Source organism: Microcebus murinus, chromosome 10 (genome assembly GCF_040939455.1).
Source record: "Microcebus murinus isolate Inina chromosome 10, M.murinus_Inina_mat1.0, whole genome shotgun sequence".
Lineage (NCBI taxonomy): Eukaryota > Metazoa > Chordata > Mammalia > Primates > Cheirogaleidae > Microcebus > Microcebus murinus.
In genome coordinates this window covers 9,355,879-9,580,323 of record NC_134113.1, presented here as the reverse complement: position 1 = coordinate 9,580,323, position 224,445 = coordinate 9,355,879, and the positions used below count along the sequence as shown (strand labels likewise).

The 224,445-nt window shown below is 54.5% G+C and overlaps 5 protein-coding genes, 2 long non-coding RNA genes and 1 pseudogene across 9 annotated transcripts; 3 read left to right on the top strand and 5 right to left on the bottom strand.

Annotated features, from left to right (window-relative positions):
• Positions 1-12,151: 12,151 nt before the first annotated feature.
• Positions 12,152-219,304, bottom strand: LOC105858493 (DNA dC->dU-editing enzyme APOBEC-3G-like). Its single transcript, XM_020287783.2, has 6 exons — positions 219,301-219,304; positions 15,784-15,844; positions 14,643-14,796; positions 13,264-13,552; positions 12,747-12,862; positions 12,152-12,478 (listed from the first exon to the last, which is right to left on the bottom strand). Exons 3-6 carry the CDS (start codon positions 14,787-14,789, stop codon positions 12,464-12,466), a joined length of 567 nt encoding a protein of 188 aa, XP_020143372.1. The 5' UTR covers positions 14,790-14,796; positions 15,784-15,844; positions 219,301-219,304; the 3' UTR covers positions 12,152-12,463.
• Positions 54,542-81,071, top strand: LOC105858492 (uncharacterized). Its single transcript, XM_076007831.1, has 15 exons — positions 54,542-54,711; positions 56,841-56,985; positions 58,024-58,300; positions 58,523-58,640; positions 60,620-60,779; positions 61,820-62,096; positions 62,320-62,434; positions 74,319-74,438; positions 74,971-75,121; positions 76,174-76,450; positions 76,590-76,707; positions 78,731-78,890; positions 79,931-80,207; positions 80,427-80,541; positions 80,973-81,071. The coding sequence occupies exons 1-15, from the start codon at positions 54,632-54,634 to the stop codon at positions 80,998-81,000; spliced, it is 2,418 nt and encodes an 805-aa protein (XP_075863946.1). The 5' UTR covers positions 54,542-54,631; the 3' UTR covers positions 81,001-81,071.
• On the bottom strand, positions 95,116-95,892 carry LOC105858491 (large ribosomal subunit protein uL16-like). The gene has a single exon (XM_076006981.1). It carries the CDS (start codon positions 95,829-95,831, stop codon positions 95,187-95,189), a length of 645 nt encoding a protein of 214 aa, XP_075863096.1. The 5' UTR covers positions 95,832-95,892; the 3' UTR covers positions 95,116-95,186.
• LOC105858632 (glutaredoxin-3 pseudogene) lies at positions 95,830-98,853 on the top strand (annotated as a pseudogene).
• CBX7 (chromobox 7) lies at positions 104,688-123,620 on the bottom strand. 3 transcript variants are annotated; one of them, XM_012741919.3, is made up of 6 exons: positions 123,336-123,620; positions 121,123-121,166; positions 113,888-113,953; positions 111,373-111,439; positions 108,314-108,665; positions 104,688-108,001 (listed from the first exon to the last, which is right to left on the bottom strand). In XM_012741919.3, the coding sequence occupies exons 1-6, from the start codon at positions 123,402-123,404 to the stop codon at positions 107,844-107,846; spliced, it is 756 nt and encodes a 251-aa protein (XP_012597373.2). In that variant the 5' UTR covers positions 123,405-123,620; the 3' UTR covers positions 104,688-107,843. The 3 variants fall into 3 exon arrangements, with proteins under 3 accessions (XP_012597373.2, XP_020143373.2, XP_012597377.2); XM_020287784.2 differs by having other exon boundaries at positions 108,314-108,386; XM_012741923.3 differs by lacking the exons at positions 121,123-121,166; positions 123,336-123,620 and having other exon boundaries at positions 111,373-111,486; positions 113,888-113,959.
• On the bottom strand, positions 135,963-140,993 carry LOC105858633 (uncharacterized). The gene is made up of 3 exons (XR_001148187.3): positions 140,518-140,993; positions 139,101-139,309; positions 135,963-136,221 (listed from the first exon to the last, which is right to left on the bottom strand). It is a non-coding gene; the product is annotated as an uncharacterized LOC105858633 (long non-coding RNA).
• Positions 171,303-190,985, bottom strand: PDGFB (platelet derived growth factor subunit B). The gene is made up of 7 exons (XM_012741926.3): positions 189,935-190,985; positions 182,092-182,188; positions 179,896-179,985; positions 178,424-178,629; positions 177,037-177,181; positions 173,316-173,466; positions 171,303-172,942 (listed from the first exon to the last, which is right to left on the bottom strand). The coding sequence occupies exons 1-6, from the start codon at positions 189,995-189,997 to the stop codon at positions 173,342-173,344; spliced, it is 726 nt and encodes a 241-aa protein (XP_012597380.1). The 5' UTR covers positions 189,998-190,985; the 3' UTR covers positions 171,303-172,942; positions 173,316-173,341.
• On the top strand, positions 188,239-193,778 carry LOC105858626 (uncharacterized). The gene is made up of 2 exons (XR_001148184.3): positions 188,239-188,413; positions 193,532-193,778. It is a non-coding gene; the product is annotated as an uncharacterized LOC105858626 (long non-coding RNA).
• Positions 219,305-224,445: the final 5,141 nt, after the last annotated feature.

Below are 224,445 nucleotides of genomic sequence, written 5' to 3'. Positions count from 1 at the left end.
TTAGGCTATGTAGGTGGCATCTAGCTCTGGCACTTTTGATTATGAAGTGTGCCCCCGGGCATGGACCTACAATATTCCCGTCATGGAGTTACCTCACTGCTGGCGGGGTGTGCACCTGGTACACGGCATCGCGATAATCCCGTCATGGGCGTCTCTACAGCCTTTGGAACCAACTGCGTTCCATGTCTGAGGCAAGGTCTGAGAAATTTAGACCCTCTGTGGCTGAATGGGGAGACTCTGTATGGAGGTCTTTTCTGGAGCCTCTTTGTTCTAGCCGTTGGTAAAACACGGAGACCGATTTTTGTGTGGCTGCGTCTACCTGCGACTTGACAAAGTTGGTTAGTTTTTTGAATGCCCAAGGCCCAAAGGTGAGGAGCAACAGAAAGCCTACAAGCGGCCCTAAGACACTGGGAAGCAATGTGGATAGCCAGGGGGATGTGGAAAACCAATTTTGATACCATGCCTCACTTTGTTCCCTCTGTTTCTTTCTATTTTCAAGGCTTTGTCTAACTTTTTCAATGCTATCTTCTACCAGGCCTGTTTTGTCTGCGTAGAAGCAGCATTCTTCTTTGAGTGCTGCGCACAAACCTCTCTCTTGGAGGAACACTAAATCTAAGCCTCTTCTATTTTGTAACACTACCTCAGAGAGTGAAGCGAGGGACTCTTTGAGATATTTTAGACCTTGCTGTAGCTCTCGGAGGTCATTATTGATGGCTACAGAGAGCTGTAGGTATTGTTGGTTGGAGGTGACTAGAGAGGCTATGCCTGTTCTAGCCCCTGTGGCACCAAGGCCTAGAACAACTGCGAGTGTTATGGCCGTGATGGGTTCTCTTTTAACCCGGGGCATTGTGGTGCCGCACTCTCAAAACTGAAGTAACTCATTAGCAGGATGTACAGTGAGCCTGGGGAAGAGCATGACTAACACACAGTATTCTCTATGCTCTAGAAACGTTGCAGAGACTACATACGGGGTAAGGCCGGAAGAACAAGCAAAATAAGAGGTGTTAGATGCCTGAATATACTGAAAAGTGGAGTTGACAGTAATTGACTGATTACATATTTTCTCTAAGGGTGTGGGGGGAAGCATTCTTGGGCTAAGAAGGCAAAGGCCTAGGCCTGTGACTTGGCTGAGTGTTAGGCCATCATGGGTCTCTAGGCCCCATCTGAGTCTGCTGGTGTCATTAGTAAATAATGGCTCACCAAAAGTAGCGACGCCTTCATAGAAGGGAGGCCGGGGGGAGTAGCATACCCAACACTCCTGATATTCTGAGTTGTTGGCCTCTCGGATGGTCCTGACAGAGGCGTTGACTAAGGAGAGAATTAGTTCTGCAGAGGAGGGGGGCCCCTCGGGCAGGGTAGGTTGGTATAGGGAGGTGCTGAGCAGAGGAGGGGACACAGTTGGGGAGGAGGGTAGGTCCCTGGAGGGACCGTGAGGTCGAGGTGGGTGTAGGTCGTGGTTAGGACCTATTGCGACCGTAGGACCTCTGGGGAGGCTTTTAATTAATTTGATTTTAAATGTGAGACCAATGTTTTTTCTAGATGTGTAAAGTCTAAGTCCCCACTCAAATCCCCTGGACTGAGCCCAGGAAACTTTTTTTCTAGCTTTGGTGAATGAAATTAACAGGGGGTTGCACCACTGGTTTTTACACTGAGGGTCAGTGGGGGGTTGTGGGGCGTAAGGGGATGAAGGAGCTCGACGGGGAAACTGCTTTTTGACGGTGATATAATCTCAGGAAGAGGAGGGATTCTAGTAGGCATCACCGGTGATCTCACAGCCCCAGGAGGCACAGAAGAAGTCAGGGGCTAACCACATTGATAGTTGTTGGTGCGAGGCCGATGAGCCCCTGGGCAAACATAAAAGTCTATATACCTTGTTGCGGAGCGTCCGGCTCCCGAGGAACAAAGGCCTGGGGAGGAGTCAGCTGTCGGAGGAGCTGGCTGAGGGGCGAAAAGTGCGGGAAGGCCCCACGCAGGGTCTTTAGCCCCAAGAGCTAATACGCATAGGTCAATTTCTAATGGATCCCATGGTATAACTGCAGAGAGACGTGAGGAGGAATTAACAACGTCTCCTGCCTCATTAATTACCTGCCATGTATAGTTGTAGATCTGATGGATGTTGGTTGTGATGGTGCTCTTGATCACGACTAGAATCAGGCATAGGAGAGGCAGCGCCTTTTCTCGGGGAGTCATTGTATTTCTGGAAGAGAACAGAATTAAGAATTCTTCTCAGGGGATTCCCTGGGTGGGTTATATAACTTAATCGCTCTCTCTGGTAGCCATCTGGCGTTTCCTGCCTGGGTATCATAGATGCAGGCATGTCCTTTTCCCCATATGAAGACAGGGTCAGGCCCCAGCCATTTGCCTGTAAGCGGCTCCTTCCATAAGGCCTGTGCATAAGTATCCATGGTGGATGGGTGCCAAAGGCGGTCGGCGGCCGTTTTGCCGGCAGTGTCAAAGGTGAGAAAGTTTAAAATGAACAGGGCATGATTAAGCAGGGTTTTGGAATTACCTGTTAAAGGGTACAAAATTCCTCCTCCCGATTGTAGTTTGGAGAGCATATTTTTTAACGTCTGATGAGCTCTCTCTACAATACCTTGGCCCTGAGGGTTATATGGAATGCCTGTAATATGCTTAATGCCTAGCTGAGCACAAAAGCTTTTGAAATTGGAACTGATATATCCCGGGCCATTGTCAGTCTTAATAACTTTAGGCTGAGGGAGGGAGGTGAGACAGGCTACAATATGACTAATAACGTGGCGGGTGGCCTCGCCTGTTTGTAGGGAAGCAAAGATAAATCTACTGCAAGTATCCATAGAGACATGTACATATTTAAGCTTTTTGAAAGAGGGGTAATGAGTGACATCCATCTGCCAGAGCTCCCCAGGGATCAGGCCGCGAGGGTTGACTCTTAGGTGTGGCTCAGGGAGAAGGGTAAAACAAGCCCTGCATTGGCGGACGATTTCTCTGGCCTGTTCTTTAGTAATGGAGAATTTAAGCCTGAGGGTATGGGCATTGAGATGGTGTAAATCATGAGCCTGGCGTGCAGCGCAGACAGGATCAACAGTGATATTGTGAACAGCGCCTGCAACGTGAGTCGCCTGATCAACAAGATTATTTCCAGCTACTAGAGGCCCAGGAAGGCCACTGTGGGCGCAAATATGGCCTATAAAAAAGGGCGCGGAACGGGAGTGAATGAGCCCTTGTAGTTGCTGGAACATTTGAGTAGTATTGTTGGAGGGCCGAATATGAGGCACAGTTTCCAAAGTGGCGACAGCATGAGCAACATAAGAACTATCAGTATACAAGTTAAATGGTGACTGATCTACGTATTTGAAAACTGCGACTAAGGCTGCTAACTCAACGAGTTGAGCAGAGGAGAATCTAGTGGGAAAACTGCGGACCTGGCCATTAATGCTATAGGCCGAGGTGCCTGAGGAGGATCCGTCAGTAAAGACTAAGATGGCTCCTGGAATGGGGGAGACTCTTGTTTTTTTGGGAAATATTACAGGTGTCCGATAGAGGAACTGAATTAGTTTATCAGGGGGGTAATGATTATCTAGTTTGCCCTGGAAAGACGTACAGTTAACTGCCCAGTCATTTTGTATTAGCCACTGAATTTGAGAAGCATTATAAGGGAGTATTATGATATCTGGATCCTTTTCAAAGAGCTTAAGGGAGTTTTCTCGCCCCAATCGAATAATTTTAGCTACTAAGTAAGGGTAGGTGGGAAGGACTTTAGGGGAGGAAGCCGATAGGTGAACCCAAAAAAGAGGCTTGCCCTGCCAAAAGAGTTCTGTGGGCGAAAATGGGGTGGGGAGGACAATGAAGTACAGGTGGGAATCTGGGGAGAAGTAGCCAATGGCCTGGGCATTTATGGCCTGCTTGACTAAATCGAGTGCTTGCTGCCCTTCTTTAGTTAGGGAGCGGGGAGAGGTTGGGTCAGTATCTCCCTGCAGGATGTCAAATAGGGGTTTTAACTGTCCTGTGGTGAGTTTTAAATATGGGCGAAGCCAATTAATGTCGCCTAGAAGACGCTGAAAATCATTAAGGCATTGAAGAGAGTCTTTTTTGATCTGTACTTTTTGGAAGAGGACCTTATTGGGGAATAATTCAAAACCTAGGAACAGGTGAGGGGGACAGACCTGAATCTTTTCGGGCGACAAGCGGAGGCCTCGAGCTTGTAAGGCCGAGACAACCTGCATAGTAACTTGATGTAAGGTTGCCTCGTCGGCTCCGGCAAAAAGAATGTCATCCATATAATGAATTATATATATTTGAGGATGTTGAATTCTAAAAGAATCAATTGTCTGAGCTACATATTTTTGGCAAAGGGTAGGGCTGTTGGCCATGCCTTGAGGCAATACTCGCCACTGGAAACGCGGGGAGGGTCCTATACAGTTTACTACGGGAAGACTGAAGGGGAAGCGCTTACAGTCATCTGGGTGCAATGGTATGGAGAAAAAGCAGTCTTTTAGGTCAATGACTATCTTATAGTAGCCTCTGGGGATAGCTATGGGTGAAGGCAAACCAGGCTGGAGTGCCCCCATGGGAACCATTGTTTGATTAACAGCCCGCAAGTCTTTTTTTTTTTTTTTTTTTTTTTTTGAGACAGAGTCTCGCTTTGTTGCCCAGGCTAGAGTGAGTGCCGTGGCGTCAGCCTAGCTCACAGCAACCTCAAACTCCTGGGCTCGAGTGATCCTTCTGCCTCAGCCTCCCAAGTAGCTGGGACTACAGGCATGCGCCACCATGCCCGGCTAATTTTTTATATATATATCAATTGGCCAATTAATTTCTTTCTATTTATAGTAGAGACGGGGTCTCGCTCTTGCTCAGGCTGGTTTTGAACTCCTGACCTTGAGCAATCCGCCCGCCTCGGCCTCCCAAGAGCTAGGATTACAGGCGTGAGCCACAGCGCCCGGCCTAGCCCGCAAGTCTTGTAGCAGCCGCCACTTGCCAGTCCTTTTTTGAATGACAAAAATGGGGGTGTTCTATGGTGAAGTAGAGGGCTCTATGTGTCCGGCAGCTAATTGTTCCTGCACCAACGCTGTAGCTGCGGCTAGCTTGTTAGATGGGAGGGGCCACTGATTGATCCAGACAGGTGAGTCACTTTTCCAAGTGATTTTATCTGCCTGAAGTGCAGGGGGATCAATGACCCTTACAAAAAATGTTCTTTGAACCCTAGTCTTGATCTGTCTGACTTAGGGGGGGTGGTCAGGGGTGTTCTTAGTCCCTGACCCTCCTTGCCTAAGCCCTGTCCTGGGAGGAATCCCTGTTTAAGCATTTGGCTGGCTACAACTTCATTGGGGCTGCACATAATGACATTCATTTGTGCAAGGATATCACGCCCCCACAAGTTAACAGGCAGGTTTGGGACTATAAAGGGTTGGGTGGTGCCTTTATTTCCCTCAGGGTCTTCTCATGTTAAAATTTTTGAGCTCTGGAGAGTATTATTAGACTGTCCTATACCTTGTAAGTGCGTAAGGGAAGGCTGCAATGGCCATGATCGAGGCCAGGCGTCCTGGGCAATAACTGTGGAATCGGCGCCAGAATCAAGAAGGCCTTTAAAAAGTTTACCATCTAACTTTAACCGCAGGGTGGGTCGTTTTTTGGTGATAGCTTGGACCCAATAAAGATCAGAAGAGCCAGGGCAGGAAGCACCTCGGTTAGAGGTGATGGCTGGGAAGGACGTATTAAGGGGCAAGGGCAACGCCTGAGCTAAACGCTGTCTCTTAGAGACACACACAGGGCCTGTAAGCGCGCTGGCTAAGATGTTAATCTCCCCAGTAAAGTCACTATCTACTATGGAAGGGTGGACTATGAGCCCTGCAAGAGTAGAGGAGGCTCGGCCCAGAATAAAAAAGAACATATTAGCCGGTGGGGGTCCAAATGAGCCAGTAGGCAAAATTTGAACACCATCTTCAGGTTTTAATATTGTGTCGGAGGAGGCACACAAGTCCACTCCTGCGCTCCCTGTGGTTGCTAGGGGCTGGGGATTCTCTTGTCGGCTGTTCTCTGAGGCCGACTGAAATTGAATAGGGCAAGGGGAAGGGCATGTTGGTCACTCAGGATCATTAGGAGAAGCCGACTCTCTGGTCGCCTCTAAAGAAGTTCTCAAAGCAGACCGCGACACAGGTAGGAGGCAGAATTCTGCTACTGAGAGCAGCTGCTTTTTATTGGGGTCTGAATCTGCCCCTTCAACAATATCTCTGATTAGTCCCTAGTACGAAAAAACAGATACAGGGACGGCATCTGGGCCCTGATTTAGAAGTAAATCATATAAATCTCTACCTACTTTTTGCCATTTATGTGGGTGAATCTCAGGTCCACCAATAATAAACCAAGGACAAGCACAATCAATGAACACAAAAAACTTTACTAAGTCTTTTTTCTTAAATCTCTACCTACTTTTTGCCATTTGTGTGGGTGAATCTCACGTCCACCAATAATAAACCAAGGACAAGCACGATCAATGAACACAAAAAACTTTACTAGATCCTTTTTCTTAACTCTAATTCCTCTCTCTCTGAGTGAGGCCTTGAGATCCTTAATAAAAACGGCCTCCTTAGACAATGAATGGCCCATCTCGATGGGGTGACAATGTAAAATTTTACTCACCAGACCGTCGACTCTGTGAGCGGCAGAACGAGGGTCTCTGTAGGGTTTCCTTCGGCCGAAGAGCACTCCGTGGCGTCACCCGACAAAAGTCCGTACCTCGAGCCCCACGTTGGGCGCCACTTGTCCCGGCCCGCGGGACCTTCTGTTACTCACGGGGGCGAGGGGGACCGTGCCTGAAAGAGATGAGCGAGAGAAAGAAACGAGACCAAGCGAATGATTGTCAAGGTCTGCTTTACTTAGATTCTTAGTAGGTTTTTTATTTTTTTTGTGTGTGTGTTTTTTTTTTGTTTTTTTTTTTTTTTTGAGACAGAGTCTCACTTTGTTGTCCAGGCTAGAGTGAGTGCCGTGGCGTCAGCCTAGCTCACAGCAACCTCAAACTCCTGGGCTTGAGTGATCCTCTTGCCTCAGCCTCCCGAGTAGCTGGGACTACAGGCATGCGCCACCATGCCCGGCTAATTTTTTTTTTATATATATATCCGTTGGCCAATTAATTTCTTTCTATTTATAGTAGAGACGGGGTCTCGCTCTTGCTCAGGCTGGTTTTGAACTCCTGACCTTGAGCAATCCGCCCGCCTCGGCCTCCTAAGAGCTAGGATTACAGGCGTGAGCCACAGCGCCCGGCCGTCTTAGTAGGTTTTATAAGCATACAAAAACAAGGAAGTAGAGGCAAAAAAATAGAGTGTTTACGATGAGGCTTGGGTCTGGGTTAATCAGCCCCAATCAGCGTCTTATCGGTATCCTGTTTTTGACTGGTTACTCATCTCTAACCTGGCAGGTGGTCGGGAACAATTGCAGTCAGCACTCCCTGGAGCATCCCGTGGTCAGCACGTCATGGACTGCATTCTTCTCAGAGCTATAGCTGGAATTTTCCAGGGCGAAGTCCGTGTGTAAGACGAGTCATAGGGGAGTTGAGGGTCTTTGAGGGTCCTTGCCTCTAACAGCTGGGCCCTCCAGGACTGTTCGCTGGTTCCTGCTCCCAGGCCCTGGAGCTCACTAGTTCCTGTCCTTCCTGAGCCCAGATTCTATCATTTCTCCTCCAACCCTGCGAGTTCCCCCATGTTTCTAGTTAGCCAAGGTGAGTTTCTTTTGCTTGCAACCAAAGAGCCCGGGTAGGTAGAGAAGTGATCAGAGAGCCCAGGAAACAGGAAACGGAGGCGCCTGTGGTGAGGAAAGAAAGCAGGGGCAGCTCGAGGTGAGGCCAGGCCACCAGAGCCCCTTCCCGGCACCTGGCTCCAGGGCAGCTGCCTTCTGTGTTTTGTCCTCCCTGAAAGCCATCTCACTTCTCAGCTCCTCCTCTGGGCTCCTTCCCTCTGGGTCCCTGTCCTGTCTGCAGCCTCCACTCTCCCCTCTCTGCTGCTGCCTCCCAAGTGTGACCAACTCAGGCTCCTCTAACCTCCGTCTCCAGGCCCAGAACATTCGGTGCCACCTCTACCCTCTGCTGACTCCCTCCCGTTTGCTCTGTCTGTCAGGATAGCCTGTCCTCAGCAGGCTTTGGAGACCTGGACCAGAGCCTGGCCTCTACCTCTTCCTGGCTGTGTCTTTGCGCAAGAGCCTCCACCTATAGCGAGGGGACCACGATGTTGACCTTCATTGCAAGAAGATTGTAAAGGGTAAGAGCCTGCTTGAGAGGCGCTGATGCTCAGTAAACAATCTATGGACAAAAAGAAAGAAGAAACCTCCCGAGAGGGGGTGCTGGGCTGCGCCGTCCGTCCTGTCCCCCATTCAGGTATCGATAGCACTTCTTGATCCAGACTTGCTGTTTTGTTATGAAAATTAGAATTGTTTCATAAAGTATATGATTTTAAAATAAAAAAATAAGTTTTGAGAGGTCACTAGGATTTTGATGAAGAGTTAAAAGGTAGATAGGGAAAATCAAGCGTGCTTCAAAGTCAAGGTGGTCATAGGTGTGATTCGATAGAGACAGAAGATACTGAGCATGTCCCCCGCTGCCGTTCTGGGAGCTTGGAGCACGTGTGAGATGAAGCCTCTCCCGCTCCCCAGATGCGATGGATTTGGGGTGAAGGTTTGAGCAGGAACTTGGGAGAGGCGAGTTGTTCTGTACAGTAGAGCAGAGGGCAATACAATGCCAGGGCAAGGGTGGAGGGCTGAGGGAGGCAGGGAGGGGCCTGCGTGGTGGGGCACAGTTGCAAGGCCCAGGGCCACAGCAGCCCAAGAAGGGCTTGGGGTGAACAGGAAGGAATAGGGAGATTTTAACTCGGGGAGTGCTGTGCTGCACCCTCCTTCCTGTCCCCACCACAGAATCTTGTTTATTTTTTTAAGAGGCAAGCTCTTGCTCTGTCACCCAGGCTGGAGTGCAGTGGCATCATCATAGCTCACTGCAGCCTTGAACTCTTGGGCTCAAGTGATCCTTCTTGCCTCAATCTCCTGAGCAGCTGGGCCTACAGGCAGGTGCCACCATGCCCGGCTGATTTTTCTTATTTTATGTAGAGTTGGAGTCTTACTGGGTTGCCCAGACTGGTCTCGCCTCAAGCGATCCTCCCACCTTGGCCTTCCAAAGTGCTGGGATTGCAGGTGTGAGCCACCATGTCCAGCCACTTCAAAACTGTGAGTGAGCCATAGAGCTTGCTTTCTTGATACGAGATTTGGGGCATCTTGAAGCGGGCTGAGTTTTCTGTCTGGGTTTGAGGCAAAGACCAAAGCAGGTTATGCAGAGACACTGCAGTTGAGGACAGAGATCCTGAGGGTGGCAAACAGCAGGACGAACAATTCCCGGGAGAACTTCAGGTGGTGGAGTCAGTGAGTTCAGGTCGACTGCCAGGAAGTAAAGGGCCATGCAGCCTATATCTGGCTCGTAGGCGGAGTAAATGGAGTTGGAAAAAAGAAAGTCCCAGAGCAGGGTGGAAAGATCTAGAAGGCCAGGAGGAATGGAAGCATCTCTGAGGCTGGAAGGTGTGGGATCTCATCTCATCAAGTTTGAGGGGCTGCCTTTGACCCTCCTCCTCCCCCTCCTGTGACTGGAGGGCTCGTGGAAGAAGCAGATTCTGCATCAGAGCAGGAGACCTGCGTGGGACGATTCATGAAGCATGTCGGGACATGGCCCTTTGGCCCCTGGTTCCTCTGTGACTCTGCCAGAGCATGTGGGTGCAGAGCACCTCTCTGCGGGGAGAGCGATCTCCGGAGGTCACAGGGGTTGTGCATACGTGCCCCAGCCTGTGCCTGTCTGTCCGCATAGCTGTGGGCCTCTTCGCTGAACAAAATTCACAGTGACACGGTCACTGTTGTGTACTCAGGTGCCTCTGCACATGCAACCCCTTGTGTTATGACTGTCACTGCCACCCACAGCCCTCCAGCCCGGCGGGTGCCTACCTGCCCTTAGGATCCATTTCAGGGACCGCCTCCTCAGGGAACCCTTCCCGGACTGCCCTGTCCCAGCCAGGCCGTGAGAAATGCCCCACCTGCAAGACCCCCACGCCCTCCACATTCTCCTCACTGTGTGGTGGTTTCCTTGGAACCCACAGATGAAGCTGGACTTTCAGTCTATTGCGGACGGGGTTGGTGCCTATTCGTTGTTTCACTGCCTTTTCCCTAAGTGTCCAGTGAGCACTGACGATGTGACAGGGGCCACACTAGGGGCTAGGAATTCAAAACCAAAAAGGAGGAGCGATTTTAGTCAAATGGGAGATAGCTTCAAAATGTGCAGCTCATCAGGGGCAAAAGGAACACCCTGGGCACTGTTGGGATGGAACTGCCTGGTCTGGGAGAATTCAAGGAGGGCTTCCTGGAGGAGGAATGCTCCCAATTGCTGTTGAATAAGGCCTGCGTCGGCTGGGTTCACCTGCAGGGCAGGGTGGCTGGCCAGCTGTTCGCCTTCCACTGCCAGGGTGGTTCTGGAGAGATTCACCACGCTTGGACTCTGTTTCCCAACATTCCCAAGCCTTTGCACCTGCTCTTGCCAGAGGAAGTGATGGTGAGAAGCCGGTGGGGTCCCCCTCTCCTTCCCCTTCCACCCCTGCATGCACAGGCCTCCCAGGGGCTGGGACCCTGATTGGCCTGCTGAAGGGAAGTCCCCACGTGCTGCCACGGAACTCCCACGTGACACTACGTGCGAGGGAGAAGTGGGCATCTTTCACCCGAGCTCTGGATGTCCCCAGAGCCCAGCAGTGGGACCAGGAACTCCTGCCGCTCTGAGACTCTCCCTCACTGCGCCACTCGCTCGCTCATTCGCTCAATGCACACGAACTTGGTGCCTGGTGCTGATGACTCAGGGACGATGCCATCCTGCCCAGAATGTTCTTGCTGAGGGGAAGGCATCACCCAGGAACTCAGTGACAGGGTGGACAGAGCCCAGGAGGGAGACTCTGGGCCTGCCAGAGGGACATCTGTCCACCAAGCTGCACAAAGGGGGCAGAGGGCCCAGCGACCACACTGGACGTCCCCAGAGGTGGGAGAGGGGGACTGCCGGGCCCACTGCCGTTTCCTGCGGTGTGTCCTCGGCCAGAGGCGTCCCCTTTCTGGGCCTCAGTGTCCTCTTCTGAAGCTGTGGGTAACAATGGCTGTCTGCCCAGTGGTGTGGTGAGAGTAGAACAAGATTCTGCCCGGGCGGAGGATGTGCGCTGTGAGGTCTGGAGCCTGCCCCGATGCGCCTCCTCCCTGGCGTGAGGCCAACCCTGGAGCTGGGCAGCTGTCCCTCAGGGGCCACCAGGTGACCAGCAGGAGAGCTGAGGGTGGGGGGCAGGGCCGGGGTCCTGACAGTGTCCCTGGGTGGCCAGGTCCTGTTCTGAGAGATGACCCGGCCCGCTCCCAAGCCCTCAGGCAGCCTTGCTGGTCCTGGCCGCCCCTCTGTTCCCACGCTCCTGCTGTGCCCTCCTCTCTCTCCTCTTCTCCTCTCCTTCCCTCTCCCGTGTTTTCAGTCTATTAGCATTTCCCTTCCACCTTGCAGAGCCTTCCGGCCTCCCTCCTGCCCTCTGGTGCCCTGAAGTGGGGCCCACTGTGTGACTCCTCCCTACCCCTTACAGTCGCCGTCGCGGTTGTGGCCCAGTGTTGGCCCCCGAGGTGTGAGGACAAGTTGGCTGAGGCCACGCTGTGAAGGCCGTCCCCTCCGGACACTCCGTCGTCCAGGAGGACCCGCGGCCGGGAGGCTGCACTGAGCTGCGGCAGAGACAGGCGGGACAGGACCCTGCGCCCCACAGCCCAGCCTCCCTCGGGACGGCCCCTGCCCGCTCCGCTCCCTCTCTAGGGCTAGGGTGGGCTCGGGAAGGCGTGGGGACGCGACACTGCACATTTGAGGACTTTGCTCGGATGGAGACTCCCTGCCACCTCTCTCCAGGGCCCGGCCTGTCCCCTCCGAGCAGGGCTGACTAGCAGGATGAGACTGTGTCAGTGCGAGTAGGGTTTAAACTCAGATTCTTCTCCTGTAACATATAGCTGAGTCTTACTCATCCTAAATAAATGAGTGTGACCCTTGTCCCACATGAAGGATCACTAGAAAAAGAAAGGCATTTGGAGGGTTGCAAGTGTTTTTGATCCATTTGAAATTCATGACATACCTATAGAGCAAAAAAAAAATTGTGGAAGATTCTTAATATTTCTTTTTATTCATCTGTATTTATACCCATTAAAATGATCATTTTGTTATTAAATTGAAACCATTCTGATATATTGAACATAATCTTTCTACTGTATGCTTGAAAGATAAGATACATTTTCAATTGAAAGCAATTCAGTTCTAATTTGTCTTTTAAAAATGCATTTCTTGTGAGCTCATCGCCTTTGCTGGTGTCTGTAGGTCACCTGCAGATTGCGGTGACTGTCCCTTTGCTGTCCTGAAAGAGGGAGCCTCATCCTGCCGCTCCGCACAGGGTCTGAGGCTGTGGAGACGCTGCCGCCCTCAGTGCTCCTGAGGCTGGAAGCGCAGGAGAGATGGAACGGAGCAGGAGTGAGTCAGGAGATGACACAGACAGGAGTCTGGGGACAGTGACAAGGACAGGCAGAGGAAGGGGGCACCCAGGAGGGGAGAGAGCAGAGGGAGGTTGTGAGAAGGGGAGGGAGGGGAGGAGCTGGACGCCCCTGGGGGGAGCGGGTACCCAGGAGGCTCTGAGCAGAGGGCAGGGAAGGGCCAGGGAGAGAGGGGGCAGGAGGCAGCCGTGGCACCGGCCAGACGGTGGCCCCACCTGGAGAATGTCCCGCAGCTTTCTCCTCAGGATTCGGCTGTGCTTACCCAGCCCCTGCCAGGGCTGGAAGGGCCTTCCCTGGTGGTCCACAAAGGTGTCCCAGCAGTGCTCAAAGTCTGAGAGGGACAGGGGAGACATGTCAAGCCCCTGCTGTGGTGAGGGGTGGCAACCAGGGTGGATGACTCTAGGGACAGACTTTGCACGTGGTCCTTCTGTCCCTTCCTCTGTCATCCCTTCCCTGGGGACTTCGCTTCTTCCTCACAGTTTCTCCCCCTTGACTCTGACCCAGCCAGGGCCTCACTCTTTCTGGAAGCCCCAAATCCTGCTTCCATCCTACCCTCCCTCCTTCCATCCTCTCCCGGGACCACCTCTCCTGGGCTGGACCCTCTTCCAATAGGCCCCACGGTGGGTCCCAGCGTGCAGCCAGCACCTCTGCAGGCAGCAGACCAGGGCCTCCTGCTTTCTGGCACCTTCTCAGGGCCCCCTCCCTGCTGCCCCTCCCAAGGCTCCTGCTGACCTGCAGAGATCATGATGGCGAGTTGGGCCCCAGCCTCGTGCAGTGTGCGCAGCGGCCTTTCGTGTTTACCACCGAAATCATAGAAGCGGGCAATACAGATCCACAGGCTCACGTGGCTGTTGTTCTGCAGGAACCTGGCCACCTCCTGGGCACAGCTGGGACAGGGGCTCCAGGAGATGAAGCAGGTGACCCTGTAGCACTTGGCTGGGTCCAGCTGCCAGGAACCAACCTGGTCCAGGAAGCACATCTCTGCGTGGCGGCCTGGACAGCCATTGCGTCTATCCTGAGGCTGGAAAGGAAAGTAGAGTGTGGTCACTGTGGACAGGGACGGGGCCTGGACCAGGGTGAGGCTAGGGGAAAGAGGGGCCAGCTGAGCCCCAAGGTCATTGTCCTGATGCCCCTGAGCTGGCTGTGCTTCCTTCCTGGGGGGATTGATCCCTTATCTATCTATTCCCGGCTCCATCTCCACATGTGCAGCAATCATTCTAGAAGCTTCTACTCTGTGATTCACCTGTGCTGAGCCCAAGGGGGACACAGACTCAGACCAAAAAGGCTCCCTGTGCAGAATGAGTGGGGACAACAGGTTTCAGCAGATGGCCCAGGGGTGAGTCCTTGGTCATGGGATGATTGTCACTGCTGGGGCCAGTGCAATCACAGAGACCCGCCCACACTACAGTGAAGGAAGCTCCACCAGGGACCAGGACCCAGTCATGCCAAGGACACCAGAGCAGACAGGACAGCAGGTGTGACAGGGCCTGGCCAGTCCCTGCTCCTCCCCAGATGCTTGGCCACCCCTGGCATCCTGACCTGGCCTGTTCTCCTGGCTTTCATGTGGGCCCTGCCCTGGTCAGGACAGAGTCTCAGGATGGCCTCTCCCACCCTGTCCCCCCTGGGTCTCTCTCCCCAGGGTCAGGGCAGACACTGGGGATCTTGGCCTGGTGAAGTCTGGATGGCCCTAAGTTCTCGGCTGGAGCCTTCGGCAGGTGTTCCTGTGAAAGCTGCTCCATGAGGGGTCCTGGGCAGGGTCCTCGGCAGCCACATGGACGTTGGGCCGAGTGACACCACCTGGCCTGGGGCAGACCCTTTCCCTCTGCCCTGACCCCCTCTGAGCACAGCATTGTGGGGTGGCTGAGCCCTGACCATGGGGGTGACCCTGGGCTAGGGGTGCCAGGCCCTGGAACATGTGGCCAGTTACTGATGTGGGGCTTGAAGCCACCAACCATGGGGCATCACCTGAAGCTGAAGTCACCTACCTCATCCCAGGGCAGAGTAACAGCAGCTGCAGGAAGCACAGGTGACAGAAACGCTGGGACACCACAAGCACACCCTAGAACCCTCTCCCCATGCAGGCCCTGGATGCAGGTGGTTGGGGTGGTCACCTGGTTACGCAGGAAGCCTTTGTAGTGGTCCAGTGGGACCCAGGAGTCACCTTCCAGAACTTCTACCTCGTGACATAGGTAGGTCTGACGCTGCCCAGAGACTGAAGGGTCATTTGTAAAGGTGTGAGAGAATATGTGTGGATCCATCAGGTGTCTGTGGACAACAGTGGGTAAAAAGCATAGACAGAGACTCCTTCTGGGACTACCCCTCATCCCTCCCCTGTACCTCACATCCTTGTTCCCCACATCCCTTCCCCTGTATCCTGCATCCCTGCACCCCACATCCCTTCCTCCATAGTGCACATTTCTCCCTCGTGTCCCCCTTTATCCTCGCCCCTCGCCCACAGCCTATTTGTCCCTCCCTCCACACTCCCTCCCTCTCCAGCCCACGTCCCTCCCCTGCACCCCACATGCTGGGGCAGCTGTCAGAGGAGGGGCTGCACTCACTCGCTGCCCCATGTGGGGACTGCCTTGGCCTTGGCAGGGTCTCCCCTGGGACAGGGCAGGGCGCTCGGATGCTCTGGGTAGGGCCTCCTCCCTCTCCCCAGGTTAGGGCTGGGTCTGGTCCCCTGTTCATCCTGTCCTGGCTCTGCCAGCCCCGCAGCCCCTGCTCCAGGGGGAGTCGCTGGGGCTTTTTGTCCTATCTCAGGGTTGACTCGGGCCACACCAGCATCGGGCCAAGAGGCTCCTGAGTGGGTCCATCAGGGAGAAGAGAATGCCAGGGACCTTCTTATCAGATAAGTCCTGAGCATTTTCTCATCCGGTCCAAGTAATACTTGTCCTTACAAAAACAAAAGTCACAAAGCTGAAGGCGAACCCTGACCTCCCACTCAGAGGTGTTTGTGCATCAGAAATCTCAGGTCCTCAAGACAGATTGGACAGAAGGGAGGGAAGTGACCATCGAGCACGACCAACTCGGCGGAGTCCTGCCCCGGATGCCAGGGGCAGTTGAGCTGGACCTGTCATGACTGGACACGAACGAACAAGGCCCCAGGAGGGAGGCTGAGGAGAAGGGTTGCCCTTTGCAGTCCCAGGAGGAGCCGCAAGGGGAGGAGGGGCCGGTCAGGGAGGCTGATGGGCTCTGGAGCGGAGGAGCTGCGAGGGGCAGGGTGCCCAGGCCTGCGGGTGGCTTCCCTCTTACCCTTCCCTGCAGCTCGGCCTCCACCTGCTCCTTCCCGCGCGCTCAGGTGCTATCTCGCCGTGGGGGCCTCCAGACACTTGCAGCCTTATGTAGTGTCAGGAACCCCGGCAGGCAATGCCACTTCCGGCCCTCTTGCAGTGTCAGGGCCCTGGTGGAGGGGATGTGACACGGAAACCACCTGGGGGTGTCAGAAAGGGGCCAGGTTGTGGCCTACCCAGCCCACACCCCCACCCGGGCAGCTCTGCCTGCTGTCAAGTGGGTTTGGGGGTGACGTTTTCAGACTCTGACAATGCAGCCTTCTCCACCCCTGGCCCAGATGGCTGGCTGGAAGCAGAGCCTCCTGGGGTGGAGAGGGCCAGAGAGGGCAGCGGAGGGGCACAGACACCACCCTGGAGGGAGGCCACGGGGCTGGCTCTCAGGTGCAGCAGGCTCGTCCTTCCCCAGCAGCTCGTCCTCTGCCTGCGGGAACCCAAAGCGCAGCACCGCCTGCCCCTCTGGGACCCCCAGGGCTTCCTGGGCTGAGGGGCTGGAGCAGCCCTTGGGTGCAGGGAGAGAGGTGGGTGTCAGGCAGCTTGACAGCTTGGTGCTACCAGCAACTTGACGGCCTGGCTGGCCGTCATTCAGCCGTGTTGCTGGGTCCTGATTGCTTGTTTTAGTTTATTTTTGGGGGTGGGGGGAGTGGGTGGCGAGATTCCCTGCTAAAAATTCCCCCTTTTCCCAGAGCACTGTGCCACAAAGCTAAACACTATTGCCCATGAAAGCATAAACAGAGCCTGGGGTCCAAGATCTGGATTGAAAAGTAGCATTGGAAACCAATTCATAGAGAAGATTGTTTAAAAACGGTGTATCCTGGAGACACTTTTAAGTAAGGGTGACGGGAATCCCATCCGTTCCTGGGGAATGACAGCCCTCCTCCCATTCCCGCCTCTGGATCATTGAGTGAAAAATCCCTGCGTCCGCTGGAGTTCCCACCGAAGCTTGGGAAATGGGAGGACCCACGGCTTCCGTGTGGGAGTCCAGGGTGGTTTAGGGAGAATCTCGTCTTCAGCAGGTGCGGGCTGTGCCCGAGATTTGCCCTGGTCCCCTGTAAGGAAAACTGGGGGTGGGACAGGTGCCCAGCAGGGATCCAGACGGGGTCAGAAGGACAGACTGGGGCAGAGGGACCCTGGGGAGGACGCTGGTCCGCTCATCCTGGGTCACCCTGGGGTAAGAATGGATGTTCTGCACAGGTCTGGAGTCCATGCTGCCCTATACAAGGTCCCAGCTCTGCCACTACTGTGGGTGTCATCTGCTAATGGAGCTTCCTTGTCAAACTCCCACCCACTGACGGAAAACAGGCTGCACTGCAGCATGAAGAAAGTGCGCTCACATTTGCCCCCTGTAGCCCTACCCACCCCAGAGCCCGGGTGACCACAGCTGCCAGTGCCCCGCCGGGGTTTCAGCAGTGTCCCAGGGGCCTTCCAGTCCTGGGGAGTGGAGGCGTGTGAGGGCAAGAGTGTTCTGTTGGTGCCTGCCCTGCAGGGCCCAGGGCGTGGAAGGGTGGCAGGGACCTGCCCCAGGACAGCGCAGAGCACTGTTCTCCCAGCTGACGTCCTCTGTCCTCTCCCAGATTGGCCTCTTCGCCCAGAGTGACCACATTTTTTGGTGACTCATTTCGAGGTGGGACTGTTGCTAGAATGCAGAAATCAAAACCAAAGGGTCAGGATGGACAATGAGTCCCCCCACAGGACAGTGGCCGAAATGCTCTGATTTGGACAGGGCTGAAGTTGATATCTGGGTGTGCCTGGGGTGTCCCGCGGAGGGTTCCTCTTCTCGTGCCACTGTGAGAGTGTGCCTGTGTGTGCCTGTGTGTCCGCGTATTGGCCCCGGGAAGTGGTTCAGCCTGTTAGCCCAGGAACAGCTGCAGCAAGGCCTGTTCTCCGTCTCATATGTGGCTCCTGAGGTCTCACAGGACATCCTGTGGGAGCCGCCTGCTGTCATCAACCACCCAGGGGCCCAGCTGGGGCCTAGAGACGGGTGTGGCATGTCCTGCCTCATCTAAGCCCAGGAATCAGAGAAACGAGGGTACCCCGCTGTGCTGAGGCCACACAGTGGGGTCCCTCTTCCCCCTCCTGTACACCCCTCCCCCATTTTCCAGGTCAGAGTCCTGCTGCTTCAGGCCTGGCTCCCAGAGCCTGCCATCACGTGCTCTATGGGGCGGGACCCCAACTTCGCCACGTATTAACAGGTGACCTCAGTATAAACACTCGACAATTAGTGCGCTGACATTATGCACTTTACCAGTCCCGTCTGCTCCCGGCCTGCTGTGGGCCAGCAGAGGGGCAGGGAGACACGGATCCTCGGAGAGGAAAAGCCTTCTCCTAGCCCCATCTCCACACGTCTGGCGTCCTTGCCTCCCCAGACCGGTCTGCCCCCCACCCCGTCCCCAAGTCCCCTGAGGAAAGCCTCCAGGGGCCATTTCTGTCCCTGACATCCTGACTCTGTCCCTGGAGATCAGGGCTGGCCCCTGTCCCTGACAGCTCTGGGCCCTGCTCTCGGGACACCGCTCCTCCTGGGACCAGCCTCAGCTCGGTGAGCTGCCTCTGCTGTGCACACGTGGGTGCTCAGTGTGCGTGTCGTGGGTCACGCAGGGATGTCAGCATCTGGGTGGGGCATCAGGAGCCTGTTTCCACCCCTGGACTGCACAGAGGGGACTCCCAGCCAGGCCCCATGCTCATTTCCACCAGCCGGTCCCTCTGCTGGGCCAAGGGTCCCTCTAGGCCCCGGTGCTCCCTGTGTGGTGTCGTCTGCTGCACAGAAATTGTTTTTAAACCACCAGTGCTGTCAGAACCCGGCTCTGACTCCTGCCCTGCTGCCCTCCTCCCTGCCCCGCCCAAAATAACACATCCGTCTACCGGCTAATGCTAGCCCACGTCACCTGCAGCAGGGACCTGGGGCTTAGGAGGGACAGGAAGCATTGGGGGCCCAGACAGCCCATGGAAGAGACCCAGGACAGGGCCAGTCAGGGGGAAGGTGCCCAGGGACAGTCCAGGTCTAGGACAGGGGCAGGGGGACACAGCAGCCCTGGGAGGCCCAGCTCAGCCCCAGGGAGCTCAGCCCGGGGCAGGAGGTCAGGGCCAGAGACAGATCCAGGGGCCAGGGCAGCAGGTGTCAGTGCTGTGGCTCGGCTGTGTCTGTCCCGCCCTGGGCACTGGTTCCTGCCTCTGTGACATGTGGCTTATTTGCTTGATGACAGCAGGCGCCTGCCACCTCAGGATGTCCTGTGGCACCTCAGGAGCCACATATGTGACTAAGAATGGGCCTCATGGGTAGGTGTTCCTGGGTAGAAAGGGCGCACTGGTCCCCTGGCACAGACACACACACTAACACACATACACATACATGCACAATGCACACACATACATACATATGCACATACTAACACACACATGCACATCACACAGTTGCATGAGAAAAAAGAACCTTCCAGGGGCTAATCCAGACACCCCGACACCTACCTCAGCATTTGACATGGGGTGGGGAGGGGAGAACCTGGACATCAAGCCTGGTCCCTTGGTCTGGATTCCTGGGCTCTGACGGCAGCCCCACCCCCACCCTAAAAGCAGGTGACCAAAAGGCCACAAGATGTAGTCACTCTGGGCAAAGGGGCCAAGCTGGAGGAAGACTGAGGACCCTGTCCTGGAGAAAGACACCACTCTGTGCTGTCCTGGGCAGGTCCCAGGTAGACCCTGTCGTCCTCGAGGACCCCATCTCCCAACCCTCGTCCCCTTCCCCGTCTCCCCAGGGCCTCTTTGCAGAGCCTCGCCCCCAACCAGGGGCCCTGTGGGTCCCGGTTCCCTGTGCAGGACCCAGGGTGTGGGCAGGGTGTGCCCTGGTCCCCTGTGAGGAGCAGTGGGGACAGGATGAGTGCCCAGCAGGAGTCCAGACTGGTCAGAGGGACAGACCAGGGCACAGGGACCCTGGGAGGCTGCTGGTCCGCTCAGCCTGTGTCACCCTGGGGCCGATGCTCTGCACGGGTCTGCAGTCCAGCTGCTCTGCACTCGGTCCCAGCTCTGCCACCATGATGGGCGCCCTGCCCAGCCTAGAGCTGGGAAGGACGACAGGCTGCCAGTGCCAGCCAGGGTCTCAGCAGGGTACCAGGGGCCGTGTCCAGTCCCTCCCCCAGACCCGTAGGGCCCCCAGTCGGAGACAATACTCTGAGGTGAGGCTCAGGGAGCTGAGGGATCTGGGGGGAGGGGGAGGGAGACAGGGCCCTGGGAGGACAAGAACAGAGCCACCAGGACCCTGACCTGGGGCAGCACAGAGTGGTCTCTCCCACCAGGGTGCCGTGTTCTGGCCTCTCCCAGCTTGGCCCATTGCCCAGAGTGACGTCTTGTGGGTTTTGGTCAATCACATCTGGGACGGGGCCGGGCTGCTGTCAGAGCCTGAAATCAAAACCGAATCGTGCGGGGTAATGACGAAGTCCTCCCTGCAATCCCCCACGTGCAGTGATGAGACCCCCTCTTTCCGGCATAGGCACGGTGGCCCTGGGGGTGTGTATGTTTCTGGGGTATCCCATATAAATTTCCTTTCTCTTTTGTCAGTTTGTATGTGTGTGTCTGTGTGTATATGTGTGTTAGTGTGTGTGTATGTGTCTGTGTATATCTGTTTGTGTGTCTGTATCTCTGGGCCAGGGGACCAGTGCACCCTTTCTAACCAGGAACACCTGCCTGTGAGCCCTGTTCTTAGTCACATATGTGGCTCCTGAGGTGCCACAGGACATCCTGAGGTGGCAGGCGCCTGGTGTCATCAAGCAAATAAGCCACACGTCACAGAGGCAGGAACCAGTACCCAGGGCGGGACAGACACAGCCTAGCCACAGCCCTGACCCCTGTTGCCCTGGCCCCGGGGTCTGTCTCTGGCCCTGACCTCCTGCCCCGGGCTGAGCTCCCCTTCCCACTGGGGCTGAGCTGGGTCTCCCAGGGCTGCAGTGTCCCCCACCCCTGTCCTAGACCTGGACTGTCCCTGGGCTCCTTCCTCCTGACTGGCCCCGTCCTGGGTCTCAGCCATGGGCTCCTCCCACTTCCTCTCTAGGGGGTGGAATCAGGGGGATGTGGGGACGGGAGACCCCTGGAACACCCCCCACTCCAGACTGCACATGTGTGGCTCCCGCCCAGTGAGGAGACTGTGCTTCCTCTGTAACCACTGCAGGCCTTGTCCCTGTGAAAGAGGGCTGGCCGGCAGCATGACTTTGTCAAGGCAGGTAGGGTTTGAACGCAGATTCCTGTCCTGGAAGCTTTAGAGGTTTCTCTTCCCAGAGGGAAATACTATGATCTTTGCCCCACATGAGGCTCCACTGCTGTAAGGAAAGACATTTACAGACTTGTAGCGTTTATTTAAAATCTTGGAATTCATGATACAGGTACAGAGGAAACAAACTATGGAAGATAACTAACACATTGTCTATTGGTCTAGATATGAAAGTAGCAAAAGTAATCATTTCATCAGCACGTTGCCAAGCCATGTGAGAGTGCTGAGGCTATGGGACACTGCATACTTGAAGCATGAGGTCAATTTTCAAGTAAGAATTAATGAATTCTGATTTTTTAAAAAATGCATTTCTTGTGAGCTCGTCGCTTTTGCTGGTCTCTATGGGTCATCTGCAGATCTCCGTGGCTGTCCCTTTATGTGTCCTGAAAGAAGGTGCCTCATCCTCCTGCTCAGCACATGGTCCTGCCAGCTGCCTAAGGCTGGAATTGCAGGGGAGATTGAACAGAGCAGGAGTGAGAGTCAGAGAGACGACACAGACAGGAATCTGGGGACAGTGACAAGGACAGAAGAGGAAGGGGGCACCCAGGAGGGGAGAGAGCAGAGGGAGGTTGTGAGAAGGGGACGGAGGGGTGGAGCTGGACACCCCTGGGAGGTGGGAACCCCAGGAGGCTCTGAGCAGAGGGCAGGGAAGGGCCAGGGATAGAGGGGGCAGGAGGCAGCCGTGGCACCGGCCAGAGGGTGGCCCCACCTGGAGAATGTCCCGCAGCCTATTCTTCAGGGAGTGGCTGTGCTCATCCAGCCCCTGCCAGGGCTGGAAGGGCCTTCCCTGGTGGTCCACAAAGGTGTCCCAGCAGTGCTCAAAGTCTGAGAGGGACAGGGGAGACATGTCAAGCCCCTGTTGTGGGTGGGGAGGGGCAACCAGGGTGGATGACTCTAGGGACAGACTTTGCACATGGTCTTTCTGTCCCCTCCTCTGTCATCGTCCCCTGGGAACTTAGCTTCTTTGTCACACTGTTTCTTCCTCTTGACTCTGACCCAGCCCAGTCCAGATTCTTTCTGGAAGCCCCAAGGCCTGCTTCCACTCCTAGCCTCCCTCTCTCCATCCCCTCCTGGACCACCTCTCCTGGGCTGGACCCTCTTCCAATAGGCCCCACGGTGGGTCCCAGCGTGCAGCCAGCACCTCTGCAGGCAGCAGACCAGGGCCTTCCACAGGGACACTGACCCTTCCCCACTTTCAGGCACCTTCCCAGGGCCCCCTCCATGTCAACCCCCCACACATAAGATTCCTGCTGACCTGCAGAGGTCATGATGGCGATTTGGGCGCCAGCCCCCCATAGGGTGCTCAGCCCCTCCTCATATCCAGAGAAGAGATCATAGATGCGGGCAGCCAGGACCCGCAGGCTCACGTGGCTGCTCCTGCTTAGGAACTTGGCCACCTGGTGGGCACAGGTGAAACAGGGGCTCCAGGATACGAAGCAGGTGACCCTGTAGTGCTTGGCTGGGTCCAGCCGCCAGGAACCAACCTGGTCCAGGAAGCACATCTCTGCGTGGCGGCCCCCATAGCCACTGGGCATATCCCGGGGCTGGAAAGGAAAGCAGAGTGTGCTCACCTGTGGGCAGGGACAGAGCCGGAACCAGGGTGAGGCTGGGGAACAGGGGCCTTCCACATAAAATGATGGGGGCACCCAAACCTCAGTTATCAAGATGAATGAATTTTTCTGCAATGTTTCAATATCCAATTAATGCAAAAATTCAAAGATGAACAAATGTCAACAAATGTCCACAGACAGACCAGGAGTGATGACTTTCTCTTTGTTCTCAACTCAGATACATTCTGCAATTCCACATAGCCCTGTCACTACCTGTCTTTATTTAAAATGTTAACATTTTGTTCATCTTATAGCTTTGGGATTAAATTTGATTTTAAATTGCATTAAATATTTCAGTCTTTGATTAAGATGTGATTTCTCTGATAACTGAGGCTTTTGAGCACCCTCAAATTTGGCACCCGAGGTCAGAGCCTTGGGGACCCCAGGCTTGGCTGTGCAGGGAGGGGCTGCAGAGCTGGGGGAGGAAAGAGGGGCCAGCTGAACCCCAAGGTCATTGGTCTGATGCCCCTGAGCTGGCTGTGCTTCCTTCCTGGGGGGATTGATCCCTTATCTATCTATTCCCGGCTCCATCTCCACATGTGCAGCAATCATTCTAGAAGCTTCTACACTGTGATTCACCTGTGTTGAGCCCAAGGGGGACACAGACTCAGACCAAAAGGGTTCCCTGTGCAGAATGAGAGGGGACAATAGCCCCAGCAGGAGACGGCCCAGGGGTGAGTCCTTGGTCATGGGATGATTTTCACTGATGTGGCCAATGCAATCACAGAGACCCGCCCACACTGCAGTGAAGGAAGCTCCACCAGGGACCGGGACCCAGTCATGCCGAGGATACCAGAGCAGATGGGACAACAGGTGTGACAGGGCCTGGCCAGTCCCTGCTCCTCCCCAGATGCTTGGCCACCCGTGGCATCCTGACCTGGCCTCTTCGGACTTCCTGTGGGCCCTGCGTTGGTCAGGACAGAGTCTCAGGATGGCCTCTCCCACCCTGTCCCCCCTGGGCCTCCATTCCACAGGGTCAGGTGAAGGGGCAGCCTCCGGGAATCTTTGCCTTGTGAAGTCCTGGCAGCCCTGTGTCCTCGGCTAGAGCCTTCGGCAGGTGTTCCTGTGAAAGTTGCTCCATGAGGGGTCCTGGGCAGGGTCCTCAGCAGCCACACGGGCGTTGGGCCGACTGACACCACCTGGCCAGGGGCAGACCCTTTCCCTCTGCCCTGACCCCCTCTGAGCACAGCATTGCGGGGTGGCTGAGCCTTGGACATGGGGGTGACCCTGGGCTAGGGGTGCCAGGCCCTGGAACATGTGGCCAGTTGCTGATGTGGGGCTTGAAGCCACCAACCATGGGGCATCACCTGAAGCCAAAGTCACCTACCTCATCCCAGGGCAGAGCAACAGCAGCTACAGGAAGCACAAGTGATAGAAACGCTGGGACACCACAAGCACACCCTAGAACCCTCTACCCATGCAGGCCCTAGATGCAGGTGGTTGGGGTGGTCACCTGGTTATGCAGGAAGCCTTTGTAGTGGTCCAGTGGGACCCAGGAGTCACCTTCCAGAACTTCTACCTCGTGACACAGGTAGGTTTTATGTTGCCCAAAGATAGAAGGGTCATTTGTAAAGTAGGAACTGAAAGTGTGTGGATCCATCAGGTGTCTGTGGCAATAGTGGGTAAAACGCATAAACAGAAGACTCCTCCTGGGACTACCCCTGCCTCTCTTGTACCTGTCATCCCTCCCCTCCACCCCTCATCCCTCCACTGTACCCCTCATCCCTCCCCTTGTACCTCATATGACTTCCTCTGTACCCCCATCCCTGTACCCCTCATCCCTCCCTCTGTACCCCTCATCCCTCCCCCTGTAACCCACAGCTCTTCCCCTGTAGCCCACATTTCTCCCTCCTGCCCCCCTTTATCTTCTCCCCTCCCCCACAGCCTATTTGTCCCTCCCTCCAAACTCCCTCCCTCTCCAGCCCACCTCCCTCCCTGCACCCCACGTGCTGGGGCAGCTGTCAGAGGAGGGGCTGCACTCTCTCGCTGCAGTCACCAGGCCTCCCTCTCTGCCCTATGTGGGGGCTGCCTTGGCCTTGGCAGGGTCTCCCCTGGGATAGGGCAGTGCACGCGCATGCTCTGGGGAGGCCCCTGCCCCTCTCCCCAGGTTATAGCTGGGTCTGGTCCCCCGACCTCCCTGTCCACCCTGTCCTGGCTCTGCCAGCCCAGCAGCCCCCGCTCCAGGGGGAGCCACTGGGGCTTTTCCTCGGGTCTCAGGGTTGACTTTGGGTAACGCCAGTGTCGGGCCATAGGCTCCTGAGTGAGTCCATCAGGGAGAAGAGAGGAAAGAGAATGCCAGGAACTCTCTGCTCTGAACCTTTAGCTTTTCACTGTCACACTGATAAAAAAATGACAAGTGCTCTGTAGCCCAAAACAGGCATTACTTTCTACAGTTGAAACTTGAGTTGTGCACATCTTTCTTTCTGTGCAGGCAAGCACAGATCGGGGCAGCACTGAGGACAGCGCCCGGCACAGAGCGAGGGGCCAGCACAGCACCCTCACGGGCTATCGCCCCGCTGGTCTTGAGGGTCCGGGGGAACCCGGGCATGTGGGCCCCAGGCCCTTGCTTTCCACCCCCGGTGGCTTTTCTAGTCGACAAACACACCCTGTGCCCTCCTGCGAGCACAGCCCTGTGCTTCCCGAGAGCCGAGAGGGATCCAGAGCCCACCCAGCCCCACGTGAGCCCTGCAGGAGCCAGACCCGAGCCTCAGAGCCACCCCGGTGTGGGGACCTCCGGCTCTGCGTGCGGACATGAGGGTCCGTGGAGCTGGGCCCTCCGTGCCCCATGTCCGAGTCCTACCCAAAGGGAACGATCCTGCCAGGAAAGGCCAGGACACTTGTCTCCAGGTGCCAGGTGGAATGAACTGGAACCAGGAGCAGGGACACACAGAGAGGGCAGGTCTTCTTCAGACACAGTGGTGGCAGGAGGGTGTGATACCGATGTGCTCCTGCAGAGGAGCTGGGGCCGGCCGTGCTAGAGGGACCCAGCCCTGCACCCTCCTGCTCTGGCCTGGTCTGTCCTGGGCGCCCTCTAGGCCAAGGGAAGCAGGGGACAGATAGGGACACAACGGTCATCCCAACAGCCCCTAAGCAGCACGGCAGGGCCTGCCCAGGAAGGGAAGGGGTCCACGGCCAGGAGCCCGGGGGCTGGGAGTGTGGCCAGGGCCCGACAGAGCCAGGGCAGGATGTCACAGCCCCAGGCACTGGGCTGTCTCCTTCCTTCCTCCTGAGTGTGGCAGACGCTGACGGTGCCCTCAGCCCCAGTCCTTGTCCTCAGCGGTCCACATGCTCCCTCCTCACCTCAGCTCCAGGCCCTGCAGGGCCTTGCAGGTTACGCTCCCAGCTGCCAGTCAGCCTGGACCAGTGGGGACAATGCTGACATGACAGTGACACTGTGGACCTCAGAGTCTCCCTGTCAGGATGAAGTGTCCCCAGCCCACCCTCACGGGCTGCCTTTCCTCCCGTCCTGCTGCCCCGCCCTCCGCACGTGCTGCTCCTGCAGCCGAATGGGGCGGCCGGGTGTAGCCAAGGAAAACAGTCCGCGCTGCGCTGAGCGATGTTTCAGTGAGTGACGTTCCAGGTTACTGCTGTTACTCTTTGTTGAAGTTGCAGGTTGCCTGGGCTTACCGTGTTTCCTCGCTGCAACTTCCATACCAAGCGCTCATGTCTGAGTGTCTGACACCAGGGACCACGGACCTGCCTCAGGGACGGCCAGGTTGGTGACCATCGAGGCCTCCCCCTTGCTCAAGCTCCTTCTCCAGCTCCCCAGGGGACTCATGGCTCTGTCTGTGACTCTGGGCATTTTCCAGCCCGAGGTTCATTTAAGCACAGGTGAGGAGAATCCCCCGTGAAACCGTCTTCACTTACTCGGGCAGGCCCCGTCGTCCAGAGGCGCTGGCTCCCCGCACACCTGCCCCAGGAGGGGGACACACAGGACAGGGACCAGCCACCCATACACCAGGGCTGGGACCCAGAGCTAGAGGCCAGGCCCCGAGAGAGGGCAGAGGAGGGAGGGTCACTGTGGGTCACGGCGGAGAGGGGGCCCTCCCAAGAGCTGGCGAGGGGCTCAGAGGCAGAGATGCTCTGAGGGGCCGGCGGTACCTGGGCTCCGTGCTGGGCTGAACTCCTCGTGCTGCCCCGTGACACTTCCCGTCTCAGGCCTCCTGCTTCTGGGACCGGCACAGGGGTGACGGTGTGATCCTCGCCCAGATCCTCTTAGGACTCGGGAGCCTTATATATGATGTCACGAAGTGACTGAGAGCTGCTGACTCGGGTGCTGTGCCCCACCCCTGCCCAAACTGAGGCCAGGATGCCACCCACATCAGGGTCACAGAACAGGAACTTCTCTGCCAGTTTTGTGGCAGCTTTGCTTTTGATTCCCCACCCTGACACCAGCCCTACCTGGACTCTGTGGCTGACACAGAGGAAAAGAAACTCTGGCACCACTCGGTCACTTTCGGTAGAAGTAGCTGGAAGGCAGGAGGACGGGGCACAGGTGGGAGGACAGGTGTCACACGCTGCAGAATGGCCCCACAGGGCCCATGCTCCCGGAAGTCAGGCTCCCGGACGGCCGAGCCTGCACCCCACAGCGGGCAGCGCAGGGCCGCCTGGCCCTGGCTCCCGGGCGCTGCGTATCCAGGGGGCTGCCTCAGTCCTGCACTGCGGGGGGCGGGGGAGGGGCTGCTCTGAGAGCAGGACGGGGCTTCGTGCCAGGTCCCAGGAAGGGAAGGGGACACATAGGTGCTGAGGCCACCTGTCTCATCCGTCTGCTGACTGAAAACTAGAGCATGGACAGTTCCATCCCCAGGACCCAGAGGAGACAATAGAGGCTCAGAGAGGTGCAGAGACCTGCCAGGCCCCCCCTCCAGGGAGCAGAGGGATGCAGTAACATGTATCCGGCTCAGGAGGGCCACCCTGGGCCCTTTCCTCCCACCTCCAGGCCCTGGAGAAATGTGGGGAGGTTGGGTTCCTGCCCCAGGCCAGCCCCTGAGTCCTAGTGGCAGGTCACCCCACCTTCTCTCATGTCCTCCTGCTTCACCCAGCACAGCTACCAGTAGAGGGGCTGGCCGTGTGGGCCTGTGGGGCTGTCCCTGTCCACTGACACCCCTGTCCTAGCATCTGTCAGACCACCCTTTCCTGGCCAGCTGTCCCATGCAGGTAAAGTCCACTTCCTGGGGGCAGTCCACCCTGGCTGCCACACTGAGCACAGGTTTCCTTGCCCCTCAGGCCCACTGATCACCGTGTGCAGGTGGAAACCTCAGAGGTGTCCCCTGTGTTCTCAGATGGACCCCACTCCTCATGGACAGATGGGAGGGGCTCTGCCCCTCTGCTATGAGGACCCTTCTGTCCTATCTGTGGGGAGACTCAGGAGGGCTCCACCCAGGGTCATGCTCCCTGACAGCACCTCCATATGCCTGGCCCCTCAGCACCGGTTCTGTGGTCTCCCCCAGTCACCTGTCCTGGCCGGGTTCTCCCTCCCCACTGCCCTTGCCCAGAGCCGTGACCCCGACCAGCCTCCCCCCCTCTCTCCAGACAGGCCCTGCTGTGCACAGTGTCCCCCACGGACAAGGCCGCTTCCCACGGACTTTCCTCTGGACACGCGGGCTCAGGGAGCCCTTCTCCTCTGTGGGGTGGGCTGTCAGCGTGGCAGTGCGTCTCCCCTTCTCTGGGGGGCTCTGTGTGGGGCCTCTCGGGCCTCAGGAGATGGACCTAGCAGGATGTGGAGACGCCAGCTCAGGGTCCAGCAGAGGGGGCTGCACAGGGCCGAGGGCTCACAGGACAGGCAGGCCCGGGCACCTGGAGTGGGAGGGTGGGTGGGGCAGGGGCTACTGGGGGCTTCCCCTGGGGGTGGGCTCCCCCATCTGCTGTCCTCCCTTGCCCCTGCCTGGACCCCACAGGCCGTGGGTGCCCGGACCTTGGCCCAGCTCTGCAGCCCTGTCACAGCTGACAATGGCCTGCCCCTGGATCTGGGACCCTGGGCCTGGGACCTGCTGGCTGTCCACTCAACCCCTGCCTCAGCCGCCTCCTGTCTGCGCCCCAGTCCCTAAGCCAGGCACCTGCTCCCCAGTGGGGTCCTTCTGGAAACCTGTTCTTGGGTTACATTTGCAGACCCAGGCAACAAAACCATAGCAACGGATTTAATGAGCAGAACTTTCTGCACCCCACAGCATTCTCTTTCCTCTCTTCTCCCTGATGGACTCACTCAGGTGCCTATGGCCGGACACTGGTGTTACCCAAAGTCAAACTAGGCTTGCTGGCTGGATGACTTTGTCAATGTGGGAAGGATTTGAATTCAGGTTCTTTTGTGAGCTTTAGCCATATTTTCTTATCCCAGAGGGAATCAGTGTGACTTTTGCTACCACTGAGGGTTCACTACAAAAGAAAGACATTCATACACTTGCCAATGTTTATTTAAATACTTGGAATTCATGATATGTTTATAGAGAAAAAATTAGGGAATATTCTTGTTTCAGTTGACCTTTGAACAACAGCAGTTTGAAGTACATTTGTCTACTTATATAGGGATTTTTTTTTTTTTTTTGAGACAGAGTCTTGCCAGGCTAGAGTGCCGTGTCGTCAGCCTAGCTCACAGCAACCTCAAACTCCTGTGCGCAAGAGATCCTCCTGCCTCAGCCTCCCAAATAGCTGGGATTATAGGCATGTGCTACCATGCCCAGCTAATTTTTTCTATGTTTTAGTAGAGACAGGGTCTCTCTCTTGCTTAGTCTGGTCTTGAACTCCTGACCTCAAGCCATTCCCCCTCCTCAGCCTCCCAGAGTGCTAAGATTACAGGTGTGAGCCACCACACTCGGCCAGGATTTTTTTCAATAAATATATGGAAAAAAGTTTTGGAGATCTGTGACAAGTGGAAAAAAATGAGACAAACTGCATAGCATAGCTGTCAAAAAAAATTGAGAAAAAGTTAGATATGTCATGAATGCATATAACATATATATAGATACCAGTCTATCAGTCAATTTTATCATTTACTACCACTTAATATACACTAATCTATTATAAAAGTTAAAACTTATCAAAACTTAAATGCGCAAACACAGAATGTGCTCAGTACCTTTCCCAGTCCAGAGGAATATGAACAAATGGAAAGATGTGGAATTAAGTGGTCATCGTGTTATTGTGGAACATTACCTATAGTACACAGGGTACTACTGTATCATTTGGTAGCCGCCTCTTGTTGGTATTGTGTGAGCTCAAGTGTTGTGAGTATCTGAGTATCCACTTAAACCTTTCTGTGATGCTAATAATCCCTCTCCGGAAGTTTGTATCACTGTAGTAGCAATCTCTCAGCCAGGCAGGGTGGCTTATGGGAAGTTTGTATCACTGTAAAAAGCGATCTCTCAGCCAGGCAGGGTGGCTTATGCTTGTAATCCCAGCACTTTGGGGGGTCAGGGCAGGAGGATCTGTTGAGGCCAGGAGTTTGAGGCTGCAGTAAGCTATAATCACACCACTGCACCCCAGCCTGGGTGACAGTGCGAGCTCTTGTCAAAAAAAAAACCAGAAGATCTCTTATGATTCTCGTGTATTTGTCATGACGTCCAGTGCAATACAGAGAACATTTATCAATACCATGAGACCCATACAAAGTGCCACTGGTGATGCTGCAAGTGCTTCCAAGAAGCAGGAAAAGTCATGTCATTACGAGAAGAGTCCGAATTGCTGTTCTGTGCCTTTCAAGACAAAGGAGTCCAGCACAGAGACCATTGTAAAAAGAAGAAAAGGAAATTCACAAAGCAGTCGCTGAGGCTGTGGCAGCAGGAGCAGAAACTGTTGCCTTTTTTGTGAGATATCCTTTTATCTCCTGTTGAAAATGCAGTTTTTATGTGGACGCAGGATTGCTATGAGAAAGCATAACTACACACCCTAATATAAATTAAGAAAAAGCAAAGTCATTATATAATGTCTTAAAGCAAAAGGAAGATGAAGGGTATACGGCTGCAGAATTTAATTATGCTTTGGTAATTCTGCAAAGAGGTTTGGCTTAAAACATGTCAAGATAACAGGAGAAGCAGCCTATGCCGACCAAGAGGCAGCAGACAGGTTCCCGGACACCATTAAGAAAATCATTGAGGAGAAAGGACATCTGCCTGAACCGTTTTCAATGCAGACAAAAGCACTGTATTCTGAGGCCAGGCGCCGGGCTCACGCCTATAATCCTAGCACTCTGGGAGGCCGAGGTGGGAGGATAGCTGGAGGTCAGCAGTTCGAAACTAGCCTGAGCAAGAGCAAGACCCTGTCTCTACTAAAATAGAAAGAAATTAATTGACCAACTAAAAATATATACACAAAAAATTAGCTGGGCGTGGTGGTGCATGCCTGTAGTGCTACTCGGGAGGCTGAGGCAGCAGGATTGCTTGAGCCCAGGAGTTTGAGGTTGCTGTGAGCTAGGCTGATGCCATGGCACTCACTCTAGCCTGGGCAACAGAGTGAGATTCTGTCTCAGAATAAAAAAAAAAAGGCACTGTATTCTGGAAAAGAATGCCACGAAGGACATGTATGAGTGAGGAAGAGAAGTGAGCGCCAGGATTTAAGGCAGGAAGGGACAGGCTACCTGTACCGTTTCGTGCTGATGCAGTCGGGCTTATGATCAGAACAGCCTTGTCTATAAATTGCTAACCCTGAGCCCTGAAGGGAAGAGATAAACACCAGCTTTCGGGGTTTGGGTTGTCCAGCAAGAAGGCCTGGACAACGGGAACCATTTTTCTGGATTGGTTCCATGGTCGCTTTATCCCCGAGGTTGGGAAATACCCTTGCCGTCAGGGACTGCCTTAAAGTTCTCTTGGTGTTGACCTATGCCCCAGGCCTCCAGAGCAGCCATGAGCTCAGCAGCAAAGGCATCGAAGCGATCTACTTGCCCCCAAACACGACGTCCCGAACTCAGGCTCTAGATCAGATCAGGGGTCACAAGGACCTTTCCGGCTCATCACACGCGGTAACGTAAGGGAGGCATTGTCACTGCTCTGAGAGAGACCCGACGGGGAGAGAGAACATCGTGGCGGTGCGGAAGGATCTCACCACTCAAGATGCCATCGTGGTTATGTTATTAGCAAAAGGCACGAAAGCCATCGGATCCGAAAGAATAAATTCCCGCCGGAGAAAACTGTCCAGATGTTGTGCGTGACTTCACAGGAGCCGAGCGAGGAAATCATGAGAGAGACTGTGGCCGTGCAAAAAGAGGCGCAGGCTAAAGGGTTTCAAGATACGGATCTTAAGGCAATGCAAGAGCTAATAGACACCACACCGCAGGCACGGACAGAAGAGGACGAGGTGAGCGGGAGGAAGACGACACAGAAGAGGCAGGGCCAGAGGACAAACCGGCATCGCACAGAGGGGCCAGTCAGTCAAGACTGCTTTCGGCCTCTTTAACGACACGGAGTCGTCTATGATACAGGCACGGAGACTAATGCAAACGGTGGGACGAGGACCTGAACCGGATGGAAACGTGTTTAGAGAAATGAAAAAGGAAAAAAGTCAGAGAGAAGCTACAGTGTATTTCTGTGCAGTGACACCAGGTGTGCCCGCCTCCCCCGCCACCCCCGCCACCCCGGCCACCCCGGCCACCCCTGCCTCCCCCGCCACCCCGCCACGTCTCCTGCCTCTGCCGCCCCGGAGGCAGCAGGACCAGCGCTTGGAAGACGATGAGGGCGAGACATTTACGAAGACGCATTGCCACTTGACGCATAGGAAATACATGTTCTCTGTTTATGACTTTCTTTTCTTTTTTTAAAACAGAAGTACAGGCCGGGTGCGGTGGCTCACGCCTGTAATCCTAGCACTTTGGGAGGCCGAGGCGGGCGGATTGCTCAAGGTCAGGAGTTCGAAACCAGCCTGAGCGAGACCCCGTCTCTACCAAAAATAGAAATAAATTAATTGACCAACTAAAAATATATATACAAAAAAAATTAGCCGGGCATAGTGGCGCATGCCTGTAGTCCCAGCTACTCGGGAGGCTGAGGCAGTAGGATTGCTGAGCCCCAGAGATTGAGGTTGCTGTGAGCCAGGCTGACGCCACGGCACTCACTCTAGCCTGGGCAACAAAGTGAGACTCTGTCTCAAAAAAAAACACAGAAGTACAGTTTACAACTTATGATTTTCTTGACAACTTTTTCTAGTCTCTAGCGTACTTTATTGTACGAATAATATACATAATACATATATTAGTAAGATACAGAATATATGTTATTTGTTTATGTCATTAGCGACGCTTCTGGCCAGCAGCAGGTTAACAGTACTAAAGTTTTCGGGGAGTCAAAATTGTATGTGAATTTTCTACTGCATGAGGAGAGCATGCTCCTGACCCCAACCTCATTGAAGGGTCAACCGTATTTCATTTTATTGGTCTGGATTTTGAAACCAATCAAAACAATATTTCCATGAATAAATTGAAAACCATTCCAATAGTATTGGACATGACTGCGTACAATGTAGGCTACACTTGCGATTAACAGTAATTTAACTCTGATTTTCAAAAATGTATTTCTCCTGAGCTGATTGCCTTTGCTGTTCTCTATTGATCATCTGAGATTGTGGTGGCTGGCACTTTACATTTCCTGAAAGAAGGCGCTTTATTCTGCTGATCAGAGTTTGGGCACTGCTGGAGCACCTTTGCGGACCACCAGGGAAGGCCCTTCCAGGCCTGGCAGGGGCCGGGCGAGCACGGCAGAGCCCTGGGAGGAGCCACAGCCCAGCCTTGGAAGTCACTCGCCATCACTTCTACTGCATTCTATTGGCCAGTGCAAGTCACAGGCCAGCGCAGATTCAAAGGGACAAAAAATAGACTCCACCCCTTGATGGGAAAAGTGTCAAAATTCCAGGGCAAAGGGACATAAAAGTAAATATGGGAAGGGCAGTGAAGCGTAAACTTCGTGCCCAGCCCCACCCCGAGCGCTGACCGTGAAGCGAGGAAAAGCCTCCTGTGTCGGAGTCGAGTCTCGGGGCAGGGAGGACCAGGAGCGTCAGTCCCAGGTGGGCATTTCCAGGTGTGCATGTCCAGCCTGCAGCCCCTGCAGGGCCTGTTCTCTCTGGGTGCAGGTTGGGGGTGGGCCGGGGGGTGCTGGGAGAGGGAGGACTCAGGACGGGGGGGACAATGGGGCCAACCGCAAGATAGGGCGCACCCTTCAATACTGAAGTCGGGAATCATGCAGTGTAGACGGGACACAGTCGCAGGCTCGCTGGGACCCTGGGCAACACCAGAAGGCAGCCTGGAGCCAGGCTGCGGGCAGACAGACCCTCTCACCAACGCCTCCGCCACTGTCTGTGTGGCTTTGCCTCGGGCCCCTAACTACATGGTGAGAAAAATGCTAACAAAGTGTGTGCTCTTCCGGTCCCACGCCCTGGGGGAGTGTGTAGCGGAGATGCCATAACCTTTGCCCCTTTCCTCCGTGGGGGGGGTGACAGCCAGGGCAGGACTCCCGGGCCAGACTCCAGAAGACCCTCACGCTGCGCTTGGATACGCAAAAGCCCTGCCCTGTGCAGAGCTTGGACCAGGAGCTGGGAAACAGGCATGGGGCTGGCCTGCACCTGTCCTCTTTGGAGTTTATTCTTTGCCACCCAGGGTGGCGTCACCTGGATGACCTGCCCTGAGGCAGCAGAGATGAAGGTGAGTCTATGTTACAGTCCAGAAAACTAAAGCTAGGATCTGAACAACTCCCGTGGCTTCTGGGCAGAGCCCAGACCCGCTCCTCACGTGCCCCGAGTCAGGGCAGGCTGGTGCCAGCTCCCGCCACCACTCAGCTGTCTGGACAGGAGACAAACAGGTGCCTGCGAGGGCCCCAGGGGAGCTCTCTGCATCTTCCTTTTTTCTCCCTTCTGTGACCTCCAGATGCCGACGTCTGCAGAGAACCTCAGCTTCAACTAGAAAACCTACAGCTGGCCAAAGGGCGGCTCAAGACCTGCCTAAGCTACTGTCTGGAGCAGGCATTGGAGTTGACACCAATGTCCTTCACCACCAGGTGTTCGCCAGGGCCGGACATGGACACGGTGGACTGACAGGGGAAAGTGAAGCTCCCAGAGCAGTGTTCTTCCTCCCATCAAGTTTAGACCAAAAGCGTTGCAGCGTGGAGTTGGGGCCACGGTCAGAGCACCACAGGATCGCCGTCATAGGTCTCCCTGATGACAGTGGTGGGTGTGGCCAACACTGGGCCACTAGGTAGCCAGAGCCATCCCCTCCAGCCCCTGGAGCAGAGCAGCCACCGCGGCCACCTGCCGCACACCCTCCCACCTGCACCCACCTGCCTCTGACCGGCCTTGTCCCTGGGCCCCTTGGCCTGACTGCAGGTCTCAGGGTGAAATACCTGCACACACCTGTTGGAGCAAAAGTCCAGACTGCCGAGCTCACAGGCAGTAGAGGAGGGGTCTGTGGGGGGCCACTGTGGGTCCCATACACGGTGATCTCCGGAGGCAGGACAGTGGCAGGTCCATCCTTGTCCCAGGTTCCTGCCCAAGCTGTGGCCCTGAGTATGTGCACAAGGGTTGTTGCTGAATGAATGAAGGGATCGATGAATGACTGAACCCCCCTTCCTTGCTTCCTTCTGGGCAGAGAACAGGGTTCCAGAGGGGGAGCTTGGGGACCTCCCATCTAGCTTGCACATCACCCAACCTCCCCTGCCTTCAGGAGTCTGACCGTGTGGAAACTTGTCACATATTCCCCACGAATATTCTGAAGCATTCTGAAGTACACCGGGTCCTCTGGCACATCTCCTGGAGCCCTTGTGCCACATGAGCCCAGAGGGTGACCAGATTCCTGATGAGCACAGCAGTGTCAGCCCGAGGCTGTTTGCAGCCCCCACAGCTGCCAGCAAACGGCAGCAGCCCCTGTGCCAGGCTGGGGCCCCTGGTGGGGGGTGTCCCTGGCAAACCCAAAGGGGAGACTTTGGGCTGGAAGGGTGGCTGGGGACGGTGGAAGGAGGGTCCTGAGTTAGGACTGTAGGGAACACTCAGGACAAGACTCAGAGTCCACGTGGAAGGGACGCTGGGGCAAGGGCAGGGTGCTGGGGAGGGTTCCTGCCTGCGGGTCTGTGCCTGGCCTCTGCCTCTTTCTGGCCTCTGCCTCTTTCACCGCAGTTTGAGCAATGCTGCAAGGACTTTGGGGACCGCTTGCCAAAGCCCTTCCAGCCTGGCCCTGTCCTGAGAGCTTGAAGGCCGTCTGGGGCGCCCTTCCCACCCTCTCCCCAGCTTCGCCTCCGTCCTCAATCCCTTGAGCCTCGCTCAGCTTTGTCCCCATTTCCCTGCTCCTCCCTGCTTCCAGCCCTCCCCCCTTCCCCTCTCCTCCTAAGTCTCCTTTTCACCTACCCAGAGAGCCCCACCCCTCCTCTCCCCTGCATCCTCCCCTCCTCTCAGCTGCCTCCTTCCCTCCCTCCCAAGCTCCCCAGCTGCAGACCTGACTTCTCTCTGCCTCTCTCTGACCCAGCAGGACTCCAGGCCTGCAGCTTCTCCTTCCACCCACTGGGGCTCATCCCCCAGGTGACCTGGTGTGGGTCATCTCATGCGACCATGGCCTGAAAAAGCCTTTCTTTGAGATGTCACCTGGATGCCTAGCTGTGTGCCCGGACCGACACAGACTGGGCAGACGCCCCTCTGGGTCCCTGCTGTCCTCCCTGGCCCCTCACGGGAATTTAGAGCCTGTCTTTTTATCTTTGCTCATTGAAAACAGGAAACTTCCGCTGCACCCCGCGTCCGTGCTCGGTTGGTACTGGAGGCGCTGACTGGTCCCTCCACGCTCTGACAGCCAACCCCATCCGTCCTGGGAAAGAGAGGGCGTCTCGGTCAACGGACTGAGCCCCTCGCCCCCTGCATCTCACCAGGGCTCTTGGCATCTCTATTGGCTCTTGGCTCCGCATGTCCCCTCAGAGGCTGGGTCCCTGGACATCATAGAAGGGGGGAGTCCTGGCAATGGTGGAGCACACTTGTTACCACAATAACAAAAGTCGTTAGAAATCCATCTTGTATATTGTAAAAAAGCATTTTATACACATGAACCAAACTAAGCTCCCAGTAAAATACTCAAGCAATTTATGACAATAGAGTGAGAAAGGAAATCTCCTTCTCCTGCCCCCCGACCCCAATCCTACCCGCTGCACCCCAGCCCTCCGCGCAGGTGTCCTCTGGTGTAGCCGAGTGTGCCCGGCCAGGCCTCGCTCTCTGAACTCAATGCAGATGGGCACGCAAACAAATCTGTGGTGCTGTGTGCACGGAACCGGCGTCTCACCATACGTTATCGTCTTAAATGTGTTATATTAAGGATATTTTTAACTGAGGCATCATGTGCATACAGATAAATGCACAAACAGTAAGTGCACAATTTATAAGTTTTCCCACAATGCGTGCATGTGTGATTAGCACCTGGATGGAAACCCAGAAAATCCCAGCACCTCTGGAGCCCTTTTCTGCCCCCTCCCCTCCCTGCTCCCATCTTCCCTGGGATATCCACTGTCTGGAATTCTAACGCAGTAAGTTGGTTTAGCTTTTCCTGCACATTCTATAAATGCAAGCACACAGTGCTTGTGTCTGCCTTCGGTCACTCAGCCTGTGACAGAAGGCTCTGCAGGTTCATCCGTGCTGTTTCCCACAGTTGCAGCTCAGCTCTCACCGGTAGCGAGCCGCCCATGAATGCGCTGCACAGGCACTCGGCTCTGGGCATGGTGGCCGGGGCAGGGCAAAGGAGGGCGTGAGGACGGTGGCCAGCAGAGCCTGGCTTCACCAGAACTGTCGTCCTGCAGAACATCACTCATTTACCTGTTCATTCAGTCTCTTTAATTTTTTCCAGTCTGGCGTGGGAACAGGCTATTGGATTGGTCCTAATTTGTATTTTCCTTACTGCTGGGGGAAGATTAAAGCTGTATTTTTAAAAAACTGTTTTTAAGGAAAATTCTATCTACCCTCACTCCCTTCCTGTAAAATTTAGCTCTACCAGCCTGCTTTTGGCAGCTGACTAATTAAGTTCCATAGCCTCATTCTAAAAAATGTGCAAATCTTCATAGACACAAATTACTGTTAGGTAGAGAAGAAAATGTCCCCTCTCCCCTGCGGCAACTGAGCGAGGGAGCTCTTGCTGTGTCAAAGAACTAGTTCAACTGATTTGAACAAGGGAAGTTCGACATTACAAAATATCAGTCTTTTTTTTTTTTTTGAAACAGAGTCTCACTCTGTTGCCCAGGCTAGAGTGCCGTGGCGTCAGCCTAGCTCACAGCAACCTCAAACTCCTGGGCTCAAGCAATCCTGCTGCCTCAGCCTCCCGAGTACCTGGGACTACAGGCATGCGCCACCATGCCCAGCTGATTTTTTCTCCATATAATTTTAGTTGTCCAGCTAATTTCTTTCTATTTTTAGTAGAGACAGCGTCTCGCTCTTGCTCAGCGTGGTCTCCAGCTCCTGAGCTCAAACGATCCTCCCGCCTCAGCCTCCCAGAGTGCCAGGATTACAGGCGTGAGCCACCATGCCTGGCCAGAAAATATCAGTCTTGTTGTTCTCTGCTGTTGGACATTTTTGTGAACACTTGTAGCTGTTACCAACTAATATAGGGCAGTGATGGGAGTAGGAACCCTGGAGCCAGCTGCCTGGGTTCCAATCCTGCCCCTGCTACTCACCGGATTGTGTGTTCGGCAAGTTATTTAGCACCTCTGTGCTCCGGCCCTGTCATAGCTAGTAAAATGGAGATAATAATAGAACCTTCTTATTGGTGGTTGGGATTCAATGGGTTTGTTTGTATTTGTGGCTACACATATTATTAAGAGAACCTGATCCATAGTTTGCATTTTAGAAGTGTTTGCTTTTATCTATAATAGTACCAGAAATCTGTCCCTGAAAACAGAGCATTGAAAATCATCTTGCAAAAGTTGTATAAGCCCCATACATTGCAAACTATAAAACCCTCCTAAGAGAAAGTTTAAAAGACCTGAATAACTGGGGAGATATACCGTGTTTGTGGATCGGAAGACATTTCAATATTACGATGTTGAATCTATGGATTCAGTGCCATCCCAATCCAATTCTCGGGGTTTGGGGGTCAACTCTTCTGCCCCCTGGTGGCAGCTGTGTAACATGTCCACTAAGCCGAGATGAACTACATTTCCCAGGACTCCCTTTCCAGCAGTTTCTTTTCAGGGTGGGCCACAGGAGAGATTATCCCGGCAGGTCTGAAGGGAGGAAGTGGAGTGGCAGCCATTTGCTAGCGTGCTCTCATGTTGTCGATCTGCCAACTCACCTCCGTGGGGTGAAGCAGCCACGGTCCTGCACCTGCTAGAACTTCCCTAGGTGGTCCTGGAGCGTCTCTGATCCAGGCCAGATGTGTGTCTTCAGTTCCCGAGGAAGGGCCCCAGCAGGACACCATTAGAGTCAGAGGCAAGAACAATGACCTGGGTTTCAGTCCGTCTAATGTGCGCCACAGCTCGGACGCGGGGTTCCAGCTAGCTCTTGCTCTCCTACACCCAACGTCCCTTGTCTCTTCCCAACTGCCCCCCGCTGCAGACTTCATGCTCCAGCATCACACATGAAGACAACAGCGTATAGGGATTGCTTACGCAGCCCCTGCAATTGCACAGGAAATATGCACGTCTTAGCGGTCTGCCTCTTGGTTGAACCCCCACAAATATGCCCCTAAAAAGTGTTAGCTTCCTACATCTCTGCAAAAACCTTCAGTAGAATGTGAGTGCTCATTATGCTTCGTGTGGTGTTTTTGCGTCTTGGGGGATGTGATAAAGGCTGAGCCCTGGTTAACCCTGGCACCCAGGGACAAATGGATATTGACTGCCTACCAATTCCAGGTAGGCTCTGCGGCTAGGTAGACATGGCAGTGTCAGGGTTTGAGCTAAACCCCTGCTCTCACCTAGACCAGCACTTTGTCTCTCTTAAATCATTCGTATGTTAAGGACAAAATCATAATGGAAACTGAGCATATTTAGAACTCAGCGATTTTTTTTTAAACAATATGTTTTGTTTTTTAAAACACATTAAACATGTGAAATATTGTTGCGGTGGTCGAGAACAGCTGAGACCACCACTGGACATAGCTAGCCTAAGAGAGCATAGATAAGAACTTGAGCACAAGCCCAGCTGCCTTTCTAAAGGTCAGGATGTGTCGCGAGGCAGGAGATGTTGAAAGCAACAGCTCACCCGAGGGCGGAAAGCCCCCTGGGACAGTGGCTTAATGAAACGTCCAGCTGGATGAAAGGCAGGCTCGGCTTGTGGCTCACAGTTAATGAGTTTGTTCAACTAAAGGCTAGAAATAGCTTAGCCTAGATCGATAGCTTTGTTAAGAAGAATGTGTAACTGGAAAATATAAATCTTTACTGTATTCTCTTAAGATCACATGCATGACACGTGTCCTTTATGGTTTAATGATTTCTTGCTTTTGATTGCTATCAGAACGGAAACTTATAGCACCTGCTTTTGTATAAGAAACATTTCTTGAAGTTAAATTTTAAGCATGATTGATGAGATTGTTTTGTTAAGAGAAACACATATGAGTGAGGAGCTGAACTGGGGGCTCTTGGTCTGAGGAAGACTTGAGTCCCCTGTAAGAGCCCGCTCTTACAATTGCTCATGGTCTTTCCTTATTCCTCTGCAACGCCCTGTCTCCAACCCTGGTTGTCGGGGCCGACGCCCGACAGAATATAACTAAAAGAGTACTTAAAAGAATATTTGCCATTAAATGCATGGATTAGAAAAGAAAAAATTGATATTTAATGTTTCAGTCATCAGTTCAAGGAGTTAGAAAAGGAACAACAAAAGGATTAAGAAAATTCAAACCTAGTATTTTGGGCCAGGCACTGCGGCTCACGCCTATAATCCCAGCACTTTGGGAGGCCAAGGCAGGTGGATGGCTTGAGCTCAGGAGTTTGAGACCAGCCTGATCAACATAGTGAGACCCCTATCTCTACAAAAATTAGAAAAATTAGCTGGGCATGGTGGCACACACCGGTAGTCCCAGCTACTAGGGGAGGCTGAGGCAGGAGGATCACTTGAGCCCAGGAGTTTGAGGTTGCTGTGAGCTAGGTTGATGCCACAGCACTCTAGCCAGGACAACAGAGTGAGACCCTGAGAAAGAAAGAAAAGAAAGAAAGAAAGAAAGAAAGAAAGAAAGAGAGAGAGAGAGAGAGAGAGAGAGAAAGAAAGAAAGAAAGAAAGAAAGAAAGAAAGAAAGAAAGAAAGAAAGAAAGAAAGAAAGAAAGAAAGAAAGAAAACAAAAGCAAAAGAGAGAGAATCTTGGGCTTATAATTTCCTGTTCCCCGTCTTAGAAGAATTTCCTTTAAAATGAAAGGACACAAAGATACCCCTTATAACTGCCACCATCCAACATTGTACTATCGTCCAAGCCAGTGTCCAAAGAAGAGGTGAGAGAATTGGAAAAGAACAGAAAGTACTAGAAATAGTATAGTAAACAAGTTCTTGGCAAGAGTGGTAGATCCAAGTTCAATATAGAAAAATCGGTAGCATCCCCACACCCTAGCAACAAACAAAGATGTAAAGGTAGATGAAACCTACACTATTTCCTCCAATTTTTGTTAGAAAATAAAACTAACAAGATGTATGAGACCTTTATGAAAAATTACAAGACTCATCAAAAACATAAAAGCAGCCCTCTATACATTGAGACACACAGTCCGGCCTCTGTGTCTGCAGGACCCCATCAGATACCCAAATCAGCAGACACTCAAATCCTTAATGGAAGATGGCATAGTGCAGGAGGCCTCCGAATCTGCAGGCCCCCCGGAGGCAGCCACCGCGACTGAGGGTGTGGACCCACAGATACGGAAGGCCGGGTGTGACCACAGTCATGCGCTGGGAGGCTCAGAGTTTCAAAGGCCTCCGTGCTTCCCCCAGTTGGCCTATGCATTGACAACAGGATCTTCACGGAACATACAAAAGCTTGTTCATAAATTCATCTTGATCTATAAAGGGCCAATAGAATTTCAAAGGATAAAAAGATAAGTTGAGGCCGGGCATGGTGGCTCATGCCTGTAATCCTAGCACTCTGGGAGGCCGAGACACGCGGATTGCTCGAGGTCAGGAGTTCGAAACCAGCCTGAGCAAGAGCGAGACCCTGTCTCTACTAAAATTAGAAAGAAATTAATTGGCCAACTAAGATATATAGAAAAAATTAGCCGGGCATGGTGGTGCATGCCTGTAGTCCCAGCTACTCAGGAGGCTGAGGCAGGAGGATTGCTTAAGCCCAGGAGTTTGAGGTTGCTGTGAGCTAGGCTGATGCCACGGCACTCACTCTAGCCTGGGAAACAAAGCGAGACTCTGTCTCAAAAAAAAAAAGAAGATAAGTTGAACCTCCACACCAGATATTAAAACTTACTCTTAAGATATTAGGAGAGAAGTGGGGTAGGAGCCCAGGAATAGACAAAACAATGGAAAAGAAGAGAGAGTTCAGGTATGTACACACACACACACAGACATGCATTGCTTAAGGGCGGGAATGCATTCTGAAAGATGCGTTGTTAGGCAATTTCGCCACTGTGTGAACACCACACAAACCTAGATGGTACAGCCTACTGCATACTAGGCTATATGGGTAGGTATACTAGCATGTTGTTGTACCGAATACTGTAGGAAATTGAAACACAATGGTAAGCATTTGTGTATCTAAACATAGAAAAGGTATAATAAAAATAAGGCATTTAGGCCGGGCGCTGTGGCTCACGCCTGTAATCCTAGCTCTTAGGAGGCCGAGGCGGGCGGATTGCTCAAGGTCAGGAGTTCAAAACCAGCCTGAGCAAGAGCGAGACCCCGTCTCTACTATAAATAGAAAGAAATTAATTGGCCAACTGATATATATATAAAAAATTAGCCGAGCATGGTGGCGCATGCCTGTAGTCCCAGCTACTCGGGAGGCTGAGGCAGAAGGATCACTGGAGCCCAGGAGTTTGAGGTTGCTGTGAGCTAGGCTGACGCCACGGCACTCACTCTAGCCTGGACAACAAAGCGAGACTCTGTCTCAAAAAAAAAAAAAAAAAAAAAAAATAAGGCATTATAATTTTATGGGGCCACCATTGCACATGCAATCTGTATTGACTAAAATATCATTACGCAGCACGTGACTGTATATACCAGGGCTGTCCAGAAAGTACCCAGCCATTGCTAGGTACAAAATTAAATAAGTTAATAGTATTACCAATCAGTAGGACAGGAGGACATGGCTAAAAATTTATTAAATTATTCTTAGATGGCCTATCCATATACTGAAAATTAGATATCTATATCATACCATATACATAAATGGAAAAATTGATACATTTAAAAACACTAAAAATTAAAATGTCTTTGTATGGAAAGACATCCCCAACTAAAAGCCTAGCCACCGTTTGGAAGAAAGTATTTGCAATGTATATAACTGACAAAGGATTAATATCGAGACTATCCAAAAATCTCAATCAAGCAATAAGGAAAGACACATTACCTAATAGAAAACTATACAAAGGATGCAGCCAGCGTTGCATGAAAGAGGGGAATGGAAGGGAAAGGAAAACATGAAAAGACAATGGGTCTCATTAGAAAGCAATCCGGCTATGGCAGATGTAGGTGACAGTGTCCATACCCCGTGTGCTAGCGATTTCATTCTAGAGCCTTCCCTAGGGAGACTGGCTCACACATACACAAGTGATCCTTGCGGGGCTGTTAGTAAGGATGGAAGAGTGGGGGCAGACGAATGGATCCCCCTGGGGGGGCAATCCTCCTCGAGCGCTACAACGGAAGACTACAGCCAAATTAAAGTCAGAGTCGCCTCTCCAGACAGAGACAGGGACTAATCTCGATGACATAATGTTGATGATAAAGCAAACAGCCGGAAAGACAAGTGAATGACACCACTTATGCAAGCAACTAAAACTTCAAAGTCTGCCGCGTTCTGTTTGTAGAGATGCACACAAGTCGCAGCGCCGGGAAAACATGTAAGAAAAGGAAACACATTATTTTTAGGATATACTTATCTGTGGAAAGGGCAGGAAGAGGTGGAAATGGAGATGCTGTAACTGTATCTGTGTGTGACAATAATTAACATATTTTTAGAAAAAAATACATAGAGAGATCTGTAGCAAACATGGGGTAACATAGTATCTTTTAAATGTGTGTTACACCCTGCACTCTTCTGTTTGCTATATTCCATAATGAAAGCAAATCTAAGGAGAAAGGTGTCGTTCCAGACCCGTGACTTGGGGACAAGGCTTGCAGACCTGCAGGGTGGAGCCGCAGACTCCATGAGAACCTTCTGCCCCTTGAGGGTCTGCAGTTCGGCCAGACTTGCGCACCCCACCCCAGCGCAGTCCTGAGATGTCAGGAGTGACCAGGGGCCCTTGGCTCCCTCTAGGGTGGTGATTTGATTGAAACGTGGGTTAGGCTTTAGTAGGACTCCAGAGGGGATCACAGAATGTCATCTGTGTGTGACTGGGGTCCCACGCAGCAGCTCCACCCTCCATCGTGCTATCGAAACAGCAGCCTTGCACCCTAAAGCAGTGAAGGCTAACAACAGTGGTCTGCTCCCTGCCCCTCAAATCTCACCACCCCGCACTTTCACACTTCCCACCCCCAGCCCCCATAAGGCATCCACAAAAACAGGCTCTGATTTCCATGCTGTCTGGCTTCTCCCCAGACAGACTAATATCAGATAAAACAGACTTTAAATCAAAAAGTGAGACAAAGAAGGATATTACATATTAATCAATTAACATTAATATGTTAATTAATATTTAATTAACTGCCTGCACCTCAACTTCCCCTTTTTTCCAACGCATAGCAGCTGGGGGCTGCCAGGGTCCTCTGCACCCACCACCCACGCCGTGCCTGAGGCTCAGGGCACAAGACGCTGCGGTGACTCACCCCGAGACGCCACTGAGGAAAGCCCCTGCCTCGAGAAGCTTCTGGGAAGTGATCAAAAATAATTCTTCCCTCTGTAGCGCACGCACGCAGACAGAGACACACATAGAGGCACATGGACAGAAACACACACGCGCGACGGTTCATATTTATAAATATATGTATAGACATATTGTTGACCCAAAGTGACGGAGGCAAAAATCTCAGTCCAGGGTGGTTGGTTAAGCCAGAGTTGAGAATGCACCCAGGGAAAACACAAACCACAAACGCAAAGCTGTGGCTGTTTTTCTGGAGGGGAATCTGGAAGCTTCAGCATTTAAAGGCATACAGAAAGAAAACAAAGTGTGTGCGGGCTGGGGCGGGTAGTGAGACAAAATGGTTGCACGCGTGTGAGACAGGAAAACCTACCTTTGACTTAAGATCAGGCAAATTGAGAGGAGAAGGGAGGGAAGGAAGCAGCGGCTCTGTGGATGTCGCTGGGTGGGTGGGAGGACGTCTGATCCCGTCCTGTCTCTGTCCTGTGCCTGTGCAGATAAGCTCGGGCCCCTCGCATAGTGTGGGGCTGGGACCGCGTTAGTTTTAGGAGCCAGACGCAGCCTGCAGACCTAGAGGCCTTTCCTTCCCTTTTTGTATACGGAGTTGCAGGTGGGAGTGGGGGCCCTGAGATTTTTGCTTTCTTTTGCAATATGTATTTTTTAAAAAGATTTGACATTATAAACCAGTGGGAAGTAAATAAAATTCATTACATTGTGTTTGTACAATCTGCATACATATAATATATATTTGTGTGTGTGATTATGTACAATTTAATCAATGATTCATTGGCTTCAATGGTTTGGGGTTTATTCGTGTGCTCTGTTTCTTTTTTAATTTTATTGAGGTGAGATTCATGCAACAAAAAAAAGGTTTGGGCAGCTTTGAGGGGGCACAACTGTCACCCCAGGACATGGGTTTCTCCCCGTTTTCTTGTCCACTGACTTGCTCTTCAGCAGGGCCCTTCCTGGGGCTGCCCTGCACCCCTTAGGCTCAGGACCCACGTGAGATCCTCCCCGACTCCGACCTGGAGCCTTGGTGGGCACAGAGGGTGCGGTGGGCTGCGGGGTTCGGGATGTACCCCGACACCTGCCAGTCTGCCAGGTGCTCCCCCAGAAGCCAGGACACCCCAGATGTGGGTCCTCCAAAAGTCCTCCCTTGTAACTGCAGTCACTCTTTGCTCCTGAAATTGGCCTGGGTGGCTCTGGGCACCAGGATGTTCCAGTAAGGGCAGGAAAGGGAACCCAGGGTGCACATGTGCCGTGAGTGCCGGAAAGCAGAGGGACCTGGAGCTCAGCCCTGCACCCCTAGAGCTGGTGCCGAATCCTCTCCCACAGGCTTGGGCAGGGAGGAGGGAGACGGAGAGACACAGGTGTCTGTCACTTATTTAGTGCTGCTGTTGTTTTCTCCAGGCGGTCCCTAATCCTCCTCCAAGAAAGACTTCCTGTGAGTGCTGTGGTCTCCCTCCCTGTGGCAGGTGCAGGCTGGGTATCTCATGAGACACAAAGGTGACACTGGAGAGAGGGCCCTGGGGTGGGGAGGTTTGCCCCAATCTTTTCTGATTCAAGAAAGCTGCTCCAGCCCGGCATCTCGGTGACATGATAGACATGTTTGTTTTCTTCCGTGGTCCCTGGCTCTTAACTCCCATAGCCCTGGCGACAGTAACAGAATCTCAGTCTCTCTCTCTCTCTCTCTCTCTCTCTGAACTTCTCCTACCTTCCTTTCACCTGCACAAGGCAAGTCTCTAATCTGATGGTGGGTCGGGAGACCCCCATTCCAGAAAGGTCTGGCCCCTGCCTAGGAGGAAGGATGCTGCACAGAGAGGCCAGAAGGATCTGGACAGACAGGCACTGCTGGGCTTAGATCCTATCCTTTTTGTCCTGTCACATTTTGACATGGTTGCTCGTGCCTCAGTCATGCCTGTCCAATCTCCATAAAATGCCCTAGAGGACAGGGTTCAGGAAGCTTCTGGAGAGCTGAACAGACAGTGGTTCCTGGAGGGAGGCACACCGAAGAGGGGATGGAGCTCCGTGCTTCTTGCCCCTTCCTGGCCCTCTGCATGTCTGCGTCAGCATCCTTCGTGATACCCTCTGTGATGAACTGGTGGGTGTAAGTGTCCGCTGGGACCTGTGAGCCACCCTAGCAAATTAACTGAACCCAAAGAGGGGGTCATGTAAACCCCAACTTGAAGCTGGTCGGTCGGACGTTCTGGAGGCCCGGACCTGTAGCCGGTGCTGGTTGTTGTGTCTGTATTGGAGCAGAGGAGAGACATGGCTTGAGTTTGTGTGTTTTTCCACCCACTCGATCTCTCCAAAACGCCCTTCATGCCCATTCCCGGGGCACAGAGCAGGCCTGCTTGTTGCTGGGGAGTGAGGGCCTCTTAATTAGCCTTTCTGTGGCATGTCTGCCCAACCCTCGCCCATCTGGAGCTTTGCGTAGGATGTTAGGGACGTAATATCTCTTCGACCGTGGTTTGGACTCCCAGCCACCAATTCCAGAGCAGCTGGAAAAGTCTCACTGGATGCTCCGTTACACTCAGATAAATATTCTAGGAAAGTAAGAATCATCAAAACTGACTCAAAATGGAGCAAATCACCCAACTAGACTGATCATCAATGAGGATACTGAAAAGGTAACCAACCCTCCTTGACCTCAGGCCTAGATGGCTTTACTGGCAAGTTCTGTCAAAGCGCCAATGAACGGACCATTGCTGTGTTACAGAGACTACGCCAGAGAAAATAAAACCACGGCAAGCTTCCAAAATCATTACCCAAGATTAGCAGAGCCCTGACACTAAAACTGGGCAAAAAGAGAACATATTTTTCCAAGAACTACAATTGATGAGTAACTGCAATTGATGAAACAAGGCAGCCCCAGAGCCAAAGGTTCCCTCACTAGAAGGGAATAAAATCTGAAGGCCCCTGAGCTGGCTGGTCCCCACCCCTCAGCCTCAGGCCCGAGGAGCCCTGTGTGTGAGCGGCAAGAGGCCTCAGAAGCTGCACACAGGAGTTCTGAGACCTGCACTCCGCACTGCCGTACAGGTTGGACCATCTGCCCTGTATCTTTTCTTAAGGCCAAGTAAAAAATGCACTGGATGAAGCCCATTATGCCTGGTGGTTCGATCTCGTCAATCCAAACCCCAAACCACCACCATGTGTCAAACAGAATGATGCTGCAACAATATTAACAGATGAAAGGAGAAAAGCTACATGATCAACTCAATGATAAAAAATATAAAGCAGTTGCTGTTAAAGTAGAATCAGAGAAGATGCAAAGATAGCCTACAAGCCAACTTAAGGGCTTAGAAGGATGCTAAGAATGCTAAAAGAAAAAGCATTCCAGCTGGGTGCAGTGGCTCACGCCTGTAATCCTAGCACTCTGGGAGGCCGAGGCGGGAGGATCGCTTGAGGTCAGGAGTTCAAGACCAGCCTGAGCAAGAGGGAGACTCCATCTCTAAAAAAATAGAAAAATTAGCCAGGCGTGGTGGCATGTGCCTGTAGCCCCAGCTACTCAGGAGACTGAGGCAGGAGGATCACTTGAGCCCAGGAGTTTGAGGTTGCTGTGAGCTGTTATGAGGTCACTGCACTCCAGCCTGGCTGCCAGAGTGAGACCCTGTCTCAGAAAAAAAAAAAAAAGCCCAATTAAACAAAACTCCTAGTGAGCTCTCTTAACCTGATAAAAGGTTTCTAGGTAAAAGGCTTATCTTCCACAAACATCTACTAGATGTTAGCATCAAAGTCAAGGAGAAAAAAATGCTGGTTACTGTGACTCCAGTACTGGGATGGGTAGAGGTTTGTGCCAACAGAAAAGTGGGCAAAGGATATGCCCAGGCAATTAACAGAAGACATGGAATAAGCAATAAGATATGAAAAACTAAACAGCCTATTAATAGACAGGTAAATACTAATGGGAGTGTCAACTTGGAATATCACTCTGGAAAGAGAGGCAAATACTGCAGGTTGGCTTACCCAAAGGAATAAAAATAAAACATAATGCAAGTAGGAACCAAAAGGGAGCAGGGCTTGGCTATACTAATATCAGGTAAAACAGACTTTAAATCAAAAAGTGAGACAAAGAAGGATATTACATATTAATGAAAGTTGCAATACCTCAAGAAGATATAACAATTATAAACATTTACACACATAAAAACAGACCATCAAAATATAAGAAGCAAAAGTTGACAGGACCGCCTAGCACTCTGGGAGGCCGAGGCGGAAGGATTGCTCAAGGTCAGGAGTTTGAAACCAGCCTGAGCAAGAGCGAGACCCCGTCTCTACTATAAATAGAAAAGAAATTAATTGGCCAACTAATATATATAGAAAAAATTAGCCGGGCATGGTGGCGCATGCCTGTAGTCCCAGCTACTCGGGAGGCTGAGGCAGGAGGATCGCTTGAGCCCAGGAGTTTGAGGTTGCTGTGAGCTAGGCTGATGCCACGGCACTCACTCTAGCCTGGGCAACAAAGTGAGACTCTGTCTCAAAAAAAAAAAGTTGACAGGACCGAAGGGAGAAATAGAGTTCCACATTATCAGTTGGGACTTCAATAACCCCACTCTCAATAATGGATCGAATAGCAGATGGAAGATAAGTACGGAAACAGAGCACTTAACACAATAAACCAACCAGATCTAACAGATGTGTACAGAACACCGTTTCCAACAACGGCAGACAAGCTGCTAAGGAAGACAGTATGGTGGTTCCTCAAAAAAATTAAAAAGAGAATTACTACATGATAAGCAATTCCACTGCTGTGTCTATACCCAAAAGAATTGAACGCAGGGTCTCAAAGAGATATTTGTGCACCCATGTTGATAGCAGCATTGTTTACAATAGCTAAAATGTGGAACCGGCACAAGTGCCCATCAACAGATGAACACCAATGTGACATACACACACAATGGAATATTATTCAGCCTTAATATTGTAGGAAGTTCTGACACATGCGGCAACATAGATGAACCTTGAGGACACTATGCTACGTAAATAAGCCGGTCGCAAAAAGACAAATACGGCCGGGCGCGGTGGCTCACGCCTGTAATCCTAGCACTCTGGGAGGCCGAGGCGGGCGGATTGCTCGAGGTCGGGAGTTCGAAACCAGCCTGAGCGAGACCCCGTCTCTACTAAAAAAATAGAAAGAAATTAATTGACCAACTAAAAATATATACACAAAAAAGTAGCCGGGCATGGTGGTGCATGCCTGTAGTCCCAGCTACTTGGGAGGCTGAGGCAGGAGGATCGCTTGAGCCCAGGAGGAGTTTGAGGTTGCTGTGAGCTAGGCTGACGCCACGGCACTCACTCTACCCAGGGCAACAAAAGTGAGACTCTGTCTCAAAAAAAAAAAAAAAAGACAAATACTATGTAATTCCACTTACATGAGGTCCCTAGAGCAGTCAAATCATAGAGACAAAAAGTAAAATGGGGGCTGCCAGGGCATGGGGGAGGAAGGAATAGGGAGTTAGTGTTTAACGGGTACAGAGTTTCGGTTTTAAGATGAAAAGAGTTATGGAGATGGATGGTAGTGATGGATGCACAATATTATGAATATATTTAATATCACTAAACTGTACACTTAAAGATAGTCAAGATGGGCGAGGGGCAGTGGCTCACACCTCTAATCCTAGCATTTTGGGAGGCCAAGGTGGGAGGATCACTTGACCCCAGGAGTTCAAGACCAGCCTGAGCAGGAGCAAGACCCTCGCCTCTATAAAAAACTAGAAAAAATTAGCTGGGGATGGTGGTGTGCATCTGTAGTCCCAGCTACTCGGGAGGCTGAGGCTGGAGGATCACTTGAGCCCAGGAGTTGGAGGTTGCTATGAGCTACGATGATGCCATGGCACTCTAGCCTGGGTGATAGAGTTGACTCTATCTCAAAAAAAAAAAAAAAAATGGTTAAGATGGTAAATTTTATGTTACATGTAATTTACCACAATATTTTAAAAATTGGGGGAAAAAATCAGCAAACGTTCTGCCAAACTGGATATACGGATGGCAAAGGAGAATGTGAAATAAATACGTAACATCATTAGTATTAGAGAAATGAACATTAAAGCCACAGTATCAATACAGACCTATCAGAATATCACTACAGACCTATTAGAGGGTTAAAATAAAATAACGATAGTGTCAAATGCTGGAGAAACTGGATCATTTGTACATTGCTAGTCAGAATATAAAATCAGCGGGGCGTGGTGGCTCATGCCTGTAATCCTAGCACTTTGGGAGGCCGAGGCGGGCGCATTGCTCAAGGTCAGGAGTTCGAAACCAGCCTGAGCGAGACCCCGTCTCTACAAAAAATAGAAATAAATTAATTGACCAACTAAAAATATATATACAGGCTGGGCGCGGTGGCTCACGCCTGTAATCCTAGCACTCTGGGAGGCCGAGGCGGGCGGATTGCTCGAGGTCAGGAGTTCGAAACCAGCCTGAGCAAGAGCAAGACCCCATCTCTACTATAAATAGAAAGAAATTAATTGGCCAACTAATATATATATATATAAAAAATTAGCCGGGCGTGGTGGCGCATGCCTGTAGTCCCAGCTACTCGGGAGGCTGAGGCAGCAGGATTGCTTGAGCCCAGGAGTTTGAGGTTGCTGTGAGCTAGGCTGACGCCACGGCACTCACTCTAGCCTGTGCAATGAAGCGAGACTCTGTCTCAAAAAAAAAAAAAAAAAAAAAAAAATATATATATATATATAAAAAATTAGCCGGGCATGGTGGCGCATGCCTGTAGTCCCAGCTACTCGGGAGGCTGAGACAGAAGGATCGCTGAGCCCCGGAGATTGAGGTTGCTGTGAGCTAGGCTAATGCCACGGCACTCACTCTAGCCTGGGCAACAAAGTGAGACTCTGTCTCAAAAAAAAAAAAAAAAAAAAGAATATAAAATCATACAGTTAGTACAGAAAATAGTTTAGTATTAGGTTGGTGCAAAAGTAATTGAGGTTTTAGCATTGTTGACATTTGCCATTTGATATCAGAATACATTCTTAAGTAAATGTGGTTATGTTATACATCATTTTAATGTGCACTTCTTGCTTTATGTTTTTTTTTGCTAATGACTTGCTGTTTGTTTTACATTTATTTAAGACTATGGAAATAATGTTAGACAAAAAGCAAATTCCAGTGACTTTCTTACTCAATTTCAAAATGGGTCGTGAAGCAGCAGAGACAACTCATAACATCAACAACGCATCTGGCCGAGGAGCTGCTAATGAACGTACAGTGCAGTGGTGGTTCAAGAAGTTTTGCAAAGGAGACGAGACCTTGAAGATGAGGAGTGCCATCTGAGTTCGGCCATCAGAAGTTGACAACAATCAATTGAGAGCCATCATCGAAGCTGATCCTCTTACAAGGATCAACTTACACAAGGAGTTGCCAAAGAACTCAACATCAATCAGCATTTGAAGCAAATTGGGAAGGTGAAAAAGCTCAATAAGTGGGTGCCTCATGAGCTGACTAAAAATCAAAAATATCGTTTTCAAGTCTCATCTTCTTGGACGCAACAAGGAACCATTTCTCTATCAGATTGTGACATGCGATGAAAAGTGGATTGCATGGGACGGCCGCATTGACCAGCTCAGTGGTTGGACCGAGAAGAAGCTCCCAAGCACTTCCCAAAGCCAAACTTGCACCAAAAAAAAAGGGTCCTGGTCAGCGTTTGGTGGTCTGCTGCCGGTCGGATCCACTCGGGCTTTCTGAATGCCGGCGAACCCATTCCAGCTGAGAAGTCTGCTCAGCGAATCGATGAGATGCACCGAAAACTGCAAGGCCTGCAGCCGGCTCTAGTCAACAGAAAGGGCCCGATTCTTCTCCGAGACAACACCCAACCACACGTCGCACAACCAGCCCTTCAGAAGTTGAGGGAATTGGGCTCCGGAGTTTTGCCCCATCCGCCGTATTCACCTGACCTCTCGCCAACCGGCCCCCACTTCCTCAAGCATCTCGACCACGTTCTGCAGGGAAAACGCCTCCACGACCCGCAGCATGCAGAAAATGCTTTCCAAGAGTTCAACGAATCCCAAAGCATGGATTGTTTACACTACAGGAATAAACAAACTTATATCTCATTGGCAAAAATGTGTTGATTGTAATGGTTCCTATTTTGATTAACGAAGATGTGTTTGAGCCTAGTTATAATGACTTAAAATTCATGGTCCAAAACTGCAATTACTTTTCCACCAAACTAATAGTTTCTTATAAAACTAACGATGTACTTAACATACAACAGCAATTGCACTCCTGGGCATTTATTCCAGAGAATTGAAAGCTTGTGTTCTCAGAAAAAACTGTGTTCGTAACAGCTTTAGTCACAGTAGCCAAAGACTGCAACCAATCCAGATGTCCATCGATGGGTGAATGATCCAACACATATCCATGCCACGCACAGTTCTCTGCGATACAAAGGAGCCACTTTTGAGACATGTGACAATTTGGGTGGCCCACCAGGCCATTATGCTGAGGGAAAAAAGCCAATCACAAAAGATTATATACAGATGCTTCCATATATATAACCTTCTTGAAATAAAATTACACAGATGGAAAAAGTTTTTTTAAAATAAACAAATAAAATGTAGTGTGACTAATGATAGGAACTATCATTTCTTCTGTTCTAACAGTCCAAGTACTGGGCTAAGTTCCTTACATAAATTATCACGTCATCTTCCCAATAACCCTATGAGGTGGGTATTAGGATGTCCATTTAAAGGTGAGGAACATCAGCACCCCGGGGAGACCAAGTAAGTCGCCCAAGGTCCCACAGTGAGAAAGGGGCAGGGCTCAGACTTGCCTGGCAGCAAGGCGTCCCCTCAGCACTGTGCTTGACTGCTGGGCCCAAGGAAGCCTCCTTCACCTGGGTTCCTCATTACAGCTTCTAAAGTTTCTGTTTCCAGTAAGTGGAACAATTTATTTCCACCAATGTTGTTATCCCTTGTCTGTCTCTTTCAGACTGCAACAGAAAACGTCACCCTCCAAATACTCATGCATGGTTAGTCCAATTTGTGCAGACGTAGGCAAACCTTCGTCCAGGCGGGGCGCAGTGACACACCCTGACACCTGTCCCTCATCCTTGCTACGGGGCTCTGCCTTCAGGACGTGGAGGAGGACCTCAGAGCCTCCAGACAGGGCACAACTTCTCCTAGTGAAACAAAACCCTGTTGAAGGACATGAGATTTAGGAAGATTATTTGAATGATACAATGTATATTCATTTCTCCAAAATATCCTTGGGGATTATCCTTAGATGGACTTAAATAAACAGAAAGCAGTGCGTGTGCATGTGAGTGTGTGTGTGTGTGTGTGTGTGTGTGTGTGCAAGCGTGTCACGTTTTCCTGGTCCACACCACAACCCTAGAGAGGGCTGTGTGGGCAGCAGGCCCTTTTGTCTTTGGACATCCCTGTCTGCTCCTTGACTGGGTGCTGGTCTCGCGGAGCAGGCTCTCATTTCAGCCCTGCCATTTGCAGATGTCTCTATCAAAGCAATCGTCATCCTCCACTGAGACTGTGGCCATCAGTCCCCTGAGGTGGCTGTCCTCCGACCCACCCTCTGGAAGCCAGGAGGTTGGATGAAGGGACGTATGCAAACGGACAAGCACACAATGTAAACCCAAGGCACATCTGTCTGGAGAGTAAAGGAGGCGCAATCCAGAGTCCACACTTCCGTTGCCCCAGAATCTGAAACCCTCCCTTCACTCAACAGGCTGGCGAGGCACAATGCTCAGGGCACAGATTTGCACTGGGGATGGGTGGTGGGGAGGGGCTGCCCCTGCCAGGCCAGTGGGTGTCTGCTCTCCTCTCTCAGCCCTGGCTGGGCCTGGCTCATCTCCCTGGATCTGACTGCAGTCGCTGTCCTGTCCCTTTGCAGTCCCTTGGGGCCCGCAGCACAGCTGGGCCTGCTCCCCCACAAGTCCCTCAGGCCAGGCGGAGGGCCCCAGAGAAGGAGAGAAACAAACAAGAAACAGGGTCCACTAAACTACCCAAGGGCCCTCCCCCTCCAGAGTCTCAGCGGAAGAGGGTGGAGCCACCACTCCCAGGCCCCTGGGAGGTCACTTTAAGGAGGGCTGTCTCATCGCCAGAGTCCCATAAGCAGGAAATGGAACGCTACGGAGCCAGACGAACAGCCAGGATGCTACAAACCTGTCCGGAAGACTGCAGCCCCAACCCATGGATCAGGTACTGCTCACACGCTGCCCTGGGGCCCCTGCTGCCCATCCTGGCCTGATGGCCCCTGCTGTGCCCAGCACTGGCCTCCGCCACTCAGTCCCAGGCCTGAGCTCACCATCGGTCCTCACAGGCTCCCCTGCAACACCCACCCCGTGGAGGGGCTTGGCCTGCTCTGCGGACGCCCCCACTGCTGCTTCAGCCGGCCGCCCCTCCCCCGCCCTGCACCCGCTGAGCCTCACTGGAAGCCTAGGGCAGGTGGCCCTGCCCCATGGGGGCGGCTCCCCAGGCGCTTCCCGCCTTTCCCAGCTCCCTCAGCAGGGAGAGCTGCGCCAGAGGATCACTGGGGCGCTTGGGATGATTCCGTGCACGCCCCTTGCTGGACTTGTGCGCCATTCACACGTGTCAACACCAAGTCTTAGCACAGGGTGGGAGGAGGGGCAGCTCTCTGAGGGGACAGGCTAACCCTCCTTTCCAAGGACAGCTGCGCTGAGAGCGGAGGAGTGTTGCAGACGGCCGAACCCGCGCAGCCCTCGGAGACTACACTTCGCCTTTGGGAACGGCGCCTCTGAAATGGAATGTGACAGAAAGTGTGAGATCAGGAGAAATGCTCCTACTTTAAACTTTGGTCTAAGGAGCGCAGGTGCAGGAGCGCACACTCCCGCAGGCAGGCCGCGCGATGCAGCAGCTGGACTCCCTCTGGCCAGGCCAGGGGACCCAGCCTGTCACTCACCAGCTCTGTGACCTGGGCAGGTGACCACACCCCTCTGGCATCTCATCTGTAAAATGGGGACGGCCCCCAGGCTTGGGGCAGGAGTACAGGAGCTCAGATCCATGCAGCAGGTGGAACAGAAGCCCGGGCCTGTGCGCGTGGGAGCCACGCACAGTTACACACACAATAGTAGATAGAAAACATTAGCCGGGCATGGTGGTGCATGCCTGTAGTCCCAGCTACTCAGGAGGCTGAGGCAGGAGGATCACTTGAGCCCAGGAGTTTGAGGTTGCTGTGAGCTAGGCTGACACCACTGGCACTGTAGCCTGGGCAACACAGTGAGACTCTGTCTCCAAAAAGAGAGAGAGACAGAGAAAGAGAAACCAAGTAAGTAGAATATTTGACCCTGGGCGATAGAGGTAATTTGGAAAATAAGCAGTAATTTGGGAGAGACGGGAGGGAAAACTAATTAGTATCTTCATAAAGATCTTTTTAAAGTAAAGATTCAAATTTTAAAAACTTTTAAAAAACCACAATGGTAACATGCACAGGTGAAAAGTCAGGAATGAACTGAGCTGCAATGATCAGGGCTGCTATTTGGGTGGAGAGCTTTATCCTCCTTTGCTTACGTAGGCGTGAGCGGAAACTTGCTCTTTCCACCAAAACTGCACTGAAAGATCAACTCGCTTAATTGGCAGGTCAATAAGAGAAGGGTTTTTTCCCACCACTTGCATGGGGAGAATCCCAGAGTGCTCACTCAACACCCCATGGACTTTTACACAGGCCTTTTAGAGGGAGGCGATGAGCAGCACAGGCCACTCTGTGTTGGGACAATACTGGGTTCCTGGGAGGATAAATAAATGGGGCAAGAATGATTCGTACATTAACCTGAGAGACAGGTTAGTATGTTTCAGGTGATTTGGGCTAGTCTGGCTGCATTCTCAGCTATCCGACAATGTATTGACATAGGGGAGAGGAAGGGAGGCCCATTGTTTGTTAGATTGTTTGTTTTGGTTTATGTGGATAGAAGGCAAGCCTCTTCTACGACCCTGTTAATCTCTAAGAACCTTTAATTCAAAATATTCTTTATACGGAGGAGTCATATTTTGGGGTAAAATTTCCTAAGCTCCTTCACTTATTTCTAATGATTTGTGGGAGGGGTGGGCAGAAATGTGGGGAGCATAGGGGTGTCCCACTTGAAGGACCAGAGCTGGAGCCAGAGCTGGGAGAGGTCACCCCCACCTGCTGCCTTTGCCAGCACCCTCTTCCTCTCCCCCTAGGCTTCCTGCCTGGGAAGGCTGCAGGGGCTCAGGGCTGTGCAGGACTGGGGCTGGACCAGTGTCCAGGGGTGCAGGGAGCTCAGATCAATGTCTGAGACTGCAGAGACTCCAGGGTCACTGTATTTTATGTTTCTGTCTTGTGCGTCCAGGGACCCAATGATACGAATGTATCCAAAAACATTCCACTACCACTTTGAAAATAGACCCATCCTCTATGGTCGGTACGACACCTGGCTGTGCTTTGAGGTGAAAAGGAACGACTCACCTGTCTCCTGTGGGGTCTTCCGAAACCAGGTATGGTCCACACTCCAACCACACCCGGGCAGGAGCTAAGCCACTTGGGAATGCACAACACACAGTAGCAAGGCAAATGCCAGACAGCGGCTCTCATTGCATGTTTTCGTCCCACATTTAAGTCCTTGGCCGGGACGTTCCTGCTGGGCGGCCCTGGCCTGATGGTCGTGGGCGTGACTGCTAGTGCGGCCCTGTAGAGCCACCCAGATGCCACCAGCGCGGGATTCTCAGAGTCTTGTAACTGAGCTTTGCATCCAGCAGGCTGCAGGGACAGGGCACCGTGCAGAGTTGGGTTTGGCCTGGTCACTGCTGGGCTGGCTGGGCCCCCCCAAGGCCCTGATGGTGTCATCCCACCATGGTGACCCCGCACGCCTCACCCTGCAATGCCCCAGCCACCCCTGCCCTCCTCACCCAGGCAGGAGCCCCCCAGGGTGTGGTGGGGACGGTTGTGGGGGACAGGCTGGCCCTACAGCAGTGTCATCCCATGGGCACTCGGGGCAGAACTGCAGTCACAGTCGCCCAGTTCCCATAATGAGAGGGCGGTAGGAACCGGGACCGAGACTGGAACGTGCTGCGTAGTGCAACGTCTCGACGCTGTTTCACCCTGCGGTCCTGCGCCCCTCAGGAGACACCAGTGCCCTCTCCTTCTCCCGTGCACTTCACTGGTGCCACGTCTGCATTCAGAGCCACATGTCATGTGCTCAGCGGCCACCCGTGGCCACGGCCCCCAGGGGTGGTGCAGCCCCACAGCCGTCCCCAGCAGGCAGCAGGCAGGAACCAGCCCCAGCCCAGACGGCCAGGCCGGGGCTCAGGGTGGCTGCTGGATGGACGGAGGGACAGGCTGGCCCAGCCAGGGCAGGAGCCATGGGTGGGGCCAGGGAAGACTGAGTGTGAAAGAGAAGAAGGGGAGGGATGGAGGAGGAAGCTCCAGGAACCAAATGCCCTGGGGCTCCTGGCCAGGGCCCTCCCGCCACTGCCCCTCCCCTGCATGGCCTGCCTCTCCACCCAGAGCACCCCTTCCCTCTTCCTCCTCTCCAGGTCCTTCTCAATTCCGTTTGCCACACAGAAGAGTGCTTCCTGTCTTGGGTCCACGGCATACTGTCCTCCTACGAGGACTACCAGATCACCTGGTTCACATCCTGGAGTCCCTGTGCCCACTGTGCGGATCTGGTAGCTGAGTTTCTGGCCACGCACAGGAACGTGAGCCTGACCATATTTGCTGCCCGCCTCTACTACAGCTGGGACCCAGATCACCGGCAGGGGCTCCGAAGGATGAAGAAGGAAGGGGCTCAGATGCTCATCATGAATGATGAAGGTGAGAAGTGGGGGTCAGAGGTGCAGCTGCCGGTGGGACTCCGCAGCAAACTTGTGGGTCTAGACACCAGCAGGGGTGAGGGGCACAGAGGAGCCCCGCCAGGTTTCAGCCAGCCGGACCCCACTGGCACCCAGGAGACCCTGTCCTGGGAGGGGACGGTCTGATCCGGCAGGAGGGAGAGGCCTGCCACGCTCTGACTGCTTTCCGCCTATTTCATCTCAGAATTTGAACACTGCTGGGACAACTTCGTGTATAATGGCGGAGCGCCTTGGGTCCAGCGTTGGGATAGACTGGATGAAAACTTGCAGATCCTGGTCACCACACTAGAGGGGATCCTCAGGTGAGAAGCTCCCCAGACAAGCCGCCAGGCTCCCTGGCCTCCCTGCTTCCCCTCCGATCTCCCCCCCTGCCCAGACCCACTGCAGCCGGCCACCTGCCTCCTCCTGCCCCGGGCCAGGCGCTCCTGGTGTCTCCCCGCCCTAAAGCCTGCTTCCTGCTCCTGGGCCCTTCCTCCCACCGGCTGTTCTTCCCTCTGGACCAACCTCCACCCCCAGCTGGAGGCCCTGGCCTGGCTCCTTCCCACAGGCCACGGTCCCCGATCCGTCGCTGACTGCACGTGGATGGCGGGAGCGTGTGCGGGGGTGACACCGAGAAGCTCAGAGAAGCTTCCTCCAGGGAAGACGGGGTCTACAGGCATGAGCGCCCCCCATGAACGTGACTTTGCAGGCTGGGTGTCCCAGGGGACGCCGCAGACCAGGTGCTGACACGCCGGCTCCCGTGTGCTCGCGGTTCTGGAGGCCGAGGGTCCGCGATCACGGGGTTGGCAGGGTTTGTCCTCGGAGGCCTCCGTCTCCCCGGCTCAGGGACGGTCATGGGGACTGTGTTCTCACTGGTCTTTCCTCTGTGCCCTGCACACCTGAGTCTCCCGGAGCCTCAGAATGCCATGGTCTTCCGCATCCCCAGGCATGTGGGCCTAGGGCCTGCTGCGGCCTGGCCATCATTGATTCAGCTCCTTAGGGGGCCTGTCTCCAAATACCCGCACTCTCCAGTGTGGGCTCAGGGCTCCCACAGCCCAACGTCGGGTGGGGACAGCTCAGCCCATGACAGTGACTGTGGGACTCTGGGGTGGAGCCTGGCTGGGCAGTGCGGGGGCCACTGCTCCCTGTGTCCACCACCCAGGTGGCTCCTGACCTGGCCCGCACAGCCCCCATCGGTCCTTGGCCCCCTTCGCACCCCCATGGCTCCCCCATCGCTCTGGCCCTCCCTCCCTATCCCCCTGTCCAAGTCCCGAGGTGGACCTGGGCGAGGACGAGCCTCGGGCTGGGCTAGAATGCCCAGAGAGAGACACTCAGTGGGTCAGCTCACGTTTCAATAAAAAGGATAAAGAGCAGCTTTGGGGGACACGGGGGCATGGAGATCCTCAGAGCCTTTCCAGAAAGCAGGAGAGAAAGGAGGAGGCAGCCGGGCATCAGGGAGGCCAGGCAACGGCAGCTCAGGCCTCAGGGGAGGCAGGAAGTGAGCTCCTGGGCCGAGGACCACAGGAGCAAACTCCAGCTGAGCAGCTGTGAGCCGCTGTGGGCAGGGTCCCAACACAGTGGCCTGGGACACCCAGTGCTGTGGACGTGGCATGGGGACTAGAGGAAGCAGGGGCTCAGCCGGACAGGTGCAGCTCCAGGCAAGCAGATGCAGAAGACAGAAACGCCACTGGACTTGAGGGTGGGAGCAGGCATGGCACCCTTGAGGACACCTGGGGCCCAACCCCCGCTGCTCCTGCCTCCCTTCCCAGCCCTCTGAGTCTGAAGGCCTGGGAGGCGACACACCTAGCTCCTCACTCTCCCTCTGTCCCCAGGGCTGCTGGGCGGGTGCTGTCCCTGGGCACAGGTCCCAGGGCTGGATCCAGGGGCTGCCCTGGCTGCTTCAGCCTGTCCAGGGTGATGCTATCTCTGTTCCAATGTCCCCCAAGGGGCAGGCCCAGAGAGGCCCAGGTCTGTATACACACTCCTTGGCTGTTTGGGCCTAAGTGGACCAGGTGGGGTCTCTGCTCCCAGGATCTTCCTGTTCCAAAGCAGCAAGAATGCTCCACGTGACACCAGTCACCAAAGGCTCTTTCTTCCTCTCCATCCTTCCTGCTTCTCAGGCCTGGGCATCTCTGCCTCTCCCCCAGGCTTCCTGCCTGGGAAGGCTGCAGGGGCTCAGGGCTGCGCAGGGCTCAGGGAGATCCGGTGCCCAGGGCCTGCTGGGAGCTCAGTTCAGTGGCCCTGAGACTGTTGGACTCCAGGGACACTATCTGGGTTTTATGATTCTTTCTTGTGTCTTCAGACACCCCATGGATAGAATATCTGCAGAAACATTCTACCACCAGTTTAACAACACAACCAGCCGCCGAGGTAGGAACAGCACCTGGCTGTGCTTTGAAGTGGAAACAAACAAGGACAGCGGCTTACCTGTGTCCTTCCACAGAGGGGTCTTCCGAAACCAGGTATGGTCCACACTCCAACCACACCCGGGCAGGAGCTAAGCCACTTGGGAATGCACAACACACAGTAGCAAGGCAAATGCCAGACAGCGGCTCTCATTGCATGTTTTCGTCCCACATTTAAGTCCTTGGCCGGGACGTTCCTGCTGGGCGGCCCTGGCCTGATGATCGTGGGCGTGACTGCTACTGCGGCCGTGTAGAGCCACCCAGATGCCACCAGCGCGGGTTTCCCAGAGTCGTGTAACTGAGCTTTACTTCCAGCAGGCTGCAGGGACAGGACACCGTGGAGAATTGGGTTTGGCCAGGTCACTGCTGGGCCAGCTGTTCGCCCCCCCACGGCTCTAATGGTGTCATCGCACCATGGTGACTCCACACGCCTCACCCTGCAATGCCCCAGCCACCCCTGCCCTCCTCACCCAGGCAGGAGACCCCCAGGGTGTGGTGGGGGCGGTTGTGGGGGGCAAGCCGGCTCTACAGCAGTGTCATCCCATGGGCACTCGGGGCAGAACTGCAGTCACAGTCCCCCAGTCCCCACACTGAGAGGGCGGTAGGAACCGGGACCGGGACTGGAACGTGCTGCGTAGTGCAACGTCTGGACGCTGTTTCACCCTGCGGTCCTGGTCCCCTCAGGAGACACCAGCGCCCTCTCCTTCTCCCGTTTACTTCACTGGTGCCACGTCTGCATTCAGAGCCACATGTCATGTGCTCAGAGGCCACCCGTGGCCATGGCCCCCAGGGGTGGTGCAGCCCCACAGCCGTCCCCAGCGGGCAGCAGGCAGGAACCAGCCCCAGCCCAGAGGGCCAGGCCGGGGCTCAGGGTGGCTGCTAGATGGACGGCGGGACAGGCTGGCATAGCCAGGGCGGTTGCCAGGGGTGGGGCCAGGGAAGACTGAGTGTGAAAGAGAAGAAGGGGAGGGATGGAGGAGGAAGCTCCAGGAACCAAATGCCCTGGGGCTCCTGGCCAGGGCCCTCCTGCCACGGCCCCTCCCCTGCATGGCCTGCCCCTCCACCCAGAGCACCCCTTCCCTCCTCCTCCTCTCCAGGAACCTCCCAAGACCCCTTGCCACGCAGAGGACTGCTTCCTGACTTGGTTCCACGACATGCTGTCCTCTGACCAGGACTACCAGGTCACCTGGTATACATCCTGGAGTCCCTGCCCCGTCTGTGCAGATGATGTGGCTGGCCTTCTGGCTGGGCACGGGAACGTGACCCTGACCATATGCTGTGCCCGCCTCTACTACTACCAGGACCCCGATTACCAGAAGGGGCTTCGCAGGATGAATCGGAATGGGGCTCGACTGCACATCATGTCCCAAGAAGGTGAGAAGTGGAGCTCAGGGTTGGGGCTGCGGGAGGGACACCGTGGGGAATTGGTGGGTCGGGACCCCAGCACAGGGTCCGGGTTCCAGGGGAGCCGGCCCAGGCCTGAGCCCGCCGGACCCCACTGGCACCCAGGAGACCTGGCCCTGGGAGGGGACGGTCTGATCTGGCAGGAGGGAGAGGCCTGCCGCGCCCTCACTACTTTCTGCCTCTTTGATCTCAGAATTTAAACACTGCTGGGAAACGTTTGTGGACAACCAGGGAGAGCCATTCCAGCCTTGGTACGGATTGAAAGAATATCATCAATTATGGAACGCCCAGCTGGAAGAGATCCTCGGGTGAGCAGCCTCCTCGAGCCAAACCGCCTGTCTCCCTGACCTCTGAGCTTCCCCTCCGGCCTTCTCCGACCCTGCGCAGACCCACTGCAGCCCAGCTCTCCTGGCCCTTCGTGTCACCGGCTGTGTCTGCCTCCATCCCCCCCAGCCTGGAAGCCCCCGGCCTGGCTCCTTCCCCCTGGCCGCACTCACAGAGCTCGTCACTAAGTGCGGGTGAATGGGGGGGTATAGATAAGGACAAAACTCACAAGTTCTCAGAAACATCCTTTGCACAAGCTGATCCTGAGAACTGGGTCATCCTTGTCATACCCAACTACAACAGTGCAGAAGCCAGCAGGAAAAAGCCCTGGGTACACAACTTAGCTCCAGAAATGTGACTCTGTATGCCTGACTGCTCAGGCTGCTTGTCGCACCCTGAAGCCAGTTTCTCTCCAGCTTCCGAGAGGAACTGCCGCGGCCCTAGGACTGAGTCACCCAGCACCCTGCTCAGCCGCGGCCCTTGCCAGCTCCTCGCACCCTGACTGTGCCAGCGAACCTTCTGCACGAGCACGAGCTGACACCTCCCTTTGTATAGAACACCCAACCTTCTCCTTTTCCTGCGTACACCCCTCAACTGTAATCCTTCTCTTCCCAAATAAACATGGAGTGCAGAGATTCTTCTGTGCATCTCCATTTTGAGCTCCCCACGGTGTCACATGCTGAGTCCAAGGCTGATTCCCCTGGGCGGATCTGAAGCCCCAGGGACCGTGGCACGAGGTTCCCACGCTGCTCGCCCCCTCCCACTCCTGAGTGTCCTTGGACAGAATTCCCAACGTGTACTGTGGTCTGTTTTATTTGGGACGGGATTGGAGAGGGGTCTCTCCCTCCTGTTCGGGAGCTGCCCTGTTGGAGAGACTGTTCCCCTGCTGACCGCGGCTGGGAGGATTGGGCCATGAGGTTGGATGAGGGGAGGATGTTTCTCCTCTTTGGAGAAGGCCATTGTATTCCTGGGGAGGGTGGGCTTCCTTTTTCAGTGCGAGTGTTGGTTTGGCCTTTGCGTATTCAGCACTTGCTTCTAATTGGCCTTGGTGTTTTGCACAGTAAACTAAATCACCTAGACAAACTTAGTTACAGATGAGCTTGCAAAGTTCAAAGGCATGCCAAGATATTTTCTGGACCTCCAGCCTATACCATGTTAAAATATTATAGGTATCCATCATTCAATCTGTTGGGCTTGAAGCTAAACTAAAAGACCGTGGCTGTAATGTCATAGACTCCAAATAATCTGCACATATGTCAGTGATATCAAAATGAAATGAAAGCTTTCACTCATACCCACAGTTTGGAAGGTCAACAGCAGAGGATTCCTGGAAGTCAGGAGTTGGATTCCAGCTGGGGCAACATAGCGAGACCCCATCAATACAAAAGATGCTTAAATTAGCCAGGCATGGTTGTGATCCCAGCTACTCTACTCCAGAGGCTGAGGCAGGAGGATCATCTGAGCCCAGGAGTTTGAAGCTGCAGTGAGTTTTGGTTATGTCATGGCACTCTAGCCTGGGTGAAAGAGCGAGACCTTGTCTCTGTTTAAGAAAAACAAACAAAACAAGATAAAACATTCAGGATTCAAAGATTGCCTTGGTACAAAATACTGTGTACAAAGCTAGCTGCTGAAAGGTTTACTTCTCTGGAGCTTTGTGCTCCCGGTGTTAAAATTCCTCTTGTTTCTTTAGCTTGTCTAACCAGCTATTCTGGCATACTAATCAAGTAAAAACCTTAAAAACCAGCAGATACAAAAAAATCATGTTGAACTTCATGGTGTTTCTTAAAAGCAAAAGATGAAATTCCCATGGAAAGGGTACCCTCTCTGCACTGAGGAATGGCAACATTCTTAGCTTCAAGGACAAAGCATTGAGTCTAAGAAAATGCTGCACAGAACTTGCTAGATTCTTATCTTTTGGTCCTCTTCACGTACTTTAATCAAATTTTCACAGTTAACTATTCTTTTTCCAAACCAGTATATTGTTAACTGTTTCAAAATGCTTTACCCAGGCTGGTCCAATGGTAATGGGTTATCAGAACTTATTAACATTAGTGTGACTAAAGTTAGTATTCAACCCCCCACTGCTAAATTTGACTGGCTTAAAAAAAAAATGCTTTACCCAAAATTTGGTTCACAACTTTTATAAAATTGCCTACTTAAAAAAAAAAAAAATTGGCCGGGTGCGGTAGCTCATGCCTATAATCCTAGCACTCTGGGAGGCCGAGGCGGGTGGATTGCTTGAGCTCAGGAGTTCGAAACCAGCCTGAGCAAGAGCGAGACCCCGTCTCTACTATAAATAGAGAGAAATTAATTGGCCAACTGATATATATATAAAAAATTAGCCGGGCATGGTGGCGCATGCCTGTAGTCCCAGCTACCCGGGAGGCTGAGGCAGAAGGATCACTCGAGCCCAGGAGTTTGAGGTTGCTGTGAGCTAGGCTGACGCCACGGCACTCACTCTAGCCTGGGCAACAAAGCAAGACTGTCTCAAAAAAAAAAAAAAAAATTCTTAATGTTTAGCCTTATCCCATTTTGTCAGAAAGATATTTTGGATACAACTTTTTAAAAATAAACTGGTACTTTATAAGTTTTACTCTCTCATGACTAAAATTCTAAAATAAAAGCTGTAAGATCTATATGTGTATGTATATGTGTCTTGATGTGTTTATATGTATGTACATGTATTATGTATTCTGTTGTCCCTACATATAATAATAAAATCCAGTGTAGTCAGCCAGAAATCCCTTAAAAAATGTTATTCCAGGCCAGGCACTATTGCCCATGCCTGTAATCTGGGCACTCTGGGAGCCTGAAGCAGGAGAATCCCTTCAAGTCAGGAGTTTGAGACCAGCCTGAACAAGAGCAAGACCACGTCTCTACTAAAAGAAAAAAATAGCCAAGTGTGGTGACATGCATCTGTAGTCCCAGCTACTGGGAGGCTGAGGCAGGAGGATCGCTTGAGCCCAGGAGTTTGAGTTTGCTGTGAGCTAGGCTGACGCCACGGCACTGTAGCCCGGGCAGCAGAGAGAGACTCTTGTCTAAAAAAAAAAATTGTCAACATACATTTTTGCCTCAATTTACTGAGATAGTTTATATTTAATTCTACTAGATGGTTTAAGGTCAAACACTATAAATTTAGCTTAAAACAAAATGATCTTTTGTTGGAGGCAAGGACCCTCAAAGACCCTCAACTCCCCTATGACTCGTCCTACGCACGGGCTTCACCCTGGAAAATTCCAGCTATAGCTCCGAGAAGAATGCATTCCATGACGTGCTGACCACGGGATGCTCCCGGGAGTGATGACTGCAATTGTTCCCGACCACCTGCCAGGTTGGGGTTGAGTAATCAATCACAAACAGCTTCGATACAGATAAGATGCTGATTGGGGCTGATTGCCCCAGACCCAAGCCTCATTGTCACCCCACTCTATTTTTCTGTTTCTACTTCCTTGTTTCTGTATGCTTATAAAACCTACAAAGAATCCAAGTAAAGTAGACCTTGACAACCCTTTGCTTGGTCTCGTTCCTTTCTCTCGCCCATCTCTTTCAGGCACGGTCCCCCTTGACCTCACGAGTAACAGAAGTTCCCGCGGGCCGGGACAATCTTTGCTTAGCAATTCTTTCATAAATAAGATTAATATTATTGATTTAATGCAAGCAGCTGTGTTTTCTGAGTTGTTGGTAAGGTACCCATGTTTTTAAGGTTGCTATCTAGGGAAACATTTGATATTAACAGACTATGAAATTGGTTAACTAAAAAAACTTGAATTAATGACTAGCTCTAATATCTTAGTTTTCATAAGTAACTTAGGTGTAATTGTTAAAATTAAAAAAACCGAATGAGGTAATTATAAATAAAATAAGCGTTTACTAAAAGATGGCCTTACTAAAAACCTAGCAGAGGAAAATTATCAAACAGAAAGTAAGAGGAATAAACCGCCAACACATAATTGCCCCTTTGAAGGAAAACTCACACAGCACAACTGCCCTTTGTTTTGTTTCATCGAACACCTGGGTTGTCTTTCAGCCTAAGGTGCTGTCTGTAAGAGTTCCTTTCTCAGCCTGGGATGGCAGGGGTGTGAGCTCTCTGCCTCAGTCCCTGCCAGGGCTACTTTCAAGCATCCTGACAAGCCGGCCTTACAGAGAAGGGGAAAAAAAGAAAGAAAGCAGAAATAGCCTCTTCGGCTATCTCCACTTATTAGTTTACAGCCTTAACTATTTCTTTGCCCTTTTTCCCTATAAAAACTCCCAGCCACTTGGCCTCAGAGCAAACAGCTCCTCTTCTCTTCCTTTCCAATGCAGCCTCCCTTCTCTCTCTCACTGTCTAAAATATACTTTTTTATTTCTTAATATCCAAATCTTTGTGTGAGAAACCTTTCTCATCCCACATACGATTTCACACCCTAACATATACAAATGAACATTTCATGTCATCTTAAAATTATGTTAAATCAAATAATAGATACTCATGGAATGTCTAGGTCATAGTCAAACAAGATTTTTTAAAAACCTGAAACAAATTGCTAAATACATATCAGTTCATTCTTGGCTTCTTAAATGTTGTAAAAAGACCACATATATACTTAGGTCTATTAATCAAAATATAAATTTTAAAACATTTTATATAAAAAGAATCTCACGTGATAAATTTGTATCCTAAGACAAAATAATTCTTTGTTCTGAAACGCCCAAACTAGCCTAAAGGCCCAAACTAGCCTAAAGGCCCAAACTAGCCTAACCAGCTTTTCGCTTCTGTAACTATGCTTGCTCTTAGGTAATTAAGACCCCTACCCCTCCCTTTTTCTTTCTTTTTTTCTTTTTTCCCGTAAGTGTCGGTTGCAAGTTCTCGGAATTGGGTAGTGGTCGTGCAACTGGTTGTGCAAGATGGAGCTACTGGAATTTCCCCACCCTAAACTACCCGGCCACCTGCGTGTGGTCTCGCCCCATAAAAGCCCTAAGCTTGAGAGCTTCGGCGCGGCAGCTTCCCCATCTCGGTGGTGCTGCTCGCCCCTGCGCTGCGCTGGAAATAAATCCTCTTGCTCTCTTGCATCAAGCCTCTGGACTCTGAGTCTTTTTGGGCGGTCGTCTCTCTCTCCCAAACGGGCCGCACATTTCTACGGCCCAACAGTTCCAAAATTTAGAAAAAAATTTTATAGGACTAAGACTTGGGGCTTGGGAAAATGATTATAAGTCTAAACAAGTCAAAAAAGACTGATAGGCTGGGCACAGTGGCTCACGCCTATAATCGTAGCACTCTGGGAGGCCCAAGCAGGAGGATCAATAGCTTGAGGCCTGGAGTTCAACATCAGCCTGAGCAAGAACAAGACCCCACCTCTACAAAAAATAGAAAAATGAGCCAGGCATGGTGGTGCCTACCTGTAGTCCCAGCTACTCAGGAGGCTGAGGCAGGAGGATTGTTCCAGCCCAGGAGTTTGAGTTTGCAGTGAGCTATGGTGACACCACTGCACTCTGGCTAGGGAGACAGTACAAGACTCTGTCTCAAGAGAAAAAAAAAATCATAAAAAATGGGCTTAATGAAGAAAGTTTTTTTTGTGATCTTGTTGGATAAGATTTTTTTAAAACTGTGTTTTTCTAAAAATTAAATATTGTGTCAAGGTTACACTGACCCAGGATTAGAGTCTGGTCCCTTATATTTAAAACAACATGGTTGTCTTGAATTATTAATCTCTTCTTAACAAAATTGCAAGTCGTTTTGATTTTTAATTTTTAATTTAATTTGATTTTTAATTTTAATTCCAATTTGGAATTAAAAATCAAATCTCTTTAACTGTCATCTTATCCCTGAGATTTACATAATTTCACTAGGTTCAGGTTAAAAATGTCCTCTTCATCTAAAATGACAATTTCATTTCTCGAGGTAGAGTTTTGCTTTTGAAATTCCTTAAATTCATATCTCAGAAGTTCAGCTTTTGCTGTGTCTCCCTATCAGGATTGCTGCCAGGTTTTCTCCCCATGAGGCCTGGGACGATAACACTCTCCCTCAACTTGTGCACCAGCTCCTAGAACTTTTTTTTCTCTCATTCTAACTCTGCCTGACATTAAAATGTTTATCTTAAGGGCCTAAAAAAAATAGCAATGTTTTTCTTTAGTATAACTTGATTCTGTACTCTTGCCTTTTTTTAAGCATGTCTGAACTGTTCCATGTAACCAGGGAATGTCCAATGACTTTACTAAAAGCCATGTATTCCCCTGCTTCAGGTGCTAGTCTTCTGGTTTACATTCCTACATAATATAATGTCCACTTATCACCCTGGACACATTCTTCCTGCATCTAATTACAGTGCCGTATTCATCAGGTCTGACTCCCAGATGACCTACATGAGCCTCCCAGAAGGAGAAAGGATCACACCGCAGAGGTTTTTCTTTAGTTTTTTTGTAGCTGGACTAAAGCAAAGGTCGTCTTACTAATAATCTATTGAACAGAGAAAAATAAACTCTCAAACAGAAAGTGAGGGAAATAAACTCACAGCACATCATTGTGCCATTGAAGAAGAAACTCACAACACAACTACCTCCTTTTGTTTTGTTTCTATTAAAACATCTGTGGGCCTGGGGCGGTGGCTCACGCCTGCAATCCTAGCACTCTGGGAGGCCGAGGTGGGCGAATTGCTAGAGGTCAGGAGTTCGAAACCAGCCTGAGCAAGAGCGAGACCCCGTCTCTACTATAAAATAGAAAGAAATTAATTGGCCAACTAATATATATAGAAAAAATTAGCCGGCATGGTGGCGCATGCCGGGAGCCCCAGCTACTCGGGAGGCTGAGGCAGGAGGATCGCTCGAGCCCAGGAGTTTGAGGTTGCTGTGAGCTAGGCTGACGCCAAGGCACTCACTCTAGCCTGGGCAACAAAGGGAGACTCTGTCTCAAAAAAAAAAACACACAAAAAAAAACACCTGTGGCCTCATTCCTCATTTGTTATCTCTAAGAGTTTCCTTTTCATAGCCTTAAAGAGCCCTAAGCAGACGGTAGGGTATGATCTCTCTACTCTAGCTCAACTCTCTCCAGGCAGATTTTAAGGACTCAGATAAGCCGGAAAGGAGCCTGCAACAGCTTCACCACTGTTTCTCTTACCAACCTGCTAAAGCAGAGAAAAAAATGAATCCATTTTTACATTTAAAAACACCAGCCACTTTTCCTCAGCTGCCCGGCATTTTCACTCCTTCCTCTGTGTGCCTCGGCCACTCCTCCCTTCTCTTTCTCTATTTCTTTCTTTCTGCAGAAATAAACTTTTACTTCTGTATACCCTAATCACTGTGTGAGAACTTTCTCCAACCCATGCCATGCGCTCCTCGTGCGCCCGCACCTTAACACTAAGATACAGATTTTGTGTTTTATCGAGAAAATTTTGCTTTGTTTTTATTAGGTTTCCGACTACTTTGAAAAACTGAGATTTAAAAGGCTTAAGATTTCTATATCCATCCTGTATTGTTTTTGAAGTTTTTTGATTATCACTCTGCTTAAATAAATGACTATTATTTTACAGTGACCCATGATTCTGTTTTGACCAAGTGTTTTGAGCCTATTAGCACATGAAAAACATGCCCCAAATCAAATTCTAATTTAAATCTCTTTAACTTGAAACTAACTTTGGGATTCTCCAGCTGGGCCTAAAGGCATCTAAAGATTTATCTGCCATCTTACAGAGCTATTAATATTAAATTATTAGGCTTATTTGCTAAATTGCATAAAAACATTGCCAAATGATAAATAATACCAGATCTTTCAGTTGTAAAAGGAAACAAAAATTATAAGGACCAGCCAAACTCGTTATGCCAAAAAGGGAGTTATGTCTGGAGCCTGAGTCACCCAACACCCATTTTCCAAATACATGGTTGTTGCTTCCCAATCTTATGTTAAAATGTGTTTTTTTTGAGACAGAGTCTTGCTTTGTTGCCCAGGCTAGAGTGAGTGCTGTGGCGTCAGCCTGGCTCACAGCAACCTCAAACTCCTGGGCTCAAGCGATCCTCCTGCCTCAGCCTCCCGAGTAGCTGGGGACTACAGGCATGAGCCACCATGCCCGGCTAATATTTTATATATATATCAGTTGGCCAATTAATTTCTTTCTATTTATAGTAGAGACGGGGTCTTGCTCTTGCTCAGGCTGGTTTCGAACTCCTGACCTTGAGCAATCCGCCCGCCTCGGCCTCCCAGAGTGCTAGGATTACAGGCGTGAGCCACCCCGCCCAGCCTTGTGTTAAAATGTTACACGTTAACTAGAGCCCTACGAAAAACAAAACCCCTCATGCTTCTGCAGATGGCTGCCCTTACAAATTGTTCATAAGTATTAATAAATTCTTTGCTTAGCTCCTAAAACTTCCACGATATACCTCCTCCCATAAATAATGCTGTGTCAGTTGTCACTTTAGGTCTGCAACCTAAGCCTGACCGTTTGTCCACAGAACTAAAGTCTGTTAAATTTCACACTGACAACAGAGATTGTAAGGGGCAGAACCAAGACAGGATGAGACGAACCATTCCTCCACCAGGCTCTGAGATGTGTCCAGAATTAACTTTTCCTTTACTTCTTCAAATGCTTACCTTATCTCATGAATAGCATAGCTTCACTGGGTGCTGTTAAAATCATGAGAATATAACCATTTGCCTCACTGCCTACCCGCTTTTCCTCGTGTGCATTCTCCAAGGTATAAATGCTGAGCCTCCCTAAACCTTTGTTTTGGAGCACGGAACTCAGATGACTCTGTGACTTGCACTTTCCGGACTTGTGTTTTCCTGGTAGGCCCGCAAGCTGCAGCTTCATGAACCTCAGTTGGCTCAGACCCTTGCCTCAGTCTCTCATTTGGGTTGACAAGTTGCATTTATGGCTATATCGTTGATATAAATGTTTCAAAATGTATATCAATTTATTAAAATCTAATATGTTGTCAGTCATAACCTTGGTTGTTATCTTAAAATACTGTATGTAATAAAAATAACTAAATCTTGGAGACTCTAAGCTTTTAACAGATTTTTACCATGGCTGTTCTAAGATTTTGTCTTCCACTGTCATTGTTTGAAATTCTTTCCTAAAACATTTACAACTTCAGGCTCATGGAAAAGACTCCAGTAAGTACTCTTAAACACAGGTTTCTAATGACATTAACCTCAATGGACTAAATAAAAGTTTCCAGAACTGAAAACTGGACTGGATGGACTATAGTCCCAGCTACTCGGGAGGCTGAGGCAGGAGGATCATTGGAGCCCAAAGTCTGAGGTTGAAGTGAGCTAGATGATGCCACCACACTCTTGTCTGGGCAACAGAGTTCAAAAAAGAAAAAAAAAAAAAAACCCAAACCCTGCAAAATTGATGGACTCATGAAATTACTAATGGAGATCAAACAAAAGGAAAGTCAATTACATGAGACTAAATAACTGACAAAGATAATGTTTATTATGACTTTTATTTGAAATATTGTTGATTTATTACTCAAATGTTTTATCTTTTAGATTTAAGGAAAGTTTCTCTCTTAAGCTACTGTCAACGGAAAAAAAGCCAAACTCTGTAAAATAATTTTAAAGAGATTTATTCTGAGCCAAATTTGAGGACCATGACCCGGAGCCACTGCCAAGGGGCCTTGGGCAAGTGGACTCGCTGTGGCTCGGTTACAGTTCGGTTTTATACACTTTCTGAGAGACAGTGGCTACAGGAAAAGTCACAAATCAATACATGAGAGGCATACATTGGTTTGGCCCAAAAAGGTGGGACATATCCACGTGGGGGGGGGCACTTACAGGTTATAGGTGGGTTTAAAGATTTCTTGGCTGGCAATTGGCTGAGAGTTAGACTTTATCTAGAAGACCAGAAAGGATATGCTTATTTTAAGATAAGGGTGTGAGCACTCTGGGAGGTCCAGACAGGAGGACATTTTAAGTTTACAATAGGCGCCTGCTAGGATGCTTTAAGATGCTTTAAATTTATGAATAGGCATCTGCTAGGATGCTTGAGTTATGATAGGGGCTTCTTATCTTTTAGGTGATGTTAATGTCATACCAAAATCAGGTTGCAAAGTAAACCACCGCTTTATTTGGTTAACAAAAGCCGCTTAGTGGGAATTTAGCATTTGTCAGCCTGACCCAGCTGGCCTCCCTTAGGAAGGAGTTTTTAGCAAAAGAAAAAGATCAGAGTGTAGTCCTCACTATTTATAATTTACAGGAATGTGCTAAAATATACCCCTGTCACCCTAGATAACATCATTTTTTTCTTCTTAATTCCTCCAAGAATTCGGAAATTGTGATTATTCTTATGGTGATACGATTACTTGCAAAAGTCCAAGACAAACTTGCTCCTTTTTTATAACAAGATGCAATTGAAAACATTGGTTATATACCAAGGCTTGGACTAAACCATCATATTTGAAAGTTACATAAAATACGTGATTTCAGGTTTTCCCAGCCTTACAGTAACTAAACACTGTCACTTGGTGGCAGGACAGGAACCTGGGGACTGTCGTAAACTCTAAAGTCTGCCTTGGTTTGGCTTCCAAGCCTCAAGAAGTTTTTTAATATGAGATTCCTTTATGATCAATATGAATAAAAAAAACCCTTATGATTGTTTTAAAAAGCTACGGTATGTCTGTTATTAGATTGTAACTCTAAATTATTTTTCAGTCCTTCTTCTCTTAACACCTATGGGCCAGACTAGGTCCTAAATTCTTCTAGCTTACTCCAATCCAGCTTTCCCATTATTAAAATGGGAACTGGTCCGTAACGAAAGCCCTATAAGCTAAAACTAGATACATAACAAGGAACAAGTCTGGGCAAGGTTCATGTGGGACTTATCTGTGTGACACCTAGACTCTACAGGCACTCTGGTGACTGGAGACTGCTCCAAGTCCTCCCCACTTAGGACTGAATTTTCACAGAGGCTCGAGTTTATTATTATCCAGGGATGCTTGATATGTGTCAAGACCACAGGATGTCTTTCTGGGTGCAAACTGAAGGCCATCTCATTCTCTTGAGCTTGAATGACGTTTTCTTTCCCTTTGCAATCCCTTTCTGTCCTGCTACACCTGGGGAGGCGGGGGTGGGTCTCCATCAGAGGGCCCTCTGCTAGGCCAGTGGAACCCAGAGAAAATCAGAATGAGCCTGAGCAGCCTACCCACACCAGAGACCTCCCACTCCAGGGCCTCTCCAGGAAGAGGGTGGAGCCACCACCCACAAACCTCTCGGAGATCACTTGAGGGAGGGACCCATACACAGGAAATGGAAACCTACTGCCCCAGACAATTAGCTGGGCAGGGACCAGCCAGCCCAGGAGCCCGTAGGATGACTCTACGGATCAGGTACCCCTGTCTCCTGCCCCTGGGGCCCCTGCTGTCCCATCTTGACCTTCCTCAACCCATTTGTGACACCAGGCTCACTCCCACTGGCTCCCCTGCAGCACCACCCCTGGAGCGTCCTGGCTTGGTCTGTGGACTGCCCGAGCCTGCCCCTCCCCCGCCCTGCACCCTCTGAGCCTCACTGGAAGCCTAGGCCAGGTGGCCCTGCCCCATGGGGGCGGCTCCCCAGGCGCTTCCCGCCTTTCCCAGCTCCCTCAGCAGGGAGAGCTGCGCCAGAGGATCACTGGGGCGCTTGGGATGGTTCCGTGCACGCCCCTTGCTGGACTTGTGCGCCATTCACACGTGTCAACACCAAGTCTTAGCACAGGGTGGGAGGAGGGGCATCTCTCTGAGGGGACAGGCTAACCCTCCTTTCCAAGGACAGCTGCGCTGAGAGCGGAGGAGGGGTGCAGACGGCCGAACCCGCGCAGCCCTCCGTGACTGCACTTCGCCTTTGGGAACGGCGCCTCTGAAATGGAATGTGACAGAAAGTGTGAGATCAGGAGAAATGCTCCTACTTTAAACTTTGGTCTAAGGAGCGCAGGTGCAGGAGCGCACACTCCCGCAGGCAGGCCGCGCGATGCAGCAGCTGGACTCCCTCTGGCCAGGCCAGGGGACCCAGCCTGTCACTCACCAGCTCTGTGACCTGGGCAGGTGACCGCACCCCTCTGGCATCTCATCTGTAAAATGGGGACGCCCCCAGGCTTGGGGCAGGAGTACAGGAGCTCAGATCCATGCAGCAGGTGGAACAGAAGCCCGGGCCTGTGCGCGTGGGAGCCACGCACAGTTACACACACAATAGTAACACACACAGGTGCAAAGGCAGGAACGAACTGAGCCAAAATGGTAAAAGCTACTATTTTTGCATCAGAGGTTTTATCCTCCCTTGCTTATTTCTAATGATTTGGGAGAGGGGTGGGCAGAAATGCGGGGAGTGTGGGGGTGTCCCACTGAAAACACCAGAGCTGGGGCCGGAGCTGGGAGAGGTCACCCCCACCTGCTGCCCTTGCCAGCACCCTCTTCCTCTCCCCCCAGGCTTCCTGCCTAGGAAGGCTGCAGGGGCTCAGGGCTGTGCAGGGATGGGGCTGGCCTAGTGTCCAGGGGTGCAGGGAGCTCAGATCAATGGCCTTCAGACTGCAGGGTTACCAGGGACATTCTACTTTATGTTTCTGTCTTGTGCCTCCAGAAATCCTATGGTACGAATATATCCAAAAACATTCTACTACCACTTTAACAATAGACCCATCCTCTCTGGCCGGAACGACACCTGGCTGTGCTTCGAGGTGAAAACAAAGAACTCACCTGTATCCTTCTACAGCGGGGTCTTCCGAAACCAGGTATGGTCCACACTCCAACCACACCTGGGCAGGAACAAAGCCACTTGGGAATGCACAACACACAGTAGCAACATACAGTAGCAAATGCCAGAGAGCGGCTCTCATTGCATGTTTTCGTCCCACATTTAAGTCCTCAGCTGGGACGTTCCTGCTGAGTGGCCCTGGCCTGATGGTCGTGGGTGTGGCTGCTCACTGCCACCGTGTAGACCCACCCAGACGCCACCAGTGCAAGTTTCCCAGAGTCCTGTAACTGAGCTTTGCGTCCAGCAAATGCAGGGACAGGGCACCGTGGAGAGTTGGGTTTGGCCTGGACACTGCTGGGCTGGCTGGGCCCCCCCACAGCCCTGATGGTGTCATCGCACCATGGTGACCCCGCATGCCTCACCCTGCAATGCCCCAGCCACCCCTGCCCTCCTCACCCAGGCAGGAGACCCCCAGGGTGTGGTGGGAGCGGTTGTGGGGGGGCAAGCCGGCTCTACAGCAGTGTCATCCCATGGGCACTCGGGGCAGAACTGCAGTCACAGTCGCCCAGTCCCCACACTGAGAGGGCGGTAGGAACCGGGACCGGGACTGGAACGTGCTGCGTAGAGCAACGTCTCCACGCTGTTTCACCCTGCGGTCCTGCGCCCCTCTGGAGACACCAGCGCCCTCTCCTTCTCCCGTGCACTTCACTGGTGCCACGTCTGCATTCAGAGCCACATGTCATGTGCTCAGCGGCCACCCATGGCCATGGCCCCCAGGGGTGGTGCAGCCCCACAGCCGTCCCCAGCAGGCAGCAGGCAGGAACCAGCCCCAGCCCAGAGGGCCAGGCCGGGGCTCAGGGTGGCTGCTGGACGGACGGCGGGACAGGCTGGCCCAGCCAGGGCGGGAGCCAGGGGTGGGGCCAGAGAAACTCACACTGAGTGTGAAAGAGAAGAAGAGGAGGGATGGAGGAGGAAGCTCCAGGAACCAAATGCCCTGGGGCTCCTGGCCAGGGCCCTCCCGCCACTGCCCCTCCCCTGCATGGCCAGTCCTCCACCCAGAGCACCCCTTCCCTCCTCCTCCTCTCCCAGGGTCCCCGAAATGCTCGTTGCCACACAGAACTGTGCTTCCTCGCTTGGTTCGAGCACTGGATGTCACCTAACCAGGACTACCAGGTCACCTGGTATACATCCTGGAGTTCCTGTGCCAACTGTGCGCGGTGCGTGGCTAAGTTTTTGTCTGAACAGCCAAATGTGAGCCTGACCATCGTCACAGCTCGCCTCTACTACTTCTGGAAACCGGATCACCGACAGGGGCTCCTCAGGCTGGTTAAGGAAGGGGCCCAGGTGCGAATCATGTGTTATGAAGGTGAGAAGTCACTATCAAGAGTGGGGCTGTGGGAAGGACACTGTGAGGAATGCGTGAGTCTGGCCTGGACGTCAGCAGAGGGTCAGGGTTCCAGGGGAGCCTACCCAGTCCTGACTGCTTTCTGCCTCCTTCATCTCAGACTTCAAACACTGCTGGGAAGAATTTGTGTACAACCGTGGGAAGCCTTGGGTCACAAATAACAATGAACTGAAGAAAAATTATCAGGACCTGATCACCCACCTGGAGGGTATCCTCAGGTGAGAGGCTCCCCAGACAAGCCGCCAGGCTCCCTGGCCTCCCTGCTTCCCCTCCGACCTTCCCCCCTGCCCAGACCCACTGCAGCCGGCCACCTGCCTCCTCCTGCCCCTGGCCGGGCGCTCCTGGTGCTGCCCCGCCCCAAGGCCTGATCCCTGCTCCTGGGCCCTTCCTGCCACCGGCTGTTCTTCCCTCTGGACCGACCTCCCCCCCCAGCTGGAGGCCCTGGCCTGGCTCCTTCCCACAGGCCACGGTCCCCGATCCGTCGCTGACTGCACGTGGATGGCGGGAGCGTGTGCGGGGGTGACACCGAGAAGCTCAGAGAAGCTTCCTCCAGGGAAGACGGGGTCTAGCAGGCATGAGCGCCCCCCATGAACGTGACTTTGCAGGCTGGGTCTCCCAGGGGACGCCGCAGAGGAGGTGCTGACACGCCGGCTCCAGTGTGCTCGCGGTTCTGGAGGCCGAGGGTCGGCGATCACGGGGTTGGCAGGGTCTTGTCCTCCGAGGCCTCTGTCTCCCCGGCTCAGGGACGGTCATGGGGACTGTGTTCTCACTGGTCTTTCCTCTGTGCCCTGCACCCCTGAGTCTCCCGGAGCCTCAGAATGCCATGGTCTTCCACATCCCCGGGCACGTGGGCCTAGGGCCCGCTGCGGCCTGGCCATCATTGATTCAGCTCCTTAGGGGGCCTGTCTCCAAATACCCGCACTCTCCAGTGTGGGCTCAGGGCTCCCTAAGCCCAATGTCTGGTGGGGACAGCTCAGCCCATGACAGTGACTGTGGGCCTCTGGGGTCGACCCCAGCTGGGCAGTGCGGGGGCCACTGCTCCCTGTGTCCACCACCCAGGTGGCTCCTACCTGGCCCGCACAGCCCCCATCCAGTCCTTGGCCCCCTTCGCACCCCCATGGCTCCCCCATCGCTCTGGCCCTCCCTCCCTGTCCCCCTGTCCAAGTCCCGAGGTGGACCTGGGCGAGGACGAGCCTCGGGCTGGGCTAGAATGCCCAGAGAGAGACACTCAGTGGGTCAGCTCACGTTTCAATAAAAAGGAAAAAAAGCAGCTTTGGGGGACACAGGGGCATGGAGATCCTCAGAGCCTTTCCAGAAAGCAGGAGAGAAAGGAGGAGGCAGCCGGGCATCAGGGAGGCCAGGCAACGGCAGCTCAGGCCTCAGGGGAGGCGGGAAGTGAGCACCTGGGCCGAGGACCACAGGAGCAAACTCCAGTTGAGCAGCTGTGAGCCGCTGTGGGCAGGGTCCCAACACAGTGGCCTGGGACACCCAGTGCTGTGGACGTGGCATGGGGACTAGAGGAAGCAGGGGCTCAGCCGGACAGGTGCAGCTCCAGGCAAGCAGATGCAGAAGACAGAAACGCCACTGGACTTGAGGGTGGGAGCAGGCATGGCACCCTTGAGGACACCTGGGGCCCAACCCCCGCTGCTCCTGCCTCCCTTCCCAGCCCTCTGAGTCTGAAGGCCTGGGAGGTGATACACCTAGCTCCTGACTCTCCCTCTGTCCCCAGGGCTGCTGGGTGGGTGCTGTCCCTGGGCACAGGTCCCAGGGCTGGATCCAGGGGCTGCCCTGGCTGCTTCAGCCTGTCCAGGGTGATGCTATCTCTGTTCCAATGTCCCCCAAGGGGCAGGCCCAGAGAGGCCCAGGTCTGTATACACACTCCTTGGCTGTTTGGGCCTAAGTGGACCAGGCCAGGCCGTGTCCTCCTCCTGCAGACCAGAGGCAGAGGCCCAGGTGGGTCTCTGCTCCCAGGATCTTCCTGGTCCAAAGCAGCAAGAATGCTCCACGTGACAACAGCCACAAAGGCTCCTCCTTCTTCTCCATCATTCCTGCTTCTCAGGCCTGGGCGTCTCTGCCTCTCCCCCAGGCCTCCTGCCTGGGAAGGCTGCAGGGGCTCAGGGCTGCACAGGGCTGGGGGAGACCCGGTGCCCAATGGGTGCAGGGAGCTCAGTTCAGTGGCCCTGAGACTGTTGGACTCCAGGGACACTATCTGGGTTTTATGATTCTTTCTTGTGTCTTCAGACACCCCATGGATAGAATATCTGCAGAAACATTCTACCACCAGTTTAACAACACAACCAACCTCAAAGATAGGAAAAGCACCTGGCTGTGCTTTGAGGTGGAAACAAACAAGGACAGCGGCTCACCTGTGTCCTTCCACAGAGGGGTCTTCCGAAACCAGGTATGGTCCACACTCCAACCACACCTGGGCAGGAGCTAAGCCACTTGGGAATGCACAACACACAGTAGCAAGGCAAATGCCTGATAGCGGCTCTCATTGCATGTTTTTGTCCCACATTTAAGTCCTTGGCCGGGACGTTCCTGCTGGGCGGCCCTGGCCTGATGGTCGTGGGCGTGACTGCTACTGCGCCTGTGTAGAGCCACCCAGATGCCACCAGCCCGGGTTTCCCAGAATCGTGTAACTGAGCTTTACTTCCAGCAGCTGCAGGGACAGGACACCATGCAGAGTTGGGTTTGGCCAGGTCACTGCTGGGCCGGCTGGACCCCCCCACCTCGGCCCTAATGGTGTCATCGCACCATAGTGACCCCGCACGCCTCACCCTGCAATGCCCCAGCCACCCCTGCCCTCCTCACCCAGGCAGGAGACCCCCAGGGTATGCTGGGGGTGGTTGTGGGGGGCAAGCCGGCTCTACAGCAGTGTCATCCCATGGGCACTCGGGGCAGAACTGCAGTCACAGTCGCCCAGTCCCCACACTGAGAGGGCGGTAGGAACCGGGACCGGGACTGGAACGTGCTGCGTAGTGCAACGTCTCCACGCCGTTTCACCCTGCGGTCCTGGTCCCCTCAGGAGACACCAGCGCCCTCTCCTTCTCCCGTTTACTTCACTGGTGCCACGTCTGCATTCAGAGCCACATGTCATGTGCTCAGCGGCCACCCGTGGCCATGGCCCCCAGGGGTGGTGCAGCCCCACAGCCGTCCCCAGCGGGCAGCAGACAGGAACCAGCCCCAGCCCAGAGGGCCAGGCCGGGGCTCAGGGTGGCTGCTGGACGGACGGCGGGACAGGCTGGCCCAGCCAGGGCGGGAGCCAGGGGTGGGGCCAGGGAAGACTGAGTGTGAAAGAGAAGAAGGGGAGGGATGGAGGAGGAAGCTCCAGGAACCAAATGCCCTGGGGCTCCTGGCCAGGGCCCTCCTGCCACTGCCCCTCCCCTGCATGGCCTGCCCCTGCACCCAGAGCACCCCTTCCCTCCTCCTCCTCTCCAGGAACCTCCCAAGACCCCTTGCCACGCAGAGGACTGCTTCCTGACTTGGTTCCACGACATGCTGTCCTCTGACCAGGACTACCAGGTCACCTGGTATACATCCTGGAGTCCCTGCCCCGTCTGTGCAGATGATGTGGCTGGCCTTCTGGCTGGGCACGGGAACGTGACCCTGACCATATGCTGTGCCCGCCTCTACTACCACTGCGACCCCAAAAACCAGAAGGGGCTTCGCAGGATGAATCGGAATGGGGCTCGACTGCACATCATGTCCCAAGAAGGTGAGAAGTGGAACTCAGGGTTGGGGCTGCGGGAGGGACACCGTGGGGAACTGGTGGGTCAGGACGCCAGCACAGGGTCCGGGTTCCAGGGGAGCCGGCCCAGGCCTGAGCCGGACCCCACTGGCACCCAGGAGACCTGGCCCTGGGAGGGGACGGTCTGATCTGGCAGGAGGGAGAGGCCTGCCGCGCCCTCACTGCTTTCTGCCTCTTTGATCTCAGAATTTAAACACTGCTGGGAAACGTTTGTGGACAACCAGGGAGAGCCATTCCAGCCTTGGGACGGATTGAAGGAATATCATCAATTATGGAACGCCCAGCTGGAAGAGATCCTCGGGTGAGCAGCCTCCTCGAGCCAAACCGCCTGTCTCCCTGGCCTCTGAGCTTCCCCTCCGGCCTTCTCCGACCCTGCGCAGACCCACTGCAGCCCAGCTCTCCTGGCCCTTCGTGTCACCGGCTGTGTCTGTCTCCATCCCCCCCAGCCTGGAAGCCCCCGGCCTGGCTCCTTCCCCCTGGCCCCACTCACGGAGCTCGTCACTAAGTGCGGGTGAATGGGGGGGTATAGATAAGGGCAAAACTCACAAGTTCTCAGAAACATCCTTTGCACAAGCTGATCCTGAGAACTGGGTCATCCTTGTCATACCCAACTACAACAGTGCAGAAGCCAGCAGGAAAAAGCCCTGGGTACACAACTTAGCTCCAGAAATGTGACTCTGTATGCCTGACTGCTCAGGCTGCTTGTCGCACCCTGAAGCCAGTTTCTCTCAGCTTCCGAGAGGAACTGCTGCGGCCCTAGGACTGAGTCACCCAGCACCCTGCTCAGCCGCGGCCCTTGCCAGCTCCTCGCACCCTGACTGTGCCAGCGAACCTTCTGCAGGAGCACGAGCTGACACCTCCCTTTGTATAGAACAGCCAACCTTCTCCTTTTCCTGCATACACCCCTCAACTGTAATCCTTCTCTTCCCAAATAAACATGGAGTGCAGAGATTCTTCTGTGCATCTTCATTTTGAGCTCCCCACGGTGTCACATGCTGAGTCCAAGGCTGATTCCCCTGGGGGGAATCTGAAGCCCCAGGGACCGTGGCATGAGGTTCCCACACTGCTCGCCCCTTCCCACTCCTGAGTGTCCCTTGGACAGAATTCCCAAGCATGTACTGTGGTCTGTTTTATTTGGGACGGGATTGGAGAGGGGTCTCTCTCCCTCCTGTTTGGGAGCTGCCCTGTTGGAGAGACTGTTCCCCTGCTGACCGCGGCTGGGAGGATTGGCCCATGAGGGGAGGATGTTTCCCCTCTTTGGAGAAGGCCATTGTATTCCTGGGGAGGGTGGGCTTCCTTTTTCAGTGCGAGTGTTGGTTTGGCCTTTGTGTATTCAGCACTTGCTTCTAATTGGCCTTGGTGTTTTGCACAGTAAACTAAATCACCTAGACAAACTTAGTTACAGATGAGCTTGCAAAGTTCAAAGGCATGCCAAGATATCTTCTGGACCTCCAGCCTATACCATGTTCAGACATTATAGGTATCCATCATTCAATCTGTTGGGCCAGAAACTAAACTAAAAGACCATGGCTGTAATGTCATAGACTCCAAATAATCTGCACATATGTCAGTGATATCTTGAGGCTAACAAAATGAAATGAAAGCTTTCACCTATACCCATAGTTTGGAAGGCCAATAGTGGAGAATCCCCGGATTCTCCAGAGTTGGATTCCAGCCTGGGCAACATAGGGAGACCCCATCTCTACAAAATAAATTTTAATTAGCCAGGTGTGGTGGTGCACACGAGTGGTCCTTCCTATTCTCCTGGAGACGCTTAGCAGGAGGACAGCTTGAGCCCATGAGTTTCAAGCTACGGTGAGTTTTGATCATTGGGGCGCACTCCAGTCTGGGTGACAGAGATAGACCTTATCCCTATTTAAGAAAAAAAAGAAAAATGACAAAACATTCAGGATTCAAAGACTGCCTTACTTCAAAATACTGTCTCAATGTTAGCCACTGAAACTTTTCTTCTCTGGCACTTTCTCATCCCCTTCTTATAATTCCTCTTATAACAGAGGGAAGGGCCTGCTTTAAGGAAAAAAAAACACAGCAAAAATATTTTCTCTCTTAAAGGTTCCCCCACTGTTTTGGGGAACTGGGACTTGGCCTAAATGCCTGAGGCAAGTTACATTTTTTCTTAAGAGAGAAAATTCAGCCATCCCAGGTGAGGGCCAGCCCCCCAGGTGGGCCTAGGTTGGCCAAGGTAAGGCTTTGTCTTGGCAGAGATAGGACTGTTAGAATAGTTAACCACCAGGGCCAGGAAATGAGGGCCCTCCCTCTAAAAGCTCTGTATTTCTACTAATGTCCTGGAAATTTTGATGTTGAGATTAGAAGGTCTACCAGTTTTCCTCCTCTGCCAGCAAAGTAATAAACCTCTCTTTCCTCCTCCTCAAATACTTTCCTCCTATACATATTTATCCTTGTTTTTGTTTGTTCTTCTGATGCTGCCTGGAAGACAGGTGCCGAGTTTTCGGTAAGGCTCCTCTTTCTTTATCTTCTCTAAACAGCTATTGGGGCACGCCACTGAAAGAGGGGCCAAGGCTCCCCCTGTGCACCCTTCCGGATTCTCAGGCCGGGTGTCTCTGCTCTCCACTGACACAGCAGGGAGCAGATCTGGGATCTGTAAGGCTGGGGGCGGCCCCCTCCCTTCCCTAGATCAAAAAAGAAAACGCTCACGTGACCAGACCCACCAAGGACAAACTGCCAGGCCCCACTGAGAGGAACCACACCCAGATGTCCACCTGGATTCGCTCCTGGATTCCACAAATACCTCCAGGCCCTCCTATTTCTCAACGACCTTCCAAGGTTACAATAAAGAATCCCCAGCTCTTCCCGCCACAAGTCCCTAGCCCCGCCCAAAGGGTATAAAAGGCCTCAGCCCCTTCAAACTGCAGCGACTTCTGGGCCCCCCCTCTCCTGGGGCCCCAGAACCTCGTCCGCGAGTGTATAATAAAGCCACGTGTTTTGGCCCCCACTCTTTCTCTCTCTGTGTCTGTCTTTTCTTTTCGCCGCTGCCGAAAAACCTTACAGGATCCGTCAGGGTGCAGAATGGGGTCTCTCCTGGGAAGACCCTGCTCATTCTGGAATGTTCAGTGGGCTGTGGCCCAGGATGTCAGGACAGATCAGGTAGAGGAGACACCATTCCTATGGACCCCCAAACTTCTCCGGCCCTCACATTGCAGCAGGCCCAGAGTCCTGCCAGGGGACTGATGTCAACTGAGTGCCAGCAGGGGTGGTGGGGAGTGGGCTCCAGCGTGCCCTGTCCCGCAGGAGAGCTGTCTGCCCTGCTCCTCACCCCTACTCTGCACTCACCTCCCACTCTCTGGCTTCAAATGATTCCTCTTTCCCTTTGCAATTTCCCCCGGGGGCTCCACACAGGCAGTGGGAGTCTGGGCATGGCTGTCTCAGTCAGAGGCCCCTCTGCCAAGCCAGAGCAAAGAACAGAGAGTGCGAAGGGGCCTGAGGACACTAAACCAGCCCAGGGCCCTCCCCTCCCCATGCCTAAACAGGCAGGAGGGCCACCACCTCGGTGGACACACACACAGGTACGGGGTCTGCCTGAGCAAGGATTCTGTAAGCATGCACTGTTGGCTGAGCGTCCAGGACCAAGGGCAACGCTGCACAAACCTGCTTCGGGGGCCACAGCTGGACTCCCCGAATCAGGCCTAGAAGGGACTGAGCAGAGAGAAGGGCCAGGGCCCAGGGAAGTGAAACCACCCAAGGGCCCTCCTGCCCTGGGCAACCAAGGCAAGAAGGGGGTTGGCCTGGCTCAGACAGCTGCAGGGGGATGTTCTCAGACAAGGGAATTTCCGAAGGCCAAGAGCACCCTGCTGAGACAGAAGTTAAGCGAGGGAGGGAGTTGAGGTTGGAGCAGGGACCCAGTACTCTGCCTGCCCTGCCCAGCCCCCTCTGTGCTCAGGATCCGTGTCTGCAGGAGCCCCTGCTGCTCCCCACAGTTCCAGTCCCTAAATCCCAGCGCATGTCCTGTGGGCAGGGCTGCTGGTCTTCTTAAAGCTCCATGTTCAAGCTCCATGTTCAAGCTTCCCTGCAGACTTTAGGTTGAAGGACTGAGAGAGATCAGAATAGGAAACACAGGTGGGCAGAACGGCAGGAGGCAAATTAGGGTCACGGGTCAGTGAGAACAAAGCACCAGTCCAGCTGCGATTGATCGATCGATCGATAGTTATAGAAACACCTCACTTGTTGCCTCGGTTTTGGGGAAGCCCCTCGGGAGGCGCCTGCGCAGATGGAGGGCAAAAGTGTTGTAAGGCTGGTGGCGGGCCCCCTCCCTTCCCTGGATCAAAAAGAGAAGACTCATGAGACCAGACCCGCCAAGGACAAAGCTGTCAGGCCCTGCTGAGAGGATCCACACCCAGATGTCCACCTAGATAAGAATGTTTTGGCTCCTGGATTCCACAAACACCTCCAGCCCCTCCTAAAATCCCCAGCTCTTCCCGCCAAAAGTCCCTAGCCAGGCCCAAAGGATATAAAAGGCCTCAGCCCCTTCAAACTGCGGCGACTTCCGGGGCCCCTGCTCTTGGGGCCCCAGAGCCTCGTCCACGAGTGTATAATAAAGCCACGTGGTTTGGCCCCCCCCTACTCTTTCTCTTTCTGTGTCTCTTTTCTTTTTGCCACCGCCGAAAAACCTTACAAGTGTCCTCAGGTGACTCTGACTTTATTATACTATCATCCCCCCTCCCATGGCTTTGGAAGCCATGACACATCCTGGGCTGAACAAATAAAGCACAAATCTCCCCCACCTGACAGAGGGGAGGAGGAAACATTCAGGTGGGCCCTGGGGACAAGAATGCCAAAAAGAAGGAAGAAAAGGAGAAACCCCTTGGACGGGAGCCGCCCCTGTCCCTTTCTGGAGCCTGCAGTTGCTAACCTTCCCTGGCCCTCCCTGCCCCTAGGTGGACTTGCTTCATCGATTTCTTTCACTGTGTTTTGCTGCTTTGGTGTCGGGTTTCAACTCTATGTCTCCAAATACAAGCGTGGAGGATTATCACTCACCGGTAACGGGATGATGGGAACAATGTCTAAAGTCAGTGTAAAAGCCTATGTATGAATTTCATTTTAGAGACTTGCACAATTTTTCATGGAATGTTTTTATTTTTGCTCGGTGGAGGAAAAACTCCATCCACTACGAGAAGATACATAGTTTTCCCATAAGACACTACCAATGTGAACAAAAATTAAATCGGTCTTTAAGTAATGCTCACAAGTTGTTTCTATCATACTTACAATTTTAGCTAGTCAAGGTCAAGGTTCAACATTTGCAATACTAAGAAAATGTGATTGTCTGAAATTTGAAAGATTTCAGCCTTGATTGGCCAGGATTGCACGAGACTGGGGTATTTCCTGGAATGTGGGGACTCCGTTGCTAAAATCGGGAAGGTCCCAGGCGAACAGGGCAGCGTTGGCCATCCTACTTCCCAGGTGTGCTGTGGGTGGTGTTTTTGTTCTAATCCTCACCCAGAGGGTGACCAGTGTCCTACTGGGGAACTGGCACTTCAGGTGGGGACGCTGGCCTTTAATCCAGGGCCACAGTCCCAGGATGGCATCTACCAGCTCTTCAGTGGCATTCATCCAAACCCACCTGCAGTGTCACTGGTTGGCATTAGGGTGTCAGAAGTGGGCTGCCGTGGACGGCACGGGTGGCTCCGCTAATTAGCATGACAGACAGTAGAAGTGGTCTTCGCTGGTGGAGTTTGTGGTGTTCCGTGAGGTGGCTGGAGATATGGGGGAGGCGTTTCTGGTCTTGCAGGAACAGGATGTGGAAATCGATCTGACCCCATGGTCTGTGTCCTGAGGAACAACACCCTCGGCCCAACGCCTATGCCCACGGCCACCTGGGCCTGACTCGATGGTCAGCTGAGTCACACTGGCCTTAGGTAACGTGTTTGCACAGGTACTCTCAGAGTGCCCAGAAAGTCAAAGAACTCGCCTCCACCAAGCTTCCTGGGCAGCTGTCAAGACTGTCTGGCATCTGATGAATCACACATGTCCAGGCACCACGGGCTCTGGCCAAAGCATGCTTTCAGTGGCCTTCTCTGCAGAGGGCAGAAAGGTGCCCAGTCCTGTCAACCTACTTCTATCTTTGCAAAACCAACAGCATCTATCAAAAAGGAATCAGTGGTTCTGCATGCCCATGTATGCCGGGTCACTTGGCAGCACAGTATTAAATTTTAAAAAGCAAGACCCAAAATTGAATACTCTGTAGAATGCAAGCACAACTAGGGAGAGAAAAAACTACGTGACTCCTTCAGCCAAAGTCTTAGTCATGTCACTCCCTTGCTGACGACAGATTTCCTGTTCATCCACCTGCCGCTGTGTTTCGGGCAGACAGAATCTCTGTACACACGGCTAAGTGGGGAGCAGAGTCAGAGGAAACACCGTTTCCACCTCCTCGCTCCCCAGACAAGGCCTCTGGCATGGGTGGGTCGGGGTTGAGAGGCCTGTGGGCTCCCAAGAGGAGGAGTCCAGCTGGCAGCTGGGTAGAACAGCAGAGCCAAGGGTCTGAGCCCAGGAGGGACAGGCAACTGCCCAGGGAAGGGCGCACCCACAGTTCTCAGGGAAGCTCCCCACCCGACCCGGGCAGAACAGTGACAGTGACAGTGACGAAGGCAGGGCGTCCTCAGTGCCAATGGCCCAAGTGTGGGCAGGAGTCGGTGTTCTGCCAGGTGGGAGGCAGGGGACAAGGCGGGACAGAGAACTCCCTGTCTTCCTGCCCCTCCTCCCCCTCCATCCTCCTCCATCCTTAGTCCTCCTGGGCCACAGGGAAAGGGGAGGCCCAGACGCCCCATGAGCCAAGGGACTGGAGGAGCAGGGTTCAGAAGGTAACAGGAGACGGTGACTCTGCAGGAAGTTCTCTGAGTCTTCAGTTTTCTCCTTCCTGTCGCACAGAAACACAATGACTCTGCTAACAGGAAAAGTATTCAGCTGCTAGTTTAACAACCAGGACCAGGTCAAAAAGCCCCGCTGCCCGGGGAAGACCCACTGTGCTGCCAGCGGGGCCCTCACTGGCTCCACGAGTACCAAAGCCGCTCCCTGGGCACAGGGCCTGCAGGGACTTACCCTGTACCACGTGCGGGAGAACACATGAAATGCGTGTCTAGAAGTTCCTCAACTGCCCATTTGACTCCCCTGTGTTTTCCCAACCTGCGTCCCCTGTTTTGCCAACCCGTGTCCCCACCTTGGCCCTCCTAGGACTCTCCTCATTCCTCTCCTCCCTGGACCTCTGCAGAGCCACTCCCCCTGCAGAACGCTCCCCTGCCCCTCTTTGAGAGCTTGATGTTACTCACCTTCCCAATGTCAGCTCACTCACTGTTTTGGGGCAGCCAAGGTCTGAGCACCACACCCACCTAGAAAGACCCCATCAGCGCTGCCTTTGGCTCTGGCACCTGCCACCCCCTGCCCTGCCCTCCCCTCCCCTCCTCTTCCCTCCCCTCCCACTCTGACCTGCTCTTTACGACCCACAGGGTGAAACATCTGCAGACAACCCCTTGGGCAAGGGTCCACAGGCAGGTCCACAGAGCATTAGGGACTGGGGCGTGGAGACGTGTCTCTGCCAGCCCGTCTCCTCTGGGCTCTGGGATCCTTGTCCCATTTAGAGAGAGCTGTGGGGGCTTGGGGACTGTTGAGTTAATGGGTGAGTGAGCGAGGGAAGGAACACATGAACCAAGGAAGGCAGGAGTGGGTTCTTTCCCTGTGCTAGGCCAGGCTCACACGCTAGAACGTTCACGGGACAGAGTCCTCCAACCGACCCTAACCCTATTCTGGTTCATTCTTTGCTTAGTCAAACTCTGTTAAATTTAATTTGTCTAAGGTTTTTCTTTTTAACAGTATAGAGTTTCAGTTTTGTAAGATAAAAAAGTTCTAGAGATCTGTCACACAACAATGTAAATATCGTTAACAATATCAAACCATTACACTTAAAACTATAGTTAAGAGGTAAATCTTCTATTATGTGGTGTTTTCTTTTTAACCACAGTTAAAAATATAAAAAGAAGAGGTGAAAGCAAAACAAAGAGCAAATTTTACATTTTAGCAAAGGAAAGCTGCTGAGAACAGTCTTAGCTAGTGAGGTACACGAGAGTGACCAGGCCCAGACAGCCATGGTATGGGACTTCAGTCACGCCACTCACCCCCGCCTCTCACCCCTCACTCCTCATCGCCTGCCCCTCATCCCGATTCTATAAAGGCATTTTGTTCCTGGTCAGCCTCTCAATCCATTATCTCCCCGTTGTTCCTGGAATCTGTGATACAAAGAACAATGTATAGCCAATCCATAGCTCCTGTTATTTTTTATTTTTATTTTATTTTATTTTTTTTGAGACAGAGTCTCGCTTTCTTGCCCAGGTTAGAGTGAGTGCCGTGGCGTCAGCCTAGCTCACAGCAACCTCAAACTCCTGGGCTCAAGCGATCCTCCTGCCTCAGCCTCCGGAGTAGCTGGGACTACAGGCATGCGCCACCATGCCCGGCTGATTTTTATATTATATACATTAATTGGCCAATTAATTTCTTTCTATTTTTATGGTAGAGACGGGGTCTCGCTCAGGCTGGTTTTGAACTCCTGACCTTGAGCAATCCGCCTGGGCCTCCCAGAGTGCTAGGATTACAGGCATTACAGGCGTGAGCCACAGCTCCTGTTATTTTAACGTAAATTCTCAGCAAACAGTTTCAAACTGCCTCTTTTCCTTGTAACTGCTGCTAATTGGTGCTCATATTCAGGGCAACTTGAATCTACACTCATTCCCTGACTGCAGCTCTCAAACTTGGTCCAAATAAATCCTCGACTTTAATGATTAATTTTGCCTCAGTTATTTTTCCTTTAGGTCAACACATTAATATATGCAGGAATGAATAAAAGAAAATAACCAGGAAAAAAAAAAGTATAAGAACACAAGAAGGATCTAGTGTAGGGGCCGAGAGAAAACTCTCCCTTCACCTTCTAAGGTTTCACTGAAGAACCAACTCATGAAGGGCAAACTAACAAGAGGAAAGACGTACTGATTTGTTAACCACTTTGGTGCAGCACTCACAGGCCGCGCAACCTTGCCCACAGCCAGTACTCATGTCCCCACGATAGTTTGTGCTGTGCATTGATGACGAATCCGTTTTGCTCTTGTGTGACAAGGAAAGCTTTAAAGCACTGAAAGCTTGTTTAACTTTACAGGCAGCTTTACTTATAATGTAAATCAGAATAGGTAACATATACATATATGTTTTCATTACATTATTTTTAAATGTTGTTAGGGAACGGCCTCACTCAACCCCACTGAACAGAAGGAAAGAGACACTGAGGATGTAAAATCACAAGAGGAGTTTTATTGTCTGGCTAGCCAGGGTCCGAGCCCTCAAGCCCCAACGCAGTGGTCGCTCTCCTTAGGCAAGGCCCCCGACCTGAATTGCGGGGTGCCTTTTATCCCCCCCCAAAGGGCCCTAGCAACGCATAAACTAATCACGCGCTGGTCATGAGCTGACCTTTGAAGTGATTAATTTCCTTTGTATCCTGTGCGATCCCTGCGCATCCCACCTCCCTTTTGCCTTTCTTCACAACCCAAGAGATAACCGGAGGTATGAGTATAAACAGATGTGTGCTGTTCGCTAATTGCCTCACCCTACTTCACACAAAGGGGGGGAAAAATTCCTTTCTTGTTGTGCCACTGAGACGCCACCGAGGCGCCATCGAGGCACCCCCACAATGTTCACAATTTATAGGGCAAAGGAATTTGTAGGACAGAGGAAGGGCAGAGGAGTTTTTCCAATTGTCGGGAATTTACTTGGGTGGGGCAATGAGCTAACCGCAAACTTTTGCTTCTGGTCATTGCTTGCTTGCTATGCCACCGTATGGGGAATTATGGGATGAGGTCATTGAAGCACGGGCGACTGGCCCATCAGGCAACAGAGGGCAACCAACCCGCCAATTATTTCAAAAGGCAATAGTGGGCAACCAATCATTTTAAAGGTCAACGCATGATCCATGCGTAGTCAGCTTGCGCGCAGCTTGTGCACCACGGGGATAAAAGGCATGCCGTTGTTCCGGTCGGGGTCCTTGCCTGCGAGAGTGGCCACTGCGTTGGTGCTCTGGGGCTTGGACCCTGGCTAGCCAGAAAATAAACCTCCTCTTGTGTGATTGCATCCTCTATGTCTCCGCTTTTCTGTCCGGTGGGGCTGTGGAAGGTCAGTCCCTAACAAATTTTATTTTGATAAATGAAAAATTAGAAAAGTCATTTCATGGCTGTCGGCTAAAGTCGCTGTGCGCGTTCATCTGTGGCTGTCGACTACAGTCGATGCTGGTCCCGAAGTGGTTAACGTGTACACGGAGAGGAACCATGGAGTTTGCCCCAACAACCGCCACAGAGATTACCCAGTGGGGTTGGGAGGTTTCTATACCACCTCGAGGTTACAGAAGTGATGGGGGCTGGGTCGTTGCAAAATGCTTACAGGAGGGCCGGGCGCTGTGGCTCACGCCTGTAATCCTAGCTCTTGGGAGGCTGAGGCGGGCGGATTGCTCAAGGTCAGGAGTTCAAAACCAGCCTGAGCAAGAGCGAGACCCCGTCTCTACTATAAATAGAAAGAAATTAATTGGCCAACTGATATATATATATAAAAAAAAAATTAGCCGGGCATAGTGGCGCATGCCTGTAGTCCCAGCTACTCGGGAGGCTGAGGCAGAAGGATCACTGGAGCCCAGGAGTTTGAGGTTGCTGTGAGCTAGGCTGACGCCACGGCACTCACTCTAGCCTGGACAACAAAGCGAGACTCTGTCTCAAAAAAAAAAAAAAAAAAAAAAAAAAAAAAAAAAAATGCTTACAGGAGGACAAGAAGGAGAAACCTGGCTGCAAAGGTGGGTGGTCTTGTTACGCAGCTGAAAGGCAGTAGCCCTCAGAGGGAATAGATGGCGAATGTCTCTTTCAGAACTTGAAGGTGTCAGACTCTTAGTTACTCTCTTTAAATCTGGACAGGAGACAGATCTAGTAGTGGGGCTACTTCGGTGGGCAGGTCCTCTGAACTGCCATCTCAGGATATATCACAGAAGTATATTTTGGGGTAGAATATTTTTATTTCCTTCACTAGTCTTTCAGATCTCAGGAGCAGGCAGATAGATTGATGTTTGGCACAGGGGACGACAATCAAATCCAAGGCACTGGGAATTTGTTAATACAAGTGATCTCAGACTCTCCATCTTTATTTAAAAAAGAAGTTTGCTGGAGTAACAGGCTTTTATTTTTCTTTTATCTTGCAGGAAGGAGGAGAGGAGAGTCTCAGTGATCCTACTCTGGGTTGACACAGCCCCCTTTTAAGCCTTTAAGCTCTTAAGGAATATACAAAGATGTTGATCACAACATTTTTATCAAGAAATAAATGGGCCGGGCGCTGTGGCTCACGCCTGTAATCCTAGCTCTTGGGAGGCCGAGGCGGGCGGATTGCTCAAGGTCAGGAGTTCGAAACCAGCCTGAGCAAGAGCGAGACCCCGTCTCTACTATAAATAGAAAGAAATTAATTGGCCAACTGATATATATATAAAAAATTAGTCGGGCATGGTGGCGCATGCCTGTAGTCCCAGCTACCCGGGAGGCTGAGGCAGAAGGATCACTCGAGCCCAGGAGTTTGAGGTTGCTGTGAGCTAGGCTGACGCCACAGCACTCACTCTAGCCTGGGCAACAAAGCGAGACTCTGTCTCAAAAAAAAAAAAGAAAGAAATGATCAAATATGACTGTGAGCTAAAATAAAATCTTGAGGCTTCTCCCCCACCGGCTGACTGAATGGACCCCCTCCTGGCTAAGGGGATATACTAAAACTGAATTGCCTGCCAGGAGGAAGGAGGTCAGACCTGCCTCATCATGTCCCCTCCCTCCTTGGGGACATCCTTTGTAACCCATTAACAGGCCTAAGGGTATGCAGGACAAACTTGCAGGTCCTCAATTTTACAAAACAAGTGTAAGTCCAGTGGCTTATCTCTGATTAACAGAGCTCCTTATCTTAAAACAGTCCAAGCCTTTAGGCAAAGCTTCATGTCTTTAACCAATTACAAGTCAAAGAATATTTAAACACACCTATACCCTATAAGTCCTGGCTTCAAGATGGCCCACCTTTTGGGGCCAAACCAATGTATGCCTCCCACATATTAATTTATGACTTTACCTGTAAGGTAAGACTTTACCACTGTCTGCCTGAAATGTATGAAACCAAACTGTATGTAACCTAACCACAGTGAGTCCACTTGCTCAAGGCTTCCTGGGCATGGCTCGGTCATGGTCCTCAAATTTGGCTCAGAATAAACCTCTTTAAATTATTTTTACAGAGTTTGGCTTTGTTAGGTTTGTTCCAAGTGGGAACTCAAAAAGTATGTATGGGGCACAGAATGTGGTTCCTGGAAAACCGAGGTTTGCGGGACAACAGCGGCAGGAGTCTGGAGAGTCCTAGAGGTTGTAAACCTAACAGATAGTTGCAGCCAGCACTCCTATCCCCCCTGATAAGGACGGAACTACCCCCTCCCTTATCTCTACAGGATGAGACTCACCCAGGGGTCCTAGAAATTAGTTGTTAAAGAGAAATTGTTATTACAGCGGCTGTTCTGGCCCAGGTACTCACTCCCCCCAAAAAACTCTCCATAAAACCCAAGACTCTCCCCTCCCTCAGTGTGGATGCTCTTTGGCCTCCACCCATCTGCTCCCAGTTGCCCAAAATAAACAGCATTTTGCTACACCTGAGGCTTCGTGCGTGTGTGTGTTTGTGTGTGTGTGTGTGTCTGTCTGTCTGTCTGTCTCTCTCTCTCTTCCAGACCTAATAGGCTTCTTTTCTGTCAACCTGACTAGCAATCAGAAGTACAGGCTTCTCCTTGAAAATTAAGACTATTTTCATAGGATTTGACAAAAAATCTGAAGTCTCAAGAATTTTACAAGATCCTCTTATTCGAATAATTCTTGTAAGTTAATGAGTTATGAATAGTTATATTATTATTGATACTAGAAAACTATCTCAAATTTTATCTTAAATTCTTACAAATTTCCTTCATCTTAAAATGTATTAAATCAGCTTCTTTGAACTAGTTTTGCTGACGTTACCTATGAAGAAAGTTAATAATCTTTATGGACACAGCTATGGGGAGAAGTGAAGACTCTTTATGACCACCAGCTGTGGCTCAGGAGTGGCAATTATAGAGAAGCAAACAGGGCACAGTGACTAATTGTTATCATTATTTTTAGCTAGGCCCTTACCACAGTCCTTGCCTTGCACCATTACTGACGTGAGAAAAAGGGGGTTTCAATTTTATGATGAAAACTGCAGCTGGAGGGAAGAAGATACCTTTCTACTTTTTTCTGAGAGTCCTTTCATAATTGCAAAGACTTGTGTTTTCAAGGCCGGGTTCTGGCATTTCATTAGTTAAAAGTACATGTTGGGCCAGGCTCGGTGGCTCACACCTGTAATCCTAGCACTCCGGGAGGCCGAAGGGGGCAGATTGTTTGAGGTTGGGAGTTTGAAACCAGCCTGAGCAAGAGCGAGACCACGTCTCTACTATAAATAGAAACAAATTAATTGGCCAACTAATATATATAGAAAAAAGTAGCCAGGCATGGCAGCGCATGCCTGTAGTCCCAGCTACTTGGGAGGCTGAGGCAGCAGGATTGCTTGAGCCCAGGAGTTTGAGGTTGCTGTGAGCTAGGCTGACGCCACGGCACTCACTCTAGCCTGGGCAACAAAGCGAGACTCTGTCTCAAAAAAAAAAAAAAAAATTACATGCCAAACCAAACCAAACAATAAGAAAAACAGGCCCGTGGAGCTCAATTTTCCTGGAATTCATGCAATAAGGAAAGAATGGCGAGGACTGACCGCTGACCTGTTTTTCTCTTGCCCAAATTCCTTTCTAAGAGGCCTGGTATGTAACACCTACAAAAGTAAAAAATCTCAGTAAATGTGTTTTTATTAACCTGGTGTAATGTGGCTTACTTTCCAACCTGCTTCCAGTGTAGCAGGCCCCGGCCTTGGCGGAGGAGCGCGGGCGGCGATGCGCGGGCTGGGGAGCAGCTGCAAACACAGACGAAGCACGAAGCTTCCTCTGCTCCCCGGCGCTCCCTCCACCCACCGCTCCTAAGTTTCCTAAGTTTCATGGAAGGCAATTTTTCCATAGAGGGGGTAAGGGAGGAGGAGAGAGGAAGGGGAGGGCGGGGGCGGCAGAGCTCTGCAGCCGGTCCCTAACAGGCCATGAACCAGGGGTTGGGGACCACAGCAATACAGCATCACGACACAGATGGAAGACCCCCTCACCTTACTGAAGCATCCTGGCAGATTCCTATCTAAACTCAGGCTTTCCTTTCTGCTGACTCCAGGTCTTTAGACAAAGCTTGACTCTTCCAACCGTCAACTACAGAATCCCTAAAACCCACTAGGACTTGTAAGCCGCACCTTTGAGATATCCAGCCTTTTCAGGCTGAAGCAGTAAATCAATTCCATTTATTAATTTGTGGTTTTACCTGTAATTCTTGTCTCCATGTACATAACCAGGCCGCCTTGAACATATTTTCTCAAGACCTCTTGAGACCCTGTTCCCTACACTAGGGTCACACATATTCAGTTCACAATAAACCTCCTTAAATTATTTTACAGATAGTTGAAACCTGAGCAAGAGTGAGACGCCATCTCTACAAAAAATAGAAAAATTACCTGGGCATTGTGGTGTGTGCCCATAGTCCCAGCTACTCGGGAGGCTGAGGCAGGAGGATCGCTTGAGCCCAGGAGTTTGAGGTTGCTGTGAGCTATGAAGACACCACGGCACTCTAGCCAAGGTGACAGAGTGAGAGCCTACCTCCAAAAAATAAAAGATAAAAATTATTTTTTAGAGTTTGGATTTTTTACATAAACAATAGGATTGTATTTCTTTTTTTTTTTTTTTTTTTGGACAGAAAACAGAATTTATTGGGGACACCACCATGGAAGCCCTCATGAGTGCAGGGCCCGCCACTTGTCCAGGGGGCCACGATTCGGGATGTATTTGACCCCACAGCCATCTGGGATGAGCCGTTTCTCAGCCACCATGTCTTCAAATTCATCCGCATTAAACTTGGTAAAGCCCCACTTCTTTGAGATGTGGATCTTCTGGAGGCCAGGGAACTTGAACTTAGCTCTGCGTAGGGCCTCAATCACATGCTCCTTGTTCTGCAGTTTGGTGCGGATGGACATGATGACTTGGCCAATGTGAACCCTGGCCACAGTGCCCTGGGGCTTTCCAAAGGCACCTCGCATACCTGTCTGGAGCCTGTCGGCCCCAGCACAGGACAACATCTTGTTGATACGGATAACATGGAAGGGGTGAAGTCTCACTAGGATATGAAAGCCATCTTTTCCACAGCTTTTTACCATATACTTGTTGGCACAAATACGGGCAGCCTCCAGGGCTTCAGAGGAGAGCTGCTCATATTCATCTGACACCATGTGGCCACAGAGCGGAAACTCATCCACTTTTGTCTTCTTCCGCCCCAGGTCAAAGATACGAATCTTAGCATCTGGGACGCCTCGGCAGACACGAGACTTTGGGTATGGCTTATTCTTACAATACCAGTAACACCGGGCGGGGCGACGGCCCATGGCGATACCAGAATCTTCGGTGGCGCGCCGAAGGAAAAAAGCAGGATTGTATTTCTTAACAGGGACATAGGGAGCATATAGCATTAATGTTTCATAGTCATTGTAGTAAAAATAATCTGCTAACAGCATTGGAGTGTGTGTGTGTGCGTGTAATACAGAGAGATTCTTAGTCTCCTTGAAAACAACATAAGATTATTTAGGCAAGACAATGGACAGAGTCAAGTTGGAGGTATTCATACACTTAGAAATGCCTTTCTGCTCTGCCACCAAAAATAAGAGTAATTAAGAGGAAGGATACATTTTAGGGGCCCTCTAGTGGTTGCACAGCTTCTTGGTCCACCCCCAACTTGCACTGGCATCCCAGCAGCACCTTTAAGACAAAGAGACACTTGGTGCTTGATGCCACAAATAAACACTATTATTAATATAAGTGGAGACTCAGCCTAATCATGAAAGGTCTCAGTTTAAATCTCCTTAGTTTGTGCATCTCTGTAAAGAATCAATCACTAGATTACTCAGATCCTGCCATCTCAGTTTGAAATATTGTATTTGTATATGTTTGGACTGTTATTAAGATGTCTGGAGCATTCAGAAGAATCAATTAGACTTGGTTTATAATTAATCAAATTAATAATAATGTTTAAATGCTCAAGGAAATTGATTGAGTTATATTACTTTATAAATTGAGCAATAAACAAAGTACCAATACTAACGAGTATTCCTTCCCATGCACAGAAATCTTTTGGATAGCAAAGAAGCTATTGATAAATCTGGTTTTTAGTTAAAATTTATTGACCGACAATTAACTGAATCTCCAAAACCAGAGGCTGAAACTAGACAGAAGCCACGGCGTTCAGACGAGGACTCCAGGGCTGTCCAGGACCTAGGCTGTCCCCTGCTTTCTGCTATGCTGTCCCCAGTGTGGGGCCTTTGTCCTTGTGGCCCAAGCTGTAGCGCAGTTATGACATCTGTGTTCCAACCAGCTAGATGACAGAAGACAAGAACAGAGCAAAGGACCAAGCGGGCTGTCGAGTCCCAGAAGCTGCCATGAGACGTTTCCTTTGGCATCCATTTACCAGCACTTAGTCCCTCGCCACACCTGGCAGCAAAGGAATCAGAAATAGAGCCTGTGTTTGGGACAGCCAGATGTCAGGGGTTATAACGCTCTGGCCAGAAATGGCCAGAATAAACAGAGTGGGACAATTAGTAGTCTCTGCCATAGATGCAAGGAAGTATTTTTTGTTTTGTTTTGTTAAATATGAATTGTGGGAGCATGGAGAGGGGTTCAGTCTCCTTTTTTGTTTGTTGAGACAGTCTCACTCCGTCACCCTGGGTAGAATGCCATGGCGTCATCATAGATCACTGGTGAACCCCCAGCTCCTGAGCTCAAGCGATCCTCCTGCCTCGGCCTCACCGAGTGCTGGGATTACAGGTGTGAGCCCCCTCACCTAGCCGAGGAAGTTTTTACTAGTATGTATGTACTGAGTTGGATAGTATCCTCCCTCTAAATGCATGTCCCTCCCGGAACCTCAGAATGTCACTCCATCTGGAATTAGGGGAGTTCGTGATGTGATTAGTTTAAACAAGGTCATACTGGATTAGGGTGGGCCTAATCATGAACCCAATAAGACTGATGTCCTCATAAGAAGAGACGAGACACAGAGACAGAGAATGCCATGTGCCACAGAGGCAGGGATTGGACTGATCTGTCTATAAACCAAGGAATGCCAAGGATTGTCAGCAACACCGGAAGGGAAAAGCCACCTGCAGAGGACTCTGGGTCTCAGACTCCAGCCTCCAGCGCTCACAGCCAGCCAACATCTGACACTTGGCTGCGGAAGCCCAGGAGACTGACACGTGTGTGTGTGAACCGGTGTCCTAGAAACTAGTGACGTGTGTGGATGCTGTTCTCCATTGTAACAAAAATCATGAAATGCTTAGGAAGAGCCCTAAGAAGAAACACGTACACTTTATGAGTAACATTTTAAAACTTTAATAAACAACATAAAAAATAAAAGCTACAGCTGTCTGGCGGCGGCGGCAGCGGCAGCATGGGCGAGGGGCGGCCGAGGTCGGCTCGGCCCGGCAGTTTGAGGAGCTGCTGCGCCTCGAAGCCAAGTCCCTCCTTGTGGTCCGTTTCTGGGCGCCAATGCACCCAGATGAATGGCGTAATGGTGGAATTGGCTAAAGAGCACCCTCAAGTATCGTCTGTGAAGTTGGAAGCTGAAGCTGTTCCTAAAAGTATCTGAAAAATAGGAAATTAGTTCTGTTCCTACCTTTCTGTTTTGCAAGAATTCTCAGAAAATCGACCGATTAGATGGTGCACATGCCCCAGAGTTGACCAAAAAAGTTCAGCGACATGCATCTGGCACTTTCTTCCCACGCAGCGCTAATGAGCATCTTAAAGATCTCAACCTTCGCCTGAAGAAGTTACTCGTGCTGCCCCCGCGTGCTGTTCATGAAAGGAACTCCTCAAGAACCACGATGTGGTTTCAGCAGGCAGATGGTGGGCATTCTTCACAAACGTAATGTTCAATTTAGCAGTTTTGACATCTGCTCAGATGAAGAGGCTCGACGGGCTCAAAACCTATTCCAACTGGCCTCCCTACCCTCAGCTCTGTGTTTCTGGAGAGCTCAGAGGAGGACGTGGTGTAATTAAGGAGCTAGAAGCATCCCAAGAACTAGAGACAGTTTGCCCCAAAGTTCCCAAATTAGAGGAAAGGCTCAAAGTGCTGACCAATAAAGCTTCCGTGATGCTCTTTATGAAAGGAAACAAACAGGAAGCAAAATGTGGATCCAGCAGACAAATTCTGGAAATACTAAATACTACTGGTGTTGAATACGAAACATTTGATATATTGGAGGAGGAAGAAGTTCGGTAAGGATTAAAAACTTACTCAATTCAAATTGCCCGACGTACCCCCAGCTGTATGTGAAAGGGGAGCTTGTTGGAGGATTGGATATTGTTAAGGAATTGAAAGGAAATGGTGAATTGCTCCCTATACTGAGAGGGGAAAATTAAACTTGGTGCCCAACTATGGCAAGAAGTAATTATAGGCCGGGTGAGGTGGCTCATGCCTGTAATCCTAGCTCTCTGGGAGGCCGAGGTGGGTGGATTGCTCAAGGTCAGGAGTTCGAAACCAGCCTGAGCAAGAGTGAGACCCCGTCTCTACTATAAATAGAAAGAAATTAGCTGCACAACTAAAATTATATGGAGAAAAAATTAGCCGGGAATGGTGGTGCGTGCTGTAGTCCCAGCTACTCGGGAGGCTGAGGCAGAAGGATTGCTTCAGCCCAGGAGTTTGAGGTTGCTGTGAGCTAGGCTGACGCCATGGCACTCACTCTAGCCTGGGCAACAAAGCAAGACTCTGTCTCAAAAAAAAAAAAAAAAGACGTAATTATAATTATAGCGGGAGAAGTTGATGATTTAGTCTTCAGAAATGGACTAGGAATAGAAAAGTGCTTCTGACCAAGTTACACTTTCTATATTTCACAAGGTTGTGCTAAATAAATAAATGTATGTTATGTTTTTTCCCACCAAAAATAGAATGCAATAAACATCTTCAAATTATTAACAAAATAAAATAAAAGCTACACAAAGTGAAAAAACATTCAGTGTTCCTAGACACAATATTTTTCTTCCTTTTTTTTTTATAAATTCAAAGAGTAATCTCCACCGAAATGGTGGTTGGTAAGGGGGTGATGTGCAGTGTGCCCCGGGATTCGGCTCGTCTGAGGTTCCCTCGAGATGAGATCAGGTCACGCACCTTCAGGAGGAACATCACAGAAGCGGCACTGCGTCCCACTGCCGTGCCTGTCAGGTGACGCATGATATCGGTTCGTCCCATGGCTCACGGTGATGTCTGCCAGGCTTCTCCACCATGAAGTTCCTATTTTTTCTGCTGAAATTAATAATTATTTTCTGGAAGAGGTAATTTCAAACTACATAAATGCAGGAAGCATGGTCCCCGCCCCTGAAAGGTTTGCTGAAAAATCAACTCACAGTAAGGCAGATTAATAAGAGAAAGTGATTACAAATGTATCTGCCGTGTGCACCTGGAAATCATAGAAGGATTGCGCAATATCCCGATGCAGTCCGGAAGGTCTACACCCTCCTGAGGTTACAGAAAGAATGGGGGCTTGGATCCTGGAGGGCTGGAGAATTCTACTGAGGGGCAATAAATGATCACAAGGGAGAACATTTTCCCTGACAATGAAAGACAATCGTCATCTTGTAAAGGGCTCTGCTCAGGTGTGGTTACTTGCTCAGCTCCCTGCCCCTAGGGCTGGTGAGATAACAGGTAGGGGAACAAGGACAATTGTTCTCCTTGGTTTTGTGGGTCCGTCCTGTGTTGATGTGGTTGGGAAGTCTGTTCCAAAGCCTGCTGATTTCTAAGGGTTCCCCCACCCCACTCAGCGAAATTCTCAGCAGAAATCTAAAGGTTTTTAATTCAAAATACTCACGATCCCAGGGAGCCATACTTTGGGGTGAAACTCCCTGTGTTCCTTCATAAATATCCCACCCCTCCCTCACCTGTTGCCCTGACTCTGCCCCATACCTCAAGCTCTAAGGGTTTCCTCTGCTACTCTGACCTCAGCTACCTGTGCACCTTCTGGAAATTTCCCATCCTTTCTTATATTGGTCAGATGCCCCTGTCCTGCTTTCCAGCGCTGCTGCCCATCTTTCTCGTATTTCAGCTTCCAATTGATTGACTGATTGATCGACTGTCATTTTACTGGGATTTGAGGAGGGGGGGATAGAAGAGCTGGGGCTCAGTCTGCCGTCTTCACCCAGAAGCGCAGGCAGGCTGGCTGCACACCTGGACAGAAGAACTAAAGGACCAGCAGGGGAGCAGGCGAGGGAGGCTGGCTCTTGCTTGCAGGCAGAGCACCTTGCGCTCTAGCAAAGTGGGCAGCGCTGCGCAGCGTGGGTCAGCCAGACCTCATCGTCTTTCCCGAAGCTGCCTCGGCCACCCTCCTTCCTGTCTGCAGTGGGCTGGGGTCCAGATCCCGCCCACCCCTCCCACAGTCGGACCCCTGCAGGGGCCACTGCGAACGCTTCTCAGAAAGCCAGGTGCAGTCAAGCCCGTTGCCACACAGCAACCTCAATACCCCGTCCTCCCTGTCCCTCCCTGTCCTCGCTCCCTCGTCCCAGGGCCACCTCCCAGGTCAAGTACCTGCACCGAGTCCCACTCCTCTCAGGGACACCATTGTCGGAACCGCCAGGGCTGCCGTAACAAGGGACGGCGCTGGGGGCTTAGACACGAGTCGTTCTCTCCCGCAGTGGAGGCGGGAAGACGGGATGAGGGTGGCGCAGGCTGGTCCCCCGCCACAGCGCGAAGGCAGGCTCTGCTCCGGGCCTCTCTCCTCGGTCTGTGAAGGGCCGTCTTCTCCGTGTGTCTTCACGTGGTCGTCCCGGGCCTGTGCCCACTTTGTCCCTTTTCATGGGGACACCAGTCACACTGATCAGGGCTCACCCGATGACCTCACTTTAACTTGATCACCCCTATACAGTCCCAACTCCAAATAAGGTCACACCCGAGGTACTGGGGGTTTGGACTCCAACACGTGAGTGTGGGGGCACGATTCAGCCCAAGCCAGGACAGAGGCACCGGACGCGGGCCCTGAATCCCATCTTCAGGACGTGCTCGGAACCGGAGCCCCACCAGTGCGACAAGTTCCCCCACGCTGGGGAGGATGGGGTGGGGACAACCCCTGCAGTGCCCTCCGCACAGCTGCCTCAAACTGGACAGGGACACGGAAAGACGAAGCTCTGGGATGTGCAGCAGCGCCAGCGGGGAACACAGATGGGAGTGGGCTTTGAGGGTTTGAGACAGAGTCTCACTCTGTTGCCCGGGCTAGGGTGCCTGGCATCAGCCTAGCTCACAGCAACCTCTAACTCCTAAGCTCAAGCGATCCTCCTGCCTCAGCTTCCTGAGTAGCTGGGACTATAAACATACGTCACCATGCCCAGCTAATTTTTTTCTTCTATATATTTTTAGTTGTCCAGCTAATTTCTATTTTTTTTTTTTTTTTTTTTTTTTTTTTAGTAGACATGGGATCTCGCTCTTGCTCAGGCTGGTCTCAAACTCCTGAGCTCAAACGATCCTCCTGCCTCGGTCTCCCAGAGTGCTAGGATTACAGGCGTGAGCCGCCTCGCCCAACCAGAGGGTTTGAGACTTAAAGGGTAAAAATAAAAGGTGGAAGGTGTTGGCATGAAAGCGTTCCCCCATGATTCTGGATTGACGAGGACACTTGGTGCCATCCTAGTGCACTGCCGAGATGCTTCTGGAAACCCGGGCCTGACAACAGCCCACTGTTGGGTGCAGATGCTGTAAGGAGGAGTCTGGCTCCATTTTCTGATGTTTAACAGCTGACAGTTTTTGGCTTTGTTTTTGGAGACAAGGTGTTACTCTGCTGCCTCGGCTGGAGTGCAGTAGCATCATCATAACTCACTGTAACCTCCAACTCCTAGGCTCAGTGATCCTCCCTGCTCAGCCTCCCGAGATGCTGGGACTACAAGTGTGACCCACTGCACCCAGCAGACCGCAGCGTTAGATCAAGGGACCCATCTTATAGTGAAGGAAGCACAATAATATGTGCCTGGCCATGGGACACGCTGGTCCTACCACATACGGTGCCACCCAGAAGAAGCCAGCCCAATAGAACAACGGAGCTGCCCACTAAAGTTTATCTACAGGACCAGCTCGGATGACACCTATGGAGTTGGGGCACTGTCCCCCCAGACGTACTAAATGTGCTGAACCAGTGGTGCCATATCCAGGGAGAACCAAGGGTGGGAGCCGGATCCGCCCTTCTCAGCCACCTGCAGCACTGTGCTCTGCACCGCTGCGAATCAGGCCTGGGAGAGCAAGGTCCTGCTTCCCAGGGGAGGGAACACCTCTACCAGGGGATGGTGTCAGAAAGTCCTCTGAAACTGAAGCTACAACTACCACCTTGTCACTCTGGGTTCCCAGAGCCAGTAGATCAGCGAGCAAAAAGAAGAAGGTAGTTACCAAATCGGCAACCGCAGCAGCTACAGCCTGAGCCGACAAGGGCAGGTCCACGGGCCCAGCCTCTTCTGGGGTGAATGGCCCAGCCAGCAGGCAGGTGGGGAAGGAGGGGTGGCAGATGTATTGATTGCAACCTGGGGCCAGCTGCCCCACTGAGGACTGAAGTCCACCCCACTAACTACCAGGTGTTAAGTCTTTCCTAGAGATGGGAACTGGCCACCTTGTGAAGACTCAGTGAAAGAGTGGACAGACCATGAAGAATGGCCAAAGCACGGCCGGATGCAGTGGCTCACGCCTGTCATCCCCACAGTTTGAGAGGCCAAGGCAGGATGATCACTTGAAGCCAGAAGTTTGAGATCTGCCTGGGCAATACAGCTAGACTCTATCGCCACAGAAAATAAAAAGTTAGCTGGGCATGGCGGCATACACCTGTAGGCCTGGCTATCAGGGAGGCTGAGGTGGGAGGATGGCTTCAGCCCAGGAGTTGGAGGTTACAGTGAGCTACGATCGTGCCACTGCACTCCAGCCTGGGTGACAAAATAAGATCCTATCGCCAATGGAAAAAATAAAAGGGCAAAGTTCAGCAGCACGAGGGGTGGACTGTACAGGCACCTCCAGCGCCCCTATCTCTCGGGCTCACTGATTTCAGCAGTGGTTGGGGTGGACAGTTAGTTCCCTGTGGGCTTCCACCGGCAACATGTCTTCACTTTCTACCCCAGGCTCTTCCAGCACAGCAGGCAGAGGTCCCAGACGGCTGGAAGCTGGCACACGCAGAGCCTGGAAGTTGAGGGCGGGGTTGGCACATCCAGACCAACACTCAACTCAGGAGGGGCAGCACTCGAAGGTTAATGCTCCCACCCCTCACCCTTCGGGAGGGGACAATTCTGGGAGATACTTGTACACCTCTCAGGTGATCTCAGGCACAATCACATGCCAATTGCCCATAAAAGTGGCCTCAATAATAAACCCTTGTAATGGCTTTTCTTCCATCCCTGACCCATTCTCTAACCTCAACCTCTGCTCCTTGGATCACCTCCCAAATAAACTCCCTGTGCAGCAAATCCTTGTCTCAGGCTCTGCTTTTTGGGGTGGCCAAGTCAAGACACCCCAGAACCTGCTGCTTCTCCTTCGGCCTCCATCCAGATCTTCACCTCCCAGGTGCCCAAGCTGGGAACCCAGGCAGGATCCGGACCCTCCTTGTCCTCCCAGCAAATCGGCCACATCCTGATGATTCTCCACCTACACACACCCCAGGCTGTCCGCGTCTCTCTCACCAACACTGCGCCAGCTGTCCGCCACCACCTCCACCTGGACGGCTGCAACAGCCTCCTCACTCTTCTCCCGCCACCCCGCCAGCCCCTCGGTGCGACACCAAATGCAGATGTGCCCGCAGGACACCCCCGGCTCTCACATCTTTGCTCTGACCACCTGTCTCCACGTCCAGACAAGTGTGCTCAGCTCGGCTGAACAGTCGGTGAGCACTTGCCGTGGCAGCCCTGTGACGGCAGAGACCCGGGACGCTGGCTGCCCCCAGGTCCTCGAACAGAATACTCCTGGGGGGGGGGCGCAGAGGGCAGGTGACAAGGTCAGAAGCACGTCCAGGCCTCTGAGGGCGCACTGCTCGGACCAGGCTGGTGGCCCTACCAGTGCCACTCCCGGCTCCCGTCACCTCAGTTCATCTTCACTGTATGTCCATGGGGCTCAAAAACAAGATGACTTGCCCCAAATCACGGTCAGTGACTAGCGGCCCTGGGACCTAAACCCGAGGCGGCACCCGGGGCTGGCGCTCTTTCCTCGGCACAGCGGGGACGCCGTCAGAAGCAATGATCGAATGTCCATGAGCTTTTTTTTTAAATCATCTTTAATATATTTTTAATAATTTTTTGCCTCATTTACCAGATAAATCATCTAAATAAATAGATGCTATACATCTCTTACCAATGTCAGTACAAAAATAAAACCGCGCTCTACGCCCGCTGGCTCTCCCCAGCACGCTCGCCGGGAAAGGCCTGCGCTCGGATCGACTGGGCCCGCCCTCCCGGATACATTCATCGAGTCTGAACGGAGCTCAGCTCGTCTGTGCAAAGGAAGCGCTCTAGTGCTGAGACCTGCAGGCCCGGCGGGCCACTTGTAAAGCGAAACCGTACCCACCTCACAGAAGCCTAGCGCCTTCCCGGAGCAAGAGGAGAGGAGGAAATTGGCACTGGGGACTATCCCCCTAAGAGCAGTGACAGTCCTGGAGCCGGGCGGGGCTTGGCCACACAGTGCAAGTGGCCACGCAGGGGTGGAGGAGCGTTTTCCCCACCCCTCCCCACCACAAAAGAAAAGGTACCTACAGGTCTCTACATTCAAAACGGGGTGGGGCTGGGGAAGAAAGGCAGGTGGTCAGATGCTCTCTAACCCTCCCCCGCCCCTAGGAGTACTGGCCTTCTGCGGGGGGGGGGGGGGGGCCGTGGGAGTGGGGGTGGGAGATCACTGTCTACCTTGCCCCCACTGGGACATGCCCGGCTGGGGGGAGGCCTGTGCAGCCACACCCATCAGTGACCTCCCAGAAGTCACCTGTCCTGCAGGGGGGCAGGTAGCAGCCCACAGCCTGTTCCTGGCTCACAGCAGCCCATGAGCCACATGCTGCCCTGAGCTGGGCATCTCTGGTCCACTCACTCCAGGGCACCCTGGAGTTCAGCCCTCCCTGGGCCACAGGATTCCCCCAAGGGCCATAAAGGGCTGAGTAGGAGGAAAGATGCGTTCTGCTGCTGCAGACAGAAAAACAACTGCCTCGTCCACAAGAAAGCCCCCCGAAACCACAAACCCAGATTGCACAAACAGTTCTTTGAAAGTTTCCAGGAAGCAGGAAGAGGTCCACGTCCCCTGGGGGATGGGGGCTATGACTTCTACTGGAAGCTGCCAGCCATGTCCAAAGCCACAGCCAACACATCCAACTGGAGAGAGAGACCCCCCAACTCCACCACCTTCACCTCTGCTGGGAGCCCCTATATTGGAAGAGTCTCCCCCGCAACTCTGAGCTTCCCTTTCCCCTCCCCCGGGTCCCACAGCCAATGGGTGAGATTCCTGCCGCCCCTTCCTTTTCCTGCCCTACCTCTTCATGTTCCTCTAGGTTCAATTCCCTGGGCTGGGGGTGAATCAGGTCACCCCAGAGGGGACCATGCCCCAATGGAAGCACTGAATTGACCCTGGACAACTAAGGATTAAGGAGGAAGGGGGTAGAGAGAGAGAATCGGGGGTTTGGGGATTTTGCCAACGGAGTGCCCCAAACAGAAAGGGGGCTCAGGCTGTCTTTGGTTTGGGAACTGGGGAAGAGGCTGGGTGAAGAGTCACCCTCTCTGTGCCTCAGCAGAGATCCTGCTGACTTCCTGAGGACACAGCACGGGGCTGGGGGACAATGCTGGGGAGGGCAGGCGGGTTTCAAAGCCCGGCTGCACTCCCGGTTCAGGTTACCCTGACTCTGGCGACAGCGGAGGACAGGGGTGCTGGCCTTGCCACGCTCCCCTTGTGCCCCCAATCTGGCTTTTTCTCCTCTACAGGACAGGGATGGAGGGAAAACTCAGCCCTCACTGGCAGGGAAGCTACTAGCCCACAGGGTACCCCGTACAAGCTAGAAAACAAGCGTCCCTCCTCCTGGCAGACACAGCCCCTCGCCAGGGCTTGTGCACGGCCTGACCCACCATACGAGGCAGCCTGACCTCAGGAAGACATGGCGGAGGTCCCCCCACAGGGAAACAAGGCCAGCCCCAGCTGTGGCATTTAGGGTGGATGGGGAAGGGACACAGAATGGGAGGAATGGTTCAGGAGTTGGGGGCTGCCCTGAGAAGGTGGCGGGCCACTGCCTCCCTGCCCGACTGCCCACACCCACACCACGTCTGGGTTGGCCGAGTAGGAGGGGAGGGCAGAAGAAGAGGGGGGTCAGAAGGGCTGAAAAGTCACCTGAGTCAGAAAGAACAAGAACCCCCCTGGGGAGGCAAGACAGGGCCCTAGTGTCTTGGAGCAGGTGCTGACATGTCAGCCCAACCTGGCAGAGGCCTGCACACCTGCAACCTCGCTGGGTATAACCGCAAAACCACACCTGCATCCCTGCAGCAGAGATGCCCTCGTGCCCACGGCTAGACCTCTGCCCTCCACTGACAGCTGCAGGCAAACCAGGCCGGCATAGATCCTATCACGTGATGTGCATGCAAGGTGGGGTGAGTGTGGGGTGTCGTGGCAGTTCCTCAGTGCTGTGAATCACCCCATATTCACCTGGTCAGGCTCTAAAGCACATTTGCAAGGCCCACGCGGACCTGTCTGTAGACACACACAAATTCATGGGGCAGGCGGGGCACACACGCTGCACCCCGGTGAGGCTGGGCGACGCGTGTGTCTGCACGGGCCAGGTGATGGGGAGGGTGGAGCTCTCAGCAGAAGGGTCTCGGCTGGCAGCCTCCTCCCTGGGAAGGGCAGAAACCTCTCTGAAGGGGAGGGGACAGGCCCCAGCAATCTCAAGCCCTTCCTCCTGCCCCTGCTTGCTGACCCAGTCACTCTGGTCACAGACAGCCTCCACAGCTCACCACAAAACTGGAGTGGAAAGTTCAAAACAAAGACCCGATCAAAAAAATGGGAAGGGGAAACCAGCCAGACGGCTGAGGCGGGCTGCTCGAGGGAGCGGGCTTGGGCCTCCCGACGGTCTTGTCACTCCCAGCACCAGCTGCTGCATCTCTAGAGAACAAGGACAGAGGTGTCCCAGGCAGGCGGCTTTGTCCTCATCCTGCCCTGGGGAGATGCCCCAACTCCTGGAGCAACGCCCAGCGCGCCAGCCCCTGCCTGAGGCCTCCCCGTAAAAGTCCCTAGCAGAGGAAGGGGCAGGGTCAGAGGGTCTTCCCCACTTCTTCTGCTCAGGTTTTTTTTTAAATAAAATAATTACCCCGCCCCCAACCCCTCCCCATCTCTGGAAGTCCCCACCCCAAGCCCAAAAGAAAACAGTTTAAGAAGAGTAAAAAACGATGATTCAGAACTTTCCGCTGCGGTCTCGGAAGAAGCCCTCTGCCGCCTGGGCCTCTCGGAAGGTGACGGTGATGGAGTTGGCGGTGATGTCAGTCACGGTCACCTCACTTGGGGGGAGCGCAGGTGTCCAGGGAGGGGGCCCTTCGGCCAGGTCTGTCTCTGCTGCAGCCGTGAGACACAGACGGGGCAGGCTGACAAGGTGGGCAGGTGGGAGTGGGTGGCAGCATGCAGCCCTCCAGCCACCCCCACACAAGGTCCTCCCCTCTGCGTCTGCAGCCAGCTCGGGCCTGGCCCGACACCAGACACAGCTCGCCAAGAGCAGGAGGACAGAGCGAGCTCTGGGCTAGGTGTCAGCCCTGCGTCCAGGCCTGACTGTCCCCACCGTGGCCTCACAAGCACTCACGGCACTCTCTGGACCTGATGACCACAGGGACCTTTCCAGCTGTGAGGGTCTCTGGGCCTGGGCCGCCTTACCCTCCTCTTCGGGGGGCTGCTCCGTGGGCTCCCACTCGCTGGCCGCCTGCAGGACGTCTGGGCTCGATGACTCCTGCAGGAAGAGCTCCCGTCGATGGCTGAGACTCTCCAGGTTGGGCCCGCGGGGCGGGAACTTCTTGCGTGAGAGCCGCAGGTACTTGTGGGCCTTGCGCGGCTTGCGGAGCGGGAAGGGCAGGGTGGGCACCAAGGGGCCCTTGTCCACCAGCTCGGGTGTCCCCGCCTTGACCACCCCCTCGGGGCTCCCGCTGCCGAGTGGGCGCATCAGGGAGAAGCAGAGCTTCTCCTTGCCCTTGGCCTTGTGGGAGCTCCGCAGGTCCATGCTGTACAGCCGCTGCGGGGGCAAGCCAGGGCAGCTCGGGTCAGCCCCGCCTCCCGCCGCGGCCACGCCTCTGCTCATGCTGCTCCTCCCACCGGAGCCCCACATCCGCCCACGAGACTCCTCCCAGCCCCCACGCAGGCCGGCCGTCACTGCACCCCACCCAGCCCTGAGTGGCCCCTGACCCGCGCCAGGGCCCTCGATGAGCCTCGTCTCCCTGGGGCTGGGGCCACAGGGCCTATCCTGGGATGTGCAGCAGAGGGGCACACAAAGGTACAAACGGAAGACTGACCAATGGGAAACAAATCAGGACCTACGAAAAAATTGTTCTTCATTTTAGGAAGGGCAACAGTGCTCATTAAAGGACCTCCAAAGCTGAAAGCGCCGGCTCGCGGGAGATGTGTGGCAGGGCAGAGAGCAGAGGGGCAGAGGCTGTCTCTGGAGCACCCTGGGGCAAGCCGACCAAGGGACACTCGGCCCTCGGGTGCCCCACGTCACCCAGCTGGAGGGACAGCACTTCACAGGCACACTCCTCATCCCTCCAGGCTACCCCTCCCTGGGGTCCCGGCCTCAGCGACGCCCCACCCACCTTTGGTGAAACAGAGCTGAGGGCACGTTCGTCTCTGTTCAAAGGCCGTAGTTTATCATTTAGGCATTTTTCTTACTGACTTTGGGAGAATTTACATGAATCTAAGAAAGATCCCTGGTGCCAAGATGTTGGGAGATCCCGGATCACTCTGGGACAGTACCTTCTACTGCCACCTGTCACTAGAGGCCAAGAGCTCCAGGAAGAGAGCGAGAACTTAGATGGGGCCTATGACCTTGAACACCTCCAAGCTGGGGGCAGAGATGACACGTCTGGCCTGCTCAGCGCACCGCGGCTCCCGGGTGTTGCTGTGGGATGGGAGGAGGGCTGAACTGGGGGGCGGGGGAAACTGCGGGGCCTGGGAAGTGGGTCCCATAGGCAGCTCATTCAAAACCACTGCTCCCACCCTGCCAGTGAATTCTACCATTCTGCAAGGCACCTTCTTCCTTGTCCTTCACCACCTCATCGTGAGACAACTGCAGCTACTGGAAGGGACGCAAGGCCAAGAGTCAGCTTCTGCCTGGGGAAACCACTAGCCTCCCTGTGTCTCAGTATCTTCATCAGCGAAACGGTGACGGGGCTGTAGTGACCAGCCTCCAAGGTGGTCCCCAGGAACAGCTGCTTCCTGGAATTCACACCTGCATGCAGCCGTTTGCCAAGAGGAATACCATGGCGTGTGACTTCTGAGGTTAGGTCATGAAAACGCACTGTGGCTTCTTCCCTGCTCTCTCTGGGATCACCCGCCCTGGGGAAGCTAGTGGCTGTGCTGTCAGGACACTCCCGCAGCCCAGAGCAGGGGCCACGTGGGGAGGAGCCAGCCCCACCATGGCCAGCACTGCCTCCCGTGAGCAGCCGCCCAGGGCCGAGCCTGCAGCCCCAGTCATGCCTCCAGCTAACTGTAGCTCCGGCCGACATCTTGACTGGAACCCACACTAGAACCACTAAAGAACCAGCTAAAGCACCCTCGGATTCCTGACCCACAGAAACCATGTGAAATAATACATGTTTATTACTTTAAGTTGCTAAGCTAGAGGGGTCGTCTGTTACACAAGAGAGGCAACTCATACGCCTGCCCTGTAGGTTTGGCACGTGGATGAAATGTGTTCATCTGTGAAACAAGCCAGACACAGGGCCTGGCACGCACATGGCTGGCAGATGTCACTTCCCTTCCTAGACCCGATTCACGCTAAACCCGACGGACACACGGAGAAGGGAGGCCCACCCTGGTGAGAGCCGTGCCGGCCTACAGTAAGGAGTGCCCAGGAGGACTGGCGTGGCTCGCATGCACACGGGCCCAAGCATCCTGACGTTTTGGATTCAAGTACCCTACCTAGTGGGCCTTATTAAGTTAAGGAGAGCAGGTACTGTTATCACCCCCATTTTATAAGAGAAGAGACTTGCCTACGATCGATCACATGAACATTTCCTTTGAGCGTCATGTTGCCGCTCGAGATGGTTCAGATTTTGAGGTGTTTCCAACTTTGGATTAGGGATGCTCAACCTGTAACTGCACTGCTTCAAACCCCATTTGCTTGTCACCGCAGACCACCAAAGTCAGCAAAATGCCCCCAAGACCTAAGAGGTGGGTGGCCTGGGAGGCTGCAGAGACTAGACAGAAGACTGGAAAAAGAGGCCCTATAGGCGTCTTCTCACACAAAAATGATAGGTTTCTAGGAGTCTGACATTCCAGGGCTATGTTTCTAAAATTCCAAGAGTCTGTTTTTTTTTCCAAAAATTGCTAAATTTTTCTAAAAATCTGGGATCCCATGTTTCCTCAATTCTAAAGTTTATGTTTCTGAGGTTCTCAAGTATTATAATTTTGTGTCTGGGGATTTTGAGCATTAAAAAGCTCAAAGCTTTCAAGGCTTTCTCAAAGCAAGATTCTAAGCTCTCAGAATTCTAGGGTTCTATTAGCCACATGCCCACCCCGCCTCCTCCCACGGCACCGCCCACCCGCTGTCATCCCTGGGCACCAGCTCCACACTCGGGCTTTCCTCAACTCTTTCCCTCACAGCTTACGCACAGAGTGCCCAGCCCACAGTGCCCAGGGGTGGAGCTGGGAGGGTAGGTGGACCCCGGGGGTTGGGCCCATGGCCGGGCAGGGAGAGGAAGGAGGCACAAAGGCAGGCCGGTTACCTGCAGCAGAAGCCGCTTGGGTTTCGGACCTCTCTTCCTATACCCCGACGCTCGGTCTCTCTCTTCCCTGGGGTGCGAAGCAGGCGGCAGAAGAAAAGGAAACACGGGTGACATCTAAGAGAAAGCAAGGCGTCCACTTTGCCCGCCCTGTGCTGCCTGTCGGGAAGGGGACATGCCCTCCAGACGGTCCACCGATCCTCCCCACTGCTCAGCTGGGGCCACAACAAGGGGGCCAGATGCTCGACTCGCAAGGCCCTGGTCTTCCCATCTGACAGACGGGGAGGGCACTGGTCTCAGTCGCTGAGGCAGGACTCATGCAGCATCTCCAAAAACATGTGAACCATCACTGGGCTCCAGGCCCACATAGGGCTCTGCTCTGCACACTGCTGGGGACCCCTCCAAAGCTGAAGCTCCGGTTTCTACTCTTAGGGAAGTCAGGTAGAAACCTGTCAGTCCAATTTGCCTTGACTGTCCCAGAGGAGCTGATGAGAATGGCAAATCCTTTTGCAAGTGTAGCTCAGCCCAGACTGCCCCCCCGAGTGCAATCTATATGAACTTGGGAGAGGGCAGGCTCCTACCTTGTCTGTACCATCTAGTCAGGGGACAGGAAGAAAATTAACCTGTATTAGTGCCTAGTAGATGCCTGACTCTCTGCTGGGTGCCTTCCCCATATACCAAAACACACAAACACAAGGCACAACTTGAGGATGCTTATAGTCACACACGACATACACAACACAACCAGAGACTCCAAACGACAGTGCCAGAAGTGGTGGGGAGATTCAGAGCCACTTCATTTTGCCTCCTGTTTCGGTTCCATCCACACTTTCTGTAGCCCCACTACAGAGGCCACGTGCACAGCAGCAAGAACGCAGGCGTCAGGATCCACCCTCGCCCTGGCTGGGGGACCTTGGGCCAGTCTCTCGACCGGAGCTCAGCGCAAACCAGTGAGCCCCACGGTGTCTGTTCCTAACGTCTGGCTGTCCTCTGGGCAGGAGCTGCCACACCCTACAGGACTCCCGTCTGCAGGGAGAGGGGAAAGGGCACCTGGTGGAGGAGTCTACCCCAGGCCCTGACACCTGCTCCTGCCGCCCTTACCACACTCTGCGACATCCCTAGGATTCTCCCACGTGTAACAGCCCTGTTGGACCAAGGCCCCACCACACACCAGGAGGCAGAAAAAAGCCATGGGACAGGGACACACTGATTTTTAAAGAATGAGGAAAACTTGTCCTGGAATCAGTGGCAGGGAGCCTCCTGGGGGAGACGTGGTGAGAATCCAGCAACGAGAGGCAGCAGGAAAGCACCTGACCCAGAGGCAGGAGCCCTGGCCGAGTCCTGGTCCTGCCAGTTCCCAGCTGCAAGACTCCTTCTTGGGTCCCCTGATCCACCAGGGCCTCCGTTTCCTCATCTGCCCAGCGAGACCTGCATCCCTGCCTCAGGAGGCTGCTGTAAGGGGTCAAGTACAAATAATTCTGCAGAATGGTCCCACTCTGTACAGGTCTGGCGGGCCGAGGAGAGGCAGAGGACCTGAGGCTGCTCTCTGGCAGGGGGGCAGAAAGGCTGGGCACACGCAGTGAAAGGCAGTGGTCACGGGCACTGGCAGAGGTGGAACACTGATTTTGCCCAGGGCCACTTGGCTAGGAGGTAGCCAAGGGAGACAGGCCAGAGCTCAGAAATCCCAGCTCCAGACCGTGCAAGGTGGCTCACTCCTGTAATCCTAGCACTTTGGGAGGCCAAGGCGGGAGGATGGCTTAAGGTCAGGAGTTCGAGACCAGCCTGAACAAGAGCAAGACCCCGTCTCTATAAAAATAGAAAAATTAGCCTGGCATGGCGGTGCGCACCTGTAGTCCCAGCTACTGGGGAAGCTGAGGCAGGAGGATAACTTAAGCCCAGCAGTTCAAGCTGCAGTGAGTTACGATGATGCCACTGCACTCTAGCCAGGGTGACAGAGTAAAACTCTCCAAAAAAAAAAAAAAAAAAAAAACCCCAAAACAAAAACAAAGGAAAAGAAACCTTGGCTCTAAAGCCCACACGCCTGTCCCAGCCTTTGTGGAACTTCATCAGATCTTCCTTCTCATATAAGACAATCTCCTGAGACCTTATCTTGGACCTGTCGACACAGCATCACGGATACGGCCACGCCCTCACACGCAGGGCACCTCTGTGAAGCATTTTTATGTTTTTTGTTTTTTTTTTACCAAAACTGAAACCTCTCACAGGCTATGTAAGGTTTCACCCTGGGGAAATTGGGGTGTTATTCAGGGTGGCCCATTTTACGGCAGAAAGATTGAGGCCTGGGTAGGTAAGGAAGTGACCAGCAACAGGAAAAGGACCCAGGGCCCTCGGCTGCCCTGGGACTCTGCCCACCCGCTTCCCCAGTGCAGGCAGGCTGGGCTGCCCAGTCAGATGCCCCTCCCTGCCCCCAACGACCCGGCTGAGCCTGCAGCGGGCTCCCAGGAAGCCCCGCAGTCAGTCCTGAGCCCAGCCCGGCGGCAGGCAGAGGACCCCTTACTTCTCCTCATAGGCCATGACGAGGCGGGGGTCCAGGATGTGCTCTTCTGGCTCCCACGTGCTGTACCTGGGGAGAGGAGCGAGAGGTCAGAGCTGCCCTCTCCCACCTGGCTTCACAGAGGCTGCGGCTGCTGACCCCGGGCCCACAGTGGGCGGGCCTTTGCCCCATCCTGGTAAGATGTCATTGTCACCTATTCCAAGCAGCTGACCTAGCTTAGGCCTCTGAGGGCTCCAGCAACCCCAGACTGCCCTCATTTGTACCACACTATTAAGGGACTGGGTCCAACCCCCAGTCAGACCCCACATCCACCTGAGCCCCTCGCGTACCTGGAAGAGAGCAAGCCCCTATACTTCCCAGGGGACCTTTCCTACGGCAGGCAAGAGAGGGTCGTAAGGAGCTGGGGCTCTGAAGACACCATGCCTGGGTTCAAATCCAGCTCTGCCCCTAGCAAGCTGTGTGACTTTAAGCGATTTGCTTAACAGCTCTGTGCCTCAATTTCCCCATCTGTAAAGGACCCTTGTGCTGATTAAATTCGTTGATCTAAGTGTTCAGAGCCACGCTTGGTTTAGTAAGTGCACTGTAAGTGTCTGCGGCTGGCCTCCCCACCCTTCAAGCCCCAGGCTGGCCTCCTCCGCTCACCCCCACTCACCGCACACATTGCTACCCCACCCCACGCCACGGCCGTCTCTAAAGTTCCCTTGTTTCTGGGCCTGGCACACAGCAGGTGTTTGGTGTGTATCCAGTGACCCGATGGCCCAGCACGCCCCGTGGGGTTGCTACAGAGGATCTCCCACCGCCCCATGCCAGAGAGCCTCCCCCCGCTGGGGCGGACCTGGTGGCAACAGTGCGGCAGCCCCAGAGTGCATCCATCTGTGGTACCACCTTGGTGGCACCTGTCACATCCTCGTTCCACCTGCACTTTTATTTAGTTGGTACTTGTTTTTAAAGCAGCTTATTTTTTTTTTTTTAATTTAAAAAGCTAACTGAGGGCTGGGCGCGGTGGCTCACGCCTATAATCCTAGCTCTCTGGGAGGCCGAGGCGGGCGGATTGCTCGAGGTCAGGAGTTCGAAACCAGCCTGAGCAAGAGCGAGACCCCGTCTCTACTATAAATAGAAAGAAATTAATTGGCCAACTAATATATATAGAAAAAATTAGCCGGGCATGGTGGCGCATGCCTGTAGTCCCAGCTACTCGGGAGGCTGAGGCAGAAGAATTGCTTGAGCCCAGGAGTTTGAGGTTGCTGTGAGCGAGGCTGACGCCATGGCACTCACTCTAGCCTGGGCAACAAAGCTGAGACTCTGTCTCAAAAAAAAAAAAAAAAAAAAAAAAAGCTAACTGACTTCCATAAATGGAAAAACCAGGATCACTCACCACAGGTTCAAGTATAAAATTTATCAACTAAAAAAAATGTACAGTCATGTGCTGCATAACGTTTTGATCAACAACAGACCACATAAACGACAGTGGTCTTGTAAGATTAGAATGGAGCTGAAAAACTGTTACCACCTAGTGATGTTTTGATGATCCCAACCCTGCGTAGGCCTAGGCTAATGTATGTGTTTCTGTCTTAGTTTTTAACAAAAGAGCTTTAAAAGTAAAACTAAAAAATTTTAAAAACAGAAAAAGACTTATGGAATAAGGATACAAAGAAAAAATATTTTGTACGTCTGTACAATGCATTTGTGGTTTAAGCCAAGTGTTATCAAAAATAAGAGCAAAAAAAAATTCTTTTTAAATTTAGGCCTTCACATTCACTCACCACTCACTCCCTGACTCACTCAGAGCAACTCCAGTACTGCAAGCTCCATTCACGGTAAGTGCCCTATACAGGTGTGCCATTCTTTATCTTCTATACTATGTTTTTATTGTGTCTTTTCTATGTTCAGGTACACACAGATACACAGACACTCGCCACCGTGCACGATTCCCTGCAGCATCCAGTACAGTAACATGCTCTGCAAGTTCGCAGCCCAGGAGCAGCAGGCTACACCATACAGCCCAGGTGTGTAGTAGGCTGTTCACATCGTGACAGATGGCCTAAGCAGGGATTTCTCAGAACGTATCCCTGTCATTAAGTCAAATATGACTGTATATACAAACATAAATAAAATATACATGTATATAAAATACATATATACACAAAAGCAATGTTCTCTGACGCTGGCTGGAGGCTCTCTGGGTAAGAAGGAAGGTGAGTGGGTGTAGGGAGGGCTTAGGCAGCAGAAGACCTGGGGCACAGCCTGCCCCTGCTTCCTCCCAGTGCGCTGAGCTAAAGCCTTTAACTTAAGTTCCTGGAGCATCTCTTGTGATACTTCACCTTAGTCCAATCTGGGGCAATAAGCTCTCCTCCTCTCTTCTGCTACCACGTGGGCACGGCTCCTTCGTGTCGGGCCTGCGTGGGTTCTGTGGACGTGGCAACGAAGGCCATGCCCTGAGCACTGCATGGGTCCTCCCCACGTCCCCACGTCAGAACTCCCTTCCTCTGTGCCTGCTTTGCCTTTACAGTGCACTCCTCCTCGAGTGCCTGTCCCTATGGTGAACTCCTAGTCGTCCTTTAACAGACAGATCTTGCAGCTTCCCTGACATCCCTGCCAAGCTGTCCCACTGCCAGCAGGACTAGCCCCGCCCTCTGCTGCCTCCCTGGGCCTTACAGTTGCACTTGGCCACAGCTATGGACGGATCCAGCAGCGCCCCAGCAGACAAAGTGCCCAGTGCAGGCCCAGCGGCCCCCCTCGGTGGGAAGAGCTGTGGAAGCCCCTGCAGCCTTCGCTCACCCCTGCAGAAATGCTAAAGTGAAACCGAAGCCCACGCTACACTATCAGCAACCAGAGGCTGGCTGAGACTCTAAACTTTCTTTCCCCGGACAGCAGTTGCATTTCCTCACCCATAACTAGTAAGACGGGGAATTTTGTGTCCTCCCGCGTGGTCTGCCTCACCCCTAGCCGCTGAAATGTCTCTACGGCAGCTAGTCCCCCCTGTCCTGCCGATTTCCAGCTGCTGTAGCTACTGTGTGATTCCTGGCAAGTCCCTACTCTTCTCTGACCTCAATTTCCTCATCTGAAGCACAAGCGCCACCACGACAGCAGGTGCGCGGACGACCGCTAGCCACTGGTGCCTCCTTCATGGTACTCTGATGAGGTAGGTTCTTAAATTATTACCCACATTTTACAGATGAAGAAGCAGGGGCACGAGCACTTGCCCAAGGTACTGAGCCGGGAAGTGGCCAGTCCGTGGCTGGAACTCAGTTTGGCTCAGTGCTACCCTCTGCCTGCAAGGGACACCCTGGGAGAGCAGCGCTGTTGGCCGGGGCCTGGCACACAGCTGCACAAGGGGTCTGCGGTAACAGGGTCAGACCGGCTCAGACCCGGCAGCCGGCGGCCTGGTCCGGCTCCGCGCCGGGGTGGGGTGGGGCCTTGCACGGGCTCTTAACCTCTCGGACCCAGCCCCGCAAGGTGGAGGCCGGCCGCGGGGAAGCAGCTTCGCGAACAGCCGGCGCAGGCACTGGGCGTGCGACAGCAGAGCGCGCGTGGGAGGAGACGGAAGGCCCCGCCCCGCCCCGATGCAGGCCCCGCCCCCGCGGCCGCGCGCGCGCACTCAGGCACCGGCAGGGGCGCGCGCCGGGATTACCCAGCCAACCAAGGGGCGAGGGCGGGGACAGCGCGCGCCGGCTCCGAGATAAACACGGCCACGTGACCGCCGCCCCGCCCCCGGCCCGGTAAACAAGCTCGGGCCGCCGGGCCTGAACCCCGTGCTGCGCAGGTCCCGCCCTACTGGGACCGGGCGCAGAGGGGGAGGGGCGCCAGCGGGCGCAGGACCCCCAACCCTAGCCGGCCTGGCGGGGCGCGCTGCGGAGCTGGGGCGCTGGGGCCGGTGGAACTGCCCACGGACCTGCAGGGCCCCTCCCTCACTCAGTAATTTAAAGTTCTCAAACGAGAAACACCGCATCAGGCTCAGGTCCAGACGGTGGGGTGCGGCCTTGCTCAAGTGACTCACTGTTCTGTGGCCTCATCCTAAAGCGGGGCTACCAACCATCCCTGTAGCTCATGGTTGTTGCGAGGAGATATGTTAAGTAAAACACTTCCACCAGTGTGGTACATAATAAAACCAATTAAAGCAATTTTGAGTGCATTAAATCAACTTCAAAAGCCTGGAGTGTGCAAAAGTCTGCCACTCCCAACCCAACCCCAGCCTCAGAAGACGCACGAGCAAGGATCCTTCTCTGCCTTGGCAGGGTGTTAATGAATCTTACCCCATCTCAGGTGGTCTTCAGCAGGGCCCTGTGGGGCCAGGGCCTCATTTTACAGATGGGGAAATGGAGGCACAGAGAGGTTGAAAGCTTTGCCATGGGTCACACAGCTGGTAAATCCACACAACCAGAATTCAAAGACAGGATGGTCTAGCTCCAAAGCCTGAGCAGTTCCTATTGAACGGGCCAAAGGTCAACAGACAAGAAACGGTGGTCACCTTTGGTGGAGCTGGCTGTGTATTACAGGGGTGGGCCCACAAGTCTGGGCTCAGGTAGTTCAGATCTTCCCAGCTGTCTGACCCTAGGCAAGGACTCCTCTCTGCTGTGGGCTTCGGTGTCTCCATCTGTAAAACAGTTGCTAAGTGGCAATTAAATGGGCCAATGTCTGGCTCATAATGGGGGCTTATTGATTGGCAGCCTGGTTGTTGCTGTGCCACTGATGTCATTACTAAAGACCCATGGAGCCAGTCCTTCCTAGAACTTGGAGTCACATTCACTAGTGGGGAAGAAAGAAAGGTATTCCCAAAGGGGGAACAGCAGGTCCTGGGCAGGCTGAAATGAGAAGAGGGTATCTGGGGGGGGGGGTCTCTGAGGTGCAGGGAGCACCTGTAGCAGACAATCTAACATCCCCTGCCCCTCCCTGTGCCATTTGCTGTGCCTTCCAGAAGAAGCAAGACAGCCTCGTCTGCTGGGGAGGAAGGGCAGTCATTTGCCTGTTGGGGAGAGAAAACAGGCAAGGCATATGATGGCTTCACAGGGCCCTGGCACAGGGTGAGTGAGCATGTAAATCATGGTTACTGTTATTCTTACTGTTGTAAGTCCCCCTGCCCAGGGGTGAGGAGGGTGGCTGCTGAGCAGGAGAACGACTCCCCCCAGCCCAGGCTGGCACTGCCCAGCCAAGGCTCCCAGGCCTGGAGGACGCAGCCAGTCCGACTACCTACTCCTGCCCTGCGTCTCAGCCTCTTCTCCAAGCAAGGCCCCTGAGGAGAGGACTAAAGACAGCTGGCTGCCCTGCTCCTCCTGGGACTGAACCTCTGTTTTCCCCCAAGTGAGGAAGGGATGGCTAGCAGCCATACCTGCCTCATGCCCATACCATGGTGGCACCTTGGGTGGCATGAAGTGGGCACCAACACTGCATGGGGTGGGCAGTTATATTCTTGTAATGACCACCCCTCTCTGGGCCTCAGTTTCTCCCTCTGAAAAATGAGAGGACTGATCTAAATAATTTCTAAAGATACTTTGAGCTCTTGTGATGAATGGAACACCCTAGGTCCCTTTCCTGGCTGGGGAAAACCAAAGGGCTCACAGCTGTTGGGTGGGCTGCCAGGCTTGGAACTCAGGACCAAAGGGGGGTGGGACAGAAGGTGTCCCCAGGTCATCTGGTCAAACAGGGTTTCCAGAACCCTTAGGGTCACAAAAGGCAGTCCTGAGGGCCCCTCTGGTGGTCTCGGCATGTTAAGAAACCAATGGGCCCCTGGGCCAGGGGCACAGGCCACCAGAAACATCAAGGGACTCTGCTCTTGGAGCCCTAGTTCCTTCCCTCCTGATTGAAACTCTGATTGGCAGATGTATTTGCATCTAGGAACTCTTCATTAATAGGGGCTCTGATTAGAGAAGGAAATCCCTCAAAGGATGGAGTCTCCAAAGGAGGAAAAATAGCCAACAGTGCCTTGAATGCCAACAAGCTGGTGACCACAGCTCAGACATGATGCTTTCCCGGCACAGAAGCTGATAGGACGTGTCCACAGACTTGGTGCTCCTGCTGCCACTCTGGGCAGCGCCCTTTACTACCCCCTTCACCCAAGCCAGAATGCCACCTCTGATCAGCCCAGTGGAGGAGGGGATCCTCCTTCAGTCCCCAAGGGTATCTGGGGAGGGAGAACAGGGGTGGTGGTGGGAGTGAGAGTGGAGGACCGTACTATCTACATGCCAGCCACCAACCCCAGTCATCAGGACTGTGGGTCACCCTGAACATGTGCCCAGGCCTTTTACCCCATAGGCCAAGTAGCCTATGAAAGGAGAGCAGAGCCTGAACCCATTTTGCATAGAGGGAAGCTGAGGCACAATGGGCTGTCTTCCCCTCTGCTGTCTCTCCTACCATCTCCCCAGAATGCCCCCAGGACCCAACACCAGGTCAGCCCCCAACACCAACACAGCAAAAAGCCCCAGCCCCTGACAGCAGAGGCTCTGGGCAGAGGGGGTTTCCAGGACTCAGTCTCCAGGAGGCAGGGCAGGGGGCGGGGCACCCACAGACCAATGAGGAGGCCCAAGACTAGCTCATTCCTTCCCCCTCCCAACAACTCCCTTCTGGGAGGTGATTAGTTGCTGATGGGTTCCTGATTGGGCCTCAGCAGGAGAGGTTTGACTGGGAGGCACAGAGGAGATACCTGATACCTAGGCAGAAAGGCCTAGTTCAAGTCCCAACTCTGCCTGCACTTGCTGTGTGACCTAAGGCAAGCTGCTTACCCTCTCTGAGCCTATTTCCTCATCATCTTGAGAGGGCACGATCACACCTCCCTCACAAGGCTGTATGGGAACATGCTCTGTAGACTGGACAGGCAAGATGGACTCAGGCTCTGCTCCCAACTGCCTGGCACTGAGGATTCCTGCTCCGCTGCTGGACTCCCCCACACACCCAGCACTGCATTTGCTGTGGTCAGGCCCCTCCTTCTGGCCAGGGGCCATCTCTGGTGCTGAGAAAAGTAGAGGGAGGGAGAGAAGGAAGGAGAGGGGAGGCTGCAATCAGAATATGGGTCCCCATACTGAGGGGCCAGAGTGAGAAGAGAAACCAGAGACCCACCTTGAGCTGCCTATGCTCCAAGCCCCTCAGCTAACAGAGGAGAAACTGAGGCCCAGAGAAGAGGATGATCTAATCAAGGCTGGCTGCCCAGTTACAAGAGCAGCTGGAGCTAAAAGCTAGCCAAGGGAGGGGGCAAAAGGCGGGTGGAGGGATGTACAAGTAGACAGACAGACACAAAGGAGCCTTACTTTGGGGGCCATCCTTTCCACTTCACCAGGTATTCGACTTTACCCTGCGAAGAGAGAGAAGCAGACACGGTGAGACCCACAGTTGTCCCTATAACCACTCTCGGGACAGTACGCCAAAGGACCTCAGCCCCAAATCCCCTCTGCAGACAGGTGTTCCCCAACACACAAACTCAACCCAGGGGCCTCCCACCAGATCCCCCAAACCCAGAGATCCCAAACTTTGGCTGCTGCACGACCACCCCAGTCTGCCCTCCCTACTAGTGCGCAGGAGAGCACCTGGCGCCAAACGCCCCTGAGGCTCCTGTGGCCCAAGCTGGTAGCTTCCGTCACACATGGGACACTGAGACCACATGGGGGCGTGCATGTGTGGCCAAAGACCCGCAGAGTCCCAGTGCCAAGGTCACAACTCTCCCTGTTTTAGATTGGAAGACTCTCCAAATCCTAGAAGATTCCTCCCTGGGCTGTTCTGGATTCTCCTCCCTGTGAGCTGGGTCTCTGGAGAGGCTGACCCTGGCCCAGGGGCAACAGGTCAGTGACTTTCGAACTCTCAACTCGAAAGACCCTGGCAGGACCCCACGGAAGACAGACAAAGGCTCCACCTCCAGAAAGAGTGGTCAGCCCTCCCTTGGTTGTTAGGAAACAGCCAGGCTCCTCCCTCGCTCACAGCCAGCAGGGGGCCTTTAAAAGTTTAAGGTCCGCCTCCATTCCGTGCGCGAAGCCCCTCCACACCGGAACCCTAAGACCAACAAACGGCACCTCTCCGAGGAGCCCTTCTCTGGCTACTTTGTCCGGTGCTGTCCCTCCCGGGCACCTTCCAGTTCTATTTCTGCAGAGCACACAAGCGTCTGTCCGTATTTCCTCATTCACTGTGCGTCTCTGCAGAATGCCAGCTCTCTGAGGGACACATCCTTAGGGCTGAGAGTGGTGCCTAGTACACGCAGGTCCTCAATAAATGTCTTGTGTGACTGGCTGAAGGAATGATGATCCTTGATCTCACATCTGCGATGCGGGCGGGGTGGGGGTTCATCGCTGTGCCTGCTTCAGGCTCGCTACTCTGGGAAAGCACAGCACTGAGCTTCCTGGCATACAGTAGTCCTTTTTTAAGATAAGGAAACCCTGGGGAAGGGAGGAGGAGGAGGGCAGCCCCAACCTTCAGACAGAGCTAAACCCCAAGTTGAGTCGGGAGAAGAAAGGATGCTCAGGGCTCGCCGTGCCCTTCACCCCTGGCACACGACCTGAGGACTGAGTCTTCTCTGTACAAGATGGGCTGGCAACCAGCCCACGTGAGCTGCTCCACCTCTACCTCTAACTTGCTGCATGACCTTGAGCAAGCCACTTCCCCTGCCTGGGCCTCAGTTTCTGCCTCTGTCAAATGGGAGGAGGTGAGGCTCAGGCCGACCCATCTTGCCCCCTGGGGCCTCCCAAGGGGCTGCAGAAAGAAGACAAGGGAAAAGGACAGTGATGCGTGCCGGGAGAGGAACTTTTCCTCCAGGACCTCCCCAAGCCCAGCCTCCAGTCTTGAGTGAGCCCACTCGGCAAACCTGGGCACAGGAAGTGCAGACATCAGGCTGGGACAACCAAAGTCCAGCTCTGAGGTGCTGGGTCCTGAACCCCGCAGCATAAATGCCTCCTTAAATTGCAGGCTGTATGAGAAGGCAAAGGCAGAGGGGGAGGAGCTTCGAGGACGCCCCACAGCAGGGGAGGGGGGGCGGGGAAGAGGGCTGTGGAGGGGTTGTGTGTAAGGGGTAGGGATCACAAAAGGTCAAAGTCCAGCAGGAAAACTTCAGAGGCAAGAGGAGACTCTTCCAAAGCTCTGCTTCCAACTTCAAAGGACTTGGTGCCAAGAGTCCAGTCTCGAGTTCAATACCCAGCTCTGACACTAAACACACTAGGCAAGTCGCTTCAACTTGGGCCTCAGTAACCCCATATTTAGAATGAAAGAGATGATGACGCTCAGGGTCCCTACAGTCCGCTCCTAACTTCCAGCTCAACCGGGCTCAGCTGTCCCCAACATCCCGGTGCGACAACTTTTATTCTACTTGCCCCACGGTGCCAGGGAAACTGAGGCACGAGCTGGGGAGACAGGCCCAGCAGCGCAGGGCTGCCTGGGTCCCTGGCCCGACTTTCGCCCTCGCCCCCAGCGCGGAGGGGCTGTGCTGGGGACGAGAGGGGACCTCGCTGGGGTCCCGGGCGCCGCCCCCGGGCAGCCTCACCTTCCGCACGCGCTTCTTCCGGATGCTCTCCACGGCGAACACCTGCTCTCCGATGGCTGACAGCTCCATGCGGGGCAGCGGGCGAGCGGGCCCGGGGCCGGGCCTGGCCGGGCCGGGGGCGGAGCTGCGGGGCCGCGGCTGCGGCGCGCGGTGCTGGGGCCGGCGGGGTCCCAGTCACCCTCGGCCGGGCGCGCACGCGCACGCGCACGCGCGCACACCCCCTCGCGCTGCCTCACGCCGCCGACGTCCCATTTTTGAACCTGCGCAACGTTTTCCTCCTCGCCGGCGAGCGCGCGCGCGCGGGGAAGGGGGCGGGGCGGGAGCGCGCTGACGGCCGGCCGCGGGGCTGAGCTCGCGCCCTACGGTCGGCCCCGCCCCTCGCCGGGCCCCGCCCCCCCGGGCCGCGCCCCGCCCCTCGCCCCGCCCCGCGCGCCGGGTGCGGCGGGCGGCCGGGAGGCGGCGCTAGCGCGGCGGGCGCGGGTCTGCACCTGGCGGACGCCCGCGCGCCCTCTCGCGCCGCTCGGCGCCCGGGCCGCACGCGATCTGGGATGCCGAGACGCGGTTCCCAAAGTCTTCCCGGCGGCTTTGAGGGGCCGCAACGGCACGGCCCGCGCGGCGCAGAAGAGGAAGCGCAGGTCACTTGCCGCGCCTCCCACCACGCGGGCCGGGCCGCGGCCCCTCGGGCTGTTGGGGGTCGGGACCGCAAAGCTGTCCCACCCTGCTCTCCGGAGCGCCGCGGGCTCGCGGGTGCCGAAAAGGCGCCTCTGCGTCCCTCCGTCGGACCTCGCCGGCCGCGAGTCGCTCGGGCCAGGCGCGCCGCCGCTGCAGGATGAGGTGCCCGCGGGGCAGGCTCCTCTGCACCTCCGCCCGGCCCCCGCGCCCCGGCGCTCGGGACGGTGGTGCTCGCCACCAGTGGAATGCACGGCTCTAGAGGTCCGATACGAGTCATTGGCCCCCACCACGCCCGGCCCCCCGCGCCCCGGCGCTCAGGACGGTGGTGCTCGCCATGAGTGGAATGCACGGCTCTAGAGGTCCGACACGAGTCATTGGCCCCCTACCACGCCCGGCCCCCCGCGCCCCGCGCCCCGGCGCTCGGGACGGTGGTGCTCGCCACGAGTGGAATGCACGGCTCTAGAGGTCCGACACGAGTCATTGGCCCCCCACCACGCCCGGCCCCCGCGCCCCGCGCCCCGGCGCTCGGGACGGTGGTGCTCGCCACGAGTGGAATGCACGGCTCTAGAGGTCCGACACGAGTCATTGGCCCCCACCACGCCCGGCCCCCGCGTCACCGTCACGGGGACCCAGCCGGCTTGCCCTTTGCCTGCGGCGATCCGAGTCCTGGTTCCCTGACCTCCTAAGGGACAGTGACCCAGGCTGCCCTTCCGTCACCTCCACTCCCCCTGCGCGGCCTCATCCCTCGTCTTTTCTGGGCGACAGCAAGGACCTGCTCTCGAAGCTGCCATCCCATCCGATCTTTGCCCACCCTGTGCTTAACAGCTTTCCATAGCTCCCTGTTCCACTCGGAATAAAATCCAAACCTTTGTCTGGCACACAGAAAAATAATAGATTCACACCTGACTTTTTATCAAAAGCAACAGAAACCAGAGAGAATATAACCATCACCCTAGAATTATATAATCTAGGAAAATATCTTTCAAGAGGTATGTACCTAGTAGGAATTACACATTATGTATGCAGAATGAGTGTGAAAAAATGGCATTTACAGATACAAAAATTAGGGGTTTGCCACTAGCAGACCCTCCATAAGGGAAATTCCAAAGGAGGAACTTCAGGCAGGAGGAGGCTAATCCCAGAGGTCTCATGTAATAGGGCGTAAAGAACAGTGAATGCAAAGCATTGATAATGTAAAATGATAACAATGTCTTCTGGATAAAAATAGAACTACAATACACAACAACAATGGCATGTCACTTGGCTGATGGAGTTAAGCGTTTAAGATCATTATATTTGTCAGGAGGAAGGTGGGGGTAGATAACAAATATGCTTAGACTTTGATGAGGTAAGAATCCAAGTTGTTGGCTGGGTGTGGTGGCTCACACATGTACCATGTTTCCCTGAAAATAAGACAGAGTCTTATATTTATTTTTCCTCAAGAAGACACCTTAGGGCTTATTTTCAGGGGATGTGTTATTTAAGTACGGTAGAACAATCTACATTTATTCAAATATAGTTAAGTCATCTTCTTCTGGAACATCATCATAACTCTCCATACCCCAAATTCCATCCTGAATTTCTTGCGACTCTGTTTCTTTTAGAACCATTGGCCCCAGTCTCTCACGGTAGAGCAATACAGCTCTCATGAGGCAGATGAGTAGGGCAGCTCGTCTTCTTTACCACTGGGCAACGAAATGCATGGGTTGGGAAGATATGCTGCCTAACCACGCCCATCACTAGGTCTTATTTTCGGGGTAGGGCTTATCTTGCGCAAATGTTTAGAAATCTTGCTAGGGCTTATTTTGTGGGTAGGTCTTATTTTCAGGGAAACAAGTTATTAATAATTCCAGCACTTTGGGAGGCTGAGGCAGGAGGATTGCTTGAGGCCAGGAGTTCAAGACAAGCCTGGGCAACATAGCCATTCCCCATCTATAAGAAAAAATTTAAGAATTAGCTAGGCATGGTAGCCCATGCCTCTAGTCCCAGCTACTTAGGAGACTGAGGCAGGAGGATCACTGAAATTTGAGGTTATAGTGAGCTATGATTGTGCCAGTGCACTCCAGCCTGGGAAGCAGAGTGGGAGTGAGATGTTGTCTCTAAAAAAAAAAAAAAAACCGGGCCGGGCGCGGTGGCTCACGCCTGTAATCCTAGCTCTCTGGGAGGCCGAGGCGGGCGGATTGCTCAAGGTCAGGCGTTCAAAACCAGCCTGAGCAAGAGCGAGACCCGTCTCTACTATAAATAGAAAGAAATTAATTGGCCAACTAATATATATAGAAAAAAATTAGCCGGGCATGGTGGCACATGCCTGTAGTCCCAGCTACTTGGGAGGCTGAGGCAGAAGGATTGTTTGAGCCCAGGAGTTTGAGGTTGCTGTGAGCTAGGCTGATGCCACGGCACTCACTCTAGCCTAGGCAACAAAGCGAGACACTGTCTCAAAAAAAAAAAACCAAAAAAAAAAAAAAAAGAATTCAAGTTGGGATAAACACTATGAGAATGGAAGAATGGAAATGCAGTGTATATTTAGAGGACAACCAGATGATAGATATAAATTCAAATGTTCTAAAATTCCATAAATGCAAGTGGACTAAATGTTGTAATTAAAATAACAAAGATTATCAGACTGCAAAAATTGATAGACACAGTTTACAAGAGACAGGTCCGACGCATAAGAGTAATGAAAGGTCAAAAGTAAACACATGGGGGGAAATAGCATGTAAATGCTAACAAAAAAAGACTGGTGGAGTTATTTTAATATTGGGGGGGAAATCACTAGAGATAAATTAGAGATAAATAAGTTCAATTCATAATGAAAAGCATCCAATTTTCAGAAAAATAGAACAATTTCAAATTTGTATGAAAATACCATAGCCTTAAAATGTAAGAGTTACAATGAAAAATAGACAAATTGACAATTACAGTGGGAGATTTTAACACACATCCTTCTGTAATTGGTAAGACAAGCAGAAAAATATTCAGTAAGGATATAGGAAATTTGAACATGTTTAATAAACGTTTTGGATTTTGTAGACCCTGTGTCTTCAATGGTAGAATCATTTCCTTTTCAAGACATATGTAACGCTTACAAAAAGTTAATCTCAAGAATTTTCAAAAGCCTGAAATCATGATATTATGAATAACTTTATTACAATAGCTTGAAGATTTTAATGAAATGGGCAAATTCCTAGAAAACCGTAACTTACCAAAACAGACTCAAGATAAAGAGAAAACTTGCATGAGCATCATCCTGCTCATGGTACCAGAGTATTTCATAACCCGTCACTGACCATTCAAAATACTTTCTGGCCTTAGCACTGAGCAGGATCCAGGCGACACTGGCTATCCAGGCACTAATTCTGTGATTTATGTGTCGTAAGAAGGTCCAGGGGATCCGGAGCAGCCCTGGAGGAGTCATCACACCTAGGCGTTGGCGGTGGTGGCCGTGTACAAACTGGTATGAAACTATTTTGGTACTTTAGCAACCTGAAGTCCTTTGGCACCAGCTGAACATCCGACCTCCCCATCACTAAAGGGACTGAATGGGTCATCAATAATGTTCCCACAAAGAAAGCTCAGACCCAGAAGGCTTCGCCTATAAGTCATTCAAAGAGGAAATAATTCCAGTCCTACAGCAACTTTTCCATATAATAGAAAAGGAGGGAATACTTCTCAATTCTTTTCATAACAAGTACAGTGCAAGACAAGGAAATTACAGGCCAATGTCACTTATGAATATAGATACCAAAATCCAACTAAATTGAGCAGTATATAAAAATGATAATACATTGTGATAAAATAGCATCTAGTCTAGAAATGCAAGGTTGGTTTAACATTTGAAAATCAGTCACTGTAATTCACCACATTAAAAATGAAAGGAGAAAGACATGATCATCTCAATAGATGCAGGAATATCTGTTTATGTTCAACCGAGCATAAGTCATGCAGGATACATTTGATAACTTCAACTACATTTAAACTACGAACTTTCTTTATCAAAAGATTATAAAGTGAACAGAAAAGGAAAATAAATATTTAAAACACTCATAATTTGACAAAGGAGAGGATGGAAAGAGTCCTGTGAATTAATTAGGAAGATGGACGATCAGTTGTGACAAAATGCAGGGGCACAGAAGGGTGGCAAAGCCATGGACAGGCCCTGCAGAGAGAGGAACCACACATGACCCCCCCCCCAAAAAAAAAGGATAAGTTGCTCAACCTCATGAGTAATGCAAATAAAAGCCCACAACAAGATACAACTTCACCCCCATCTGATTAGTAAGAATTTAAAAGTCTGGTAAAGGAAATTCTTGCAAGCGCTGGCAGGAATGTGGAACAATATGAACTCTCTTATGCTGCTGGTGACAGTAAGAATGGATTCAACCGCTTTGGAAATCTGTTTGGCACTACTGAGTAAATTTAAACCTGCATAATCTATGACCCAGCAATGTGTCTCCTTGGGACATAGCTTAGGACAAGTCCTGCAAACGTGCAATAAAATATATGTTTTTAAATGTGCATAACAACCTTATTTGTAAAAATCTGAAACTGGAAATAGCTCCAAAACCCAGTAGTCTGGGCAAGTAAAGCCAGGAATATTCACTGGATTCTTATCCAGAATTGAAATCAAATGAACTACAGTGATAGCACATCAACTTGAGAGAATCTTTCAAAATACCATCGAACAAAGGAACCAGGCGTTGGTTCCTTTGTTCGATGGTATTTTGAATACAAACCGTTTGGTGCCACTTACATGCAGTTCATAGGCAAAGCTAAATGCTATGTTGTATAACGATGTATGTGTAGATGGTGAAACTAAAGAGAAAACAAGGAAATAATTGTGGCAGAGATGAGAACGCTGATTTCTACTTGGGGAGAGAGGTGAGTATGAATACAGAGGAACATGCAGTTCTGGCGATGTGCCCTTTCTTAATTAGGAGGTTGAATATGTGGGCATTGGAGTTTTTTTTTTTTTTTTTTTGAGGGTCTTGCTCTGTTGCCCAGGCTAGAGTGCAATATCGTCATCATGGCTCACTGCAGCCTCAAACTCCTGGACTCAAGCCATCCTCCTGCCTCAGCCTCCTGAGACTATAGGTTTGTGCCACGACACCTGGCTAATTTTTCTATTTTTTTATGGAGACAGGGTCTCGCTATATCACCCAGGCTGGTCTTGAACTCCTGGCCTCAAGCCATCCTCCAGTCTCAACCTCCCAAAGTGCTGGAGTGTGAGCCACCTCACCCAGCCTAGAATTATTATTATTCTTTAAATGTTTGTATGTTTTATACATTCTTAGGCATGTAGTATGTATCATAATCCAAAAATTAAATTAAATTTAGAAGAAATGTTTCTGAAACTGTAGTCAGGGACCAGACACTACCAGGCATTTTAGGCTATGTTGAAGATTTTTGTATTTATTCTAAAAATACCAGATAGTTGTAGGAAAACTGCAGCTACAGAGAAATATTAAGATTACTAGAAAATGGCCAGGCGCGGTGGCTCACGCCTGTAATCCTAGCTCTCTGGGAGGCCGAGGCGGGCGGATTGCTCGAGGTCAGGCGTTCGAAACCAGCCTGAGCAAGAGCGAGACCCTGTCTCTACTATAAATAGAAAGAAATTAATTGGCCAACTAATATATATAGAAAAAATTAGCCGGGCATGGTGGTGCATACCTGTAGTCCCAGCTACTCAGGAGGCTGAGGCAGAAGGATTGCTTGAGGCCAGGAGTTTGAGGTTGCTGTGAGCTAGGCTAACGCCACGGCAGTCACTCTAGCCTGGGCAACAAAGCGAGACTCTGTCTCAAAAAAAAAAAAAAAAAAAAAATTACTAGGAAAAAAAGTGAATCAAAAGAAAATAAAGATAATTCAGGACATAGAAGATAACTGTGGGGTGAAAGCTCCTCAGGGTAATTTAGGAGATGCCCCATACACAAAACAACAAGACGCTCTGAGAAAACAAGAAAGAATTTTTGGACCTTAAAAATATTGCTGGAATTTAAAAAATTAATGGAAGCGTTAATGGATCCTAGAATATAGAACAAAAAGAAGGATAAAATGAAAGACAAGACAAGGGGTATAGAGGATCTATCCAGAAGGTCCAGCATCTGCCATCAGGAGTTCTGGAAAGAGAACATATGGAGAAGAAAAGGGAGGAAATGACCAAACGGAAAAGAATTTTCCAGAACAAATGTGGCACAAGCTATCGTATTGAAAGGGCTCATCAAATGATAAGCAGGATGGATTTTTAAAAGACTAACACCTACACATACTAAGAAACATCTGAACATCAAGGATAAAAAGAACATTTAAAACTTTGTTTTAAAAAAAAAAATCACCAAAAAACAAGCATGAGTCAGTCTGGCATCAGCAATAACAAAGGCCAGTAGACAGCAGAGAAAAAGTCTTCAAATTCTGAGACAAAATTACTTTGAAAGGCCGGGCGCGGTGGCTCACGCCTGTAATCCTAGCACTCTGGGAGGCCGAGGCGGGCGGATTGCTCGAGGTCAGGAGTTCGAAACCAGCCTGAGCGAGACCCCGTCTCTACCATAAAAATAGAAAGAAATTAATTGGCCAACTAATGTATATAATATAAAAATCAGCCGGGCATGGTGGCTCGTGCCTGTAGTCCCAGCTACTCGGGAGGCTGAGGCAGGAGGATCGCTTAAGCCCAGGAGTTTGAGGTTGCTGTGAGCTACACCACGGCACTCATTCTAGCCTAGGCAAGAAAGCGAGACTCTGTCTCAAAAAAAAAAAAAAAAAAAATTACTTTGAATATAAAATTCTATACCTTCTGGGCCAGTTGAAAATGCTGTCTGTAACAGAAAGTGTGACTCAAAGTGCATTCAACAAACAGGAGGCTATTTTTCTTCATCTAATAAGACATCTGTCATCTTAGCAAAGGAAGCATTGCTTGTTTGTCCAGTGGGATCAGAGGCAATATTAGCACGAGCTTCTCTGTGATTCCACCTTGTATTTGTTGTCACATGGTCACAAGGTGACTGCTACAGCTCCAGACATCACACCCATGTTCATTGCAGACAGGAGGAAGGTGGTGCTGTGTGCACAAGTTCCCTTTTATTCTGATTCTATTAGGAAAGCAAAGCTTATCCAGGAAACCCAGGCAAGCTGTCGCTGAGGTTCAATGGCCAGAAACAGGTCACATAGCTCCTCCTGGCTGCCCACGAGTGTGAGAAAGCAAGTATTTAGCCCAATTGTATTGCTGCCCCATACACAGAAAAGAGGTTCTGTTCGGAAGAAAGATGTGGGGAAATGGGTATTAGTAGGCGACTAACGGGTTAGGCTCACTAGCTAAAATCAAATGTGAGGGCTAAATAAAATCATTTTTCAGACACACTAGAGCTCTGAAAATTTACCTCCTGAACACCCTTTGTTAGGAAGTTATTTGAGAATCGACTTCAGCAAGAACAGCAATGTCATTAGGGTAAGTAATGCTAGCTATGTGTCAATGGAAAAAAGCCAAACTCTGTAAAATAATTTTTTTTTTTTTTTTTTTTTTTTGAGACAGAGTCTCACTTTGTTGTCCAGGCTAGAGTGAGTGCCATGGCGTCAGCCTAGCTCACAGCAACCTCAAACTCCTGGGCTCGAGTGATCCTTCTGCCTCAGCCTCCCGAGTAGCTGGGACTACAGGCATGTGCCACCATGCCCGGCTAATTTTTTATATATATATCAGTTGGCCAATTAATTTCTTTCTGTTTATAGTAGAGACGGGGTCTCGCTCTTGCTCAGGCTGGTTTTGAACTCCTGACCTTGAGCAATCCGCCCACCTCGGCCTCCCAAGAGCTAGGATTACAGGCGTGAGCCACAGCGCCCGGCCTTCTGTAAAATAATTTTAAAGAGATTTATTCTGAGCCAAATTTGAGGACTATGACCTGGAGCCACTGCCAGGAGGCCTCGAGCAAGTGGACTCGCTGTGGCTGGGTTACAGTTTGGTTTTATACATTTCAGGGAGACAGTGGCTACAGGTAAAGTCATAAATCAATACGTGGGAGGCACACATTGGTTTGGCCCGAAAGGTGGGACATCTCAAAGAGGTGGGGGGGGGCTTACAGGTTACAGGTGGGTTTAAAGATTCTTTGGCTTGTAATTGGTTAAAGACAGGAAGCTTTGTCTGAAGGCTTGAAATGTTTTAACATAAGGAGCTGTTCTCAGAGATAAGTCACCTGACATAGATTTGTTGTGTAAATTGAGGACCTGCAGGTGTGTCTTGCATACCCTTAGGCCTGTTAATGGGTTACAAAGGATGTCCCCAAGAAGGGAGGGGGCATGATGAGGCATGTCTCACCCCCCTTCTCCTGGCAAACAATTTAGTTTTAGGATATTCCTTTGGCCACTAGGGGGTCCATTCAGTCAGCCGGTGGGGGGGGGGTGAGCCTTAAAATTTTATTTTAGTTCACATATGAGACCACACACACACACACACACACACACACACACACACACACACACACACATATGGTCTCCGTGGTTAAATACGCGAGGACCACCCTGGAGCCCAGTGCAGGTTATTGGTGCCCCGCACATTCATTCAGGACCTCAGGAACATGTGGCTGGTAGGCACAGGGGAAAAAAGAGCAAAGAAGGTATATCCCTTCCATGTAAGGTCACACACCTTCCAGGCACATTTCATTAGCAAAAACTAGTCATGTGACTGAAACTGGGTGCAAGGGATTGGGTAAGCCCTGCATTGTTGGCTAGGAGGCAAAGGAGCTCGCGGACTCTGGTGAGCACCAGCGGGCTGCGTAAGAGGCGGCAACAACTACGAGGAAGGTGTAGCAAATAAGAAACAAAGGGACTCATTCAGAGGTACACTGGAGAGAAATCTCAGGAGCATCCCTGCAGCGACAAGCCTAGAAAGCAGTTTTCATGCATCGTGGGTAGAAATCTAGGTGTGGAAACACTGCGTGGTGCATGGCAACTTTTCGAGATAATGCCACACTGTTTTCTGAGTTAGCTGTTCTAGCTTTCATTCCCACCAACGCTGTTTGAGAGTTCCAGTCGCTCCTCATCCTTGCCATCACTTGACATTGTCAATCTCCAGTTTTACCTATTTATTGCACATCTGCCGACAGAATGCAGAGAACTTACGCTTCTCTAATGACTAATGATGTTGAGTGTCTTTTCAGGTACTTATTTGCCATTCATATATTCTCTTTGGTGTAATGTGTTTTCAAATCTTTTGCCTATTTTTTTAGATCAGATTGTCTTCTTACTCTTGAGGTAAAATAACTCTTTATGTATTCTTTGTATATTACAAGTCCTTGATCAGTTAGATGTTTTGTAAATATTTCCTCTAAGACTTTGGCTTGCCTTTTAATTTTCTTAATGATATCTTTCTAAGAACAAAAGCTCTAACATTGAGGGACATGATCCACCTTGAATTAATTTTGTATATGATGCAAGATGAGGGTCAAGGTTTATTTTCTTCCATATGGTTAATCAATTATTCTAGTATCCTTTTCCTCACTGAATTGCCTTAGCATGTTAACCGAAAGTCAATTTTCCTTAAATGTATGGATCCACTTCTGAACTCCCAATTCTGTTTCATTAAACATCTATTCTCATGTTGGTACTAGAGTTTCTTTATTATTGCGGTATAGTATTGTACAGTACATTTTTATCTTTTTTATTTATTTATTTATTTATTTTTGAGATGAGCTCTCGCTCTGTTGCCCTGGCTAGTACAGTAGCATCATCATAGCTCACAGCAACCTCAAACTCCTGGGCTCAAGTGATCCTTCTGCCTCAGTCCCCTTCGTAGTTGGGACTACAGGCATGCGCCACCATGCCCGGCTAAAATTTTCTCTATATATTTTAGTTGTCCAGCTAATTTCTTTCTCTTTTTTTTTTTTTATTTTGGCATATTATGGGGGTACAGATTTTAAGGTTTCAATAAATGCCCATTTCCCCCCTCCCCCCAAAAGTCTGAGTCTCCATCATGACCATCCCCCAGATGGTGCACATCTCACTCATTATGTATGTATATACCCGCCCCCCTCCCCCCTCCCATCTTTCTCTTTTTAGTACAGACAGGGTCTCACTCTTGCTCAGGCTGGTCTTGAACTCCTGACCTCAAGCGATCCTCCCACCTCAGCTTCCCCGAGTGCTAGGAGCTATAGGTATTTTTTATACATCCTTTATTAGATTGAGAAATTTTCCTTCCTAGTTTGATAAGAATTTTATGATAGAGCGTTGAATTTTTTCAAGTGCTTTTTCCGAATCTATTGGGATGACCATATAGTTTTTCTTCTTTAATTATTATGGTAAATGAACATTTGATTTTTTAAATCAATAATAAAGTTAAATCTATAAAGTTTGATTTTTAATTATTATAAAAATGTAATGAATATTCAGATTGAAAGCGCCCAGCAACACGGATGAAAACAGCCCCACACTAAGACACATGGTATGGAAATTTCAGAATGCTGGGAACAAAGAGAAAAATCCTACAAACTTCCAAGAAGAAAACAATGGGTCATAGACAAAAACGGTACACCAGAATGGCTTCGAATGGCTCAACTGCAAGTTGGAACAGGAAGACAACAGAGGAATGCCTTCAAATTCCTGCAAGAAAATTATTTTCAACCTGGAATTCTATATACACCTAACCAACCTACCAATGAAGTATGAGTGGGGAAACAAAAACATTGCAGACATACAAGGTCTTCAAAAATTTATTTCCCATTTTTTTTTCCTTTTTTTTTTTTTTTTGAGACAGAGTCTCGCTTTGTTGCACAGGCTAGAGTGAGTGCCGTAGCATCAGCCTAGCTCACAGCAACCTCAAACTCCTGGGCTCAAGCAATCCTCCTGCCTCAGCCTCCCAAGTAGTTGGGACTACAGGTATGCGCCACCAGGCCCGGCTAATTTTTTTCTATATGTATTAGTTGGCCAATTAATTTCTTTCTATATTTATAGTAGAGACGGGGTCTCACTCTTGCTCAGGCTGGCTTCGAACTCCTGACCTCGAGCAATCTGCCCGCCTTGGCCTCCCAGAGTGTTAGGATTACAGGTGTGAGCCACCGCGCCCGGCCTTTTTTCCTTTTTTGAGACAGTGTCTCACTCTGTTGCCCAGGTTGGAGCATAGGGGATTGGTCACCGCTCACTGCAGCCTTGAACTCCTGAGCTCAAGCGATCCTCCTGCCTCAGCCTCCGGAGTAGCTGGGACTACAGGCATGTCATGCACCCTTTCTCAGGAAGCTACTGAAGGATTTTTGCAACCAGAAAGAGGGAGTAGAACAAATAAGAAGCCATGAGATCAGGGAGAAATAGGAGAGAACTGAAGGAGATTTCCAGAACAACAGGTATACTACCCCAGGCATGGAAAGCAGTCGGTTCAGACCAGAGCAGGTTGGAAGGCACCGGGAGAGTTGTCTTCAAGACAACTTGAAATTGACAGACTAGCTGGTGTGCCGGAAGTGCTGAGATATTTTAGACAACTGGCAGGGTACCTGGGGTTGAACTGGTGATAAGTGCATTTTTTTTAATGAAGCAAAATAAGGCCGGGTGCGGTGGTTCATGCCTGTAATCCTAGCTCTCTAAGAGGCCGAGGCGGGTGGATTGCTCAAGGTCAGGAGTTCGAAACCAGCCTGAGCAAGAGCGAGACCACGTCTTTACTAAAAATAGAAAGAAATTAATTGGCCAACTAATATATATAGAAAAAATTAGCCGAGCATGGTGGCGCATGCCTGTAGTCCCAGCTACTCGGGAGGCTGAGGCAGCAGGATCGCTTGAGCCCAGGAGTTTGAGGTTGCTGTAAGCTAGGCTGACACCACGGCACTCACTCTAGCCTGGACAACAAAGTGAGACTCTGTCTCAAAAAAAAAAGCAAAATAAAAGACAAGTAGAAAGTCCAGAAAAACAAAAAAGATAATCTTGAGAAAGTGAAAGCAGTCATAGTACACCAAAACACAGCACACGGCCCAGCTGTGAAGAGCAATTATTAATACATTTTCTTTATGTATGATGTACACACATTACATATAAATTATATACATGTATAATAACAGAATACATATATATAGATTAAACATGTATAATTGTGATAAAAAGTAAACAAAAAAGATGCTGTCCACTGTAGGCAGTGGGGTGGGCGGCCCCTCCGCAGCTGCCTGTGGCCATGGTTGCGGGGAAGAAGGACTAGAGGGGGAGTCAGGAGGCCCCAGCAATGGCCCAATGAAGACACGAGCGAGGCCTGGGCTGGGCCCTGCGGAGAATGGAGAGAGGTGATCAGATGAGAGAGAGAGAGAGAGAGAGAGAGAGAGAGAGAGAGAGAGAGAGAGAGGAGGTGGGATGGATTAACTGGGGGAGGACGGGGGAGATGGTCAGTTGGGCCGGGTTTGGGAGAGGGTGGTGCCCTTCCCTGAGCTGGACCTTCTCCTTCAAAGCGGGAACAGGAGTCCTCAGAGGAGGCCACCTCGCCTTCCTGCCTCGACCCTCAGCCCCGGCCAACTTGGTGGCCGGGTGGCCTGAGCGGTCAGGAAGGGCTGTGCTCCTGGAAGGGCCTCACATGTGGCTCAAATGCTCTGGTGTCTTGGAATTCGTCATAATCGTTGAACAAGGGAACCCGCGTTTTCATTCTGCACTGAACCCCACAAATTATGCAGCCAGTCCCAGCACCCTTCGTGTCTCACCGCGTGCGGCTCGGGTCAGCTGTGCAGCTCTGGGAGCTCAGGTGCTTGGACCTCCTGGTGCCACCACTTTCTGGATTCCAGATCCCAAGGACTGTCACCACCACCCTCCCCGTGTCTTGGGTGTTCTGTCCTCAAAGTGTGGTCCACGACCTGCATCCGCCTCGCGTGGGAGCCGCCAGAAATGCAGATTCCTGGGCTCTGCCCACCCCCACCGAGTCGCACCTGTACTGTAACAAGCCATCCCCAGCTGGCTCGGGCACGTTAGTTTGTGAGAAGCAGTCTTAGGCCATACCTAGGGAACATGCTGGACTCTTTTCTTTTTCCTGACTCAACAGGTCACCAGGTAGCATGAATTCCACCCTAGAAACACCTCACATCCCCTGCCACTGCTCCCTGGGTGGCCTCGCCGGGAAGTCCCACAGCCTTTTCAGACAGAGCGTGTCCAACCCTGAGCGCCCTGCCCTCCCAGGCTACCACCTCTCCATCCCCCTCGTCCCCTCCTCCGCCCACCCCTTCCTCCCCCCTTTCCCCACACCCCTTCTCAAGTACCTGGCCAGGTGAACTGAACCAGCCAAGCCACGTACCCAAGGAGTGTTTCAGGTCCTCCTTCTGGCTCACCTGCTGTCCCCTCTCAATTCCATCCCCTTCTCCCACCCCTGTGGCCACCACCACCACAACCTCCCTCCCTCCAAGATGCAGCCACCAGCACCTCTCACTTTAGCCACCTCCTCCATCCAGCTCTTGCAGCCAGACGGCCACATGACTCCCCACTAACAGCCTTTCAGCGGCTGTCAGCTCAGGGCCTCCGTACCTTTGCATATGCTGTTCCCCTCATTTTTGCACACCTCCCCACCCCCCATCTGCTTACTAAACGCTTCCGCCAATCGCTAGTCTTTCCATCTTTCAAAACGAGGCTCAAGCATCTTCTCCACAGCCTCCCTGGCAACCCCTCTGCCTGCCCTCGGCAAACCTCTGGGCTTTCCGGTCTGCGTGTGCCTTCCCATCAGACTGGGAACATGCCTGATTCATCCCTCCGTCCTGGTGCTCTGCCTGGGGCCAGGCACACAATAGGAGTTCTGTGTTTGTTGAGTGAATAAAGGCCCAGTGAGAGGCTGATTGATCTTCAGCAAAGCACAGAAGAGGCCAGAAGACAGGGCTACACAGCAGGAGGTGGGAAGGCCATTGAAGGGCCAGCCCTGGTTTTAAAATTTAGAGACAGGGCTACAGGACAGCTGGTACCCAGAGTTCTGGTTTTATGCCCTGGAGGACAGCAGGATTCACTGTGACCACCAGGTGGCGCCAGGCCCCCAGGTGTCTGGCTGCCCAGCGCACACTCCCGACTTGCGTGACGGGTGGGTGGATGGAGCTGGAGGAAGCCAGAGCCTGGCCTGCAGGACGCACGGCAGCAATGCAAGAGGGTCCTCCTAGGCGGGCCCTTGGTGTCACCTCAGGTCCTCAAGGGATCTCTTGCGCCAGCTATGGTGCCCGAGAGTCCATCGGCGCCTGCTGTGCAGGACAGGGAGGAGTGCCTCAGATGAAAGGACGTGTCAGGAGGAAAATGGAAGAGGACACTGAGCATCTCTCCCAAGGTCACACAGCTAGCGAGGGCGAGCCAGGCATTTCCACCTGCACCCCGTGTTGTACAGACACCTGGCCCTGGGGCCTGTCTGCTGCCGCTACCCGAGCCGGGTGGAGCCCACACAGCCCAGCCCCAAGCGCCCCATACCTTGTGGCCTCTCCCTAGAGTCTGAGCCCCTCATTTTACAGAGGAGGAACCTGAGGCCAGGGATCCCCGGACAAGAGCTCCGGCCTGGTGGCCCCCAGTGCCCCTTCCTTCCCCATTTATGATGACCTTTGTCCCTTCCTGTCCAAGGACCCCTGGTTGGCTGCCATGGGCTTTTCTGGGGACCCTCCCTTCACTGCCCTCCTGCCCCCTGCCCCAGACCCCAGCCCTGTCCTACAGCCCCGGAGGATTCCCTGCACCCCTGGACTGGAAGGGATCTTCACCTGGGGCCAGGTGGGGACTGGAGCCAGGTGCATGGGGGTGCAGGTGGAGGGAGGGCAGCAGGATGGGTGTAGACAGGCGTGTCCTTGCCAGGTTCCCACCTGAAGCCCTCAGGTGCAGCCCTGTCCCCGTCCACCTGTGTTTGGGACCCAAGGGCCAGTGGCTGGGCTGAGACTCATTTCCTCCCAGCCCCCACACCTGCTCCTGCCCCTCGGCCCATCTGCTTCTCCTCCCCCTCACCAAGCCCTGGCCTCTGCCCCTTTTCCGAGGGACACCCCTCGGTTATCCTGTCTCTTCTCAGGTCACCCCTCCTTTCCTCTGCTGTCTCAGCCCTCCCCCAGCCGGGCCGGGGCAGCTGGCCTTCCCACTGCCTCCACCTCCGCACTGAGGGCCTCCTGCACCGCCCGCAGTCCACAGCTGGGGAAACTGAGGCCTCTCCTGTCTCACCTCAGAGACATGGTTGGGGCTTGGTCACCTGTGTGTCACAGAGCCAGCCCCGATAAATGCTGCGGGTGAGATGGCAGGCGGGGTCCGCGGGGCTGGGCTCCACCACGCCTGCCGTGCAGCCTGGGCGCGTCCCGCCACCTCTCTGCCCCTCCATTGCCTCGCTGTCAGACCGGCAAGAGTGAGGCGACTTCCTAGGGTCCTGGTGAAAACTGACAAGACGATGTTTGGGAAATAAATGCGGAGCCTAAGGTGGTTGTCATTCATTCGTTCAACATCGATCGAGCACCTATCATGTGTCATTACTGAGTTCAAAAGAAACCAAGTCACAAGGCCCCGGATTCCCTGCCTCCCACCCAGCGCTCTTTCCTGGGGTGTCCCTCGAACCTGTGCCCTGCGCAGAAGCCGCCAGCAGCTCCTGGTGGTGCTGACCGGGGCCCCTCAGGTCCCGACTGCTGGCTGTGGCACTCACGGCCCTCCGTCATCTGGCTCCAACTTCTTTCCCCCGTGGTCACCCGTTATTTTGTGGCACCAAATTCCACCGCAGCCGCGTGGGGCCAGGTCCCACACCCAGAGCATTCTGGGCTTCCTCGCCAGCCACCTGTGCCCACGTGGCCCCGATGGAACAGCTGCCACTCTGGCCCTGCCAGGCAAACTCCTACCACCTTTTTCTGACACATTTCCCAGTGTGGCCGCTCTGACCGCCTGGAGCCAGCTCTGAGCGACGCCACCCCTCGCCTAAGCTACCGCCCCGACCCTCGGCCAGGCCCCGCACAGCCTCGCTCTACCTCTGACCGACGCAGGTGCTGGATGGGTGCAGGGCATGGCCTGGCACCGCATGGTCGGAGTCCAGCCAATGTCCCCCTGGGGCCATTCCCATATATCACATTCCTCGGGAGGGGACTAAATGGCCAAGAGTGGCGGCCTCCTCTGCCCCAGGGCCTGCCCCCTGGAACTGCACCCCGTCCTCCCCCAGACACCAGGGAGCCGGGGTTACTCAGGTGGAATCCCTGGGCCGGAGCCTTCGGCTGGGGGGAGGGAGGGAGACTTCCACTCTGCTGCGCCCCCCACACCCCGGGGCTCAGGCCCTTCTGGGGGCCCTGCTGAGTCCTCCCAGCCTCTACTTGCTCCCCTCCCGCCCGGGGTCTCCATCCCTCTGGGGCATCTTGTGCATCTCTGTCCCCAGTTCAGCGCTAACTAGCTGCCTCCGTGGGGTTTCTGCCCAGTTCATTCACTCTCCGCTAGCTCATCCCTGACACAGTGAGCGCCTGCTGGATGCTAGTTGATGTGCCAACTCATGGAAGTGTCACCACACCTCTCAGAGGAGTTCCGGGAGGAGCTGATGATGGTGATGGGGGGCGGGGTAGCTAGTGAGGAAACTGAGGCTCCAAAAGAGATTGTTCCTTGCACAGAAACTCACAAGCAGGTGGCAGTTGGGCTCTGTCTTCCACGGAGCTGGAAGGGGGCTGACAACACTCGCTGGAGGCTGGGCTCGCCCATCGGGGTCCCCAGAGCCGGGCTGGGTCGGGGTTCCAGGGGTAGCTTCGAGGCTTCAGAAGTTGAGAGGCTCGACAGGAAAAGCCACCGGAGCCCCCCACCCCCCCAGGAGCCTCCTTCTGAGAAGGAAGTGTTATTTAACCCACATTGTGTCCGGAGAGAAAACACGGGGTCCTTGGACCCTGGCCAGCCTCCTGCCTTCGGGCTGTTTGGCTTTGTTTGTTTTCTTGGCCTTTTTTTTTTTCCTTTTTCTTTGGGCTAATTGTTCTCATTAAATCTTTTTGTCCTGTTTTGTTTTTTACGAGGCTGACAATGCTACCCAGTGCTCAGCGCTGCTTCCTGTGTTTCTGCCCCAGCTCAGCCTCCCTCGATGGGCCTTGCTTCCTGTTGTGAGCCGGTCGCCATGGCAACCGGAGGCCTGGTGGGCTCCACGGGGGGCAGGGAGGAATGACATCAGTGACATCACCGGGTGAGAAGGCGAGGGGCCAGGGTCGGAGGGGGTTGCACGGGGGACAGGCAGCAGCAGTGGAGCCAGGCGCATTGCTGAGGGGTGACTCACAGCCCGGGAAGGGGAAGAATGCCCTCACATTCTTTTGGGAGGTAAACAAGGTCAGGGAGTGCGGCTGGGATCCTGTTTACCTGGCCCTGGCCCCCCAGGGGACCCACAGCCTGTGCAGGACAGCACACTGGAACAGAACCAGCCGGACTTCAGCGCTAGGGAGCTGGGGGAATGTAGGGGGAGGGGACAACAAGGGGCCCAAGGGTGGGTGCCAGAGACAGAAAGACCCAGATTCAAATCACAACTCTGCTAGGTGACAGGTCTGTCACCTGACCTTCCTGAGCCTCGGTTTCCCTATTTCTAAATGGGGATAATCGTCCATGTAGGTGGCCCCTTGGTCTCCCATCATTTCAGGATGTTTCCAGGGGGTCTCTGCATATCTTTCTGTTCCCCACCTGCCAAAGGCCTGATCTGAGGTTGGGCCTCCATGTCTTTGATCGGGAGAAGCCGGGGGCTGCCCCTGAGCCAGCCCGGGTGATGCCACGAGGCCGGGAGAGCAGCCTCAGAAGGAGGCGTCGGTGGGTGTACAGCCTGGAGGGGGCCCTTCCCAGAGCCCCATCTCCCATCCCGGGGTCCCCTGCCCATCAGGGAGGGTCACTGGAGCCCCTCCTGCCTATACTGTCATCAGACTCTGGGGGCCTTGGTGCCAGGGCCCTGCAAGGACAGCCTCGGGGAAGGGGCTGGAGCTGGGGGCCAGCCCCGGTGGGTGTCTCAGAGACAAAGCTTTGCCAACTGCAACACAGACCGGCTGCTGGCAGGGCGGGGCTGCATCTCTCCAGCATGCCCGACCCTGCAGGTGCCATGTGGGGGCATCAGGACAGGGCCCCCAGCGGTCACAGTTGAGCTGAGGCCGCCTGGCCTGGTGGCCAGGAGTGTGGGCGTCAGTCACTAGCCGGGGCTCCTGTCTGGCGCTGCCACTTGCTCGATGGCGCCTTCAGACGTCCCTTAGCCCCTCTGAGCCTTTTCCTGGTCTGTAGAGCAGACTCTACCGGGTTGAAGTGAGACGAAGTGAGTTAATGCACATGCGCATGCCGCACATAGTAGGCCCTAAAGTGTGTTGAACCCACACAGGCCCCGCGGCCCCCGGAACCTCCCAGCAGTGCCCAAGCCCCCCACTCTCGCATTCTGAGCACCCAGCCAGGGCAGGAACAGTGCCGACCAGATGCCCCGTGGTTTTCCCATAAAGGGACCGGACTTGGGTTTCCCTGGACAGGGAATATCCTGTTCTCCCGGAGGAGGGGGAGGAAGAGAAGCGGGAAGGACACAGCCGCGCTGCATTCCTGGCATTCTTGGCGGCAGCCCTGTCCAGCTGCCTCGGAGGCGCTGCTGGGGGCACTGGCCCAGTGCCATGCCGCCGGCCCCACATGGCAGAGCAGCATCCTGCTTGAGTGCTCCTAGAACTTGGGGTGACAGGGATCCCTCCTGTGCCTGTCCCACTCACCCCAGACTATCACAGAAGCAACTGAACCCCAACCCTGCAAGCAGAGATTTGGGGCATCTGGGGGGAGCCCACAAGAGGGAGGGGTGTCTGCTTTCAGTTCTACCTTGTGAGGCTCCCCAGCCCCCCTCCCACCCCCAGGGAAGCTCTGGAGAGTGGGGCCAGCAGGGTTGGAAGGGGAGGCAGGGGAGAGGCAGAAGGCCCTCTGGTCTTTAGTGCCTGGAACAGTCACTTTCCTTCTCTGGGACCTCCCTTCTCTGGGCAACCCCAGCATTGCTACACTGTGGTGTCACAGTCTATGGTATCATAACTGCCTCTTTGCAGGGCCTTTTCCCCTGACCAAGGACGGGAACCCAGCCCTTCTCTGCACTGGGCCTGGCCCGGCGGGTTCCAGTGGTTTCCGCTGTCTGTTTAGGGTCAGCGCTGTCCACAGCAGTGGTCTGCAGGATTCCAACTCACCAGGGGGCTGGAAACAACACAGCCCTGGGGTGGTCGGGCTCCAGAGCCCCCTTGCCAGAAGGGAGTGCCTTGGGGGTCTCAGGAGGGCAATGGCCGTCCAAGGTCCCATAGCCAGCCAAGGGGAGCTGACTCAGGAACCCGCGGATTTGCTGTTCTTCCGCAAAACCACCCCAAAACTGGGTGCATTCTTTCCCATGTTTTCTGCAAATGGTCCCTGGTTTCACACCCATAGGAGCCAGAGCAGTCTGGGGGGAAGCGGCAGCCGGTGGCTGGGACAGTGCTGCTCCGCAGGGTCTGCCTCCAAGACCGCCGGCAAGCAGGCGGCTCCAGACACGGCCACCTCTGCCTCTCCCCGCGCTGCCCTCTGCACTGGGGGAGCCTGGGGGTCTCTCAGGGCCTGGGGTTGGGGGAGGCAGGAGGGCTGTGCTCCGGTGGAGGCACCTGGGGTCAAGCCTGGGGTGCCAGTCTCTAGACTCCCTCCCCCCTCCGTCCCTCCTCTCCCGCCAGCTCAAGGACATCCCAAGCCACCCTGCCCTGTCCTACAGTCCCTCCCGAGAAGTCCCCATTTCCCACGCTAACAGCCACGGTGGCTCTGGGGACAGAGACCAGGCCACACGGAGACGCAGGAAAGGCTCTTTGCTGGAGTCAGGAGCCCAAGAGGCCCCAACCCCTGGACCTCAGCACCTCCACTAGGCCTTCAGAGGGTTGGATGACGAGGTCCCCTGGGGCCAGTCTCACTCAGCCCTCTGTGGTCTCGGGACTTTGAAATGCAAGTTTCAGTTCCGTGACCATCCGCCTCCCTCCGCACGCCCTTGAGAGCACTCAGCAGAGGACTCTGTCACCCGCCCTTCTCTGGGGTTCGATGCCCAGGGTGGGGACTCTGCTCCCAACAGCCCGACCTTCCTGACCACCTGATGCCCCCAAAGCCATGGCCTCCACCTTCCCCTGGCGCCTCCCACCCGCCTGTCCGGCCTGTCTGTCTGGCCATCTGTCTGTCTCCCTGTCTGTCTGGGGACAGTAGGAGGAAAAGGCTGGGATCCCACCCTGCTGTGCACGTGTCCAGGGCATTGTTCAGCCTCCCCTGGGAAACCACCTCAATTGTGCAGCCTGGGAGCCCTGTGCGTGTGCGGCATGTTTGTGGGGGTGGGGGTGTCGGGGGGGGTGTATGTTCGGGGAGGATGGGAGCAGGGGTGTCACGATCATTTGTGTGTGGAATGCTTGGCTGAGTTAGTTATGATAAAATGATGCACGGGAATGTTGGGTAGCCATCCCATGCGATGTCTCTGAAGAATAGCGATGGCATAAGAAGTGGGCACAGTGAAGATTTAATGAAAGGAACTACACACGCTTAAAAAAAAGTTGAAGTGGGCCGGGTAATCCTAGCACTCTGGGAGGTCGAGGCGGGAGGATCGCTCAAGGTCAGGAGCTCAAAACCAGCCCGACCGAGAGTGAGACCCCGTCTCTACTATAAATAGAAAGAAATTAATTGGCCAACTAATACATATAGAAAAAATTAGCCGGGCATGGTGGCGCATGCCTGTAGTCCCAGCTACTCGGGAGGCTGAGGCAGGAGGATCGCTTGAGCCCAGGAGTTTGAGGTTGCTGTGAGCTAGGCTGATACCATGGCACTCACTCTAGCCTGGGCAACAAAGCAAGACTCTGTCTCAAAAAAAAGAAAAAAGAAAAAAGTTGAAGTGACCCACGAAATGCTAATAACAATTATTTCTGGGTTGGTAAATAGCGAGCGATCTCGTCCCTGCTATTGTATAATCAGAAAAAGGAGACTACGGGTAATAACAGCAGCAGGATGATCACCAGTCACAAAGAGTGCAGACACAGGAGGGAGGTGGTGCCCCTCAGGAGTGCACCCGAGACAGAGAGAGGTGAATAAATTGGGACGGCTTCCAGGAGGAGGTGACTGCTCACACGGAGGCTGGTGGGAGGGGCTGTGGTCCCGGTGGGAATGACGGCAGGTGGTCAGGGGGTCCTCCATTTGGCTGGAGCACAGTTTAACTGTAGAGATGGGATGACAAGCTTCAACTCACTAGAAGTCTGGAGTGCGGGTAGAGAGAGATTCAGAAGCCAAGTGGGCATTCCATGGGAAAGAATACAGGGGTTGATTAGTCATTCATTCATTCATCCAACTCACAACTATTTGTTGAGCAACTACCAACCTACCACATGCCACGCATGGCTGGGGATACCACAGCGCAGCTGCTGTGCAAACGGAGGGAAACAGGAAAGTAATTAGCGAGTCAAACAGGTCGCAGTCAGTGCTGCGAGCACAGGTGAGGCAGGGTGGGTGAGGCAGGGTGAGGCAAGGGCTCATCTCACGTGGAGGGGGGGGCTGATGGACAGCACTGTCTCATCAAAGACTAACAGGTCTGCAGGGGAGCTCCAGGCAGAGGGGTGCAGTGCAAGCAGGTTGGGGGGCTGGTCCTCGTGGGCCATCGTGAGGACCTGGCTGTTACTCTGCGTGGGGACGGGAGCTGGAGCGTGGAGGGTTTGGGCAGAGAATGCGTGATGTGCTGGGGCCAGCAGCCTGCAGCGGGGAAGCTGGGGCTGGTGTGCAGGCGGGGAGGGGCGGGAGTCCGGGTGAGCTTTGGCCTATTAGATGGAGCAGGGGTGAAGGAAAGAGAAGGTCAAGGCCTTGCTGGGGTGGAGCCGCAGACAACTGATGGGGCCAGCAGGAGAGGGGCAGGCTTGGGCTGGGATGGGAGCAGGGAGATCAGGTGCTGGGCTTGGACAGGTTAAGGTCAGGACGCACAGTGACAACTCTGACACATCCAGGAGGAGGAGCTGAGCAGGTCCCAGCTGGAGACACACAGCAGACATCACTGGTTTCGGGTGGTAATTAACCCCCAAAGCAGGATGAGGTCACCCTAGGAATGCATACAGACAAAGAGGTCCAAAGATTGAGCCTTGGGTACCCCCAACATTTAGAGCTTGGAGAAATGGAGGGGTGGGAAGCAGAGGCGGGGACTAGAGGACAGAGGGAGGCCCAGGGGTGCAGGGGCCTCAGGCAAGGTGCGCTGCACTGGGCAGCACCGAGGTGACGCAGAGGGTGGGTGAAGCCTGACAGGAGAGAGAGGCCTCGAAAAAGAAGAGAAGTTAAAAGGCAAGTCAAGACTATGTCCCCCAGGAGTGTGGCCATACAGGGCACAGCGGTGCCATCCTGAAACCTGGGCGAGAGACTCAGGGGCCCCACACTGGTCCTCCCGGATGCCCCTCCCAAGGGGTGCCCCAGAGGTGAGGTTTGCTGCAGGGGTGGGGTGATGGACAGGGCTTGGCCTGGGAGTGACACTGGGTCATTTCCAAAGCTGAGTCACAAAAGCTCCACCTTATGGGATGCTCAGGCTGGAGCCCTGACCCACCATGCTGTGAGGAAGCCCAAGCAGCCCCTGCAGCGAGACCACCTGGGGAGGCTCTGGGAGTACATGAAGGGAGAGATGCTCCAACCACCTTCCAACTGCAGCTCTGTGAGACCTTGGACAACCTAGGTGAGGCCCTCCCAAATTCATGACCCACAGAATCCATGAGAGATTATAAAATTATTGTTGTCAAGTCTTTAAGCCATTAATTTATTGTGCAGAAACAGGTAACTGGAACAAACAGCCAAGGCTAAATTGAGATCTGTGGCTGTGAATTTAAAGTGACACTGCCTTTTGGCCAAGCATTATCTAACACATTTCTGCAGGGACAAGAGGCTACACTGTCACTGCAGGTTTATCCTCCTTGCTGTAACAGAGGATAGAATGAGGGTGAAACGGAGGAGGGGACTGGGCCTAAAGTGCCAGGCTAAGTTGTTTGAATTTGACCCTGTAGGCAGCCAGGTGCTACTGAAGGTCCCCCGTAGGAGCTATTACAACCCGTGCACATGCTGTGCTCTCTCTGGGTTTAGCAATATAGCATGCCACCTCCGTTTTCAGATGAACGGGGTGTGGGAGGACAGGGGTCTCCCCAGAAACCCTGGCCACAAGTCTAAGGCCTGGGGACTCTGGGCATGGCTGGATCCTCAGCCCCTTCCCCGTCTGCCTGAGTCCCTGGGCACACAGCCAATGTACTAGGCGAGGTAGAAAGGGTGAACCCCAGTGTTCCCATCTGAGAAATGGGGGCATTGGACTTAAGGTCTCTAAGTGGTCTTCTGGCTCTGAGACTAAGAACCGGAAATAGGGCCATATTCTGTGTGGCTGTGTTTCCACACAAGCATGGCCTGTGGCCAGGACAGATGCTGGGCTGGGCCCCCAGCTCCAACCTGCTGGCTGGAGACTCGGGAAGCGGCCTGGCCTTCGCTAAGCGATGAGCCCTGCTCAAGATTCCAAGGGACAGAAAACCCAATTCATGGTGGCTTTAAAATTGGAATGTATGAGCTGGGTAGCAACCAAAAAGCACAGCGGTATTTGAGGTTTCAAGGAAGCTTGATCCAGCCATGCAAACAGGGTGACGGGACCCGGTTTCTCTGCCTGCATCCCCAGCTCCTTTCCAGGGCTGGCTCTCCCACGGGGGCCCAGGACGGCTCCCAGTGGGGTCTGGGTCCACGTGCTGCTCCTCACATCCCGTGGGGAGGGAGAGTCTACCTTCCAGAGAGCCCAAATAGAGATCTTTGCTGATTAGCCTGACTTGGGCCACGTGCCCGCCCCTGAGCCAATCACAGTGGCGACAGGATGGGATGTGCTGGGGTGGTGTCCACCCCACCCAGCCAGGGGCTGGGAGTCGCGGGGCCCTGTTAGGAGAGAGGAAAAGGACAGGACAGACGAGGCCTGTCCCTGGCTCCACCCAGAAGAACCTTCTGGAGACTGCTCTGTCGGAGAGGAAGTGGCTGAGCGGGGACTCCCACCAGGCGACCTCCAGCACCAGCTGCCCATCTGGCCCGCCCGGAGCCCCAGGACGGGGGCAGCCACCGGGTCGGAACCCAGGGCCTGCCGGGGACAGCTGGGCCGGGAGACTGAGTCAGCTGGGAAAGTGCAGGCGGGAGAGGACTGGGGCAGGGAAGTGACCTGAGTCTTCCTAACCACTGAAAAAGGGAACAGAAATGGCCAGCTTGGGCACCGGGAGGGTCCGAACACTGGCACTGACAAAAGCAAAGGAGCCCTTCCCTCCGGCTTCCTCACGCCTCCTTCCCCGGGCCCCCGCTGCTCAGATGGGGAGCCCGAGGCCCTGAGAAAAGTGACTCCGCCAAGGTCACCGGCGAGGTGGGGCAAAGCCGGGGTGGGGGCATGGACTGAGCTCCCTCGGGAAACCCCTCTTCGCGGCAGCTCAGCCCAGAGCTGGGTCCACGCCCATGCTCAGAGCACGTGACTGTGAGGCTGCAGGGCCTCCTTCAAATCCCCCCATGGCCGCTCGCCCGGGAGGCAGAGGAGCAGAGAGGAAGGGGGCTGTTGGGTCCAAGTTCAAATCCTTCCCTTACTTGTGGGAACGTGGGCCACAGGCATCCTCACTTGCAAAAGGAAGAAACTGGCACTTCCATCAGAGGTCAGCGGGAGGGGCACCTGACAGCAGGTGTGAAGCAGCCTGCACACTGGCCCGTGGTAAGTGCTGCATTTCTCGTGCAACACAAGGAAAGTGTTTTTAAGGCTTAATGACCATACCGGGGCAGAAATGCTGCAATACACATCCGAACCCCGTGCTGTGAGAAGCAGAGGTTCAGGGGAACCTTCCAAGTCAGCGCTGAAAAGAAGTGAAGACAGGGAAGGGGGTTGTCAAGACGTTAACCAGTTGTGCAGATATTGGGGACCTTGCTTTCTGGAAGGAACTTGGGTCCAACTCCAGTGTTGTCCCTGATGCTCAGCAGAGGCCAGGACACTCCGGGATCTATTTCCTCATGTCCCCAGGGACTGCAGAGGACTCCCATGCCCCAGCTTGGGCTCAGCGGGGGCGAGGAGGCTGCAGACAGGGGGTCATTGTCCAGCCCGGCTGGACCCAGATCCTGCAGCTGCCAACCCATCTGGGGAACAGGACTTAGGACCAGCCTGCCGGGGGGAGAGGACATTTGTCCCTCAGTTGCCCCGGGAGACTCAGATTCTACACTGGGCACTCTCTCCAGTGTCCTGACGGTGACCCCAGAGCATCTCCGACCAGCAGGCCTGGGTGGGGCCTGGAAGGACAAAGCAGCCTTTGGCTGCCGCCACGGGGTGTGCGTCAACTCGTGGGCCAGCCAGGGAGACCTGGAAGTCAGCCTCGTTGCCCCCTCCCTGTGTCACCATGTACATTTTATTTGTTGTCATGGCATGACATGGCAGATGTTTCTTGTCAGTTCTGCTGCTGAAGTGTCTCTAGACGCTGGTCCCTTCTGTCCACCCTCACAGCCACTGCCCTGGGCCCTCCACCACTGCACCCTCCTCCCTGGTCTCACGGTCAGCCTGTCCTGCACTCCGCAGCCAGAGGGAGCTTTCAGTAATGCAGTTCGATCGCATCAGTCCCTGGTTTAGGATCTTTCTGTGAATATTTGCAAAATACCTGGCAAAGGACTTAACATCCAGAATATGTAAAGAACATTTACAAATCAATAAGAAAAAGAGAAGCAATCGATAGAAAAGGGGCAAGAGACTCTGAGCAACCCCTTCACAAAAGAATTCTCCAAATGGCTCATCAGTAAGTAAAAACATCATTATTCATCAGGGAAAGCAGACACCATTGCACACCCACCAGCACTGCCAAAATGAAAAATCACAGAAATGTCCAGTGATGGTGAAGGCATAGAGCAACCAGAATGCTCAGGACGCTGCTGCTGGAGGGAATGTACATTGGTGCAACCACTTTGGAAAGCTGTTTGACATTATCTGCTAAACCTGACCACACGCCCAGCTGTGTGCACAGATCCCACTCCTGGTTTATGTCCAACAGAAGTCATGCACTTGTCCACCAAAAGGCATGTGCAAGAGCATCCGTGGCAGCTTTATTCATACCAGCCAAAACTAGGAACGACCCCGGTGTCCATCAACAGTAGAACGGAGTGGGAATGAGTGAGAGAAGTGAGGTGCAAGTGCGCACAGCCAGACGCAAGTGTACCCACTGTGCGACTCCACGTACACGAACTTCAAGAACAGATGCAACTACTCTGAAGTCAGCAAACGGTTATTTTGGGCGGGGAAGGAGGAACGCTGCTGGGGAGGCGTGAAGGATTTCTTGGGGACTGGGACCGTCGTGCCTCTTGACCTGGGCACTGGTTACACAGCTGTGTTTCGTGTGTGGAAATGCATCTTACAATATGAGCACCATTCCTTACATAAATTACTCTGCAATAAAAAGTTTTTGGCGAGGCATCGTGGCTCAAGCCAGTAATCCCAGCACTTTAGGAGGCTGAGGTGGAAAGATCGCTTGAGGCCAGGAGTTTGAGACCAGCCTGGACAACATAGTGAGACCCTCCTTATCTCTAAAAAAACAACAACCAAGTTGTTTTTTTTTTTTTTTGAGACAGAGTCTCGCTTTCTTGCCTAGGCTAGAGTGAGTGCCGTGGCATCAGCCTAGCTCACAGCAACCTCAAACTCCTGGGCTCAAGCGATCCTGCTGCCTCAGCCTCCCAAGTAGCTGGGACTACAGGCACGAGCCACCATGCCCGGCTGATTTTTATATTATATATATTAGTTGGCCAATTAATTTCTTTCTATTTTTATGGTAGAGACGGGGTCTCGCTCAGGCTGGTTTTGAACTCCTGACCTTGAGCAATCCGCCCGCCTCGGCCTCCCAGAGTGCTAGGATTACAGGCGTGAGCCACCGCGCCCGGCCTAACAACCAAGTTTTAAAAAATAACCCACCTACATGGTCCAGTGTAGAGTCCTCCATGGTGGTAGTTCCCACCAGCTTATCTTGGCCTCTGTCTTTTCCACAGCCCCTTCCAGAATCACCACCAGTTCCCTGGACGTACCACATATGTCTTTCTGCCTGGAATTCCCTTTCTGGTTGGCAAACACTCTGCTCTGGGGGCACAGCCACCAGGAAGCCCTCCCTCCTGGCCCCAGACAGAGGTGGGCACTCTCTCCTCTCATAGCCATATGTACCTTATTTCAGCTCTTATTCACCGATGGTCACTCCACAAGTATTTATTGAGCACTTGCTATGTGCCAGGCAGATGCAGTTGTGAATAAACAGTCATAAGTTATCCGGTTAGATTAAAAAAATAGTTTTAGGCCAGATGCGGTGGCCCATGCCTATAATTCTAGCACTCTGGGAGGCCGAGGCAGGAGGATCCCTTGAGCCCAGGAGTTTGAGGTTACCGTGAGCTATGATGATGCCACTGCACTCTAGCGTGGGTGACAGAGCAAGATGCTGTCTCGGAAGATTTTTTTAAATGATCATAGAGATAGATACGGACAAGTTGTAATAAATGCCCCCAAAGGGAAGTCCAATCAACCGGAGAACAATGCGGGGGCGGCGGGGGGCTGGAGGGGCTGGTGTTCCTTGGATTCTCAGGGAAGGGCCTCCAGTGCAGAGGCCCAGCCAACAAGAAGGAAGCCGACCCAGAGCCCTGGGAGGAGCTCTCCAGGCTGAGGGGCCCACACTGAATTGAGAACACTAAACTGTGAATTTCGTAAGGTCACAGACAGTGTCATTCCTTTCTCTGTCCTCGGGAGCATAGTGCAGGTCCTGGCCACGTAGGTGTCTGGCAGTATTTGATGCGCGAACGAATGATGGGAGGTTGGAAGAGAAGGGCTGGGCAACCACGAGCAGGAGCTTGGGGACCTCCAGAACGCAGGGTGCCGTCAGAGGTGTGCATCTCCAACCGGCCGAGCCATTGTGGGAGACAAAGGTTGGGTTCCCAGCAACACAGCAAGTGTTGTGGGGAACACTCCCCCAGCAAGTGTTCGGAGTCCCAGGCCAATCATTCCCTTCTTTACTCAGTTGACAAATGTTCATGGAGCACCCACTGTGTGCCCGGCCTGTACTAGAGGCTGTCTCCTTGGCCTCTCATTCATGCCAAATCCCTAGCAGGTCATTTCTCTCCTGAGATCTCTGAGGTTCAAGTTTCTCCCTGCTTCTGGATGTTTCCCCAGCCCCATACCTCAGTCCTCCTCCATGGGACCAGGCAGGACGCTCTCCTATCACCAGGGGAAATGCAGGGGAACCTTGGGTTGTACCACCTAGTCATTCACAAGCCCGAGCATGATTTAGAGGGCAGCGGTTGGCTCTGCCAAAATAATCTCTGCTTTTCCAAAGGATTCCCAAAGTTATTTTCATTAGCCTTTCCAGCAGGATTTCCCAGATACTGCTGGCAGGAGTGCAGGCTGGTGCTGCCCGCTCAGAGAGCGAGACGGCAGAGCTTGGAGCAATCGTGAAGACCAGTGCCCGTGAGCGCGCAGCCCCCGCTCAGTGTAAACCCAGAGTGCGCTGCACCCAGGTCTATGCGGGCGGCGGGTGGGCGAGGCCCAGGATGTCCCTGCAGCAGCCGGGAGCTGGAGGCAACCCAGGTGGCCACCACCAGGGAAATGGACAAGGAAAAGTGCCTGCAGACGAGCACACAGTGGGGAGAAGAGGCCCAGATATCTGCAGGGCAGCATGGGTCAAACCGCAAAGACCAGGTTTTGCATAAAAAGGAAAAGAAAGAAAATGGGATGTCTGACATGACACCATTTGTGTACATTTAAATGCATACAAGTACCACAAATAAGCTACATGCTTTTGACAATACTTACATGTTTAAGGGCATGTATTGAGTCCCTTAGAGCAGAAGCCTTGGCAGGCGGGAGGTGGGAGTTTGTTTCAGGGATGAGGGGGAGATTTTTTATCCACACACGGAGTTTATATATAAAGTAAAGGAGGGCCTTGCATGAACAATGAAAGTGTACTAGGAGCCAAGGAATAAAATTATCTCAATCTCCACTAGAGGTAAAAAGTGAAATAGAATTTAAATTTCAAAAGTTTGCTGCTTCTGGGAAGATGTAATATATACATTGTTTTCCCTAGTCCTCCAGCTAAGTACAATTAAAAGCTCCGAAGGTAACACATAAAGCAAGCACGGGAGACTCAAAGGAGGGGACAGGGGGCAAGGTGGGTGAGTGATCTCAGGAGCCGAGAACAACACCCACAACACGGTGGTAAGTTCCCTGGGCCTGTTTGTTTGTTTGTTTGTCTTCGTTTCCCTCCCACATCCCAGACTTGGAGCTGAAGAAGCCACGGGGCCTAGACATTTGTTTAAAAGCCCACAAAGGCTGCTTTCTCTAGCCAAAGAACCAGAAAAGAGGCAGCCCAGCAAGACAGAAAAAATTTAGAAAGTAATTGCTCTGCTCCGGCAACTATTAGAAAAATCTGCGGCCCCATCCATGCCAGCAAAGGCCGAGGGGAGAGCCTAGACTTCCCCCCTTCGACAGGTTCTAACACGCTCTCCAGTCTCCCTGCCAGGATGCCGTCAGAGAAGGCCAAGCAGGAAGCTGAGACTCTCGTCTCCACCTAGACAGGAGCCAACCTCCACCTCATGTGCCAGCAGAGTCCGGGTGGAGAAATGGGGTTTCTAACCCCGTCTGGCAGTAACGGGGCACGTCCTCACTGTCCCTGCTGATGCAGTATGGGAGGAAGCTAGCCAAAGCAGAAGGTTTAATAAGACACAGCGTCTTATGTCATAATACCCAAAATGTCCAGGTTTCAATAGAAAATCACTCATCAAGCCAAGAGCGAGGAGGACCTCAAACTGAATGAATAAAGACAGTCAATAGATGCCAACCCTGAAATAACAGAAATGTCACAAACACGCTTTAAACAAATGAAGCAATTGAAAGCCTCAGCAAAGAAATGGAAAATAAATAGAAGAGCCTCAACCATAGAACAAAGGGACAGAGGAAAGCATCGGTGAGAACAATAGAAATTACCTAACCCAGGCAACAGAGAGAAAATTGTGAAAAAAGTGAATAGAGCCACAGGGAGCTGTGGGACTATAACAAAAGATCTAACTTTCATGTCATCGGAGTCACGGGAGGAGAAAAGAATACTCGAAGAAGTAAGGGCTGAAAATCTGTTTCAAATTTGGCAAAAGACCTAAGCCTACTGAATCGAGAGGCTCAGCAAATCCCAAACAGGATAAACCCAAGGAATCCACACCAAGACACATCGGTCAGACTTTTTATGAAAACTAAAAACAAAGAAAAAAGTCTTGAAATTACCAATATGTTGAATGAAAGATGGGCTATCACTACAGACCCTAGAGATAGCCAATGGATAAAAGAGAATACTATAAACAACTCTACATACTTGAATTTCACCACTTAGATGAAATGTGCCAATTTCTAGAAAACTACAAGTATCACGACTCACCCAATACAAAGCAGATAATTTGAATAGCCCTATACTATTCAAGAAAATTGACTTCGTAATTTTAAAACTCCCCCGAAAGAAGTCTCCTGGCCTAGATGTTTTCATAAGAGAATTCCACTAAATATTTAATGAAGGATTAATACCAACTCTATACAAAATCCAATACTCATTCTTGATTTTTAAAAAATCTGAAAAAAATGGGAATAGAGAGGGAACTTCCTCAACTGGATAAAGAATATATACAAAAACCTACAGCTAACATCATATGTAATGAAGAAAGGCTAAATGCTTTCCCCCAAGATCAGGGACAAGGTGAGTATATGCACTCTTATTCAACATAGTGCTGGGAGTTATAGCCAGTGCAATACGGCAAGAAAAAGAAATCAAAGACATATAGACCAAAAAGGAAGAAATAAAACTGTCCTTATTTACAGATGGCAGATGACATGATTTTCTACATAGAAAATCCCAAAGAATCTCCAAAAAAACCCCCTCCTTGAATAAGTGAGCTCAGTAAGGTGGTAGAATACAAGATAAATATGCAAAAATCAACTATATTTCTGTTTACTACTAATACTAGCAACAAACAAATGGTCACCAACATTAAAATACATTTGCAATAGCTAAAAAAAATAAAATGCTTAGGTATAAATCTTAAAAAACCCATATATAAGGCCGGGTGCGGTGGCTCACGCCTGTAATCCTAGCACTCTGGGAGGCCGAGGCAGGCGGATTGCTCAAGGTCAGGAGTTCGAAACCACCCTGAGCAAGAGCGAGACCCCGTCTCTACTATAAATAGAAACAAATTAATTGGCCAACTAATATATATAGAAAAAATTAGCCAGGCATGGTGGTGCATGCCTGTAGTCCCAGTTACTCGGGAGGCTGAGGCAGGAGGATTGCTTGAGCCCAGGAGTTTGAGGTTGCTGTGAGCTAGGCTGACGCCATGGCACTCTAGCCTGGGCAACAAAGTGAGACTCTGTCTCAAAAAAAAAACAACAAAAAAAAAAACCCCATATATACATTATTTTCCTGCTGAAAACTACAAAACAAGTATGAAAGAAGTCAAAGTAGATAAAGAAATGGAGAGACATACCAGATTAATGAATTGGAAGACTGAACATAGTAAAGATGTTAATTCTTCCCAAACTGACATACAGATTTAATGTGATTCCTATAAAAATCCCAGCAAGATTGTTTATAGATATAGACAAGATTATTCCAAAATTTATATGGAAAAACAAAGGAACTAGATTTATTGAAATGAATTTGAAAAAGAACAAAAAAGTGAGAGGAGTCAGTCTACCTGATTTAGTATTACATCCTATATAAGGTCTATGTAGTAAGTCTAGACTTATGTAATAAGTCTATTATATACCTACAATAATCGAGACTGTGCTATGGGCAGAGGGAGAGACACCTAGATCAATGCTATAGGATAGAGAACCCAGAAAAGATGCCACAAAAATATACCTGGCTGATTTTTTCCAAAAGTGCAAAAGCAATTCAATGGAGGAAAGACAGACTTGTCAACAAATAGTGTTGAGCAATTGGATATCCACAGGCCAAAAGGAAAAAAAAAAAAGACCGTCAAACTAAGTCTCACACATTATACAAAAATTAACTCAAAACGTATCATGATCATAAATGTAAAATGTAAAAATATAAAACTTTTAGGAAAAAAGTAGGAGAAAATCTTTGGAATCTAGGGCTAGGTAAATAGTTCTCACACTTGGCACCAAAAGTCTGATCCATGAAAGGAAAGATTGATAAAATGAACTTCATCAAATTTTAAAACTTATGCTTTGTTGAGAGACCCTGTTAAGAGGATGAAAAGATCAAGTACAGACCGGGAGAAAATATTTGCAAACCACTTATCTGACAAAGTACCAGTACTTAGAACACATAAAGAACTCTCAAAATGCAACAGTTAAAAAAAAGAAGAAAGAAAAATATCCAATGAGAAAATGAGCAAAAGACATGAAGAGACATTTCTCTCTCTCTCTTTTTTTTTTTTGAGACAGAATCTCTGTCGCCCAGCTAGAGTGCAGTGGCATCAGTCTAATTCACTGCAACCTCACATTCCTGGGCTCAAGCAATCCTCCTGCCTCAGCCTCCTGAATAGCTGGGACTACAGGCACACACTACCACATCCAGCTAATTTTTTTTTTCTATTTTTAGTTGCTCAGCTAATTTTTTCTATTTTTAGTAGAGACCGGGTCTCCTCTTGCTCAGGCTGGTCTTGAGCTCCTGAGCTCAAACGATCCTCCCGCCTCGGCCTCCCAGAGTGCTAGGATTACAGGCGTGAGCCACTGCACCCAGCCATGAAGAGACATTTCATCAAGAAGGATGTACAGATGGCAGATAAACACATGAAAATATGTTCAACATCATTAACCATTAGAGCAATGCAAATTAAAACCGCAATGAGATATCATTACACACCTATCAGAATGGCTGGAATAAAGAACAGTGACAACACCACGTGTTGGCAGACCGCATGCCTTAATGATTGCTGGTGGGGATGTAAAATGGTGCAGCCACTCTGGAAAACAGTTTGGCAGTGTCTTTAAAAACTAAACATGCAAGAACCATACAACACAGCAATGGCACTCCTGGGCATTTATCCCAGAGAAATGAAAACTTATGTTCACACAAAAACCTGTACAGGAATGTTTATAGCAGCTTTATTCATAATAACCAGAACTGGAAACAACCCAGGCGTCCTTCAACGAACAAGTAGACTGGAGGACATCACGCTATGGAAACCTACTTGGCAACAAAAAGGGATGAACTGTGGGTGCTCAGAACAGCCTGGACAACTCCAGAGAATTATGCTGAGTGAGGGAGGCCGACCCCAAAAGACGACATGCAGTGTGGCTCCATCGATACCACATTCTGGAAGTGACAACACGTCAGAGAGAGAGAGAACAGCGTGGAGAACAGGGCGGTGGGCGCGGGGGTTAGAGGCGAGTGTGGCCCTAAGGGATCCCTGCGGTGAGGGAATGTTCTGTGTCTTGACCGGGTCAGCATCAATATCTCTGCTGTGACATCTCACTCTAGTTTTGCAAAATGTTACCACTGGGGGAGACCGGGACCGGGGTACACAGGACCACTCTGTGTTGTTTCTTAAAACTGCGTGTGAATCTGCAATTATTCCAAAATAAAAAGTTTAATTTAAAAACCAGTTTAGCCAGAATCACCTCTCTCTTCCCCTGCCCTCAGCCCCCACTTAATCAAAGCTGTGTTTGGTGTCCGTCTGGGGACCGAGCTGCCACCAAGAGAGTGCCACTGTGGCCGGGGAGCCAGGGAGCACTGCCATCGTCTCTGAGGAAACTCGGAGAATGGGACTGAAGCCAGGTGCTAAAGGCAGGAAAATGTTGCTTCAAATCTTAAAAAAGGGGGAACTGTTGATACCAAAAAATATAAGCTGACACCAAGCCCTGGCCGACTTCTAGGGTGGATGAGGACACAGATGGTCTGGGAGGACCAGGGGAATACCTAAATCATCGGAGCCCACGTGGGCTCTCTAAGAAGCAGCCATGCCGCGGTGGCAGGCCAAACGTTTGGGTTTGCGCAGGGCCAGCTGGCCGGGGAACCCGAGAAAAACGAGGGACTCTGTGCATGAATTTTGCTGCAGCATTTGAACGTCACTCTCAGGCACCCTCGTGCTGAGGCAAAGAACTGAGGCCGACCAAGTGGCCCAGCGTGGGGGTGGGGAGCCGTCGCTGATCCAGTAACTGGGACCAAGTTGGGGGATGATTTGAAACACACCACGTGTGTTGGTGTTGGCCGACCAGTGCTCCCCAGGGGTCCTTCCCGCAAACGCTGCCGGTGCGGGATGCTTCCTCCAGGTGGCACAGACTGTCCCCTGTCCCCTTAGTCTCGAGTCCCCTGCTGTATCCAGAGTTCCCCTCCCCAAACCTTTCCTCTGGATCCCGGAGTTAGAAAGGACTCACAGAAGGGCCGGATGCTGCCCTGGGCCCCCATGGGTGGCACATACGCACCCCCCTACAGACAAGGACGCGGACTCCGGGGGAAGGAGGTGACCCGCCCTGTGGCACTGTGGCACGGCGGGCCAGGGTTAGAACCCAGGCGTCTGGCTCCGCAGCAGCTCTGCTTGGTCAGAGCTGGAGGGAAGGGCAGCTTCCCGCAGCACCAGGAGGGGACAGTGACCACAGTCCCCTGCCCGCACCCTCCTTCCATGCGGGTCCCAGGCACCTGGGACGTGCAGTCGGTGTCGTCCAACCAGCAGCACACACTGGGAGCTGACCGGGCGCCAGGTGCTACTCTAGACGGTGGGGGACAGGCAGACACAGGTGGCCTTGCCGAGCTCACCTTCCCGCCTGCACCTCCCATCCTGCCCTCCCGCCGCCCTCGGTCACCCCAGCCTCTGTGGCCTCTGGTCGCATACAGAGGGTCCAATCATGGGCCAGAGGCCAGGAGGCCGTTGGGCCTGGTGTTCAGGGAAGACATAATCTGACTTTCAAAGTTAATTCCAAATATGGAGCTATATACAGTCATCGCATGGTAGTCGTGTCAGAAGTGTTAGTTAGATTTTATATTTAAATATAAGATATTAAAACACAGCTTGCCTTTGCTAACCCTATTTGCATATTTCTTTGTGTCTCTAATTAACCAAAAGCCTGGAAAAATGGAAGTCTCAGGTCTGTCTGAGCCCGGTGAGGCCCCTCCCAGCCTGGCCCCCACACCCCTGCCAGACCTCTGCACTCCCACGTGTGCGGGTCAGCCCCAACTGGTCAGCCTGGAAGGCTGCTCAAAACAGACCGGGACCCAGGCCTAAGACACCCGCTCAAGGCCAGTACCCCGTCCCCGGCTGTGACTCAGTGGCCCCCTCAGTGGGGTCCCGCTTCAATGAGCACATCCACTGTATAGGTGAGAAAGCAAGGCACGTACCCCCCACCAGCTCAGCCTCCTCCCTCCGACACGCACAGGTGTGCGCACGTGCTCACACACACACACACTGGCCAAGCACACGCCAAGCACATACCTCACTGCCTAGGTCCTCACTAAGCCCTAGCACGAGTCAGAGGTGACTCACAGGCACGTCCCTCTCTCCCTGATCTTTGAGCAGAGCCAGAGAAAGCGGGGGAGAAGAGGCGTCCCACAGACAAACCTGAGACAGTGACCGTGGGCTGCGCTGGGGCTGCGGGACTGCCAGGGCGGAGCTGGGTTTCAGGGTGTCCGGCCCCGCCAGCCTGCAGGACAGGGCGAGTCTGCGCCGGTGAGCAAGGCCCTCCTTCCCTCACACGCTGCCTCCCGCCAGGACTGGCGCGGGAAGCCCCCAGGGTGCAGTGAGAAAGGTGGCGCCCTGCCCATGCGAACACAGCCCACCACGCCACACCCCTGGGACACCCACCACCCACGGCCGCCCGAGGAATCCCCAGGGTGGGGACCATTCAGACTGCAGCGACCACCATCAGCAGCCACCTGGCCCCCAACGCCACCCACCTCAGTTGCCAAGTCTTCTCGCTCCCGGGCCTTACGTGGCTGACATACAACCCCTGGGGTGGCCATGCGGACAGGGCAGGAGAGCCACTGGCTCCTCAGGCAGGAGCCCAGAAGGGCAGGTTGAGACTGCACACCCAGGGAGCGGCTGGGGGCTCGGGGTGCCGGCCTCCAGAAGGCCCAGGCCGGGCCCCAGCCGGGGGTGGCTGTGCTATCTTCACCCACCTGCATCTGACCCCACCCAGCACCTTAACTCCATGCAGCAACCCAGCAGGCGAGGGTGGCAGGGGGCTGGGAGAGCTCTGGGCCTGGGTGAGCCCTGCCAGGGGTGGGGTGACTATGCCGCTGCCTTATCTAGAGCCTTGGGCAAGGCAGCACCCATCCCTGCCTCAATTTCCCCAGTGGGATCATTTTCTGCCATCACTGACTGTCCAGGGCTCTGTTAAACCAGGACTCAAGAAGAAAAGGGGGCGGCCATGGCTGTCCACGCCGGGCTGGCTGATGGGAAGAGACCTTGGAAGAGTGGAGACGTCCCTCCTGCCCTGCCCCCTGCCAGGGAAAGACACCCAGCGACCCCCTCCCCGTTAAAACCCCTCCCCTCAGGTGTCATCCTGTGGCTGAACCCTGGACCCCCTCTGCTCAGCCACCCTGGGGTCGGGGGCAGGTGGCTGGGCCTGACCCGAGACTCCTGGGAGGCAGGGGTGGGGAGTGGGGCCAGCCCTGGGTCTGGAAGCTTCTCCCTAGTCTGGCCCAGCTGCTTCCCAGGCTGCAGACAGGTGGCCGCGGAGCAGGCCTGGGGGAGGCCTCAGGCCCCCGCTTCCGCCTTGGACAGCAGAAACATTCCTGCATCTGTCACGGAAAGACGGCCGCTCCCGCCTTCACCCGGGAAACCAGACAGATTCCCTTGGCGCCCGGCCATCTGGGGCGGGTGCTCGGGGCACCCACACCCAGGCCTGCGCGAGGGGCCGGCGTGTGGGAGAAGCCCCCCGCCCTCCGCTTCTGCTGCAGCAGGGAAGGTCTGAGTCACGCTCTCGCCTCGCCGCCTGTGTCCCTCCACACGCTCACACGCTCACACGCACGCTCACACACGGGGCACACAGAGCTGCCAGCAACGCACAGAGACGCTCACAGGCACAAAGGCTCCCAGCCACACCCGGGGACAGCTGTGCACACAGACGCACACGCAGACCCACGGGAAGGGGTGCAAACGCGCACACACAGTGGTCCCAGACCCCGCTTTCGAGCATCTGCGCACAGTAGGTGCCCTCCGGCACTCCTCGGCCCGGCCCCTCCTGTGATGCCCCGTCTCTCCCAGCCGCCCGCGGCGCGCTTTTCCCGGGCTGGGACACCAGCGCCCCATGGACGGATCTTTGTCCCCTGCACAGCTGCTTCCCAGCACCCGGCCCAGGGCTTGGCGCGTAGTAGGAGCTCAGTGAACACCCGTTTTTCCCCAGCCCTGCCCACAGTCCCGCCATCACTGCCCCATCCCCCAAGCCAGCTCCCACGTAGCCGCCTGATTCTCCAGGAGAGGAGATGTGGCCTCGCCACCCTCCGGGATCCCAGGGCACAGCCCCTCCTGCCCCCCCCACCCCTCATGGCCCCTGCTGCCCCGCCCCTCCCGGGACAAGGTCCTGCCCGTCCTGCCTCCTGCCCTGGCCAGACTCAAGGTCACGTCCACCTGTGCCAGACGCGCTGGTGAAGAGGACGCCTCAGTCCCTGTCTCGGGGAGCCCAGGCAAGCAGGGAGTGGCGGCACAGGTGGGGAGGAATGCTGTGATGAGGGCACACGGGACGCTGCAGGGGCCCTGGGGACGGACGCCCAGCGGAATCTGCCTGGCGCACGACTCCCCCACCTGCCCTGCACCGGCCTTCCCCGGCATCCTGCCCCCCGTGTCCCCTCAGCCCTGCACTGGCTCCTTCTCCTCTCCCTGCTGGTGCCTTTGCACATGCTGTCCCCTGCCCTCCTCTCTGCCACTTGCTGAGCGTCCCCCTCACCCCGAAGCCTAGGTCCAGGTATGTTTTGCTCCCAGGTGCTCCTGCCCCTCCTCCTCTGGAAAGTTGGCGAGCCGCCTCCCTGATGCCCCACCGCCCCCACCTCCCACGTGACCGCCCGTCACCCGCTCCCGAGTCCGTTTACCTGCCCGTCTAACCCAGCCTCCCACGAGCGCCTTGGAGCAGGGACTCCATCTCATTGATGTCGAGTCCCCAGTACAGGATGGGCCCAGCCAGGGTCCAGCACGTGGTGGAGTTAATGTCCGACCTTGGGTCCTCAGGGGTGGCAGGGAGATGGGGCTGCTCCTAGCCTCGTACCCCCCGCAGTGCCTTTGTGGTACCTAGCTCTCGCTGCTGTGCCCCCGAGTGCCCCGCTCTGCACAGCACAGCACAGCGGCCTCGCCAGACGGGAGCGCCGTTCTCCGTCCTCACCGCCCCGCCAGGGCTGCAGGTCGGCAGCCGGCCCGCGGGCTGGGCCGTGGGGCTGCTCTGGCCGGTGGGACGTCGGCGCCCAGGGCAGGAGCAGGTGTCTGAGATGCGCTGGACGGGGTCCTCTCCCGTTCCTGCCTCTCACCAGGGGAGAGCAGGTAGCCCCTGGTGGAAAGTGAGAGACGGGGGGAGCAAAGCCAAACCCACTCCAGCCCGGAACCGAGTCCCGACAACCGCAGACCCATGGGGAGGGGCGCGCTCCTTGCGCTGTGTCATCAGATGCGGAGGCGCTCTGTTACGCAGCGCCAGGGTGGCGGTCAGTGGTGGACAGAGCCGAGCTTGGCTGAGCTCTTACGTGCGTGTTTTCATTTGATTCACAGCCTCCTGGACTCACCGTTATCACCAGCCCCGTTTTCAAACGAGGAAACCAAGGCACAAAGAGGCCCGCGTGCCTGAGGAGGAGCAGAGACAGCGGGCTCCACGGCGCGCCCTTAGCCAACCGCCATGCTGCCTCCACCAGACCCCCTTCCCCCGAAGCAGGCCTGAGCGGCTGAGGCCGCCACCAGCTGGGGCCAGGACCCCGCCCAAGGCATGCTTCCTGCTTTCTTCTGCCTTGCTACAGTTCACTCGTTCCCCACCCGGGGGGCCTGGTGTCCAGGAGAGAGGCCCACAACAACTGTCCTTCCCAGCGGAAGCCTTCACGGTCCACAGACTAATTTCACAGCTCGTGACTCATTTAACTCACAACAGTCTGGGTAGACAGGTGTCTCATAGATGAGGGGAAGCTCGAGAGCTGTGTATCTTGCCCAAGGATGGAAAGGAATACGAGGTCAGGTAACAGCTCGCATTTCATGGGCTATATGCCAATGTATTCCATAGGAATGCATTCACTTGCAAGTAAAAGGAAAATCCATCCTATAGTGGTTCAGGGAAGAAAATAGGGGTTTGTTTTTCTTCCATAACGAGAAATCAGGAAGTAGTAACAATTGGCCTGACAATGTCAGAGCTGCAGTTCTTCCCTTGACTTCTTCATCCTCCTCACCACCTCATTACTACGAAATGGCTGCTGGCTCTCCAAGTCTCACATCTGCATTCAAAGCAGGGAGAAGGGAGAAGAGGAAACGGCTATCTCTCTCTAAGTCTCTGTCTTTTTACTGAGGACAAACCCCCACTGTCACCCTCCCTGCTCACCCAACAGACTTCCTCCCATTTCTCATTAGCCAGAATGGGGTTACATGACCACACGGAGACCAACCAGTGGTCCAGGGGAATCCGATGTCCATGACTGGGTTAGACCAAGTCACAGTTCATCTGCTGCCACTGGTGCATAAGCAGGTCACGCGCTGTTCAGCGAGAAAGGGAGGGCTGGCTGCTGGGCAGGGTCTGCGCCCCCGGATGCTACGCCGAGCCGTTCCCATGCGTCACCTCCTTTGACCCTCACACAACCTGATGGAGCTGGGGCGGCTTCACAGCAGTTCCGCAGACGAGAAGACAGAGCCGGCGGACGGCAGAGCCGGCACCTAAACCCAAGCCTGTGTTCTTCTGCCAGCCGCCGGGTCACCCACCGGAGGGCCTCGCATGCACGCAGAGCCGGAGACCGGCCGGTGCCCTGCTCGCCACCCACCTCGCCCGCACCTGCCCTCCCTCGGCTCTGAGCACCAGGGCCCGCTCACCCGAGTGCCCAGGTATACTGACAGGCGACTGCACGGGAGTCTGGAAGCGCAGGTCTGTGTGTCTGCGACTGCCGTGCACCTGGGAGCTCTGGCCGGAGCCTCGGCCGCGCCCCCGCGGCGTGTCCCTCCTCATCCAACAGCTGCGGCCACCAGACAGCAAGCCTGGCCTGGGGGGGCCACAGACTGGTGGCTCCGGCACAGGTGCGGGCATCAAAGGGAGATTTTGCCACCCAGCGCCTCCCAATTCAGGGAAATCTCAGGCAGAACATTTGAGCGGATTCGGAGGAGGAAAGGCTCACTCTGGCCAGGGGAGCTGCAGGAGCAGGATTTCTTCCTCCAATTCTTTGTCATTGTGCTGCGATCCACATAACATTTTTGTGTGTTTATCATCTTAACCATTTTTCAGTGTGCAGTTTGGGGGCATTAAGTGCATTCATAATGTCGCACAGCCATCACCACCGTCCATCTTTAGAACTCTTTTCATTTTGCAAAGCTGAAACTCTCTGTTCCCATTAAACATTAACTCCCCGTTCCTCCTCCCCCAGCCCCTGGCAACCACCCTTCTACTTTCACTCTGTGTGACTTTGACAGCTCTAGGGACCTCATATGAGTGGAACCAGACAGTATTTGTCCTTTAGGACTGGCTGATTTCACTTTGCACAATGTCCTCCAGGTCCATCCATATTGTAGCATATTGAAGCACTTCCTTCTTTTTTAAGGCCGACTAATATTCCACAGTGGAACACGCGTGTGTGTGTGTGTGCACCGCTGGGCCCCGGGCGGCTTCCTCCTGCTGTCCAGCCTGAGCAGCGCCGCTGTGGACAGGCTGTGCGGTGTCTCTTCAAGACCCTGCTTTGGATTCTTTTGAGTTTATACCCGGAAGTGGGGTTGCCGGATTGTGTCATAATTCTGTGTTGAACAGTTTGAGGAGCCTGCAAGCTGTACCACTTTCCATTCCTCCAGGGGCAGTTTTACAGTGCATTTGAGCTTGACCTTGAAGACGGTCTGTGGGGTTGAGATGTGGGAAAGAGGCTCCCATGGGGGGAGGAGCAAGCACAGCCTGGATATCGGCGAGGGCAGGTTGGAGCGCCTGGAGGAAGAGGCCTCCCCGCAGACCACCGAGCGACTTGACCACAGCCCCCAGAAGTCTAAGGGGCAGCGGGGAGAGGCGGGCCATGGGAGGGTAGTCGGGCGAGGAGGGGACTTGGGGGCGTTTCTGGACGATTGGGGCAAGAGAGAGTGAAGACCTGAAGCCAAGGCCACAGAAGGAAGAAGAAAGCGCGGTGACAACGGAGCCGGGTCAGCAGGGCTGGGATGACGGTGAGGCGCTCACCTGGGCACAAAACTCTAGCTCAGGACAGGACCCGACAGGGCCCGGTTAGGGAGGGGCGAGTGAGGTATCTTGCAAGCACATGGTGGGATCCTGTCTTTAACTGAAATGTCGATATTTGATTTCATCATGGATTTATTTGTATTAACATTGATTTCTCAAAATATTGCAAGAAGCCATGACTTGTCTCGATCGTACCTGAGTTTTTGGGGGCCCCCTTAACCTTTGCACCGAGGTGAGCGGCCCCACAGGACACATCCCGTCACCCAGCGTGTGCTGTGCGCCCATGATGTGCCCGCCACCGTGCTAGGATCTGGGGATCCAAGAGCAGGTAAAAGGGTCACACGCTTCTCCACCCTCAAGTTCACTGCCAAACAGAGGCAATAATCCGAAGGGTCAGATAGCCTGGCGGGCAGACTCGTCCTGTGCTGGTCTGGAGATGGCAGGCGTGGCGCAGAATGAAATAGACATTTCACTTTTGTCCCATTGTTTGACCTCCTACTCTCTGAAACCCACCTCGTGGGCCTTGGACCCATAGACCACCCCCCTCTACGGAAACTAAAAATGTCCACTATTCTCTTGCTCAGACTCCCACGCAGCTGGGGCCTGGGAGGCCCACCAATCAGATGCGCCGGCTCCAGGCTTGACAAAAAACTAGAAAGATGCTCTGGCATCTCCCTGGCTCAGCCCCTGGGACAAAGGTGCCCAGTACTGGGTGCTCGGCCGGGAGGCGCTGGTCACAGGAACCTCGGCATCCCGCAGGTGTTTGGCGCGTGCCCTCAGAGCTGCGTCTGGAAGTGTCGGTCCTGCCTGCGCACCGCGAGCTCGGGTCTCCAGCCCGCGCCGCGCCGCAATTCATGAGTCACCCGACATTCTCTGAATATCCATTCTTTGAGCATCCTTTTCTTCCTAAGTTAACAAGAGCTGGTTTCTGTCGCCTGCAACAAAGAATGTTGCCTTATATAGAAATCGGTGCCAGGCGTGGTTGCAGGCAATGGGTGTGGGAGGAGACTCAGAGAAGCTGGGATTGGTTCTCTGGGCTGCTTGGGGCTCCTGTCAGTAAAACTCAGCTCACGGTAAGGAATTAGATCTGGAAGCCTCGGGCATGCAGGGGGAAACAGGATGTCACATCTGCCACCTGGAATCACCTTGAATGAAGAGCCCATTGAAGGCAAAGCTTCAGCGGGAATGCATGGCCTCAGAAGAGAATGAAAAGAATGAGGAATCAGGCCAGATGCTCACGCCTGTAATCCCAGCACTGCTCTCTGGGAGGCTGAGGCGGGATGATCGCTTGAGGCCAGGAGTTTGAGACCAGCCTGAGCAAGAGCAAGACCCCGTCTCTACAAAAAATAGAAAAATTAGCCGACGTAGTGGCACGTGCCTGTAGTCCCGGCTACTTGGGAGGCTGAGGCAGGAGGATCGCTTGAGCCCAGAAGTTGGAGGTTGCTGTGAGCCATGATGATGCCACTGCACTCCAGCCTGCACTCTAGCCAGGGTGACAGAGTGAGACTCTGTGAAGAAAGAGGGACGGAAGGAAAGAAGGAAGGAAGGAAGAAAAGAATGAGGAATTAGACCGTGGGTATGGGCTCTTACCGTACTGGACAGTTGAAGAACTAGAAGACAATCTCTGAAATTCCTAAATTCTTGCCTCAAGACTTAGATCAAAAACCAAAGATTCTATAACTGCACGAAAATGTCTCTTAATTCTTGCAGCCAGGCTCAGATAGCCAAAAATGAAACTCAAAACTTGAGCCTACAGAGTGACAAATTACGTCATTAGCCAATGCCACAGCCTCGCGAGCGTCTGGAAGGATTCTGGATGATCCGGAACGCCCCGAAACCCCAGTCCCGCTGAGCCCCTTGCCAGCTGAGCAGCCTCCCCTCAGTGTCTGATGAGGCTGGCCCCGTCATAACAGCGACCCTGTAGTGACGCCACCCTGCCCACCGCCCTCAGTGTCTTCAGACCAAAGTCAGGTCCCAGGATGCCCTGAGGGGCAGGATTAAATGTCAGTCCTAAACCAAAATCTGCAAACTTCATTTTGCATCATCCAAACTCTGGAGGAAATGTGTGAACGGATGCTGAGGGTGTGCACTGCGTAAGGGAGCCGTCAGCTCTGGTCGGGCTGAACGTGTTCATACAGCCGCACCGGCTGGCCACCCCGGGACTCCGGTGCCAGCCCTGCCAGCTGCAGGTGGCCCGCGTGTTTCCGTAGCTGGTTTGTGGGTCGGCGGGTGAGCTGGAGACCCACCCAGCGGTGGCCCGCCCTGCCTGGAGAGGACAGAGATGCCCGGGTGTAACAGGGAGGCAGAGGAGCAGGTTAGCCACAGATGACCTGCCCTTAACTACCAGCCTTGCCCTTCGCCAGGACGGCGGAGCCTCCTTGCTGAGGGGCCTAACGGCCTCAACGATGTCCCGGTGTCCAGGTTAGGAGTCCTGCCAGCCGCTCGCCTACTGCTTTCTGGCGTGGAAATCAAGACCCTGGGATGGCAGAAGCCCAGAGGTGACAATGACTGCCAGGGTGGTTGGGTGTGTCACCGTAACAGGCAGCAGAACCAGAGGGCTGTCCAACAACTGACCGGCTGGGACTGGTGGGGCTGATGGATCACGAGGTCCCCGGGGCAAACATGCATGGGCAGCCCACAAGGACGTGTGGCTTTTATGACCAGAAAGGCCTGGCTTCTAGTAAGACCTTCTGGTAAGCAGGTCCGACGTGAGCCTCCCCCTGCGCTCTGCTAGACAGAGACGTGTGGACGCTCCCTCAGTCCCCGGCGCCAGTCTGTCCACAGACCCAGCTCCCCCGTGACGAGGGAACTGACGTTACACCTGGAGTCCGTCTCGTGGCTGTCCCCCGAGGGGACCGTGGACTGTGGCCGTTCTCGCATTTACAGGAGAAGTGACTGCGCCGCAGAGTGGGGGTGACGGCGCCGAGCCCCTGCTTCCTGCCCTGCAGCAGGAGGACAGGAGCGCCTGCCCGAGAGGATGGCCAGGCTAACCGAGGAGAACGGCGGGACAGCGCCGAGCTTTGAGTCCTCTGTGATGTGGGGTCACTCTTTCATTTGCTTCCCTCGTCCCTGCTCCGTGCCGTGATCAGCCACGTGCTCCGTGCTGAGAGGAAAAATAACAACTCCTTCCACTGACGAAAGGGCAAATGGGTGCCGGGAGCAGCGCTCGGCCCGAGCGCCTCTCGCCCGAGCGCCAGCTCCGCAAGCCACGCGGCGGGAGGGAGCGATGGGCCTGGTGTGTCCTGTCGCCACGCCCGTGTTCTGTCCACGGTGGCGCCAAGCTCCTCGGAGAAGGAGGCGGCGAGTGCAGAGCCTGGGACGTGGTCAGGGTGATAAGCGGTGGGGGGAAGGCTGGAAATGACGGGAGGATGGACGAGTAGATGGATGGGTGGAAGGACAGAGGACAGACGGATGGATGGACGGGTGGGGGCAGAGGGAGAAGCATAGACATGGAGAGAGAAGAGGGCTGCGTAGACCCATAAGGCGGATTCCACATGATCCCAACCTTGGAGGATCTTCCAATCAAGGAAGAGGCCGCGCTAAGTAAGCAGGGAGCTCGCGGGAAGTTGAGTATCTCACCTGTGGTTAGTGTCGCCCTCACGGTCTGCAATTTCCGGCCACACACGGACGCGTGATGAAGCTGCGACCCGGGGCAGGCAACTGATCCCCCCAATAACAGATCGATTTGTTTGTTCATCGACAGGCTTTCATCACTGAGCGCTCACTGCGTACGAGGCACTCTTCTAGGTGCCGGGGACGGACAGAGCCGTGAACAACACAGCTCCCCGTGGAGTTTCCGTGGGGGTGGACAGCGGACGCAGGTGAGACCCGCTTGTGCCGCTAGCAGCTGAGGATGGGCTCTGCGGAGACAGGGAAAGGGGCTTTCGGGGGCAGGGGCTGCTGTCGTGGAAACGCTGGACAGGGCAGCCTCCGGGGTGGCTGTCGCTTGCATGGGGGCCGGAAGTATGGGCAGGGGCGGGTCACAGCTCCTCCAACATCCGGAAGGAGCAGGGCCTTTCCTAGGCCCCCACGGTGACTGTGTGGCCGGGTCAGGTTGCTGGACAGGCGTTTAGGGACAGGTTCTGGGGTTCTGGGGCTGACGCTATGAAACAGTGGAAATGCACCGGGTACAGCGTCAGCAGAGGAGGCTGGAGCCGGGATCGGGCCGCTGGGCCGCCGCACAACCTCTCTGAGCCTGTCTGGCGTCGTTTCCCGTCTGTGAGCCCTGTCTCCCCTTACAGCAGTCCTGCACGTGCTGGGCTCGCGGCATCTCACTTTATAAGCACTGCATGCTCGTTATTTTGTTATTTTGAGGAAGCAGCAAATCAAATGCCATCCAAAGAAGGCTGCGGTTACATGTTCCAGCTGAGGGCCGTGGGGGCTGGGACAAGAAAGGCAGCTTGGGGAAACTGAGGATCTGAGCGAGCACGACATTCCTAAGTTCACCAGGTGAGGCCTGAGGAAGGCGGGAGAGAAAAGGAGCAGCCTGGTGGCCATGCCGTCTCCTTCCCCAGGTAAATGGGGCTGTCTGTTAGGATCAGGCTCAGTTGCAAGGGACAGAAAGCCCCAAACAAGAGCACCTCCAACAGAAACACGTTTCTTTCTTCTGTGAAAGCTGCTCCGTCAGGCAGCCGAGCGTTGGGGACCCTACCCCTTCCCTCCTGCTCCACCAGCCTCAGCACTTAGCTTTCAGCTCATGGCGCAACATGGCTGCTGAACACCGGACACCACGTCTGTATTACAGCCGACAGTGCAGAGAAAGGGGTACAGAGGGGATGCCTTCTTCCTAGCAGAGGGGTTTCTGGGAGAATGCCATTTCATCCTGGCATTTCTAAGACACAGAGAAAGCCCACCAGGCCCCTGGAGGGCCCACAGACTCGCAGTGCTGCTGCCTGGGGTGGCACACGGGGAAGAGGAGAGACACTGGCAGCTCTGCTCGGAAAGTGACCGTGGCCATCCACGGGACAGCCCAGCCGGGCCCTGCAGCTGCCCTCTGGTTTCCATGTCCTGGAGGAGCAGTCTCCTCCTCCTCCCGGCCAGAGCGCTGGGGCACGGAGGTCACCGGGGATTGGGGGCAGAGGGAAGGTTCTACAGTCAGGATCGGGCGGGCAGGGCAGGAGTTTCCAGCCAGGTCCCTCCTGTCTGCACCGCCCACCACCACCATGGGTGGACGCCACTTCTTCAAGGGCAGGGCTGGGAATCCCAGGCTGAATGAAAATCAATTTGCTCCAAAAGCTCCTGGTAGTGACGGGCACATGGCAGGAGTTCAAGAAAGTGAGTGAGTGAATGAATCAGTCAATCGTGGGGAGCCCAAATGGTATCCAGTCTCACCTCAGCCACGCTGTCACCCAGCTTCCCCTTACACACTTCCAGTGACAGGGAGCTCACTACTTCCAGGGGCAAAATGGCTTTAGTGACTATCTTCCTGAGTCAGATTCTTCATCTCCTGGACTCCCTGTCAGCCCCAGTCCATGCTGCATTTGCAGGTGGGACCCAGAACACACTTAGCATCTTTCCACAGGCTGGTCCTCAGCTCTTCACGAGCAAGAGAAAGCAGAGAACCCCAGAGCCTGGCGGCTGAAGTCTCTTCTCCTCCTTCATGTTTCGGGTGGGGTTCCGGCCGGAGAGGCGCGGCCTGCCCAAGGCCACGCAGCTGGCGAAGGGCTGAGCCAAGACCAGACCCCAGACCCAACTTTCAGCTGTTTCCCTCTAAATCCCACAGCCCCTCCTCCAGCCTTTCCCGCATGGGGCGCCCCCTCCCCACAGCCAGCCCCCCAATCCTGAGGATCCACTTCCCGTGTGGAGACGCTCATCCTGCAGAAACCCATCTCCCGTCACTGCCGGGGCAGCTCGGGTCTGGGGCCTGGGGACCCTGCTTCGAGGGCCGCTGTAGGACAAGACCGACAGAGTGGGCTGTGTGCCACTTCCTCCCTCGGAGCGTGGGCCTGCGGGCATGTGCACGCATGTGTGAGCGTGTGCGCACGCGTCTCTGTGTGTGTGATCGCGCCTGGGCCTCGCGGAGTGAGAGGAACACACAGCAAGCTGTCGCAGCATCCTGCCAAGGCGGAAAGTTCACTGTCGCGCGCAGCAGTAATGCCAACACACAGACCTCGGCGGATTCGTCTGGTTTTGTTTTGTGGTTATCTTTTTTTACAACTTTAAATACGGAATATAAATAAATTTTACATTTAAAAAATAAAAGGAAAGCCCCCAAAAATATAATCACCGACTTTACAAACTGAAGGAAGCAGAGTTTGGAGGAGGGGAGGGGAGGGTGCAGTGGGAGGTGGGAAGGGAAGAGAGCTCAGGCCCCACGCCGGGGGCCCTGGGGACCCTGTCCCTTCTGTCCCCTCCCAGCCAGGAGCTGGGTTCCTGGGAGGAGCCTCCAGGGGTGGAAGGAAATAGGACAGCAAAGGTGCAAGCGGGAAGGGGGGGCGGGAGGGGCTGCCCCTCCCTTGGAGACATTCTCCTGGGTCTCCCACACCTGCCTGGAAGGGGGACGGCTGGAGCAGTGGACTCTGGGAAATGGAGGCCCCGTGAACAACAGCATTGCCTCCCCGCCACAGACTCACTCCTCTCTGACCACTCCCATCCACAGGCGGGGCAGGGGCACAGGCTGTTCACAGGGAGCCTGTGTGTGAATTAGGCAAAGCATCCCTTTCCTCAGACATTCACCTACATCTGCCAGACACTGTCATGATAAACACACAGATCGGCCACATCTGTGGTGTGAACAGTGCTCCCTGCATGCAGTGCCCTTGTGCAGTGCACACCCTGTACAACCTTACATGGCAGTCTTGGCTGGGCTGGAATATGATGGGCAGGTCCCCTGCTGCCCTGGCCCCTGGTCTTCAGCCCTAGGGAGAAGTGACTGGGGTCATTTGGGGCCTCAGTAAGAGGTCCAAGAGCCACTTGGTAGAGCAGACTGAAGGGCCAGGACAAGAAGACACTACTAGGTAGAGGTAGAGAGATAAGAGGAAACAGAGAAGGAAGTGAATCAGGGTAGAGCAAAGGGAGCAGGGAGGTGGCAGGAGGCAGGGGATGCCCAGGTCACCATCTGTGCCCACCCCAAGAGCAAACTTCATCTTTAACCCATCTGAGAGGGCACTCGGCCAACCTGGCACTCTGGCCACACCCCCCTAGAGGAGTCCACGTCTTCAAAGATTTCATACACAGAGAGTAGAACAAAGCCACTGTGAGCAAAGGTGATCAGGTAGAAGAAGTGATGGGGGGGTCTGGGCACTGTGGGAGGGGTTTTCTCCAGTCTGTGCTCCAGTCTGTGGTCTTAGCCACGGCGTCCGAGGTACCCCGGCCTGCCTGGAGGTGCTCCCCCCCAGAGCTGGCCAGGGCTCCAGGGACCAGACAGAACATGCCAAGAAGTCCTCAGGGCCACGTGCAGGGCTCCTCGGGCCAGTCCAGAGCACTCGGGTGTGGCCCAGGCCAGGCCTAGGCGAAGGGACCCCTTTTCCCAAACAGCGACCCCATCAGTCTCTCTTGCACTCGTATCCCAGACTCTTGGCATCAAGGGAGGAAGACAGCAATGGAGTTCAGTCCTTCTTTTCCTTCTCGAGCTGCTGGGCAAGATGCCGGGGACCGCTGGGAGGAGACCCGCAGGTGGAGGGTGACGGACACGCGGCGGGGTAGGGGAAGCACCATTGGCCGTCCGAATCAGCATCGAGACAGACGGACGAGGGGACAATATTATCACTCCAAGGACCCCATGGGGGCAATACAGCAAATACCATATTAAATAACCCTGCAGGCCAAGCAGAGGGACACAGGGTCAGACACAGCCTTGGGGGGTCCACCCCACGCAACATACGCCCCCCATGCTGGGGCAGGGAGCTGGGGGTTGACCAGCCAGCCCCGATGTCCCGCAGTGCCCAGAGCTGGGCAGTTGAGGGGGGTGGGGAGGAAGTGAGATCTTGACCTGTTCTCTTAGGGCATGCTGGGGCGAAGCGGGGCTGGGGCTCCGAAACCCGCCACCCCCCATCCAGTGCAAGAACTCAGCTGAGATCGGGCAGAGGCTGGATGTTGTGTGGGAACATGCCTCTCCGCCAGTCCCTCCCACAGGCCAGGGAGAAGGAAACACAGGGTTCTGGGCCTCAGTTTCCCCACCGGGCCCTCACCTGCCCACACTCTTCTGCCGATGCCCCTAGGCTCCGAGGGTCTCCTTCAGTGCCATCTTGTCATGGGTGTGCTTGAATTTCCGGTGCTTCCCCTTGGGGGGCCGGCGGACTCGCACTGTTCGGATGGTCACCCGAGTTTGGGGCGTCTTGGCTGCTCAAGAAAAACAAAGTTCTCGTCAATATGTGGATGACCACTGAGGGGTCTGTCTCTCTCCACCAAGGCCTGCCACAGACCTCTCCAGATCTCTGGGGCCAGACCTCCTGGGCTTCAATCCAACTCCACTGCTCACCACCTGTGTGTGCCCTGGGGACAATGACTGAAACACTCCATGCCTCAGTTTCTCCATCTGTGAAATGGGGGTAATGAGACTGCCCACCTCACAGGCCTGGTGGGAGGAATAAATGATAATATGCTGGTAAAGTTCTCTGCACAGTACGTGACACGAAGCGCAGATAGATTAAATACAGCTTCAAATTCTTTGTCATCGCCCATGGACAAGTAGAGTTCACCTCCCTGGCCCTTGAATCTGGCCTGGACTCGGACGTGGTCAACCAACAGGGGGAGGCAGAAGTGATGCTGCACCAGTTCTGGGCATAGTCTCAAGAAATCCTGATGGCTCTCACCTTCAACTGGTGCTGCCTGGGCTACAGGGAGCTGTCCCAGTCGAGCCTCCAAATGACTGCAGCCCCAGCGCCGTATAACTGCAATGGCAGATGCCAACAGAACCACCCAACTGAGCCCAGTCAAGCCAAAGACGCAGGAGAGATAATGCCGTGGTTGTTGCTCTAAGCCACTGAGCTCAGAGTGAGGAGTAACCAGCAAACGGCAGCTGCTGATTTCCTTGGCTTGGCCTCCTGCCAATGTTTCCTCCCAACCTCTCGGCCCCTCCAGTCATGTGGTGGGGAAGCCACTGGACTTCAGCCCAGAACCACACTCCCTGCCACGGAGCTGAGCCTTTTGGTCACTTGTGCCTGTCTCATCTACCTGCCTCTCCTCACCACTCCAAGAAGTGGTATGGGGATGGCGGGGCACAGCTCAGACCACCTGGCTTTAAATCTAGGCTCTCCAAACTTTGTGTACTTTGGGGTAAGTCCCTCAAATGCCCCGTGCCTCAATTTCTGCACCTTTAAAACAGATGACAGCAGCCCTGGACTCCTACGGACAGGAGATAATACAAGGAAACAGCTGGAAACCCTTTGCTGGCACTTACCACGCACCTGTGCTGTCCTAAACTCGTTTGCCATCACGGCAGGCACCATTATCCACATTTTTCAGATGAGGAAACTGAGGCAGAGAGACTGGGATTTGACCTCACGGACCTGCGTCTAGAGTCTACACTGCCAACCAGTCAGTGTAAATGTCAAGTGCCTGTGAGCCTCGGCCAAGGTGAGCTCTCACGCTTCTCTCCCCCTGGGCTCCCAGGGGGACACTCTGGCAGTGACAGCCTCGTGTGCTGGGTTCAAGGCCAGCCTTTTCCCGGGAGCCCTGTGAGCTCTCCCCAGCCTGCGGGGCTCTTCGGCGCTAACACCGGACCCCCGCCGCACAGACACAAGCTCCTACAAGGCAGTTATCCCATCTCTGCTAACGGCAGATCTTCCAGCAGGTCAGGGGCTTGGGTGGGGCTCAGACAACCCCCCCCAGACAAGACACCAGAGGGCCACGCCAGCGCCCAGGGAGTTTCCGCCCCCAGAGCCCGAGCCATCAACAGGACGCTGGGCTAGGCGAGGTCCAAGCAACTGCAAAGCCACGGCCCACCTCACGAGTGACAGGGCAGAGATTCAGCCCAGGAGGTCTGACCCCACCACCCCATCACAGGTGCCACACCTCCAAGCCTCAGCCCGCCCGTGGACAGCTGCCAGAAGTGCCCAAACACGCAGCTGAGAGCTGCGCCTGAACCTCATGCCACCCACACATCGGTGGTTTAATGCGCCTTCCAAGAAACCGGTTTGGAAAATCACATGAAACAAATGCATAAAGAAGAATATAATTTTTCCTTAATAGAGAAATCACTGTCCATGTTAACTCTGTAAATAATTTACAACATGTCAGTTTGAAGCTGTCAGATGATCAGCCTTCCCAGGGCATCCAGCGACTCAGCTTAGCTCTGGGAACAAGACCACAAAGAGGCCAAGAAGCGGACGAAAAGACTGTCCTGTCCCTAACAACAGAAAGTTAGGGAAAATCAGAACTGTCCCTTATGAGGTTTGTTTTTGACGCCCACCTAATCGTATTCACTTGATGATTTGATCCTTACTGCAAACATTCGAGGGAAAACAGGCTGTGAGACACAGCCAAGAGAACCCGGAACTAGATGTTACAAGACCTGGGTTCTGGGATAGGCTTTGCTGCTGGGCAACTTTTGTTAACTCCATAACCTCTCTGTGCCCCAGTAGCCCAATTAATAACACTGAAAGACCAACTTGCAAGGTCATCTCTCTGCTCCATTCTAATGCTATTTAAAAATCCTTTTAAAAAAATGACAAGGCAGGTGAGAGAACTGTTGGGGTGAGGGAAAAGGGAAGAACAAAGCCTCAGGACACCTGGATTCCAGCCACACCCCTGGCTGGGACTGACTATGTGACTTGGGGCAAGACCTCAGCACCTCTGGGCCTCAGGCACCTACTCTGTAAAACGAGGAAAAGGCGGGTGGACCAGAACATTCTTTAGGTCTCTTTCAACTCAAGTCTAACCATGCCCGAGTGAATTTATGATATCTAAGGACAGCAATGGAACCCTGATGCCACTCATTATCTGGCTGATGCTTGAACCCCACCTGCCACATCCCAACTACATGGTTGCCCAGCCTTTACTTGCACACCTCCAGTGACAGGGAGTTCACTACCTCACAAGGCGGCCAACTACATCATGGACCCGACTGATCACCAGCTTTTCTGTGTATGGAGCTAAAATCTCTCAGTGGCTTTTCCCCAGTGGTCATAGTTTACCCTCAAGGACATACGAAATTAGTTTGATTTCTCATCCCCAGGACAAATTACTAGGTATCTGAAGACAATGTACATGGTGTCTTCTCTTGTTCAGACCTGGTTCCTCCCACCATTCCATGCACTGGTTCAACAAAGTAGGGGTGTGGTAGCAAGACTGGAGTTGGGCTGCTCGGGGTGGGGTGGCCAGGGCAGACTTCTAGGAGGAGTTGATTTCTGAGCTGAGACTCAAAGAGGAGCTAGGCGTGTGAAGAGCTGGGAGAAGCGCCTTTCAAACAAAGAGTAGCATGTGCAAAGGCCCACAAAAACTTACCTGGCCACTGAAAGAGGCCAGTCCAGCTGGGGTGGCATGCATGAAGGGGAGTGGCTGACAGGAAGACTAGAGGGCCAGCCAAGGGCTACCTCCTCATGTAGTGCCCCCCGGGGCCAGGGAGGAATTTGGATTGTTCTCAGTGAGATGGAAATTTAACCAGGGTTGTGCCTGATCCCATCTGCATTTTGCATTTTTGTTTTGTTTTGTTTTGTTTTTTTGAGACAGGGTCTCACTCTGCCACCTGGGCTACAGTGCAATGGCATCATCATAGCTCACTGCAGCCTCCAACTCCTGGGCTCAAGCGATCCTCCTGCCTCAGCCTCCCAGAATGCTGGGATTACAGGCATCAGCCACTGCCCAGCCAGAATCTCTATTTTTAAGACCCGCCCCTGACTCCAGCTGCTACGGGGAGGGGCTGTGGGCTGAGCGATGGGGGTGGGGGGCAGACCTGAGGAAGACGGTTACCTTGCTGCTCCTGGGAAGCCCCCGGGCTTCGAGTCACAGGCCGTGCAGCCACCACTGTCTCGCACTTGCATGCCAGGTGGTCCTCCAGGGTCACCGTGGCCTTCTTAAACACTGGCTTCTTCCGCACAATCTCGATCTTTCTCACCTGGAGGACAGAACCGCGAGAACACCTCTGTAGAGGCCGTGCAGGCAGCAGGCGGGAGCACCAACTGCCTGCCCTTCCCATCCCACGTCCCTGCCTGGATCTTTCCTCGAAAGCCCAGAGAGCGGCCTGCGGGGCCAGTGCTTTGGCCCAAACAATAGCAGGACCTTGCCCTCTGCCCTGCTCGTAGCTTTTCCATCAAAACAAGCCCTCCCGACCTGCGCCCCTCGGTGCCCCAGAGAGGGAGAGAGGCAGAAAGGCATTTCCGGGTTAGCTGGGGCCTGAGCTATCTTCATTCCACGAGCCAGCGCCAGCCAAGGTCAGGGGCTGCGGCAGAGGCGGGAGGGGGCTGTCTGGAAGGAAGTGGGGGGAGGCCTTATCTAGGAGGGGGAAGGGGGAGGTCAGCTGTCAGGTGTCCATCCATAGAGCTGGAAGCGCTGGGACAGGAGATTCTGTGGCAGTGGGCGGAGGGTGGGGAGCCCAGGCCGGGGACGGGAGGTGGGCAGGAGGAGCGGCCACGGCGTGACGCTCAGCCCACTGCCCGGCACACGGGCCCTCGGCCGCGCTGGCCCAGGGGTGCAGAAACCTTCCGCACGGGTCAGAAGACAGCAGAGGCTTCGCTGGCCCTGCCCTGCCCAGAGTGTGACTGGGAGCTCCGTGGGACAGTTCCCCTTGACCCGAGTGTCTGTAGCCCCGGTCCCTCCGGAAAGGAGGCAAGGTCAGCATTCAGCTGTCGGCGCGGGGGCTGCCTGTCTCCTGCCGACCTCTCCGCACGCTCCTTGTTTAAGATACGCTTGTCAAAGAGGGATGAACAGGTGTGGGAGATGCAGCGGTGCCCACCTGAGCCTTCTGGAGAGATCTCTGGATAGGGGAGGGCTGTGGGGGAGCCTGAGCAGCTGCCCTGGGCATTCTGAGTGTCAGATATTGTCTGTGGACATGTCTCTTCAAGGGACATTTGGGGATTTTTGTCCCCATACAGGAGGCAGCGATGTCCGTTACTTAATGTCCCACACCTAGCCCTGTCCGTGGCTTTGGTTGCAGTGCCTGGGCCACCTCGGAGGACGTGCGGTCAGCCGCGGCATGCCTGACCATAGAGAGCTTCCCAGGAGTGACCGTCTCCGGACAGAGCCCCGGAACATGCTGGAACGCCTCCCGAGCCCCCAAGGAAGCCTGGTCAGGTCCAGGTCCCAGAAAGGTAGCCCTCGCCCACCCCAGGACCAGCCTGGGGGGCCCGGGCCTGCGCACCTGGACAGGCCGCAGCTGCACCTGGGTGGCGCGGCACTGCACGTTGCGGTTGTTGCAGCAGCCGGAGCAGCGCTGCACCTCCACGCAGGGCGGCCACACCAGGAAGTTGGCGTTGCTGCGGTCCACGAGGCGCCGGGAGATCTCGAATACCTCCGTGCGCGTCTTGCACTCGGCGATCATGGCTGGCTCAGCCACAGTCAGGGAGCCTGGAGCAGGAGGGGACCTCTGTCAGGAGTGTGGCCGGCCCAGAGCCCCCACCTGGCAGGGAGCTCAGCGGGTGCTCTTTCTCCCTTCCTTTAGCCTCAGGCTTTAGGTTCCAAGTCCTGGCTGCCATCAGCCATGGGACTCGGGCAGGTGGCTGAGCTGCTCTAAGCCTCAGTTTCCCCATCTGCAAAATGGGGATGATAAGATCTACACCCCAGAACCACTGTCAGGATCAAGTGAGATAATTCAGACTGTGGCATGCCCTAAATGTTCACTAAATGTCCACTTCCTTGAGCTGGCACATGGCCACTTCGTCATTCTTTATGGTTTCACAGTTACGGGGTTTGCCCGACACATGGCCCTCATACATGTACTGTATTTTCTCCTAACCACTCTTGCATGGCCACCGTACGTGGCAATCTACTCTTGCATTGTTGCTGCTGTGACAGCCTCAGTTTCCTCATCTATGAAATGGAATAATAACAGTGCCAGTGCCTCACCTGTGGCTCTGAGGGGTCATGTGAGCAAAGCCAGGCCTACAAGTGCTGGGGCTGTTGTCGTTATTCAAACCCAGAGAAACCGAGGCTCTGAGAGCTAAATTAACCTACCCAAATGCACACATGGAGGAATGGAATCCAGGTCACCGGACTCTTCCATAGGTTCCCCCAGCCACTGTCTACAGTGCTTTGGGGACTGCATGTGGGCAAGAGAAGGAAGGGCTTGGGTGGGCTCTGGCCTCACCTGGGAAGTCTCCTCTGGGCCCTAGTGGTCCGGAGTCTCTTTCCAGTGTGCGAGGGAGCAGGAGGCAGTCCTGGACTCCGCCACGTCTACCCCCCACCCCGCAGCCACAGTGGAGACACGCAGTCCACCAGGGACAGCACTGGGCTCAAAGGGCAGGGGCTGGTTGGGATCCTGGCCATGCCACTTCCTAGCTGTGTGACCTCCCCTACTTCTTCACCCTCTCTGGGCCCCAGTTTCCAATTCTGTGAAATGGGGTTAATAGTATTTGCCTCCAGGGTTGAAGCAAGGAACAGTTTCAAAGCACTATATTTAGAAAACAGCAGTGTAGGGGCGAGGGGGTGTGATGACTCAAGTCCTCAACAGCGGGTATTTCAGGATGGATATACTCTCTTAGTCGACGCAGTCCCAAGTGTGGGGGGAAAGGGAGTTTTAAGACGACCCTCGGAGCCCTCAGGCTTGGCTGCCTGCCCCGGTTCTCCCTCCCTGGCTCCCCCTTTGAGGGGCCCCGGTGCAACCCCCAGTCTCACCCAGGCTCCTTCTCCCCCGGGCCAGGCTCTCCAGCTCGCCTCCGGAATGGGACCGGGTCATGTTCAGGTCCAACTCGGCCCCATCTTCATCTGCGGGAGAAGACACAGTCAGACACCCCATGGACACTGCCGTGGCCCCACCAGCGGGGGCTCCATGAAGGCAGGAGGCTCACCTCCCCCGACTCCAGAGAACAGTGCCCCTGCCAGCCCTGGGACCCCAAGATCCTGGATCCTGGCTCTGAGGAGGGGCCCTCCAGGCATACCCCAGGGCAGTCACAGGGCTGGGGTGGGAGACCCTGGCTGCACCCCTCGGCTCTTTGGCCACATTGTTGGCCAGAACCCATGTCAATGGAGTTAAAAATAACCCTTCCCCTTTGCTACTGTAAGCGAACCCTCCTCGGCCTCCAGGGTGGGGCAAGGACCCAGAGCACTAAAGGCCAGTTTCCAGCGCCCCTCCACCCAGCGTTCCCATAGGAAGTGCTGAATGGAGAAATTCCCAGAATCCCCAGGGGGCCCGGCCTGCCCTGGACAGCCCGCTGCAGCCCGACCAGGGCCTGCTGGGCGGAGCGAGGGGTATGGGGAGGGGCGCCCTGCGCACGTGCCCCCCAGGGCCTGGGCTCCCTCCTGCTCGTCTCTAATTGTTCCGCTCTCCCTCTCTCTAAGCCATCACACCCCGTCTGCCCCAAGGTGTCCATTTGCTCCCAGGCCACAGATCACAGCTCCCTTCTCCAGCCTGCTCGGGTCTCGCCACCAGCACTCCCTGGAGGCACCGGCCGCTCTAGAGCCGCAGAGGCTGGTGGTTGGGAAGCGAGGACTGGAGGGCAGACTTCGAGTCAGATGCCGAATCCTAGACAGACCTTCCGTCTCCCTCACGGGTGAGGCGCCAGCAAGCACGCTAAGGGTGCTGGGGACAAGCTCCTGCCACCCCTCCCGCACCCCTTGGCTCATACTCTGGCCCTGACCCACTGGCCCGTCCGTCCAGGTCCCTGCACAGAGCCTGGTGACTGGTCCGTTTCCGTCCAGCCTGACAGCTCCCACGTCAGCCTGTCTGTCTGTCCCTCTGGCTCCCTTCCTTTCTCCCTGCCATCTCTGGAATGTCCCTGGTGGGGCGGAGATGGGGAAAAGATGTGCTTTGTGGAAAGGTTAAGTCGATTAGGAAAAAATAGCCACATGGTTGCCTCGGAACAGGCCTGCTATTGAAAGCCTCATCGCGGAGACCAGACCCCCACCAGGGGTGTGGAGGGGCTGGCCGAGGGGGGGGGGGCGAAGCGCCCTGGAAAGAAACGGCAAAAAGGCTAAATTTGGAAGTTGCCCCATTGTGTGGCCAGGGCCAGCGGCCGGGCATGGGGTGGGGGTGGTGGGAGACGTTGTCGGGTGGGGGCCCTGGTGAACAATAGGTGGGCCCAGCTGGGCCCCCTCCTGCCTGCCTCGCCGCCCCCCAGCATGGGAGGGATTGAAAGGGCCCGGGAATGCTTTTGAGAGGGCGCCAGGGGCCCAACGGGGAGAGGAAACAAAGGCAGGAAATGCTGTTCCCCCGTAGATAGCGTCTGGGCAAGGATTACAAAGTGACAAAGAGACAGAACCCCAGAGGGAAGGGGACCTGGGGGTGCAGGGGGGCTGCCGACCAGGGCTCCAGGGAACAGGCCAGAGGTTAGAATAGAATGGAATCTGCTCTGAAGACGGCGTTTATAAATACATTCCCAGTCCAGCCCGCCAGCCCCGCCACGTGTGTGCCACCGAGCACGTGCCCATTTGCTGAGCATGCTCTTGGGCACGGGCATGGCTGCCCGCTGGTCGGGACCAGGTGTCCCCGGGAGACCTCGTAGACTAGGCCCTTGGCCAGAGGGGCGGGGAGATGGCTCCGTCGGCCCCACCCTCCCTGGCTGGCTCCACACCTGGATACGTCCATACACACATGGGTGCCCTGGGCACCTTCTCCCTGCCCGCCCTCCTCCCAGCACCCCACCCTAGGCGGGAGCCACACACGGGCACTTCTCCCGTCACACCCTACGACCCAGGTACCAACCCGTCTGCCTACTCAGCCCTGCCCTGCACGGGTGTGGCCGGGCCTCTCTAGGCTGCCAGGGCCTCTGGTTCTCGGGTGTCAGGGAAGAGGGGGTGCCTCCTGCCCTGCCCCTCCTGACTCCCCTTGGGGCTCAGCAGAGGGCCAGAGCACTGGACAAGGATTCAATTTACCTACGGAGTCTCCGTGCAGCAGGCGCTGGAGGTCATCGAAGGAGCGGATAGAGTGGTCACTCAGCATCTCATAGAGCTCCTCGGGAATGGGGTCCCCCTGCCAGGCAGACACCGCGTGAGAAGCTGCGAATGGGGCTTCCCAGCCACCGATCGCCCCCACCACACACCTTCTCCAGCCAAAAGTTTGCACAGGGCCCCGAGGTCACAGGCAAATGACAGCCAGGCTGAGGACAGGCAGGACCCAGGCCTGACAACCAGAGCCACAAAGGCCTGAGAGCCTGCACCTGCCGAAGCCTCTGAGACCAGCGGTGCCCCCACAGTCCCCCCAGCAGGAATCCCAGCCTGCTCCACGGTGGACTTGCTTGTCCATGTCTGTCTCCCCATCACACTACAGGTGCCGGGAAGGCGCCAAAGATCTGATTCCTCTCCGCTGCTCCCTCCAGACCTGACAGCTAATGACAGCAGCATTAGACAGGTGATCTAATTCCCATTTCACAGATGAGAAAACAGAGGCTCAAATAGGGGACCTCCTTTGCCCGAAGTCCTAAGTCACTTATCAGCAGAAGCTGCATTGAAACCCAAGCTTTTGTGATGCAGAGCCTGTACTCCCAGGCCCCTGGGGACAAGAGGTGCTTAATCAATGCGTGCAGAAGGGTAAGGTCCCAGGAGGCCACATGTTCTAGCAGTATCTATGTAGTCTCCCACTTGAAAGAGGAGAAAAGGGAACCCTCACATACAGCCGGGAGACCTGAAAGCTTACCCCTGCCCCGTGCCCAACCAAGCCCTATTTTTAGAGCCCCTCTGGCCTGTTACCAAACACACTCGAGACTTGACAAGTGCTTTAACAGGCCTCACTGGGAGCCAGGCTTCCTCCAGGGAAACCGCAGGTCCCACAATGACACGAGAGCAGCCCGACAGGAAGGTCACTGCCATGGTCCCCACGGTCCTGGGAGCCCCGGGGGGCTGATGCCAGAGTTCTTGAGAAAGAGGTGAGCACAGCTGGGAGACCAAGAGGCACAGTCCAGACCACCAGCCACCGGGGACAAAGAAAACGCGTAGGACGTGGCTGCGTGTCTGAAGGCTCGGACCCAACTGACACGCGTGCACACGCGTGCACGCCCACACTCGAGTGCAGGCACAGGCCGCAGGGCCGAGGGGTCTCGGGAAAGAGCCTTGGAGAGGGATTAAGCAGGCTCAGCTCACTACTGTGAGTTAAACCAGTCTGTGCCTCAGTTTCCCTGAATTAAAAAGAGAGGAATCCTCCAGGGACTGAAGTTCTCAGAGGCTTAGCAGAGGCTACCTCCGGGGAGGGGACGCTGCTCTCTCACTGCTGATGCAGGGAGAGGAGGTCATCTCCCCCCAAAAGCTGTTTCCTGGACGCGTATCATGGCATTTGGGAAAACTCCTCTAGGGGCACAGTCATGTCCAGCTCTGGCCACCCACATCGACCTGCAGCTAGAAGACACAGGGTGAGGGCGGGTGTGACCACTTTTAAAGCTACACAATTCCTTGAAAGCCCTGCCTTGGTTTCTTTGTTTGAACGTGGAGCTTATAGCCCCGCCTGGTGTCTTCAAGCTGTTGGGAGGCTGGAGGGAGGAGAGGCTGGGACGCCTGGCTGAGAGCCGGGTCTCCCTTCAGTGCCTACGGCTGCACAGTGAGTGGCCGGGGGCCACGTGTGCGAGGTGGGGGGCCCTGTCCCCCTAACTTTCCTCCCCCATCTCCTCCAGGCTCTGCCTCCTCCCTCCCCAGAAGAGAGACGGCGCCTTCGGTGTTCTCCAAATGTTGACAAAGTACCCAACCCACAGAACCAAGGCTGCGGCTGGTCTCCAGCGAACGCCAGGCAAGGCGCCGCCCTGGAGGGCTTTGTCAAACCCAGAACTGGCGGTCCAGAGGGCTGGATCCCACGCCCGGTGCTGCTACCAACAGCATGTGACCTCAGGCTGCTCACTGCCCCTCTGTGGTCCTGCTCTCATCTGTGAATCGAGGGGGCTGAGGAACATCTGATGTGATTCTAACTCCTCCAGGGGGTGTCAGAAGGAGCAGAGGAAAGCCAAAGCCAAGGTGCCCAGCCAGGCCGCCCTCGCTCACTCACAGAAGGGGAACAAAAGTGTTCGTGGAGTAAAGATTCAATTAGCTCCCCAAGGGAGGGGTGCAAGGCCTAATACCAAATGGCACTCAGTGCTTGTGCCAAGACCTGTTTGCCCACTGGAGAGCTGGTTGCAGCGGCCAGCTGTGGCAGAGAAGGGAGACCCTGAACAGTCCTACTGGACCCCCAGACCCAGGCCCACAATGCAAAGGAGATGACGTCTTAAGAAGCAAATTCAGACCCTCTGAGGCTGAGTGGGGAAGAGCCAAGGACAGAGACTGGGGAAGTGGGAGGAGCACATAGTAGGTGCTCAATAAATACTGGTAACATGTACAAGGCGACTACCCTTTTCCCTGGGGTTCTCTCCAGTGTGATTCTTCCCCCTCCTCCACCAGGAGGGCCACCTGGGATATTCTTCCCCCTGCCCCAAGCAAACTACCTTATTCTAAGCAGAGAGGCCATCCCTGCATAGGTTCCTGGGAATTGGGCCACTAGATGCCTAGAACTCACTGTAAGCCCCTGGACTTGATAATAATACCACAAGTAACATTTCTTAAGTGCTGACTATGAGCCAAGCACTGAGCGAAATGAGAAACTGCCCAAACTCCCAACCTAAGAGGCTGCACTGTCCTTAGCCCCATCTTCCACAGGACAAAACTGAGCCTTAAAAACATTAAACAAGCAGCTATAGGTCTACGCTACCAGTCAGTGCCAGAGCTGGGTCCTTCCCAGGCTCCAGGACGCACACCACGGAGCTTCTCAGCCTCCTTCCCCTGGCTCAGGACCCCTGGCCCTCAGCGTCATCTGAGGCCCGTGCTCGCTCCTCTCCCCTGTGGCAGGCCATACGCATCGGTGGTTCTCAACCGTCTTGGGCCCGCAGGGCACACTGGCAATGCCTGAAAACAGTTTTGGCGGCCCCAAGTGGGGCGTGCTGCTGACATCTAGCAGCCAGTGGCTGGGGTGCTGCTGGGCACCTAAGCATGCACGGGACAGCCCCACGGGAAAGCTGCCCCAGACGTCAGCGGCGCAGAGGCTGAGAAACCCTGAGAGCAGGGCTTCAGTCGCCAGGGAAACCTGGGTTCCTGGAGTATTTTAACTGTCTAAACCCTCGGCTTCTGGATCTTCTAAATGGGGCTAACCATACCTCACCTGGGCATACTACGCCCGCATAATAGCGAGTAGCAGAGCAGCCAGCAAACAACGGGTACTGGATGAGCTGTTATTGGCATCGTCATTAATTCCTTCAGGATGGCTGTCTTGTGGGCAGCGGCAAGTGGCACACGTGCCCTGTGCCAGAGGCACAAGACACTTTTGATGATGGCAAGGAGTGGGTGGAGAGCTGCCCACTCACGGGACAGTGTGCGGCCTCACATTTTCCCTTGTGCTGGGCCACAGGAAATGGTCCCCTACCTCCACACTGGCACTGCCTGGGGCCGTGTGGGCTGGCGGGTCCCTTCCGGCACTGGGGGTGGGTGAGAGGGGGGGACATTCGGCCTGCGGTCAGCTCCAGGATGCGATGCCCTGGGGGAGACGTGCAAGGCACCTGCTTGGAGTCAGAGGCTCCTCGTGGTGGGGGAGGGGGAGCTGCCTGGAGCCTCGTTGTCCTGTGCACAAGGTCTGGAGGGCTCCAGGTGGGCCCTCCCCTCAGAGATGGCAGAGGGGCCCAGCACCCTGAAGAAGCTGCCCTGCATCGCAGGCCTCGGGGTGCTGGTAGGGCGAGGGCGTGGCAAGGAGGCAGCTGGGGCGAAGCCAGCCCTGGGAGCCAAGGCAAACAGCCTCCTCCCCGCCCCACCCCCAGTGCCAGCTGCGGGAGCTAGGAAGGGCACGAGCCAGCGTGAGGCCAGGTGAATTATCTGCTCCCAACCAGGCTGGCAGATCAAAGGGGCTCGAACCCCACCCTGCTCCTGGGCCCCAGCACACACACACACACAGATTTACATTCCCGGCCGGCCTGCCGATCCCGCTGGGGAGACACAGCGCTGGAGCAGGGCGTTGTCTGTGGCTGGCAGAGGAAGAGGCTGACAAGGCCTCGCCGCGCCGGCCTGCCTGAGCGTAGCAGGCCTGATTTAGATCAGATGCCAAAGCCAATCCCTTTGAAGAAGCCCTCTCTGGGCAAACCACAGAAGCCATTTAGAACCAGCTTTTCCCACCTAGCATTTCCCTATCTAATTGCTTCTGGGACCCTCAGATCAGCCTCCCCCTGCCTCACATTAGCTCAGCACACCGGCCGCCCCCATCTCTTGCTAGGGCAGAGAAAGTGTTACAGCGGAAAGAGAGGCTCCAGGCCGGCCACGTAGGATCCTGGCAGCCACTGCAGTGGCTCCCCCACCACGCCCCCACCCCAGCCCGAGAGGCTGGGGGACTCTGCCGTTCTAAGCCAATCCGACCTTGTCATTTTTTTTAGACTGTGGAAACTGAGGCCCAGCTAAAGATACACAGATCCTTCGAAGTCCAGTTTTCCTTCTCTTCCTTCCCCTCTGTTGTGCTAATCCTGGCAGCCCAAGTCCCAAGACAGGGAAGAGAAAGACATGCTTGTCTCAAGATAGGGGGGTCTTGAAAGGCTGAGACCTGCTGGAGGGCAGTGTGGCCCCGAGGGGGGGCTGGCCTCAGGCGAGGAGTCAATGAAGCCACTGCTCGTAAAGCACCTGGGGCTGGCCCCTCCCCGCCCAGCATTCACTACCCTCTGCACAAATATTTACCCATTGTCTACCCTGCTCCAGGCACTGTCCTAACAGTGGTGACCAGGACAAGAGCTCTCTAGCCCAGTTGACACTCCAGCGGGCAAAGCAGATAATAAACAACTAAATAAACCAGAAAATGGAAAGAGTTGCAACAGGAGGAGCAGCTCAGTGGGGGGAAGGGAAGACAAGGACTGTAAGACTTTATGAGGCCATGGTAAGCACCTCGCCACTCCTGCCCAATCCATCCCCTCACCCGTACGCGTATGTACACACACACACACACACACACTCTTCCAGCTCTGGGACTGGAGCCCCCAAATTCTGCTTGACCGGACCTTACACACCAGCAGGGCTCGCGGACTCCAGCAGTTGGTCTCCAGCCCCCAAAGACCATTAAGAGGAAGCTGGGTGGGGAATGGCCGTGGGCCCCCTCACTCCTTAGCAGAAGGGTGCTGAGGCCGGAGGTATCACATGACAGTGAGAGTCATCCTCCTGGACGCCAGTTCAGCTGGTGGAGACGGCACCTCACAGGCCTCTCCACAGACCCTCAGAGCCCCCCCAGCCCCTAGCTGCTGAGGCCTCCACCTAACACAGTCCAAGCATGCCTGGGGACATGGCTACCTCCAAGGCCACCTCCACCAGCAAGTCCTCCCAGAGTCTCCCGGCACTGGCAATCTGGAACTCCTTCCTGGACCAACCCCATGTGGATCTGGTTCCCATTTAAGCTGGCTCCCCCTGGGCCAGCCTGAGGCTCCCCCAGCCCCAGCGGGAAAACGCTTCCTAAACTGCAAACTGTGTGTTCAAGGATGCTACGACTAAAGCGAGGAGACAGGCAGTGCTGGCCACAGTCTCCACCCAGATGCACAGGCCCCGAGCTGTGGGAAAGGAGGAGGAGGGGCTGCACTGAGCTGGAACGGTAAGGGAGGCGCCGCGCTCTCCAGGGCCTGCTGGCACCAGCAATGAGAATAAAATAGGCCGGGTGGGCGCCCCCTCTGCAGGCGCAAGGGCCTGCTAAAATCCCTCCAGTCTCGGGGTAACAGGGTTTATTTGAAGGGAGGACTGCTCTGGACATCCCAGAGCCCCTCAGAGTCGCATCAACACCATCTGAGGCCATGGCTGGGAAAAGCCAAGAAAGAGGAGGAAGGATTGAGAACCGTCGGGCTGACCCGACTAGGCAAAAAAAAAAAAAAAAATAGTGTAGCTGTGGAGCCCTCCCTCCCTCACAAGATCCCAGGAAGGAAATGGGGTCGCTGCAGAGGTGGTGCCAGGGCCCACGGTGGGGCCACCTGTTGCGCGGGGGCGAGCACCAGGCGCTAGGTGCCCGAGGGCCATGCGTGCCTGTGTACGTGCGTGGGTGTGCGCGCACGTGAGCTCAGGCCGCGTGTGCAGGGGCGGTGCGTGCGTTCGTGTGCGGTGCGCGCGCGTGTGTCCCGCGTGTGCACGGGCGTGGCGGTGGCGGGCGCGCGACCCGGCCGCGGTAGTGCGTGCCCGTCGCTCTGCGCGCCCGCCCGCCGGAGCGCAGCATCGCCTCCGGCCAGGAGTGTGCATGCGTGGGGTGAGTGAGCGAGTCGGGGGCCGGGCGGGGTGGGCTGCGGAGAGCAGCCGCGGGGCGCTGCCGTTCCCAGGACGCCCTGGCACCGGGCCCAACCCCCAGGTCCCACGGTGAGGCGAGGCGGCAGCTGGGGCCGGCCGGCGCCCCCCTCCCCAACAGCTGGCTGCGGCCCTGGGGTCTGCGGGAGAGGCGGGGAGGGGGCGTCGGGAGGGGCCTGCAAGCCGCCTGGCCGAGCCCCGCGTCTTCCCTCCCGGGTGCTGGCCGCCGGGGGTGGCCGCGGAAGGGCGGGGCCCCAGGGCGGACGGCCTGCAGCCCTCGAGGAGCCCCGAGAACAAAAGGAGACGGCGACGGCGGCTCAGTGGTCAAAACAACCTGCGCTGGCGGCGGCCCAAGGCCCGGCCGCGGCCTCGGAGCCCTCCGCCTTAACCCCTTCGCCGCCACTGCGCCTTTCCTGTGCCTCGCAGGAGGCCGACCCTCCTCTGGAGCCGGCGAGGTGCCTGCTAGGAATGGGCTCCCGGCCGCAGTCGAGCGGAGGTGGGACGGGACCCAGGCACGCCGCTCGCCCTGCTGTCGTCTGGTCCCCTCCACCTCGCGCCTCCTCCCTGCCCCGCCCCCTTTCCCACCTGGATTCCGGATAGACTTGCCAACTCACTGCTACGTGAGGCTGGGAGGGGTGGGGGGGACTGATCCGACCTGGTCGCTCCCGCAGACGTCTCTATATACTACCTCCCTTGCAGCTAGGCTTTTGCAGGCGGCGCGTTCCGCACCGTTCATGCGGGGGAGATAGGTGCTTCCTCTCGCAGGGCGAGGGCACAGGTATGGCGGGGCCGCAGGCACACACCGCCCCGGGGGCTGGATTCCTTAAGAGTCTCCAGTCCTCTGCCTAGCCCGAATGCCAGAAACCTACCAGTGTCTGTCTGTCTGTGTCTCTCTCTCTTGCCCTCCACCACCGCCCCCCCACCTCGCGCCCCAGACACAAGCTGCTCCTGGACCATGCTCCGGGGCCGGGCTTGCCCTACGCAGGCCCCAGGGCGCCCACCTCCACCTGGAGCGGCAGCGAGGGTGGGACCCGAACCCCGCCAAAGGTCGGCGTGGATGTCGCAGGTGCGGGAGCTCGCACCTCCTGGGCAAGCCGGTGCCTGGACCGAACCTAAGCCCAGGGTCTGGGCTCAGGAGTACGCGCTGTCTTTTGCACCCTTGGCACCACCCCACCCCCTCTCCCCCTGCCGGGAAGGGGCTTATTCTTGGGCTCCTGAGGGGTGGGGGCAGGGCCACACACCCCCTCCGCAGACCCCCAACGGCTTAGGGATCTAGGTTCGCCCACTGGAAAGCGAGCCACCGTTGCCCTCTTCCCCTAGCACCTCCCGGACCTCGGAGTCCCAGCCCTAGGTCACCCAGCACCTGGCGCCAGGCTCACAGGCTGCAAGGGTCCAAAAGTTCACTGCCGGGAGAGGAGGGGGCGGTCAGAAGGTGGGGGTGAAGGCAATGAATGAAGAGCCAGCCCCAGCCACCGTGGCGACTTACCTCGGCGCTGACCAGACGCAGGTAGCAGCAGAGAGACAGGAAGAGCGCCCAGCAGCGATTCATGCCGGCTCCGGGCCCGGCCCCACGGGGCCCCGGACGTGTAGACCGAGCGCGCCGCCCCCGCGGCCAGGGTGGGAGGCTGGGGAGGGGGGTGGGCTCGGCTCGGGTCCGCAGCGATCAGGCGCTCAGGCCGCTGCAGCCGCCGCTCACCCGCATGGCCCCCGGTCGCCGCCGCCCCCGGCCCCGGCTCCGTCGCTGGGGGGCTGGGGAGGACCTGGGCGCGGGGACCAGGGTCCGAGGCCGCTACCTGGGCGGATCCCGAGCCCGAGTGAGCATCCACGGCCGGGGGGCTGCGTCGCGAACCAGCCGAGGCGTCTAGCCGTGTGGGGGCGCCCAGGGGACTCCAACCTCCAAGAGGAAAAGGAACACGGCAGTCGATGTTTCGTCTTCACTCGCCGGCTAAAGGCGTTTTCCTCTGCCCGCCGGCTTAGCTTTTTTACATTTTCTGGAAAGACCCCCAAAATCGCAAAGCGCAGAGCTGGGCACCTCAAGGCTCAAGTCTCCCCGAAAAAACTTTTTCCAAAGTTGGCTTTGCAGCAGCGGCCCGAGCACCCGGGCAGGGAGAGGTGCAAACTCCCGCCCGGGCCGGTGGGGGGGCGGGAGCGTGTGCGCCCTGGCGCGGGGCCCGGGCGGCGGGCACGGCTGCTCCGCGCGCACGGCGTGCCCGCTGCGCGCTCGGCCGGCCCGGCCGACAGGTGGAGGCGGCGCGAGTCCGTCGGTCCTTCTGCCGGCCGCTCGCCGCTCCGGGCGTCCTCTGCGGCTGCGAGCTGCGGGCTGCGGCTGCTCCGGCTTTCTCTTTGCAACGAGGCAGGAGGGTGGGCTTTTTTTTTCTTTTTGCGCGTGTGTGTATGTGTGTGCGCAAAATATCTCTATCTCGGGGATGAAAAATGGGCGCTGGCGGCCGGAGGGGAGCCCTGGAGGAGGTAGGGGGGAGGCTGCGGGCGCGGGGAGGCAGGCCGCTCCGGCTGCAGGAGGAGAAGTTGCCACCCTTTCAGCTGTTCCGGCCTTTATAAAGGAGAAGGGAGAGTGCGAGAGGTGGGTGGAGACAGCCTTTCCTCTTCTGGCCGGGAGTCAGCGCCGGGAGGGGGGCAGGAGCTGGGGAGGGCCTGGGGCGAGGGTGGGGCGCTTCGGGGTCTCAGAGCCAGGCAGCCCCTCTTTCCATGAATCTGGCCCCAGGAAAAGAACTAGAAGTGGCCAGCCGCCCCGCCCCTCATCCCTCAGCACAGTGACCGTGGACAGATTAGGAACCCATTGAGAGATGTCTCCAGGGCCAAGGCCAGGAGTCCCAGCCTCCCTCCAGGACCAGACACTTGCATCCTGGCCCAGGCATGGCGGGAAAGGACTCAGGCTCTGCAGCCAGATAGCTTGGGGTCAGATTCTCCACCGGCACTGGGTAGCATGGGTCACCTTGGGCAAGTCACTTTCCTTCTGTGCTCCTCCATCTAGCCTCAAAGTGGGCGGAGGGTTACTGTGAGGAGGAAATGCCAGAAAGGGCAAAACAGCACCATGAGGCAGCACAGGAAACCCGCAGCCAGTGCCGTTCAGCTGCAAGCCGGGTCCGCGTCTCCTCCTCCTAGCTGGTTGCCTGGCACACCGCAGGCACTGCCAGCGTTGGCTGGATTTGAATTTGTTGAACTGCAAAGTCACACAAACCCCCACAGCCCTGCCGCGTCCTCGCAGGGCTACCAACACGATCCTCCCGTCACCCTGATGTTTACTATCTCCCTCAGCCCCCAGGTGCGGGCCGGGGCCCACCCACCCACGCCAGCATTGGCACAGTTAACGCCTTCCACCCCCAGCTAGGGAGCCGCTGTGTCCCTGCCTTCAGCAGTCACACTGTCACAGCCACGGAGTCACACATACTCACACTGAGACCAGCACCCACCTCGGGCTCCTGTGTCTCCCAGCCTTCTGGCGTCAGGCTACCTTTACCTGATCTGCCTGTGCTGTTTCTGTCGTCGGCCCTTGGTACCCAGTCACACCCATTTGGGGTGTCAGCCTGCCCCTCACACACGGGCGCTGAGAGAGTCACAACATAAAGGCCATCTCCTTATAAACTGTCGGCTTGGACCTGGACAGCGTGGGGCAGAGCAGGGGGGACAGGCACCCACCGTCTACTGACCACCCAGCAGCTTGGCACGGTGGCCAAGAGGCAGCCTGGGGACACTTCACCTAGGTCCAAATCCTGGAGTGGCCGTCTGCTCAGCACTGGGAAGGTTATTTTACTTCTCAGCGCCTCGATTTCATCGTCTGTAAACTGGAGATGAATAAATCTGTAATCGGAGGCAGGGAGGGATTTCAGAGAGGCATGGGAAAATCTTAGGGGTGAGGGAAATGTCTGTCATGGGTGATTGCGGTGGTAGTTTTACAGGTGTACACGTGCATCAGAACCGCTATGCCTAGCTTATCGTGCCTCAGTACAGTGGTGGGGGATTTCTGCCAGCCTCACAGAGTGGTCTGGGGGGCCAGAGGTCATCCGCCGGAGGCCTTAGCAGGAAGAGACACAGTGCCCAAGCGTTCACTAGTGGCCGGGCACTGTTCAGGCACTGGGGGGACAGGAGGGAGCCAGCCATGATGCTAGGACATCTGGGAGAAGAGGGCATCTCCCTTGTCCTCGTGCCTTGGAGGAGCCACCGTGGAGGACAGACAGATGTATAAACAGGTAAATTAGGAGACAGGAGGACAAGGGAGATAGGGAGAGGGTGGGGAGATAATCCCAAAACACTAGATTCAAAGTAAAGACTCAGAGATAAAACCCTGTTTAACTGGATAGCTGGGTGATCTTGACCTTGAGCTTCTGTGTCCTTATCTATAAATTGAATGATAATGGCTGCCATTATTGTTGAGCTAGCTATGTGGTAAGCAGTATTCTTCTTGCTCTACCTGTAGCCTCTCAATGCTCCTGTGAGGTAGATTACTCCTCTCTTACAAATAGGGAAATTGATGCCCAGAGAGGCTGAGCAAGTTTTTCAAGGTCACACAGCCAGTAAGCGGTAGGGCCAGGACTTGCCCCCAAGCAGTCCAGCTACGGAGCACACATACTTACACCACCATTCTGGCAGGTAATGATGATGATGATGTCAACAATGACACTGTTTACATGGCTTTTGTGAGCGTCACCTGCATTAATATACGTGAAAGTGCTCTGCCAACTAGAAAGTGCGGTACCAGTGTGAGCTCTGAGTCAGGTACAAAGTGCTATAGGGCCACAAAGGAGGAAGCACACAGCCTGGCTTTAGGGGGTGGATGAGGGTGAGGAGGCAGGGGAGCTGCTTGGAACAACATCATTGAGCACCACTGTGTGCAGACCTTGTGTGGAGAACTGACAAATGAAATGAGAAAGGAGACCTAGTCTTAGCACTCAGGAACCTTCCAGGCTCTTGAGTGAGATAGACACAAGTCACTACAATCTAGATGTCTCTGTACACAGGCCAGAAGTGGCAGGACCGGGACCAGCAGAGGCAGCAGGGAATGCATGGCACCTGGGCCTGAATGCCATGCTAAGGAGAACCCATTTCCTGTACTCTCTCATTGCAGGCAAGCAGTTTCTAAAGAACAGCTCCTCCTCCTCCTACCATGCTTGTCTTAGTGGACACCTCCTCCAGGAAGCCTGCCAGCCTTGGAGGGCCTACAGCATCTGCCCCATGGTGGTGTCGGTGCCCATTTATCAGGCTAGCACTAGACTGGGACTGGGTTCGGGGTGAGCAGGGCCTCATGCCAGCTCCCAGCATACATAGGTGCTCAGTAAACATCTGCTGAAGGAATGAATAAATGATTAAAACTCTTGCCTGTTTCTTCCTCTGAGTCCTGGCCAGTTGTGGCAAAGATGTCGAGCCCTTCCTGAAGGGTGGAAAGCTGTGGACGGGGCTTATAGCGTGAGTCTCCGAACTTGGAAGCACAGGGCCCTGAGGGCACCCCCTCAGAGTCCCAGGGAAGAGTCCCAAGGGCTCAGAACCAGGAGGGCCCAGCCCATCTTCCGCATTGGGGCCACTGAAGAATCAGCTTCTCCAGTAGGGCTAGAAATGGTTTGCTGCCCGTGGTGTGGAAGCCACACCCCTGCAACTCTCCACCCCTCACCCCCATGATACATCATAGCCCTCGGGGAGGTGCTGGGGCAGGGGCTGCAAGGCCAGAGTGTTGGGGGGCTATCTAAGCCCTCATCCATTGCAAGCATCTTACGGGGGTTGCAGCCCAGGACCCTGGCAGGGCGAGGAAATACCAAGGAAGGGGTTGGGTTCAATCCCAGGGCAGACTCATGCCCTCAAGTCTAGAAGGGTAGGGATCGCTGGGCTGGCGACCTCCACTCTGCCAGGAGGGCGCCGGCAACACCTGTGGCAGGCAGGTTTGCTTCCCCCTGCTTGATGGAGGAGGACGTGGGGTCCCAACTGGGGACAGTCTTAGGCCATGCCACAAGTGGTCCAAGACTTTAGCCCTGGGCTGTACGGTGGCAATGCCCACACCCTACCCCGTTCCACGTGGCCTCCAGCAGCTCCTCCAGACCCTGCTGTCCCAGCCCCACCCCCGTCTCCAGGGTCTCTGGCTGTCCTTAAAGCACCTCCTTGCCCTTTGCCCTGCTTTACCCTCACAGCACCTTCCCAGGGAGGAAGGTGGTACCATCGTGTGTGCCCATTGTGCAGATGAGGAAAATGAGGCTCCAAGAAGGCAAGGGACTAGGCTTCCCATCAGAGACCACCTGGGTTCAAAGCCCTGCTCTACCATCTCCTGGCTCTGTGACCTTGAGCAAATTATCTTACCTTCCTGAGCCTCAGTTTCCTCATCTGCAAAATGTGGGTAACAATAGTAGCCACCTCACTGGGTTAAGTGAGTTAAGATATCTGGACTGTTGAGGCATGGAGTGAGCACTCCACAAGCTTTGGTCACCGTGGTCATTATTACTCACGGAGTGCACACACACACACACACACACACGCACGTGTGAACCTGCCTCTGCACTCCAGAGCCAGGAGAGGGGCCTAAGGCTGGGAAGGGCTGCAGGACTTCACCTGGAGGGGGAGGGGGTGGCCTCCCGTGGAGCCCACACCCTGACGAGGCCCTGGCCATCGCAGCCGTGAGTACCAGGAAGGCAGAAGAGGAGACCCCAGGAAGACACAGACCCCCAGGCCCAGGCCAGCCTGGAGGAGCCCACCCTGCAGCCTTGGGCCTTGTCCTGTACACAAAGGCGAGGGAAGCGCAGTGTTTGTTTTCCTGGGGCCGAGCCGAGGCATTTTTAGCTTCTCCAGGCTCCAGACGAGGAAGAGGATGTTTGGACGGGCAGCTCGGACCTACCTGCCCTGGAAGCCGGCTGGAATCGGAGCGAAGCCCTCCTGGGGTGAGGGAGCTGGGCCAGACAGGCTGGAAAGCAGCCCCACCCGGGGCTTGTGCTGGGCCACCCCCCACCTTTCCCACGAGAAGGCGCATCCTCACTGCCCCGTCCGCTGCTCACCTGCTGGGCCTCCAGTGCCCAGATACAGCCGGCTCCTTACGGGCACTCACGCTGGGCCAGGCACTGCCCTGAATGACAGCCCAGCGGGGAGGACAATGATTGCCATTTTCCCAGCAGAAAGGGAGGCCGGCAGAGCCCTCCCCTCCTGGAGGGCGGGTGCTCTGGTGTTCATCTCTGGGGGAGCGGAGTCTGAGGCTTAGAGAGGTTCGCCAGCATCACCCAGCGAGGAAGTGGCAGTGCCAGGATTCAATCCAAGACTGCGATGTCCAAGCCCACGCTTTTGCCACCTCCCTGTCACATGATGCCTCCCGGTGTGGCCAGGATCGGAGCTGCCCAGGCTGCTTCACGTCACGATGTGTACAGAGAACCATGCGGGCGAGATGGAGGAGGCTGCAGGGCTGGAGGCGGTAGGCCCAGGGAATTGGGGGTACCCAGGACCCACCTGCCACCCCAGGGCCGGAGGCCATTTGCTGCCCCTAGGCGGGAAACCATGGACTAGACATGGGTTAGCCAGCCCTTTCCAGATCGGGGTGTCCTTTCAGCCGCATTCTAAAGGTTTGCCTGGGGGTTCTGGGAGGCAGGGGTGGGAGGGAGAGCGGGGCAGGCAGGCAGCAGGCAGCCCCTCGTGGGGTCCCAGCTTGCCAGAGGAAACTGCTTGTAACTGCAGGGAGCATGGTGGGCCTGTAAAAAGAACGGGAAGCCAGCCACGGTGTAAAAGTCACAAATTTGTTAATCAATATTCATAAGAGCAAATGCCATGTGGCACTCAGTGTGTCGGGCAGTTGGCTCCAAGCCCCTGAGGAGTAATAACTCATTTGAGCTGCACGGCATCCCTGCCAGAGGGGAGCTATTGCCAACCCCATTTCACAGACGGGGAGACCAAGGTCCAGACCAGCTTTGCCAATGTCAGGGGTGAGTGAGGACAGATTTGCAGCTTGATACCAGTGTCACTGCCTGGGACCTCCACGCCCATCTGCCAGACCGACAAAGATGAAAACACGACTGCCCCCTTTACTTGGGCCCCGCCTTCACCTGCAGATTCTTATGGGATAACTCCATACCTTCCTCTCACTTTGGCTACGAACCCAAAACTGCTCTAAAACAATAAAGTATTTTTTAAAACGTCAAGCATCATGATTTTTAATATGGCTCAAACTAACACTTCAACCCCTGTACCACCCAGAGATTCAGGGAGAGGAAAATACATTACCCCCATTTTACAGACAAGAAAACCGAGTCCTGGGCTTGGAGGAGCAAAGCCCCAGCCTCAGAGTTCTCAGCTGTGGAATGGTGGCCCAGACACAGTGATTGTGGGGAGTATGTGCAGACACGCACGGTGTCCCCGGGGTTTCCTCACAAGGAATCGGGCATTACGCTGCCAGCTCACCTCTCTGGAGCCCCCTGCCCTGGGGGGCTTACAGGCCGGGGCAGGCAGGCGGCAGACAGACAGAAGGATGGAGACAACTGTACAAACATCCTCGGGCAGTGGTTACATAAGTCCGTAAGCAAACAGGGTAACCCAGCGGGAGTGAGTAATCGTCTCAGGCTGATGCTCCGGGTACAGATGCGCCCTCAGCCTGCAGGGCACGTCCCTGCTGAAGCCACGGAGCTGTCATCGATGGTTCCAGGTGGGAGCCAGAGGCCTAGGTGAGATGGGCCTCCCTCCGCCACCCCTCTCCTTCTGTGGGGCTCTGCGGGGCCTCCTTCGTTCTTCCCTGGGTGACAGCCTGGGTGACTCCGCAGCCTAGCACACTTGGGGGCGGGTTAATCCGGCAATGAACGGAGGTCTTAGCGCATGGGCAGCGCTTGGCAAACGAGAGCTGCGGCTACGGTTCCCTCCTCCATCGGGTGCGGGACAGGGTCACACACTCACTCAGAGCAGCACAGGAGCGACCCTGCCCCATACGGATGAGAAAACGGAGGCTCAGACGGGAAAGGGACTTCCCTCAGAGCACCTGTTGGGTAGAGGTGGAGCCACTGGGCTCCCAGGACGGTGCCTGAGGGCAGGGAAGAAGGACGGGCCCCCACCCCACCCACCAGAGTGAGCGAGAGGTTCCCCTGCGGGGTCTGGTGGGGGTGTGCCTGTGTGACGCGGGTGTGAGTGAGGACCCGGGCAAGCGCGGGTCTGTGTGCACGTGGGCGTCATGCGTGTACACCAACGAACACAGGCCTGGGAGGGGGCAGGACGAAGACACGCAGGCCGCCAGCGATGGCCTACGCGGAGACACTCGGGGCGCCGGCCCCAGCCTAGCAGGCCGGGCCCCTGTGCCGGCGCCGGGGCTCCCCTCCCCGAAGACCACCGGGGTGGAGGACTCGCCTCGGCCTCCCTGCCTCATCTCCCATCCATCCTCCCTGCCCAGCTCCTTCCTGTTTTGATGGAAGGAAAATTTTTCAGCTTTTTCCTTCTTTATTTTTCCAGACGGGTGACTCGCTCGGGAAAGGAATTCCCCCCTCCCCAAACCGCCACAATACCTACGTATCGATGCCATAGATCCAGGCCCATCCTGTTGTGCTGGGATAGGCACGGCTATTTTTGGGTGCTTTACGGGGGCGGTACCCCAGGGGAGGGGATGTGGGGGTGCTCAGCTGCCTCCTTCCAGTCCACATCCCCCCAGGTTCCTCCCCACCCCCTCGTCCTCCCTGCCCGAGTGCGGGGAGGGAAGGAAGCCTGCTAAGCCAGGGTATAAATAACTCAGGTGGTTACTCAGCCCCGAGAACATGATAACATGAGTCACGGTGTGAAATCAGAAGGAGCAGCGAGCAGCCCTGGGCCGCCGCCCGGCCGGGCAGTGGGCTGCGGAGAGGGGCGGCGAGCTGCCCGGACCCGCGGTGGGCAGGGCCCGGCCGGCAGGCGAAGCTGCTGCTCCTGCGTGGTCTCAGACCAGCCTCTTCTCAACTCAGACCCTTGGGCCACTCAGCTGGAGCTCGAGGGGCCGGCTCCATTTCCCACGCCCTTCTGGAGCTGGGAAGAGGGAAGGAGTCGGGGCCAAGCCCTGAGCGTGGCCGGGTCCTCTCCCTGCGCCCGTCTCGTGTTGGTGGACAGAGCAAGCCTGCTGGAACGGCTGGTCCCCTCCCCCCATTTCCAGGGCAGGTGGCCCAAGGGGTGCCAGGGCCTCTATGGGACTTGAGCATGGGAAGAGGGGCTTGGACACTTGGCCTGCTAAGCCTTCACCCACCAGGGTGGCCCTGAATCAAGGACAACCCGCACCCTCCTTTGGCTGCCGGCTGCAGCGTGGCATGAGGCGTGGGCACGGAAACAGGACACCATCAAGCGCCTCTGGCTGAGCCAGCGTGATCAGCGCAGGCAGCTCGGCCGGCCGCCGGCCTGTCCCGGCCCTGGCAGGCGGCGAGGGCACGGGGGGCGGGGAAACAGAGGCCAGCCCCAGGCCCTGCCTCCTCGCTGAGTCCTTGGCTTCAGGCTCATCTCCAGGGCAGCACTGCCTGGACCCTAGGTTGCCATGGCGATGGGTTCTCCAGCCCGCGCAGGCCAAGCTACCCTCGGCTGTCCACCTGCAGCTGCCAGGCCTGGCAGGGACATGGGGCTATGTGTGGAGTGGGGCCCATGGTGCTGGGGCATAGCTGGGCTCTAGGCTGTCCATGAGGCCTGCAGCAACTCGGTTCCAGGCCCAAGCCTCCGTCCCCAGCCTATGGCAGGGCAGATGGCCATCCCAGCTGTTGTGGTTGTCGTGAGGTCGCACAGCTGGGGCTTGTGGTCAGCATCACCGGAGCCCCTCCTCATCTGCGATGCACCCCCTTCTCACCTTTGGCCTTATCCAAAGGGCAGCGCCCCAGAGCCCGTACCCCACCTGTCTCTCCTGCCCCTTGGCCGGGCTTTCCTCCAGCAGGGTGGGGGTCCACCCCACCCACTGCCCCATCCCTGCATGCCCAGACAGCTTGGCATGGCCCGGCCCCAGCCATTGAATGGGCAGCCTGCCCTCTGGCCCCTCACAGACAATGGGGACTCCAGGAATATTGTCCTGCCCTGGCTGAATCAAACGCTCTAAATTTAGTTCCTCTGATGCGTCCTCCGTTTCCTGCCCCTGCTGCCCTCCTTTCAGTGCGATGAGGTCACCCCGGAACCGCCTGCCCCAGCGGCCAGACCCAGGGAGTTTCCAGGTCCTGGGCTGCTCTCCTGCTCTTGGGGAACGGGGCCCTTTGGGACATGGGTCTTCCCTCCTTCCCGCCCTGCCCTGCCAGGCCCTGGGCTGCTTGGCCCGAGGCTGGGCCTGCTCGGTCACCCTGGCCCAGAGCTGAGGACCGGGGGACTTTGCCTCCAGCCTGGGGCGGGGGAGGCCCCAGAGGGAGGTGCGAACTGAAGAACCAGGGCTTGGGCATGTCCAAAGCACAGACCCGTTCAAAAGGACTTGCTGGGAGAGCCTGCCGGGCGCTGGGGAGGAGAGTGGGAACCAGAGACTCGTCCTGCCCTCCAGAGCTGACGGTGCAGAGGGAGGAAGGACAATGGGCAAGTAAACGAGGAATGAATGAGACAGATCCAGTCGTGAGAAACTGTTACAAAGGACATAAATCAGAGAAACGTGTTTGCAGAGTGTGGGTGGTTGGCGGCGCAGGTTAAAGGAAGGGGTCAGGGAAGGCCTCTCTTCTCTGCAGGGCGACATTTGAGCTGAGTCTTGGATGACCAGAAAGAACTATTCGAAGATCGGGGTGGGGCCAGAGCAGGGGCCAGTGCAGCCGCCCCAGGAGAGAAGCAGCTAGTGGGGGGAGGAGGTTGGCTGCGCTGGAGGGAGGGGGCGGCCAGGAAGAAGACAGCACCCGACTCAAAGTTTTAAAGGCATCTGTTGCTGCCATGTGGACATGGGACAGGGGAGGCCGGGGAGGAGGCTAGAGTCACAACACCTTGGGATAATAAAAACTGAGTGTCCTAAACCATTTGCTAGAGGCACCTTCAGGATTTACCTGTTTCAGCCCTTTCACAAGTCCCTAAGGCCCAGAGAAGGCATGTATCTTGCCCAAGGTCACACAGCAAGTCAGCGCTGTCTCTGGAAAACCTTTGCCAGGGGGCGGTAAGAGGTCCTTTCCAGAGCGCCAGGTCTGAGACGCTGTCCTGGCCCAGAGTCCCAAGGCTGTGCTGTCACCCCATCCAGGGTCCAGGTGCCTGTTGGGGTGGGAGGGAGGGAGCCTAGAGATGCCCAGTGGGGGGAGCAGGGTCTGCCCTGTCTCCTGCCCGGCCACGCCCACATCCCTCGCACAGGTGTGCCCGCTCTGGTCCCACCCACAATCCTCCCCAGCCGCAGCCCTCTCCCCACACCCCTGCCCTGAGCATCTCCCAGAAGCCCCCGCTCTCCTGCTCTGCCAAGAATCCAGGGTTGGCAGGGAGCTGGGGGGCCCTGGAATGTCGCTTTCCGCTGCCAGCGCCAGCGTGCCAGCCTCAGCAGAGGCCTGGGGGCGGACGGGGGATCTCCGGATCTTGTCTGGAATGGGGAGGCTGGCTGCCGTGCGCCACCATCCAGGGTCCAGGTGCCTGCCTGCCGTGTCGGTGGGGCCGTCCCCGTGTGGGAGCTGCCCGGGCTCCCTGGACTACCGGCCTCTGTGCTCACCGCCCTTCCGGGGCTGGGGACTGGTCCCTAGCAGCAGTGCCCCAACCCGCCCTTCCGCGGCTCCTGGTTCACACCTGAGCCCTGGTGGGGAGGCGGGCAGCGTTCTGCCTTGCGATTCCTATTAATCCTTCAGACGCCGTGTGAGGAGAAGGCTCCGACCGAAGCTGATTTGGGTTCAAATCCCATCTCGACAGTGTCGGCCTTTTGGGCCTCGTCTTCCTCACCTACAAATGAAGACCACACCTCTGCTGCAAACGCTTGCACGACAACTGACAGGTCACACCGACCCCTCACCCCAGGCCCCGGCACACTCCAGGGCTCCTTCTCTGTTGCTTCCCTCCTTCCCCTGCTGGTGTCCCCTCCGCTGGCCACCTAGGGCAAGTAGAAAGCTTCTTTCCTCTGCTGGCCAGAGGGAAGGCCCAGAGTGGAGCCCAGCGAAGGTGGAACACTGGGGTGCTGAGGGGCGGAGGTGTGCGTGGTTAGGATCCTGGCTCAGGAGTCAGACCCCTGCTTGAGCCATGGCCAGCTGTGTGGCATTGGGCAGGTTACTAAACCTCTCTGAGCCTTGGTTTCCTCATTTGTCTAATGGTAATAGCAATGGTGCCTGTCCCACTGGGGAAGTTGGGACATAGCCATTATTTTTAGGTTATCGGCTGGTGGGTGAAAGAGGACAAGGGGGTAGCTTGTGTCCCCCCCACCGGCCCCGGGGCTGTTGGAAGCTTCTAGTGTGGGGAGGGACAGCCTTGGACAGCTGGAGTGGAGGCCCCAGCACTCAGACGCACCTGACTACACCTCTGTCTGCAGAAGCCGGGGTACGGTGATGCTCTGGGGACCCCCACACTGCCAGCTGTGCTGCTGGGGGGGACCTCCCTTTCCAGCCAGATGTGCTTCAGGCCTGGGCAAAGAGCCGCCCCCTCCCCTCTGCCAGCGGGGCCCCGGCCAAGAAGCCTTTATTTTTAAACCTTCGAACAATGCCTGGCCAGGCACTGCCTCTCCTCGGAGCAGAGGACGGGGAGCGGGATGGGAGGGGAGCGCACTTCCTGGGCCAGCATTCCTCGCCCCCGGACAGGTGCCAAGGGCTCTGCCCTCCCCCTGACAGAGGCAGGGAGCCTGCTCAGGTTCCTCTCGCCCCCAGCCTCGGCCCTTCTCCCCCACAGGGGGTCCGGATTCTAGAATCCTCAGTAGTCCCTGTCCCCTGGCTGGGACAGGCCACCCCATCAGACAGGCATAGCTCAGACACGCCTGCTGTTTCAGGCCTGCAGAGGGGCTGGTCTCAAGAGCAGTGGTGGGAAGCAGGCCATCTGGCCCCTTGGAGGGGTGGCTCAGCCCCTCTCAGCCCCTCCAAGGCCAGGCTGGACCTTCTGCCTCCTGGAAGGCCCCCTGCCCTGCCCAGTGCCCATGCTGCCAGCTGCACCTGGCGGTTGCCTGAGGCCACACTCCCCTCCCGAGAGCAGGGCCAGAGCGATGGACCAGCAGTCAGGGAGCGGAATCTAGTCCCGGTTCTGCCATCAACCCCTATGCGACCTTGAGCAAGACCTTTGTCCATCTTCCCTCTTCTGTACGAGGGGCATCCGGAACCCACCCGACCCCTCACAGGGTGGGAGAGGCTCTGTAAGCTGTGAGGTGCTGTGTGCAGGTGGGCCACAAGGCCTCTGAGTGGGCAGGAGACCCTGAAAGAGGGGGGTCCCCAACACCTGGTGGTCTCTATGGAGAGTCACATGCACCCCCATAGTCTACAGCCTGAAAGCCCAGTTTCCTGTCCCATCTCTGCCACGGTCAGTCCCAGACTTTGGGAGAGGTGACTACCCCCAACCCAGTGCCTCCGTTTCCTCATCTGTAAAATGGGCTAATGATAGTACCTGCCTCATAGGGCTGTTGGGAAGATTGAGATAAAATATGTAAAGAGTAAGTGCTCAATAAGCATTAGCTCTTACCATGTGCACAAGCCTGTGCGTGTCTGTTCCCAGACACACTCCCGGAGAGCGTGGCAGCCGTCGTATGCACACGAGAGAGGACACGCGCCAAGTCTGGGGTGCGGATTTGCCTGCTGGATGGGTGTGCCCGGGCCTGGGCATGTGCACGCTGCCAGCCTTGTGACAGTGCCCGGGGGCACACGTGGGACCTGCCCTGGAGGCGGGAGCATGGAGTATGTCTTTGGGTCTCCTCCTGCTGGGATGGGGGGCCCAGGTCCCCAAGGCGCCCTCTCTCCCAGAGCCCGGCCCCTCCCAGCCTCAAAAGGGAGACTGCTGGGAGCAGCCTGTTCTCTCCCATTTCCTCAGCTGCTTAACTGTCCCTTGGCGTCCTTGGCACCCCTGCCGTGACGTCCTGTGTTACCGTGTCTTGGCCATCTCCTTCACCCCGTGAGGGCGGGGGTCCTGTCTGTCCTGTCCGCACTGTGCCCGGTGCCTAGAGCGTTTCAATGTGTGAAGAGCCCAGGAAGTTTCTGTTGCTGTTGTCAGCTATGCTGGGGTGTCATTTCCACATTTAAAACTCACCAAAGTCACTGCCACCTCAATAAGAATGTGGACCATTTCATCGCCCCTCAAAGTCCCCTCTTGCCCCCTTCAAGTCAATTCCCCTCCTTCCCTCTGGCCCCTGGCGACCACTGCCCTGCCTTCCAGCTCCGTAACGTGGCCTTTCCTAGGGTCCCCGATGAGCAGCAGAGTGACGTGCTCACGCCTGCTTCTGCAGAGACCCCTCCGCTGCCTCGCGGGCCCTACAGCGCAGGGGCTGAGGAGCGAGGGCCACAGCAGTATCTTGCATCCACAAGCTCTTACAATGCGACTCTGATGTTCCTCCCGTGGAGAGGTGGGCTCTGTGTTCCCTCTCGTTGAATCTGGGTCGGCTTGAACCTGTAGAAGCAATGCTCTGGTGGCTTCTGAGGCTGGGTCATCAAAGCAGGGCAGCTTCTGCTTGGTTTTCTTGGAAGACTTGATCTGGAGCCCGAGTGGCCATGCTGTGAGGAAGCTCAACCAGCCCACACAGATAGACCCAATGGAGGGGCCCTGAGAGTACAAGGGGAGGAGAGAGAGGCCCGGCCAGCACCCACTGTCCCCACTCCAGCCACCAATTACAACTGCAGCTGCATGGAGACCCCAAGCCAGCCCACCCAGCTAAGCCCTCCGCAAATTCCTGACCCACAGAAACTATGAGAAATGATCAAATGATTCTTGTTGCTTGAAGCTACTAAATTTGGCGTTGCTTTGTTATACAGCAGTAGCTAATTAGGATCGTGTCTCATCGCAAACCCTGTTGAACAGATGTTCAAATGAACCCAGAAGCCAACCGCTTCTCACATCTCCACCCACCACCCAAATCCAGGCCACGCTCGTCTCCTGCCTGGCCTCCCGGCTTCTGCCCTCGGCCCTGCGGTCTGACCCCGCACAGCAGCCAGATCGCCGGGCAGAGCCGACCCTGCTCAGAGTCCTTCACACGACCTGCCCCCACGACGTCCTGACCTCAGCCCCCCCTCTCCCCTTGCTCCCTCTGCTTCAGCCCCTGGGGCCTCCCAGCTGTCCCCTAAATTCATGGGCACACCCCTTCCTCAGAGCCACTGCCCCAGGATGTCTTTTCCCCCAGGTGTCCGCTCCTGGGCCGTCTGCTCTCAGCTCAAATGTCACCTGCCAGTGAGCCCCCAGCTCCCTCCCCCGCTTCACTTTCTCCACTGACTGCCCCACCCGCTCCTGGGGCTGGCTGCTGGCCGCCAGCCTTCTTTCCATGATCACATGAGCTTTCCGCCAGCAGAGACTGCCTCTGTTGCTCTATCCTCCATGCCCAGAGCAGGGCCTGGCACAGAGAAGAGCTTCAAATATGTGTTGAATGAATGAATGAACGACACTGGAACCTTCCCACCCCACTGAAACCCCAGGTCTTAGCCTGTTCTCGGTTGCTTATAACAGAATACCTGAAACCAGGTAATTTATAAAGAAAAGGAGTTTATTTCTTACAGTTCTGGAGGGAAGTCCAAGGTCAAGGGGGCATGTCTGGTGGGGGCCTTCTTGCTGGGGGGGGCTCTGCAGAGTCCCAAGTCAGCACAGGAGTCACATGGCGAGTGGCTAACGTGCTAGCTCAGGGCTCTGTTCCTCTTCTTATAAAGCCACCAGTTCCCCTCCTGAGATAACCCATTAACTCCTTATCCATGAATACATTAACCCATTCACCTCCAAAGGCCCTGCCTCTCCACGCTGCCTCATTGGGGATTAAGTCTCCACACGAGCTGGAGGAGACATTTGGACCATTGCACCCAATGGGTGAGGAGGAAGAGAAGGGACGTTGAGCCTTTCAAAACGAGTTGCTGTCCTGCCTTTGCAAGGCACGTCCCATGCTTCAGATGAGGAAATTGAGGCTTAGAAAAGGTGAGTCATTTGTCAAAGGTCATTCAGGTACTCAACAAATATTGAGTAGAACTTCATAGCATCAAACCTTCTGGAGTCTTTGAACACAGACCTCTTAGCTTCCAATCCACTTGCAATCCAAGCCACTTGCAAGCCAAGAGGACAAGTTACTTAACCTCTCTCTGCCCCAGTTTCCTCATATTTTACATGGGGATAATCCGCCACCCCAGAGGCAGGGGCAGCACCCTCACCCAATTGCCCCTCCCAGGTGCCCCACCCATCCCATTCCGTAGAAGATCTGAGATTGACTAAGCTGCAGGCCCTTAGCCCCGTGCCCGTGGGGCTGCTTTGAGAGTTAGGGCAGTGCCTGGCACACAGTCAGTGCTCAGCGCCATGGTGTTGAGGGCCCACTGTGTGCCAGGCACTGTGCTTGGAGCCGGGAGTCAGCGGTGAACAAGACAGGCCAAGCTTGCGCCCTGAGAGGGGAACAGACAATGAAGAGAGCAAACGGCACTGGAGGAGCTGGAGTGGCAGGTGGTGACAGGGATGGAGAATGCTGGGTGGGGACAGGGCGGTGCTCAGGGTATCTGGGAGGTGACATCTGGGGAGTGCATGGTGATAGAGCCATCAGGCAGAGGGAACAGCAACGCAGACGTGGGAAGAGTTTGCCATGTTGGAGAAGCGGCCTGAGACCAGCGGGGAAGGGAGTGAGGAGGCACAGATGTGGCCAGAGGAACCGTGCTGGGCCCCTGCCTGCTCCCCTCCCTGCCCCTGAGGGACTGGCTGGAGTACTGCCCTGCCCCCCAGACCTTGTGACCTCCGTCTAGCTCAGTCCCAGCCCCCAGCACTCACTTCCCCTTGCAGCTATGACCCAGGAAGGCAGGGACCACACCCTTTCCTAGACTGCATCTCCCCTCCCTCAACTCCCCACCAGGGTGGGCCTGGAACCCCCCAAGGTGGCAGTGGGCCCAGCAGCTGCCCCCTGCCTTCACCCACCACTGGCCCCCAGCAGTACCAGACCCTCAAAACCTCCTCCCTTTCCATTCCCCAGCTCTCCCCAAAGCCATGGGGGTTCCCCAAATGCATCAGACATTCCTAGGCCTGCAATACCCTTTCCACTCTCCACCATCTGATCAAATCCCGGCTGTCACCTCCATAATCTTGGAAGTCCCTGGGTTATGAACAGAAAATGAGTCTTCATCTCTACCCAGGGCCTGGCACAGGAGTTGGCATCAAGAGAGATCATAATGGATGGATGGGTAGGCAGATGGGTAGATGGGTGGGTGAGTGGATGGATGGATGGGTGGATGGGTGGGTGGTTGGGTGGGTGGATGGATGGATGGATGGGTGGGTGGGTGGGTGGATGGGTGGGTGAGTGGATGGATGGATGGGTGTATGGGTGGGTGGATGGATGGATGGGTGGGTGGGTGGGTGGATGGATGGATGGGTGGGTGGGTTGGTGGATGGATGGGTAGATGGATGGGTGGATGGGTGGGTGTGTAGGTGGATGGGTGGACAGAGGGATGGAAGGGTGGATGGGTGGGTGGATGGATAGATGGATGGGTGGATGTATGTATGGATGGGTGGGTGGATGGATGGGTGGGTGGGTGAGTAGATGGATGGATGGGTGGATGGGTGGGTGGTTGGATGGATGGGTGGGTGGGTGAGTGGATGGATGGATGGGTGGATGGGTGGGTGGATGGATGGATGGGTGGGTGGGTGGGTGGATGGGTGGGTGGGTGGGTGGATGGATGGATGGATGGATGGGTGGATGGATGGGTGATGAGTGGATGGGTTGGTGGACGGATGGGTGGAAGGGTGGATGGGTGGATGTGTAGGTGGATGGGTGGACAGAGGGATGGAAGGGTAGATGGGTGGGTGGATGGATAGATGGATGGGTGGATGTATGTATGGATGGGTGGGTGGATGGATGGGTGGGTGGGTGAGTGGATGGATGGATGGGTGGATGGGTGGGTGGTTGGATGGATGGGTGGGTGGGTGAGTGGATGGATGGATGGGTGGATGGGTGGGTGGATGGATGGATGGGTGGGTGGGTGGGTGGGTGGATGGATGGGTGGGTGGGTGGGTGGATGGATGGATGGATGGATGGGTGATGAGTGGATGGGTTGGTGGACAGATGGGTGGAAGGGTGGATGGGTGGATGTGTAGGTGGATGGGTGGACAGAGGGATGGAAGGGTAGATGGGTGGGTGGATGGATAGATGGATGGGTGGATGTATGGATGGATGGGTAGGTGGGTGGGTGGGTAGGTGAATGAGCAAGGAAGTTATTTGGGTCCAATTGGCCCATTATCCACTGGCCTGTAAACTGGACCCTGTGTTGGGCTCAAAAGCCAGCAATGGCTCTGACAGATGAAGGGTCTCATTTAAACAGAGAAAAATCTCAGTGGTCTCTGTGTCCAGAGCCCATCGCACAGGAGAAGCTGACATCCAGAAAGGGTGAGTGACTTGCCCATGGTCACACAGCAATGTGGGAAGAGCCAGCCTCAGAACCCAGGACTCTGAGTCCCTGGCCATGCCCCTCCCCTACCCAATGAAGCATTTCTAGAGATCACCCCAGCTCTACTTTCCAGAATGAGTCAGGAACATCTGTAGCTCCAGGGCCAAAAATACTCCCAGGGACTCCCTGGTAAGAACGCTGACATCTTTCCGGGGTGTCTGAAAACAGAACCGGCCTTCCTGGAAACTAATAATAACAGTACCATTTTAAGTCAGCTTCTCACTCTGATCTTGCTATACCCCTGTCAAATAGGTGACTGAGGCTGGGGGCAGTGGCTCACGCCTGTAATCCTAGCAATTTGGGAGGCTGAGGTGGGAGCATCGCTTGAATCCAGGAGTTCAAGACCAGCCTGAGCAATATGGCAGGACCTCATCTCTGCAAACAAATAGAAAAATTAAGGCCGGCCACGGTGGCTCACGCCTGTAATCCTAGCACTCTGGGAGGCCGAGGCGGGCGGATTGCTCAAGGTCAGGAGTTCAAAACTAGCCTGAACAAGAGCGAGACCCTGTATCTACTATAAATAGACAGAAATTAATTGGCCAACTAATATATATAGAAAAAATTAGCCGGGCATGGTGGCACATGCCTGTAGTCCCAGCTACTCGGGAGGCTGAGGCAGGAGGATTGATTGAGCCCAGGAGTTTGAGGTTGCTGTGAGCTAGGCTGATGCCACGGCACTCACTCTAGCCTGGGCAACAAAGCGAGACTCTGTCTCAAAAAAAAAAAAAAAAAAACAAATAGAAAAATTAGCCAGGCATAGAGGCACGTGCCTGTACTCCCAGCTGCTTGGGAGGTTGAGGAAGGAGGATCACTGGAGCCCAGGAGTTCAAGGCTGCAGTGAGCTATGATGATGTCACTGCACTCCAGTCTGGGCAACAGAGAAAGACTCTGTCTCAAAAAAAACAGATAAATGACCAGGGCCCACCTGGCAGAACGTGCCATTGAGGCACCCAAAGAGATGTGCCAGGATCACAGGGCGGCCCTCATCTGACATTCGGCTGCCATCTCCCAGCCCAGAACCTTCCTGAAGCCAGATGCCTCTCAGAGATACATGCACCTGGGCAGATCTTAGACAGCACCCACCCCCACCCCCACCCTGAATTCCATTTTTTCATTCTTAATGTCTTTACCATAAAAGCAACAATACATATTCACTTACGAAAATCCGAAAAATGCAGAAAAGTCAAAATAAGGAAGAAAAATCACCACCCACAGCCCCACCACCCAGAGACAATCATTGTTAAGGTTTGATGTATTTCCTTCCATAGTTTTTTGTTTGAGGACTTTTTTTAAAACGTGGCTGAGATCATACTGTATATTAAAAGAAAAAAACAAAGCGGGGGTATCCTGCCTTTCTGAATTGCCATTATATTATATCACGGGCACTTTTCTGGTTCTATCACTCTCTGTGACCTCGTTTCTTTTTCCTCTTCTCTGAACCTCACTTTTATTGGCTGCCTAATATTTTGTCAAGTGGAAGTTCCATGGTTTATTTAGCCATTTCCTTATTGTTGGACATATCAGTTGTTTCCAGTTTTTCGAAGTTATAAATAATATATTTTGGTCGATATGATTACACAGAAAGCTTTCCTTTTTCCATGTTTAGGGATTGCTCCTTGGCTGGAGTGGAATTATTGGGTCATAGAGCCCCGGATGTATGCTCCTGACACACTCAGTCCAACTGCCTCCCGAAAGGCCCGAGCCGCGCCCACTCTACAGATGAGTAAAGAGAGGCGCGGAGCTGATGTAAACTGCACATGGCCACTCGGCCAGTCAGCATTTCCCACGCTCCTTCCTCCGTAGCTCATCTACATCCACTGTCGTCTTGCCTGTCATCACTCATCCGTCCAGTTCAACAGAGAAGGTGAGCCCACTGTGTGCCAGGCAGGGGTCCAGGCTCCAGAGGTACTACAGTGACCAGACTCCCTGCCCTCAGCAAGGCATGACGGGAGGGAGCAGACAGGAGGAAAGGAAGGCGCATTCTCATCCACTTGTGCATTTGGCTATATGCAGTTTGTGGTGCTCATTTGCATATTATCTCATTTGCATGCCATCATATTTGAATATCATCTCTCATTTGCATGCCACTTGGGGAGAGGTGGGCAGCCAGAGGGTGACATCTAGCAGTTCCAAGAGCAGGGTCTTTGTTTTCCTTGGCTCAGAGCTGTTTTCTAACATTTAGCCTTGCCTTAAAAATTGGGAGATTTCAAATGATCTAGAATTCTGGCTTCTCTGGAACATTCTGCAGACCTGGCTACACTGGCCCCTATTCCCAGAAGGCCCTCGAGGACCCGTGCTCAGCCGTGGCACCCCTCTGCCCAGACCCCACCGGGCCACCTTGCCACACAGTGCTCAGCCCCTTGGTCCTTCCTTCCTGAGTCATTCATTCAGTCCATGGGCCTTTCACGACTGGGCTGGAGGGACATTGACGATTGTATCCCTGACAGGAGTAACACCACGGTGAAGTCACTCTGCTGAGGTGACGGAGATACAAGTGACAGAAGTAGGACTGAGCCAGGGCAGCCGGGCTCCAGGGTCCAGGCTCTTGGCCACACCAGGCTGACAGTCCAGTGGGAAAGCCATCAGGCAGTGGACAGACTGCCCTGCCGTAGCCGAAGGAAGCTCAGAGGGTTCCCGGGGGCAGCAGAGGGGAACCCTCTCACAGCACTGAGAAAACGGGCCTGGGAGCTGGGACTCAGAGGCCAGGTTGGAGAGCTCCTATTTCTTTGACATGGGGCCCCTCTGCCCAGAATGCCCTCTCCCCCTTCCTTTACTGGCTTAGTGCTTACTCTTGCTCAGCTGACATGCCACTGCCTCCAGGGAGCCCTCCCTGACCCCAGGGAGGGTGTGCAGCTGGCTCCCAAGCCCTGGTCCAGCCCAGAGGGGTACGTGGCCTTGTCTGGCAGGAGAGACAGGAGTCCCAGTAACCACACCGAGTTCCCGCAGCCCCCTGGGAAATCCCAGCCACCTCCTGCCCCTCGGTCCTGTGTGGGTTAGGAGAGAAAGGGAGAATGAGCAGTGACAGCAGGACAGTGGGGTGGCCAGTGGCCCAGGGAACCCCAGTCCTGGGCACAGCCCCTAGCTTCACCCTCACTGGCCGCATGACCGTGGGTATCCCTGAACCACCCTGTGCCTCAGTTCCCTTGCCCCTAAAACAGACAGCAGTGGGGGCCTTCCCTCGGGTCCCGGGAGACCTCACTGGAATGGCCGGGTGGACGCCCCAGCAAGTGTGCACTCATTACTATGAATGAACAGGGAAGGACCCACCCTCAGGGTCACAGGCGCACGGAACCCCAGGGGCCCAGAGGGCCCCAGCCCCACTCTCCCATTGCACAGCTGAGGAAACTGAGCCCAGAGGAGGAGGAGAACATGCCTTAAACAAGGTCCCCCTGCCCAGCTGCTGACTCCAGCTGCCCTTGGCCCTGGGTTCACTCCCTCAAAACGTCTCTGATAAGAAGGGATCCAGTGACCCTTGGGTTCAGAGCAGCCATCACCCAGCCCCCTGCCCTTAAAGGGCCAGCGTTCGTCTGTCCTGGGGCCAACCAGGGCCTGGCACTTGCCTCTCTGGGAAGGACCTTCCCCCAGAGACTGCCTCCCTGGCCAAAGGGAGGGGATGGCTTCCTGGTCTGAACAATGGGGCGGGAGGTACCTCAGCCCCTGGTGTGCAGGGGTGTGGGGACATCTGATGGGGACGCCATTCCCAATCAGGGAGCACAGGGAATGTGGAGATGGGGGCAGGACAGGGGCAGGGGTCCAAGCGGCTGCCAAGCATGAACCCCCTGCTGGCCACGCTGTGTCCTGGCCCCTCTGGCCACAGCAGTGAGAGAGCATCACTGGGAACACACTCTGGCCTTGTGACCCTGAGCAAGGGGCTCCGACTTGCTGGGCCTCAGTTTCCCCACCTGTAAAATAGAGATGGCAAGAACTTCTACTCCGTGGGATGGTTGTGAAATCAAATTGAAGCCTTTCAGTGAAGGGCCCAGCACCGAGCAGGTGGGGTCAGAATTCGCACACAGGAGAAGCCGGGCGGTGGAGTGCAGGGGTCGCACACACAGGCTCAGCCACCACCGGCCTGGGTGAGCATCCCACTCTGTCCTTCCAGCTGTGTGGCCTTGGACATGTTACTTTACCTCTCTGTGCTTTTGTTTCCTTGTCTGTAAAATGGAAATAATAATTATCCTCTGCAGAGAAGTATTTGAAGATTAGCTGAGTTAACATATAAGAAGTGCTTAAAGAACACCGCTGGGCCCTTCCTAAGCACTCAGAGTGCACATCACTGTGGCTGTCGTCTTTAGTGTCACCTCCCTGCCTGTGGTATCAGGTGCCTATTGCAGCCGTAATAGAGTACCACGAACACATCTCACAGTTTGCAGGTCCAGGTGTCGGCAGGGCTGAGTTCCTCCCAGGACTCTCAGGCAGAACCACTTCCCCGCCTTGTCCGGCTTCTAGAGGCTGCCAGGATTCCTTGGCTTGTGGCCTCCTCCTAGTTCTTCAAAGCCTGTGTGGTGGCGTCTTCAAAGCTCTCTCATCTGATCTCTCCTTCGGCCCTCATAGCTTCTGACTTTGACTCTCTCCCCTCCTTCTGTGTTTTTTAACGTTTTAATCTTGAAATCATTTTAAATTAACAGAAGAGCTGTAAAGACAGCTCCCATCTACCTGACACCCAACTTCCCCTAACGTCAACGTCTTACATAACGGGGGTGGATTTTTCAAAAAGAAGAAGTTAACGTTGACGCAGTCCCATAACTGCAGGCCGTACTCAGACGCCACCAGCTTTGCCACTGCCGTCCTCGTCCCGTTTCGGGACCAGCCCCCATGGCATTGGGTCACCGCACCTCCTTGGGTTTCTTACATTATTAATCTTTAAAATTATGGTAAAATGCATATAACATAACATTTGTCTATTTAACCATTTTTCAGTGTGCAGTTCGGTTTGCCCCCTCCTATACACACCAGGCCCCCCTAGGTAACTCCCATCTCAGGATCCTTAACTTAAATCATATCCGCAAAATCCCTTTGCCACGTAAGATGACCTATTGTCAGTTTCTGGGAATCAGTACATGGACATCTGTGGCGGGGCCATAATTCTGTCTGCCACACCTTCCTGTAAGCCACCAGCCACCTCACACCCACAGTTACTAACACCTGTGTCCCTGCTGGACTTGGGCTCCCTCGGCGCAGGGCCAGTCCAGCCTCCACCCCTGCCACGTCCCCAGTGCCTGGAGTGAGGCCTGGGACACCTTAATGCCAATACTCATTAGCACTCACTCTGACCTGAGCATGTGACACGCCATTTTTGTGAAAAATGGTCAAATAGAAGCAATCTCATCAGGCACCCTAATTTGCACCAGGCACAGCGTGTGACAATTTACACAGAGGACCTCGCTTCCTCTGCACAAAAGTCTGTGCAGAATGAGCCACTCTCAGACCCATTTTACAGACAGGAAACCAAGGCCCAGGGAGGCGGATAAGGTTCTGACACCCACACAGGTGGCACATTTGCATGCAGGTGTCTGCTCCCAGGTCTGCTCCACGCTGCGGCAAGTCAAGTCGGCTGCGAGTCTCTGTGAAGCCATTTCAGGATTTGCTGCTAGAATCCTGAAATGCACCCAGACCAGCGGGTAACTAGTCTCTGCCCCAGACCTCCAAATGGCCCTCAGGCTGCCCGGCCCCCAGAGCCCCAGACCTCCTCAGGAGCCCGTAGCTAGAGGGCACTGCCCGGCCCAGCAGGGATCCCGGTCACCTGATTGGTCAGCACCCAGCCCCCCATATGAGAAATCCTCCCCACCCCCACTGGCCCCCCTCTTCTGGCCCTGGTGGGTGCTCAGTGAGTGCGGCGACCCAGCCAAGGGCAGCTTGAAAACCCCACAGCCCCCCGACTCCCCCGGCTCCTCCGCGAGGATCACTGACACTGGGTGCCCCAGCGGCGCCCCACTCCTGGGCCGTGTGCGGAGGGAGCAGAGGGCAGAACAAGGGGGCTTTGAGGCAGCCCTATCTCCGGAGGGAAGTGGAGGCGATAACGCAGCTTCTCACTTTCCCAGCCTGTCTCGGGGCAGAGATAACCCGGAGCAGACGGGGTGCCCTGTGAGAGCGGGGCCACCCACCCGCCCCCAGGGCTCCCACGATCCCCGCTATCGCAGGCTCCAGGCTGAAACCGGAGCAGCCGCTCGGAAGAGTGGCCCACGGACGGACGGCGGCGATAAGCCGGGCGAGAGCTGGCGGGGAGGAGGCCGCCACTCCAGCACCCCTGGGAAAGGCCGCTCCCCAGCCTGGTGCCACCGCACCCGCCCCAGGGACCCCCGACGTCCACCCCGTGTTCCCGGAGCTGCCCCAAGCCACAGCCGCCGCCCCGCAGCCACTTGCAGAGCCCAGCGCCCTTCAGCAGCGCCAGTCCGGCCCTCGCGCTGCCCAGCGAAGAAGCTGAGCCGGAGAGGCTGGGCGTCTTGCCCGAGCCACACAGCCGAGCGAGGACTTGAACACTGGTCCCCTGGCTGCTGCAAGCTCCTCTCCAGCCCACCAGACCCCCGCTGTCAGATGCCTGTCAAACGTTGGAACGTTGGGGGAAGGCGGGCGGGGGACCGAGGGCACCACCAGGTGGAAACTCTGGAGGGTGGGCCGGGGACGGGGGGCAGAGGCTGCCGGGTGTTGGGGAGGACCCAGAGCTGGCGCAGGACACCAGGTGTCTGCTGGGGTCGGGGCTGGGAGTATGTGGCTCTCAGCGCAGGAACCGCCGAGCGCCCTGAGGAGTGGCCACGCTACGGTCAGCGCTTCCACGAGGAAAGCACTTATTTTTTTTAAAAAAAGAGAGAGAAATTAATTTTTCTGTCACGTGAAAGTCAGGATGTAGGAAGTTAGAATCTGGTCTGGGAGTTCTATGGTCACGTGGGTCCCCGGCTAGCCCACCTGCCCTAGGATGCGCCTCGGTCCTCATGCTCCAAGGTGTTGCTCCCAGCGTCACATCCACCGTCCACAGTGAGACGGACGTCCGACCGACGCTGGGGCTGTCCTGGACGAATGCTCCTTGTTCGGTAAATCTCTTTAAGTAATAGCAGGGCAGTGTCTTCCGGTTCCCAATAGCGCGACTCTGAAGAGCGGAAAGATACTCATTAAAATCTCTACTGGCTTTTCCTGAAGAACGCAGTCAATTCGGCGGCCTCCATTTAACATTCCGACCTTTCCTAAGTAGTCTTCGTCCTTGAAGAAACCTGGACCTTCAACAATCTTTTCTGCTTTTACTGTGCAAGGCCAGAGCCCAGGGCTGGATGAACAGCCAATGAATGAATGAGTGAGCGAATGAATGAATGAGCAAATGAGACCATCTGCCCAGCTTTTTCTCAGAGGATGGGTGCTCGGCCCGGCTTCCTGCCCCACCTCTGCGCCCGTTGTAGCTTCATGCCCTGCCCCCACCCTGGCCCCAGGTGGAAGCAGCAGGTGGCCAGGGCTGCAGGTGGACAGTGTGGGGTAGGCTCCCAGGCAGGGACAAATGTGCTGCTTCCCACAGGCTAGCAGCCCAGGCACTGCCCGCCTGCCCGCTGCCCTCCGCCAGCCTGAGCAAGGCCTTCTCTGTGGGCCCAGAAGCTCCAGCGCGTGGTACCCAAGAGCACAGGTCGGCCCAAGACCCAGAGCAGAGGCCCTGCCCACAGCCAGCCCCAAAAGGCCAGCGACTGGAGAGTGAGTGACCCACAGGCCTGGAACCACCGACGCCCCGGTCCTGGCTTCAACGCATTCACTTGTAGAATGCAGGCAGCAGAATAAAGGCATCATTATTATAAATGGGGAAACTGAGGCCCGGAGTAGGAAATGTCTTGCACAAGGTCACAGAGTGAGACAGTGGCAGACAGGAATAGGACTCAGGCCCCAATTCTTCCAGCCTGCAGTGCTGGAGGTGTCTTCATACCTCCCTGTCCCCACCATCACCCACACCCTCCACCCCCGTGACCCCATTGTAATGCTTGCGGACCCTCCTCCTCGGATGTGGTGTCCCAGCGTGGCAGCGGCCCCGAGCCCACCAGTCCTGTCTCCATCACCCCTTGTGAGCTCCTCTGAGCCTCGGTTTCCTCACCGTGGGTGTTGCTGGTGACAGTTCTGGTCTCATGGTGTGGGGGTGAGGATTAAATGAGAGGCTGTCGTTTGAACAGACATTTCTCCAAAAAAGATACACGAATGGCTAATAAGCACTGGGAAAGCTGCTCGGCGCGGTTGGTGGTTCAGGAAGCGCACATGGAAACCACGATGAGAGCCGCCTCGCGCGGGCCGGCTATAACCAGAGCGGCGGCAGCAGGCGTTGGCGGGGACGCGGAGAGACCCGAGTCCTTGTCGTACGCCGCTGGCGGGAGTGCGAAATGATTCAGCCGCTTTGGAAAGCAGCTTGGCAGCTCCTCAAAACGCTAAACGTGGAGCCGCCATATGATGCAGCGATTCCCCTCCTAGGCATGTACAAAGGAGAGACGGCCACGTACGGCCGCGCGGAGACTCGCACACGGACGCTCGCGGCAGCGTCACTGGTGGGAGTCGCAAGCTGGAAGCAGCCCAGGCGCCCGCAAGCTGGTGAGCGGGCGGAGGAAAGGCGCCCGCCCGCGCCGTGGAGTACTACTCGGTCGTAAGCAGGGCCGGGGACCGATACGGGCTGCGACATCCTGCTAAGTGGACGAAGCCAGCCACAGAAGGCCACATACAGTGCGGTTCCGTTTACGTGGCGTGTCCAGACCAGGCCAGTCCCCAGGCCGGAACGCAGACCAGCGTCCCCGGGGCGGGAGGCGAGGGGACGGGAGTGGCTGCTGGCGGGTGTCGGGTTTCTCTTCGGGATGATGAACGTGCTCTAAAATTAGATTGTGGTGACGGCCGTGCAACCCTGTAAATATATGGAAAACCACTGAATCATATGCTTTAAGCGGATGAACTGTATGGCATGTGAATTATCTCTCAACAAAGCCGTGGGAAAACGCGGCGGTCCAAGTCGCGGCTGTCCACAGCGCGTGCAGGGGGAGTGGGCGGCGGGGGCGGCGGGGGCGGCTGCGCCCTTCGCGCTCTTGCACTGTCGTCTCCTTTGCTCCTCGCAGCCACCCTGGGACGCAGGCGTTTGGCACAGGAGGAGGCAAGGCGAGTCCCGGGGGACTGGGAGCCCTGCACCCCCCCTGGCCTTCTGGACTAACGAGAGCAGGGCAGCCCTGGGGGGAGGGGCTGGGAGTGCCGTGAGCAGCATTTCCACGTGCCAGGCTTTGTAGTGGACTTGGGGGGACTATAAGGGCCCCAAGGGTCTGACCCCCCCTACCCTTCCCCACTCCAGGCCTTTGTTTTCCCATCTATCAAATGGGCTCTATCAGTGGTTTTCAAACTGTGTTCCAAGGCACCCTGGGACCAAGACAAGATTTCTGCCACCCTGGAGAGGATGTTCCTGAGGTTCTCTTGGGACTCCACCCATATCTCCCCTTCAGTCCCGGGCCAGCCCTTGAAGGCAGGATGTGGCTGCCAAAGGTAGGTGGGGAAGAGGAAGGCGTGGGGGGTCATGCACAGGAATCCACATCCTGGGGACCAGGAGATGGGAACTCCAGGTGTTCGTAGCGCAGCTTCCGGCTCCAGCCTGGGGAAGAAGCCTCGGCCGCCGCCTCCCAGGACGAAGCCGCCTGGCTCACAGCCCAGAGCCCTTCCCGGACGCGGTGCCGGCATTTCAGCTTCCCCTCTGCCGCGGGAGACACTCTGGAGCCTCTCGCGCAGGGGGTGGGTCCCCAGGCCTGGGCTGTCCGTGGTCCCGGCTACCGAGTCCCAGAAACCCCAGGAACCCAGCAAGAGGGTGAAGGTCGGGGAGGTCACAAGGCCCCATTCCGTTTGCTTACGTCTAACCCCACATCAGAGACCATCCTGTGGAGGTGGCCGACGAGGTCGGGGGAAGGGAAGTGGGCTAAAGGGAGTGGTGGGGCCTGAGGCCAGATGGAGCACCCTGTCCCTTCCAAAGGGGAGCTGTCACTTGGCTCTAGCCAGCTGTTGAAGCCAGAAATCTGCATTTTGCTGTGCAGTCTCCAGATTTTGGAAAAGTTTTGTGAGCAAAACACATCCCTATCTGAGTACAGCCCATAAGTTGCCGGTGGGCAATTGTCTCATGGATGGATACAACACCCATCTCACAGATGAGAAAACCGAGGGCAAGGAAGGAGAAGTAGCACGTGCAAAGTCCCCCACGGCGTGAGTAGCAGAATCCAGACTCAAACCCAGATCTCCTGATTCTAGACTCGGGGAAGGACACTTCCAGGAAGCTATTCCTTTGCTTTAAAAAAAAAAAAAAAGGCCGGGCGCTGTGGCTCACGCCTGTAATCCTAGCTCTTGGGAGGCCGAGGCGGGCGGATTGCTCAAGGTCAGGAGTTCAAAACCAGCCTGAGCAAGAGCGAGACCCCGTCTCTACTATAAATAGAAAGAAATTAATTGGCCAACTGATATATATATAAAAAATTAGCCGGGCATGGTGGCGCATGCCTGTAGTCCCAGCTACTCGGGAGGCTGAGGCAGGAGGATCGCTTGAGCCCAGGAGTTTGAGGTTGCTGTGAGCTAGGCTGACGCCACGGCACTCACTCTAGCCTGGACAACAAAGTGAGACTCTGTCTCAAAAAAAAAAAAACCCAAAAACCCAAAATAAAACAGAAACACCCTTCCGTCTGCAGTCTGGCTAAATAACAATGGAAGCCCCACACCACAGCACAAGGAAGCTGTCTGTGTGTGCGCCGATGCCCGCCGTTCTACAAGAAGAGGACTCTGCCATTTATAGCGCGAGTTAAAGGCAGAGAAAAGGATACAAATCTATCTTCACCCAGAACTGTGGCTCACGCCTGCAATCCTAGCACTCTAGGAGGCTGAGGCAGGAGGATTGCTTGAGCTCAGGAGTTTGAGACCAGCCTGAGCAAGAGCAAGACCCCGTCTCTACTAAAAATAGAAAAATTAGCCAGGTGTGCTGGCAAGCACCTGTAGTCCCAGCTACTTGGGAGGCTGAGGCAGGAGGATCACCTGAGCCCAGGAGTTTGAGGTTGTAGTGAGCTGTCATGATGCCACTGCACTCCAGCCCAGGCAACAGAATAAGACCCTGTCTCAAAAAATAAATAAATAAATAAATAAATAAATAAACTGTCTTCCAGTTTACCCACACAGGCCATCTCTGAGAGAACGTACTCAAGAAATGGGCTGGAGGAAGGGTGGGAAGGGAACTTCCCACTGCGCACCCTTTGATGTATTTTGATTGTTGGACACGTGAACGTATCAGCTCTTCAGTAAGAAGATGGTTGGTTGTTTGTTTGTTCTAATTGTTCCCTTGTTTCATTCTCTGAGCCTGGGACATGAAGGCGCATTTGCAGGTGTCAGGTGTCCCTGGCATCTGGGGCCAGCTCCCTGGGAGCTAGAGAGGCTGGCGGGCGGGGGGAGCCAACCCTGGATAAGGCCTATTGGGTGCCACCAACCCCCAACTCCCCAGCCTCCCCATGTACACGATGCACACGAGGTCCTTATGGCTACTCCATGAGATGAGGCGGTTCCAATCCCCATTTTATGCATGAGGAAACTGAGTCACACAACCAGAGTTATGGAAGCCGGCTCAGAGCTGGGGCAGGTCCTCGGCCCAGCCCGGCTCTGCCCCAGGCCCTCCCGGTCTCAGGTGAGGAGCCACAGCCTGGGGCCTGTCATAGCCCAGGCTCCAGGCTGCAGGCCCCAGGCTCATTCTCAGGTTCTTCCTGGAGCTAGGGGGGCAGTTCCGGCCCCAGCCACACCCCCACAGTCCTGCTGTTCCTTCCCGGAACAGCCCCATCCCAGGTCCAGAGACGGTGTGGGTTGCAGGCAGAAGCAATTCCACCCTCAGCCTCCAGTCCAACAGCCCCTGACAACAGAGCCTGCGTCTGGGAGTCCCCCAGGACAGCCTGCTCAAGGTGGGGGCCGCAGGCAGGACACCGGGAATTCATGGCGCCCCCTTGGGCAAGGTGCAGCCCTGCCAGGAGTGGGGGTAGCGCCCCGCCGACTCCTCTGGTGAAGAGACCAGAGAGGTTAGGCCATTAGCCAAAGTCCCACAGCAAATGGACAGGAAGATCAACAACGCTGTGACTCAGAGCCACCTCGAAGAAACACGCAAACATAGTCTCGCTGGGAAGGAGCCACCGTGCAGACAAAGCCCCTGCCTGCGCGCGGGGGACTTGTCCCCTCCAGGCGTGTCACAGAGCTGCGTGTGGAGTGACTGCCTGCCGCGGCCCGGCAAGGACAGTGTCTGTGTGCTCTCCACTGTCCCCAGCTCCTTGGACCTGGAAAGAAGGAGATTGTCCGGGTGATTTGGGTGGGCCCAGCGTATCTCGGGGTCCCCAGAGGTGGAAGAGGGAGGCAGGTGCGCGAGCGTCAGGGTCAGAGAGGCCGAGACACCACGCTGCTGGCTTTGACGGGGAGAAGGGGCTCGGCCGGGCAGTGCAGAAGCTGTGGGAGCTGAAGGGCGAGGAAGACCCCTGGAAGGCGGCGGCCCTGCCCGCTCCTTGACTTCAGCCCCCGAGACCCACCTCAGACTTCTCACCTCCGCATCCGCGAGATAAATGCGTGTTGTTTAAGCCACTAAATTTGTGGTCATTCCTTACAGCCGCAATAGGAAACTAATACAGTTGTAGTGCGGACTTTTCAAGAATATTTTTCTCTGAATTTACACTTTTTAAAAAGCACGTAAATGGCCAGGTCTAGTGGCTCACGCCCATAATCCCAGCCCTTTGGGAGGCTGAGGCAGGAGCGTGACTTGAGGCCAAGAGTTGAAGATCGGCCTGGGCAACATAGTGAGACCCCATCTCCACAAAAACATATTTTTTAAAAATATATTTTTCTAAAAAGTACTTACTACACGTGAGCGCTGTTCTAAACGCTTTGCATATCTGAACTCACTGCGTCCTCACAACCCATCTGCGAGGTAGGTGCTAGAATGAGCTCTGCTCTCCAGATGAGGAACTGAGATACAGAGAGGTTCAGTCCTTGCTCCAGGTCACCCAGCCACAATGTGGCGAACCTGGGACTCAAACCCAGGCCAGGGGCCCCAGAGGCCAGGCTCTTAACTACCCACGAAGCCCCACTGCCTCTGTGCGTGTAAACACATGTGAAAGTGTGTGTTATGAGGTGTTTTAACACGAGCTTCTTCCCTTGGTCTGGGGTCCCCACATGGTCAGTGCGGACGGAGCCCCCTCTTCCGTGTCCCTCTGTGTGGGGACGCTGACAGAGGACTGGCAGGCGTCCAGGGCCATTTTTCCTCTTTCACTATTACACACAGTGCCACGAGGATGTCCACGAGCACACAAGAGAGTTTCTTAAGGCCTGGGCCATTCCTCGCTGTGTCCTTGCGCCCACCACGCCACCTCCCCGAGCCTCAGTTTCCTCATCTGTTAAATGGAACTGCTGGTGTACCCTCCCTCCTGAGTTCTCCTGTGCCAGCCTGGTGCCCTCTCCTCACCTCAGCAGGACCCTGGGCTCACAGTGCTGGGGTGGGACGCAGTGGCAGACTGGCCCTGACGCCCAGCTGTGACCGGCTTGTCCCAGTCCTGCCCGGCTTGTCCCGGGGAGCTGAGCTGCATCCCCACGAGGCTCACAGAGTGAAGACTCCGTCACCTTCCCATGCCTGGCCTTGACTTCTTCCCCGTAAAGGACAACAATGGCCCCTCCTGGGCTGCAGTGGGACCCAGTGAGGGAGAAGACACACCTCCCGGCCCCTAAGAAGCTCAGGTCTGGACACAAGCAAGCAGGTCTTGACTTTGCAGAGTGAGGGGCTTTTTGCTCCGAGAGGGGGTGGGGGTCGGGAGGACTTCCCGAGGAAGGGGCACATGGAACCCTCGGGGCGCTACAGCTAAACCCGGAAGTGCCCTCCGAGGCCAAGGCGATGAGCAGGCCGGCAGGAAGCCAGCGGGGGCCTCCAGAGGGGCTTTCCAGGCGGAAGTGGAGGTGGGCTCCTCAAGGTGGAGAGTGAGGTCAGGGCTTGGCCGACCCGGCAGGTGATTCCTTCTGGCCAGTTCCTGGCCTGCCTGTCACCAGCCAGTGGTCAGGCCCGGGCTGCCTGATGCCCCCTGTGCTGACTCATGTCCGCCCGGCTGGCCCTGGCTGGAGGGAGGGGCGGACCCCACTCCATGCTTGACCTTATCAGGCCTTGCTTGTGTCCAGCCGCCTGGACATGGGCAGGGCCTGGGCCCGGCAGGCGGTGACTCCACGCCTCCCCACCCCCTCCCTGCACTGCCTGGGCAGGGCTTGCATGAGCTCATGGGAGCCCGAGGCGGGGAAGGGCAGGCAGGGTGGCGGCCCAGAAGGGATGAGGGCAACGGCCTGGCTGGGGTGCCCTGTGGGGCTTGCCCATCGGCCCCCTGCCGCCAGGACAGGGCTGGGCATGCGCTATTTTTAGTTCTCAAATGAGGACTGGTGGGCCCTGGACGTAGCAGCTGCTACCCTACACTCCCACTGCAGCAGCCTGGCCTGGCCCACAGGGCATGCACCCAGCATGAGGGCACAGGCACACGGACACACTCATGCACACGGGCATGCGTGCAATTGCATGAGCACACACCATTAACAGGAACATGCATGGTGCTGTGCACACAGCATGTGCCCACACACGTGGACAGAGACATGCCCACTCCACCTACAGACTTTCATGCAGACACTCCAGCAGGTGTTCACGTGTGTACAAACGTGTGCACACACACCCGCACAGGCACACTGACACACACAGAGGCCTACACACAAGGCCCACCCAGGTGCACACTCGAGGGATACTGGCTGCTAAGGGTCACTCGGCTACATAACACCCCCAGGTCCCCCACCTGTGTGTACACAAACTGTGTCCTAGCTTTGGCCACTTCAACCACTTGCTGGCTCTGCTGTGATGCCCTCGAGGAGGCCCCAGCCTGGTGTCTGTAGACAGGCAACGAGCACAGAGGGACCCGTGTTGGGGGCAGCACAGAGGACACCTGGGGCTGGGGGTGCACAGAAGAATGGCGTCTCAGCCCAGGGTGGTCAGGGAAGGCTTCCTAGAGGAAGAATGAACAGGGAAGGATCTGCCTGTTTCATTGCAGCCAGCCGGGAGTGAGTCACTTTCTACCGCCAGGGAAAATAACAGCAGTAATGGTGGTCACAGCAGCTGCCAGTCCCTACGCACGTGCCGGCACCAGGCTCCACACGCACCGTTCTTGCCTCCGCCTTGCAGCAACCTCACGAGGCAAGTGCGATTACAGTCGCCATCTGCAAATGCAGACACTGAGGCAAGCAGGTCTTGCACTTGCTGGTCAGTCTGACCCCAAAGCCCGTGCTCCTGACCCAGCCTTCAGGCACTGCTGGTGACTTTTTTGGTCATAGTGGGTGTTCCAGTTGTCTCTTGCTATGTAGAAAATGATCCCAAAATTTAGTGGTTTAAAACAAGAGCCATCATTTGTTTCACCCACAAATCTGCAAGGTAAGCAGCTCGGCGGGGAAGGTGCTTCTCTGCTCTGTGAGGCATCGGCTGGGCAACCTGAGTGGGGGCTGGATGATCCCTCAGCTCTGCCAGGGCTGACAGTGGGCACCTCTGCTCCTCACCACGTGGGCCTTTCCGTGGGACTGTTGAGCTTCCTCACAGCATGGTGGCTGAGCTCCAAGAGTGAACATCCCAAGAGGTGGGAAGTGGGAGTCACAGTTTCTTATGGGCTGGGCCCAGAACCTGACATGGCACCATGGCCACCTGTTAACCAAGCATCCACAGAGCCCAGATTCAAGAGAAGGGGACACAGATCCCCCTCTCTCAATAAGAGGAGTGTCAAATAATTGGGGGGAGGGTATGCTCTAAAGCCACCAGAGTGAGGATGGAGGGGACCCCAAGAGAGGCAACCAATGTCCAGCCCAGAGCCTGTGTCGTATTCCAGACCCCAGAGCTCCAGCCAGGCCAGCAGGCAGCCCCAGGGCAGGCAGCCCCCAACATGCTCTTTCCGTTCACATTTTCTCTTGTGCCAAGTACGGAGGGGCCGTTGTGTGTGGCTACGGGAGCCCAACTGGGCCAGCAGCTCAGCTGGAAAGGGGCAGCCACAGTGAGCAGGACAGCCAGGTGCCCGGCTGGGGAGGCTTTCCCAGAAGCCCCAGGGTTCCAGGGTTCCCTGTCCTACGTCCTCTGCTTTCTCCTTGCCCAGCCCAGAGGCACAGAATCCCAGGCAGGGCTTGGGGGTGTTGCTCCCGGGTCCCAAGTGAGACCCCGGGATAGATGTCCTCCTGAGGTCCCCTCTCCTAAAATTCCATAATTCCTGGCCGGGTGTGGTGGCTCATGCCTGCAACCCCAGTGCTTTGGGAGGCTGAGGTGCCAGGGCCACTTGAGCCCAGGAGTTGGAGGTCGCAGTGAGCTATGATCGCACCGCTACACTCTGTCGCCTGGACGAGAGTGAGATTCTGTCTCTAAAAAAAATAATAACATAGGGCCGGGCGCAGTGGCTCACGCCTGTAATCCTAGCACTCTGGGAGGCCGAGGTGGGCGGATTGCTCAAGGTCAGGAGTTTGAAACCAGCCTGAGCAAGAGTGAGACACCGTCTCTACTATAAATAGAAAGAAATTAATTGGCCAACTAATATATATAGAAAATTAGCCAGATATGGTGGCACGTGCCTGT

Excerpts from the sequence above, each read along its gene's own strand:
- LOC105858493 (XM_020287783.2), bottom strand. The coding sequence starts at position 14,789 with ATGGATCCACACATATTCTCTCACACCTTTACAAATGACCCTTCAGTC. Across the intron at positions 13,553-14,642 it reads AAGGCTTCCTGCGTAACCAG|CCTCAGGATAGACGCAATGG; the intron begins GTGACCACCCCA and ends TTTCCTTTCCAG. Across the intron at positions 12,863-13,263 it reads CGCCATCATGATCTCTGCAG|ACTTTGAGCACTGCTGGGAC; the intron begins GTCAGCAGGAGC and ends TGTCCCTCTCAG.
- LOC105858492 (XM_076007831.1), top strand. The coding sequence starts at position 54,632 with ATGGAACGCTACGGAGCCAGACGAACAGCCAGGATGCTACAAACCTGT. Across the intron at positions 54,712-56,840 it reads AGCCCCAACCCATGGATCAG|GGACCCAATGATACGAATGT; the intron begins GTACTGCTCACA and ends TTGTGCGTCCAG. Across the intron at positions 74,439-74,970 it reads CAGCTCTGTGACCTGGGCAG|AAATCCTATGGTACGAATAT; the intron begins GTGACCGCACCC and ends TTGTGCCTCCAG.
- LOC105858491 (XM_076006981.1), bottom strand. The coding sequence starts at position 95,831 with ATGGGCCGTCGCCCCGCCCGGTGTTACTGGTATTGTAAGAATAAGCCA.
- CBX7 (XM_012741919.3), bottom strand. The coding sequence starts at position 123,404 with ATGGAGCTGTCAGCCATCGGAGAGCAGGTGTTCGCCGTGGAGAGCATC. Across the intron at positions 121,167-123,335 it reads GGAAGAAGCGCGTGCGGAAG|GGTAAAGTCGAATACCTGGT; the intron begins GTGAGGCTGCCC and ends CTCTCTTCGCAG. Across the intron at positions 108,666-111,372 it reads CCAAGCGGCTTCTGCTGCAG|CGGCTGTACAGCATGGACCT; the intron begins GTAACCGGCCTG and ends TTGCCCCCGCAG.
- PDGFB (XM_012741926.3), bottom strand. The coding sequence starts at position 189,997 with ATGAATCGCTGCTGGGCGCTCTTCCTGTCTCTCTGCTGCTACCTGCGT. Across the intron at positions 182,189-189,934 it reads TGCGTCTGGTCAGCGCCGAG|GGGGACCCCATTCCCGAGGA; the intron begins GTAAGTCGCCAC and ends TCTGCCTGGCAG. Across the intron at positions 173,467-177,036 it reads GGCTTCCCAGGAGCAGCAAG|CCAAGACGCCCCAAACTCGG; the intron begins GTAACCGTCTTC and ends TTTCTTGAGCAG.